At 36.7% G+C, this 288358-nt stretch overlaps 7 protein-coding genes across 12 annotated transcripts; 3 read left to right on the forward strand and 4 right to left on the reverse strand.

Annotated features, from left to right (window-relative positions):
* Positions 1-7160: 7160 nt before the first annotated feature.
* On the reverse strand, positions 7161-31167 carry thbs2a (thrombospondin 2a). Its single transcript, XM_088934376.1, has 22 exons — positions 30876-31167; positions 30111-30185; positions 29113-29669; positions 28517-28601; positions 25411-25607; positions 23872-24012; positions 23414-23507; positions 22737-22907; positions 21338-21514; positions 20230-20403; positions 19657-19784; positions 19276-19428; positions 17684-17902; positions 16314-16421; positions 15704-15863; positions 15289-15407; positions 14549-14783; positions 13045-13272; positions 12314-12585; positions 11430-11527; positions 10344-10483; positions 7161-9061 (listed from the first exon to the last, which is right to left on the reverse strand). The coding sequence occupies exons 2-22, from the start codon at positions 30178-30180 to the stop codon at positions 9054-9056; spliced, it is 3534 nt and encodes a 1177-aa protein (XP_088790502.1). The 5' UTR covers positions 30181-30185; positions 30876-31167; the 3' UTR covers positions 7161-9053.
* A 9661-nt stretch (positions 31168-40828) lies between these two features.
* On the reverse strand, positions 40829-128627 carry wdr27 (WD repeat domain 27). Its single transcript, XM_088934193.1, has 26 exons — positions 128442-128627; positions 127978-128119; positions 126053-126177; positions 124257-124370; positions 123868-123919; positions 123711-123781; positions 122984-123083; positions 122588-122699; positions 121962-122065; positions 121093-121157; positions 120607-120743; positions 118591-118667; positions 113790-113868; positions 110931-111002; positions 110276-110385; positions 109280-109369; positions 106399-106520; positions 104998-105131; positions 103894-103991; positions 101618-101739; positions 97021-97118; positions 85535-85637; positions 81045-81143; positions 47097-47247; positions 42065-42361; positions 40829-40968 (listed from the first exon to the last, which is right to left on the reverse strand). The coding sequence occupies exons 1-26, from the start codon at positions 128625-128627 to the stop codon at positions 40829-40831; spliced, it is 3000 nt and encodes a 999-aa protein (XP_088790319.1).
* Positions 128628-134263: 5636 nt separating this feature from the next.
* On the forward strand, positions 134264-172784 carry psme4a (proteasome activator subunit 4a). 3 transcript variants are annotated; one of them, XR_016094203.1, is made up of 49 exons: positions 134269-134740; positions 139623-139763; positions 140588-140704; positions 141751-141810; positions 143804-143848; positions 144359-144508; positions 146259-146322; positions 146686-146760; positions 147329-147451; positions 147946-148038; positions 148811-149076; positions 149379-149565; positions 149810-149899; positions 150005-150069; positions 150714-150864; positions 151100-151198; positions 151384-151453; positions 151589-151656; positions 152128-152343; positions 152927-153084; positions 153328-153423; positions 153643-153698; positions 154397-154453; positions 154605-154660; positions 154763-154861; positions 155476-155538; positions 155703-155798; positions 155944-156075; positions 156260-156469; positions 156838-156974; positions 157059-157112; positions 157567-157696; positions 157828-157909; positions 158338-158491; positions 158832-158901; positions 158998-159123; positions 159826-159978; positions 161992-162096; positions 162413-162504; positions 163167-163298; positions 163701-163909; positions 164202-164287; positions 164852-164980; positions 165269-165424; positions 168386-168548; positions 168820-168953; positions 169434-169572; positions 170644-170690; positions 171691-171826. XR_016094203.1 is itself a non-coding variant. In XM_088933883.1 (48 exons), the coding sequence occupies exons 1-47, from the start codon at positions 134544-134546 to the stop codon at positions 169566-169568; spliced, it is 5547 nt and encodes a 1848-aa protein (XP_088790009.1). In that variant the 5' UTR covers positions 134269-134543; the 3' UTR covers positions 169569-169572; positions 171691-172784. The 3 variants fall into 3 exon arrangements, 2 of the variants coding, with proteins under 2 accessions (XP_088790010.1, XP_088790009.1); XM_088933883.1 differs by lacking the exon at positions 170644-170690 and having other exon boundaries at positions 171691-172784; XM_088933884.1 differs by lacking the exons at positions 141751-141810; positions 170644-170690 and having other exon boundaries at positions 134264-134740; positions 171691-172784.
* Positions 172785-175936: 3152 nt separating this feature from the next.
* gpr75 (G protein-coupled receptor 75) lies at positions 175937-179352 on the forward strand. The gene is made up of 2 exons (XM_088933557.1): positions 175937-176170; positions 177323-179352. Exon 2 carries the CDS (start codon positions 177419-177421, stop codon positions 179018-179020), a length of 1602 nt encoding a protein of 533 aa, XP_088789683.1. The 5' UTR covers positions 175937-176170; positions 177323-177418; the 3' UTR covers positions 179021-179352.
* Positions 179353-179429: 77 nt separating this feature from the next.
* On the reverse strand, positions 179430-187259 carry erlec1 (endoplasmic reticulum lectin 1). 4 transcript variants are annotated; one of them, XM_088933561.1, is made up of 14 exons: positions 186928-187259; positions 185776-185880; positions 185364-185444; positions 184672-184749; positions 184372-184435; positions 183979-184034; positions 183321-183544; positions 182890-183028; positions 182328-182489; positions 181880-181939; positions 181571-181695; positions 180948-181025; positions 180697-180772; positions 179430-180389 (listed from the first exon to the last, which is right to left on the reverse strand). In XM_088933561.1, exons 1-14 carry the CDS (start codon positions 187078-187080, stop codon positions 180318-180320), a joined length of 1473 nt encoding a protein of 490 aa, XP_088789687.1. In that variant the 5' UTR covers positions 187081-187259; the 3' UTR covers positions 179430-180317. The 4 variants fall into 4 exon arrangements, with proteins under 4 accessions (XP_088789687.1, XP_088789688.1, XP_088789686.1 ...); XM_088933562.1 differs by having other exon boundaries at positions 182328-182486; positions 186928-187247; XM_088933560.1 differs by having other exon boundaries at positions 182328-182486; positions 184363-184435; positions 186928-187247.
* Positions 187260-189125: 1866 nt separating this feature from the next.
* On the reverse strand, positions 189126-192275 carry chac2 (ChaC glutathione specific gamma-glutamylcyclotransferase 2). Its single transcript, XM_088933564.1, has 3 exons — positions 192032-192275; positions 190424-190459; positions 189126-189786 (listed from the first exon to the last, which is right to left on the reverse strand). The coding sequence occupies exons 1-3, from the start codon at positions 192164-192166 to the stop codon at positions 189415-189417; spliced, it is 543 nt and encodes a 180-aa protein (XP_088789690.1). The 5' UTR covers positions 192167-192275; the 3' UTR covers positions 189126-189414.
* A 386-nt stretch (positions 192276-192661) lies between these two features.
* On the forward strand, positions 192662-221410 carry asb3 (ankyrin repeat and SOCS box containing 3). The gene is made up of 9 exons (XM_088933558.1): positions 192662-193478; positions 194370-194528; positions 195706-195818; positions 201258-201393; positions 201471-201648; positions 202677-202874; positions 209238-209489; positions 216302-216435; positions 220707-221410. The coding sequence occupies exons 1-9, from the start codon at positions 193283-193285 to the stop codon at positions 220895-220897; spliced, it is 1557 nt and encodes a 518-aa protein (XP_088789684.1). The 5' UTR covers positions 192662-193282; the 3' UTR covers positions 220898-221410.
* The last annotated feature ends 66948 nt before the right edge of the window (positions 221411-288358 follow it).

Below are 288358 nucleotides of genomic sequence, written 5' to 3' on the forward strand. Positions count from 1 at the left end.
TCACCATCGTTCCTCAAACAAATTGATCCCAGGAAGCCATTTTAAAAGTTATTGAAGGATATAGTGTAATTCACCCACTTAAACTAAGCCTGATGACAAAGTATAAATACTTACTCAATGGTACATGCTGGCCCACCCCAATAGCTCCTCATCTGATTCTGGCAGTTATTACACTGTGGAAAAGGCTGAAACAATACACTCTGTCATACACTGCACTTTATAATTTGTCTATTCTATTTATTTTACTGAGAATTGGCAAGTATTTAATTCTTTTGAAATAATTCTCTAAATCATGAGGGAGATTCAGTAATCAGTAGTACACCAAACAAACATACTGTATACTTTTAAATTAAAGAAAATAAACTTTATGTTGTGCCAATATTTAGTATTTTACTGTGTTTCATAAACAAGTTCATCTTGTGTTGGCACACTTGATTTATTGCTCACAATACAGATTTGATGCTGCGTTTTATGTCAAACATGGTACCAACAGCCATTGAGGTTTCTCACATCTTCCAAGATCTTAAACAAATGGAATCTGGGCATACTTTCCATGACATAAATCATTTTCGAGCTACATACTTCCTTAATCCTACTTAAGAAAAAATAAAGAAAGAAAAACACACAAAATACTCAATTTGGCAAAAAGTTTTTTATCTGGGAAAGTGGACTGACTCATTTGAATCCAAAGCAGCAATATACATTTTAGCACACAACAGTGTGCTAGACTGCAATGCATAGCTCTTTAAGAGATAAAGGAATGCTTATGTTACAATATTAACAATAGGTTAAGTTACAATATTTATTAAGGAAAAGTAAAGTGTCATGCTATTATTATTTTATTAATTTGTGTAGATGTCCTTACACAGGGTGGGTGACTTACATAGCCAAACAGAACAAGACAATTAGAAAAAACTACAATACAGTATATTGTAGATAAGTGCAAATAATAATGTGAATGTACAATGTACTCACATAGGTGTCCTTATATTCATACTTTGAATATACTGGCAAGTAGTTCAAATGCACATGAAATACAATCATACTTAGAATGCTAAACTTCACTGCTGCCATGCATCTGTGATCAGTTTTCTTATATCCACGGTGTAACAAGTTTATTGAGGAAGCTGGACCAAGAGCCAGATCCTTACTTTGTACTACTGATCCTCTTGTCTTAATTCCAGACACGCAAATACAGAGAAGGGGAGAGAGCCTTTTCGACTGCTTGAACTGGTGGCAACTGCATTTTATTTATGGTTTAATTTTTGTTAATTATGAGTCTAAATATAACTTAGTTTCTTAAAATGTATAGCCAGGGTGTCCACCTACAGTACATGGACCCACTAAGACATACATTACGGTACAGGAGGTGTAAGGTCTATAATACTGAATCACTTTTAGAGTCACCCTGCGACTCTACCCAATTTTCTGTTTAATTATGTGATTCTACACAGTTGAGGTGAAAAAAAAGATCCAGATAATGGACTAGGCAGGCTTCATGGTGGTTTAGCATTGCTGCCTCAAAGCTCTCAGACGCTGGTTCCAGTTCTGGACCCGGGGTGCTATCTAAATGGAGTTTGTATATTCACCTCAAGTTTTTATGGGTTTCCCCTGAGTACTCTAGTTTCCTTCCACAGTCCAAAAACATGCTGGAAGGTTAATTGGCTGGGAAAACTGGCCCTGGTGTGAGTGGGTGCATTTCTGTGTTTGTGCTTTCTGCCACAATGGACTGGTGTTCTGTCCAGGGTGTACCCTGCCTTCCAACCATTGCTTGATGGGATAGCTCTGGCTCCCTTGTGGTCCTGAATTAGAAATAGCAGTTAGAAAATGGATGGATGGGTAATGCAATATACAGTAAGATGGTGGTAGTACCAGTTTAAAGCATTCTTTTTTAATTTTGTTAAATTAGACCCTACCTACTAAAATATTTTTTAATTAGATCCTACTTGCATCACTATGTAAAAGACATTAGGTGGTTATTAGATGGCTATTTGTTATCAAGCAGTCACTTAGCTATTGGTTTCCTGTGATCCGAAGTTATAACGTGACTTCTCTCTGTGCAGTAATTGTTTTCTGGCAGGTGTTCTGTTGCCAGTTCATTTTCAGTTATAATTTTAAAGATGTCCACATCACAAAATATGATGCCATTATACAGAGTTGCCAAAAATATTTATTTTCTATTAGTCAAAAGTCAAATGAGAGATTCTGTTGAATTGTTGGCAGCACTGCAGTGTTAAAGAAATATTTCATATGGTAAGATTTATGCTTTGAAACAAATGATGGTTTTTATTTCATCCCGAGGAACCATTTATATATAAGTGTTAGAAAGCTGCCAGGTTTTAACAGCTAGTGGTGTGTGAAGAATCACTCTTGAAATCATTTTCAGCTGGAAATGCAAATGTAAAATTACATTTCTGAGTAAAATTCACGTTCAGTGGTAAAGTGCTCAAAACTAAGTATTTGAAATGGCTTTTTTATTCCATTTATTTGCTGAACTGTTATTTAATTACACCTTGTAAAAGAGTTTACATTGTTTTATGTCGATTCATATGTCTCTTCTGACAAACGAGGGAAAGTGAAAAGATTCTATTTCAAAGAGCAAGCCCCAGTCTGCCGGTCCCTTAGGATATGATTGGCCAGATGGATTTGCAAATGCAGAACAGTACTACCCCACCATGGTAGTGTAGGCAGAGCACAAAAAAAGCATATGTGCTCTGTTTTTAGGAAGTGCATCATTCTCACTGCATCAGCTTTTCAAATGTTCTCTGTATTGCCACTAATCAACTTTTATTCCTTTCCCACAATGCTGGCGATTAAAGTGAGAGCTGTGCACTTTGGAAACAACTGGTAGAAGGCATAGCACTGTAAGAGGGGAATCTGCAACAGGAGAGACAGGCATTTCACACCAGCTACAGTACAGTATGTTGCACATGGCAGAGCTCTGCTCTTTCCTGTCTTCTGTTTGCATAAGAGTCTCACCTCAGTCTGTCAACAACCACAGAGACACAAAGCTCTGTCTGCCATGCATCTGGACAGTAACCAGAACTGTTCGCCTGCCATGAGATCAGCAACACAAATACACAGGAAAATACCTTTTTATTTTTTAATTTTATAATATAAAAATAAATAAAGAAGGTATCATCAGCAAGCTTTTGTAGGTAAGAGTAGGTATTTTGTTTAGATTAAGATCTTTTTGTTATAAAAATCTAAATCTGAATTTGTTTTCCTACTACTAATTCTGGTTATTGGCATTACATCATACTGTATAAGTATGATATCACTGAAGAAACAAAAATTAATGCAATAAAGAACAATGAGAATGACAAGGTAATGTTATAAGAAAGTTTTCTCAGAATAAGCAGGTTCTTGCCATCCTTGCCATTAGAAAGCTTAAAACCGCATGACTGCAGAATGGCTAAATTAGGCAAGCTGCAGTTTAAAAATAAAAAATGCAAAGATTGCAAATATTAAGAACTGTGCACTAAAAAATGTTTTGCACTTTAGAAATTGGTGAAGATCACTTACAAGATAACAGCCAAACCATATTTTCAATGAAGAAACCATCTTGAAACCCTGTGTCATGGACCTTCTGCCTCAAATCAGCTGATCTGTACTTTTGGTAGGGCCACATTTGACACAAGGCATTCTGGGACCAAAGCCATAGATACTGTATATACTGGAATTTCTTCTCTTTCTGTGTTGTAGCTTTCAAATGGTCAGTACCCACTAGAAGTGAAGAGCACAGGTAATAAGAAGAGAGCTGAACTGTAAATATCTTCATCAACAACAATTTCTGAAGTATTGGATGAGGTGACTTGGTTTTTATAACTGCTAACCAAACTTATCATCATGTTCAAAACTTGTTGAAACAATTGAGTTTTGGTGGTGACCACTTGTGACCAATTGTGATTACAAAATTGTCAAACTATAATGTTTATTCCAAAAGATCCCAGAATACATAGTCTGAAGATACGTTTTGATCCTTTTGTTTTGCAGGAAATGAATACACTACATTTAACCATTCACAGTGCTAAGTTTAATAGTCAACAATTCCATACAGCTACATACAGAAAGCTGCTTATTCCTGGTGATTTATGGTCATGGCATCCTAGAGCCTATATTGGAAACACGATACGCAGCCTGTGTTAAAACATAGGGACAGCTGAGAGACACAGCTTGTATCAGTAAGTTGGGAGGATTTTGGAACACCCAGTGAAAACCCATGAGAGGGTGCTCTATTTGAAGTGTAGTAAACTGCCACTTTGCATTATAAGTAATTCCATCTGAACTGTGTCTTTTTAGAGGAGCATAGATCATTAAGAAAGTCTTAGTAACAAGTTTCCTTCAGAGCCACTTCAAAGCTTCATATTTTCTTTCATGAGCTTGAAATGATAGCACTGTGTTGGGCATTTTGACAAGTGAATTATATAAAACCCAACAAGAATGTCCATAAGATAAACTTTATGAAATAAATAGTGATATTCATCTAATTACTCCAAGACATTCGCATGCTGAATAAAATCCCTCCTAATTAGACTTAAATGAAAAGTAGCTTTACTTGGGCCACGAGTAGTAAAGACTCATTGAATGAAAACAGAACCTTCTTATTTCTAATGAAGTAGATGTGTTTTCCAGCAACAAAAACAGAGTACTTTTGGATTTCCAAAATATTGAATGAACATAATGTACATATTCACAGTTCATACACTTGCTTAGAAACGTGCATATATTTTATATAAATAGTAATCTAAAAATCATATAAAAGGTAAATGTTATCTTATATACAGTATACAGCGTATGCCCACAGTGTTATAGAAGCTGGGTGATTTTTCCATGAATTACAGAAAGTAACAGTTTATGAATTTGGGATTTAATGCCCTGTCTCTGGTATTCAGACACGCAAGATGTACTTTCACTAAAAATAATGGTTTTGATTCTACACAAACAGAACCTCCTTTAGAACCCAACAGAACACTAACTGTATATGGAAGTGGATTTTACACGATGAACATCAGCAATGCTAATTTTGAAGAATTTCTAAATCACAGATAATAAACAATCAAACAACATTTGTAATTTGTAAAATAATATCTTTAATTTATATCATTTATATGCCTGTCATTTCACATAAAGAACTTCCACTTTTGGAAAACTAGTAACTTACAGCCACAGTACAGGGGCCATATGAATGAGTCTATCAATCTTGTCCAAAGTACTGAATTAGTGTAGCTGGGATACCTAGATAACAGAAGAGTATGGAAAGGAACACTTACAGAGAAGCTGAGGTGTAAACTAAGAAACATCATCCATCTATCAATCTTCAGTCTGTTTGTCCATGTTGAACATGCCAGCCCAATAAATAATCAAGATTTATTGTTGTTTTTCCCAAACTTTTTTAATCAGTGGATTATCCACCTTAGGTGCATGTTTAAAGCCAAAACACAAAGTGGAAAACAGAGAGTAATCAGAAGCATAAAACGACTGTAGAAATTATATGTCATTTTGGAAAAATCTGTGATAATTTTCACAATTTCCAGAAAAGACTAGGTTGAGTCGAACACACCATCTGAAGCTCTTTTATTCTGTTTCATGTACCATAAAGGATTGGCATACTATATAAAGAAAATAAAGATATATTTACAAATTTAAATTTTTTTTAAACCACCCCCAGAATCTTTGTTTTAATTTCTGGTTATGCACAAATACTACCTTTACATAGATGAAAAAACAGACATTTTAGGTGTAAAATTTTTAATTAAATTTTTTTTTAACTTTTAGGTTTCTTACCAAAAAAGGAAATAATTTAAATAACTTTCAGAACTAACACTCCTTTTAGCTCTGTCCTTATAACTACACAGAAAGCTTACAAGCAATAGGAGGCTTCTTGAGACCATCTAGCTTGTGTGGTTGTTAGTAGCTGTTTTTTTAACAGAAGTTTGGGAGAAGGTCAAAGTTTAAACCTGTCCAATTCCTTTCTCCTACATCTAAACATCCCATCTCCATTTGTGCATCTTTCTTGCACCTCTCCAACCAATTCCATCTCACCCTTGCAGCAGCTCCCTAGCTCAGTCCCAGAAAAGCAGATGGGAGTCCTGTCAGGCTTACCTTAAAAGTTAGGATACCATTGTGTCAGCCAGACGAGTTATGCCAAATTAATCCTAAACTTCTCTATAAACTTGGTCAGCTTGTCACATTAATTAACACTTGAACAAACAACTGTAGTATATATGAGAGAATTCCAAGACATCCAGCATCAGCTTCAGTAGGCTAACAAGCACAGTCATTAGACTTTAGAATAATATTCAATGGGCCAACGTGCTTTTTTTGACTAATCAAGAGTTAAATCCCCTTGAGTGTCCCTAGGTCATCATCATTAAGGCTTCTGTTTAAACTCTGCAAAGTTTTTGATTAGGGCTCATCAGAGCATGAGATGCTGTTCAGCAAGGTCAGATTCAAACTCTGGCCAAATCAATGAGCCATCAGTCCAATGCAGTCATTTCTGCATGGACATACTGTATGTGACATTGAAAAACTGGATTTGTCTTTTTATTCTTGGTCAAGAATAAGCAATGGTAATGATTGATTTGAACCAAAAAATGAATTGAACTACTGTAATTGTAAATAATTAAGGAAGTACAGTAGCATTACTGTGCTACAGATTACTATTGAAACATATAATACATCTTTATTTTGACCATTAAGTTACCTTAGGTAGTGACAGTACTTACTATTTCTTTTCCTTTTTATTGCAGTGAATGAGAAAGGAGGTACTGTACATTCCAGGTTGGAGACTTACACAGAATTCCAACAGGAGTATCTGGAACTTTGTGGAACAAGTCATTTTTAAAGTGCTTTATACGATATATATGATACAAGTTGGTTTCTTCTCAAACTGTATTAATACTGTAACAGTAGAAATGATTAGAAACATCGCAAAGGCTTTGGCTAAATTTAAGTAAACTGCTGATGCTCATTAAATCTGTCTCATTAAGTTCTTCGCACCTGTGTATATGAAGAAATACAATAAAATTAAAAATCATAAACTATTGCATGGATGACTGAATATTTTTTGAAGAAATGTGCACCTTAATATTGTTGAATTTTACTGTGTTTTCTAAAGAATTTATTATTAGTGCCTTTAAAAATTAAAAACAAGTTAGTAAAATATAAAATATTTATTTGTCAAACAAGATAATCTCTTTTAATGGTGAACAAATACAAATAATGTTTATTTGCTTTTAAAAAAATGTAAATCTTAAGAAAAGTGGATACCTGAAAAATTTACATTTGTGCATCACGATTATTACACAACAGTAAATATAATATACTGATTATTTAACATGTAAAAAAACAATAATGCTATACAAAAAACTATGACCTATACATTGCTAATGTCATGATTCATTTAAATCCTCCTGTTTCTGGATGCTCCAAAACATTAGGAATGTAAAGAAGAACAGAATTTGCAAGGGACTTTTTCCCATTGTCGCTTGTGGTTTCATTATATCAGTTAAAAACAGCTTCCTACTATCTTTGCAAAAAGTTTTAAAGAGATCAAATACCACTCTCCACCCTTTCAACTTAGCCTTGATGACAGTTCATCATTATTTTCACCCTATTCCACCCAGAAACCTACCTACCACATATCAAGCATAAGTAGCTGGAAAACTAATCATTGAAATACAGCCCAAAGAAATACTTTCAACATAAATAATAAGCGTGTGTGTGATTTCTGTAATTAAAACTTCTTAAATGCCTTATAGGTTGACAGATTACTCTGGCTTCTCTCATGGTCCAGATTTTCAGGGTTTTTTCTCTCCAAATGGTTTTGGCTCATCAACAGCGAGAAAATAATCCCTTGCAGTTGTTTTAAATTGATCTACATTTTCAGAGATCATGTTTCTCAGTCCTTTCAGAATGCCTTGTGACTTTTTAACCAAACCTTATTACAATACCAAATTACCAAACTGTATTACAATGTATACAAAGAGTTCTAAAATCAAAGAGGCCTAATGGAAAAGGTATTTTATCTTGGTAGAGATATTAAGGACTTGGAGTTAAGTGTTTTATGTCCTTCAATTGTGAAATTTCGTCAGTGTAAACAAATAAATAATTATTTACAATCTTTGGCAAAAACAAAAAAAAATGACTACGCCTCACAAACGAAAAAGGCAAGACAACATAAATAATTTACAGAAGAAATTATAATACAGTCTAAATATTAACATCTTCATCCCCCCAGACATTTTAAACTTACAAAGGTTCACTTCCATGGCAAATGAAAACCCTCCCTGTTAAAATATAGGGATTAACTACACAATATTCAAGATGGCAGGAAATAAGATCAGTAAAAATAAGCTATATGTGCAAGAAAGCTGGAACAATGTGATATGGTAATGAAATACAATACAGCCAAAACAAAAAAACTTGGAAAAATCACCTCTTTACTGCTTGGCAGATACAAGTGAGCACTGAAAGCTTCTTATGATGTGTGCATCTTTAAAGCATCTACATAACTGGGTGAAATCTGATGCAGCAAACCATGACATCTGGTCTGAACACATGCTCATATCTGTAGCAAATCAAGTTGATGTAGAAACTGCCAGTAAAGGCAAATGTTCAGTAAATCAAAACACAATTATAATATACCATTAAAGAAACGCATACAAAAAAAAGTGGTTGTAGAACTTCAATGATCCCTTTAACATGAACAATGAAGATACTTGGTATCTTCTAGGCATATATATGGCAAGCAATTGAAAAAACACCTTAGTATTGTATATGCAGTGTATTATATGATTTACTGAAGGCACGTGAATGACCAGGTACAAATGTCCTTGCTCTCTTCAGGGCAGGGGTGGAGCTCAGGGTGGAGAAGGGCTCCCTGCGATTGGGAGGCAGAGCTGAGCAGTAATAGGCCCTGAGCAATATGGAGAGGCAGGCCCTCCATCTCATTGGCCAGGCAGGTAGGGGAAAGGATGACCAGGGACAGACTGAGGTGAGCTGGTGATGATGTCTGTACAGTACTTCACTGTTTCCACAGTAACCATCGCTCAATTATCTGCAAAAGAGAGGGACAGAGTGAGACTCCAGGGTGAGTGTGTTTTAAATTGGTATGCAGATAAGAAAGAGGCTGGCAGAACAGGAAAGGAAAGACAGGGGGTGTGATTTCACAGGATAGCCAGGGCTTCATTTTGCATGGATAGAAAAGCGTGGGTTTACATTTATTATGGACAGCACAAGCAGTATCTATAAACAAATACAAACCCATACCTAAACAGTATGTGTGTCAATACATGCTCTTTAGAATCATTTAAAGTCTGCTCTGATCAGATTTTTAATGAGATTATAAAGGCACAATCTGAAAGATGGTGTTTGAATCTGAAATTGTGCTAGGCAGATAAAATGTGTAGATCTATATGTGAAAAGACAGTTCTAAAAAAAAAAGATAACTACAGCCAAAACAGAACTGACATCACCATTACCTTATGAATACTGTGGGAATCTCTAAATGATAAAATAACATTTTAATTTAATACTGTATTTGGAAACCAAATATTTCCATGAAACGTTACCATTGAGATATTATCTTATTTACTTTTCCAAGACATTTTTGTCTTGCTAATACTAAAAGACTGACATTTTATAAGTTTCACTGAATGTTCCTTCCTTATCTAAACATCAAGTTTTTAACTTTGAATTATTCTACTAAAAAGCAGTTAAATGTATTAGTCACTAGAGGCTGATATAAATGAGCAGGGGATTTCTCATGATCCCACTGAGAATGAGCCATTGCAGAGCTATTCTTTTCAGGACAGTTGCTGGCAGTAAGTAAGTCTCTATGCACCAGTCTCTGTGCCAGGAATTCTCCAAAATCTTTTCACTTCTCAAGCAACCCAGGGACACAGAGCAAAATTCTACTTTGATTTACAGCAGGGGTGTGCGTCTTTATCTGGCAGCCCATTACGCAGCCAGCTTGGAATTGTTAATTGTTTCTTTATGTCTCAGTTCACTGTATGGTTAGACTCTTGTACAGCACAAGGAGACATTCATCCACTCCTCCATCTCAGCCATTTAACCATCTGTCCTTTGACTTCCAGCAAACTCCATAGTGCTTTACGGGAAGGTAACTGCTGATTGGGGATCACCATATTAATGAAATGACCCAGGCTCAAGACAGAAACCCCTGTGGGCCACAGAGCTCTGAGCGAGGGCTTTCACTGTCTGAGCTACTTGGGAACCCAGTCTTTTGGGTTTTCAATGCAGTTATGTCTGAGCTAGCCAAAGAAAACATGTGAGGGCAGCCCAATGGTACAGAATAAAAAAAAGTCATCAGCACTTACCTCTGCACTCGTATTTGAGATCGGAGAAGAAAACAAGCTCTTGAGAGAAGACAAACAGCCCTAATCTTCCTCCAGCAAATGTCTTGTCATATATAGGCCCTGAATCAGCCATAATTTGCTTGCCTTCATACACCACAACCCTGTAAAACAGAACAGGGTCTTACAGGAAGAATGTACCCTACATTACCCATCCCAAAACATTTCTACTCTATTAAAAAGTGTGTTTGAGGGTATTAAACATAAAACAAAGCATAAGAATTTACTGAGCATTGGCTATAATGACAGAAAATCTAGATTACATAGTGTGTATTGTACTACTTTAAACATGCAGGATACAGCTACTGTACATTACCATGTGTTTATTAGAATTCCATATATCCAACATACAATACTGTTGAAACAGTAGAAAATGTTTTCCATACAGCTGTTATTAATCATCCATTTACATTGCACATGCTAATTTGAAAAATGGAACTGCTGAGAACAATTTGACAGGATCAGATATGGTCTTCAAGTTTGAGAATCTTTAGCAGGTTAATTTCATTTGAGAAATTTGTAGAACTTCATACAGTAGGTGGTATGTAATAACAGCAGAGCAGTTGAAAGTAGTGACTGATCTCATAAATTGGGAAAGCTGTAAATCTTTTGTTAATTATTTTCCAAATGTTTTTGATCTGCAGTTGATGTTTTCCTGTTTTTTCACTTTTTATGTTTAGTCCATATACAGTATACACACAACAGTCAGGAGTAAATCTTTTTAACAATTTACTTTGAACTTTAAATTTTGGCTATAGTTGAGCCTTTCAAAGTTTGAAAATGTGGGGAACATATGACGCTGAGCTTCATTTTGTGCAGTTTTTACCTGCATATTATGATACAAAAAGATGAGATCAACATATACTGTACGTGAAGCCATAAATGACTGTTTTTGCATAAGGTTTCAGATGTCAAAATGTTTTTAAGTCAAAATACAGAAAACAAAAACACTTAAATTCTGAAATCATGGAAAGATTCTTTAGACTGTGCCACTGAAATGTATTGCTGTCACTTTAAAGTAGATCAATATTAGTCCTGATCTATCCATACCTGATGAAACCAGTTTTAGGCCGGTGGATCAGGTGCCATCTGTAAGCAGTGTAATCCTTCCACCCAATGTTCTTTGGATCGTGCCACAAAGTACGAACCTGAATAATAATCCCGGGAAAAGAAACCTTATTCCAGAGTCTGGTTAAGTCATTAAGAAGTGCTGAAAGTACAAAATCTCCTTCATTCATTTTGACAACTTCTTCTAGTATACTTCCAGACAAGTAAGGTATTAAATCATGGAGAATATTTCTAACAAGGTCTCTTGTTTATATTGGATCCATTTTAAAGATTCAAAGCTCTCCAGAGCAATAATCTGAACTCAAATGATAATTTAAGATGGCTTTATTGCCATACTTTTAATTTGAAACAGGATACAGAAGTTATTCTTGTTCAATTTGACCAGGAATAACTCCTTTCTATTCTTTCTAGTTGTATAGCTCCTTTCTGGTAATAGAGATTTATTACATTTTTATGGTCTTCTCTTGTAATTATCCTTTAGCTCAATAGACTTGACCATTCAAGGAAAACATTTTCCATTCTTGTAGCTATAATGATAGCATGGAAGAAATGCAAAAATGTGGCTAATATTAGTCTAGTAATTATGTAGGTCAGAGTGCTCTCCATTAATACAGGACATTAATAATGTCTGCTCTGTGAATTAAATGGAATCTTCCTGTTGAAAACTTCAGCAAGGAATGAAAACTGCTGAAAAGCAGACACACTGTCTACATTTTTGCATTTCTAAGAGATGCTGCCAACTGATACATCACAGTGCCACGAATAATAAAATACAGGCAACATACTGCTATTTGAGTGCTGCACAATGACAAAATGGCAGTGCCCTGTGAGCACCAGCCTGCTGGCCAGAGTCTGGGGATACCCACCTGTCCTGGGGTATTGCCTGTGTGCCACAAAGCATTGCGCAGGTTCTCTCCGGTACCTGTGGTGGAATTTACTACTTTAAGAGAGACACCTGAGATGCCATATGCCATGGAGGGCTTCTCCTCCCAGTAGGTCTGTGTGATTTGCTTCCACATCACCACATAGAAGCGACCGCTGGACTGGTAGCCAAATACGAAGCCTGCATAGTCATCGTCACGGTCCGTATTTACATAGAAGGTGCCACTGAAGTCAACAGCATTGAACTCATCATAACCTAGCCAGGAAAACGCAAAACATCAGTCCCATGCTTTATCCTGTATCCTAGGAAAACATACCTTTATAGAAAAGGCAGTACAATTTACAAAAATGTTTATACCAGTGTCATTGTGAATTTTAGATAAACTTTGAACATTACAGACACGGGTCTTTTAAGAAAATATTGCTTTCTCATTAGGCAGTATAGAGTTTGTTAGGGCACAAAACGTATCATGTTGTCTGGCTCAGTGTATAATTGCTGCATTCCTTGCTGATATGATATGAGTAAAATCCATGTTTCTTTGCCAAGCTGTTGCATTTCCTCAATCTGTCTTGGACTGTTTTATTTGAATCTGTGAAATATTAAATTGTACAGTAAATTGTAAGATCAGGCTTATAAGGCATTTCCATAGAAAACCTTTAGAACAGAGCTCTCTGTAACTACATACATATACAGTACATGAACACTTATGCTCACCAACTGCAATGCCTGGGTCAGAGTTAGCTGTTTGTACAAGTTCTTTTCCTTGGTGCCGAACCACCCAGTTTGGATCAATCTGTGTGGTGCCTTTGGGATCCAGGTGAACCATCTGGAACTTCCTGAAATCTGTCACGCTGATGTCGAAGTTTTCAGGACAAACATCAAATATGTCAGGAATATTGTCGTTGTCAAAATCATCCTTACAAGCATCTCCTCGGCCATCCCCTGCATCAGGACAGATCACAGATCACACAATGCCTGCTTAAAAGCATGTATTCATAGAATTCTGCATCTTATAATTGCTGGCCATTACAACTACAAGACATTTTCAGTAAAATTAATGAGGCTCATTTAATCAAAACTAAAGGTTCTTCAGCCTAAGCCTTGATAAACGATGGAAACGTCTGACAAATTAGCTTAGCTTAATTCTTTATACATGAAGTTTCATTAAAAGCAATTTCATACCAAAATGATACCAGAGTGCTTTACATACAGGGTGGACACACTAGATTCACCACTAAAGTGCAGCACCCAGCTGGGTGACATATGGCAGCAATTAAACACCGCCATCTCACAAAAGATTAGAGTATTTTTTAGCATTTTTGTTTTGCTTTATTCTGCCATGTTGGAGGTGGTAAAGTGGAAGTATGCTTTTTAATTTTTTTTAGCATATTAAACATTAATGAAAGAACCAAAGACAATGTTAACCAAAGAAGTTGGTTAATTTTTTAAAGCAGCGTACAATCACCACATTAAACTTGGGTATTCGGTGGACTTTTTGTCTTGCAAGCTGCAGGTGTGAGAAGCCCATGGGGAACATTCCATGATTATCCATTCTCTAGTGATAACTAGTCTATCATTGCATCAGACAGAGTTATGACAGCATTCACAAATCACCCACTTAGCTACTGGCTACTCATTCCTTGTTGACAGACTAGTATAGACTGTCCATGTGTCAATATTTTAGAGAAGGAAATAAGGAGAGGAAAATGTTGTATGTATAGTATATACATATGGTACTGTATATATATTGTATGAAAGAGGAACCATGGAATATGAAATAAAACATGTTCTTTTGATTAAATAAAGTGTAATAAGATCACTACTTTCTCCAATAAGAAACATATGCTTTGTTACTGTATCCTGCTATGTTAATGGATATTTTGAAATACAAACTATTTCATATTTACAAAAGACAACTTTAGGGAACTTTTACAAAATTTTGTTTTTCCAATCTTGGTAAAAAGTAAATAGATGATATTGTTCCAATATCTAAAATAAACTTTTAGCATAAAACTATTCAAGAACATTTTTGAGACACATGAATGAGCACCCATTTGTACAATTTACAAAAACAGATTAATTGCTCCCTCCTCTCACTGAGTAGTTTCTAGCTGTGCTGCAGCTTAGGTACACCATGTATTTGTGCTGCTAGGGGCTTTTATCAGTGATCCTAGCTCATTAAGTGGTGCTGATCAGAGACCAGGTGCTACTGCCTCACCGTCAGAGTCCAGCTGGTCACGATTGGGCACGAGTCGGCAGTTGTCGCGATCATCTGGCACACCATCGTTGTCATCATCGTGGTCACAGGCGTCACCTTTTCCGTCTTTGTCATGGTCAGCTTGGTTGGCATTGGCGATGTAGGGACAGTTATCCAGGTTGTTCTGATGGCCATCCTCATCGATGTCCTGGTTGTTGTCACACTTATCTCCGACAAGATCATTATCTGTGTCTGCCTGCAGGGGGAGACATAAGGCATTTAATTGAACTGGTATATGAACACATCTGCAGACTATACATTTTCAGACTGCAAGATGAATAAGAAAATTCTAGTATGCATCAGGTTTTCTCTCTTGCTTTTAAAATATTTAAAACTTATTGAAAAACCCATCCATCTCTGTATCCTATCCCATCCACAACACTGTACAGGTTGTACTGCATGTTTAATTTAACATCATCATCATCATCATTTCAGTACCTGTCATAGTTCTACTGTATGTGTCCCTGCTCTAATATAACATTTAATACTGCACAAAACACAGGAATCTGTGACTTGTTCACAAGGTATTTTGTTCTCATGTTATTAATTTAATGGTCACTGAAAAAAAAACAATACATTTAAACTATATGCAGTTGATTTATTCTGAAGGTGAACTACAGGAGACTTCAGAAAGAGGATAGGCAATGCTTTTGCACCACGGTTGGTTAACAGTCTGACAGTGAAGGAAGAGTCTCACACACCTGGTCAGGATTGTGCACTAGGGGGCAATTGTCACACTGGTCACCCACTTTGTCCAGGTCTGTGTCCTTCTGGTCAGTGTTGTACACATATGGACAGTTGTCATGCTCATTTAGAATCTCTAAGGGAGGAAAACATTTTGTGAGATTCACATACTGTATATACACATTTATACTACTTGTGGGGAAAAAAAAGGTTTCAAGCAGTCAAAATATTAATTTAATTTTAATAGCTATAGTAAACTGAGTGTTTATTTTGGTTCAGTTTGTTTGTGCTTTTCCTTCTGTAGAATTACGATTATCAGCTTGAAGTGAAAACCTCACCATTGCATTTGAGTAGTACTACAACAAAGCTCAGCACACATTATGTTAAGGCAAAGTATATAACAAAAGTCACAGTGTTCAGAGATGCACACACCATCTCCATCTATATCAATAGCACAAGCATCTCCTTCTCCATTATTGTCAGTGTCAATCTGTGCTGGGTTATGTTCGTAAGGGCAGTTGTCACAGCGGTCACCCACATCATCCTTGTCATAATCAAACTGCCGAGGGTTGTATAAGAGAGGGCAGTTGTCCTAGAAAAGACAAAAAAGACACAAAACATATTTTGTGAGCCAAACTGGAATGTTCTCAGTGATTAACTTGGCATTTCCAAGAATCAAGTCATCTTGTTTTTTAAAGACTTAGTCATAAATAAATCTGGATTGAATCTTCTATAAGAAAATATAAAGTTCCACAATAAAAAAGCCCTATCAAATCAGTCCATTTCAGCTATGGAAGCATGTTGTGTACAGTTTAATTCTGTGTTGTTTTTATAATGCTTTATACTGAAGAAAGAAGACAGAAGGAGTATGAGTAATACAGACACTTTCCTAGAGCTATTACTTGATAGTTGTTGTTGCATGACAGCAGTCCTGTCTTGCTTTGTCCAGATTTCTGGGCGTGTGAACAACCTAGACCTACCTGTTTATAGCAAGCTCTCCCCAAACTGCAGCACTCTTATATAAGGTGGTAAATTGTCTTACCCTTTCATCCACAATGCCATCATTGTCATCATCCTTGTCACAGGCATCTCCCTGGCCATCCTTGTCAAAGTCTTCTTGTCCAGAGTTAGGCAGGTTAGGGCAGTTATCCTGCAGGATTGAAAAGTCTTTCTCAGGCACATGTTTCAAAAAGCATTCCACAGACAACATTTGCTGTTATAGTCATGCTAAGTTTGATGCACTGTCCTTTCTAGTACGATACATTTTAAGCAGAAGTACTGAGTCTTTTCAGTTGTCCTATATTTTTCTTGTTAATATTGCAGAATTCCCTTATTATCCATCAGGTAATTTCTAGAATAAATGCATTACAATGAAATACGTCTTTAATTCCATTGATACAGTAACTCAATTTCCACTCTTCCATTAACTAAGCAAGCTATTTAACAACACTAATCTCTATGTTAAAAAATAATTAACTTAAACTTGTAAACTTGTAACTCAGGGCAGATGTTATTACATAATAACCACTCTACCAAGATATTATTGGTGTTCTTAGCAAATGACAATTTATATTTCTAAAATATTTATTTTTTATATAACAGTCTGCTTTCCACTACTGAATGCAATTGCTGTTTGAAGTGTTCATTCAGAGGAGAACACACAATATTGCTGCAAATTATTTCAAAACTACAATGAATGAATGAAACTACACTTGTGCAATGAGATTTGCATGCTGCTTTTGTGCAATGAGAACCACACTTTACAAGGATCAAAAAAGGCCAATGTTAAACAACTACATTTCTAGTCAAACTCTAACCCAGATCTCTGCAATCAGACTCTCATACTGCTTTGTTCTAATTTAAATGGCCCAACTTGCTCGACCATGGCAAGATTCAGTCATTCACCGCTGAGCCTTAATTTCCCCCAGTTTGTTACACCTGACATCTCCACTGATCTGCTCTGACAGAGGCAGCAGTGTCAAGCCCCAGGGTGCAAAATAATCCACTGACCTATGTTCTTCTCAGGTCACCGGTACCACCTGCATTAATAACGCTAAACCACACAGACACACTCCATGAGTGGGTTGAGCAATGCACAGCCTGGATACAATGAAAGCCACAGGATGGGAAACTGCAGCTGTTTGCAGGGGTAATAATTACACTGTCTTCTCTGACAATCTGGGAAAGTTGCTGTGAAGCAACAATTTGAAATAACATTAATCTTATCTTCTCACATAATAGTCTGTATACAGTATATCTACTAAGCTTAAGATGTTGTCGCAACCTAGTTACCATTCCAGATGTTTAAAAGGAACCTGTCTATTTTGTGGCTCTGGCCTTCCATCTGTCTGCCATTTTCATATGACCATCAGAGACTGAAGTTATACAAATGCTCCTTTTGTAGGTCCTTACCTTATTGCAGTGATAGGTAGCATTTGCCCCACACACCAGGTTCTGGTTGGGCCAACCATCAAGGTCTGAGTCCTCTCCACAAATGATGCCATCTCCAGCATACCCAATCTTACACTCACACTTGTACATGGGGTCACTGAAATGGCTCAGGTAGATGCACTCCGCATACTTGTGGCAGCTGTGGGTCTTGTCCTTGCAGGGATTCTCAGGTTCACACACCTGTGTGGACAGAGGGACTTGCTAAAGAACCATTGAGCACCATCACACTGCATTACTCACTTTGAACATTTAAAGAGGACCTTTGCTCAAATCCTGTTGAATCTCATCTACACTCCACACTGCTGCACCAGGTTATGAATTATTAATTCATTATTAATGTGCCACATTGGCTTCCTTGCATTTGCAAACAAGACACAGGAGGTTTTCTCTCTTGTAGATTTCTGATCCCGGTTTATATCCCAATCGGTTCACTCTAAATGCTCAGCACATGTTTACTGAAAAAAATATAAATGATTAATTCATTATCTAATTGCAGGGAACTAGAATTGTGGAGAAAAAGATACACCCCATCTTCGGTGAGTGACATTGTGAACAGGAATTGTTGTTCTTTGGCTACAGCCCAGCTGAATCCAACAGTGTATGGAGGGCTTTGGAAGCTATAGAACAAGTTAATTCAGGGTTCTGGTCCTGCATTAACCTTTTAATTCATGAAAACCCCAAAGTGCATTCTGTTTTAGCAAGCTAGACACGGGTCCAAATGAGAAAAATAGAATATGACTTGATATGTAATCATGTTACCAAATAGAAAACGTAATGTTTCCAGAAGGACATTAACTGTTCAGGAAATCCCTGGCCAGGTTTCACTTTGTACATGCTTCTATGGCAAAGAAACATTGATTTTAATTGCATTGTGGCAGTAAGGGGGAAATATCTAGTCTGTTAAGTTTATTTTCCACTTCACAAGTTTGCACACAGCACAGCCATACTTTACTGAATAGTGTAAGAACAGAGATAATAAGATATACTATAATTCAGCCCCCAAAAGAATTCCAAGACTGTGATGGGATAAAAGATGGTAGACAGTTTCTGTTACAGCTAACAAAAGAAGAGATTCCTTACCACAGGGGTTTTAATTGATGGTGTTTGGGCAAAGAACTGGCGGCCCAGGGGCTATGCTAAATGATCTCTCCAGAGGTTAGGAATGTGCAACACTAAATCAGGGAGAGAATTCAATACCTCACACAATGTGCAGCTAAAGAGAACAGCTCCTCAGATGTATGTAAATCCTTGTTTTGTTTTTCTCTTGTAACTTAAAGGCCATTAATTATCATGTGTAAATGTCTCCAAGATAAGTAAAATGCTATATTATCATGCCAGCACATTTTGGGAGAAAGGTCTTATTTTTAAAATATGCTTTTAAACTAGAGCCAAAGTCTTAATTAATAACTGTATACAGAACTTAACATGTTAGAATTTCATTTTTTTATGTGATACAGTTGTTGTGGGTTCTAACCCATATGTTGAAGGTTATGTGCTGTCTCAGTACTGAGCTCCTCATAGGTAAGTGAGTGAACCTCCTCAGTATCACAAACCTGCTTGTTCTTCTTGGCAGCCTCTATGCCCATTCCAAAGGGCTGTGTGCCCTTGTACCGTGGTGGACAGGGCAGGCAGTGAAAGCCAGGATCAGTGTTGATGCAGCGCTGAACATTATTGACCTTGAAGCACACATCGGACACCAGGTCACACTGCAGAAAGAAGACAATGTTAACATATAATAACACAATTTCACTAAGCAATGCAGCTGGATTTTTTTCACCACTTTGTCTACTACATAAACATAAAATTCCAAACATCCATACAGACAATGCCAGGTATTTCTTGGGGTATGTTGTAGTTCTGAGAGTAGTTTTCTCTGAGGAGAATAAAACAGTGCAGGTTTCAGCTTTGGAAGTCCTCTCTTTTTTTTCGCATACCTCATTAAGATCTTCACAGGAAGTTCCATTGCCACGGAAACCCACAGGACAGGGCCCGCACTCCCAGGAGCCATCAGGAGAGCTGTTACACTCCACTCCCGCAAAACAGGGGTTAGAGAGGCATCCATCTGCCCAAACACAATATTCAGCAAATAATGAGGACAACTGCAAAGCAGATACTTTGAATGAATACATGGGAAACGGAACCTTAAACATAGTTGATAATCTGTGAAAACAGTAACGTTTTATTTAATTCAGGGCTACCCTGTTTCCTGCTGTCTAGTTTAAAGGAAACATGCAGTGTAAGACAAAGCCTTTAGTTTAGCCATAGCTTTCCTGTTATCAGTCCAGGAAGCGTCCAAGTCTGGAAAATGTTTAAACTCTGTTTTTACAGCCCTCTTCAAGCTTTGATACAGTAGTCGCATAGCGTGGGCAATTTCAGTTGGCACTGTATAGTCTTTCATATCGCATTGCTAGAAAACACTCATGACTTTACAGGGAGGCAGGGTGAAAGACCACATGTACTGTAAGTTAAGCAAACAGACAGGGCCACAGGTAAAGCATGGTGCATACCAATAGGACAGGCATGGTCATTGCAGCTCTCATTGCCGTTGGGATCTCCCATGCACTTCTTCCCACCATACTGGGGCTGGGGGCTGTTGCAGACTCGTGTACGCCCCCGCAGACCCTTCCCACATGTTGCCGAGCAGGTTGCCCAGGGAGACCAAGGACCCCAGCCACCATCAACTGCAAAGAGACGTTTTGTTGAATACACAAGTCAAAATGTTGCAAATCGCACATCCTCCGGAAGACTAACTATGGGGTAAACTAATCTAATCTCGGACAATTAAAAGTGTCTAGGGTCACAATGAAGTCTGTAGCCATGAAACTGGATTCCTTTTTAAGTTGTTATTGAATTTTGTTATTCCTTGTGAACAGGATGCCAGGCAATTGCAGAGTCATAGGGCAAGAAGCAGTTTAGAATAGCCAATAATCTTTGGGTGGTGGGAAAGAAGAGCAATGAACACCTACAAAAACATGGTGCAAATGTACTTCACACAAACAGAATCTGGACCAGAATCAAACCTAGGACCCTGAAGCTGTGATTCTGGAGGGCTAACCACCATGCCACCCTCTATGACACAAGGTATAATAAAATGTCACCCTACTTAGGGCATTAGCGTATTCAAGAAAATAAGTAAACATTGTAACACTTTCAAATAATCTTTCAATTAGATCAGTGTGAATTTGGAGTTTTTATTGATCAAAATTTGTTCCCTGAATGCCTCCAGAAAGTTGCTGATGTCAGAGGTGAAAACGAGCACAATATGAAGAACATTAAATGAGCTTATAACAGATGTCTGGGAAGGTTAGATCCTAATCTCGCCTACTTCCACTCTCCCACATATGTATTTCTCACCTTCTGAACTTCCAGTTTGCACATTTCTCCTTGTGCTCTTCCTGTCACCATATCTACACTCCTGGAGCAGCTCCCTAGCTCATTCCTTGTGAAAATAATGGGTGTTCAATCAGCCTTATCCTTCTTATTAGGTTGCTGATCTGTCAGCTAGGAGACTTACTTCAAATAACATCTAATACATTCTTCCCTCTATCACATTCTTTAGAATCTAACTGAACTACTGAATTAAGATAAATGGTTGATCTGAGGAAGTATACTCACTGGGACAGGGCTCTGCCTCACAGCGCTGAGTCTCTCTCCCACTTCCCTCACAGTTCTTGCCCCCCAGCTGTGGCACTGGAGCATTGCAGTGGCGGATACGAGTGACCATTCCCTCTCCGCAGGTCACTGAGCAAGAAGACCAGGGGGACCAAAGACTCCAGCCACCATCCTGACGGACTGACCCAAACACATAACTCCATCAGTGCATTGAAACTGGAGCACTGCTCCAGAAGCCTTTTGGTCAGGTGTTAGAGTGAATTTGTCCGCAATAGATTTACTTGCTAAATAAAGGAATATATATATACTTTATATAGATACATGACTTACAATTAGTTTAGAAAATAGTGAGTGTGTTTAATTTTTTTTTCATTACTTTAGAACTAAGATAGTGTGCTGGAGATGACTGATAGGGATCCTGTTCTGAGGTATGATGCTAGTGTGTAATTTAATAGGAGGGGTCAGATTAACACAATCCCCATACATACAGTAGGCATTCTGAATGGAAGTTAACAATGTGAAGATGAAATACAATAGACCCTTTGTTAAGAATAGGAGGACATTAATATTAGCTTTAAACATCTTCAGAGATTACAGTGAGAGCCAGATTAGGTTATAATATTTCCCTTTGCAAGGCTACTGGGAATTACAGTGTATGCATTCCAAGGAGACATTACAAAGGAATAAGTGGTAATTTTCTGTTACTGTATAACAAATGCCTGTAAATAGTGAAGCACAAATAAGAAAAGACACAATAAGCACCGTTAGATGATCTTTTAGGAGCAGGGTATTATTCAATCTCAGTAACACCCATTAGGTAGGGCCAGGGCCACTGTGGAACTGTCCCCTGTGGCTACTTTAACAAGACCCTTTTGTTCTCTATCCAGCTGGTCAGGGCTGATGTTTATTTTCCCTGTGGGTTCAGCTGCTTTACACATGGCAAATGATTAAGATAGTGCTCCTACGTTTCCTTCTGAAAATGTTCAACAAGATCTCACAATATCACATTGCAATCATGGGGGATTTTCATCTACTGTAACACAACTAACATACTTCCGATATATACCTGCTACTCTACCAGTCAGACAGCTATCCATTATTACCTGCATATTAATGCTCCAAAAAAACTAATTCTTATGTAAAAGTAACATGTCTTGTTGCTTATCTTATGCTGATCACATGCCATTGCTATTCCTTCTTTCGTTTGAAATCTTCTTTATATCTGTTCTAGTGACTAGTGCATAGCTGTATTTATTTTCAGTTTGTTCATTGTTTAGTCAGGTAAGTTGATTGCTGCATCTAATACACATGCAGTTATTGACACCTTTTTTTTCAATTAACATATTCTGAGGCTAGTAGCTTGTTTTGGAAGATGTAGACTTTCCATGTGGTTTCAACTTACTACGGCTGTCGCATTTTCCCAGGCTGCACCTTCTCGTCTGGATGGAAGGTCCCACACAAGGGTTATTGGTGGCATCACATGAACGGCCTCTCTGCTGGGTGCCTGTACCGCAGGTCACTGTGCACTCAGTCCACTCTGACCAGGGTGACCAGCCATCCTCACTGTCCTTAGCTGATCACAATCAACATGCACGGAATTAAACAAGGACGACAAATAGCCAGCCGCAGAATCTCACCCACTGCACTCCTTAATTACAGTGATGGTTTAAGGCTTTCAAAACACTAGGCTTTCAGCTGAAACTAAATTTAAACTCTGACATCATCTCTTCTAACCCACAAACCACTTCAAACTCTGGGAGCATCCAGCCTGTGGTTTATCTTCCAGGATAAAAAAAACATAAAAAAGTGTGGTTTGCCCTAAAAGAAAAACAGAATCCTAACAGCTCTCTGTTATTAAAACATAATAAATGATAGAGCTTTATTTGGCATTTGACAAACTGGAATGCATAGTTGTTAAAGGATCTTAAACTATCAATTACATTTCTTTATGCAGATTTATAATAATTATTCAGGGTGTGCGAGTTCCTGCTTGCATACATAGATAAAATGGGACAACAAAAAGATTCCACCTTACAATTAAAAAATACACAGTATTTTTTTACACAGTGCTTTACTCACGAAGGCACACAGGACAGCATTCTCCCTCAATGAACGATGGACTAGCACAGGTCACTGCTGGGCAGGTGATCTGGTTGCACACAACTTTGGATTCCTGTTAAATACAGACATTATCACTTTTTTATAAAAAGTCCATTTGTATTTGTAAAGAACTCTTTTTGTAAGTTAGAAATTTCCAATAAGCCTCCTTTGGAAAAAATGTTAATAACAATAACATCAGGGAATTAAGTACAGTAATTACTGTACACTTGGATGGATCATTTCTTCTTTATGATTGCAAACTAATGCACTTTTTTGAGTGACTCATTTGAATGCATTAACATAGCAAAGTTATACAGTACATTTAATATAATATGTCCAGGAGACTATGAATAGAAAAAAGAAGAAGATTAAAAAAATATTTATTCAGATTTCCCATCACATACAGAAGATGTGTGCACATGGGTATAGGACTTCACCTTGCAGGTACACTTGGTGCAGCTGTCCACAATCCAGTCTTCCTTGTCCTCAAAGAGGCGTCCATCCTGCCAGCACATGTCCTGCTCTGAGGGGTTCTCCATTTTGTCTAGGATGTTCCGCATAATGCCGTTCTCTTCAGTCTAATAAAATAAGAGGACATGGTCACAAGCAGAGTTCATCTTCTGTTTCAAACACAAATTTTAATGTTATTATTGTATCCAGAACTGAAACAGGGATGCACAAATCTGTACATTATATATAACTGGTATATTGAAAATCAGTATAAATTGATATACTCTCATTAATGGCAGGAAAGACATAAATCATGGGATTGCTGAATCATGGGACTGTTTGGGATGTGGTGCTCCTAGAGGAGAGAGTCACCATTCAGTCTGGATGAGCCTGGGGGACCCCAAGTCATTCAGAGTTTAATCAGGGATTATTCTCAAGCACTCCTCTTACACAGTGGGCCCACAGGAAGACAAAAACGTTTAAACAGACCCAGACATTATGCAATTCATATTCGTAGCCATGGACTACTTCCTATCCACAGATGAAATGTCCTGGTAAAATAAACACTGAGGGAAAACCAAGCTGCACATATGCTAACATGTCTTCCTAATATGGATACACGGTTCCCATTATAATTTTATTTTTATTATATTTACATATTCATGTGCATTTTTTTATTACTCTTGATCAAAGGTTTACAATTAAATCAATCTTACACATTTGCTTGATGTCCAGGTCACTGGTAAAGATATGTAGTTTTTTAAGGAGATTATTTGGATGCAGGATGTTTTTACTATTGCTAATTTGTTATTGCTGCATTTGTAGTTCATTACTGATTTAATTTAATTTCCACCCATGGTGAGGGTCACAGAAAGACATACAGTAACCTGTCCTGGATGTGTAGGGTGTAAGGCAAGACAGGGGGCACATAACTGCTATTACCAGGAATAAGAAGCCAGTCCATCAGAGAGCCACTGAGAAATGGACAATTTAGAATAGGTCAATCAAACAAGTAATACGTATATAAGAATTTCTATAAATAAATGAAGGGTGTATAGTCCATCTCTTGTTTCTGGGAGGTGTGAGCAAACTTCTTTACCTGAAGAAAACTCATGTGATCAGGGTAGAGCATGCAAACTCCACACAGACAGTAATAGATATGAACCCTGGAGTTCAGAGTGCCATGCCACTTTGGTGCTCATTATTTTAACATCCAACCACTTCATCCAGCTCATGATTGCGGTAGAGCCAAAGCCTACCACTGCAAACAATAGGCTCAAGACAGGGTGCACCCTGGATGGGATGCCAGTCCATCACAGGGCAGACACACAGACACAGACATGCATGGGGCAAACATACAAACTCCACACAGATAACACCCTAGATCTGGAACTGAACCCAGGGCCACAGTGCTGCAAGGCAGCAATGCCACCCATTGTACCACCATGCCACCCTTGTTTGAATATATTCAATAAAACTAACTATAGCAACTAAATGTCAGAGCCTGTTTGTTCATCCATACCTACCACTTTCTGCAAGCCATCAATCAGGTTGCTAACTACAACACGCAGCCCTTTCAGCTCCTGGAACATGGTGCTGAACTCCTCGCATGAGCGGTCACAGAAATCTGCTGCCTGGTCCGTCTTCTGGCCGATGAAGTTAGTCGTGATAGCAGGGCTGACGTCAACAATCTCTGTGCTCTCACTCACAGCATTGACTTCCTCTGAAAAACAAAGAAACTGTTTGAAGTGACGCACAGCATAATATTTCCGCCCAAGTCTCACTGAGAGATTTTGAAGGGTTACAGTATGGTCTGTGCAAAGAAAAAGAAAAACAACTGCCATTCTCAGGCTTATAAAAAAATACCCATGGGTAAATTTGAGCTCTTTCTTGACTATTTTTGAGTGCTAGAAACTTGGAGAATGTTATTTATCTGGATATTACTGAACTGAACAAGTAAGATATTGAAAATTTGTGAGTCCACTGAAAATCATCACAAAATCAGCATGTCAGCTACAGTATAATGCATTTATATTATAATGAATTTCTAGTTAGGTTCTAATTAAACATTTTTTTTATTTAAGTTGGTTTCGCTTTTAACTAACCTGTTTTAATTGGATATAAATCCATCATGCTGTTGGTAGAGGTAAACACAGAAGTTGCTGTATCCATTTCTGTCTCCTTTATCAGGATTCAGGGTCATGGGGGAGCTGGAGCTTATCTTGGCAAGCAATGGGAGAAAGGTAGGCTATGCTCTGGGTGGGATGCCAGTCCATTACAGGGCACACACCACCACAAACATGCACAAACCCACAGCAGGGGCAATTTTCCCAGAAGCCAATTAATATACCAGTATGTTTTTGCACCATGGGAGAAACCACAGCACCCAGAGAAAACCCACATGAACACGGGGAGAACACACAAACTCCACACAGATAGCACTCCAGGCTGAGAAATGAACCCAGGTCCCCAGTGCTGCTAGGCACTGCACCACCATGCCACACTGTGTCTGTAATTATAATTTAAATTACTATTTAGCAGTGAGATTTTTTTACACAAACTTACAAAATATAGGATTTCTTTAGAGAGGTAATTCGGTGACAGATTTCCAGTTTCTTCTACCAGAAACAAATGTGTAAATGATTCAGATACACATCATTTTACATACACTGTCATTCTGTAAAAGATACAGGAACATTAAATATCTGTTGTTGGTAGAAATATTGAAGACAGTAGGGGGTGGACGTTCAAGACGTTAGTTCACTCCCTCTAAGCAAACAGTGGAACAAAATACTAGCTGTACCAGCTCTGAAGAGTGATTCCACCTCTAATTAGAATGGAGACCTGAGAGAGAGGTTTCATTTGAAACACTTTAATCTTTGATATAGTGGAAATAAGTCTATATTAAGAGTGTTATCATTTACTTATACTTAATGCCTACAAAGAGAAAAGACACAGATTCTTGGAGAAAACTAGATGTCTTCAAGACTGTGTTATACACTACTTCAAAGGGGTTATTTGGTTTCACTTCATTCAAAGCTCTCCTGCAGTATTCTCAAAACTCAATCCAGAGCCTGTGACCTTTGGCTGGTAACCAAGTCCAGTGGCTGGACCCTAGAGGAAATATTGTGTACACTGTCATCTGTTCCCACTCAACACAGGGTCTGCATTCCTTGCAAAACATGGCTGGAGATTGTGCTCCACCACGCCCAGTGAGAAAAATCGTGGCCAAAGTTATTCTCTGAAGGAGGTTCTCTGCTGGCAGCTCCACACATGAACTCACTACTGACGTTAAAAAGCAGACCCCGATTTTAACCATGGCAACATGTTTAGGCAAAGCAACAAACACTGCCAATGGAAATAAATCTACATCTGTATATCTTTTTGGTGCACAATTGTTGAACTTAGAGCCCAACAATGACAATACTTTTACCCCCCTCATAAATGACATAATACAATACAATTGTGTAGCTACCATGACCTACATAGAGCAAGAATCTAGGAAAAAGTTCAGCATTCAGTTGGAGTGTTATTAAGGATATTCGCTGAGATCATTTCACAGAAAAAAACACCTGCAGTACGCATCTTTCATGTGAAATTCCTAGGAATTAATTACTCACACTGCTCAGAGAAAAGCCATGATGTTTAGAAAGCCCGAAGAGTATAAGAGTGATTACATGACAACAGAGTACAGTGCTGTCACTATATTGGTTATTGGATTGTGTTTTTTTCATCTCTTGTAGTTATTGTAGTTATTTCATCTCTAGCTTCTTAATCAGTTGGACCTGGCAGTACTTCTGATGAATCTTTCTGCTTAAATTTCTCAAGTGTAGTTCTGAAGGGCAAGAAATGAAACTTCCATTTCCTTAGGTTGATCAATATATTTAATCTTTTGCAGATTACATTAATTTATTATTTAACTTATGAAAACAGAGCTAAGTGCCACAAAGAAATAAATTTAGTTTAGAAACACCAACTGGTAACCTTTAACATATCAGTAGATAATTGTAGTAACCTCAAACTAGTTACTTTCTATTATTTTATTATTTAATTATAGATTTCTCTTCTAGGACATTCTTTTCTTGTCATTTTCAGTTTTCAATGTCAGTTGGGCTGATTAATTCTAAGGTCTTCCTATGACAAGCCTGCATTGGATGTTGCATCTTTGAGTTAAGTACTCTCCTTAATAAGATACAGCTTTTCTACACCAGTGGTTGGCACCCTGTCCTAACACAGACAAGATTATCCATGGCAGGAGCGATCGTTGTCCATAGGGAAGGATGCACAAGCAGAAACTGAATTAATTTTTCTTTAAACTGCTCGTAGCTGTCAAAAAAAAAACTTTAAAATTACTAGTGACTGGAATAGCGCTGGAATGAAACCTCTTCTTCACAATGTCTTCCAGATCTGCGACACCTTTTATTCTCAGAAAGGAATTAACTCAATGAATGTGTCAGTACTTTGAAATCTGGACACTGTTGAAGACCTACTGTGTATGATATAATGTATATTCTGAAATCCTGCATAATTGTGCACATTGCAATCAACTTCAACTTCATTGTGTTTCAGGCAATGCAACATGTTGTTGTGATTATGATTTTGGAGGGTTTGTCCACACATGAGATTTCTTACCTGGCTTGCTGATCTCACAGCCTTTGTTACGTAGGATGTCCTCCACTGAGGTATCAAAGACAAACCTCACGTTCTGCAGCAAACCCTGGAGGACAGAGGCTGCAGTTATTAAAGCCCAAAGAACATACTCAATGTATTACATGAGAAAGACAGTATCTATACTCGGACGTTGTTGGCGTCTAATGAACTAGATGTTTTTAATGTTATCTGGAGTCAGAATTATTCAAATTCAATTGTCCCGAATCTTAGGTTTAGAGAGGGATATATATTTTAGGTTTAAAAGCTAAGCTAGAAACGTTTTAAATAAATTTATGACAACTTCCCAAATTAGATTTAGTTAAAACATTGATTAATTGTAAAAGCCTTCAGGGACAGGCTTTTTTTCTTCTTTATTGTAAAGGCATTGCAGTAGGACACACACACCGGCTGTTTTACAAAATCAACATTAAAAACAGGCCAGGAATACAATGCTACCCAAACTAGCTCTAGAAAAAGCAATCCCAAAAAGAAAATGTGCCAAGAGGCTCTTCTTAAAAGAAGAGCCTCTTGGCTTCCACTTAAAAATGTCTTATTCTACAGTATGGAACCGTCCTTACCCTGAAGTGATTTTCCCGAATGCTTCCTTTGGCGACATACATCCTGCTGCCGTCAGCACGCAGGTGCTCGTAGAAGGGCTCGTCCAGAATGAAGGAGTCAAAGAGGGTACAGCCGATGTAGAGATTGGCGTTTTCTCCATGTACGTGCAATGTGATGTTCTTCCACTGCGAGTCCGAGAGCTCAACATCCTCAAAGGAGACCACGTTCTGCGAGCCGTCCACCCAGTACACCAGGTCCAGTGTGTCTGCCTTGCCGTTGGAGACGATCTCAAACTGCCGCTGTGTGGAGCCAGGCCCCTCTAGGGCCAGCAGGGTGCCCCGGGAGCCCCTGTCCTGCCGCATGGTGGCCAGAAACACAAAGCCCTCGTTGTTCTGCATCTGCTGCAAGATCTGCCGCAGGACAGCCGGGTCGACGTGAGGTAAGTGGTCGAAACGAATGAAACGATACGCAGGGGAGTTGGGATCTTGACCTCGGAACTGCTTGGCCCCCAGAGTCTTTCGGGTAATCTTGCTTATCTCAAACAAGTCAAAAACGCTGTTGTCTTCCACCTCATCATCTTGGAGAACACAACATCGACAGGGAGGGTTAGAATTTGGCTTAATGGGTTTTTAACCAATGGAAAAAAACAATTTTAAAAATCACATTTAAATGTGTCACTGATTTTAATTAGGTTTAAATAACCTTCATCGTCCTTAGCATTCTTAACATTTTTCTAGGTGAAGTCTGATATTAGTGTGCTCCTAGGTATCCATCATATTTTCAAATACTCTTACGAGCCCTTTAGGCTTTTACATGCTGAATAAATTGCTAAAAATATAGTTGAAAGTGTTTTTTAAATAATATCTTTAAACACAAAAGGTTATATATTGTGCTATTTCAAAATATTTATAAAACAAGTCCAGATACTGAGTATGAGGAGAAAATTCAGACTTTTTGTAAGCTAGCTTAATTTCTAAGGATGGAACATTAATATCTTCAATGATGTGCATTTAATTACCTTGAGCTTTTGATGAAGCACAAAGAATAAATAATACAGGCAGCCACAACAGCCTTCTCCTGAGAATCATTACTCCTTCAAACAGAAAAATACAGACAATTACAGTGCTCACTATATTACAGTTCACACAGCTGAGGTATTTTAACAACTTTTTAACATTTATTTAAATAAGTTTAAGATAAATCAGATTCGCTCTTAAATATATTGCATAGGCAAAAGGTCACTATCATTTAAGAACTATAAATTCTTCTCTGAAAGCTGTGAAATATTGTAATTGAAAGAAATGCTTACATATGATGAAAAACATTTATTTTAATTACAAAGTATCAAGAAATACGATCTTCGTTTATATATATACAGTATATGTGTCTTATAGAACAACTTTTCATCGTCTGCCCAATCTCAAAACATTTTACCGAATGTTATTAATTAACAAGGCACAGTAACAAAAGTTCATAAAAAAAACATTTACTCTTTTGTAATTCATCGGAATTGCAAAACCGCACGAATATGAGGTCATCATATACATTACATATATATTATATACAATGAACTAAAATCCTACTTTATTACCTGCTGCTAAATTTACAGGTTTGGGATCTCAGGATCGCTTACTAAGTTGCTGAGAACTCAACAGGGTACTCCTTTAGATGCCGAGGCGCATTTTCTAAAATAATTTGAGAAATAAATACAAAGATGCCTATTATAAACCTCCCAAATAAAATCTTACTCTTAAAGTCTTAATCTCTAAAATCAGATTATTACCTGATTAAAGTGCAATCCTTGTAAATGTTAAAAATGTCTTTAATAGTCCAGTGATGAGGGATGTAAGTATGAAAAATGAAGAAATATCTTTATATTGAGCAAGTTCAGTTGAAATCAGGTGGTATACAGTACAGCTGTTAAGTCCACTATGTCCACACGCGTGAAGACTCCGGGGTTAGTGGCTCGAGGATGCAGTCTCTGCTTCTTTTATACTGTTTAGTCGGGTGCTGTCAATCACTTTCAAATCGGAGCTGTCTGGCTCTGTTGCTTCGGCGCAATTACATAATTCCCCTCTGATCGTGCAATTTGCTCTCATATACCTGCAGGCAGACCCCCAGACCCAGCCTCTTTCACCCCCCTTCCAGGCCGATCTCCCTTCTTATGTAACAAGCCCGTCCAGACTCCAGTTTCAGGGAGGAGCTCCGACTAGACTGGGAGAGAATGAAAGGAAAACACTTTCACTTGAGGGACGGAGAGCTGGAGCGCATCGAAGGCGCGATTGTGTACAACAACAACAACAACAACAATAATAATCATCATCATCATCGAAAGCAGAAAAGGCACCGGATTGTACAGATGTTGAGTCCATATTTCAGGAATTTGCGATTTATGCTAAACAATAATTCCTAAAATATAATAAAATGATACACCTGTCCTGACACTAGCTTTACATTTTTTAAAGCATTTATGCACTGATTTTGGTACTTTAACTTCAACTACAGTACATCCCCAGGCTGGTGCTGGATAATTTGAGACGCAAAAGGGGAATCCTGAAGTATGTGCGGACCTTTGAGCGCCAGAATTATGGTCCTGTACTGATGTAGAAACTTCATGCTCTGTAAGAGGGAATTGGTTTCCAGTAACTACTGGGAAAGTGCACTCTTTTATGAAATTTTGATCACTCCCTATGAAGCATTAAATACACACTTTACTAGATTGTTGTTTTATTGAAAGATGCTCTAATTATATTGTATAAAAGGCAGTTTAGCACATGGTAAACGCATGATTAAGACAGGAAACATGATTTTGGACACAGATTTATAAATCTCCGTGTATTTGAGGCAGAGACAGGGGGATTATGAAGATTTTCAGACATGATGTCCGAAGTTTTGCATAAGCGTTACTGTTACCGGCAGCAGTGTTTTATAATCTGGAAAGAATTAGCTTTTGTTGATTCCAGATTGCAGCCTCCCTCTGTGGTGTCAGAGAAGAATGGCTTGTATATTTTTCTGGTAACATCACAAATTCCTGAGAAACTGGGGAGCAGTAGCTTCAGATAATGGCACTTGTGGTGAATATTATAGACTAAGACAGCTGCTGAGATTTCAGTATTTTTAGAAGCATTTTAGGTTACAAAAGATGGTGGTATTAAGTCATACACAGGTATTTACATGGATTAAGTAAATTTTTGCAAAATTTTAAAAAGTACTTTTTCATGTTTTTTGAGCATGCAGGTGTAGGGATTGAGTGAGATGTTTGTGCAATTAATTAAGGACTAGTAGGACGGTATATCTGTATTCTCATTTCCTGTGGAAATTTCCTCTTTCACAAATGTTTTTCTTTGGGAAAAAATATCAGAATGTGTTAATAAAACTATAAATCTATTTAAAACAGATATTTTCTTCAGACAACATGCTACTAGTTTTAATAGATTACAGTTTGTTTGATTTCTATTGTCTTTACATATTGTAAGTTTTTTAAAACTTTCACCTGACAAATGTTTCTCTCTAAATTAAGAGAGGATTGTTTCTGGGGGCTGTTTTGTAAGGATCAATCAGAGTTTATGGGAGTTGGTATCATAACTCCCGCTCGTTCTCTTTTCTATTGGGTTGTACAGAAAAGGAGAAACATCACTCTGTGGTCTGTCAGAGGAACAACTACCCTACTGGGTATAGCTTAGAAAGACAAAATAAAATAGTTTTACAGTATTTCATCTGGAAGAAATGGAGGTAATCCAAAACTTTTGTTGCTTAGTTGGAGGCTTATATCATGTAGGGAGATGATAGTGATCAACAGATAATAACATAAAGTGTTTTGTGTTGGTTTTAAAGACCCACATACAGTATATAACTTGAATTGGCTCAGGTACTGGAGGACACTGTTGTAAATTATAATGTATTTGCAGGGGTCTTTAGAAAAATATCTCACCCTGAGTGTGTACTGTACCCCAGTTTAAAAAAACTATTTATCCTGACAGATTGTCAGTTCAACCTCTCACTTCATAATGCTGTGCATTGTGTAACTCAGAAATATATTCCAGGGATATGCAGATTTAGTGACTGATGAATTACAAAATGCAAGTTGGGGGGGGGGGGGGGGGGGTGATTCTACCCAAGAGAAATACCCAACTTAGTACAAATACATTGTTTGTGAAACTGAATTGGTAAATGTAGTCCACCCCACTGTATGCCAAGTATGTTCTTTGCATAGACAATCTAACTCACAGATGAATACTTCCTTATTCTGCAAAATACTGTAGGTTAATAACTAAAATTGAAAGAAAGCCAATGCAGATCTCAAGAACAAATCTAATGGTTATATCTACATGTTAGAAAATAAAAATATAGAGATATAAACACCAGTTTCAGCTTGTGAATAAAAATGAATCAAATTGATCTAAAGAAAAAGAAAAGTGAAGTATTTTTACATGTAACTCAATGTTTAATATTACTGTATTAATGTCAAAAAAGCAGGTCACACAAGTAAAATTAATAAGGTAGGACTGTCAGTAGTTACATAATGATAGCCGGCAGCTGTACCAGCTGGAAGGGTAATCTAAGTATTGCATTTACAATGCAAACACTTATATTTTATGAACTAAATATGTCTGCACACTATGTGGGTAATTTTATACACTATACCTTATATTTATGATTCCAGTTAAAGACGGTGGACACTATCAACTTCCTTTATAGTGTTTAGTCTCAGGTCCTGTGGCTGTGGCTAATCATAGGCAGGCGAATTTCAGTTTTCTTATAAATCTCTCAAACCTCACTACTTTGTCTGAAGATACAATTAGTTTTACCTTCTGAAGAGAGTTCAGAAAATACACAATTGGAATCAACAAGACTTTGCAATGCCATGGTAACAGACCTCACAATAAATGAAACATTTGAGAAGTTTTTTTTAAACAAAGAATCATGACATATGTAATCTGTCCTACCTACTGTACAACATTTTGTGAGTTTCTAACCAGGACTGATAGTAGGGAAGGCAGGCATCAAACCTCTCTGCTCCAAGGCAAGAAATGAAATGGGGACTCCAACAGCTTTCCTTGTAAGGATAAACCACAGGTTGACAATCTTGAATGGCCAATCAAACCTCACTGGTATGTTTTTGGGAGGTGAGAGGAACCCAATCAAAGACGGAGTTACCAACCCTCTGATCTCTTACAGTAAATAAGTGGGTGTAATCCTCAAAACAGTTTAAAGCTGAAATGTATTCTGAAGAAAGTCCTTTCAGTATAATTGTAAAACTTTCGTATATCTGCTGAAGGTAAGAGGAAGGAAGTAATAATAAAGTATGAAGGGACAAGAGGGAAGGAGGAGAAAGGGAAATATAGGGGGATGAATAGGATGTAGGAGGCAGGAGAGAAGAAAGAGAAGAGGAGGGAGGGAGAAGGAAAGAGCAAAATGTGGAAGGAAGATGGGAGAGATGAGGGTAAAAGGAACAGGTGGAAATGACTAGAGAGGAATAAGGATAAAAGATGTTCACCTGAATTGATGTATTTGCGACATAGGATTAGCCTCATTTATACATGTTCTCTTTTATCTTTACAAGTGTTGTTCTGACTTTTCTAAGGCATATGGAGACTGACAAATCACTGCTTGTGTTTTCAAGAAGGTGGTTGGTATCATCAGTGATAATTTACAGTGCTTTGTTTGACCATATCTAGTTATGAACACCAGATTTTGAGTGGTAAATCTACTGTTATTATTTTATGGTGGAAAAAACATCATTTTAGTGATTTCAGTCATCATCTGCTGAGATGTGACCTGGGGATGCCTCATGTCACACATTATACATTCTTTCTTATATGAAGCTACTCTGCTACTGATTCAGTCCCAGCAAGCCACCACAGGTTCACATTTGTTGGTTTAAGGAAGGGAAGGACATTTATAATTCCCAAGCTTTTAAGAGTGTTCTCACTTTTATTTCTTCTCTGATCTTAATTACTTACTTGATTTAATAATTTGAATAAAGAATCAAATCAACAGCTCAGCTTTTAATCAGTTGCTAATTCTAGGAACCTGCTGGAATATGGAGTAATCCATCCCTGAACAAGACATCTCCATCCTCACTTTTCCTTCAATGTAGTGTTCATTTTTTTAGGTAGGGTGAACTTTTCCAGACCAAACACCTGTATGCATCTGCAAACTGGTGAAGTGCAGATGTTTTTCAGCTGTTCCTCCATTTAGAATTTGTAACCTTCTTTAATATTTTGCTTCAGGCACTAAGGTAATGTCCTCTTCTCGTTACATGCCATGACATTAATCATGCTGTCTAAAATGTTTTCAAGGCACATAGAAATCCAGCAGTTGGATTCTTCTCTAGTTTATCTTGAGTTGTTATCTGATCTTTCAGTTTTGGAGATAAAAGAGAATTATGATAGATTGAGAGCCCTGTTAGTTCTGATGCTTGTGAAAGTTTAATCCTTGGTTTGGGCTGTATGCATAAAGGCCACCTCATTGCATTTTCCATTTGTTTGTGACTGTTGTTTTTCTATGAGAGGTTGTACGCTAGATTCTAGGAGAAGGGGAGAGTGTCATACCTACTCACAAGAGACTACTGGAAGACACTTTGAAGTATCCACAGCATCCATTGTTTCTGCTACTCCACCTGCCTATCAATCAATTGCCATAACAACCTGAAATGACAGAAAATCAGTCCCACCTGACCACTATTAATCAGTACTTATCTTATTCTCAAAGGATTTTTAAGATTCATCACTCATCTTTACTCAGTCTTAGAGAGTCCTTCCCAGCATTTTGCTCTTGTTTTCCCCTGTATTTATCATCTCTTGCCAGTTTTGGATCTTGCTTGGGTTTTTGACATCGCTTTGTTGGTGTTCTTCTAGTTTTTGATTTGTGCTTGTGCCTTTGGATTTATTTCTGGATTTCCTTTTGTGCTTACTTGTCTCTACTGGCTATGAACTCTGTTTGTTATCTACTGCGGCTTGGATTGTTCTTTCAGTCTGTCCCTATGACTGGCAACTGTCTGCCTGCTTGCTTTGCCTTGCACCTGGGTTTACTGCACTGTCTCAGACTACTGTGCTCAGTCGATTTAGAGCAGTAATATTACAGTGGAGTTTGTATTAGTGTCTCTTTTTCATTCTCCAGATCTGCAAATTCTGCTCAACAGCAACTACCACAACCAAAATGTGTTGGCTAAAGTCAATTGCATAGGCCTGTTGGAAAACTTCTTTAAGTCCATGTTGGAGCTTTTCGTAGGATGTGAAAAGATATATATTATATGTTTAGTTCACAGTTTTGTGTGTCACTTTACCACCCCCTGTAAAAGCAAATGTGAACAAACACTAACTTTTAGATAGGACCAGGTAGCTGTATGAAGTGGAAAATAACAAAATATTATTTGCCTGTGACCTGATATTATTTTTGATTAATAGGTTAACATGAGCTTTTAACCTCCAGACCAGGTTTTATAGACTTGGAACATTCTATACTACAAATAGGCCAAATGGGTTTCAAAGATTTGCTTGGAGTTGCAGGGAGTCAGAACACTGTTGAGATCATAAAAATAATCCATTTGTTTATGGAACATATGCCTTTTAGACATACTAAATCTGAATTATACTAACCTAGTTCAAAAGTTTAAAACTGTCTTTTAATGGTACAAATATGTTTTTCATGTTTTTGAAATAATTGTTGATTTAGTAATCAGGACTAGTTGCTCCTAAAGATCTAACAAATCTTCAATGTCAATGCCTTGTAAGAGGTAGAATTTGATTGTAAACCTATTATATATACTATTATAGATCTTCACCAAATTTCTGGAGAGTTTTTTACTCATTTCACTTTTTCTGTTTTTTGAAAAAACGTTAACACTACTTCAATTCATTTTAGAAGACATACGCACTGTGTAGCACAAATCCATAGTTTAGTAGTTATATCTTGGTTTCAAAAATTTGAGAGATCTCTGCTAAAGTTATATTCAACTATCCATGTAATTAGACAAGCTGGCCTTGTCTGACTACTGCCAATACAGAAGTTGATATCCCAACTTAGACCTTAACAAAAGTGTAAGTATTTTAAGGTTCTCACGAAATAAATCAACAAAAACATTTTTTTTACCATTTTCCTGGGATGTGGGAGAGAAAGTGGAGCTAGAGTTGCTTCCTGTACACCTCAACAGAGAGCAGCAGCTACCCAGTTTCTGGTCCTAGGATTGGGAATTATCAGATCTCTTTGACAGGTAACAATGTGTAATTGGGAATCTTATTTTTTAACTCTCTTAACTTTTTATATAAAGCAATTTAGATGCATACATATTTACATCTCTGGGCATTTAAAAAGATCACTCTGAGCGAAGGGCCCTGCTCATGGGTGCAACTGCGGAGTTCTGTGTAGGATTTACTGCAAGACTACAACGTTTCAGGCCAAAACAGTGCTGCAGAATTAAAAAAGCAAGGCTCTGCCTCCTTTTTTATTTTACGTTCACTGCAGCAGAGGTACTCTAAATAGGATTAATGAGTTAGGGGCCCCACTCTGTCTACTCAGTGGTATGGATAACTTAGCATAGTCACTCAAACTATCAGCATGTCTTTGGGAGACTGGAGGAAACTCAAGCACTGAGAGAAAATTTGTGCAAACACAGGGAGAAAATGCAAGCTCCATAGAGAATTTCAGCTCAGAATTGAATCCAGGATCGTAGAGTTATATTAAACCTAAACACTACACCACTATGCCGAAAGCATGGATCTATCTGGTGATGATATAATCACCATTCATGTGCTAATTTAGAATCTTTATTTTAGCAGTTATGTTTCAGGAAAATTTGCTTTTTTCTAAGTAAAGTGTCCTAACAGATTCTGCTTTCCACATGGCTAATTAAATCCTTATTTACATGCCATTCCCTATATTAATATATTATATATTATGTTATTAATACGTTCCCACCAAAAACAACCCTGAAAATCTTCCTCTGCTGATCCAGCATTACTTTGTAAATGGTAATGTGTTTTTCCATTGAGAAGTTGCCACTAGAATTCCTGCAGTTTGAAACCACATGCCTATAAACTGTTGTTCTGCAGAAGATTTTTCAGGTGTTCTCCTTAAGATCACCTCGAAGAGATGGGACATTTAACTTCAGGCCTATTACTTCAGTATTGCTGGATGTGGAGTTGGGATAACAGAGGGCAGTAATACAGAAGCTTCTTTTAGCAGATGAAGAGGGATGTATCCTTGACTATCAGTTCTCCACAGAGCTATGAATCACTTCCATACCAAATTACTCAGCCCTGTAATGTCAGACACATGGCATCAACTGTTTGTTCTCTCCTTATATCTGTTAAGGCAAACTGGAACTAGTGAATACGTCACAAGCAGTTTCTGTAGACATATAATCCTATCAGTAGCTTGATGACATCCAGATTATTAGAATTCATGCTGTTATTAATGACTATGGAAATACCTGCCAAAATGATACTCACCACTTTCCATCAAAGCCTGTAAGCAGTTTCATTCTTTTTTTGTTTATTTCCCATCATTCAACTTGTAACATTCCCACGGGATTAAACAATAGCATTTTTTTATTACACAGCAAAGACTTGAGAAAGTTCCCGTAGTCATAAAATTTGTCAAGTTGTACCATAAATATATCTTTGTAGTAATTCCATATTGTAATGATTATTTCAGATATAAAATGCATTTAACTAATATTAATTGTTTTTAAAGAGACGAAAGCCTTAGATGTTTTACTGACTTCACACTTATAGTCAAGCCCAGAAATATCTCTTGGTTATTTGTAATGACTATAATACAATGATATTATGAAATAGGCTTTGCTTTAGAATATATGGTACTGTATATTCAGACAGCAGAATGTTTTTGTTAAAGTAACAATATAGAATCTAATCTTCATAGTGATTGTGTAATTTGATTTCTATTTTTTAATGACATACAAACTACATTATTTCACTATCCTCTGACCTTTTCTCTAATGCAGTTTACCTCTTCTTTGTAGCAGATAGAAAAATCCAAGAATATCAACCACCTTCTAAGTCCTGCTGACAGAAAGAGTCAAACAAGAAATTAAGGCCTGAGAATAACTGCCCCAATTTTCTAATAAAACACCAAAATGCTTCTGGAACAGAGTTCTGTCTTTGATTGGTTACATACTGAGACAACAACTATTACATTCTCTAAAAAAATCTTCTTTAAATAGAAATCTGTGCAATGTGCTGACTGGATAAATATTAATTTAAATCAATGTGATAAACGGATGGTGCCAGTATTTATCAAATATCAAGTTTAACTGCTATTATTTTATTCTTGGGTGATATAAAAGGACATTAGTTATTTTGTTTGAATTTTCGTTTGCTGTTGCAGTGTAGGAGAAAAGCACTAACAGAATAACTTAATTTAACATAAAATAATTTGCTACACATTTTAAAAAATCAATCAGAATTTACTGTTAGTGAAAGAGAATTCTCCTCTTTATTCATGTCCCTTTAAACATTATAGTTCATATTAGAATACTGGGACAAAATTTCACTCTTGAGCAATCTTAAGTGAGCAATCTTGTGGAAATCCCCTTATGGTTTGAAATGGTAGACACATTAAAACAATGCTACACTGAAAATAAATGGCTTCGTTATTGTCATTGTTTCTCTCTAAACTTCTCCTTGTTCTCTTACACATGCAAATAAGTCATCAAAAGCTGACAAGAATCCACTCCAATTGTAACTCCAAATCGTCTGTGTTCCTTCTGAAATAAAACAGCACATGTGTAGACACCAGAACCATATTCTTCAAATTTAATATTACATGAAAACAGTAGGCACATATAACATGAAACACAAATACAAAAAGCAGAGATAATGTCATGCTCTAGCATGCTGTCTTCAAGCATCTGGAATTTATGTTGCGAGTTTCACTTAATAGGCTCCTTTGCATGAATGTTATTTACTGTATTTTACTGCATCCGTGTTGGCTCCAAATGTAATTTCCAAAATGGAATGTTCAGCCAGAAGGCCTGTGCCAAATTATACATGCAATATTTAATATGGTAATGAGCACTTGTATGGAACACGATTAAGAAGCTCAATGTGGAATCAATCTTCTGTTCCGTGAGGGGTCATGTGCAAGCTGAGCAAGGAGCTCTGTCTGCTGAAGTGACAGATATTACACTAAGACTGCCAATGTGTCTGCAGAATTCCCACGGACTAGTGAGGGGTTGATATTTTTAGAGGGGCTCAATAACCTCTCGCTGACTTCTTGTCTCAACACTGTAGAAGAATGCACTGTAACCTTTCAGCGAACCCCGAAATTTCGTTAGCTTAAAAGCATTGCAGTGTATGGCAAAGGAGCACATGTCTCTGCATTCTACCATAAAAGTTGCACGCAGCCCTAATTGAAAACTGAGCTATTGAAAAATGAGTGTTTTTTTAACTAGAACTTTCAAAATGGAACTTTTGTATCATCGATACTGCAGATCTGAACCAAATTGCAAAAGTGAATGGGGTATTGGGAAGTTGGGAGGTGGGTGTGAATATCTGTTCCACTGGGAAATTTATCATCTCTACTTTTAAGCAGGCGTATGTTTTGAGATGTTTATACCAACCATCAGAAGACTGACACATCAATTCTAGACTTTAATTGTTGCAGTGTTTACGTTTTGAGTGTATCCTCTAAGTGTCTTCCTTTTCCTTTTGCAGAGAGAGGTGTGTTCATGTTGAGAATTTTCTTTACAGCAGCTCACTGGAGAATAAGGTGTCATGCTGGAGTGATCTGTCCTACACTGTCTGCAAACCAGATGTCTGGTGAAGTCAGGCCAGGTGTTTCAATAACACTGGGTCTCAGTGTGGCTGTTCTGGCATAGAGAGTTCTCTTAGGCTTTTCTAGTAAGCTGAAAGCTGGGAAAGAGCAAAAAAGAGAAAAGAAGCGCACAAAATGGAGTCGTTTGCCAGCTACACAGAAACCAGGTTGTCTTCATATAAAGGGATTTAGTTGATGAAAGTCACAGATCTGCTTGCATGGGCCATGAATAACTTTTTAATAAAAGCCCTCCGCCCATATAATTTATTCATATAATTGCATAACAAATTAATGAATTACTTCTTCAGTGAAATTACATCATTAAGTAATCCATCATTTACAATCCTCAATCAACCTGCAGTTATATGTAAGCATGAGATACTTGTAGTTTGAAGTGTGTTCATTTTTGTTAGTTCATTTTTGAATTTTGTTAGTCACTGCTTCATAGATTGTGGGCTAACAAAAGGATTCAGCAACATCCATCACTGAATAGACCAATCGCCCTCAGAAAGTTTGTTTCAGATGTTCTTGAACTTCATCTTTCAGAGTTGTTTTTCCATGCAATTTCTTTATACAGTACATGATCAGGAATAATGGCTAATTTATATACCAGACACTGAAGAATCTTATTCTGCAATAGGACTGGTCCCAACAGAGAAATAAACTGGTTGGTTGATTATTTCCTATATGAAAAAGAGACTTTATCACCACTCTGGAGCTGAGATTACCGCAGCTGATAAATAATAAACTGATTACCACCTTATGTTAAATGTGTGAAACTGTCATAATTAAGGTATCACGGTAACTGTTTTGTGTATTTACATTTTTGTCATTAAAATCTAATTATTTCATAATGGTTTCCAGGCAAGGAAAATACTTGCTTTTCCCTGATTGCTGTAAAACTCTTACTCGGGGGAAAATGTGATCCACAGAGTCTTGCCACGTTACAACCTTTTCATTGTTTTTATTACCAGTATTATTAGAGTTCTTAGAAGCAGTTACTTTTATGGTGTTCTCACTTTTTTGGGATTTTTCCATATTAGTAAAAAAAGTAATAGAACAAAAGTCATCTCATTTGTATCTTTCTTTTACTATATTCAAGAGTTAAGCATATTGCTTTACTTCCAACACACACACACAAAACAATAAGACTACAGGAACTGTGACAGACTGTCTAAAGTGCCTGGAACGGACTGTGACCCAACACAACAGTTTCACTTGCTGTGTGAGTTGAAGAACAATAGCAATCATTCGTTTCGTTGTAATGAGAGTGCTGGCCATTTGCATTTCTGCTGTGCTGCTCTGTGGGCGTGTCAGGAGAGAGGAGCAGTGCGTTCTGAAGCAGACTCCCCCTCCAGAGGTGGAGCTTTGGCGTTGGGTCCCTGGGCACAGAGGGTGCTGTGTGCTGTGCTACACTCCAGCGCTGAGCTCTGCTCTCTTCTACAAAGAAATGCTGCACTTTGCTTTCCTCCAGATGATCTAATGTGGCTTCTGAGGTTTGTGCAGTAGAAGGACTGAGTAAATCCTGAGTAAAATACTTCCTTCAAGCTCCTGAAGAAGTATTGCATGTGATATTGCATCTTCAGGGCTACTTTTCTGTGTTTATCTGACTGGCAAAGAGATTCTGTACAAAGTTAATTCATATTTTGGTGAACCTCTTTTACAGTTAACATGCTTACTTTAACTACAGTAAACATAATATAAGGATTTATACTGTATGATGCATACTGTATCTCAAACTGTATTAAATATATGTATTTGTATGTGCAATAAGATCTTCAGTTTTTTCTTATGTACAGTCTCTTGAATAACAGTGTACAAGTGATCTTCAAAACTGCTGCATAAAAGAAACTCTTCAAAAAAGCACAAAATGCTTTACTTTGTTTCATGTTTCTCAGATCCCCTTTTTGTTCCTTCATTTTAAAATGTTTCATTGAGGGTTCAGCCTATATACCAGGCTCTGCCAATATACATGAGTCATCAGCTAGCCCATCAGCTGCTTCTGCAGGGTCACTGCACAAATGTGGCATCCAGGATAACTCAATTTTGTGTGGTTTCCTTGACGCATGCATCCTTGTTTTTAATTTTAAATTATATTCATATGTACTGTTAAACTTCACTGCAAATAAAGATGTTTTTGAACATAAATTTGGGCTATATTTATTTTCCATTGTTTTAGTAATTGGCTAATCTTGATGTTTTTGTTGTTCAGATTCATGTAAATGAATTGGCTTACAGAGACATAAAATAATTTCAGCATCCAGTCATGGCTGTGATGACATACTGTATCTCTTTGAATAAACCATGAGGATGTGAACTGGCTTACTGTCCTGACAGTTTATAATATACACTGACATACTAAAAAGTATTGTTGTTAAGTTCACCGTGGGAGAAACAAGGATTATTTGATATATACTGTATGACTTTTGTGGTTAACCTTTTAATAATGTATTGAAACCTCTGTCAGTCCTCACACACAGCTTGTACACATCCTGTTGGTCAGCTTTAAACTGATCTTTTTGAATTGGTCACTTGTCCCTGCTGAATCTCTTTTCTAAATCTCTTAGCTGTTGAATTAGGTTGACTGAACCTAATTTAGCTAACATCCTTGAAAGCAAGGAGTCACAGTACTTAATGTATTTTGCAGTCCTGATATAATTTTCCTCTTGTTGAATCTAAAACATCAGGCCGCAAAAGTCATAAACCTTCCCGTGGCACATGATAAAGACAAAGGCTTTCCTTGTAAAAACAAACCATAGTAATCCACATGAAAATATAAAAAGTATTCATCGTTCTCTCAAAAATTGTGTCAGGTTGACAATTTCTTTCGTCAATCATCTTATTACTAAAGTTAATTATTTTATGATTAAATATTTTCATTTAACTGGTGTTAATGCTGATGTGGACTTTTCATTTTAAGGTTTAAACATATGTTATAACGTTCTAACAATATATCATAGCGTGGATGGTGCATTGGTTAGCATTGGTGCCTTACAGTATTGAGGTCCTGGGGTGTTATCTGCATGGTGTTTGTATGTTCTCCCTGTGTTTGTATGGGCTTTCCTCTGAGAGCTCTGTTTTTCTCCCATAGTCCAAAGACAGACTTGGAGCTTAAATAGCTACTGGGGAAAATTTGTGGTGAGTAGTGTGAGTGTGTGCGTGTTTGTGTCTGTGTGTGCCCTGTGATATGTGAAGGTATATCTTGCCTTGGACCTGTTGCTTGGTGGGATAGGTTCCGACTCTCCTGTGATCCTGTTAGAAATGTTAGAAAATAGATGGATTGATGTCAGAATATGCAACTATTTTATGATACAGTGATTTGTTTTCAGATGTTTCTTGGTCTCCTTGCCCTTCTTACCCATTTCTATTGATCTTTTATTTTACACTTGCTTACTTTAGACAGACAGAAGTTTATTATATCCCAGTGCCATTTCATCAGAGAGAGCAAGGGCCCTGGGGAAACACTGAAAGAAAACTGAAGAGAAGATCTGTGGAAGTCTGAAACGAGACCATTACTAGTTTCAAGTTCAGAGAAACTTCACTTTAATACAGGGGTCACCCATGGGTCCTAACCTGAGTTAGGAATCTTCAAAGAAAAATGTATTTTCACATGCAACTGATTACGCATGCATGAGAACCATTACATTCACATCTCAAAGTGACCTGTAAATCTCCAATTGCAGTTTTAGGAATAATACGCTTGGGGTTGTACCAGTGTTTTTAAAATACACACTCAGATTCCTCACTGATAAAGGAGAGACTATGGTAAAAAAACTGTACGGTGGGAAAAACAAATCATTACACTCTTTTTGAACTAAGCATTTTTGAAAGAATAATGCTCTGACATAATGTATAGTGTTGTTTTGCCCTACACATTGTGTTAATTAGTTATATGAAAACATGTATTGTGCTCTCCGTGCTTTAGTGACTTATTTGAGAAAGTTTACAATATTTCTTTTAGCTTTTTTCTTTAGGAGCTCTTGATCATGTTTTGTATTGCAAAAATTCCAGGGGGCCAATTTATACATCAGTGGGTGTACAAAGTAGCCCATTGCTGCCTTCATGTTCATGTACAGTACCATGTCTTTACAATATCAGGCCAAAGGTGATAGCTCTCCACTGTTCTGTAAATAAATGCTTATGCACAGAAACACCTTGGTAATGTGACTTCACTACCCAAGACCATTTTTAACCTATCGAGATACCAATCTTAGCTCTACTTTGTCACCCTCTAAAAATGATTTCAAAATGGAAGATAACAAGAGTATAAAGAGAAATATGATGTTGACCCAGACTTTGCGATTCTAAAAGATCTTCAGGTCCTGATTCTCTTACCCTTCAGACATTTGTATTTTTTCATCCTACCATAATTTAATCTAGACAACATAAGGGTCTAAGCACTTATCTTGTCAGTAGGGCTCTAGGTACATACAGTACATGCAGTCCTCTGTTGAAAACTGTGTTAGAGGTTTTGTTCTTTACTTGTACTGAAATAACATCTGCTTTTAATTTTTGAATCCATCACTACCTTTAAGGCAGCCAATAAAACAGACTGTCCACAGTTTATATTTAGCTGGTGTGCAACATTTAGTGCTGTTCCCTGATGTTTTCTGTGAAAGGGTGTTTTCATTGTCATTATGTTCTAATTATGTAATAATATGCCCAGAAAGTAGTAGTTGCTTGGTAGAAAAAGGTGCCGACAGCCTTGGCTGAAAATGAAGAGTATAGTATGTTGACTTTCTTTGTTTTATATTTGTTAAATTGTACAAAGCTATTAATGTTGATCACAGACCACCAAAAAGTTCACCATTCAAGTTCAAAATAGGCATGAATTCAGGAGAACAAATTCAACTCTCTCACAATTTATACCTGTTTTATGCAACATAAAAGGTTTAAGAAAAGATGTCAAATAAAATATTTCTATATACTGTATAATGTACTCATAGGGGAGGATTTACATACAATGTATTTCATTTTCTAAAATTCAACATTCAACCTGGATTATTTAATAATTTGTTTACACTTTTACCTAAGACAATTTACATTTGTACCCATTTAGACAGCAAGACATTTAACTGGAGCATTCTGAGTGAAGTACTTTACAAAAAAGGACAATAGTAGTACCCTACCTGGCATTCACACTCACAACCTACTTGATGAGTCCACAGCCCTAATCTCTTATCTAGAATACTGCCATGTTATAGTGACAATTGTTCACATGACTATTAGACAATAATAATGTACTGTTATTCCAAGAAGGTCCGTTTAGCTGGTGTATTATACATGGTACATGATGGCAAACTAAGATCCTTGTTTATTGCTATGGCCTGGGTCACCAGCTATAGAACCTTGGGAACTAAGTCATGAACACTAGAGGTTGGCCCATAATCTAGCACAATTACATCAGTGACTCATTCCCTTCGATGTCTCTTCATTGGGATCTTTCGTTATAAAATGACCCAGAAAGTGGCAGCTGAAGCCACAACTCGGAAATGCTGAGATTATTTTAAATCATGATTATGGATATTATGTGATTAATTATTGCACACATTATAAAAATACAGTGAATCCAAAACACGTGAAATAATGTAATAAAAGCGTACCTACTGTATACCTTAAAGTCCACAATAAAGGGTTTCTGTTCTCAAACAGGCAGATGTACTAGAAGAATTCTTTATAAAAGACAAAGTGGTTATTTGAGTTCTGTTTGATAACAGAACAGGATTTACAGATTGGGCGAGGCTGAAATAATTTACACTGGCAAATGTTAAAACAGAAAAACCTTGGGCAATGGGTTACAAACCAAAAGGACAGGAATCAATCCATTGCCAGACCGGATACCAGCAGTAAACCCAATTTTGATCTTATCTTGAGAGTAATATTAAACACAAACATAAAACCAATCTTGGTTTTCTGCTATTGTTCACACCTGAAGTGTACTACATTCAGATGTCAATTCTGTAGACTATAGTATACAGTACTGCTGCTAAACTTTTAATGGAGATGATTAAGTGTTTCACACTCATGCATGTACTGTATATATGAATATTTAAGTATAAACACACAAATACAGGCTGAAAAAGATATATAATGGCCATGGATAGGATAGGGAGTACTTGATACTACATTATCTGCTGTATGCATTTGGCCCCTACTAAAACTAGACTGACGGTCTTGGCAATGGTTTCAGTGCTCTCACCGTTCTCCCAGGACACTCATTCCATACCTGCATCCTGAGGCAGAGAGCCAGGCCCCATGAGGGTGAAGACTCTGAGTGAAGAAACACACTGCTGGAAGCTCCTCCAACATTCCGCAGCAGAGTGGGGGTGTGGGATGCTGATGTATGTGACATTATTTTGGTTGACGTTAAAACATTCCTGCAATTTAATGACGTCACAGGGGTAAATTATTCCCCAAACCTCGTTTGCTACCCAGGCAGGTTACGAAAACATTAGGGCTGATTGACCAAAGAAGAGGAAGACGTACAGTATGCATCCATCCATTTTAGAACCACTTTATCCAATACAGGCTCACAAGAGAGCCAGAGCCTATCCCAGCGAGCGATGGACGCAAGATAGGGTACACCCTGGACAGGATGCCAGCCCATCACAGAAGATGTATGCAGCAAACACTAAGATAAGAACCTAGTTATATGTTATTCTTATTACTATATTACTGTTTACGGACTGATAAATGTGTGGGTCTGCCCAGTTGCAACATATTCAGTAGCTATGAGGCACGGACATTCAGAAAACAAGAGGAAAGAAGACTAGCATTGAAATGAAATGATTGAGAAAACTGCTGTGAGTGAAACATCTTCCAAACAAGTTCTAATGGAGGCAAAAGCAGGAAAGGAGCTGTTGCAGCAGTGAAGAAAAGGAAGATGCAGTACTTGGGAGATGCGGTAAGACAAAAAGCCAGGTTAGAAAGTGATCTCAGGTTATGAATCATCAAAGCAAATAGATAGACTAAGCACAACCTGGATGGCAAATGTAACATTGTAGACAGAGGTGCTGGTAACTGTAGCCTGTAGAGCAGCTGAAGAAAGGAAAATCTGAATGCATCATCCATGCTGTAGGCCCAAGACAAAAAGTGCAAATAATATTAATGATCCATTTATTTTCTAAACTGCTTTATCCAGTACAGGGTCTTGGGGGAGCCAGAGTCTAACCCAGCAAGTAATTGATGCAAATAGGGATACAACTGACAAAAGACAAAGATGCTGGTCCATCTCAGGGCACACACAGACACAAACACACAAACACACACACACTCACACTCACACTCCCACCAGGGCCACTTTTACAGAAGCCAATTAACTTGCCAGTATGTCTTTGGACTGTGGGAGGAAACAGGAGTGATAATAAAGATACAACTCTTTCATTTTCATTTAGTCTCTGCCCTGTGTAATCCTGATAATCTCGATGGCTTACTATTTTAATAAATGTTCATGTTCTTCTAGATTCACGTCATTTTATCAATACTAATTAATTTTTTTGCTTTGTATGTGCGAATAGGTGCTATTTGGTGATATTGATTTCAGATCTTTACTCCAAAATGTAGGCAAGCTGTGAAGCACTAGGCTGAAAATTCCATATTCATTATCTGGTTACATTCTCAATAGATATTATATATAAAGAACTTATTATTTTAGTTCTTTTACTTTACTGAACAAGGGCACCAGCACAGATAGGTATCAAAGGTACTGAGAAAATTAACACAGAGGGCATCTTCAAGATTAATAGTATAAACTGAATCAGTTGACAAAAGGGGAAGCTTTTGGAATGTGTAGCTAAGAGCCAGAACAGGAGACATTACTTTGCACAAAGGCTTGCGGGGAAACTAAAAAGTTATCCTGCCGTGCAGATTGTAGAATTCTTCCAATGAATCACCCACTACAAACCAAATTAGCTAAATGGTCGAAGTGACCTTCTCTCATTTGTTTCTCATGTTTAAAAAGACACTATGTATCAGTCTTTGTGATATCTTACAAAGACCAAGTTTAATTTGAAATGAACCGAAGCTCAATGTGACAAGTGTCTCCTTTGTGAAGTCCCATCAAGCACCCTGGGCTTTCAGAAGAGGCTCCAGGTTGCCCTAACCCTTAAAGGAAAAAGGCAGAATTCTAAGGATGGATGGATGATATTCCACAGAGGGTTAAAACATAGGACAGCTGTGATCTATGAATGAACACTTCATTATAACCTAGGCCAATATAGACATTACTTAAGTATTGTTTTTATTACTCATACTTTCTCAATGTAAAATAAACTGTAACATGGCCTTAACTACTTTTCTCTGTGCTTTTTCAAATGTGCCGTGTTTTGCGAAAACAAGTTGAGTGAAAAACTGCAGCTATCTGTTATGATGACAGCAATTCGCTAATTTTTAATTCCAGAGCATTACATTGAGAACATTGTGAAGGCTTTGGCTTATTAGGCTTTATAAACAAATGCAAATTAGCAACAGTAACTAGTTGAAAGATTTGGAAGCTCAAGGTATTTGGAAAGGGAAGATATTCTTGTATCATAGAATGCAAAAAGAGGAAATGTTCCTTTCGAATTATTTTTTTTGCATTTAAGTTGACACAAAATACTAATATTTTGTGTTACTTCTTAATAATAACACACATCTAAATATGCTTTATGCATCTTTGATGAAACTAAAAATTTACAGTTAGCAATGCAAAATTCCCCCAAATGACAAAACCATACTTCACCGATGAGGTTGTGTTCTTAAAAGCATCTTTAGTTCCTTTCTTTACATTCATACTTCAACCTTTATTTCACTTTGTAAAGTCCATCTTAATCTCAACTGTACAAAACGTTTTTTGCAAAACTCTTCTGGCTCATCTTTGCACTTCCAAGCAAATTCTGAAGCATAGTGGCGGTAATGTCATGGCCTGGGCATGCATGACCATCTCTAGAACTGGCTCATTTATCTTAACTGACTATGTTACTAACTAATGATGGCAGCAGAAAGCCAAATTCTTAGGTATACAGAAACATTTGGCCTGATTATGTAGAATAAAATGGTTCCATGCTTATTGGGCAGTGTTTCACCATGCAAATTGACAATCACAAAAGCAAGCACGAAATTCATCAGGAGAAAAATGTGGAAAATCTTAGTCAATCTCAAGATTTAAATTCAATCAAGAAAATGTAGTCAGAGCATCCTAAGAACAGGCAGGAACTCAAAGAGACTGCAGAAAAGCATCTTAAATGATTACACAAAGAAGTGATCCTTATACAGATGGCTGTGGTATTCTGCTAATTACATTAACCCACTTTGAGCATTCAACCCTTGTTTAAAATGCTTGCTTTGTATCCATTAACCAGCTGTTTGTAATGCATTGATTGAGTACTGCCTGCAATTTGAGAATTAATCATTTTTCCACAACTGTATCAAAAACTTTCTGAAAGCCTAAACACAACATATCATAACTCTGTTTGTATCCATTACTGCTGTAGCTTATTTTAAGAGCTCTAATAAGATCTACCTTTTCTAAAGCAAAGACTATCCCCCAGTATCTTATTTTCATACAGCAGATTTTCCAGTTTAGCTTCAATCATTGTTTTCATAACCTTATTACCTGGCTGTAATTATCTGGTTATTATCATAATTGAAATATTTATTTAATACATCCACCATTTGTCATGTCATCACAATCACAAACTGAGTAAGGAAACAATCATTAGTCATATATTCTTGTCTAAAAGTCCCCTAAGCCAGTATTCCCATCAGCAACAAAAGCTGTTGATTTACAGTACCTGCAACTATACATCCAAAAGCACAACAAAATATGTAAATACACAGCCTCTCTGGCCATTTCAACAGAAAGCATTGTGTTCACCCTGCAAACTCATTCACTTCATCTCTTGCAGAAAATGCCATGCTTGAGAAAACTAACTGACCGTTCTAGGGAACAAGTTTGAGCAGGGAGGGTCAAAAAATTCTCTAAAGTGGTAGTTTCCTATTTCATGTCTCCCAACCATGATTAAACAGATATTTCTGTCTGCCTCCTTTTACAGAATTACCAGGACTTTTATTAAAAAAAAGACATCAGAAGCCAAGGTTACCCTAAAACCTTCCACCAACTCAATGATAGTCTAGTTTCTTGTTAAAACCTCTTCATTCTTTAACAGATTTCAGCTTTTCTCACTTGTCCTGGAATGTGTCCATTAGATTTCCATTCATTTGGACACTTTTTCTCACACGCTCTTCTTTTGTTCTCTTTTGCTTAGTATCTGAGCATAATCTCTCTCTACAGAAGGCTGAATGACCGCAATGTACTTTTTCTTGTAGTTTTTAGTGTGGAGTTAATCTCTACTTACAAGTTTAGTCATGTCTAACATTTCAGGTTCAGCTAATGAAAATGAATCTTTTCCCATTTCAGTAGCTACCAAACAACAACTGTTTTTTTTTATTTTGTTTTGTATTCAATTACTTATAAAGCAGGTGGCAATAGTTATGTACCTCATGAGTGAAGGGATTCACTCTATTATTCCTTTACTAAGAAGTGCTGTTACTCCTTAGGCAACATATTGAAAGAAACACAACAGTTAGATTTTGTAATGAGGTTCTAAATAAATACATATGTGGTTTATTTTATTTATTGTACTATTAATAATGAACCAAACAGATTTCCTCATCCATAACAGCTATCACTTTTTTTAGTCAGATTCCTGAAAATATGATAATTGATGGAGTTTTTTTTTTGAGGAAGTAGAAAAATTCATTGACTGATTTGGAATGCAAATTGCCTGGCTTTGAAGTGCAGTGACTTCTAACTGATTTAATGAGACAGACACAGTTGTCAAAAATTCCTCAGGAAAAGGAGACAAAAATAACCACGCTTAATTTATAACATGCTGTTCCTTATAGATTCCAGTAAACTGACAATTGCCCTGGGAACACTAAAGCCTGGAGAAATGTCGAAGATTTATCATAGCCAAATCTGGAAGACTGCTGATCTTTACTTGTGTTTCCTGGTGGCTGAATGGGTCTCCAACATCATCAGAATGCATAGTAACTGCCCAACAAGGACCACTGGTATTAATCACAGATAAACTCTCCCTGCTGTTACTGGCGTAAGCACCAAATCTGTTCATTAAACCTGCCAGAGCAATTGAAGCTCACTTAAACACTTAATGCTTTTGATTCAGAAGGAAAAAAAAGACCAGATTGAATTTCCTGTTCATGAAGGTAACTGCTTTGATTATGACTTAGTACATTATATTTGTATGGTACTTTAATTTCTAACATGTAGTCACGCACTTATATTTTGTACTTGCTGGCTATACTATTTATATCATAGAACAGTAACTAAGAGTAAGCCACTTTCTTGAGTTGGTTTTGCACTGCCCTTGGCCCATTCATATATGGAGTAAACTGAGCTCAAGATTCAACAATAAAAAAGCCCAGCATGATGTCCTACACTCTTCCAGGCAAATCAAATTGATTCAAATAGCTTTTTATCCTGGTAAAATTTGTAACATTTATTCCTTTTTTTACGTTGTTTTAAATGATGAAAAGCCTGCTAACAATTTAGTTCATTCCAAACTCAGCAGGGTAACCCATTTTAACAAGAACACTTAGCACATCTGATGGATGGATAGTACTATGTTCATGACCACCGAACATATGGGGATATTAATAATCTACACAAAACTCAAAACACATGAATCATCCTGCAATTAAACAAGAGTTGTGTTTTTCTGATTTAGGATGGAGAATGGAAACATTTCTAAGAACAGCACAGTTTACAAACAAGTGTGAAAAAACAGCTATTCTAAATATACCATTTAGAATTTAATAAACTATTTCTCTGAATCAGCTAAAAAACAAACCTGAAAAAACAGATGTGAGAAAATACATGTCTGTCCAGGACTGACAGTTGACACAAGCCATGTTCAGCTTTTGTGAAGATTTGTTAAAAGGAAAATTATTTTTAAATTCTACTTTCTATATAAAATTATATTTATTAATCTTGCCAACCCTTTTCCGTTTACAGACATTCAGGCGCAAGTCTTTCAGGAATATTATATGTCATGCGTGTCTTCTACTGTATATTTTACTTCTGGGTCTGAATGTGTGTGGCCTGGGTGTTACTCTGGTGTTTTTCTGCTGTTACATTTGTAAAACCTTGGAAAAAGAAAATCAAAATATGGGATTTATAAACCCCAAAACTCCAAGAGCATACTAATAATACTCTTGAAACACAGCTTCAATGTCACTCTTTTGAAGCAAAACACTTAAGGTAGTTTTTCATTAGTAAACCCAAACTATTTACTCTGGCTCTTTAGGGAAAATAATTTATATGCAGTTCATTATTCTTGTGTTTGAAAGGCTTTAAATAAAAAAAAACATTAAAATGCATTTCTACCAATGTATTTTCTGTAAATAGACCAACAGTTCTGGAATTCAGTGTGTTTTGCAACAATGTAATATTTTTGGAACTCCACTGTCTGTGGGTTGTTAAAGCAGAATTATTTCCACTTCAAATGGTAAACTTAAAAAATAAATCTACTGTATATAGCAAAATAATTCAAAGTTTATCTTCATTTACCAGAGGGTAAATTCACCTGTAAATCCACCTGCTAAGTAAACAAAATGAATGAATACTATGAAATAAAAAATACTAAAAAGCAACCAAAAAGATTGTCCACCAATTGAAGTTTAAAAAATATATACAAATGTAATACAGGTATTTATGGTAATTAAAGATTTATATTCAAATATAATAACTAATATAATATATACAGTAGGTTCATAAAATTGAATAATGTTTCAAAATGTGTTAATTTATTACGTTTTTTCAAATATTAAAAACATTTTAGTTAAGTGTGAAAAAGACAAACCCTGTCTTCATCCCCTGACCTCTTGTGATGTCTGGCATACTGTGGATGTTACACACACTTACCCATGCACATGCTGTACATGTTCATATTCACCAATGTATTCTTTGAATTGTTGTTGTCTTTTTGTCTGTCTTCAGGTACCGTTACACATTGCTTTGCCTTGTCCTCCATGTTACTTGTCGGTTGTCAGCCATCTTGTGTGGGTTTACTGACTCTAATGCATTGAAATGGAGTCGACCTGCCCATTAGGGGGAGCCAGAGGTGGGGTTAAGGGTTTATATTTCAGCCCTTGTGCTCATGGACATAGGCCTGTTTTTTGAGAAAGGTTTGAGCTGTTGTTTAAGCTTTTCTAAGATGTGTTTTTCAGTGTAATGGTGTTTTTGCTTTCTAGTCAGAATTTGGCTTGGAGAATTTGTTCAATAAGAAAAAAAAATCTTAATACCATTCCGAACATCTTTCATATATAACCCTATGACAGTAGTGTTTCTTCCTGGAGCTACTACTGGGACGTTTATCCCATTAAATCTTAAATAATTTAACTTTCACCCTTAGGAATTAAAGGAATTAAAATAATGGACATAGTCTCATTGTAAATTCTGTCTGTATACCTCATGAATAACACTTTTTAGAAATAACATCTTAATAGAAACACATTTAAATATTAAATCAGAGTATAAACATAAAGCATAAGCCTAGTTAAATAACACATAGAACCCTTTAAATGTGCTACAATTAATGTGTTTAAAGAATCTGTAAGTTAATAGATATCTAAATACTATACAAGATCAAATCAATGGTTTGTGTATTGTGTTTTTTATGATAAACAGAAAACAGTTGGTAAGCAATATTCAGATGTACTAATCTTTTAAATGATGGAAACACAGCTGTGTTGTCAACCCGTCTCAGAGACTGCATCTTCTGATGTACCTTTTCTTTATGTGTGAACTGTTATTAATTTCCTCTGTAGAGACCATCTAATTTACAGCTCTTTACATTGTTTAAGACAACCTGGGCTCATAAAAACAAGATCTCCATGTGTAGGCCAACAACAAAACAAAAGGTTGGATTGAAATCTATAGAGACATACTGTACTGTACAAACTGTATTTGCTAAGTAAATGTATTCAGTATACAGTGTTTTTTGTAGTAACAGCTCACCCCTGCTCTGCTTTCATAATAACCTGGACCAAAATCAAAAAGAATACCCAAATTTAAATTCATTATTTTAATACTATGTAATATGCAGCACTTGGTTATTTGGCCAAGTATGAGGTTATAGTACATCTCTTCCAAAAATCAGCAGTCTACATTCTTCGAAACAAAGGCCTGTTTTTATTGCAGAATGGGAGTTGCAGGGAATGATCTCAGATGAATCTGTAGCAGCATATCTTTGCCAGGTCTGTAGTTAACACAGAATTACCTTCTCACAATACCTCAATTGCCTATTATGATCAAACTTGAACATTCCGATTCCTCAATGGGTAATACTCTATAAAATGGACTCTCCCAACTGAGACCAATAAAATGTTCAAGTTGCTTTCCCCACCCCATGTGAATGACATGCATTAAAGAAATTAAAATGTTATGTTAGTATAAGGAAATAATATAATGTGAGATAACGCTATTTGTCACTGGCAGTGCTCACAGATTCTCTACAAGTGGAACTTATATGACCAGGGGATATACCATGCAGAATACGAACATTGCTCTGCACAGCATGTGGAGCTGAGCTGTTGCATCAGCCAAAAACAATGACAATTCAAATAAAATACCTTTTTCAAATAAAGGACGTAATACTGTAGGTTCTGCATCTTGAGATGCAATGTTTCTCTACTTCCATCTTTATTTTTTTAATGGGATGCAATCCTTCACAAAAGTTTGATATCCTTATTGATTTTATACTGTATACACTCACAAAGTTCTATATGTTTCTCATACCCTGTCTGTAATTTACTGACTTGAACCGAATCTTCAGGCATAACCTGAATCCTTAAGAATTATATTTTACAGTAGCTTCCCCTGAAGAGCACCACAGTGCCATGTGGTACTATAGTCAGGTGGCTAACATGTCACTCCTGTTTGATGCTGGGGATGTTGTTCCAGCGACTCTCATCTTTGAGTTCTCTTGACCTCATGGTCTGAACAGCTGCAGTTTGCCATCAAGGGTGGCTGTCAAAAGCTGAAACAGAAGACACAAACATTTTAATATCATTCTTTAAAGGGAACCTGCAGTACCAATTCTCAGATGTGTTTTTAAATTTCAGTAACAAAATAAATTAATTGACAGTATTGCAAAGTTTTACGGCACAAAATTGTGAATTTTGTGAAAGTACTGTAAAGTTACCATGTTGTTGCAAACCACTGCTCTCACCATAGGCGAGAGTGAGAGTTCGCGAGAGTCACTGTGATGACTAAGGTAATGTGATGTACGAGCGAATAAGTACAGGTTGTGCAGCAGACAGAAATGTTCCTACATGATCTGAATGCAGAATTAACTAAGTAGTATTTGTCGGCAAAACCACTGAGAGCAATGTTTCTCTTAGTTTAAAAGAGATGTTTTCATAAGGCTGCTTATTTACAATGCAATAGGGCCTTTTCACATCACCAGACATTTTGTGGCCTCATTCTGAATTCCAGAATTCAGAATGCGATTGCGCATACCTGGCAATTTCAGCTATTTGTGATGTAAATTGGAGGTTTTACACATTACTGTGGACATTTTACTTTTATTGTGGTTTGAAATGCACTCATCAATGCCGATTCTTTCTAACCCCAAAATGTAAAAATAGCCTTGCAATTTCCATTTAAGTCTGATTTTAGCTGATCTACATCACAGGCATATCCATCACACACAGAGAACAGCAGATCTCCTTTACATAAATAGGTTAAGACTCTCAATACAATACTGAATGTTATCTCTTTCTCTACGATGAATATTCATCTTCATTGTACAGCAGAATGTTTAATAACTCAATTTTCTTGAGTTTAATTTCCAAGGAGACTGTTTTTCATAGTCCATTTTTTATTCAATTGTTTTATAACATGAACAAAACAAAATGTTCATCCTTTAGTGCATGCTTGCATGTTGATATATTCCATGGGATCTTGCATTGCTTTCAATCTTCAATCTACAGCATGTTTGCTATATTAGTAAATCCCAAGAGTGGTAATCTGTAGTTGTTTATACGTTTGTTACAACATGTCTTACAAATGCCTTCAAAATTCTGCCAGCTCCTTGAGTATTGCTTCACTGAAAAGATATCTAATCAGCTAGGGGTGGTTCAAAATATGTTGTAACTTAAATTTGTGTTAAGATGAAGCTGATGAAAAACAAGTAACTTTCAGCAGCCTTCCTCTGATAAACACTGGAACAAAAGGAAGGTACAATAATCGGTCTTCATCTTACACTCCATGAATCATTTATCTGTCCAACTGCTTTTACCGTTTTTCCAAAAATGTATGCAGTTATTGTAGGGAGGATTTAATTTCCCTTCGAAAAATATTAATTTGCACAAATTACATCTTGCTAATTCTGGCTTTTTTAATAATAATGTTTTAAGCAAAAAATATATAAAAAAGAAAGGGCAGTCCCAAAACATGAAACATGAACAGCTTCACCTGAAAAAAACATTTATGTTATTATTATTTATTTCCAATGAAAAAAGCATCAAAGCAAATATTCCTAACTTATTTAGAAGGAAACAAAATTAACGAATGGATACATTTGTAGTAAGCACTCACTGGATAACACAGAATGTAAAAAATCTAAATAACATTTTTATATTCCAAATATATTGAACTGATGTTTTAATCTTCAAATAATGAAGATATACAGGTACAGTATGTACAGTAGTACCAAGATGCTAATGAAATGACATGGAGAATTACTAATACTAAGGTGAATCGATGAGTTGTGACAAATTTATAACATTATATTAATCTTCTTTTGTCGTTGCTGTTTCAGTATTGTTAGAGACTGCTAAACAGACTCCAAGGAGAATAATGGACATGGCTTTAAAATAATCTATACAAATGGCCTGAAAGGTGTGTAGGGCAGTTATCTCATTAAGTCTCCTGTCAACACAGAGCTAAGAGCAGTAATAGAACGAGGCCTGCTTTGCAGCAGCTGAACAGACATGGAAAATGTAATTGCATGTCATCTTATTCTAGAGTCTGTATATTTAACTTACACAAAATGAAAGGTTTTAGTAACAAGGTTGTTGAACCATGGAATCAATGCAAATGTAAGATATATAGATTATGTCACTACTGTCAGTATGAGGCAGAACATACATAACATATTTTTTACAAAATTAAACACTATTTATTTTTAAATAAAAGAAATATCCACTGTTTCCCTGCCAAGATGGCTTTGTTGTGTTGAAGAAGTTAAGATAAGTTTAGGGTCACAGCAGTCCTCATAATTACGCCATACTATAAAGGCCCCTAAAGAGCATTACTCAACAATTATGGAGCTGAGTGCCACCTCACCCAGAATGAAGAGTCAGAAAGGCAGGAAAGAGTTTCTGACCTTGAAGGCCAAAACTGCAGACACTGCACTTACGTGTGAAAATTCAGTGAGCCAACTACCAGAGCTCTGTGATAAACAGCTCTGCTCCATGAGGGATTTTATTCTGCTCTTAGAGAATAAATCAATATCTTTGCTATAGTTAAAGCTATCTGTGCCACGCTAGTGATCATCCACTCACACTTCAGCAGTTGGAGGAGAAGGTTATACTGTAGTTGCTCGGTTATCTGCCAACAAATCAAGCAAAAGGATGGATATTCTCCAAATTACCCAGCACCTGGGCTGTGACAGCATCAGAACTGCAAGCGGCAAATTGTCAGAAAAGGAAATATCCCTGTTTCAATTCTAACTGGCTGAACAGGAAGTCAAAAGCCACTGATCTCACTCCTGCTTTCTTGGCCTGAGGTAAGCCTCTTAACAAACAATTCTACAAAAAGGCTACATTTCCTGGCTATCCCTAAAACTGAAAGATCACAGAGGATCTCCAGAGCACAGAGGGCCAGGTCTCGTACTTTTAAAAGTACCCTCCTTGGCTGCACTGATTGACAACTCAGAAGCTTAGATGCATACAGTAACATTGGAATTTCAGAGCTTTACTGCTGTTATTCTCAGTACAGTGCAAAAAAAATGTTTTGATCCAGTGTAGAAATCCCTTTGCCAACTTAGGCTGCAGCTTCCTGCTTTACCTGGCCAAGATTAAGATCAACCAATGTGGTCAATTCAGTCTGTTTGACTTGACACCACAAACAGAAAGGTTTGTCGGGGAACTGGAGGGAAGCGCTGACCAATTTACTGACTGAACCTGCAGCTGTACATCTAGACATTGGAATTAGATCTTTTTTTCTGGCTGCTCTTTTCTTTGAATATTCCTAGTACAGCATGTGCTTGGATTTCTTTAAAGCACAGATGTCCTGATTCAATGAAAATGCAAAGAGATAATATGCTCTACTTTACTGTAACTCTCATACATTATAGCACCATTACTGAAGAACTTGTGAAAGATCTTGACTAGGCACAGGGACCTTTGCACATGAAAACAGCCTCAAAACAAACGGAACACAAAAGGCTCAGGGTTTTATTAAACTTTTGGTTAATAATCAAAACAGATCTTCAAAACAAAAATCATCACATTAAGTTCTCCAAATGCCATGAGGAACCTCTCTCCCTAGGCTCGCTCTTGGTGAATCTACACCAACCGTTATATACACAAACAAAAGCTGAAATTAAACCCACGTGAAAATGTGCATTATACTATAATTAGGATTTATACAATTAGTGACTATACCTAAGTGCACAAGAGCAGACATCTTAGATGCCCTATTTAGCAAGACTCCGGTAGCAGGTCTGAGGAAATAGTTCTTCCATTGGACAACCTGCCACAGATTGATGTACCTGCTTTTGGGCTTGTGGGTTAGTGTTAGACAAGTAGGATTGTAATCATGGAAGCAAAATGGTATTTTGTTTTTAGTCTGGCAATGAGGGTCACAGCAGAGTGTGAACTGTTGTTTTACTCACCTATTCAGTGTATTTCTGTGTTCTGTATTTCTTAGACTACATTTTTGCCTAGCAAATTGGTGCTTACTTATGGACTAATTTAACATTTTTGTGGTTCTGTCTTCTTGCGTCTGCCTATGTTATCTTTTTAACATTAACTACAGAATATGCTTACTTTCTTCTTTCCTGTACATCACTGATCTGCTTTGTGTTACATGTGTTCACCTCCCAGGGAATGGGTTTTCCTTTATTGCTGTGCTTTTCAAATTTCTGGAACAGAAGATTTATAATCCTAGCCTATGACTTAGGCTCTCAGAATTTCAGAATATGCATCTTTTTAATACACCACTGGAAATAGCTTCAACAAGCATGTCTCTGTTCTTTGATTGTAATTATAATGGTGCAAAATATCTATACATTTTTCTTCTAGGTGCAAAATAGACTCTAATATTGGCCATATTTTTATGCAATTTGATCAATTTGTGATGTAGTACTTTACCTGCACAAACATACTTCAATCCATCAAATGTGATCATGTCTTGGTCCTGGATTTATTTTATTTGGTACAAGGATTCACTTATATAATAGCACACTCTTCCCCATTTTTTGGTGTGAGTCAAATTTTATTTTTTCTATTTCATGTAATTTGTGGTTTTGTTTGTACGTTTTTGTCAATTTAGACAAAAAAATATTTGAAAAATAGTATGGTGAGAAACATGTATGCATAAAACTGTTTGTTTTAAAGATGACTCATATGCAGCAATTAATTTTGCTTTGAATTTTCCTGTAAAGTTTATTTAAAGGATACCAAAACTATGGGTAAGAGAACCAGGTCAGTTCCATTACTCTAAACAGCTGCGTGAAGAGACACACCAGCTGTTTGAGGCATGAGAATAGATCTTGCGGATGAATCCAGAGTTAAGAGAGTTGTAGCATGTGAAGGAAGCTTGTGTGCAACGTAAGATATATCTCAGGACCACAAAGGGCCCTGAAAGACTGGGTTCAATTGATGAACCTCCCAGTGGCGTTTACAACTTTCTGTTGTTTAACTCAGTTGAATTGAGATTGTTAAACTTAGTTTTCCTGTCAACCATTCGTCTTCCACCCCAAATACTGATCAGCTTTAGTATAATCAAGCATTCCAAGTCTGCAATTTGCTCTGAGAATAGCTCCTTAAGATATTTTAGTGATGCAAGGTGCACCAGAATCTATAAATCAGAGCTACCGGCGTAACTCTACTCCTGCTGCCACAAAGGCTGTAATGTTATAAATCTTTAAGATACTGTATGATGCTGCCACCTATTATATCTTAAAAAACCAGGAGTGCGTTAATGAGTCTTGACTCATTTTAGCTTATAGTAGCATGCTCAGATGAACAACGTCAATAAAATGATCTGTACATGCTTTCCACAAATAGGGATGGTATAAGGTATTTTGAAAAAAAAAACTGTTCATACCAGAACATCAGTAAAGCATACAGTTTCTTAGTAACTGTAATTCAGAATATAGTTTCTAATATTTCTAATAAAAAAATAGAATATCAGATATCTACAGTATATCACATTTAACCTTAGCAATTTACAGTACAGCATACAGTACATGGTAAAATGTATTTACCATGATTTGTAAGTTTGGATTCCTAGGCTAAATACATTTATTTCCGATTTATTCTGCATAGTGAAGCATTGAGTTTTTTAACATCACTTTATTAACCCTTTACAATTTTGTGCATTAGGAATGATCTTTTCACGTACCCCAGCTTGCTCTCCATAAGACACACAGATAGGGAGAGAGCCTGGGGTCAGAGCGCAGGGTCTGCCATTGTACAGCGCCCCTGGAGCAGGTGGGGTTAAGGGTCTTGCTCAGGGGCCCAACCGAGTAGGATTCCTCAGCCGGCTGCAGGATTTGAATCAGCAACTTTCCAGCCATAGGCGCAGATCCTTAGCCACAGAGCCACCACACCACTCCCAACAAGGTAAACATCACACCGCCCAACTTGCGGCTCGAACCCACGACCCACATGACTCACATATTAATAATACACTATATTGCTCTGTTTATTAGCTAATCAGAGCACACATCTTTAATTCCTTAATCTTAAATTTGTGTTGCATGCTAACAATTGTAGACAGCTAACTATTGCTCCATTGCCCCATCGAAATAATGGTGTGCTTTATAAAACCCTTTTCATCAGCATCCAACAGTAAAAATAATTCTTTGAAATGTTATGAACTTAATTAGTGTGCCAATTTCTTTTCATACTTGCTCTGTATATAATGCTTTTATGGTACAATAACTACAGCAGTTCCATGAATTGGTACTTAAAATACTATTTGTAAAATTAATGTCCATGATTTGGATCTTGTTTTATATTTTGCATCCAAAAAATAAAACTTCACCCTCAAAATATTTTGAGATACTGAATTAGAAATAAGAATTAAACATACTTTATACCTCCATGTTTATGTAACAATACATGGTGAGGAGTTATGGTTACAGTAGAAATTAATACCAAAATACAGTAAAAAAAGGAACAGATTAAGAACTAATTAAGAACAGTGATCTGATGCATGATTGCCTTTAATAATAATAATAATTGCTTACACTTATATAGCGCTTTTCTGGACACTCCACTCAAAATAGGTAATGGGGACTCCCCTCCACCACCACCAATGTGCAACATCCACCCAGTAATCTCTTAACTGACGTTGAGATCTCTTAATGATGATGATTAGCCCAAAGTATCCCGAAGCCTCAACATATCTAAATTAATCCAGCACTGAAGCGTAGCACTCACCTGGATGAAATGAGTAGCTTTTTTATATGGCAGATCAGGTGGAGAAGTGAAAAACTTGAATTAAAGACGCCAGATTGTGCTTGTTCTAAACCAGAAAAGGTATCCGTGTTAAAACCCCTACTTTTAAGGCAGTGAGACCTTAATGACCAAGTAGCCAGGGCATCAGTTTAATTTCTCATTCATAGGATGGCACCTTGAATAGTCCCCACACTAACTTGTGGAAACTTTAGACCAGAAAGTGCTCCCTTGTTAACCAGCACTACAACAAATGCAATATGTTTTTTTTTTCTGAGAGGTTTCTCATCCCATTACTAACTATTGCTTAGCTTGTCCTAAGCCATTTCAAGAAAATGTTTGGACTGCCAGGGACAAGGCATGAGAGATTCTTTGCTCATGAAGTAACCTTTCACTATCTGTTCCAAAAATGGGACCCACTGTAAGAAGGGAAGGATTAAAAACTCTTTAAATCAAAGCTGTAATTTGAAATATTTCCAACAATAAAGAAGACTGAGGTTACATTAATCTAACATAATCTGACCATCAAGATCAGTTCAGTGCAGAACTCATTGCACGAAATACATCAAGCTTAACTTATCCCTAGGCTGCATCACTTTTACCCAAAGGGCTTTCTGACACTGTCAGCGTTCTCTTTACTAACGTCTTCTAAGCAAGGGAACCACCCTTCTTATTTCATAATGCATTCCAGCACCACCATCACCAATTATATTTTGAAATCTAACACCACAGTACCAAAGGAAAAGCAATTATTTAAATCTGTTTGCAGAAACCAGCCAGGAAACTCTCGTGGTGGCATGGCTATCACTCAGAGACTTCTGTCATTGAGATCATGATGAAAACACGCATTGTCAGGAGTCTTCACACGATAGCTCCCTGCTCTGCCTAGCTGCCTTTCCTAGTACTATTCTAAGTCAACTTAATTTCCATGCAAATGTTGAGAAAAATCATTTTAAATCTGTCTCTTGTCTCATGTATACTGTATCTGTCCATTTTCACAAACAATCAAAAGATGGTCTGATCAATTTCTCCACCACACTCCAACCAGAAAACCATATTGACTGCATTGACACACAGCCACATGTTCATAACCTTGTATTTGTCTGCACTGTTATTACAAAACTGTTTACTGACAGATACGGTAATATGGTCTCTGTAAGTTAAAGAAAGAAGTTATTTACCTTTGGAGACAGGGTATACCAAAGGTTAAGACACAGACTGGCAATATCTATTGACATTTCCCTACATGTACTACATTCCCAACAGGCAAAAAAAGAATGTATGCTGACAACAGTAGTAAGAAATGTGGTGGCTCAAATTTACTCAAAACCACCAAAAATGGTGATTTGTCAATGCCCTTTTTGTTTCTTTAACCGATATAGGTTTTCTCTAAGAAACAAGGGAAATACTTTATTTCTCTTTCAGACAGAATTCAAGCTAAACCTGTCGCCTCAAATAATCTTTAAACTCTGTTCCAAAGAGCTGGTTTGTGTTTGTGGGTGGTGGGCCAGTACTTGCGCTCCATTGTGTGCAAAGACTAGGGCATCAATATTTCACAATCCTGGCTGCAAAACCACACGAGATGTGAAACAGAAGACCATGCATGCAGAAACCATTTGCTTTGGGAATTCTATACATTTATGTCACAGGATCATGGACACACAAGAGAAGGAAACTGTGCATGGAGTTGGGTTTAGGAAAGGAAAAAAGCTGTTTCATATTGCTGAGTTTGAAAGAAGAGTTTAAAATAATATTTTATATACTGTACTGTATAACACAAGAACTAGATCCACTTACATGGAGGTTAAGTAGTAAGTGGTCGACAAAAGACCCACACATGCTGCTTCAATACTGCACAAAATGCAACTGCATTATGCTTACACACTGTTAGTGACAGTAAGATTTTTTTATTTATTGGTCTTCATATACAAAAATAAAATAAAATAATTTCTATACTATTATATACAATTAGCTGCAATTATGTTTGTTGTATTGGAAACAATTTTGGTTACCACAAAAAAGATATTGCTGCTCTGGAATCAGTCCAGAGAAGAGCAATCAAATGCCTTCCAGGATTTAAGCGAATGTCCTACACTAATAGGCTTAAAGTTCTGAACATTTTCACCTCAAACAGAGAAGACTACATTGAGTCCTGAAGTGCAAGTATTCAAAATCCTCAAAAACATTGACAAAAGCAACACAGTGGACTTCTTCAAAATGACCAGTGAAGCACAAAACCAGAGGACACAAGTGAAAATGATGTGAAATGGCATTTAAAACTGAGAATAGGGGGCACTTCTTGATCCAAAGGCTTGTGGCAGTATGGATCAAGCTACCCAGCCATGTGAGAGATCATAGGACCAATAAGCTACTAACTTCCAAACAGGCCAGATGGTCCTAATGGCCTCTTCTTGTTTATAACCGTTCTTATATTCTTAAGTGGTAAAACAGCCTGTCCTGCAAGCTAACATAAAAATTCTAAATGAAACCTTCTACATATTAGTGTTGGTTTGACTTGTAAGCTGTTCACCTTGCCTGCATAGTCATAATTAAGAAGGAAATGCCTGGAGAAATGTATGTACTGCATTATCGTGAAAGCTATTTAAAAATGACAGCAATGTTCCAATAATAAAACAAAATAAACGGTTTTAATACAGGAATATATTAAAAGCTTCTGCAGGCAACACCAGTGTCAGACAGAAAGTAAAGGTTGGACAGATCTGTCTAGCAGCACTAGGAAATCTTATCAGAAGATCAAAGATCAGGATAGAGACTTTGGCTTCTTGTGCAAATCACTTACTCCACATTTTTAACATAAAACCTATTAATCTGTTTCTAATGTGTCTTGTGAAGTAGACCAGAATCATTTCGACTTTGAGAACCAGTTTCTTTTATTATGTTATTATTACTTACTCATAATCTTGCTATTTTGCTTTAACCACTGACAGTGTCACTTTCACATCTGCTTTGGAAAGTGTTTGAAAAATGCAGGATGTTTTCCCATCATCCAAGATGTTTTTAATTGGGTAAATTAGAGCAAGCTAACTCAGTGAGTTCTGAAATATATTAAAATACCCAGATTTAAAGTCGATGACCATGTAATAGGCTATTCTTTCAAAGTAAAAGCTACAAATGAGCAGCATGCAATGTGAGAAACGTGATACAAACTTCTATCACCTTCCTTGAGTAAGCAATTCCCGCATCTCCATCCTGCTGAAATGTGGCAGAAGTGGAAGAACCACTGAAATTCCATTTCATACATCATTAGCTCCATCACAAACTCAACTGCAGAAAATCCTACAAGAAGAAAGAAACTGTAATGGAAATATTTCCAAATCTCATGAAGTAGATGCCATTTCCTGTGCAAGGTGATCTTACTGCTCACACAACCCCAGTAAATTATTTAGTGAGGATTCTTAATATGTTGTAGTAGTTCACATGGGTCGCTGCGTCAGCATGCGTAGGCTGCAAAGGAACAAGTAATAGGTTTATTCCATGCTGAAAAAAAGAAAAAAGAAAACACAACGTTTCCGCCGTGGAGCCTTCTCCAGGTGTGAGTCTATTAAAGGCTCCACAGCCGAAACATTGTGTTTTCTTTCTTCTTTTTTTTAGCATGGAATAAACCTATTACTTGTTTCTTAATATGTTGATCACTGAATGTATGATGCTGAAGTCTCTTATATATAACTTAATTATTTAATTCGGTGTACCTCTGTACAATTCAACCCTACAAAGGAAAATGTTATTGGAATGAATTATAGGTTTGTGAACAGAACTGGCATTGTTTCAAGATTTTGCTTGAACCCCAAATCTTTTTTATATTTATACTTTTGATTGATTGCCAAGGCGTGAGAAACAAAAAAATAACACTAAGCCAAATATTAGATCAACACTACTTAAATATAATTAGAAGCAGCTCCCCTCTGCATAGAGGCAAATACAAAACAGATTATATCTCATTAGTAATTATAATGTATAAAATCAACACCTCCCTTGAAGACAGTTTCACAGCATGAATTAAGATAGTATTATTACACTGGGAGCCAAAGGAAACACTCTAATTCAGCTTCCATTCAAGATAAACTTAAACTGGTATCAGTAAGTTCTTAGTAAAATCTTTCAACACAGGCTCAGCCTTAGAGAGTCACAAGCCCAAAAAGCAGTACTTGAAAGGCATGTCATTATAGATTATTCTGCTGATTTTTTAATTGCTTAAGAACAAAAAATAAATATAGCACAGAGCTATAAAACCAGATAGCTTGGAATATTAATCTTTTAGATGATTAGAGAACTTTTGTCTAGACAATGTCACAAATTAAAACCATTCCAGATCCACTTAACGGTCACACATGCAAAGAACAAGAGACATAGCAATCAACACATTTTAACTGTGAAAATGAGCCTTGATCTAACCCACCTAAAAAATATATAGATTATAAAAAAGTATAAAGATAGTGAATGTGTTTACTTGTTGTTAGTGTAGAATCAGAGGAAAGAGAATCTCAAGAATTCTGCTACAATATAATCACTGCTAGCTACTCATCATTTAGAATTTATTTATTCTTTCTAAGCATTGCAATCCAGAAATGAAGTTGAATTTTAAAAGAAGAACAGAAGAACAGAAAGGACAGCTCCCCTCCTTACACAGGACGTTCCACACTTTTTTGTAAGACTTCGCAGCTGTTTGGAGATTTTTGGCGTACACCAGCTGAGACTTCCACTTAGATCCAAATGTATATCTCTCACATCTGTTTTCCACACATCAATTTCTGTTTTTTCCTCTTAAACCTGGAAAGGGAGGTTCTAATGCTCCCTCATCGCTGCAACCTATATGTGCGGCAAGGCGGAGAAGCCAGTAGTCACTGTTGTTGCACAGTACTGCCCTTTGTGTCTGGGCTCCTCCAGTGCAGTTTGTCCCATGTCTCTGAACTCAGGAAACACAGTTCAGCTCAGATAGTGCCCTGCCTCCCCAGTTTGGAAAACCATGGGTTGCCTTCCCAGCAGGGGTCAGCAACTGGTCAGTACACAGATATGCTTGTCTGTGACAGGAGTTATAAATATTTTTGGTGGCTTTTACACATGAAGAAGGGACATCTTTTTATAAACCCTGCAGAGTTCACACCACTGCCACCCATGACTGTTCACACATTTAATTCCTGAAATTCTGATAAAGGAGAGGAGCTCTCTGAGTGAAAACATTGTAGAAAAAGAACAAGAACAAAGACAAAGATAAAATATTTTTAAGTAACTATGACACTTTGCCCAGAGAAGCTGATGACGCAGCATGTGCTGTATGTAGATCTGCAAATAATAGAAATAAAAATAAAACATAACTTATCTGTAAATCTCCTAAACTTTAAACCTTAGTGTAATTATTTCCAAAGGAGTATCATGGAATTTTTAATTTGAGTTCTATCATACCCTTCTGAACTCAGAGCAGGAGAGATTTTTCAGGCCTCTGTTATTGAGGAAGCCTGACTGGCAGTAAAATTATGGTCAAGGCCAACAGGAGACTTGCAGTTAGCTCAAAGAGCTTCTAATCAGGGCTCTGCAGGGCACTGCATGGTCAAGAACAGCCTTTTCAAGGTCAAAGATGGGTTTTGTCAGATGACCCAATGGAATATTATGCAATAAAATTAAAATTTGAACTCTTGCCTTTTTAATGACTAAGCAGAGAGGAAGCCATTTCCTGTTTTGTTTAAACTTCATAATTGGAAGTTAGAGGTAGTTTAGCTGTTTAAAAGTTATGTGACCATAAAAAAGAGTGTAATTTACTCTCTCCAATTATTGCCTCGTTAACCTCAATAAATTACAATCATTAGTGTAGATTTAGTGACATTACATCAGCTAGTGGATACAATATCAAGTAACAATAAGTAATAGGACATGAGTATTTTAGGTGGTTTGGTTCTGTTATGTTAGTAATAACATGACAGTGTAAACTCTGTAGTTTGTCACTCTATGATTACTTGGCACCACACTGCCAATCCCTTAAAGAAAAATTTAAGTCTGTTCTGCCTGAATCAGCACACCAACAAAACCACTGGTTCATGCTCATGTGACCCAGCAGACACAATGCGTGTTTCCTTTCTGTTCTTTTAGTTTGGAGCCTTAGCTTATTCTTTTAATTTGTTGCCTCAATTTTTTGCTTGAGGGAGAAGGATTGCAGAGTCTTGAAGAAGACTTCTTTTCTTTTTATGAATGTTCTGTGTATACTCAAGTGACTTTAAAATAAACATGAATTTGTAATGGGTACATAGTGCTTAACATGTATGTTCTTTGAAAATGCACCAACAGTAATGGATATAGTAATCTAGATTTTCATAAGGCTTTTGATAAACTTTCTTCATAGAAGACTAAGTTTACAATTGCAGGTGGGAGGCATTCAAGGTAGTGCACATAATAAGATTAAGATTTGGTTAATGGACTGAAAACACAGAGTACAGAAAAAAAGGGTTAGTGCATCCTAAATTATATTTAGACTTTGGCATAGTTAGCAAACTAGCCAAGCTCATAGATGCTACCAAACTAAGAAAATTAGCAAACATAGCAGTACTAACAAATGAATTTAAAAAAGATTTAGATTTAATTCAATATTGGGTTTAGTTTCTGTACATAATGGAAGTACATATAACTCAAAAATGATTGGATGAGATTCTTGGATGATCAATGGAATCTTGCATGATCATGAAATACAGGAAAAATATAATTAAAACACAAAACATCCTCCATCACTCCAGAGGTAAACACTCAAGTATCATCATTGAGTAATGAAGAGTGAATATCACAATTCACAGTGCCATACAGGAAAAAAATGACATATAAGAATCTAAAGTTTCCGCAGAAGAAGGAGAAAATACTTGAATGGAGCTGTGATGGGAGGGCTGGGCCGTGAATGTCCAAATTACACATCCAAAGCCTCTTCATCAAGAAACAATTCATCTTCCAAAACAAATATCAGAATGTTTTTTTTATTGTTTTCCACATGGGACAAATTCATTTTCCTTTGCTTTAGCTTTTTTTGGACGATCACATATTCTGTTTTGGAATTTCTTCATGGAAGACAAGCCACAAGGCATACTGGTTATTCCTGCTTCTGAGACTGGAGCTGCTGCTCGGCTTGGCTTTGGATTTGCATGATTACTTTTCAAGCAAGTGAATGTATATTTTACCCCTAACATTTCACTTTGGCAGCACAAATGGAACTTTTTTGTGCACTGAGAATCATCTGTTCAGGGTACTTTAGGCTCTCTGGAGGTGAGTGAATTCAGTTTGGGTCACAAGCGAAATCTTTTTTTATAACCCTCAAGGGTCCTGCGTCAATGCCACGAACCCATGACTCAGCACATGATGTCTTTATAACAGGGCACGAGAACGCAAGCAAGCTACTCCCTTCTGTTTACTGAAAAGGTTACACAAGGAATCCCCAATTACAATGTAGAACATGTCCTCAATTATTAATTTATTTTTTAAATTTTAAGGTTTCAAAGAAGTTCAAAGAAGAATTGAACTGCTGCAAAAGAACACATTTTGAAGAAGTTAAAATTTGAAATGTGCTAAAAAGCTGAGCATTAATCTGCTGGTAACACTACCCACACAGGTGCCTGCAGTGTAGGACCTTAAAACTCTATGTACAAAATACCAAAATGAAGCTTCATTTCTGAAATAGTTCAGCTACACTTTATCCAAGTGAAATACAGGGAGATTTAACTGTCTAAGATGGGTAATACCATAAGAAGCACAGTATGTTCTCCAGTAGTAATAATAAACAGTAGCTTTGAAAATCTAATTTTGTACAGGTGCACTCTTGCTTTTAAAACTGTCACAAAAGTATGAACACAATTTTGACATTAGCAGTCCAGTCTTTGATGTCAAGCCAGTTTTTAAAGTATAGGGTTTATTTTAGCTTTCATGTGCTATGATTCAATGCCAATAAGTAGATATGACCATTTTTAAACCAATCAACCTGACACCTGAGGAGCTGTACAAGCACCTTGAATCAAACTGAATTAATTAAATTTTATTGCCCCTAGGGGAATTTGTCTTGTGCATCAAGAATTTGTACATATACAGTACAATACAACAAAACCATAATACATACCATAATCCAAAACAACATTTAACAACATCGTTTCATCAGAATTCTGAATTATCTGAATGATATACTGTAGAAGACAGATAAGCTACTGACACATAAAATAAAGGACAGATCCAAGAAATACACCTTGCAACTCCACATTTTCTTTATATTACTGTTACTCCCATATAAAAGCTTTTTCACAGATGTAACCCATTATGCCGCCTATTCTGACATTTAAGAGCAAACAGTAAATAAATGTAAAAAGCTCATGGAAAGAGGATAAAAATATGTAAGAAATCTGAAGATGAAATATTTAAAATATAATAACAGAATTATAATCTTCAGAATTCTTAATGAAAATAATATTTTGTATTTTCCCTATGACATACGGCTGATACTTGTATACTGTCAGCATATTCAAAGCGAATAATAAATTAATAAAGAGAGTCTGTCCCCGCTCTTGCCATCTTCCCCAGCAGCCATCCATTTCTGAAGCAGCTGGTCTCCTGAAGATCCTGACAGTAGACCCAAAGCAAACTGCACTCTCCACCACAGTCACTGGCCAGAGATGCTTTGAGTGGTGCTGGAGAGTTAGGAGATAGATATACAAACTATTTTTGACAGTGAGGACTGTGCAGATGTTATCAGATACGCTTCTCAGCCTTGCCGGAATATTTCGTTTACTGAAGGCCCTTGTGGAAGAAAGTGGATGTTCTAACTTTGAGGTTTTGAAGTACAGTCATCTGCCTCCATAGTGGTGGCAAATATGGCCAGTAGTTTGGGAGCAAGGCAGAAATGCCCAAACAGACAATATTTGTATTGTATTTGTATTGTATCCCAACAAAAAATGCTTTCGAGGCTAAGCTATGAGGAATGACACCTGGGAAACATATGCAACTGTTCTGCATTTTGTGGCTATTAGAAGGATTTTATTAGCACATTGTTGTCCTCATTGCTCTATAAGGACTTTTAGGGGACAATGTTTATGCATTTGGAATCATCACAGGGCTACACTGAACATCACACGTACACTCTCAGCAGGATACTGTAGGTTAAAATGCTCAGAATGATGCTGTTCACAAATAACATAAAATAAGGTTTTCTGAAACAAAGAACATTTATTCTGGGGTTCTTAAGGTACGGTATATAGTAGCTTATGAATCTTAGGCAATCATAGATGTTCATTTCAATAGTCCTGGAGGAGGCATGAAATCAGAAACTTTCAATCAAATTAATTATCATTAAGTTCAACCTCCAAAGGGGTATTCTGATTGCTCTGAACATTTGGGTTTACTTTGTAATGCTTTTCAAGTCCAATTTTTGTCCTGGACTGGATTCAGATTAATATGGTGTTTTCATTCATATATTCCACACCATGTATTAGGACACAGTATTAATGCTAAAAAGTAAAAAATTTAAAAACTAAAACACGTGAATGGTCTATACCCCTGATATACTGAGACCTGCAGTGCTGTCAACAGTAATTAAAATAGAGGGAGGGCTGGGACTTTTTGCCTCATCTATGTGATTCCTCGCCCGGAGTTTATTCGACAGAGTGGACTGAGGGGACCACACACTTCAATGTATTGTGTAAAGACATCAAAGCCAATTGCCTTCCTTCCAGCCAGATGGCTACATGGATCCATCTACTTCTGGCCTAGCTCTGAAAGGCTATGCATTCTGTATGCCAAAATAGTCATTTGGATGGGTCTACGCTGCTTCGGATGTCAGTAATGAGTTATGACTAAAAAGTGAGTTCAAGATTCAGTTCAACAAAGCATTGGATGAGCCCTAAAAATCTGGACATTTTCATTACATGGAACATGCCAAAGAATAATCAACAACCAGAAGAAGATATTATTGTTTGTTCTAAACTGTTGTGCTTTAATTAAAGTGAGTAGACTATCTGATATCTTAGACAGTGAAGCCAGCATTTGATAGAAGAATTCTATCAAATGCTGGCTTCTACACACAATAGCCTTTCTAAAAGAAGTGTAAACCATTATAATCTGGTGTACAGTCCACTGACATGCAGAGCCACACACCCAGCTTATTAAAGAAGTGGTTCAAACTATCTGACATAAACAGTGCTTGCCACAAACTGACTTCCTTGACATCAGACAGTCAGGAGACAGCAATGGGGTCAAGGCTAAGGGTGTGTGTGGATCTCTTCATGAATGACTCAATGACTTCATGAACAAACTGTGAAGAGATATCACACAATACTTTACTTTTAGGGTGATTGGTCATTGTGACTGTAAATCCTATACGAAACCTGACATTTCCACATATACAACCCTTTTTCTCCTGGTTATTACTTGGACTTTTGACAAAAGCGTTAGATAAATGTTTTCTAGATATTTCCACATCTGTGCATTATAATTTAAACAATACATCTAAAAATGTTTAGGGAATGAAGTCATATTTTCTGGCAAAATTCCCTACCACAAATTCATAGACGCACTGCACACAGAATTCTTAGGATTCATCAATTGTGTGGATAAAAAGTAGAAGTGTCCACTGTTTATACCATGGATAAATCTACTTTGAAAAATGGTACCATAACAAAAGCAGCTGTCTGTAAAACAATCCAAGATATGCAAGCATTATGAAGTGAAAAAAAAGCAGGTTAAAAAATTATGAATTAAAATTCCTACTTAACAAAAAAAAGGTAAGCCTCGGGTTATGCATCTAAGACAGGGGACCAGTACAAAACATTAAAGAGACACTATAGTTGGTGACATTCCTATCTAAGAGTCTGAATAAACAGTTCATCCTTCACAGCTCTGGAAGACACATGAAACCTTCAGCCAATCTGATAATGCTTGAGGTGGTGAAGAAATGATGTATATGTGGGGTTGGCAGTGAAACACACAAAAACATCAGCCCTACATCTGCATGTCTGTCTTTCTTAATGCGTAAGCTATACCAGTCTAACATTTTCTCATTTTGTTTAGTTGTGGTGAAGAAAAAAAATGACCAAAGGCTGCTGGTATTTGCAGGGGCTGCTGTATAATTACCCTAAAGAAAGACCTCACTGGCACTGGAAAAATCTGATTAAATAAATGTGCTATTTTTCAGTGTACACTGAATGATAAAAACCCTCAATGAAATTACTCTTATATTTCATGAGAGTAAGTTATAATGTCATGAGATACATATTAATCTATTTTGGATTTGTGTAGATGATTTTTTATTTTTGTTATTTATGACATACACGAACATCTAGAAATTGATTGCTTTAGCAGGTAGGTTTCCATTATCTTCTCTAAAACCAGTAGGGACCAATATAATTGATCTTGTTTGAGTATTTCTCTGATTTATTCTGCAAAAATATTATTTGATGAGGTATATGTATTTCTAATTCTATACGTTTTTCAGTACATTCAGAGGAGTAGTGATATACAATTATCATACTACGTAAATAGACTAATACACACTTGAGTGTTATAATGGAACAGTTTTTTTACTAGGAGGTCAAGGTCTCAAGGCATGCACCCAGAGAGGTCACAATTTCTTTAGTAACAACTCAATAACAGTGTGTTCTGTACTGTACTTGCCTTTTACACACTGAATTCACAACACAGTTAAGACATCTCTACATGTTATTTAGAGAATAGTAAATAATCAAAATTAAGTTTTATTTGAGACTTCAAAGCATTCTCAGATTAATATGTAATGCAGGCACTATTTTCACTTTTGAAAACAACTAAAAATATTAAAATCTATGACATTTACAGGAACAGATTTCCAAGAGCCTTGGCTCTGACTCAAAAAGTTTTGAAAATCCTCCTGTCAGTAAGTAAACACATATAAGTTATACCTCTGATATTTCAGCCCTTGGGAGATATTTATATATATATTGACACTTTCCAATAAAAATCTTACAGCACAAAGAGAAAAAGTACATAGTGGAAATCCCCTCTCCCCATCAATTGCGATGAAAAAATAATGAATTGGAAACAACGTAACAAAGTTTTAATTTTCTGTTTTTTTAAATCTCAGTTCCTGAGTAAGGTACTGTACAATGATTCTAGAATAATGAGGTAGGACAAACGTTACAGAACTGTAATATCGTGATTAGTCATCAAAGTGAGTAAATAGGCAACTTTCAGATACATATTTAAAGGTGCGAGTAAGAAGGGCAATGTGAAAGAAAAAAAATGAATTATTGAAAGCCTAGGCTATACATCCTAGAAGAAACTGATTTTATTTAAAATGTACTGAATTATTGGTTCAAGCAAGAAATAAAAAATGTACGAGGCAATAGAGGTGATGAGAAATGCTACAGCTATGGTATGGAGCTTTAAAGGAGTTTGCTTTCCTCTAAATAGTTATTTGTGAGGCAAAGAATGTACTCAATTTATGAGAGGTGTTCCTTTCTCACTCTTCTTTTTTAAGAGTCACCTGTAGTCTGAATGCAATCAATCAAGGACCACTTATTGAATAAAGTGATCTACAGTACATAGGTTTTTTATGTGTAAATAATGTTGAATCCTTTGAAGAGTATAGTCTGCTCTATGGTAGATACAGTACAGATAAAAAATGTTAAATTAAGTGTGAACTGCACAGTTTAAGAAATGAACCAGAACCATCATGAAGATGTGATCACAGTCCTTTTGAAATACAAATGAAACACAGGGTCAGAAAAAAGGCAGAACACTACCAAAAAATAAAGTTATGGCATATAACTAAAAACAGAAGATTAAAGCCATTTCTTGAAAGAAGCCAGAGTATCAGTTTCTAAAACAGGGCTGGTTGGCTTTTTGAATTTAGAAAAAGTTGCCTTTTAGTTCTGGAGAAACTCAATCGTGTTTCTGCATGGTAAGTGTTAAAAGTAAGGAAATATAATCAACGTGCTGCACCTTAATCACCATGTAACAGGAACTGCACAGGCACCAAGGGTCCAGATTGACTCTGCACTGCAGCCTGACCATTCGTCTGTCCATCTTATTTACAGATTAGTACCAAAATGAGGAATATAATTTTTTGCTCTATGAAAATTTCTAACAGGCAATTGCATTTCTGTAACTCCACTTTAATAGTCTTGTTTGCAGGAATACGTCAATAGCACAGCCTCTGACTCAAATGTTTGATACTTTACAGTATGTAGACTACATCTAGGTTTCAACCTGCATTCCAAACACCTTCTCTGAACTTGATGAGGTACATTGGTACTGGTAATTTTACATTTTGAATATTTTTCCAACCTTCATCATTATATATTGTAAATCAATGGCTTACATTAGCCTTTTATGCTTGAAGAACCATAAGTTTGTGAAGCCATGGACAGGTATGTAGTAAATTCCATGGATCTTCCTCCACCTCTATGCAATAGTCATTTCAACCAGATTCAGATTGCTGAGAAGCTCATTACTCATGAATTGTTCACTTTAGAGAATGGTAAAGAATGCATTGCAGATAATCTCTTCTGCAGATAAAGGAACCGTGGTGAAAAGCTCCTGGCACCAATTTGTAGTTTAATCCACAAGTTCCTGTCTGTGAAACGTCTGTCTTAAAGGAATCAGTCATTGCTTTTCCAGCTGTATTCACACAGCTCAATATCATAGGTGCTGTATGAAGTAATTACTGTCTCTACTTTGAAGACTTAAAAAGACGAACAGTAAGTATCTGCAAAATAGATGCCAGCAAGAAAAGAAAGAGTGGATCCATTTTTAAGAGAATTAAGTAATTCTCTTCTGTCACCCAATCTAAAAAAAAACCTTCACTTTACTCAGAAGAAACCTCCCACCAAATCCATCCTCCCTTTATGCGACGCAATGATGCAAGGCCAGAATGCATGCCTAAAAATCAAGGCCATGTCATTTTTAAAGCTGCAATAAGAGCTTGTTACTCCAATGCATTCTTCAGATGAGTTCATAAGAAAGCAATGGGAAAACAAGCACCAACAGACCTGTCTGCAGAAGCAATTAATGATTATATGATTTATATTTTCCAATACAGATAGCACCTAAAACAAAGCAGAGAGTCTTTCTAATTTATATGAATTTGTTTTCTTCAGCTAGAATTTCAGTTTTAATCGTTACAGTCCTCTTTGGCAACTGAAAATATGCTGAAAATATAATTAGGAAATTGTCCTTGAACCTGTGTTCTAATGTATGACATCTGAGTTTTATCTGTTAGCACAGAAAAACGGACCCAGGTCACAGCAGAGCAGAGAAACAAGGAGCATAAGGAGACATTTTAATAGTAAAAAAAAACATTCAAGGCATTCTATACCCTTTGAGACAACCTTGAATTAGACCCCAGAATTTCAAAAAGAACCACATATATGATTTTAAGGAAAATATATTAACAAAATACTAGAAACAAAACTGTGAGGCATCAGATGTACAGTAAGTCACCATTGCTTTGCTCAATGTTCAATAAACTCTACATTCTTAATTCATCACTCATTGAATTAATATACATTTGTGCTTAAAATCTGTTTCCTGAACTTTCAGCATGTAATAAAAGATGAAGGGATAACTGTCTAAAAACTCACACATAAAGACACACATTTTAGTGGCCTCTTATTCAATTTTAAAAATGTAAATCCACCTAAAATTTGTGATAAAATCTGTGACTACTAAATATATGTCCAACCAAATATGTTTCATAACACAATTATTAGGATTTATTTATCATAGACCCTGAAATACAATAGGGCTTCTGTATTAAATTATTTTAGATACATAAGATTTTCAGCTCTAAACCATGTGAAATTGTATACTGCCTCTGTTTAACATCTACAGTATGTCCAGCTCTCAAATTAATAGTACTTTGCAATACGTTATGTAATTTACTGCTGTTTATCTTAGTCTGGACACCTTTTACCCAATGTATTATCCTGCAGATTGAGTGTGTTTTTCCTGGGTAGATTACCCACAGTCACTATACAACATATCCACATCATAAAGCTGACCCTCAGCTCACCTCATCACCCTTATGTTTCTGCTCATTTGGGAAAGCAGACTGGCATTCCTTTAGCTTCCAGTCTGGAAAGACTCAGCTTGTGATTGCATTAAATAAATTCCTGAAGTTATGAAGTACACTGTCTTCAAAGGTATTACAGTGTGATCTCAGCGGGATTAGCTGCAACCATGGACCAAGGGGAAAAAACATCCCATTGCTATTCATATCTATTTAGAAATGGAAGCATAAAAATATTATACTCCTCCAAACCCTTGTCCAAAATCTTAAAATTATATTAATAGTTTATTGTCAATCTGGTATGATAGGATATCAGAGACAATGGACTAGAAACAACAAAGTCTGTTAGACAATTTCAATTATGTTGGATAAAACTTTAAAGAAATGAATACAACTTTAAAAACTGAAACCCTTGCTAAATTCAATAAGCTTAAATGTTGCTCTAATGGAATTACAGCAAAAATCTTTTACAGAAATAATTACAAAAAATCGTTCTTGTTTACAGTTCACTGTTACTGTAGTAAAAAGTGACTTTTAAGTATCATACACTTTTATTGTTGAAGTATATACTGATGTACTTGCAAAACAGCCAATCTGAAAAACAGTATTTAAATTCTAGCATGACATGTACTGTAAGCGCAAGCTGAAGAGGTGCAAATCTTCGATTGAAGAGATTACTGTATTCTTTTTTTGTAAACAGCAAAGAAATTAAACCAAAGCTTAATTTCTTTGCTGTTTACAAAAAAAAGACATACTACTAGCATCGGGTGACTGTTTCTCAGTGCTAAGCATGATCAGAAACAATTAATCAATGAGAAATTATGAATGTGGAAACTATCCATAATATCTATTTTAATGTTACAGCACAGGTGTGTCATCAAATTCTGTCATTATATAAACTCAGCAAAGTTGTTCATAGTATGCAGGAGAAACACCATCTTAATCTTTGTGTAAAGATATAGGAAGTTATCTTGATTTCCTTTGCTGCAAGATCATGTAGCCTGAAATCATCCCAGAACACATCATACACAACCAAACAGCTACTGTAAGGCTGTACTCTTATTGGCAGCCGATGTGTTTGCAATCAGATCATGGAATGGGCCTTTATCTGTGAGAGGCTGGGCAATTGGAAAGGTGAAGGAGGTACTACATGTGCTGCACCTCCCAGGTGATAGAATGGCTCAAGAAGTGGCAGCCAGCAGATACCACCCGGCCCTTTCATTACCATTGCATGTGCAGAAGGTACTACCCTCTGCCATTCCATGGTCTGATCCTAAACAGACTGGGTGATATTGAAATAGAGTGCATTGTTGCAATGTTGTGAAATCCCTATCTGTGTCATGCACAGTGCTTATAATGACAGAGCTCTTAGACATTGAATAAACTGTATACATTATACAGTAGATACTATATTCCATTACTTCATTTTCAAAAGATGTCCCTATGTAAGGTGGAATAAACTGATCTCTTAAAAAAAATGTATGTGCATCTAATTACTAACTGCCTCTTTTCCTAGATTGTGTAGAGGGGTTTTTAGCAGTAGGAGAACACTGACACAAGTTGCACACACACTACCAGCCTGACTGTGCCTCTTGATGATTTAAACATGCCAACGCTCTTTGTTGTTTGATGGGATCCTGCCCTTCTAACCCCTGCACATTCCTTCACAAGCTTCAGAACCCAAGGGGAGTTCAGACTGCAGAGGAATCTCTTTTTGAGTGAGTACCCTTGGCTGCTTTCTTCCTTGAATTTGCTCAACACAATGCCCCTGCTGACATGGCATGAAGGCAACATAAATTTAGGATGATTATTCACAGAGTTCAACGGGATCATGGCATAAAATACAAGTCGTATACTAATTCCATCTGCCTGGCACCTAGTGAAAGTATTTCTTCTCATTTCTGAGGAGCATTGCTGTTTTTTGTGCTTCCAAAAGCAGAGGGAAAGTAAGATGTGGAGCTAATGGTGACTGGATAGACCTTCTCAGTAACTACATTTATGTTACATGAGTCATTAAAAATACAAAGGGCAGCCTTTTTAAATCCAGTTTGCTGTTCATCCAGAAGACTGTGGTCAGTTATATAGTATAAACGGGCATTTCTACTAAATCTCCAGCCTTCTTATATTGTATTAATACTTTAAAGAAGGAATCCTTGCAGAAACGTACACTACAGTCCTTTTACAGTATATACTTAGTACACATACAACTAGAAACATCTTGAAACTTCATAGTTTTTTCACATCACAAGATAATTGACAGATGTTTACTGGGAAAGGCATGTCTCTCAGGTATTTTATCTCAGTCTACCTTAGTCCAGTGAGGCCAACCCAGGCTGGCCCTCATCCAGGTTGTTTCTCTATATACATTTCCCAGCTCACACTACTCCAAGACTCCTTTTTATAGTTAAAGTGCCTTTGCAACTTAGAGCCAAAAAGGTGATCCATGTCAAACAAAGAAATTCCCAGACTGAGCTTAAGAACCTCCATTTTCAGTTACTGTAACTATCTAGATCTGACATAGGTCTTAAAGCAATACTGAGTATCTGACATGATAACAACATACATACAATTTTACATTACCTTATCAGTTGAAGGAAGATGTTTTATAAAATCTGTAATCTGCATCATTTATCACGTCTTTCAGAATACCATATATTTTGGGTTTAGTGTATTGAGAAGAAAAGGGTTGTAAAGCATGTTTCTTTAATAAGAAATATAAGCACTCTGTTGAGTTCCAGTTTCTGAGTGGGAAAGAGTCATCTCGTCTCTTATAACATTAATGATGTATAAAGAGCAAAGTATTGGTATCTCATTCAATGAATTAACATATTACATTAAATACATTCTGATAAATCCGGCAATATGGTGTGCATTTTGAAGGTAAGAAAGCGAGGAATGTTGAGTGGCCTGGAGATCCTTAAAAGCACCATTTAATATTGTTTTTAAAAACTTCAGAGAGGATTTCCTGCGACATAATTTTAACAACTGAATAAATAGTGCCACTCCAGAGGCAAAAACTGGGCAGAGACTACCAAATGATTTTTAATTTATAAATTACTTTTTAATCCTTCTAGAAATACAAATTACATGAGACTTTACCCAAGGTAGTTTTATGGCATCAAAAATTAGTCTTTAAAGAGTGTTTAAAAGCACACATACTACAGGACATTTTAGCCTCGGATTTTCAATATCAACAGCATTACAAAATTTGAAATAAAAAAATGGAGGTATTCTGAAGAAATATCACTGTTTCAAAAGGACTTACACACATGCTTCCCAGAAAATGTATTTGAACAGCGTAAGTCCCAGGTTTCTACTTTAAGGAGAAAAAATGTTTTCAAACCCATCTGCAATGAGAATTTTCAGTATTTTATCACTAGAATAGATGCATGGCAGGCACCCTTATAAAGTGTAATGTGGGCATGCAGTGCACAAGGGGTGTGTAAAGTCAGAGAAGTGAGTCCTTACCTGAGGTGTGGATGGGTTGAAAGCCACATTAATGACGGTGTCTGAATGTCTTGCGAGCTTGTGAATGTAGGTGCCACTGCGGATGTCGAATACATAGGCCTGCAGAGGACAAATGGCTCTTAGTGGTGAATACAGCTTGCCTTGCAATATTTGCCATTTTTCCGAGATGCACTGTGGAAACAGACCTTAATTTATATGCATTACATAGTAACAGTATACTGCATGGCAGAATCAAACTCTACTGTGAAGCTATAGGAGGAATGTGTTTGAATAAATGAGAACAACCAGGCATCACAACACATTTCAATTCTTAAATTTGAAAAATCAATTTTGCACTTCTTAACATATAAAATATATTTAAGCAGTTTAGTATAATATTCAGTTTACTTTGGCAATGTGACTAAAGTACTGTATCTCACAGACATACTTTTTTCAATGAAGCAATTATATTTGAAAATTCCTAAACGCACCATCACAGGTTCCATAAATGTCCACAAAGAAGCTAGTTTTCACTTATGTTGGATGTATAGATTTTTATTCATATAAATTCATACATAATAATATGCTTCCTATTTAAATAAAAGGGAAACAGTAAGGTAACAAATATAGCTATCTGTTACTGGCACTGATGAAACAAGGCGCTGTGCATTTGTTCCAGGCTATGTGTTTTATAAAGATCCATTTTCCAAAGTGTTCAACATCAGTAGGGATCATGTTTTAGATAATGATAAAATATTTAGTGATTAAAAAAAACTATTTGGCAAGAAAGCCCAGATCTAAAGCACAAAGAGCAAATGAAGAGGCATGCAGGATCAAAAAATATAGCAGATAAGAAGTGGATAGATGTAATTATAGGATACATATGGAGCATAATGAAATTGCTCTCATATCAGTATTCTGTTTGATGTTCATTACTGCAAGCTCATAAATTTCCATGGGAAATAAATGCTCTATATACAGTACATTTTTGTGATTTACAAACATATACAGTATAAACCACACTGAACAGAGGCATACAGTATAACTGAGAACCCATTCTGGATACATAATAATACATCAACTGAGACCATATATATCATGCCATTTCAATTGATCTTTGTGTTGACAATGAAACAATAAAACAAATGGCAGACATGAGAGAAAGAACTCATACTGTAACTACATGTTTATAACATCAACATCACTACTTAATTTTAGGTCACACACAATAATGATAATGAACATGATGGCAAGGGAGAAAACTCTTATTTATTTTTGTGTATTTTATATTACTTTGCTTTTTTCTCAACTCTTTCCTGAGCTTTTAAGAGGGGTGTGGCTCATTGAATTCAGCAGTCTGACACATTTGGTGCAGAAGTGCTGTATCCTTGATCTGCTTTCATTCATTGCAAAAAACTCAGGTGATGGAGCAGTGCAGCTCAAGAGTTGAGCCAAAAGACTACATGGTAAAGATACAGAGCTGCTTGACACTCCACAAACTTCCAATGCTCTACTCTCAGTCACCATGAGCACTGTCGAATTCTCAGAGCCACAGCTCAGATGCAAAAGCAGAGGCACATGTTGATACACTGTGCAGCAGCCTGCCTGCTCAGACTCATAACCCTCACTCTTGCTTTATCTTTTGAAGAAACACAACTGCTTACTTTTTATTCTTTTTTTTTGTTCCTTTCTGGATTTAAATTGTGCAACAAGAATGTAGTTTTTATAGTGCTGTCTTATGAAATATCAAGACAAGTACAAATACTTTTGGCTGTCCAAAATCTCAGGACAGTTACAAATAATGGTGAAGTAGCACACTACCGTGTACTGCTCTAGTTCCAAGAAAGCTTGGAACTGTTCTTCCTCCATGGATATTCCACAGCCTTTGTTGTTAGGCGAATCACCCAATTAATAACAGCTGTCAGCATCAATATATTATTCTATATTATTCCACTATCTTCAAAAAATGGTTGACAGAAAGGGAACTGGATACTGGAAAGAAACAATCTGCATCACTTGGCTTCCTTACACAACTATATCAGACTTACTGGAAAAATAATTAGAACGATATACTTTCATCAGGATGTCTTATGATTGTGGAGTATGGAGGTGTTTTTCCTTTATTAAAAGTAGGAAAAGATTGTTGTTGCAAAATGTGAATCTGAAAGCGGCTTTAAGGTATTTAACAACTATACTATGCAGTCAACTATACAACACACATTTAGATTATTATCTGTATCCTTGATTTCACATCCAGTCTGAATTTAAAATGGGCACTCTTGAGATTAAATAAGTTAAAACAATCGGTGTTCCAAAATTCACAGACTATATGTTTTACAATAGGGGAATAATGGCACAAAATAGTGCTGTTTTCAAATGGGTGAACATTGCATTATTTTGAGGGCACTGTCCTGACTTTGTACCAAGATAGCCAATAAAAACTGACATTCGTAGTAAAATATTCTTGGCAGAGTCTTGTTACAAAGTTATATGGTTGAAATGGAAATGTACATAACAAAGACAGAGAAGGCAATAGCAAAGGTACTTTGCGTTATTTACCAAAGTCACAGACAACCATCATAGTCTGGAGCAAACAACATACAGGAGCCATTACTCAGGGTTAAGATTTGTTTATTTAAATGGCATCTGACACATACTGTATATCTGACTGGAAAAACCTGCTTATATATAACTAAGTTATATGACACTCATATAATATCCATGAATCAAATACGGTTGTGGACTACAATTCATTTGCAAGTGTCAGGCTAGTTAAGATTTACAGTACATGTCAGTGTTTTAAGATTCGATGTCACAATTGTGTTCTTCTCTCCGTTTTACTATTCCCTTACCCTTTTGCTTGGGCATTGTGATAAAAGGCTATGAGGTTTTTCACATTATTCAAATCCATCATCCAAGAGTACATAAGAAGAAACTGTTATGTGTTGTTGTAAAACCTCAATTATTGTCCTTTCTGTGTTGTTGCCTCCTGTTTGTTCTATCACTTTGTGTCAGGTAACAGTCCCCGATTCACCTGTTTCTAAAAATGTTTTACCTGTCCCTCAGGAGAAGCCACAGCAGGAGTCTAGGGTATAAATCTGGTTCTCATGGTTTATCAATCAGTCTTTGTTTAGCTCTGATCGTTCAGTAAATACAATCTAATGTTATCTGTGCATTGTTGCATATCATGTGATTTCAAAAGACCTGTTTCACAACTATAATTAGTGAGTTCAGAGATACCATTGCTTGTTTTGTAGATATTTTTTGCACTGGAGTACTTAGTATATTGACACTTGTTTTCAACTTCTTTTGGTGCATTTTTTATGACATGTGAGACATCCCCTTCCCTACAGCAAGGAGGTTTAATCAAAGGCAATAGGTGTGATTTGTTAGGAAAGATATCACACTAGTTACCCTATGAAAAGCGCAACTTTTAAATCTAGGGTAAATGTTATGATTATTTTTGGGTTCTTGATATACTTTTACTTACTCTAAATAGAAAATTGAAAATTGCATATTAAATATATTAAATGTCTGTTTTTTCCCTGCTGAACCTGTGCTATTACTTTATCATTTCAGTCAAATACATGTGTTCTACATTTAAAGAGTATGTGTGTTTCACCCTTTGATCTGCTGCACCTTCTGTGAACTGCATTCTACAGATTCACCCTGTTATCACTGAACTTCAGCTGCCCAAGGACTTCATGGCAAAATCAAGGTCATTTGTACTCATAGTATAACTATAGGGTAAGGAACAGTACTCTTTATTAAATTACTTGTCTTCTCCTGTCAGAAACTGACAAGAGATAATACAAAGGAATTCATTTTCTTAACACCTCATCTCTTCTGATAGATATAGATGCCTTAATTAGACTGTATACAATCTGTGAGTGGTGGTTGTAACCATGGTAGACTATTTTGAGAAAGAATGGTTTTCAAAATCATTTAATCCACCTAACAGATGCTTAATATTTAAAACTAAAGAAACTATGCTCTTTGTTTCATCTATACATTTTATTTGTGGGCAGAACAAACGTGATACAGTATGTATGCTGAAAGTGTGTAAATGAATATTATCCCAAGCTTGTCCATCTTAAGGATAAAAGTCTTTTCTACAGATCAACAAACCTGATTAAGATCACCAGAGTGTATATAACACTTTATTGAAAATATAATGTTCTGGGATATCAATGATCGTAGGTGTTGGTAAGTGTAGTTTTGTCAAGTAAATATCAAGCTACTGTACCATTTAGGAAGAGTCATTAGAAAAAGCCATTATTTTTTTTAAGGATGGTATTCTGGGATTTTAATGTTTTCTATACTCTTGTGCAATCTGTCATACTGACCTCACATAACAGCCTTGAGATCTGTTTTTCTACAGTACCAGATCAATATACTGTACAATGCCATGTGTAAGATGAATTTATCCCACCAACTCAGACACTGTAGAAAACTACTGTTCATGGACACCCAAGCCAAAGAGAAGAAAAAAGAAAATTAGGGGGACTCACACAGTTGTTTTCAGAACCTGTGGCGATGTACTGTCCGCAGGGCGAGAATGCAGCAGTGCAGGGATGGCAGCGATTCACGTGACCCTCATATCGTTGTACACACCTGTTAAGATAGGAGGCAAGCTGTCAGGACAGCCCCAAAGATGAATCAGACCAGAGATTGAAGTGAGGTGAATCTTCTTCCTCTATTCTCGATGTGCACAATGGAAGTTTCACAGGAATCTCAAAGAATATGAGCAAGCACTTGGCTTTAAATACACTTTCAGGTGGGGGTGACTGACTATTGACCACCTCTACTGTAACTTTCTAAATTTAATTGACTAATAAATAGGCTACCATTTAGCCATTCCCTCTAGCCTCTCAGAAAATATCAGACAACATCCCATAATTATTCTCCTCTAGTCTTCCTCGTCTTCATCACAGGAACTTATAAGTCAAATAAGGAAGTTACTATGGAAACCCCAGGACACAGGGATGATGACCGGGCATCCCTTACTTGAACTTGTATACTCTAGGTAATATCTCCCCTCCAAGAGGTTTTAATGAGGCCAGTTTCTACCAGCCCTTATCTATATGCTTTGATACAGCCGTCTACCAAGGTCAACTTAATGTCTTCCAAAGCCTTCTCACAGGAATGGGTATAATTTGAAGCTTAAGAAGAAGCAATACAAAAAAAGGACAGGCATATTATAAAAGTGATATAATTATAGCAAAGTGATCATCAGTAATTAATTAACCAATCAATATGAGTATTAATAAATACTACAGTTTTAATCAATATTAATGATTAGATTACATGTGCACTGATTTGAAAACATGCTAGTACAAGTATCAGTCCCTTCACACCTGTAGGTACAAACAGAGACATACTGTAGGAGAGTAAGCTGTGATACTTTGGGTAGACAAGAAACGCCAATAAAATGCAGAGAAGTGTTCACCCAATTGTCAGACAAAACCTAGTAGTGTCAATTATTATTTAACCTACTTAAAGATCCTCTTGCCATAATTGGTTCTACAAATCCTTAATTTGGCCCTCCTTCTATGAGTCTATGAGCCAAAGGATGGTGTTCTTTATATCTTATTGTTGGCATTGCCACTACTGTCCATATCGCCACTACCGTCCATGTCAAAATCCAAATGATAACAGTAAAAAACAGGATCAGAAGACCAGAACACAATACAAGTGACTAGCACTATTCAACCATTCACATCAGAATACATTATTTGTAAAATGAGATGCCTGCATTAAAAAAACAATCTTTTGTGTGGGAGATTCACAAGCATTCTGAGATTCTGTAAGCATAGTTGTTCCTTGTTTGCTGTCTACAAACATGGAAACACATTTCCTCTGCTTTACTATCACCACATGTAACCGTCTTGCACATCCATCTGATTAATCTCTTTGGGAACCCTGTAATAAACTGCAAGATTCTGAAATGAGCTAATGTTCTGGCACACTAAAAGGCTTCAAAGCAATTTGGATCTAAATCAATCTGTGCTTTGTATAACTGTTTAATGTCAGGTCAAAATTCACTGATATTTTTATTTTTGTAGTTTTGTTCTCGCATTCTATATGACGGCCTATCTGAGCTGTGACAACTACTCTTAAGTAAGAGAATACAGCATTAATGTCTACATATGTTGGTCTATTAATTTCTACATCTATTAAAATGCAAAATAGAATAAAATCTAAATGTACATTAGGATCCTCAATACACATTTAACTTCCCAGTACAATGCTGATACATTGAAAAAATTATTTGTGAAGGGCACTGAAGACATATTTGTTGAGTGATACATGGGACATCCTGATGACTGGCAAAATCTCTAGTGAGAAGCTATTTGTGGGAAATCAAATCTCTCAACTTCTTGATGTCTGGTTTGCAAAACATTCTCTAGAGAATGTAGCCCTTTACTGTAAACACTAGCTTGTCACGATCGTAAACCCCTCCTCTTAAGGGAGCTCCAGCCCTTCCTTGTTTTTTATTCATCTCCCATACCTGCTCCCTGTTCCAGCCCCCTTTTCAGTTCCCCTTAAAAGCCAGACGCTGACGCTATTCCGGGCTCTGCATTGGTTTTCGTCCCAGGCAAGTCCGGGACCTGGCAGCGCCTGGTCCCGTTAAGGTTTTAGTTCCTGTATTTGTTCCTGTTCCTGTTCCCATGCCGGGTTCCAACCTGGTTCTTGTTTTTATCTCGTCTGTCTTGGATGGATCGCCTGGCTTTGGACTTTTGCCCTGTCTTGGATTCCCCTTTTGGACTCAGCTTCGGACTGTTTGCTTCGGCCACACCTCCCCCGACCACCAGCACACCATGGACACACCCCCCTGTGATCATTCCGACTCCCAAATGCTGTTTTCCTCGTGTTTCCTCACTCTACCCCGGATTGTGTCGTCTGCATAGGGTCCGGAAAGAACGCCTTCCTCACATAGCTATTAAATTGATTTTTGTGAGTGTGGGCTACAGAGTATTACAAGAGAACAGATTCTGGTGTGAAATGTAAATCTTACAACACCTTTTGAGACCTCATATACTGTTAATCATAAACCAAAATTTTTTATTAATTGCCTTCAAGAATCACATCATTTTCATCCATTTCAACCTGATTATTAGTCTTACAGCCATTCACTATAAGTTTAAATTTGAGCTTGATGAATCCCCCATGTTAAGTGGTTGAAATGGTATAGCAAACAGTTCATTCATTTTTAACAGAAATTTTTTTATGAGATAACACATCTGGAATTCATTTGCAAATAAAATAAATAAAGTCTCCGTCTATCAAAGTATCAATGCGAAATGCAGACTTACTGTATATAGTATATTGCCACTTCCAAAAAGATCTAATTCATTACACTGGGATATTATAATTGGTATAAAAGAAGAAGTTTTAAGCTGCCAAATTAAATGGAGGAAATAGACATGAATATATTATTATACCTGACAAGACTGTTCTGTTCATTTATCAGATGCTAAGAAATGTAATTATTTTACCATTTGGTTACAATGGTGTTGCAATAATGGAGACAGACAGGGACAAAATGCTGAAGCATCAAGTGAATATGAAAGACGCATTATCTGGGAACTCTGGCTTGGTTTCTCTTAACTAACCCTTAGCCTTCAGGAGCGCGAGGGGGGGCCCTTCCTCAAGTAATCAACCCTGTCTGGAATAGCCATGCACAGAACAGCACCTCTGTTTGGATGGAAGAAGCAAAGATAAGAGTTAGGTTCATACATTATTAGTCTTTCATGTTTTTAGACAAATGGTTATGGGATTCTGGAACAAGCTACTTAGCCATGTTATAAAAGGAGATATCTTGACTTCTGTCACGTCATGTCTAGAAGAGATTACTGTATCAATTAGCTACATCTATTCAAATGAATTGCATGGGCAGAATAACATTTTGTATATTCTTATCAGTTGTTTCAGCATCATAGTTCTCTCCAAGACATGCTTGATTACAATGTTTAAGATGAAGATTAATAATTGGGATATCAAATCAATGTTGTGATTAAAAACCTAATGCTACAGTATATAAATCGCACACAAACTGTGAAAGACCTGGTACTCCCCATATTTATTAAAATAATTGTATTAATGATGTTTATGTCTACAAAACATGATCTGTAACATTAATCTATGAATTTAAAATCTAAATAGAATTTCAATTAATGTGTTTGATGAACATAGAGCCCAGCTATGGATTCAGAAGACTAATATAATAATAATACTTTCTGAAATTTTTAAACTTTCAATCCTTTGTAACAATGTTACTATGCAACACTACATAGTAATTATTGCTATTATTTTGTACATGTTAATAAAGCACCTGGATCATAGATTCTGAATGTTACATGTATTTCAGAGAATGCTCGGAACAATCAAATTTCTTCAACTTCCTACTGGATTTTAAAAATAGGATGTTACAGGCAAGAAATATGATGCTTAAAATTCCGTTTTAACATTCCTTAGCCAGATGCTCCTGCTATTCATGATGCTTCACATCCTGTGCTACCTGGCCTGTGCAAGTGATCAGCCAGCCATGATGCCTTGTTGCCACGTGTGTTAGAAACAGGCCTACATGTTTATACCACCAGGTGCGAGCTATAGCCTTACCAGCAAATCTACTTTTCATTGCTGCTTTCTGATTCTGGAAGATGTCATGTGAGTAAAGAGCAACAGTGATAAAGCTTAAAATGCAAGTGTTTGTGAAAGACAATTCATGCATCTATAGTATCTGGGAAGGTTACTTTTAAAAAGTAATCCAATACTTTTACTTGTATAGGAGATTACTTTTTTAAATTAACAAGAAATCAGGGGAAAATTGCTTTTAAAGGGTAATATAATACTTTAGATATTAATTAAACACACACTATATAGATCACAGTAAGTGACAGCATTTTAAATTATTTTCCAGTTGTTAGAACTCCTTATTAATGACCAGACCATTATACAAGGATCTGTGCTGCTGATAATAATGTGTTTGTAGGGCTGATTAATTCTGAAGAGCTCTCCTCCAACCACTCTTTATAGAATGAACTTCAGGTTAGAAGAAACTGACCTTTTAGCTTCTTTAATCCCAGCAAATCAGAGGACAAGGTTACAAATGCAAACTATTTGAAAGCACATTTTATGACTCAGCTGCTATTCAAACAGCCTTTGATTTATGAGCCAAAATCAACACATATGGTGCTAAATATACAAAAGGATAAAAAGGTGTCTTCTGCGATTCGAATAACAATGTTGAACTACACAGCAATAAAAAATGTATTTCACTTTAAAACAAACAAAAAACGACACTGCATATGCACTTGGCTTTAAAAAAACTACTGTACTGTATGTATTTTTAAACCAACACTGACGAGCCTTGTCTACATCACTGCATCAAAATGTGGAAAAGCCACAAATATACACACCATGACGTGCAACATATTAAACACAGGAGAGCGAAATAAATGATGGTCATTCCAGTGGCTTATAAAGCTTATAAAGGCGGTTTTTAGAACTGCGAGAGAAAGAAAGAAAATTGTAAATTTGAGATCCGATGGGAAATATCAAACTGCTGAATTGGCAAGGGAATAAGCAGGCTGTACTTCATAGAAAATGAAAGCATATACATGGAATTTCAGGATTTTCCATATTATTAGGTCTACCTTCCAATTGTGGTTGCATGTTGGATCCCATTTTTGATCGGTGTGGTTTTAAAGACACCCTATGAAAATTAGCTGTTGTGCTTAACCAATCTTAAACAAGCTATAAACCCAGAATCTCTATCTAATGAGACCATAACTTATCCATAAGGTCATCACTAAAATAACTCAAATTCAAGTTTATATGTCATTTCAGCCATATACAAGTATACAGAGGAGTGAGATATCATTCTCCAGGTCTATAGTGCAAATACAGACAAGACACTGACAAGACAGCCCTATGGACATACTGTAGACATTTTTTGACTGGGTACAGGGTACAGGATACGTGAAGTGCAATGTGCATAGTGCAATTTACTCTATGGACTAAGCTATATACATTGTTTAAGTACAAACAGAATTTTATGAGCAACTAATTTATTACCAATGTTTAGAAATCAGTACAATAAAAATAAACCAACATTCTTAATAATGGCAGCCAAACAATTTTATTCTCTACAATGACACAAAATACACTAAATTACTGTATATCATTTATTCTACCTTGGGTTAAATCTCCTATGATTGTCTTGGAACTGTCTGTGTGGAAGGCGACTGCCCATAATGTATTATACTGTCAGCTATATTTAATTACTCTTATTTCTTAGATAATTATATAATCATTCAGGCAAAGCAAAAAGCAGTTTTGAAGAAAGGCCAGTCCAAGTTATATTGCAACCATTTATATTCCAGAAATCAAAACATCTTCTGCTGAAAAATAATTCTGCTTTATTTTTTATATCCAAAAAATGCAGGGTGGACTGTCAATCCCCCAGCTTTTTAAGAATAACCTGTCAAACCTTTTCCCCCAATACAAAACATTTAGAATAACAATGACAATGAGATGCAACAGAATCTGGACAATGTATTTACTATGATTAACCACCACCTATAAAATAACTTCTTTGGAATATTGGCAGTGATACCTACATTGATGAGGTTTCTAAAAATATTTATAATAAGATACTATTGATAAAAATATAAATAACTTGGATTAGAATTAATATTTGCCTGTGAAGTGTGAGCAAAAAAAAAACATGAAGTGCACCTATAATTTTGCTGTTTGCTTGTTTTTATAAAATGACCCACTGATAAAGTGCAGGACAGTACTTAAATCGGATAATAAGACGCAATGACAAATAAATAAGAACAGTGGTCTTCCTAAAGAGAGATGTTGAGTTGTTAATAGGATGACCTGAGCTGCTGTGAGCACTGATTCTCCAGCTCAGCCTGGAGCTCCACAGGCTCAGTGCTGCACAGAGAGAGGGGAGCAGCAGTAAAAACAGTCTACCCTCCTGTCAATAGCTAATCACTGCTCCAATCGCTGCTGTGCAATGTACCACTTTCCACTACGCTATTCAACCAAAAAGGAAATGTGAAGAAAATTGTTCGGTAATCTGAAGGGACCACATGTATGACTTGGCACGTGTTGAACAATGGTACTCTAATGTGTCAAATGTAAATACTACTAAACCTAGGTCTATGTAAAGGGATTTTATAACACTACAGCCAAGACATTTCATTATGACCTTTTATAACTCATAGACATGATGCAATTCCAGTTATTAAAATAATAAGGCACAAGGAAACCTTTTGAGTTTCTTTGAATTGGGTTACTTCTATCAGTATATTATTAATAACAATAAAAAAGGAAATAAACATATTTTTAGAAACTAGTTAAAGGGCATAGAATAGTTATAATGATGCTTATCCAAGACTTTGTAGTAACTGAATCCAAACATAAATAGCAAAGGTCCCTTTGGTATTTGGATATACTTTATATAAATTTATATAAAACTATATAAATGGATTTTAATTTATAAAATCACAGTACTGTGTACTTTGCATTATTACTAAAGGGAGAGAATTCTTAGGTTATTGGATTGTGGATTCTTTAACCGACCCCTTTAATAAGAGCTGCAATACTAAATTGTCTTGTGCAGTCCTAATTTAAAGTTATTTGTGTGCTTTTTTCTTTCATTTTTTTTCTCTTAAAAGCAGGTATTTCACAAAGCACCAACCATTCTTAACACATTAAAACCTGGACTCTGTCCATAGTCCCCTTTATCAAACAGGTGCAGTTCTACAAAACCAACAAAACATAAAACAATATTTTTTTCTTCTCTAAAATGCTTTTTATTGAGATATGGAACAAGACTGTGTGATGATGGTAGCTTACCCTTAAAGAATAATTGCGTAAAAAAATGTTTACACATATTTTTGCAACACATTCCATATGGTTTTCCTCAACCAGTACAGCCGAGTGCTCTCCATGATGACAGATCACAGGATACAAATTAAAGCAAGAACATGACCTGGAAATACCATTCAGATATTTAACAAAAAGTGACTAAGATCCAACAATGTCTGGGGAAATGAGCAAAATGGTGGGAAACAATCTCCAAATCAAGAAACGATGAAAGAACTTACACTTTACTAAGAGCTTCTGTTACACATGATGTAATATACAAATATACATCATGTCCCAAAACACTGTAATGGAGTTGATAAAAAATTATGTTTGGTTCATCGTATATTAAATTATTGTTTAAAAAGAAGAAACATTAAACGAAAAAAAAAAACTTAGTCTTTTCCTCTAAAGGATGTCTGATTTAATAGACAATATTACTGACTTTTATCTCTGTTGATATTGTTTAACAATAATGAGCTAAGGTCAGCAGATACTGGAGCATTACCATAACCGGTTCATTTCTCACTCTACAAAGAAGACGAAGGCCAAAGGACATCGTTTTAATATGTACGTTTTAATATTTAATATGTACTGAAAAAAATCCTTGCTTCAAAGGAGGACTTTGAAAAGCAGCCAATGAAGGATGAAAAGGTGCCATATCAGAGACTACAATGCATTTACCCAACCCTTAAGCAGCTCTTAATAAATAATGTGCCAAAAATGGGCTTACTGATTTTACAATATTCAAACCTAATGGAGCAATTTATCTTCTTTCAAACCTGCAAATAACACAATCCAGGTTTACCCCTTTGGATATCACCTGTTTTTTTAACCTCACTAATATGATCAAAGTCTGCTTCTATTAACCAATAAGAAGCAATGGCTTCCTTAGATACTCATCTCTAACAATAACATTTCTAATGATTTATGTTAGGACAATGAAGACATGACAGTATCTGTTGCAATGTATATACAGTATGAATAAATTACATAAATGGATATATGAAAAAATAAAGAATTCTGATTATGTGGCTTGTGGTTCTGAACTGATTTCTGTAACTCACACTACAAATTTTCTACTGGACTGAGTTTGGAATATTGTGATGACCAATCAATTGATTTTATGCTTTTAACCATTTGGCATCAGGTTAGGAAATGTGTTTCGGTTTGTTATCCTCCTGGAAATTCCACTGACAACCAATCTTACATTTTCTACCAAAGAGAACCAGGTCTTTGAATAAAATATTCAAATATAAATTGAAATCCATTTGTCCCTGAATTCTAACAAGGGTACAAGGATCAGAAGATGTAAAAATTTCCCAAAACAAATCAGATGCTTTTCCATATTTCAAAGAAGGGATGACACTCTTTCAACCTGAGCTGTCCAGGTCACATTATACAATATAGTCCTTTTTGGCTTTGCAGTAAATTATTTTTTGGGCTAATTTATGTTGTTGTTTTTTTAGTGTTAAGAACATAAGTTTACAAAAGTGATTAAGCCATGCAGTCCATTTTGCCAGTATGTTGTCAAGGAACTCTGCTACAGACACCATAGTTATGACGTCAACCTCTAGTGGTAGTCGTAAAAATATTATATATTGAAGATGCCAGAGGTTTTTGAAGATGCAGGACTAGAATCTTCAACAATTACTCCACTGATGGAACAGTAAACATTGCAATTGCCTTGAGTCTTAATGATTGGCACCATAGTTGACACTGGGATGTCTTACTGTATGTATTTACATCTGTTCAGTAATTAGTATTCTAGCAATTATTTGACATCTTCCTGATGAAGTGGTAAAGAGATTTCTTTCTCTGTTTAGTACCAGTGGCAGTCTAGGAGACTTTTAAGTTTCTATGAACTGGCTGTGACTTAATAAAATGACCAAATGACTAAAAAACATTAGAGGAATAATTTGACTACATCGGTTTTTATACATTAAATATATTTTCAAAGTATGAATAGATTAAAACTTTATGTATTTAGAATTAAATGTAATTATCTTGTAAAATTATGCTATTTATATATTAAAGCACTCTAAGAGTACTTCCTGAGTGGCCTCTCTGCCTCTCCCCTCTCCCAGCTTTTGTTCTTCTGTGCTATTTAATCTTTGCTGTCTGCCCTGTCTTTCTCACACCTGAAGAAGGCTTCACAGCCGAAACGTTGTGTTTTCTCTCTTCTCTTTTCAGCATGGAATAAACCTATTACTTGTTCCTTTGCAGACTACGCATGCTGACACAGCTACCCACCTTAAGAACTCTCAGTACTTACTACTAAGTAGTCTGTTTTACTGTATACATGTATATTTTAATACATTTTAATTCACAAAAGCCTAAAATATTGATATAACTCTACACTTCCTCTGTTACATTACCATTTATTATAGTTCATCAAGGGTGAGAAAACTAATGTAACAGAAGGTAAAAGCTTTTGAAAGATGTGACAGAATCTGGATGAACAAAAACGTATGGAGATCAGGGCTTTTTTACACTACATGCCAAATAAAACAGCACCACCTGGAAAAATCAGACTCATTTGTTCCAATCCACACAGTGTCAAAAGCACATATTAAAACTGTAAGTTAATGTAAGCAGTGTGGAGTACTCTTAGCCAAGATATGAGGCTCCATTCAGAGGATTCCCTTATTCTGACCTTATTACTTTCCTAAGAACTGAAGTAGTGTGCAGATCCCTAAGGCATATGATGTGTTAAAAACAGCTGTTTCTCTCGTCACTGTGGACAGATTTCTACTGAGACACATGTATGTTTTCCTCAAAGGTAGCAGAAATGGAAGTGTAGGAATGTTATGAATCGTCAGTCTGGCCTACTACAAGGTATTGTACCGCATTTGGTACAAAACATGTTTGTCTATTATATAACTGAATTTAACGTAGGAATTGAAAAATAAATTACAGACCAGGTACCTGCAACAAATGTGTAAGTCTTATTAACATACATAAATAAAGATTAAAAAAATGTGAATGACCTTTTACTTTTGTTGTGACTGAAAAGTATAATACATACTGTATCTTGAAAACTGGAAATGTTGTTCTGTGTCATGATTTGTTATTCAATAGAGATTCCTTTTTTGAATTTGTTTGTTTTTGGAAAAAGCTCTATTTAGACGAAACCGCAAATTCCTTTAACTCTAAACTCTAGACTGAATAAACATAAGTATTAAAGCTGCACATAAAAATAACAAATATATATTAACATTATGATAATTGGGCTTACACTCCTGTTCATACAGAACCAGCTTAGACTGTATATTTTATATATTACTCAGGAGAACTGGGGTCAGACTCCGGACACCTTACTAGGCACCAACTAAGACTAAGCTATTTTAAACAACTGCAGTAGAGGTACAGTTTTCTTATGATCCTTCCCCTAGAAAACTATTTTATGGCTTAGGAATAAATCCTGTAACATATCTCTGACACTTTTACCCAGGTTAATACTGAACTTAACCTTTAAATCAGAAACACAATACACTATTTCTTTATTGTTAGTGGACAAAAGAAACTTTATAATGTTGGCCCCTAGTTAAATTAAGTTATTTGATCTGGAAGTTGTCTTGAAGAGGGGTATAAGTGAGAAAGCATGAATCTTGATATTTGTACAATGTAATACAATATAAACTCTGATTATTATCAACTGTTTTTAAACCTTTAAAACCTATACATCTTAATTTGCCAAACAGAACTAACTTCCATTCAAATCTGTGTGATTTAATTCTGAGGTTCTTTCACAGATATGCCATTGTAGAAGTGCTCAGTTGATCTCTTCCAACAAATGCAAATATTTTACATTGTAAACTGTGTACCAGGAAACAATGAAATTTGGAACTCAAGCTATTGAAACCACAAGAAACATGTTAACATTGACAACACAAGTAGCCACCTGACAACATTTACATCAACAGCATTCACCAGGGTAAGCAGTTTACATTGCTAGTGTATACAACTGACAGCATACCAGCTTGTGCATTGCCCTCTGGTATGTATTGTCAAGCATATTGTCCTTGGTTTCATTTGTCTTAACTTATTCACGTAAGTAAATACAATAAGCCATGTCATATGGTTGAGTATAACAGAAGGTAAACAGTCTTACCTCAGAGTTCTCAGGTCCCACAATTTGATGCCATCTGTCACACTACTTGTCAAGAAGAGATTGTATGCATCAGGCTCCTGCGTGCTGAACATTGAACCCTGCAAAACATCCCATTTTGAAAAAAATAAAATCACTTAATGAAATGAAGTGTTTAACATGGGTAACATAAGAGAGAAAGATATTAATGCTTTAATGATTCTGTAAGAAAAAAAACTAAAAAACCCTCACTGGGTCACAATATATTTTATTCAATGTTCAGTATGGCTGCAACTTAACTACACTTGGTCCACCACTGTTTTACATTATGTCCTTACGTGCAATAAAAGAATATAAGGTTATTGATCTCAAGTCTAGCCAGGTTTCAGTGAATGGCTTCATGTTCTCATCTTTTATAATCAGTCAGAATCAGGTCTATACCATTAACAATTTTTTGGTAAGAGTATCCAGCTTTCCTTGACCCTGAAACTGTTGGGAGCCCTTTATTCAATTTTATACTGATGTGGGTAGCCCACCTTCAATTGTTGTCCTCCATTCAAGAAAGAAAACTGGAATTTATATTGTTCTGCAGAAATGAATTTGTTAAATGACATATTATCAAATAAGCCATGAGGTGAAATTCTCAAATGAAAAATACATTTGTTCTATTAAACCCCATATATTTTTGTGCCATAATTGCATTGACCCCTGAAAGTGCTGTTCAGATGTAAGAGATGCTTTGTGTCTCAGTGGGTGCAAAGTCAAGCTAAAGTCAAGCAGATGATAGATATATACTTTGCATTTATGACTGTCACCTGATGTGTATTGTCATGAAAGGAATAAGTTCTTTTGAAACTGTTCTTTAACAGATTTTAATGAGCAGTTTGGGAGCACTAATCATTTGCAGGTATGAGAGCTTTAAGCTACCAGTAACATTTCAAGACTGTGTTACTTTTTAAATAGTTTTAAAAGAGCTATAAAAGATTTACAGTGTAAACGTGTCCTCTTGACTTGAAATGGATACAAAGTGTGTGAATATTGAACTATGTCTTCAAGTGTCTTGTGATATTTCCATTGAAACAAAGAATCTCATAATGCATCTCAGGACAAATAAAAGAAGACCTATAAGATGGCTAAATGAATAATTTTGCAGAAGCCAGATGGATGAAAATAACCAAAGAATATTTTAGGTCAAATCTTTGCAGAGGCTTTCGTTCAACATCGGACAGATAAAAATTAAAAATAGTGATCATCACAATAACTATACATAATATATTTAATTATGTATACAATTTGTAATTGTTTTAACTTTGACAACAAAAAGTAGATCATTGGGTTAAAGCACTATCCTGAGAAAAGCAGTATCCCAAAGAACTGAAGGAAAAGGAAGATTAAAAACACGTTTGAGGTAACTCTGAAGCACTGAAAGTTTCCATCATTTCACTTTAGCAGTGAGCAGACAAACCACAGAATGGAAACATATTTTTCATTCTTTTCCATCTGACTCCAGCCTCTAAAAGATAGTGCATAGTTTTTTTATTAATGCATACAAAGCCTTTTTCCCTTTTATGGATACTTGTAGGCAAAATTTATTACTTTCACCTATTTCAAATCCTTTGATGCAGAGGAAAGTTCCATTTCATTCTTTCCAGTCGCCTAATTTTTATATATAAAAGTTTCTGACTCACAGTTCTCTACAAGGCTACCTTGGGACTGAAGGGTTTCCAGGTAGCTTCTTAACTAGAGGGAAGATGGAAATTTGAATTAACATAATCATTTAACTTTCTGCCTTATGTTTAGTCAGGGGGCCTCCTGGTTACAATTACAACAGAAGGAATTCCCTGTGTTTAATGGATGTTATATTATGCCACGTAAGTGGACAGAAAAACTTTTCTGCTATAAGCAAATGCATTGCATTCAAATATAGTGCATTCAGGTGTAGTCTAAACCACGACAACACAGTGACAATAAAAGTAGCTGGGTAGTGTGACTCGAAAGTCCCTCTACTGCTGCATTGCTTTCTTTATTCATATAATGCTATAACAGAGACAGAGCTGGAAAGTAAGTTTAAATTTGAAATCTAAGTCTTTTTCACTGATGCACAGTATTCACACCAGCTTGATCAAATGGAAAAACATGTGTCCTGTGACATATGTGTTTAATCAGCAGGCAGAAGAAATGCCAAGTGCTCACATCAGGACAACTGGTGTAGTTGTTCATCACAAGCCAGACTTGCGTGTGCATTGCCTTCAGACAACAAATGCATTTAATCACACCAGTAGTTCAGACACTGTTTTAAAAAGAAATCATGGATGAATGGCTATAGAATTATGGTGTTTACAGAGAACAAAATTCTATAAATGGATACTCCATTTAGAAGTTATTTTTCTGTTGTTTCTCATTTGCTGATCACTACAAGCTGGGACACAGTTATTCCACCATTGTCCATCAGCATATGAAGAGTCACCTCCTATACATAAAAGAACTTTGCTATCTTTTGGTATAAAAAGCAATATATTAAGGTAAGGAATTTCTGTGATCATGTAGATATTTTTAAGATTGTAAAGGACTTTGAACAGCTATAAATTTAATGCTTTCATATTTGTTTTCGCCAAATTCATATATATAGAGCTAGAGTTACAATATAATTTATCTTTTCCAAAGTTCTTTTGCAGTATTCAATGCTGACAGCTATTCTTTTGCTTACATTTGTTAAAGCACAAACTAATCCAAAACTAAAAAACTGCAAGAACAAGGTACGTTTTGCCAAGCAGATGATGACCTGATGTGGATAGACAAAGTGTTCCAACATGTAAAGCACAAATCTGACTATTGTGGTTTATACAGGAACATATTTCACCACATGTGAAAGGTTTTGAAATTGAGCATGGGACAGGTTGCCATTTTGGTTGATGCCAAAAACAAAATTTTTGTCAATTTGAATGGATTATCTGTCCCACTATACCTGTCTTGTATAAAGCTGCGTCAGGCTACCTGGTCTTTGAAAAAGTTACAAAACTGGGAAGAAACAAAATTCTTACAATCGCTATAAAGTTTCCTTACTTGAAACCTTAATTTCTTATCAGACAAACAGGAGATTTAGGGGTAGCTGTGGTGATGAATTATTTACATAACCTACAAAATTGCTATTATAATGTAAAAATGAAAACATGACATTCTACCAACAATGTATTTGTAGGTAAATCTGCAATGCACTTTTTCCTGATGTTCAGAGTAAATCTCTAGCTCTCAGCAATGTTAGCATGTCTGTCTGGTCAAGCACCACCAAGGGGCTGTCTGAAGTCCAGCTGGGCTTCTTTCTTTTCTTTCAGCTTCATGACTTAGTTTTAGCAGACATCTCAGCCCAGCCAACAAAGCAGGGAAATCAAAAGTGTCACAAGGGATTCTAAAAAGGATCTAGGCAACAGTAGTTAAATGTTTTACCACACCACCCTGCAAATTTCTCATACCTTACCTGGCCATTAAACTTTAATAGTATGCAATTTCAACCCCCTTGGTGTCAGACTTAATTAACAAAACAGGACACAGTTGGGACAAAATACACAAAGGCTAAAAAACACAAATCTCTTTACGTGGTTCAATGGCATGTTGGGCTTTTAAATAAAGAAAATGTTTGACTAACTAACTAAATTACAGCCTATTATGAAATTCAGCTCTTCCCTGTGTAATAACATGACTTTCTTTTAACAGAGCCTTCTATACACAGCAAAGCACAAACTTAACCCATTTCCTATTCCACTCCTTCCTCAAAGAGAAGAGAATGATACATGTGTCAATGAAAGTGAAAGGCTGATTCGGATTCAGGAGAGAATCGGTTTCGATAAAAAGCAATTGTGGTTGGAATGATTGCTCAAGTAATAATAGCGATGCATAAAACAAAGGCCAACTCAGGTCTAATGGTTTCATTCAATATTTTAAAGATAGAAATGAATTAAACAAAAATATTGATCATTGCAACTTCATAAGTTATCAGCATGATACGTAACTCATTTATAAAATAGAAACATTACAAAATTGTATTCGGTATGATCTCAGTGAGCATTAATATAGACCTGGCAGTATTGATACACAGACTTGATTAATCGCTAGATTAACAGCTGTGGTAGGTTCTGTTCTCTTAAGAGTAACTTCCATCGACTGGCTTTCACACAGCTCCCAGAAGAGGCTGTGCAGGCTATGCCAAGAGTTTGGTAACTTCAATAGGGTAATCCACCACTTACTTCAGTTAACATACCTCATACCTAATCATACCTAATCACGGGACAAGCTTATCTCTAGATGTGTGTGGGAAGGACTAAAACCACTGATAAAGTTCAAAACACTCAAGCACACCAAAGAAAATGGAAGTTTATTTATCCTTAGATTTACAGTCTTACTATTATGCAACTCAACTTAAGCCTATAATGACTTGGCCAAATGAAGACTCTTCTATAAAATGAAGAGGAATGTAAATAGGTGAAGGAAATGACATACTATATTGCTTAAAACATTACAACTTATAGCTAAAATAATTTAAAGTATTAAATAAACAAACTGGTTAATAAACCTAACATTTAAACAACTGTCTAACATTAAACAACTAAAACTGACCATACAATACCTTGTTCTGAGTGATGTGGTGAACTGCTCTGGTATGAGCATCAGGGATAGAAGCTGCTGTGCGACCCACATTTAGATCAAATGCTTCCACTGCACGATCATTTCCAGACACCAGAACAATATCTAATTTGGCAAGGATAAGGAATTAAAGTGAATACTGCATAAAGGAATATATTCTTTTTTATAATTCGATATTTTGTTCTTGATTCATGCCCTTTTATGAGTCTTGCATAATTCGGTATTATTATTTGGTTTTGACGATTACTTGCTACTGTATACTGTTAGGTTAGATCTTGATTTACTTCCTCTCCTCAGCAACTATTAACCATCAGTAACATACCAATTGAGACCATTGTGCATTAATGTATATCTTATTGTTTTTGTAGAAATATTAGTTTCTGTGCTTAATGCAAGTTTTTTCTTGATATCTCTTCTGAATCATCACCTATCACATATAGAATTTACTCTGATCAATTTTATTTCACTTTTAAAGAGTTTGTGTTTTCTTCTTCAACCTCTTCTGTTGCCAATGGTATCAATTCCACTGTCTTACACACAGTACTAGGTGAAACATGAAGATGCAATCTGTCAATAGTAGCCTACAGAACTTATATCTTAAATACTTACATAGGCTTTAAGGCAATATGGCACTTTCTGAAGGGATACCTGATAACCTATTACATTGTTGGATGTCACATGCTTTGTAGCATATCAGTATAACTGTATTAGGAAATATTTTATTTTTATAAAAAACATATTAATTTAGAATTCACAAAATGTATCTTGCACATTTTCCTGCTTCCATACAGTAGTTATTCCCTGTACTGTACAGTATATACAGTATAATCTTTTAAAAAAATAATGTAGTTGGAATAACTGGTCAGAATGTCATATAATCGGAAAAGATGCATCAAAATAGGCAATATGCAAAATCTTGTGGTTCTCAAAACTATAGAAAATAAAACTAAAAAGCTAAATATACAAAACTCAAATGTAAAATTGCGTATTACAAAAGATGAATTGCATTCCATAAGTAAAAAATCAAAGCCTTTTGAGAGATTCTCAGAAATGAAAAACACCAAAACATAAGCTATGGAAAAAGCACACCTGAGATCAATATATTGAAACCATGGTCTAATCTGAAGATAAATGCAGAACCTTGCAACACACTAAGAGCTTAATGTTTTAATTAAGATCTCCATCTCTTTCTTTCCAGTATGAAGAAATGTAGCCTGACTTCACAGCTGCTCTGCCTGGAGCATTATATGGAGGAGTAGTGCTGGTTACACGGAACATTCCTCCAGTAATACTGACTATATTATAGCAACACACTGTTGATAAATAGCTTACTTAAATTCTCAGCTCTGATAAGGGAAGAACTTCTCTCAATGTAACCATCATTAAAATAAACCATGTCTGTCAGACGTCTGTTTGTAACAGTTCAATTCTTAGAACTGCTTTAAAATATTCTTAACCAATTATTATTATTAGATCAAATTATTTTAAATTCCTAAACAGAGACACATAAAATCTATTAGTGCAGAAAGTAACACAAATAATTGACATGTCTGACATTCCTGGTATCTTTATAGCTGTAATCTGATACTCAGCATGAGGAGATGTACTGTATGATTTGGAATGGCAGTTAGAATTATTCTCACTATATCTATTGAACTCAAGAAAAACAATAGCAAATAGGTCATTTAGAGGATTTCCAAGAATCCAGGCATGTGCTGTACTAAATATTTTTTTATTAATGCATACTGTATAGACCTTTTACTTATTTAATTAAATATACTACATATATATTTAATATATACTGTACTATATATTTGTAGTAGTTCAGGTGGGTAGCTGCATCAGCATGAGTAGGCTGCAAAGGAACAAATAATAATTCCATGCTGAAAAGAGAAGAGCGAAAACACAACGTTTTGGCCATGGAGCCTTCTTCAGGTGTGAGGAAGACTTACTGCCCTGTTGTTCTCACACCCGAAGAAGGCTCCACGGCCGAAACGTTGTGTTTTCACTCTTCTCTTTTCAGCATGGAATAAACCTATTACTTGTTCCTATATATTTATATACTACAATATAATATAACAATATAGTGCATCAGCAGATGGCGAAGTACATTCAAACCAAAGAAACAATAGTAATCTAAAAATAGTTTTTAGCACTTTTTGCTATTTTTAAGGGGCACTTTGTCCTTTTTACCGGGAGATACATTTAAGATCTGGAATTCTTCTTTCAAGTGGTGGAACAAAATATGCAAGAGGATACAGGAGAAGAAATCATTGACTGCTGAAACACTGGTGATTTCTGTCCCTGTAGTCATCTGGAATTTCCCAACAAGTTTGCATAGACTTTTTTGCTTGTATCTGAAAGACAAGATATTTGGTTTTTATAGATGGAAATTTACTTACTTACTTAATATTTAACTTTTTTCCATTTAAGAACCACCTTATTTTTTAGATGAACAAAATACAACAGTAAGAAACTTGTTTTAAAAGTGTAATTAACAGCTAACAATTTCAGTCTCTTAAAAATATTAATCATGCCAGTGTTAATTCAGCATAGAATAGCAGAGTCTGTAACAAGTGCCATATTAATTTTTGAACTGAATAATCAGATCTGAAGCATATACTATTTATTTGCCAGATGCCAGGATCTGAGAAATACACCAGATAACCACGATTAAAATGTTTACAATGGCACCTCATACAAAAAACATTAGCCATCACTGAGCTTGAGCAATGAGCAAAAAAAGATCAAGGCATCTCCTTCTAAGTAATTTTAAATTGCTTATAGTCAGTAAAATAAAACAAAAACAATGAGGAAATTCTCTCATATTATTGGTATAAGTCCCTGGCTTTAATAGCTTTCCTGGCACATTATGTGGATGGCAGGGAAACACACTCATATTTCCTGCAGCAGGTTCTTTCGGACTCTGTCCAACACAAGGCTCTTATTGTTGGCATGTAGAAATGTCCATCAAGCAAACACTTCACATGTGCATTTCACACCATGCGTAAAAGAAGTGTAGAGGTCAATCACACCTTCTTTAATGTGCTCTGGAGAATTGGCAGGGTTTGATTTTCCTAGCAGTAAAGCCAAGATCCTGTATCTGAGGGACAAATCACACCTCAGACTGGGTGATGTCCTCAGTGCCCTCATCCTCTTCCCTCTGTAGAAGAAACTAATCTCTCCAAAGAGCAGATATTCTTGGGCAGAATATTTTATAATTACACTTGAGAGAGGATAATTTCCAGAAGATTAACTATAGTTAAACAGCCAGCACAGTTTATTGTATGTTTCAGGGATGAAGGCTAGAAGCACCTTTTGAACCTGTTCTGAAATTTCACAGTCTGACTTATAACAGTGTACCTTTTGATGTCATCCTGTGAAGTGTCCAAGTGGTACAAGTACAACTGTAACAAAGGGCCGCATGACAGCAACAGAAACTTGTCCATATAATAAAACTGTGCAGATCTCAAGGGTTGGGGAAACCTTTCACCACCCTGAAAAACAAATGATAGAATTCTGTCCTTAAGCCAGAACAAACAAAAAAGTCAAAATTGCAATTTCAGTGGGACACGAAACCAACTGTAAGTATTATAAGATTGGTAAGAGGATACCTCAAGCTTTGTTCATCCAAGAAATGAAGAACGCATTGGAACACAAATTAGATTTAAATTTGCAGACATAAATATCTACAAAGATATTGGAAATGTAAATTCTTATTTCCAAACAGTGCTACTATACTTTACCCAGAAATTCCCTCTTCAAATGAATTACAAAGCATAACCACTTATAAAAGTGTGATTCCCCTCTTCTCTATCTGAAACTGCTCCCAGAGATGGGTTTAATGATCATACTGTAGCTTTTGTTACATAAATTTGGATTCTTGGTAAAGCTGCACATGAGTTAATACAGTAATAAAAATTTATTTAATATAGCGCCTTTAAAAGTGGCTTTTCAAAGTGCTTAACAGACCAACAACAAACAAATATACCAGATATGCACAATGAAAATACACAATAAGAGGAGACAGTAGATGGGGGCACTGAATACAGTAGAAGCGATGGTTTAAATAGCAGAACCAGGGAAGGTGACTCTCTGGTATCCTTAGGGATAGAGTTCCAGAGCTTTGGGGCATAACAGGAGAAGGCCCTGTCACCCATAGAGTGTAGACGGGCTTGGGGGACAGATAGGAGACCAGAATTAGAAGAGCGAAGGTTACGAGGTGGGGAGTAGGATGATAGTAGTTCAGATAGGTACTGAGGTGCCAAGCCATGCAGAGCCTTATACAGTGCGTGAGCATGAGGATTTTAAAGTTGACATGAAACCAGACGGGAAGCCAGTGTAAGGACTCCACAATAGGAATAATGTGATCACTTGCACTAGATCACTTAAGAAGATGTTGTACTGTTTACACAGCTATATTTTCATATCTTATTTTATGTTGTATCACCGTATTTTATGATACACAATCCACCTGTATAGAACAATACCAAGAAAATCCTGATGAAGAAATCCTTAATCATGAAATATACATGAAAGTCTATTTGGAAGCAGATGACATCTCATTTATTCTATACTAAACGTCAGAACATAAGAACAGAGCAGAATGTGTTAAACGGAGCTCTTTTGGTAACAGTACAATGTTGACTTTGACTTGTAGAAATATATTTTTACAATTATTTTTCACTTAAATAATCAAATGAATCTTAAAAGCTTATTTTTGTAGCATGCTTTATCAGAAAGCCTTAAAATACAAGGTATTACCAGGGTGAGAGCAGGCTGAGTGATCCCGACTGGCCATATTCTCAGGGTCCTGTCCTCAGATGCAGACAGCAGCCATTGGTTACAGTGGCTCCACCCTACACAGCGTACTGCACCATCATGACCTAGAGGGAAAAGAGGATGTAAAAATGCACTCCAGTAACTGATCTCCTTGCTTTTTTGGAGAGGATATACCAATGCTTACTTCTAGAGATCTCCGTAATTGTACCATGATAGTTTTAGAAATGGCATTTCAGAATTAAAGACAAGACATACACTTAAGGGATTACTACATGTCTATTCTTCAACATTTTTAATTGCACAGATATCACTTAAATGAAGCTCTGTGTGACAATCACTAGTTAATTACTTAATATTTATCAGTCTTTAATTTTCAATTTGGCTCATCCAGTACTGCTCCAGTTATTTGATGGATTATCATGTTTATTAATCTGCTGTACAAGGATATTGCCTTCCTGTTTATTTAAAATTATATGTGCGTACTCTGTGTAACATATGTACAGTAGCTTATAAACATAATAATGACAAATTCTGTATAGTGAAATTGAATTGAAGTTGGCAAATGAGTGCAATTACAGATCATGAGCTGGCTACCCTGAGAAACAGGCAACAGTATTATAAAAATGGTTACAGAAATGCAGTTGATTCAAATCCCCTTTATTAAAAGTCATTTGCTTGACCCATATTACAGTATCTCACTTATTGGACAAATACATTGATTGTATAAGCATTTAGCTCACTTAAAATAAATAGAGAAGGCATAACTTTCATTGGAATTCTAATAGTGCATCAGTCATTAGCCTACTACTGAAATCAATGCGGACGGCAATCATAGCGCTAAGGCCCTGGGTTCTAATCTGGAAATGGGTTGCTATCTGCTAGAGTTTGAACGTTCTACCCGTGTTCGCATGGGTTTCCTCCCACAGCCCACAGACATACTGGTAGGTTAATTGGCTTCTGGGGGAACTGCCCCTGGTGTGAGTGTGTGCATGTTTGTGTGTGTCTGCCCTGTGATGGGAGTGGCATCTCATCTAGGGTGTATCCTGCCTTGCATCTGCTGCTTGCTGTGATAGGCTCCAGCTCACCTGTGACCCTGTAACGGATACATGGGTTAGACAAAGGATGGATGAGATCAGTGCATATGTTAAAATGAAAAGCCGTGAACCTTGTTTGGCAATTAATGCACTATTGTAAAGTGTTTCCTCCTTTAACGTGATATCTGTCAGGTAAACCATGTTAAGGGTTGGCATGTGACCACTGTGAGAATCCTTGCCTTGTCAGTGCTAACTGCACCCCTCTGAGATTTATTATTGTGCACTGTGTTATAATAGTTGTCATATACTGTATAAAGCAAAGTGTAAATATTGTCAGTATTTCTGAATTGTCCATGTTATTTGCTTTTGTCTTGAAAATCTGATATCCCAAAGCCAACTAAGAATAGGATAGTTTTAACTTGTGAAACATAAATGTATATCTACAAAAAAAACACAGGGAAACAGGGCCTAACAATTATTTCTTAAAAGGTACTCATGCCATCCTCTGAACAAAGGACAATTACTCTTTTAACAACAGAAAGATGAGATTTTATAATCCTACTACAGGTATCCCTCTCCACCTCACTGTTTTGCTGCCCCCTTGTGAATAACTATAAAGAGCATTCATCACATAAGGCTATGATCAGTTCCAAAACACATGAAGTGTCATTTTATTACAAGACACGTTTGAGAAATTATATTAAATCTGCTCTGCAGAATCTGAACATTTGGATGAAACATCAAACTCAATTTTAAAGCTCCAGTGCTTCGAGACAAGTTAAAAGTCAGCACATTTCATCATTTGACAGCAATTCAAACAACTGAAGGACTTGCTGTGCTTAATTATCTTAAAAGAAGTTAAAAAGGGCCACTTTTGATTAAATACTATAAACAAGGACAAATAACTAGCCTTAAAGAACTGATGACTATGACCATCAAAATAAATAACCTGTACTCCTGAAGACATTATTGAAGTTTCTACTTTTTCATTCTCCCTTCTGCTTTTGGTATCAATAAGGACAGAGCATACCATGCTGTTCTCCTATAAGGAGAATAGGAAGCACTTATTTGGCAGAAAATAGGGGAAAATATCACTGGTAAAAATGTTACAACTTGTTTATCTGGAAGCAGGATTGAGCAGATTAGGTGTACAAACTTTTGGAACTTTCCAAACGTTCTAAATTTCACTTCTTAGGTCTGTTTTAAATCACTGATTTGAGTAACTGTTCAAATCAAATCAGAGAATATTACCTAATATTTAACATATTTAAATGTAGTCTTGCAGGAAAATGTGTCATTTAAATACATATAAAATTACATTTTACAGATACAGATAATAATTAACTTCATCATCTACTAAATGTTCACTGCTAAAACTTTTTATGCTAAAATGGTATTGCAGTGTATAGTGGCTACCAATTCACTGGGGATTTTCCTGAGACATCTTTCTGGAACTCCTGTTGCCTGAAACCATTTAACATCTAGCTTCCTAAAGCCCACAGGATAGAATGTTGTACATTTAACCCATAGTGCCACAGAGCCTCATGTTTCATCTGTTTCTGAAAGGAAAACCAATTTATCCCATCTGAGACCAAGTCCCCAGTTGATCTGAGGTTAAAACATCGAGGCTGATAGGCAGCAGAAGTATGCTGAAACTAGCAGCTTCAAAGCTGTATTTACAAGAAGGAAAAACACTTTGGGGCTTAGCTCATGGATTTTTTTGTGGAAATTCATTCCAGTCTAATACATCAAAACTACTTTCAAAAACATTCAGCAGAGCTAAAATAAATAAGATCCAGAGTATTGTAATCTGTGTGCCTAACTGATACCTGTATAGACAGCTGGTGCTCCTGAGAGAGTGGAGTTATATAGCAGTATGGATGTATCTGAGAGACCACACACAACCTGTTTTCCATCTCCTGAAAAAAAGAGGCAAAAACAAGATTATTGCACTTTAAATTGAGAAAATTAAGAATTAATTATGTACTCTAGGCTGTTTGGTGTGATGACATAACATCCCACCTGGCGCAACTGGGCAGAAGAGCACAGTACAAATGTATCTAACATCCTATAAGAGATGTTATCCCAGGACAACACACAGCCCAGAGCACATTATCCTATTTATATGACGGCTTATTTCAGGAAAAGAAAGAAACTAAAAGTTTATGTGATGTTAAAATGATTTTAATGAATAAAATTGGAAACTATCCTTTTGCCACATAAAACAGCTCCTGTCGCGTTTGTCAGCTTTGGAGCTGTGCCACATGCATATGCAGGTAGTTTAGACTTGCTGGAACTTCATTTGTGATGTTATGCCAGGATCACACCATGGGTCCAGTTCCTAACCCACCAATCAGAGACCAGGATCCTCCTTTGCCATTGGACATTATGTTATTTTAACTTTTTATGACTAAATAGCAGACAAAAAAGTTATCAAAGACAAATTCTGCACATCAAATTAGTCATTCAAAAGCCAAATGAGTAACAACAAACAACCCAATAAAAAGCTCACAACATAGAGAATGCTGTTCCAAGCCTTTATTTTGTCTTTGTTCTTTGGTTAAGAAGTGGAATCTAATACAGAACACTTATTTTTTACTTACATATATATCCATATACTTTGTATACCTTATACAGTACACTGCATAAACTGTACAGTACTGTATATATATAATTAACTATTAACTCTTGTTATAGCACATTTCCTGAAGTCTGATCTTTCAAAATGTTTTGAAAAATATAATTCCTTGTTGCATACATGGAGTTTGTGGTACTCCAAAATGTTGATACAGTACCTCCTTATCCTGCCTACAGCAACTTGTTACCTGAGAACTGCAGGCTACACACAGGTGTGGGCTTGGCTGTGGCATTCAGGTGTGTTTGAAGAATGCTGGGTGCTGGACAGTCTGCTGGATAGTCTTTGAATAGTACTTCACTTGACAGACAGAAAAGGGACATTCATTTTTTATATCAATATCGTTACTTATTTAAATACGATTTTCATTCTACTGTAATTCAAAATATGCTGATACCATTAATAATAAACAACTTTTACCCGTCATTTTGAGTAAATTCTGATGATTTTGACTAATTCTACAGTTCTAAGATAACAAAGACATCTTGATTTTCAGGATAATTAATTCCATTTTCAGTATGGCATTGAAATTAATCCTAAGGTCATCTATTCAGGTTCCTGTTACAAAGCATTCACTACCTCTCTAGGTTTAATTTTAAAATCATTTTCACCCAGCCTTAGAAAACATTACAACTTTACTTATCATGTAAATCTTTCAGGAACAGCTCTTGTGTACAGTATGTATAAAGCAAAATAGTACTTATTTTCTGGAAAGATTTAAGATACGGGATTAGTGTAATTGCTCATGCTTCTTTTTACTCATTTCTGTTTTAAAAGTTTATATCTCAAGGCATTTTATGAGGACGTGTGGTTACATAAAACATGATTTAATAGTGCTTGCTTACTTTTTCTTGCTGGACTTTGAAAGCTGGTGATTTTTCTTCTGTGTATTAGTCTTGGGGGAAAACATGGTTCTCCTACAATATAACAAACATCAGAAGTATTCTGATTACAATTACATTTTAATGTTTTAGGTTTTCATTATTAGCAAGCACAGCCAACCTCATCACAGCCAAATCTTCACATTTGCCACAGGTTTACAATGCAGACATTTACTGTAACTTTTCTCCTCAACAGAAAAATGTCACAAAAACTGAATATTGCCCAGTTCAGGTCTAACCAGTGGTCAACAGGTACAATAGTATGAACTACTGTTGCAGATGAGTCAGTTTTCATTACAGTGGTGGTTGCATGTTCATATGACATTCATCCTTGCATTTACCTCCAGTTTGCAGCACTGACATCACACGGAAGCATTCTGTATCTAGTACACTATATCAAAACTATACAGTATTAAAATGTCTCAGATTAGAGGCAGTTTATTTTTATTCAACAGGCAGTTTACTCAGAATGATTAGGATCACAGAAAAATAAACCTTGATCAGGGTGAAATAATGCATTTTTTGCCAGATACTGACAAAAATCAGACTACCACAACAAAATATGCAGCTCTTGTTGTTAATGGGAAACTCGATGTATATCTACTCATGAGAAAGTACAGGCTGATTGATTGCGACTGCCATCAATTTTCATATTTATTACAAATAAATACCTTTGAAAGCAATATATTATAGGAATATTTCGATTCAACTGACTATTAGGTCTGAAAATCCTACAGTAGTAATATAACATTAATCACTGATTTTGGTAATGCCATGCTATGGTTAGACAATCACAGATTTCGATAACAGGATTAAAAGCAGTAAATATTCTGAGCTGAATTCATTTGTTTCATGTTGATAATGAGCACTGGGAGTACATCTTAGAGCACACCCAATTAATTATATCTTACCCAAATACTGATAAAAAGAGAGATTTATTATTAATCTAGTTATATTTTCACTGTTAATTTCAATATGTTTTCATTAAGAAGATTTCAGGAAGTATAGTCTGTTTTTAATTTATCATTAAAATCTACTAAATAAGAAACAGATTTTGAGAAGTAAAACAATCTTTAAGGGAATGCTTTACATAATTACATGACTGTGTTTAAAATAGAGAACATATTTTTATTTTTTATTGTAGAAAAATATCTTTTTTCATTTTTTTGCTTTAAAATTTGAGTTAATTTCAGTCTAGTTTCCTAGTCATTTCTTCCAGCAAACAGATAATAGTTTATCATACTTACACAACCTGCATCTACTAGCTGTTTAGTTCTAGTTAATTTTGGCTCAGATGATCTACAAAAAAAAACAAAGCTTTTGTGTTTTCCAAGTTGGATAAACTAAGAGTTAGTTTTTCCAACTTAAATTAAATTAGCCTCCAACTTAAATGAAAGGCATCTGCAGGCAGTATAAAATGAACTGTTTCACCCTTCAAACTGTTAGCAATTTTATCTTCATTGATTTTATCACATCAATAAGTGGCTTTCTAATGTTACAGAGGTCAAACTGCAGGCTCTCGTTGAAATGTTTTATCACAAACATGTTCAATGCCTAACAAAATGGTTAGTTTTGCCTTCACTTTTGGTTAATACTAAAGAATACTCTTAGTGCATAGAAACTTAAGAGAAATAACAGAATAATAGAAATAATAGAAAACTATTATTTCCCTAACTAGGGAAACATCTTCAATGGAATACTGAAAGCTTCCATTCTGAATCCTCCCACAGGATTTAAAGAATGTGACTGATGAATTAAGAGGCCTGACTGACAAGACTCATGTATGGAACCAAGTCTGGTTTTGAAAAAAAATGCTATTAATTTAGAATGGCTTGGGGAAAAATACTTTTAAACTATCTTTATGATTTGGTCTGTAATATAATAGTTGTGTTCTCAGAGTTTCCACATGCCCCTGGGGATCACTTTGACACTTGCCTCACATTAGAGTCTTGTTAGCCAAAGGAAACAGAATGTAACACATTCCCTTTCCTGTCTCTCCTGCAGGATCTGCACTTGGGGACAGTGTGTCTGGAGGTACAGGGGGCTTAAACATGAACAGAGGCAGGGCCGCAGTTCAGGTGAATACAAAAATTCACCATACTAAGCTGCTCAAAAATAACATTCAAATTCACAATATTAGCTTGGTTTTTAAAAATCAAGTAATCAAAACTACCTTGCACCACCTGCATATTTTGAATAATGCCGTAAGTGCAAAAAAGTAAAATGATCCAAACAATGAAATGCTGCGAGTGTTCAATAAAAACTAGAATTCCTTGTGTTTGTATATCTCCTTTAATCCCAAAAGATCTCAAACTGTGTGGCAAGGGGGGGGTTCACCCTTAACAAGTAGGAGAAGATCCACTTCATCCTTCACTGAAATGCAGCATCCACCTCAGTGATACACAGCAGTCATTGTGTGCCAGCCGTCCTACCACACAGCAGATCAGATGGAGATGTGAAAAAGTCACCAGTTGAACTGAGGGGGAGCTTTAGATTGGTCAGGTTATGCAAGGCCAATTTAGCCAGGATAACAGGATTTACATCCAAATTCTACCAAATAGTGCATGTACTGTAATAGAATCTGTTTCACACCTCATCAGCTGCATAATATCTCTTATAGTACAGTATAAATTTAGTTTCTCACAGTTATTCAAACTTCTTGCAGGGTCCGGTTGTTTTCAGGTGTACTATATTTTGAGCTAATGTGTATTTGATATTCAGTGAACAAAGATTTGTAAAGAACAGAAAATCAAAACTATGTCTGCTTCCCATGTGCATTTACACATTTACAGTAAAATCATCATCCACACCCATCCAACCCACCGTCCAGGAGCTGTGTATCCGGATGATTTCACTTTAGAGTGGAACACAACAGGCTGGTCTTTCACACAGTTCTTCACAGCTGCAGTGTGGAGAGAGATTAGAGAAAGTGCTTTCAGAGAAAAGCATTATACAAGTCCCATGAACACCAATTCTCATCATTTAGATTAATCAATTAAGTATAAAGCGTACTGTTAAAATGCGAGTTACCAGAGTCAAAAATAAATTGTTTCCTTAACCAAGACATCATTCAGTGTAACCATCGAAATAAAATTCATTGTAGCAGGATAAAGTGTATTGCTCTCTGTAACTACTCCAAAATCTGGCATGAAACTGAAATCACCATTACATCTAAAAACTATAAATTACATCTTTTTTAAAATACCATGACTTTTCTTCAGTCTCTGAGGGTTCTAAGCTGTTGGCTCTTGTTGTCAGTACAGTGGAATATGGGAGGTAATTGTGCTCTTCTGTGGGCTCCTGTTGAATGCCATGTTAAACCTTGAATATACTGAGTTACTGAACTGAAGTCATTTTTTCCAGATCCATTAAGTCCTAGTGCGGTTTTCAAATATTGAAAAAAGAGTTTAAATATGAAATGGTCTGACTAAAATGGCATTAAATCTTTAGTCGTTATCATTTAGATGTTGTCACTTTTTTTTTTGCTTTTACAAAAATTCAGAATGATTAAACATTAAACACTGTAGCTCATGTACTGTAGTTATTGCTGTTGTTTATTTTAAATTCTGAAAAGAGAGACAAACGCATATTATTATATTGCATTTATTGTGGTCACTCAGTCAACTCCAAATGTATTCATAATTTATTTATTCTTGTTGCAATGTAACAAAGTAGCTTATTTAGCAAAAAAGCCAGTGGACATAAAAATGTTCAATAAATGAAAAACATGAAAAAATGAAGAGTATCGGTATTGAATATTTTGTAAATCTTGTAAAAAATAATTGCACATTATTGGAATCACAATTATTTACTCCAGCAATCAGTATATTGTTGATCTCCCTTTGGATTTGATATCATACAGAAGACACTTCATGTAGACGTGATTGGTTCAAGCACTTCTCCCAAGGGATTTTGGTCATCCCATTGGAAAAAGTTAATAAAACCAACATTATAATAATAATCCCTTGCTATCTCTTTATAATGTACATTCCCAAAGGATCTCAAAGCGCCAGTCTCACTTCATAGCAATTTAGGTAGAGCAGTGAGAAGATATTTTATAAATTCTCCCATCTCCTTCAGATTTCTTTACTTCTCAGTAGGTCTCCAGGTTTGGAGATTGTAACGGCCGAACAATTTATTTTACTCTCCCTTAAGCCTTTGGACAATTTTGAGGTGTGCTTTGGTTTGTTATCCTGATAGAATGCCCATTTGTGAACGAACTTGAGCTTGAGCAGAAGAAGCCAGGTTTTGGATAAGATATCCTCATATTAATTGGAATACATATGTCCCTCAATTCCAACAAGAATACCAGGACAATTGAATGTAAAACAGGCCCAGATCAGGATAGATCAATATCTATATTTCTAACAAACATTCTGTGCTGAGATTTCCAGAATTGTTTCTTCTGAAAAATTAAATTGCTGCCCCAAAATGTGACTTATCCTCTTAAGTCTTTTTTCTGACTGCAAATTTAAGTAAAAAATTCATAGGTTTTCTCGTGAGTAAATAAAAAATAACATGAAGATTAGAGGTCTGTACTCTGTTGTTTCATGTATGCTGTGAGCACTGCACTCTATATCTCTTCTCAGATGTCATTCGGCTCTGGGGACATTATAGTATAAACTGTGTGAGAGAAATTAGGATCACCATGATGAATTATGGCACTCTAATGTAGTGTATGGAGAGTGGCTTCAGATCTGGCACTTTCTGTTTTTAATACCTTCTCTGATAACTATTGCTCAGAACCACTTATTCTTTGTGAAGGGGTTTCCATAGAAACTAAAGGGAGAAAAAAATGAAGTACTTTCCAAACACTGCAACAGTATCTGATGACCACAGCCCTCACTCATGAGCATAATATATGGTATGGAATAGCCCAGTGTTGCTGGAGTATTAACAGTGCTCAGCATTTTGAAATGACCTTATAAAACCCCAGCCCCACCACAAACCTGAATGACCACATATAAATCTTTTGATGAGCAGCAGGACAATGGATGCTGAGATCTCCTTATTGCTTTCTATTTGAGTTTTTTTGCATAGAGGTTATTTCCTTAAACAATATACCAATGTTTATATTTTGTTCATTTAAATCTCTTATATAATTTTGAATTAGTTAAACAAACTTATTTTTTATCTTTTCTTTTACAAAATTACATTTTGTTACATTTACTGAATTCCAATGAAACTAGAAAAAAGGTCAGGCTATGACTAACGACTTCACGAACCAAAGGGCAATGAAGCAATGAAGGGATGCAAAGGTGCTTTGTGTACAGTATATTTTCATGTGCAATACAGACATGAACTCAATATCATGAGCTCAATAATGTGAATGAAACTAAGTTTTCTGGTTTACACTGGTTAATCCACTTGATATGCAATTGTGCTACAAGGTATACGACAATAGGAATTAAGGACAATTTATAAATCCCACTACAAGAGAACCATCTATCAATATTTTTTTTTGTGAAATGTCTCATGTCATGTTTTATCTGAAAAGTAAGAAATAATATACTGTAGCAAAAAAGAGTCTATTATTTGTAACATCTTTTGTGTTTATTATGACCCATTTATGAATGTTAATGGAGTGAGCTGGAAATATCTGTGGTTTATGGTATATTATTAAAGTCATGCACAAAATCTCAGCTCATCCCCTATACACCCCTAAAGTGTAAGTCTTTAACAGCACATTACTCAACCTTATCTGCTTTTAATACTAGCATTTTAACCACTGTCTGGTTCTCTGGCAGCCGGGAGAACCTACTGTCTCCAGGAGCAAGCCAGAGCTGCCAGGTCTAATGATACATGCAGAGCCTCCACAGAAGAGAATTTGTATTTCAGGCTCAGACATGATCAAATATTAAAGCAATTTTATACCCAAAGTAGATATTATTATTATTATAAGACTGAGGATACATGTCCAAAATAAACAGCTTTACCCCTTCCAAGAATGTAGCACATAACAATTAGTGTTCCACAGACAAATTATTTTCTATACCATTAGGGCTTGATGTCCTGTCTATCTGCTTGCCATCTCAAAAACTCTCAGCTGAGCATCTAAGTGATACCTGTAGATCTTACAGTGGTAAGTTTTCATAAATACCCTGGTTGCACACACAGTTGTAGTAAGATTAAAGTTAGCAAAAAATATGCACATCAATCTACAAAGTCACAAATCTCTTTAGAAAAAGGTAAAATGTTTAAATGGATTTTGCAAGCCTATATTTCATGTGCCTATTGACGTTCATTATGCAATACGCTAATTAAAATGCTAAATTAAAAACAGTCACTCTGGAAAAAAATTCCATTCTTTCAGGTTTACAGCCCTAGAACTGCTGAAATTTTGCAATTTAAATTTAAGTTGTAGCAGAATGTGCATAACAGAAAAGGGAAGGGAAGTTTGTAGTGGAAACATAGAAAATGCAAAAGCAACTTTCAAGCAGGCAAAAAGACTGGATGTGATGTCATGTGCCATATGGCAGAGGCAGAAAGAAACCACTTCAGAAGAGTAGTATATTGTAATCCTTCTTGAAGACCTAGTACTAAAATATAATTAAGCATGTTTTAGGATCTGATGAATCCTGAATAAAAAGAGATATCCACATCCTTTCTTAACAGCTTTCAAACACCATTGAATATCTTCAATATTAGTTTACCTAATATATTTTGCAAAATAAAATCCTTCATCTCCAGCATACTAAAGGATTGACTCTAGCTGCAAAAGACGTTTGGATTATTACTAAAATACAATACTTTTATACAACAGTGTCATATGAAAATACTTGTTCCTGATGGAGAAGCTGATCAGACCTTCTCCATGAAGAACGAGGTGTGTTCAGTTGGTAAAGCTGGCAAGTGGACTATAGGGGATTCCTACATGTTCACAACCATAAACTGCAAAGATTAAGTGGAAACGTCCCTTTTCTGTGGGTCTCAGCTGTCTTGGCTGAAGCAGACTTTGTAAGATGGCAGACAGAGGGGAGGCAAAATTGAAAATAGATGGCAGGACACTGCAATCCTGATCTTCCCAGATTACAAACATTATGTCTGTAAAGGTTTATCTTCCTAAATGAATTTATAATGGAAAACGGAGTATTTGTGGAACATGTGTTGCCTGTCTTTAATACAGGTTAATTCACATTTAATCCATTGCAGTTAAGAGTTCATTAAATATCAACACGATCCCATTCACAAAGAGCGCAATGACCTTTATTTATACATTTTTACCATTTGCTTTTCTGGATAATGTCATGTTCAGACATGAACTTTAAAATATCTAAGAGTAGACACAAATACAAAAAGTAATGTAAGATTAAGAAATAGAAAGAGTTTAGGAATTATCCTTCATATACAGTATGCTTCACAGGTGGTGGGAATTTTCAACATCTCCTACAACATCCACAAATGTCTGCCAAGGCTACAAGGCTCAACTCCAATTGCTGGAGGTCCAAGAGGCAGTGCAGACCTAATGAAAAGTGGTAGAAGTGCCTGAATGAGCAAGGACACTACAGTATACTGAAAAATAAAAGCATACCTGACTTGATGGATATATTTGGTAGATATTCCTAAATTTTCTTTTTGACTTGTATGAGAAAGAGAAGACCACAGGGGAAAAGACCTACTGTACCTGATTTTTTCTGCGGTTTGGAGGCATCTTTCCTCAAAACATCTGAGCTAAGCAGAGAATCAGGTAGTAGAGGTCTTCTAAAAATTGGAAAGAAAACCCTGTTAAAGACATATATAATATAAATCTCAAATATAAATCCTCACTATATTTTACACCCCAGCTGTCTAGACACTCAGCACTTTTGTATGTAGAGACATAACTTTTTATGCCAATAACACAGCTTCTAGGCTGGTGTTTTTCAGCTATAAACTCCACAGCAGAGTGAAATTTGCCAGCCTCACACCTATATGTACATTTGTCTTGGAAAACAGTTTTTTGTGCCATTGTTAAAAAGATGCAGAATTTCTGCACTGGTTCTTTTTCCTAAAGCAGACACTTTTCTGCTGTGGAAGGTCTACAGGGAGGCTGGAAAGATGGGAGTTTAATTTGTCTTTGCAGCAATTCTTACATCTTGTGTCTTGGCCCATTGCACTGCTTTACTCCTCACTGTTTTAATCCCTTAGTTCCCTTTGCCAGCTGCTGTGAAGTTGGTTTCCTGGCACATGAGGTTTCTATTAATGTTTGTGCAACCTTCCAGCAGCTCTTAAGGACTTTCCATTTGGCTCCCAAACTCCTTAATTCAAGTACCGTCTCACGTTAAAATCTTAAAGTGAAAGATTCACATGCAAATGAGGACATCATTTTTATTATTCTTTTAGCAGTATTGCATTTACTGATTCTGCTTCTTGATTTGCAGACAGATGAATCTAAGTATAAAGTAATGTCTTGGATTGTGTTATATGTGAACAATATGTACATACTGTATACTGTACATAAAACAGATTAATTAGAAAGCAATTACTCTACATCACAATTTATGATTACCACTGGTAAAAGAATGTGTTTTGATTAATTTGAATTTAGGAGATCTGCTATTAACCCCATGTCAGATTAAAATTCAATTCATAAAAAGGTGATACTTAGCAGTATTTAAACCTCACAATGAAACAATAAAATTGGTCAGTGTTTCATTATATCTCTGAGAAGCAAAGAAGTCTTTTGTATTTCAGTTTTACCTCACAGGTACAGATACTGAATTCAGTGTTCAGGATGTTGAGAAAGGCCGTACAATGAAGATAACATAGAAATATCTAGCGCAGTAGGACCAGAATATGTTCTATGCGTCTCCAATTAACACCATAGTAGTAGTCACCCTCCATTATGTGCATACAGTAACTGTATTCTTATTTCCTTAGTTTTCCTTTCTAGCAATCTCCCTATATCGGAAAACCACAGTTTCATTGTCATTATGGGAAGAGAAATGTCAGATTCCAGATTGGAATCAGGTGCCTGGCCATGTGCTGAAACACATGGACTCCAAATTATATCCCTCAGGATTCCTTGAGTTTAAAATCCAGTCAACTGAGACACTCACCCATTGTACCAAACAGTCATAGCACAGCTCAGAAAATGTCCTGGCAAGACTTTCAGATAACCCATTTACATTAGCTAAAAAACTCTCTGAAATAATGCAGTGGAACTCAAGGACTGAGGTCTTTTGTGTGACATTTTACAATAATGAAAAATTCTGTAAGAAATGTGAACAGCATTCTGGAAGAAATTAAATTGCTTGTTGTACGGACTCATTAATAATTTATATAATTAATCTGTTTTGCCAGTTGCACTTTCTTGGGGGGTGTTCTAGTAATTTATTTTTTGTAGGCTTGTAAAGATAGCTTAAGTAAACAACAAAATGCAATTCAATCAATACATCATTATTCTGGAATACTATAGGTGCCAAGCCAAGTAAAGCAGAACAGGGGAAACTGCTTTTCTTTTTGGAACAGAATCAGGAACACAAAAACATGAATTTATAAATAATAGAAGTGCTGTAAAATGCCTTTCTCCCTATTTTGTGAACCTCTCAAAAAGGACATCTTTATTATTTTGCATTTTATTTTAGCTTGAACCTTCATAGTAGTCATAATGCAAATCTTGAGTCTTATAAGAAAAATATCACGTAAACAAATACTGTACCTGGCAACCACATACAGGTTGTCTTCCCCTGGACATTCCTGCCCATTAAAGTAACGGTGACTTTCAGCCAGCACTGCCACATTGATCTGCACCAGAGCAATGTTGTCTTCAAACATGGATGTCAGAAGGCAGAAAACCTACAGAGAAATTAGCACATCAGTTTAGGAGAGAAATAATGTTCCTCACCACCTCTGCTCCAGTTTCCTTCAGGATGTATGAGTGAGCCAAACCTTATAAAACCTTTACATCTCAAATCGTATCAGATTTATGAAACCATAAACTGCTAATTGGGGCATTATAAAATACTGAAGGTACTGTATACGTTCTACAACTGATTTTAATGTATTTTGTTTAACACAAGGATAACAAGCATGGAAACAGGAAGCCTGACTCTAACTGGTAAATTCTGCTGACAGAAATTTAGTTTTCTATAATGAACAACATAAAGTTATTTATAATTCAGTCACAAAGGAAAGGAGTACTTGCATTGGTTTGGTTTCCTTGCTGGATCGCCCATGATCCTGCCATTGCAATGGTTAATCCAGGGTAATCTACAGGAAAATTGCATTTTAAGTGAATTTATATTAATTGCCTCCAACACAAGACCCTGAACCACAAATCTAAAGCTATTGATTTCCTTAGTTCTTTTACATTTGCATTTGTAATAAGCAGCACAAGTCTTCAATGTGTAATAAATTGTGTAGCTGCCAACAGCTCTGCTTTACAAATAAACACAATGAGATCTGATTAACGTAATTTACAGCTACCAGCCTCCAGTGGCTGATTTTTGCAAGTGACATGAATTACAGAAGTTGGCAGTTTTGGTAACCAGCCACAACTTTGAAATTCTGGCCACTTTAACAATAATAAGGCAACTGAGAAAGATGTGGAAACAAGCCAGGATTGTGTAATTTATGCTGCCTTGAAAATCTCTGTTCTTTCTGATAGCAAAAGGATTATAGCAGAGGAGTCCAGGCACAGCTGAGGGAATCAGAATTAATACAGGGATACTACAATGTGGGCACTCAAAAACCTGATCCACACTCAGCAACTCGTGATACCAGCTCTACAGAATTATTGGGTTGCTATTATCCACCTTCGTAAGGAACAATATACTGTACAGTATCATTCCTTGCTCACTAGTGCCTCATCTAATATCTGCCACAAGGCAGAAAACACACCAAAGAAAAAGAGAAAGAACGAATCATACTGCAGAAAAAAGTGAGGAATCATTCAGCACTGCAGTGCTACAGAAAATCCCACAACTCAAGCACTTCCTGAACCTCTCCTGGAAGAACTTACACCCTCAATGAAGTTGAAAGTGGATCAGTAATTAAATGTTTGTCTGTGGTTACCTTTGAAGTGCATAACTGCGCACAACTCAGAAGTAGCCAAATTAATAAGATAAACACCATCTGAACTTCCAATCCAAAAACAGCTCCCACTCCTGCTACAAAAGCTTTTAAGAAAAAAGGGAGAAAGAAAAAAATACATTTCACAATTAGTCTGTAAAAAAATGTACATAAATGAAAATAAATTATGCATTTGAACATCAGCACTCCTCTCCACAGAATCAAACACGCCTCTTCCAAAACTGATCTGGGATTCTCTAAAGGGGAAGGTACCCCTATAAGTGCTGAATCATGTAAGTGCAGTGTGCATGGATTCACAACCTCGGACACTAATAACACATTTCCATGATGTTTAGAAATAAGTAAGTTGCAACTGTTCCTAAACAACACTTATATATCCAGCTAAAAATGTAAAAATCACTTGATGTTTTAATTGTACAGAGTAAAACAAAAGGAAACCATATACCGTGCATTGCACAGTTTGTTAATATTAGCATGGTACTATGAAATGCGAAATTAAAGTATTTTGATGCAAACTTTAAAAATTAACATATGTACAGTATACTGCAGCTCATTCTCTAGTGAAAAACAAGAGATGGAGAGATTTTGTACTTTCATGTTTACAGTACCTGTCTGCATTTCCTCTTGTGTCAAGAACTGGCATGAAAGGTGCAATTCTCAAAACTGGATTTACAGTCTCCACTTTGTTGTTCTTTTCCAAGCTGTCTTTAATAGAAGTCCCTGTAAAGAAATTAACCTCATGATGTACTCCTCAGAGCAGTATTTCTGCAAAGCTCTCATGTTTTGGCAGACCCTAACCCACACTAGATGAGATCCTGTCAACAGACATCAAAGTCTACACAGCAGTATAATCTATTTTTCTTGTTAATATACTTAGCAGGACAAACTGTATGTGAAATGAGACACTACATTTTCAGTAATATGCAGAAACCGCAATCAATGCTGGCTTCTAATCCCTATCAGCTATTTAATTGTTTACCAAGGTGTCTGTATATGAGATTTACCTTTCTGATTATTCTTCAGATATCTTTGTTCAGTTTTCTGTAAATCCACCCTTGTAACTAAGCGGTACTTGTGTTCACTGAGGAGACTGAAGACCCAGACCTGACCAAGAAAGAAAGTTCTTGAACTACTTTTTCCAATACATAAAAGCTTCATTAGACACTAACAGGTTTTAAATGAATAACTTTAATATAATTTTAGAAATAATCAGTAATTTGGTTAAAAAAGGATAGGGTATTTTAGTATATGTCGACATAATATATATATTGTTTTATTATTCTAGTTATCTAGTTCACAGCATATAAATTCTTGTTTAGTAAAATATATTTATGTGGTGGTTGAAAAAAAATTACAAGCTTTAAACTAGCTATTTAATTCTGTAATTGAATTAAGCTTGAGTATTACATCACCAGTTTTACAGTAAATGGAGGGGTAGGAAAGATACTAGGAAAGTTAAGTAACATTTTTATTTAAATAATTTTACTCCATTTTCTGTGGCCTACAAGAGAACAACATTTCTTGCTCCTTATTATGAATAAATGCTTCTAAAATGCCAACAGTCCTTGAAGAAATTAAAGTTTTTAATGACATATTCCAAGGCCTATTCCAAGGCCTATTTTACTGCTTCCTTTTAGACTCATAATAAATGGGTTCGGTACTCTATATCTGTGTAAGTGCATTTAAAAAAAAAATGTTTTTCAGAATTGCTTCCCCTTGTGTAAGATATACCTGACCATCAGCTGATCCAGTGATAAGCTGTTTATTCATTTCACTTAGGAACACACTGAGCAGAGAGGAACCTAAAAAAATTAAATAAAAAACACCAAAAACATTAACATTACATTTTCAGAAAGTCAATTCGAAATTTGTCATTTTCTGAATGTACCTGATAAAACAGCGGACTGGTGGATAAGCTCCTCATTTGACAGATTCCAAACCTATAAAAAGAAAAAAAAATTTAGAACAAAATAAAACTAATCTGGCCAGTGTATGTGTAGAGATACAAAATATCGGTAAGTATTATTGACCCATCAATCCATTTTCTAACCACATTATCCACTACAGGGTTGTGGGGGAGTGGGAACTTATCCCAGCAAGCAATGGGCACAGGGCGGAATACACAATGGATGGAACTCCAGTCCATCACAATAAATATTATTTATATCTCACCTTTTATTTCTCACAGTCTATTCACTTCACTAATCTAAAAGCAGATGCAATGCTACATCTTATTGACTTGTTACATCCAGTCTACAGTTAAGAGTTATTTTGTACCTTAAATGTTCTGTCTTCAGAGATGGACACAATAATGTCTGCATTCCAGGAGGGGAATACTGCTGCAGTCACTGCAGCCAGGTGACCTTCAAACACTGAGAGAACTTCCTCCTGCTGGGATATGGACAGCAAGTCTAAATTATACAGCACTGGAATCATTCAGTTTCACTTATTGAATTGCATGACCTATACTCAAATGTTTTAGAGAATCAGAACATTTTCAATCTTAATTCTTAATAATGCAGCACTAACTAATTCATCTAATGTTTGTAAATTATATTAAGTAACACTGTGGTGATGCCATCTTAAATTTAAGGCAAGGAGCATGCTATGGAAATACCTCTGTCAGGAATGATGAATCACAATTCTGTGGTTCATTTGGCAGTGGTGGAGAATGTCTTAGCAGGAGAAACAATCAAATGTCCCTGCTCTGTGGCATGTGCAGGGAGCAGCACTGTTTTGGCAGTGATAGCATAATGGTGTGGGGCTATTAATGACACCACTGAGAGCCATCTTGGAGTTGTCCATGGTAATATCACAGAACAGTGTCCTGTTGACAGCACTGTGAGAATTATGCTCTAATTGTTCTTACAGAAACAAGTACATCCCACGGAAATGCAGATGATGTCCATTCATATGTCAAGGATCCCTTTTACTTTCTAGTTGAACCTGGAATTAGATTTTAAAAAATCCTGTGCAGTGGTCTGCAGCACATGCATTTTAGTCCAAGTGAGCATGTAACAGCCTCTCAAGCAATGCCAAATGTACCATGTGACCCATACAATCCATAATTCTCTTCACTTTCATGTCAACAGCTTGTTTACAAATGATGAAATTACTGTATATCACTCCCAAAACATAGCTCATAATAATTCTTTGCATTTATGTATTGTTTTTTAATCCCAAAGAATCTCCAAAAACCTTACATGTAGGCAGGAACCCATTTCATCCACCAATATTGTGCAGCACCCACCTGATACATGGCAGCTATTATATGCCAGCAGCCCCACTAAAGAACAATTCAGGTAAAGAAGTAAGAAATTGCTTCACTATTGGATTTCACACACCTACTCAAAACTCAAACATGTAAAGTGTCGTAGTTATTGAAGATCCCAAGTAGTCAGTACTTTGGTCTAAAGATTTATATAAAGGACAATGTCCCCCTGTCACCATACTGTATCATTGGTTTGAAAATATGAGTACCTGCCACTGCATCAACACAACTTGCACCAGCAACCTCAATTTTCCTTGGATCCTAGTGCTGACCAGGCCAAGCCTTGCTTAGCTTGTGTGATCTGATGAGATCAGGCTACAGGGTGGAAATGCTGCAGCAAATTCATACCTAAAGATGATCTAGAATCTGGTATTGTATTTTTAAAGCATTTCTATACACAGTATGTGTATGTTCACACATATCTATGTTCTTAACTAATGTACATTACTCCACTAGCCCATAGATTGCTGAAGAGAAGATTATCTATACTGTAGGTGAAAAACACATAGACAGTTATTATTATTTAATAATAAATAAAAATGGATCTAGGTTGACATTGCCTTGAAAATAACACTAACTGCTGTAAGAATGAAAAAGGAGACATATAAGCATAAAATACTTAATTTCATATTAAAACTGAAATACTGGGTGCTTTATTAGATAAATATTCTTTATAATTTGTAATATGAGCTAAACTCAAAAGCGTGAAATAATTTCCATGCTACTAAGGTTACATGGAACCTTAGAAAATCATAGTACCTGTATGACTGAACTACATGCCGTCTGCCTAGGAAAAACTTACCTTAATATTCAATATGTATATTTTTGCACCAGTGCATGCTGCAACCTTTTCATCTCTTGGGCATATAGACAAATGACTGACATTTCCAATGAGAGTTCCAATTATAGTCCCCATGGCGATCAAACCTGAAAATAAAATCTGATATAATAAAAAAATGTAAAATTCTATTTAACTATTAAAATACCATCAGTATAAAGAAAATATACTGATGTACTCATGTCTAACAGATTTATTCAACATTTTAAACATAAATATACAGAAGACCAGAAAATGCAAACAGGAACAATTAATCAGTAATCAATTAATCCTCATAAATATTCAATATGAAGTGAGACACATTGTTAAAATGAAAATAATTACAAAGATAGTTTTGGGTATGGTCTCTCCGAGCATTAACACATGCCTGGCACTGTAGCACAGCCCTAATCAGCCTGGAGATGTATTAAGAGTTGTGGTATGTTCTGCCACTCTTCCTTGCAGCTGCAGCCAGGTAGTGTTTGTCAGCCATCTTGGCTGTTTTCTGTTGATAGTATTGGACAGCTGTTCTCATAGATTATCAAACTGGTCTTGATATGACCATGGCATTGCTTTCTCATGGTGGTGTCACTGTAATCTTAGTAACATGTGGCCTTGCATTGTCTTGCAGCAAAACTGACACTTCTATATGGTTTCCAGGAACAGAATTACTATTGACTTTACAAATGTATTGCTGCGCAGTAATACACTCTCGGTCTTTGACAAAGGCATTTTTGTGTTAAAGATGATCTGTATCTCTCCACCAGTTGGCTTGACTTCAGTTTCATACATATTAGAAAGTCTCCACACGTTGTCTTCTGTCAGGTCTGTGAATAACCTGTGAATAAGTAACTATCACTGCTGCCACCTCAGATGTTGTCTGGTCCAAACAAGACAGCAATTTTGTCTCTCAGTTAACAATGTTACCATTGATGCCCCCAGAATATGCAGATTAGCTTCATGCAAACAGTAATTCTGTTGATACATGTCTATTTCTTCCAGGAACTTCTCATAATGTAGCCAGTGTAGCCTGAAAACATGCATGCTCTGGGCTTGTGTGCAGACCTGTGAGCCTTCCAAGATATAACCTGCCCCTCACAGAGCTAGTTTATTTGTTTTTCTGGACAAGGTTGCTGATTGTTGAATCAAAACAACTGAATCTCCAGGCAACTTTTCTCCCAGACAGGCTGCTTTTAATCATGCTGACATTAACCAGGCAGTGCATGGACGTATTGTATCTTACACTTTTCTTGCAATAACTTAAGTCATGTCCTTTTGAATAGCTGTTTATACAGTTTCTTAATTAAACTCATTTTGGTATTTTAATTCAGCTCATTTACCAAACACTGAACATTTGAACCTTAATCCCTTAGGAACGATACATGTCCAACAGTCTGTCAACTTTTTAAAAATGCAGATAACATTTTGTGTTTTACCAACTAGTTACTGATATAAAACTTAGAGTACTGCATTTCATTGTGCAATAATATGGTAGGGGGCAACTAGACATTGCTATGTTGTGACTGACCTAAGCAAACAGTAATGACATAAGCTTCAGGAAAATTGAGAAATTATTCTCCATTTAGAAAAACAAATTACTGATGAATAATCCTTTTGTCAACTCCCAGGCAAAAAATGCAAAACCTGGTAAACTAAAATCAATATTTTTAAATAAATCTTAAATAAGATTAAGCAAAAATTCAAGAACACAATTGCTCCATTATGAGTACATTTATTTCACTATATAACAAAAATTAAATAACCATGATTTGAATTTTTATTTTCATATCTTATTAGAAAGACAAGCAATATAAACATAATTTTAGGCACATGCAAACATATCAAGTCTTAATGAAATGCAGGGTTAGTTCTAAATACAGATTGTATCATCTGAATACAAATTGTATTACCTTCTTCTGTTTTCTTGCGGCATCTCTCTACGTCCCACACTATCACATAGTCCTCCGAGGCAGAACAGATTAACAGTGGCTTCTGCCTGTTACCAAAGGTCACAGCAGATATGGAATGATGATGGCCTTTCAGCTGCAAGGGCTGCAGAGATGGAAGAAACAGTTATTCATAACAAAGTATCTGATTACTATAACTGATCATAGACTGGCACAGGGACTTCAGAACATGGTCCTGCAAAGCTGCACTGTCTTCTGGTTTTCAATGCAAGTCAGCTCTTAATTAGTTAATTTTACTTAAGTATTAACTTATTCAGGATTACGATGATCTTTAGCTATGGACCAAAGACACCAATATGAGGATCAAAAACAAATAACAGGATTGTCATTTACCTTTACCAGCAAAAAAAAGTATTTCTTGTTAATAATAACTGTTGTAATTGTTTAACTAAATGGATTTTGCAGACCTGCAGAGAAGGGTCAGCGATGCTCTGGATGCACAGTTCATTGCCCTGCAGTGGGAAGGCACAGAGGGAGGAGCAGCAGTCGACCTGGATGTGAGACACTGGTGCTTTGCAGGACACAGAGAACCTCTCCTCGAGAACTCCCCGGACACAGTCCTCAGACACACAGGCACTGTGCAAGCCATCCATTTATCTTTCAGTCTAGAAATCCCAACATAAAATAGAGGCAATAAACATAGACACAAAACTGGTATATTAAATCACACTCTTTTTCATTTTCCAGCTATGAGCAAAATGTATTGCACAACTGAATTCATCTGTTCAATACAGGAAATTGCAAAGCAGGCTGTAAAACCACCTTGACAGCACTGCTATACTTGAAAAAAGTCCTTTCATTGCTGTAAAATGCCAGATAAACAAAAAACCACAAGGACTCTACTGATATCAATGTGACCACCTTCTCTATCACATTCTCCATGTGTGTTTATAAGTTCCTGAGCCTTGCATGGTAAGAGCAAGAGGCATAAAAGGGAAATGGGTTAAAATAAAACCTTTTGTACAACCTACAGCACAATGATGTGCCAGTTTCCTGCAATGCATAACCTTACAGAAATGTTATCCTGTGACTCTCAATGGAGACAAGGAGAGGTTGTGAATGACAGGTTATTAAATTGCAAAGTTAAGTAAAAGAATATTGCCAAATAACAATGAAGTATATATGTCTAGTGGTAATTTAATTGAGACATGAACACTAAAAGGTACCTGGAAATATTCTAAGAGCATGTTATCTGCAGGACTAGGGAATAAATACTTAAATTAATCACTGCAAAGACTAAATTTCACTTACTTCACCTAAACTTATATAATACATCAGTCACATTTTTAAATTTTGCTAATTAAGGTGAGATGTAGCTCCTACAGATGAATGAAATATATTTGGATAAATGGACTAAGGTATTTTGTCTGTCAGTTCTGCAGATTCCTGGGGGAACTTTTAAATATACTCAGACATATAGCTTGCCGCAGTACCTACATTGGTGCAAGCTATAATGTTGGTAATGTGGATTTCTGATGTTTGTTAGTGGTCCTCTTTAAAATTTATTGACAAGTTTTCAACGTGCTAATCAATTTACTGGTCAAAAAAATTGAAGTGGTAATGTCTGCAATTAGTTACAGGCCACATCGAACTCAGAATGGTTTTTTATGTGTTTCTGGGAATATAGGGAATGAAGCACAGATATGCAGGACTGCATACTGCACTTTTAATAAATGCACTCTCACTGCCATCTAGTGTCTATAATAGGAAAGTATTTCTCTTTGACAAACCTTTTAACCACAACTGTTAAAATGTGTAAATTCTAGATGCAGAAAGACAAGATGATGTACTCTGAGGAAGTATGGAAAATTGGGTTGTTATGAAGCTGAATAGTAAATATAAGATGTGTACTGTACATAGCTACACAAACATTTTTCATTCATTATAGACCAATGCAATGACATCATTGATTTTTAATGGAGAACAGAAAAGGGAAAGAGAATTAGAATCTTTATATAGAATGTCACATTTTTAACCATTTAACCATAATATTTCTTGGCAATACTCAATGTTTACAATTTGTGGGAGAGTATTTATAGAACTATGTACTTCACTACACATGCAATAATCTCTAAATTGAATTAAGTTGAATTGAATTGAAATAAGTCCAATTGAATTGAACTGGATCAATCAGCTGTGTTTTCCAAGTGCAAATTGAAAGGCATTTCTAAATCCTACAGAAATCTGGTACTTGAGGACTGGCATTCAATACTCTTACTCTACAGTTCCTGGTCACCATACTGAACTAAGACCATAAGAAAGGTTAAAAACAAGAGGAGGCTATTCAGACCATCTAGTCCATTTGGTTGTAATTATCTAACTGATCAGAGGATTAGTTGAAAGAAACTACTAGGGTATCTGCTTCAACAACATGGTCTCACAACCCTTGTTTTAATGCTCTTCCATGTAGTTTCCACTTGTGTCCTCGGGTTCATACTTCATTGCTTATCCTGATGAAGTCCACTTGATTAATTCTGTCTATGCCTTTGACTTGGTTGTTGTTACCTCGATTAAGTTCAGTTCCTAACTACACTTGATCTCCAACTGTATAATCCAACAGTCTGCAAACTTTAAACGGATGTAATTAACAAGTGACGATATAACTCAATAAACATCAGAATGAAAATAAAATACTAAAAAACACCTGCTAAATCCTGTTATAGTTCTTTGATCTTATCTTCCAACAGTCTGACTGTGTGGTGCATGGCTGTCAGTATGCATAATTATCTGTGCACGGACTCAGAAAAAATCACAAAATAACACTCTCTTAATAACACTCGCATCTTTTTAGTTCAGATCTTTTAATTGAGATTTTACAAGAGGAACAATACAACAAAATAAGCAACTTTTAAAAAAATGAAAACTCACCAGAAACTTGGGAATGTTGTTTGTCGTTGTCTTGGCAGCACAAATTAACGGGACGCCAGCTGGGCCATTCCAAGCACGGCTGCGTCTACTTTTCAGAAACGCGTTTGTTTATTCACTTGTCTTAATAAAGCATCCCAAACGAACTATTTCTAACATTTTTTTTCTAAGTAGGTCTTCTATATATGCGTCATACAGTACAACACATATATTTTTAAATCAAGTTTATTATGCCACATTAATACATTAATATTAAAAGTTTAATGGAAAAAGTAAATTACTATCCATTTGATCACGGATTCTATATTGCACATAAATAAATATCTCAGGATGTTCAAATTTGACGAATTATACAAATTCCAAAACAGATCAGTTACAAAAGGAGTGCGATAAGGTCTGTACAGTATATTTGTAATTCTAGAATTCCCCGCCAGAGGCCACCCTCGTATTCAATATTAAAATAAGATTTTTTTTACAGTCGAAATGATTATGGACCTAAAAATGGCCATTAATACAACTGGTACTGTACATTAAATAAAAGCCTAAAGAAAAGTTATTGAGAAAGGCATTGTGGCTCTCTGACGCCAGCCCGAGAAATATTTCCACCTACTCCAGGAAGATTAAGGACGCTTGGGGAGTGTTAAATATAGACTGAATGCTTCACTTCTGAAGTGTGACTGTGGACAGTTTCCTGCCAAGTTATAATACTACACGGGTGACAGGTTGTCTTGTACCTTCACAACTTGAGATGACGACAAAAATATACCGTTGAAAATAACAATTCTATTCGTTGACATTTATTTGCTGGATTTTTGGTAACCGAAGTTTTTTTTTTTGGCAGCCAAAGTCGATGTATGACTTCAGAAGTTTTTTTTTCAGAAACGGAAATCATTGCATAATAGCCCAACATTAAGTGGTACAAATATGACGAAATACAGTTAATTATAAATATGAGAGCTAATAGTCCCAATGTACTTGTTGTTCAGATAAAATGCAGTAACCTCTGCACTACCGTATTAAAAGCTGGTAAAATCTTAGTATACGTGCTGCATTTTTGAATGGCACAAAGTAGATTCATCACTCCATGTGTTACATATATCTTCACTAAACTGTTTTTCTAGAACTGCTTAAATAAGATGCCTACTTTCAAAATACTGCAGTTATCTGTATTCATAATCTCATTTGTACTGTAAATTTCTACAAACAGCGACATTAATAAAAGTCTGCAACATAAATGATCATTTTAAGACAAAAACTCTCACATATTTCGTCTAAGCAAGATGTCAACCTCTCATTCAGTAATAATTTCAGGATAATTTTCTAAGCAAATGTCTCTATAGCACAACGTGTTTCCCGTTTTCTATAGTTCAATTATAAAAGCATGAGAGTGAAAATATTGCAGGCTACAAGTCAGTCGTAGAAGCTGAGTTCTGATTTTATTTCTACAAAGTTTTAGAAACTTTGTACTTGTTGTACCTTTTCTAGAGTTAGAAAGAGTGGGGGCAAAAACAAAACGTTAGCAAGTAGTGAAACTATCAGCAAATACAGGGTGAATGGAGTTTCTACTGTCCTGGTACATGTTGCCAACAGGTGTTAATCTGTATTTGCTAGGAATCAGCCTTCCTTGTGACCTAGTTTCAAGAACAGTCCAGTCACCTCCCCCCTCCACCCTGAGCTGCCACAGTTCATTCACTACAGTATATTTCTCTGTGTACTAGAGCAAAAATAACACATAAGATGTTACAGTGTTCTACTATGAAGCAGTCAGAACAACTTTCTAATATTTTGTATCGGCAACCATTCTGCCAGTTTTATTTCCCCCTTATCCATCCTCCCACTCCCAGATCCCATTATTCCTGCTCCCCAGTGGTGGAATGAAATCCGAACTGCTCAGTCCATGACCACCTTTCAGTGCCTGCTCAAGACCTGCTATTAGACAGCACTTGTGACCTCTCAGCTTTCAAATACATGCTTCAACAACACTTGGACTGTATTGCACTAATGTTTTTCATTCTCATACTGATAATGTAAATTGCAAATGTCACATATTCACTGTAAATATGAAAGTTACCTACTGTATTACTGCTTTGTATCTCTGCTCATCCAATATTGCTTTAGTTCTTAATATTTTAGTTCTTTTGCTTTAGTTTTGTGTAGCACTTATGCTGTACTTCCAGTTTAACCATGCAAATCGAGTCATTATTTTATTAATATTATTAGTTTTATTGTACTTTCACGTACATTTACTGTACACAAATCAAAGTATACTTTTTATGTCAATCTGAATAGGAGCATCTGCTAAGCAAACCACTAAAATATGAGCAGTTATCCATACAACATTTTCATGTATTTATGCCTATATAAGCAAACTGGTTCTCATCTATAGAATTGCTTAATAAAAATTGCTTATAGCAACATGCACAGCAGGGAGAGCATCCACTAACCAGTGAAGAAACAGCTTCTGCGGTCATTGTCGAAAACAGGCTTAAGGGGATTTTATCTGATCTTGTTTGTATCAGTGCTCACGATAAAACCTTTAGTGAGGTTAAGTTAAAACACACAAGCTGTAGCTGTACAGTAGAAGACATGAGGATTGCTCAGCTGTTTTAAAACTGTATTTTTAAGGTTCATATTTTGCTGGGTAGAGGCTCTCATATCTATAAAATGTCTCTTATATATAAAAATTCAAAACCACAAATGCAGATGTCATAAGATGTAAGATTCCTTGAACAGTAAATGGCAGTATTTTTTGTAAAAAAATATATTTTTTCAAACTGAGAATGCATTGCTCTTTAGAAGTCATTCACTGCTCTTTTAAGTTATATATTGATCTAAAATACAAAATAAATAATTAGTGGACTTTCTGAGACACAGACCGCACACTCACAGCCCACTCAGTATTGATGGAACAGAAGTGGAAACAGTCACCAGCTTTAGGTTTTTGGGAATTCACATTTCTAATGACCTAACCTGGACTGTGAACTTATAATCAGAGTAAACAACTAAATTAGTGTGAAAAAATTATACAGTACAGTACATGTTTATTTCTTTGGCTACACCTGTTGTTTACAAATTCCTCTATTTTTAAATAGCTACATTAGGAAGTCTATACTGTAAAAATAGATACAGTATACAATTTTAGTCATTCAATCTAGTTGTTTCCACAACCACTAAATACATTAACATGGGGAAATATTTTGAGGTACGTAACCCCTTTAAATTAAAAATGTGTTTCTTGCCAAAACACTATATTAATTTATTCACATCGTGAAATAAATCAGTCGAACACTCCTAACTATATCCACTATGAGAGCAAGCGACGAACCCGACAAGGTGTGTGTAATTCAGGAAATGACGACAAAGGGCAAGGGGAGGAGTGTGTGTTTTTCCTTGTCTGTATGTGTGTGTGCATGGAGAATCCGAATGTGTGTATATGTGTGAATGTACGTGTGTGACTGTGGAGGTCAGAACAGACAGAGATCCCAAGTGCTGACACACTCCTAACTGCACCATCCTCATTAGATTAATCAAATGTTACAGAGTGCGGCGACTGCAACTGCCTAATCATACGAGGAAAGTACAGCAAGGAAGAAGAACACAGGGAAATAACGACGGAAAGATATAAACGATTCGGAAATTATAATATGAAAAAAGACGAGGTTCAGGCACTAGGTTTTGTTCCACAAAAAGAGATCGTTTACAGTAAACTCCTACCATACTCGGACAAACTAGACAAGGAATCCAATGACATTTTGTCAAAAATCAAAGCTAATTTGGGCCGGGCAGTCCTCCTCAGGGAGTTATGGCCCGGAGTTATGTTTTGGACCAGGAAACTTTCTACGTAAGTAATTTAGTTTAATTTCTCTGTTAGAGGTGTCATTTATGGGGGGAAGTGTGAGCTGCTGCTGGTGACACTGAGCAGGCCTAGTGCTGCCTGGGCTGGAGCAGGCCCAGGAACAAATACCTCGGCAACTGTCAAAAATAACTCTTCACTGCTTGTGTTCTTAGAAATTCGTTTATTTTTTATTTTCATTACACTCTTTAAAATTTGCGCGAAGCGTCGAGACTGAATAAGATCAAGCCTGCGCGATGAAAAGATCGTTTTTGAACCTGTTCTTTAGTCAAATTAAATGTCACCGGCTGCGAGATAGAGATTCGCTTAATTACATTTGTTTTGTCTCCGTTTAGAAACTTGGCTCTAGTCATTATGGAATCGTATTCCGTTCTTACTAACAATAATTGTGTAATACATGTGATGTACGTATTCAATTATTTTATCCGTTAGGAGAAGAGATTTTTAAATTAACGTTAGCCATTCTTTTCAGTCGTTCTGAATTCGTGCAATAACGCCGGAATGTAGTGATGACGTTTCAGAAGCCATCAGTTGTTGGTTTTTGAAGTGTTCAACAGTTCAGATCCGCTACATTGGACTGGCCTATTTTTTAATAAGTTACTACTTAGGTCGCTTGAAAGCTCTCTAGGGAGTATTTTCAGAGAAGTGTAACTAGGGAACTATTAGCCGTGGTTCGCAAATACTGTACTTAGTTTCATCAGCGGAAAAAAAGAATAGTATAGCTTGGGAATGAGTGTTCTATACTTTTGTTTCCTTATGTGTTGGTGCTATAACATAAAGTTATGAAGTTAAAATTAGGTCACTTTTGTGACGGGGCCTTTTTAATTTTGTAGTTGTAATCGGGGGAATCTTGCAGCTTCATTCGTCCTATTTGATTTCTGTCTTAGGGTAAATCGGTTATCAGCCGTGGTCCAAGTCACATCACACGGGTGTTTTTGCCAAACTGAGTTTATATGTTGTAATAGTAACAGCTGCTTACATGGTCGACATGTTTGTAAATAAAAAAGCGAGTTCGAATTACATTTTGCATAAGTACAAAATTTAATGAAATGTCCTCATGACTGGAACAAAAATAGGCCTCCTAAATTACCAGTTGCAGTATGACTCTCTTGTCACAATTTATTTTCTCACAGTGCTTAGTCATGCTCTCTTTACTGCTATGTAAAAAAGACCCGGAGAAGTAGTGCTGTACCAGAAGCAGTCAGAAAGCTCCAGGCTTTTTACACTGTAGTAGGCATTCACTTCCATATATGTACAGGACAGAACAATATGATAAACTAGTCAATAGGTTTTACCTCCTCTGCATTACTTGAAAATGTTTACGTTACTTTAGTTAATTCTCACGATAATTTTCTGTTCTTGCAGAATATTATTCTTTTTTAATGACTCCTTTTTCTTAATGCACAATCTGTTTTAGCTTTTTATTAGTTTTGGTAGGGACTTTATTACAATTTTTCAACCCCTTTATCTGATGATCATTTCAGATCATCAGGGTGATGCATTTGTTTCTGTGACATTATCTTAAATATGTTTGCTTTTCTAGGTACAGGTAGGTGTAGAACTTCTAAGGCTCCCATAAACTATTTGTATCTGGAATCTGCAAAACTGAAACAGACCTGGTTTTTCAACAAAATCCAGTACTGAGTTTTATATTTTTGGTGTTTATTTCTGAAATACCTCGTTACATATTCACTAGATCCCACTTTAGCAGATCATATTTATTGTCGTCTGTCTATTGAAATTTATTCATCATTATTAACCATAATTTGTATTGAATATCATAGTTGAGATAATTGTTCAGTATACCTCTCTTCTTTTGAAATGAGTTTTTTTTTAAGAAATGTACAAAATACATAGGTATGTGAAGCTGGTAAACTGCAGGACTGTAATGCAAGTTACATGGCCTCTGGGATTAGTAATCAACTTTGCCTGCAAACTCTGCTTGAGGGATTGATGAAACACTCAGTGTCTGTGACGTTCGTTCTGAACCACCTCATCACGTGTTCGTCATTAGAAGTTTAGAGTTTGTAACTAGGGAACAGAATTAAGCAAAGATAAGGTTAAAGGCAGGTCAGTTTACAAAAAAATAAACACCAAAAACTATTAATACTTCATCTGATTAACCTTGTGCACTTGTGCAAAGTAACTGCAGATATCTGGGGTATGAGGACTCAATGGATGTTTTTGTCCAGTCAGTTTAGAACAACCGTCTGATATAATTTCTCTTGGATATAGAAATCTTTTCATTTATAAAGTATGGGATTTAAAAATGTCAGTGCTACAGCCCTTTGATCACTGTTGTAAATTTTAAAGGAAAGGAACACTTGACAGCATGACAGCTCAAGAATAGAATTTAAAGCAGGGTGACTTCAAGGGAGAAGAGCATGTTTAGTTAGATCTTTTTGGACAAGGGAAGAGAACTCAATGGGATATTTTAATATCTCCTTTTGAAGTGAGGGACAGTTGGTATTGATGAATGTTGTGTGAGCTTGGAGATCCTGGAGATTGTGCAATATTTTCATTGTACAGGGTCCAGTATTGAACTAGGACAAAGTTTTAACCTCTTCACTTTGTTAAATTGGAGATTAATCCAAATTAATAAATGTTTTAAACACTGCAAGCACCACTTAACTCTGCTCTAAAGATTGCATTTCAGTTTCAGCAACTAAGGAACAGGCAGAGTTTTATTATTTATTGTACCTTAATGTTAAGTAGTACAAATAGAGGTAGAATGATTTGCTTGCCTTGTTTGCTGACTTGCAATTGGACACAGAAAACTTCTTTCTCATTCTCAGTATCTGACCAGTTTAACAGAGTTCCACTTTCTTTGGAAAATCTCATTCAGTTCTCTCAGCTTTGTTCCACAATTAAATTATCCTAGCTTACTATATTAAGATGAAAAAGTATTGTGGCAGACATTGACCTACTTTACTGATCTTATGACTTATACCACAAAGATAAAGATTCAAGAACATATAAAAACAATCATGTGAAAGCAGTATTTAAGTCCCCTCTGAAGCAGTTTCAAGGAGAATTCTTGGTCAGGAACTTGGTCAGTTTATCCCCCATAATCAACAGGGAATTTGATACCAGATCAATGTAATACATATAATCATTGAACCAGTAACAGATTTTTCCCACATCATGCATGTGTTTGGTAGCCAATATGGAGTACTCCTATTACTGCCTTGCCACTGAAAACTGAAAGTGGAAATAACTATATTTAGCGTGTCTGACATGCATTTGTTCAAATAATCCATTTAGTAGTAGTAGAACCAACTTGTGAGAAGAAACTTTAAATAATACATTTTTCCAAAAGAGGTAATTTTGCGTTTTCCAAATGCAAAATTATACCGACTTGCACCTAGCTCAGGATTAAGTGTTGTTCACTTGAAGGCAAAAATGAAACATAAAACCCAGCCCATCACTGTACATGTTTCCATGAAATGTTTTTTCACACACCTGTCATCTCTAATTCAGTGCTTAATTTTACACTTTTGCAACTTTTGTTCTAAAATGTACCTTGTGAAATTTCAGTTAGAGAAATAGCGTGCCACAAATGTACTATTTTCAGTGTAGCTGCCTGTCTTCTGGGCTTTTGTTACTGGGACCCATTGCTTACACTTAGATCACAAATGCAAATCCTGCCCTGTCAGGACCATTTCTCTTTTATTTCACAGAACCTTGCCTACCATTCAAGACAACAATGATATCGGTTTTCATTGAAATTATTTCTTAGGCATTTCTCCAACACTTCTGAAGTTTAACAGTTAAGCAAGATTTGACTGAAGATATTGAAAAATTACTTTTTTTTACAACAAAATAATTCTCACAAAATTCTATAATTCCATAATTTCACTGTTGCTTTTCGCAGTATTAGTTAAAACTCAAAAACAATGCATAAAGGATGGTCACGACAATGATCTTTAACAATTGTGGGTGGCATAATATTCTCTCTTCCTTCTCACGGCAATCTCTCAAGGCAAACACCCACTTTCTGAGAAGCAAAACATCCAATCGTCTCAGCTTGGGGTGAAAAAATAACTGTTATTAATAACTTGAATTGGAAAAACAAGAGCAAACTTTTTTGTGGTAAACTTTTAACAGTAACTGTTGTGCTGTACTGAAGACTGTACAGACACTTCTAGAGCATGTCACAGTGGAATCTAAATAGCTAGCTTACAAAAGAGTTTTAATATACAGACCATTATGAAAATTTTATCAAATAGGTCTAGATTCATTTTAAGCCACTAATGTTAAAAATGAGCCACTTTCTCGTCACAAAATCATAATCTATGATGAAGCAGTGTTTGTGCGTACCTGCAGTGGACCGGTCCACCATAAACTGCATGTGCTGTTTTTTTTCCCCACATTATCTGAAAGTGCTGTTTCCTTAATCTTACTGTACAACTCTCTGCTTATGGACTGCACCCATGAAATCAACCATATAGGAGACTATACAGTACATACGAAATTGTTACTATTAGAACTATTTTTAAACTGCTGTTCAGGATAGATTTTGTAATTGTTACTTAAGCCCTTAATTGCATTGTTATGAAATTCTGTTGTGAATTAAAATTATCAAAGAATGTAACTGAGAGTTTAGCTGAAAATGAAAACCACAGTGTATTGTAGTTCTTCTGAGTCAATGAGAAATCCCTTATTTGAAGCATGATTACGATGCGCTTAATTTTATTAAAAGGATAGTGCGCCTACAAAAAACATAATAGCTGCTCTAGCTTTATATTTTACATAGAAACTGAATGATGATGTTCTTTTTTTATTTACTTGGTACATTAGGTAGTCTGTGAATCTGCTGCTTCTGCCAGGAAGAATAATACTCTTGGTCTGCCCATGTGTTCTCTTGCAGGTACATTCGGCTGTATGGAAGAAAGTTCAGCAAAGAAGATCATGTACTGTTCATTAAGCTGCTTTATGAGCTGGTGACCATTCCTAAACTGGAAATAAGTATGATGCAGGGATTTGCACGCCTCTTGATCAGTCTACTGAAGTGAGTCTAATAAAAATCAGTTACACCTGTCACAGACCCATGCAGTAAATATCTAAGCTGTGCTGGCTTTTAATGGAGTTGTCACTGCTGAACTACAGCTGCACTCAGTGGAATTACTGTATTGAAACCATTGTTTTCTTTTAATTTGAAACCCAGCAATATAATTTGCTTTAAAAAAAGGTGTTATAATTGAATCAATTAGTGCTGAAAAACCTTAAATAAGGAAATTATTCTGCAGATTCGCAAGATCTAACTTGAATTTATTTGCTGTCAGAATAATCAGGGTGACACTATAATTGCATTATGATAGGTTATATATGACACTCTTGCATGAACCAGACTGCATGCATTTACACAAATGAAAGAGGTTAAGTTACATGAGTAACACCGTAAGATGTCTATGCAGCCTGGAGATGACATTGTGATGGCAGCTCTTGTCCATAGCATTTATAGTGTATGATTCTATATGTATCTACAGAAACAAGATAGAGCCTATGTAGTTCTTTTACAAAACTATTTGTACAACTTCCAGTAGGTAGCTGCGTCAGCATGCTAGGTTGCAAAGGAACAGTTAAAGGTTTATTCCACGCTGAAAAGAAAAGAAACAATGTTTCGGCTGTGGAGCCTTCTTCCACAGATGTCACTTGAAGAAGACTCCACAGCCGAAACATTGTCTCTTTTCTTCTCAGCATGAAATAAACCTTTGCGTGTTTAGTTGTGTAAGTATTCTGATACACGTATTTTTGTTTTAATATTAGAACTACATAACAATAATATTTTGTATGTGAATTGATTTAATAAATATCTCAATTTTATTTCCCCAGGAAGAAAGAACTTCTTTCTCGAGAAGATTTAGAACTGCCCTGGCAGCCCCTATATGAAATGTTAGAGAGAATTCTCTACTCCAAGACTGAGCACCTGGGGCTGAATTGGTTTCCAAAGTAGGTGTTACCTTTGTTAGACTATAGAATCAGTTCTAACAGTCCACAAAGGACGTTGAGGTGGCAAGGTGTTTCTAAACTAATCCTATTTCAAAGATCTCTTGCTCTCTACTTTCATCGCAGCATTAACCTTGAACCTCACACCAGTGGCTCTTTTCTGTCCTTGACATGCTCATATTCCCATACATGTGCTAATATACTAGCTGTGTCTATTGGACTGAATTTCTTCTTTTATGTTTTAATGTCCAAGCAAACGGTGGAACTCCAAAGTATTTAACCTGTGATTGCTGTAGTATGTTTTTAAAATACTATTTTTTGGCCTTGTCAGGGTTTTCTGCTGTAGTTGTAGTCCTGCAGTTAAGTCGTATGTTGTGAACATAGCTGTTTGAGATGAAATTCAGTCCTTTAAAGGAAGTTTTGGTCATTTTACTCAAATTGTTATCACAGTTTTACTATTATAGCTGGTGATCTTTTTTGTGTGTAATTGTACATGGTCTTTAAAAAATTGTTTTGTAGTCAGGAATCATTTGCTGGCATTTGTTTGTAGCTGGTCTTTGATATCCTTCTGAATGAGAAATTTCATCAGATTTGTTAAAGCTATTAGATGTATCAAATGCTGCCGTTTTTTCTTTTTCACTTTGAATAGCTGTTCTTCACCATAGCTTCAGATGTTTAATGTGCATGGGTTAGAGAAGAAATCAGTATATTTAACTATTCCAGGGTCGTTCCATTGCTCCTCTCCACCCCAGCCCCCATCCACTGGTACCTTCCCATTGTGGCACAGATGTGCTGCTGTGAGCATGCAGTGCGATGTGTTCTCATATGGTGTTTTGGGAACATTGTGTTTTAATATCCAGTGATTAAACATAATAAATTCACGAAGAGCAACAAGCTGCTTGTATGTTGTTCATTTATTAAAGGCTTTGTTAATTCTGCATTAGGTTAATGTCTTGATGAGGTTTATTTTCTTGATCGTATTCAGAGCCACGAGCTGTGCTGACTGTTCCTCCAATGTTCCCTTATACCTTTTCTTTTTTCATATTCAGTTCTCAACGGCTAGACTCGGCTTCCTCTAAAAGCATAGTGCTAAATATTTTACAGAGGTGGTAAGGACAAAACTTTTTTTGGGCTCTCATGGTGTTTATTGCATGTGTCTTCAAAAAGTCCCATTGCAGCTTGGATGATTTCAAAGCTCTAATAAAACCAATGTTAACGCAGCACTCATGTGAGAATTTCGCACTGCAGTACGGTTGTCAATATTTTAACACTATTGAAATGGCTGAAATGTGCTTCTTGCTTAGTTCACCTGAACTGTTACTAATCATGAAATTGTAGTTTAGGTAATATTTTAAACCTTGCAGCACCAGTACTGAAGAGTAATGTGAATAACTTCGTATGAATATTGAATTTGAGAAGGATAATTATGGTTATTATCATTATTTTGTGTAATCTGGTATGAATATAAACTGCACCTCCAGTTTAAAACTAAGGTTTTGCCAGTACCAGATCTCTATTGGAATATGACATTGCCCAGTACTCCATTGGTGTTTGTATTCAGTGAGGACTTGAGGGAACTTCATCTCTTCTTCAGTGAAGCTCACTATGAGCTTGATTGCAAAGAGATGAAAAGAAAAGATCCGCAGAAATGTTCCACTTTCATGTGAGCTCATATTCTTGAAGATCATGTCCTCAGTGTAGATTTGCAATTAATCTTCACAACCCAGTGCTTCACTGCAGCTCTGCACAGTGTGACACAATCATCTGCTGGCTTAACTGCAACTTTTCTTACAGCTGTGAGCAGTAAACTCTGGCCAGGCGTATCCTGGGACAGGTTTTGTTAACAGTATTTTAGAGTGGAAAATTGAGGTGATGGACACTTGAGTTAGGCTACAAACATCCTGCTGATGTGGTATTTGTTTGGAGTTTTTGTGTTGGTGGAGATGTACCCTGTGTTTCCAAACACCCTCTGCATTCAGTAGGTGAGGCCTAAGCAGGTAAAGAGACAGTGGCCTTCACATGGGGGGAGACATGCTGTACAGTCTTTTTTTAATGTAGATTATTGCAAGACTAGAGAACAGTATAGCTGATGAAGAAAACAGTACTACATTCAATATTATAAAACGAGTTAAACATTTGTCAGTTATAAAATCAATGGACAGTTTGTGACCGTTCTAAATGAAACCTTAAGAAATATTCCTTTTCCCAGATTCCCTGGTTCCAGATCAGTTCAAAGAATTGATTTGTTCTGTAACAGCTGATCATACATTATTTAGTTACCTTGTAAAGTGAGAAGAAGTATTTGAATAGATATGGTACTAGCAGATATCTGTAGTGAACTTGTGTTGAAATCTTGTCTATCAGTTTTTATCTAAACTCATAATGACAAAAACAGTGGACTACATATAGCCATTAAAATGAGCTGTGTATAATAATAATAATTAATAAAATTAATAATTATTAATAAATAATAATCATAATAATCCTCACACCTGAAGAAGGCTCCACGGACGAAAAGTTGTTTTCTTTCTTCTCTTTTCCGCATGGAATAAAGCTATTACTTGTTCCATATTATTATTATTATTATTATTATTATTATTATTATTATTATTAACAGCAACAATAATTCCTTACACATACATAGAACTTTTCTAGACACTCAAAGCGCTTTACAAGTAATGGGGACTCCCCTCCTCCACCACCAATGTGTAGCCTCACCTGGATGATGCGATGGCAGCCATAGTGTGCTAGTACACTCACCACACTTCAGCTATCAGTGGGGAGGAGAACAGAGTGATGAAGCCAATTCATACATAGGGAATATTAAGAGACCATGATTGGTGAATAGGAAATTTGGCCAGCACACTGGGGTAACTGTAGGATATGTACTTTATAAAGCATTACAGGTAATCTATTTTAAACAGCTCCACTGTATTCAAGTAGCACTGTTCTCAGCTTTAATTCACTTTCAGTGCAGATGGATTATATTATGCATGTACTCAAGATGGTATTGGGTATTAATAGCACAACTTTACTGGTTAACAGTTCTTTATTGTTACATTTAATTGAGTGTGTCTGATTGTCCTTTTTTCCACTTTTCAGCTCTGTTGAAAATGTGCTGAAAACACTTGTAAAAAGCAGTAGACCGTAAGTATGTTTAAACAGATTAGTAAACCAACAACTAATGAATAAGGGGGTGGTGGGTTGTTTGAACATGGCATTTCACTGTACAGAACAGTTATCATTTTATTTTACTTTTTCTGCTGAATAAAGCAAACGGTGTTCCTACTACATAAACTTTGGAATAGATATTTTAAGTAGGGTAGCTTTTTTACTGTTACTAGAGTGCTAAAAGTAAAGTCACTGCATTAGATAAGGGAATATGGCAAAGCCTCTCTTAAGAAAGCATAAAGAGCTGCCTCCACAGTATGAGGTTAGAGTTGGCTTTTTGAGGTGAGTGGGGAATGAATGAAAGCATTATGAGGCAAAGGAACAGAGTAGGGAGGAAAAGAACTTCCATAGACAACATAGAGGGCAGTAATTTGTAAATTAATGGAGATACTTAGGAAACAAAGATGTTCAATGAGTTTTAGAGTCATGGAGAAGTGTGTAAACCAAGCTCTGTGCTTTCTTTTGACATGCTGTTGTGCTTTGCAGGTATTTCCCAGAAGATGCTACCCAGGAGATGCTGGATGAGTGGAGGCCCCTTCTGTGTCCGTTTGATGTAACCATGCAGAAGGCCATCAGCTATCTGGAGCTCTTCCTGCCCACCACTCTGCCTCCTGAGCTGCACCACAAAGGCTTCAAGTCAGTACCAGATGCCTCTCACAGATGACAGAGCTTCCCTTTCCGTTCTGTCATCTACGGCATGGCTATCATAATATATTGGCAATATATACTGAGCGTTAAAGAAACTTCACATTCTGAACTGCCACAAATACAAAGTTGTTGTGAGAAAAATGACCATTTTATTTGGAGCAGATACACTAACATTTGATCGAACAGCCACGATATAGATAAATTCATTATTCATTTGTCATCAGTGGGGGGTCTGCTGTGAAAGTCACAGGTTAGAGCCGTGCGTGGGCACTGTTGGAAGCAATGCAAGCTCTGTGATGCACACTTTGGACCAGGTCACAGATGCTCACTTGAGTCCCATGGAGTCTGGACAAGAAAGAGCCTTTTCATTCGTCTGTGAGCCCTAGATTTCACACTTCCTCTTAGCTCATTCTGCGGCTAGTTGAATGAGTTGAACATCCATGGCATAACTGTCACATTGTTAAGAACGTTATTATTATACAGGTATGAGGATGTGTATTGTCTTGCTGGAATGTTGTCACACCAGGGTGAGCAGCAAGTGAGGCCCTCTGTCTTGGTCATTGTAGTACCAGTGCAATCCAATTGTCATTAGTCACTTTAAGTGGATTTCTTTAGCAACTGTACATGGTATCTGGGCCTCATTGATTGGTGTATTGTACACAGAAATCACAGTATTGTTCTGCATGTCTAGTCCACACTCATTGACAGCCATAGTCCAAGTGTTTGCTGTATCTTCTGCCACAGTTTTAATCACAGTTATTGTTATCATTATAATTATTAGATATTGATTTCAGTTTTCTGTTTCAGGTGTGTTTTTATGTTTCCTATTTTTTTTTTGCATTGGGTTTGTAATTCGCATCAACCCTGTGCAAATTACTGTTTCAGAAATTCCCTCATTCAGGGATGTTGGCTGCCATGTAACATATTGAACTTATGCAGATGAAGAAAAAAACTCTTTGTGAGAGTGTTTTGTACATTGTCATTCCAACCTGTTTTTGATTAATTGATTGCCTATTAACTGCTATTTAGTCAGGAACAAAGAAGGGAACACATTCTTAATTAGCATGTTGAAGAGAGACTGCATATGGACCTGTTAGCTGGAGGTGTTGGAAATAATAAAATTTTGCCTAGACAGTTTTAAGAACCAAGCACTGAGTGCTTGAAAAAAGACTAATGGGACAGCTGTTTAATCAAATGCACCGGTTAGCACCAGTGATTAAGAGTCCCGTTAGAACACAAACAAGCAGATACAGCATTCTCTCGTGATGAGACAAGATAACCATTGGTCTGCACAAAACCTTGATTCTTTGCTAATGAGCATTTGTCTTTACTGTTGGCAAGTCTACCGGAGAAGTTGCTTCATCGTGTTGATGGCCTGAAAATGTTGTTTTCTTTACAAATGAGACACTTTTGTTCATTTGATTGTAATTGCTATCATTCATGACTGATCAATTAATCAGAATGATTCTAAAATCACTAATCTTTATCCAGAATCTGTGTACCTATTTTTCTAAAAACATACATGCATACAGTGATAAGTTTATTTTCATGCTCAGTATATATTATTTTTTTTGTAAACAATTAAAATTGAGGATATTTTATTAGATTCACATAAAATATTAATTAAGTGCAGAATGCTTAAATGCATTTATACATAAGTGTATTATGTATATTATGTTACTGTATGTCTCCTGCATCCTTGTGTTTAAATTCTGTGCATTGTTTTTTTTTCCCCCAGGCTTTGGTTTCCTGAATTCATTAAATTGTGGGTGTCTGTTCAGAACCTCCCAGGATGGGAAGGGGTGAGTCTTAAACTTTCTGAGGATACTTGCCACAAGGCCATATTTACACAGTAGCACTGTGTGGTGAAAAAGTACTCAGGCTTTGATACATAGCGTGTAGAGTCATTATGATCTTTGAAAGTGCATAGTCTTGATTGGCAAATGTCTTCACAATAGTATTACTTAATATTTTCTGATTATTTGAAAGGGTACATAGGCAAATATTAGTTCCCTTTATCTTTGGGAGATAATCAGGGAAAAAGCTGCAGTCATAAAAAAAGACTTAATTTGTGGATCCTATTGTTCTCATTTTGTTGAATGTTCTCTCTTCATTCCTAAATGTAGAGAAAGTCTAATTTCTTTATGCGCAATATTTTTCCCCAGCATCTAGTAAGCCTTTTTGCTCGTTTGGCAAGTGACAACATAGGTTATATCGACTGGGATCCTTATATTCCGAAGGTGAGTGTTCTGTTTGAAGTGATTTATGCTTGGAGTTCAGCAGTGGGGCTTTTTGGGACACATTTTAATTTCTGCCTATTAATGTGAATTTTGTGCCCTTGTCAACCACATGGCCAGTGGTTTTGATGACACTCCCTGTGCAAGTGTGTATATCAAGAATAAGGTGCTTTAATTCTTAAAATATGAGCTTTTTTCACCAATTTCACTAGTCTGGACACATCTTATTGCAGGCATTCCAGTTGCCTTCCTTTTATTTGGTTATTTATCAGTCAGCAGTTGGTATATCTGACTTGAATTAATTGAAAACATGTTGTGGTTTGCTGTGTTGGTGAATTGGATGTTGATGCTGTGGTCCTGGTCTACAAAGCATTCAGTACTTTGCTAAGAGACATTTTATAAATTATGTTTAATCTTGTGAGATATTATAATACAAACTAAATTGAGTACTACAATACAATATGTAAAAATTCATGTGTCTCTTCCCCTCATCACTGTGTGTTACTAGTGTAGTGTTTTTAATAGTAATAAACCTGTTTTTGAGTGTGAAATGTATCTTTTTTCATTACAGATATTTACCAGAATTCTCAGAAGTCTAAATCTTCCTGTGGGAAGCAGCCAAGTTTTAGTTCCAAGATACTTGACAAATGCCTATGATATAGGCCATATTGTCATTTGGGTCTCCTCAATGCTGGTCAGTATCATGCTGTAATCCATTACAGTCACATTCTTAAAGGATTATTTTTTTAGGGGGGAAATTACTTTTTAAGAGTTAATAAATTGCTTTATATAGTAACTCTGCACACACTACACTGGAAGTGATGACTTTAATTTTTTTCCCCTGCTTAATTTTTAAATTACTTTTTAAATTCTAATCTTTTTAATTTAAAAATTCTTTATACATGAATACTTACAACTTTAATTGCCTACTTTTGGATTTCTCGATTTCTCCATAACTATTGTGCTTATGCTCTTTGTAATGACCCAATAATAGATACAGTGGTGACAACAGCAGTGACCTTTGTTTTGGCTAGGAAATATTAGCTTTAATTTACTGCTTGATTTTATAACTAATTTTAAGCCAATACATGGTCTTCCATATTTTCTGCTATATTTAAAATTTATCCAGTACACCATGTTGGTAATAGTTATGTTCAGGCAGTGAAGGCACTTTTCTGTTTCTGATAGGGTGGTCCCAGCAAACAAGCACAGAAACAACTCAGTGGGCTGTTCAACAGCATTACTTCATTCTTCCATCCCTCCAACAATGGAAGATGGCTGGTGAGTGCTTATAGCTCAGTAGTTATGCCTCTCTATCCCTTCTTTAGAATTGGGCAACCAAAAAAGCATAGCGATAGTTTTCATGTACTGTCGCTTAGGACTAAATATCTTTAGGGGTCTGACCTGGAGTTGAATTTTTACTGACTGCTGGTAGTGCTTACTTTCTTTCTATATAATTTCTTTAGTATATAATTTAGGTATTGTGACAAGTGTTGATTCAGTACTGCTTTAAATGGCTGCACGTGGTTATTGCTGTGCATTTTGCTTCCAAAACCTGTCTCTGTTGCACTTTTCAGTACTGAGACCCCAAGCATTTTGTTCAGATAAATTTGTTTGTACATTTTGTGTTCATACCATTTTAATAAATGAGTGAATGAGATTAATAAATGAATATAAAGAATGTAAATTTATGCTACAAATCTGCAGACACACCGGGTTGTGAATATCAAGTTATGTCTGAATCTTTGTATGTAGAAATGGATAAACAAAGAATGGACTTGTCAAAAGCTTAATAAGGAATAATATAAATCTATATATATTATTATAATATATAAAATAATATCATATAATTATATATTATAATAGAAATATATATTACATTCATATATAATATTTGCAATAATATGTATTGTAAAGACTGTGTTTGAATATTATTGCATAAGACGTCATATTCTGTTTCTGTTGTGACAGACATCTTGTAGTTAGTAGTGTGTGTTGTTCAGAATGGTTTGGCACAGTGGCGTCAGTGATGTGTTTGTTGCTGTCCGTGCAGATGAAGCTAATGAAGCTGCTACAAAGACTCCCAGCCAGTGTGGTAAGGAGGCTGCACAAGGAACGCTACAAGAAGCCCACATGGCTCACCACAGTGCCAGAGCACCACAAGCTGACGGAGCAAGACATCACTGACTTTGTGGAAAGTATGAAGCAGCCAGTGCTCCTGGCCATATTCAGCAAGACTGGGAGCCTAGAGGCTGCACAGGCCTTACAGAACCTGGCACTGATGAGGCCTGAGCTTGTCATCCCCCCTGTGCTGGAGAAGTAAGTGCAGTTATACACAGCACCGACTTCTAAAGAAGGGCCAGTTCATTAATTGAAGCTGATAGAAACTGGTTTAATGGGAACCAGATGATGCCTATTTGCTTTCCTTGGAACATTATCACGTGATAATTGTGGTTCTTGTGAAATTACGCCTCTCCACCTTGGTATTGAGCTACAGGCTCAGGTTTTTAGGAGTACATAGCAAAAAGAGATGTCTGTGTGCTTTCTGTGTAATATATTTCATTGAAATTGTGGAACTATGAGTGGGGTGACAGAGCTGTCCTGCCTTGTCTATCTCACAGGACCTACCCTGCCATGGAGACGCTGACAGAGCCTCACCAGCTCACTGCCACTCTCAGCTGCATGATTGGTGTAGCACGTAGTCTGGTATCTGGTGGTCATCGCTTCCCCGAGGGTCCAACTCATATGCTGCCCCTCCTGATGAGAGCCCTGCCTGGAGTTGACCCCAATGACTTCAGCAAGTGTATGGTACGTGGTTAAAACACAAGGAGCCCCATGTTGCAAACACTTGTACTGAAATATCTTCAGTAGAGTAGCAGTGTGCTGTTCCAGGAATTACGATACTGTTGAGAGCAGAATAATATATTTTCCTGAAAGCACATATAATAATTTTTAATATTGGTAATTATATTAAAATTGACATTCATAATACTGCTATATTTGTGATAAAGATATTCTGACTGGCCTTTGTTTTTTTCTGTCTCTTGTGCAGATCACATTCCAGTTCATTGCAACATTTTCTACTCTTGTGCCTTTGGTAGACTGTTCATCAGCAATTCATGAAAGAGATGACCTTACTGAAGTATGTATTTCTTGGTGACAGCTCATTCTTGTTTTAGTAATTGCAGAATGCCCCATGTTTTAGGAGCTGAATCCTGATTTTAACAGAGCTGTCTGTATGTCTCAGGTGGAACGTGAGTTGTGCTCAGCCTCAGCAGAGTTTGAGGACTTTGTTTTGCAATTTATGGACAGGTGAGTGTAAAAGTGCAATAATGATGCATCATATTCTGAATTGGGCATAACATAGAATTGTTTTGTGTATATTGTTGTGTAGAAGTCTAAGAGAAATTCAGATGTTACAATAAATGTATATTTATTAGCATAAGCAATTTACTCAAAGCCTCAACCCGTATTTGTTACAATTATCATAACAGTAATTGTTATTAATATAGTGTAGTTTGGGTGAGGTGAAATCAAACGTCATGTAGCAGCCTTTAATTCAAATTAATTAGGATCTTAAAAGGTTTGATTACAGTAACTCAAGGTATACATGAGCAATCAATATAAAGTAGTTTATCCATCACATTTACCATTAATATATAATCGATGACTCATTGTCAGATGTCCTGTTTATTAATAACTTAATTTTCTGCTCTATACATTCCATTGTATAAACATTAGTCAGAGATGGCTATGTGGCACCCATCAGAGTTATGTAGATTAAAATGCTTTTCCAGCTTCCCAGTATTTTGAAGCAATGGTATTTTTAAAATTTAGTGTAATAATGATGTCAAAAAATGTCTCATTTTGTAAAAATGGCACTAGTTGTTTTTGAGTAGAGCATGCTAGTGTCTAGTGCAGGCAGTGAGTGTGTATGTGTGTATGTCCATGTGCAGGTGCTTTGCACTGATTGACAGCAGCACATTGGAGCAGACCAGAGAGGAGACTGAGACAGAGAAGATGACCCACCTTGAAAGCCTGGTGGAGCTGGGCCTGTCCTCCACATTTAGTACTATCCTCACACAGTGCTCCAAAGACATCTTCCAGGTCCGTTTGGCTGCCTGATACGGTTTATTAACTAAGATTATGAATAATGTATATAAGGTTAGTTTATTTTTATTTAAACTACCCCATTGATTTACTAGTGAGTGGACCGTTTACTCCCTGTTTGTCCAAAGTGGAAAATAAGAACAGGTAATAGCAATAGGAACAAAATGTTAGAACAAAATGCATTTTGAGTTCTTTGTTTTCTTAAATCAGGTTTTGTTTGGTTTGTGTTTAGGTGGCTCTGGAGAAGGTTTTTAACTTTGCCACGACAAACATCTTTGAGACGCGTGTAGCTGGGAGAATGGTGGCAGACATGTGCAGAGCTGCTGCTAAGGTGAGGGGTCACTCTGATCTTTCTGACCTCTGTAGAGACAAAGCATTCTGCATGTAAATCATAATCTACTGTTCAGCAGAATCGTGCATACCTTCTTTTAAGTGAAGCAGCTTTTACAGTGCTATGCAGAATTGCTCCCATGACCAGTGGCAGTGTTCTGATAATGATGTTTTTTTCCCTTTCAGTGTCATCCAGCAGAGTCTTTGAAGCTTTTTGTGCCATATTGCTGTAATGCAGTCAATCAGCTCACAGTCAGTAAGTGCATTTTAAAGTGTTAAAGAGTTGAAGCTAAACTGATTCTCAATAACTCCTGTGGTGAAAGACATGATTTTGAATTTTAGTTAGCTATATGGTTATGTCAGCATTTTAATGATCACGGCTGTTTTGCAGATGATGATGTGCTACGTGAGGAAGAGCTGGATAAGGAACTACTCTGGAATCTCCAGCTTCTCTCTGAGGTGAGACTGGAGCCAATGAATTCTGCTGCAAACCCAGCAACAAAATGAGATGGTTTGTCCTGATTTTTGAGTGATGAAATCCAAACACACAAAAAGATGGAAAACATAAGTGCCTTACCCTACAGGAATCATAAGAGCAAAATCCATGTGTAATGATGTAACATCTTAATTTTTTTCAGTTTTAAATATAAATTAATGTCACTCCCTAAACTATAATTTGCCAAATTTATTTGTACATTTGGAATATTTGGGTGTGTGTCTGACTAATAATGAATCATTTAGCTGAATTTGAGATGTACACTTACTTTTAAGGGAACTTGTTACATAAGGGGAGTTTTTACATAAAATAACAAAGAACATACTACAAAGCATACTGCATTATACTTCAAAAATTTTAGTTTTCCTCAGATTTAATTAAAACAGAATGTTGTCTGATTTTGAGCATGTTTGTATCCCTGCCTCTTTCCTCAGATCACACGTGTGGATGGGGACAAGCTTCTGACGTACCGGGCCGAACTGGTGCAGATCCTGCAGCGCACGCTGCACCTGAAGTGTAAGCAGGGCTACTCGCTGTCCTGTAACCTGCTGCACCATCTTCTGCGCTCCATTGCCCTCACCTACCCCATTGAATACTGCAGCATCCCAGGTGGCTTTGACAAGCCCCTTGCAAACTACCTCCCCATCAAGGTAGGTGCAGGGGTACAGCCGGCAGTCCCCTGCAGAAGACTCTGCTCTGGACCTGTACTTGAACTCTTTCATCTTTATCAGAAACATCTGTGAGCTGCTGTCAGTTATAGAATGAGGAACATAATGCCCAAATCTTGTAGACGTCTGGAGTTTTCTTCCCTGCTTGGTTTTCAGCTGCCCCAGTGTGTGATATGTTTGCCACAGTTGGTAGAAGCTTGATCCCAACAGCATTACCACCAACTAAACCAGTATAGTGATGGGAGACATCTAGAAAAACAGGTTGCTGCTGCAAGTGGTATTAGTGGACCTGTTGGTGTCACTCTTCCTTCTAGACTAGTATTTCCAAATCAGTACCCCAGCTCTTATCCTATCAGGTTACATGCACGGCAGGGAAAATTAAGTAACAATTACTGGTTATAACAAACATCTGACATTTACATTCGTGGGGATAGTGCTTGAATCATTAAGTGGATTCTTTTGGTTTTATTCAATTATATATTAAAATCAGAACTTGCTACAGTGAAAGAACATAAGCATTTTTAAAAATTATCTTTTGCACTTGTTTCCTGGGTGGTCTGCACAGGACTGGGGGAAGCCAGGCAACCTGTGGAACCTGCAGATCCAGTGGCACGTGCCTAGGGCAGAGGAGACCACCTTCGTCTTCTATGTGTTGGACACCCTGTTGCAGCCCGAATTGATCCGTCTGCAGAGACATGCCCGGGGCCAGCTTGACATGAGCAGGTCAGGCAGTGATTCCAGTCAGGCCTACATGATTCACTGTGAGGACTGCCTTAAACAATAAAATCGCCATTTTATTGAATAGGAAATTGAAAAATAAGTTGTTAGAAATGCACTCTAAAAAATCAATAAATTCTAGTTTGTGTGACCATAAGTAAATGATCTGTGTTTTTTCTTCTTGAGGAAGTCCAAGGCCTTTATGAATGTGGCAAGGAGTGAGTGTGTAATGTGCTCCCTTCCCCTCAGGGACGATGTCCTTCAGAGCCTGTCAGTTGTACAGCACTGTCTTCTGGGCGCCGGGAGCCTACTGCCCCCACTGAGTGGAGAACCAGTCCCTGACCTGTGAGTTAGCCTGTCTGTTATACCTTCCCATCACACATGACAGAATCAACTAACCTTTCAGATAATCCTTTCCTGGTCTACTGTTTGTATTTGTAATACAAAAATATGCCAGACATGTAAATGTCTGGCCAGTGTACTTCTTTCCTTGTTTGAGGAAAAAAATATTAAAAAATAATGGAAACTGTGCCGTAATGTAATCTTTTTTCTTTTCCTCTTCAGTGTTCCAAGCATGGTGAATTTAGAGGAGACAACACTCTTCACTGGTGTCGACTATGGTGGGTCTGTCCTGGTTTTAACAGAGTGAATGAATTAGCTGTAAAAAGTTTCAACAAATAATTTTAATGTGGGTGCTTTCCAATTTATTGAATGAAAAAATACAAATGGTTCTTAATGAAGGTTAGACTGTTTATTTTCAGATTTCTACACAAAAATATCTGGAAACATTTTAGTAGTGTAGTTTAAGATGATCAATTCACATTTTAAACATCATTGGTCTTTTCAGTGCTGCTGCATTAAAGCTGAACCTAACAACCTCCGTAGCTTAAATGTGTCCAGCGATAACCAGTTAACCGGAATAAGACATATCATATACTGTGTTCTGCTCACACCTTTAATGAAAAAGTACGGTGAGTTCATTTGGGATCTTGGATATGTTCTTCAATAACGGAAGTTATATTTAGATGATCTTGCAGAGAACTCGGAATTGAAAAGTATTAGCATGAGTCATGCTATGGGCTTCATCTCTAGTCTTCTAAAATGAGATTAAATTTCTTTCCGAAGTTTATTTTTAACAGGTGTAAACACATTGCCAAAGAGCAGTGTGTCCTGACTTAGTGCTTTAGCATGCCTTCAGACATAGTGCCGCTTCCTGCTAGCACAGAGAGACAGTTTCACCCTGTTGTGGGTAATAGCCAAAGTTGCTCATCCTTATGCTTGAGATGCACTCTAATAACTTTCCCATATTTTTTTTCAGACACATCAAGGGAGAACTACAGAGAAGCCATCTGCAGAGTAATGAGGGAACTCTTGCGTAAGTGCCTCCATTCAGTACAATATTGTCCCAACTCCTTTTGCATTTCATAGGCAACACTGATACCATTGCACTACGTGGAAAAAAACATTCTGTTTAAATCCGTTTGTGGAACAGTATGTGAACTGATCTGTTTATTTACTTTGCTCAGATCACATTCTGGAGAATTCAGAAGATGACACCAAGTCCCTGTTTTCAATCATAAAGGTGGGTTGTTGAAGAAAATACATCAAGAAGTAGAAAATGTCTAATAAAGTCTTGAATTCCTTTTCTGTCACTGTCTAACTTATGACCTGGCTTTTGTCACAGATTATTGGGGATCTGCTACATTTTAAAGGCTCCCATAAGCATGAGTTTGACTCCCGATGGAAGAGCTTCAACCTGGTCAAAAAGTCAATGGAGAATCGGGTCAGTCTCCACTTCCGCTTATTTCTGTTTATATGTAAACTAAAGGCTAGTGATTTTTCTTTTCTTCTATAATGTCACCACTATTGCACACACAGTTTTAACTCTCACTTAAATGCTGGACATGAAATATTCTTTTCAGTCTCTTCCTCTGTTCATTCACATTTATTATTTTATTAAAACTAGTGACACTGTTTCACTAGTCTCAGCTCAATCAGTCGCCTCGGTTCCACTGGGCTTTTACATTGTAAAACTGACTGAGGAAGAATGAAACAAGAACAAAACAGTATTGGCTACAACTCGTGTCAACAAACATCCTGGGCAGTGTTTTGTGCGGGGCCAATTGGATATCAGAGGAAGCAACCCATCTCAGAAAAAAGCTTCCTAGTTGTGATACTGTGCTGCTTATTAGTATACAAAGGGGTAGTTTCACAAACTTTGATTAATATTAGCTTTAACCTGCTTATGTAAATTACCATGAGGTGGTTAGATAATAGTATGTAGGCTTAGTTATGTTTTATGTAAATCTTTCACATACATGAAAATGTTGCTTGAAGTACTATATTGCATCCTAAAGGTTTTCAAGTGTATAAATCCCAGTCTCTCTCTCCCTGCAGCTCCATGGCAGAAAGCAGCACATTCGAGCTTTGCTGATAGACAGGGTCATGCTACAGCATGAGGTGGGTACAGCTTGTAACAGTCACAGAATGTCATGTGTACCTCCAATTAAAATGTATTTCCTGTGCGGATCATTTATCATATTAGTATTTGTGTGGAATTACAAAGATATAAGTGCTGGCCTCTAGTGATTGTGGGTTCCCTGTGTTGTGTTTGTGTGCAACAGCTGAGGAAGCTGACAGTTGAGGGGTGTGAATATAAGCGAGTTCACCAGGACTTGCTGAGGGACCTACTGCGCCTCTCCACCAGCACCTACAGCCAGGCAAGCAGTGTCTCTGTCTCCTGCCACCGTTTCTTTTGCTTTTCTAACTTGCCATTAATTTTTCACTAACTCTTGGATTAAATGTAACAGTTATTGTCAGCACCCTCTGTAGTGTTAGTAATGTTGGGATTGCTGTGTTGAGCAGGTGCGGAGTAAAGCTCAGAGTGTCTTCTTCACTGCTCTTGGTACCTACAACTTCTGCTGCCGGGACTTGATACCCCTGGTTCTGGAGTTCCTGAAGCCAGGCCGGCAAGACATCTCTCAACAGCAGTTCAAAGTATGATATACATCTCCCACTCTCTATTGATCACAATCTAATAGCAGCTCTGTGTGCTCAAAGATGCTCTTCATATCATCTTCCTTTTCTGTTTAGTTTAGGTTTAGTTTCCTATTTTATATCTCTATTATTTACCTATGGTGCTGATGGCCATATAATAGCAGAGTTTTTATTTCTGTCTCAGGGTGCCTTGTACTGCCTCGTGGGAAATCATAATGGGGTCTGCCTGGCAAATCTCCATGACTGGGACTGCATTGCCCAGACCTGGCCGGCCATCGTGTCTTCTGGCCTGAGCTCTGCAATGTCTCTCGAGAAGCCATCCATTGTGCGGCTGTTTGACGATCTGGCAGACAAGATCCATCGCCAATATGAGACCATTGGTTTGGACTTCGGTGTAAGCAAGGCTAACAGCATCTTATACTTGTACTGTGTCTAGTCTCAAGCACTCCATCTGTCCATTCAACTAGTATGTTACAGATCTGGATGTTTGGATAGATAAGGTAAAGCTCAGTCAAATGTCATTTTAATGCTTTCAAAATGGGTGTTCAGCATTGCCGCCAAAACAGGCTAATAAGAATTTCCACATTGTTAGGCTGTTTTTTACATCTTTGTGTGTAATAGTGATCTTCTTTTTATGCTCTATCTTGGAGTCCTGAAGGGGTCTGTTTAATTTGTGTGTGTGGACAAAAAGCTGTCTCATCAGTAGAACTACTTTCTACTTTTAGCTCTTTGTGGGTTATGTACTCTTAATTTTAATTGCAGATACCTGAAAGCACTACAGCAATTGCACTGAAAATCATGCAGTCTGGAAACACTGTCCCTAACCAACCTCTGCCCTCACCCCACGATGTTGAGAAGGGCATTCAGTACCAGCAGGCCAGGAATCTGGATGCATTGCGGTGAGTAATGAGTCATACGCTATTACGCAGATTTTGTGCATAGGTATGTTAATAGATGAACTAAAGTTTTATATTTTCCCTTAGGAAATATGAAAAACTAGTAAATGACCTCCTGGAAAGCCTCAATCAGAGAAATTTGTAAGTACCTAGATATTTCTTTATTGTAATGAATCTTATCAAACATTTGCTGTGGCTTTCCATCGATATCAAACTTCAGTGACCATTCTTGTTCTTCCACTTTTTTTCAGTACCCTTGTAAATACTTGGTGCTTTTTTGCTAGACCAAGTATTGTATTATGTAACAATGCATTTTTAAAGGATAATTATATTTTGATAGAAGATGGACATTATGTGATTCTTATTTAATAAACAGCATATGTCACCATGTATCATACTCAAATTGGCATATTTTAGAATACCTAACAAAATGCATAACAAACACTGGCTTACTGTCTTAACGCCACCATCTCATGTGACTTTCCTACTGGGATGCTGTGAGTCTGGGAAGATGTGGAAATCAGTAGAAGCTGGTTTTTTTTACACTTCCTTTTGAAATTATTGTTGTAATGAGATCTTTTTTTTTGTTTTTTAGACCCTGGAAGTTTGAGCACATTGCTATTGGGTTTCTGTCTCTTTTGCTCCGGGATGACCATCCTTTGCCAGCCCCAGCTGTGCATTTCTTCGTTCAGAGTCTGAACCACGATGCGCTCATTGTCCGCAAGGTTAGCATGGCCACACACACACATATGCTTACACCACAGAAGGAAATTAATTCTAATGCTCCTAGATTGTCTTTTGTCAGATCAACCTGAATTTATACCTGTAAATACAGCATTATCTCTCTCTCTTACAGATGGCCATCTCAGCTGTGGCTGGGATAATGAAGCAGCTGAAGAAACCTCACAAGAAAGTGGAAATCGATCCTTATGAAATCAGTAAGTCATCTTGCTGAAGCCAAGGCATTGAAACTATTTGATGAAGCAGATTCATAGATGAAATGAATGAGGAATTGATGTGGAAGAATAAAAGTTAAGACATTGACGTTCATGTGACAAGCCAAGAAAAATATTTATGGCTTCCCACCTAAAAATTCTCCCAGTCACTCATTTCCACTTAACTGCATTTATTGTCAGAGCAGTAAAAGATCGTGGCTTCTGTGAGGTCAGTCTGTACTTATTTTTTGCCTGGTTTCTTCTATGGGGCTGTTTGCAACCTAAACTATAGTGTATTGAAGAAGTATGTTGTTGTTTGTATATGATGGGGTAGCCCTACCAAATGATACAGATGGGCTGAATGACCTGTTCCTGATGTTGTTTGAGGCCTTTCTTATGTTCTTTTGCATTTCCTTGTATCTGTGTTCCAGGTGGCTGCAGTCCGCCCAATGAGATCCTTGCAGGGGACAGACCTGACAACCGGTGGCTACAGTACGACAGCAGTTGCTTGCCAAAGACCCAGGAGGCCTGGGAGGCCTTTCACTTTGTGGAGAAGACACACTGGGGCTATTACAGCTGGCCACGGTATGCCTCAGCTCCTCTGCTGCACACTCTCTGCACCCCAGTGTTTTCTGATACACTGGTATTAACCCCACAGGCTTAAGATTCAAAAACAGTGAGGGGCTGAATATGTGAATTTCTTTTTTGCAGGATACACATTAGCAAACGTTTATAAAGAAAAAACTGAAGTGAAAGTTTTTTTTTTTGTGTTGAGGCCCTAAAAGAATGAATACACAGATGTTATTAGAAAGAAATGAAGTGGGCATTTAAGTATTTGTTCACCAGGCAGCGTGCTGGACTTCACTTGTCAAATTGCTGTACTTGTAGTGGCACTGTCCTGAGTGGCTTGTGTTCTGCCCCACAGTAAGATGATGTTTTATGCCCCTGTGGAGGAGCAGCCTAAGCTGAACCAGAAGAGAGAGCAGCTGAATGAGGTACAAATTACAAATTCTGAGATGCACACTTTCTAAAATTTTCTGCTTTTGTGTGTATCGCAGATATGAACTGTTTATTTCTTTTAAAAATTACAGATTGAGAAGATTATCTTTGACCAGTTTTCAGATCCTAAATTCATTGACCAGCTGATTAAGTTCCTTTCATTAGAAGACAGGAAGGGAAAGGATAAATTCAATCCACGCAGGTTCTGCCTCTTCAAGGTAAATTAGCATTCTTTCGGAATGGACACCTTTAAAAGAAATGTTTTCAAAAGAAAATGCTTTTATTGTAATCAGGGCTTCTGTAATCAGGGTATATATTTTTAAGTAATGCACCTCCCTTTAAACTGTAATTACTGATTTTTACATGTTTGTCCTTATTAGAAATGTGCAGCATCACTTACACTTTAGATGCATTTTACAATTAATTAAAATCTTACATGAAACTCATCCTGTCAGTCTAGGGCATTCCTTTATTCCAATGAATTTATTTGGTTGATTTTCCCTGGATAGAGTGGCAATGTTTTTATGTGATGTAGCCTCCAGTATTATGCACGGTATTCTAAATGAGACTTAACTAGCGAATGTGCAGTGTAGTGTGAACAATTTAAACAGTTTGTGCAGTTTAAACATAACTGTTGATTCAAGTCCTACACATCTTGACTTTTTGTAAGCCATTTGTGTTGCTTCCCCCACATGATGTAAACATAAACAGGTAAGTCTTTCTCATAAAATAACTAGACATGTGATTCATTAATTTTAAAGGGGCATTACATTATCAAAAATAAACACTCAAGCTAGAGCCTTAATAATAGCTGGAATTTGTCCTGTGTGTCATTTTGGTAAGTGTGTTTGATGTAGACTAGCTTGTAAGAGAGCACCCTTGGAGCCTGCTGAGGTCCTCTCCATTGTGCCTTGCTTCAGGGGCTGTTCAGAAACTTCGGTAATGCCTTCCTGCCAGTGCTGAAGCCCCACATGGAGAGGCTAGTGGCCGACTCCCATGAGAGCACGCAGCGCTGTGTGGCCGAGATCATCGCCGGATTGATCCGTGGCTGCAAGCACTGGAGCTTCACTGAGGTGAGAGCTCTTTCTTAGGCTCATGTCATTACAGCATACTTGAGTCAAAAGCTAGGACAACATATCCACTGATTCACTTAGCTAGGAACTGTCACTGAAGGGGCTCTGCAGCTATTTGTAATTCAGTATTCATTCATCACGAAGGGTTTTAAGACTTGTGAGATGTACAGTAAATATGCTGTTGCATGTCTTACTTTATGATGTGCAACTTTATGGGTATACTGTATATATATATATGGGTTTTTCTTTGCAATACAGACATTGGGCTTTGATTGACATTACATTAGTGGTTTGAAGTATTTATATGTAAAGTCTTTCACACAGTAATGTAAGGTGGCTGGCTATGAACCACCTTTATAAACAATTCCCACTACCTGTGTTTAGCTTTGTGTAGAAGAAAAACATATTTCTTTAGAATGGTGATAATGGTGATAAGAGTTTAATGAAGAATACTGTGGATCCACAGTTCCCATTGACAAGTCCCAGAGTAATTTCTGCCAGTCCAAGACTCAGCCTTCACTGTTGCAGACAAGCAGTGATAGAATTTTATGTGAGATGATGAGTTGCCAATGCTGTGTGGATGAATACTCAACAGGATGACAGAGATGATTGTGAAAGTGAAGAAGTGCAATCTATAAAGAAACTGAAAAAATCCAGTTTCAATTGCAGGTATGAGTCATTGCATCTGAAATATGGATTCATCCCATCTGGCAGTTCAAAGGTGCTAAAACCCTCTCGACATTATATGCATTGAAACCCTGAGCAATGAAGTTATTAAACCTTCCAAACCATTTAAACACCAAGAGAAAAAAATATGCAGCACTTAAAGGAAAGCCAGCCCCTTATTTTAAATGAAAATGTGAGGGCAGTCAACAGCTGCATCGCACCAGCACATATACAAATGTGTCTTCATTAGAGCCAAACCTTGTGTCTTACCAAATTTTAAAAACTAAGAAACACCCTTAAGATTGAAGAGGAGTCTTTTCTTTCCACCACTAAGGATATCTGTTGTATGATATGGAGAAAATCAGCAGCCAGTAAGTTAAACCTCTCTGAAGTACCCCTGTCTATGAAAACACAGTAACCAGGACTGCAGGCATAACTGGAATAATAAAATTATCTCTGGAGTTTGCTATTCTGATTCTTGACACAGCTGACTGATATGGCATATTTTTTGTAGTTATACATTGTAGTTATGACAGGGAGCTGCATGAAGTTTTACTGTGTGATTTAAGCAAGAAGCACTTAAAGTACACACCTAATCTTGTAAGTAAGAAGATCATCAGCTCATAGATCTGAAAGCTGATAGGTTCTCAAAATGCTTTTCACCAAACACCATTCTCTGGCTTCCTTTTGGATTGAAGTTAAATAGGCTATCCGAAATTTAGTCACCTGGAACAGAATGAGTATGCTTCAGTTTGCATCTGCTTAACCTTTCTCAGCAATGACTGCTATCAATCTGCAGACCAGGTTAGATAAGATATTGTGATGCATCTTCAACACCCTTCGATTAAGATGCATCACAACACTCTTGTGATGCATCTTCTATTATTTTCCAACATCCATTTCCAGTGATGGTTGTAGGTATAGGAACTGCAGCCAAGAACCCCAGCAGTATATTTCCCAACTAAAGGTTTTAGGGTTAACATGATTTCAGCACACTTGATTGTTTTCATGTTATACCTTGTACAGCCAAGAGGGGGCAGTAAATGTAATGATTAGAATATTATTTTTTTATTTCTCCCAGAAAAAGATCAGAGATGCATTGCTTTGTATGGGAAAGGGAGACTTAGACGAAATAAAACAAATTAGATTTGATTTTATTGATTGAGGTATCTATGCAGACAAAAGCCATTTACATTTGTTGATGTTTTTAATGTTATTTGAACCATCTGCTTCTCAGTTTAAACGATCCTATGCTCCTAACTGTTCTCAGGCAGCTCTTTTAGCAGCACTAATTTTCAGGGAAACTGGGCAATTCTTACTCTGTCATATTTTGTGTGGCTCTTGTAGGTGGAGAAACTTTGGGAGTTTCTGTGTCCGCTGATCCGTAAAGCTCTGTCCAACATAACTGTGGAGACCTACAGTGATTGGGGCACCTGCATTGCTACAGCCTGCGTATGTATCGCACCTAGTGTTAGAAAATAGAGCCTGTGGAGTCTCTGATTTACTCTGCGTTTGTGACAAAAGAGCAGACTTTTCTACTCGCGTCTGACAAAGCATCTTAAGCAAGTTATTAGGCAGTGGTTATTAACATAGCCAGTCATCATTATCTTAAATTCACTGAGATGCATGAAAAAGAACAACCTGTGCAGATCTAGAGGTTTCACGTAACTGTTCTTCACAATTTAATTTGTTTAAAGGATACTTATGAGTCACTTATCGCAATTTATTTATTTGAAGTATGTGAAACTCTGTGTCTGCTCCCCTATAGGAGAGCAGAGACCCCCGTAAACTGCACTGGCTCTTCGAGATGCTCATGGAGTCGCCCCTCAATGGAGAGGGAGGCTCATTTGTAGATGCCTGGTGAGTAAAGTTTTTAGAACCTACCTTCAGCAGGGATTGTGTAGATTATGATTGCATAAATGTTATATTTTAAATAACGGCATTAGGACATTGTTGGCTTATAATAAGTGAACCTGGTTTTCTTTGTAAAGCATTCCACTCTTTAATAACATGGAAAAGGCACCTTAAGTTTCAGGGATGTCTGAAAGCTTGTATATTGTCCTAAATTTCCACTGCAAACTGAGAGATCCTAACCACAAGCAGAAGGAGAGTGCACTTTAAACTGATTTAACATGCTAAAATATTGTCTTGAATTTGCAGTTGAAAAATTAATCTGGCTAACCTCTGCATTACATTAGTCTCAGAAAAAAATATTTTCTATGATTATGAAATTTGCTATCTGATATCAGATGCCATGCTGTTTTCAGACTGAGAAACATGAGATATGCATAATGAAAAGAAATAGGTCCACTCTACAAGAGGGTGCAAGTAGGTCCTGCCTCAGATGGTGTTTTTTGTCCTGTTAATGTGAGGCTGCAGAACATGCTGAAAATTCTGGTTTTACTTACTTCCTTTTTTTTTTGTACAAGCAAGAGTGTAACTTTCTGTAGAGCTGGTGTTCTGGGTGAACGGTGTCTGTTCTTTGTGTGTGCCATGTTGGTAACGCTGTGTGTCCTGTTCAGCCGGCTGTACGTGCTGCAGGGGGGGCTTGCGCAGCAAGAGTGGCGCGTTGCCGAGCTCCTACACAGACTGCTGTGCTACCTGGAACCCAAACTCACCCAGGTGTACAAGAATGTCCGCGAGAGGATAGGGAGGTATGACTCTCCCTAAACAGTGTGCTTTTACCTTCCGTGGAGCTACCAACCTATGTCTAACAGTGAAATAGAAAATAGTATGTTACTGTTATGTCTGTCCATTATTTTAACCAAAAACTCACATTGTGAGAAATTATTTCACTAGATGCAGAGGAGTCAGATATTTATCATATTTTAGGAACAGGCTGTGGATTTTAAGGCAACTTATAATCCTCTATGAAACATCGGCATATATCTAAATATTTGCAATTAAAATATATTGCAGTTGACATTGCTAGCATACTATGAATTGGAAGACAGGTATATTTGTTCTTTGTTACTATAGGTAAACTTTGTTCTGAAATAGTTAAACAATAGCTATTAGTCTAAGACATAATCCCCACACTATTGTTTTCTGTTCAGTGTCCTGACCTACATCTTCATGATCGACGTCAGTCTGCCCTACACACAGCGCACCTCTTCTCCACGTATCTCCGACTTCACAGAGAGGGTCCTGCAGAAGCTTAAGCCCCTGACAGAAGCCGATGAGGAGATCCAGAACCACGTAGTGGAGGAGAATGGAGTTGGAGAGCAGGATGAGAGGACACAGGCCATTAGACTCTTGAAGACAGGTGACTGACCGACACATGGGAGAGAGAAAAAGACGCAGACACGACACAGAAGAAAGAGAGAAAGACAGGAAGGTCGTGAAGAGAAAAGACACCAAAGGGAGAGAGAAGTTAAAGGAGAGATGGTGAAGGATGATGCTTACTAATCTAGAAAGAATTTCATTTTGGCAACTGATGTACTGAACTCTGAAGGACTAACAAAGTGTTTTAAGGAGGGGTAGAACTGTAGATGATAAAGAAAACCCTGAGCTGTGAAATTTTGAATGCCGTGCTGACGTCTGTTCCTCTGTTTCAGTGCTGAAGTGGCTGATGGCCAGTGCAGGCAGGTCTTTTTCTACTGCTGTCCCCGAGCAGCTCCAGCTGTTACCCTTGCTGTTCAAGGTGTGTGGCATCTGTCCCATGCTGACAGTTTGTTTTGTACAGGACCGCACTGTTATCACTGTTACAGTTATCGCACTCAGGAGCACGTCAATCCTGATTGTAGACTTCAAGTTATTTGGGTGTGCAAATTAAATTTAAGGATGTTCTAATATACTTCTCTACTTTAAGTATTGCAAAATATATTTTCTCAAAATTTTATATAACAATACTGAACATTTAAAGTAATTCATTGAATTTCTTTAACCAAACTTTAGTTTTCTAAATAATGTAACAAACAAAAAAGAGCACACTAAACAGAAAAGAGTAGACTACTTAAATAGCTTTTAGAACAAGGGAAAGCATTTATTTTAAGTAGCTCATTTTTATTTTTTATTTTTACAGGGGTAGATCGTTCATGTAAAAAAGAAATCTCGTAAACTTCATTTTAAGTTACCATGCATTATTTCAGCAACAAATATTCTGGATTTGTTTTTAATGAAAGTAGAAAAGGCTTCATCCACTGTGTATGTTTTCGGAGTAAGAGACCTTCCTGTCTTCACCATACTATGGTAAATATCCCGTCAGATTGCACCTGTAGAAAATGACGACAGCTACGATGAACTGAAAAGAGATGCCAAGACCTGCTTGTCACTTATGTCTCAGGGACTGCTGTATCCACAGCAAATACCAATGGTGCTACAAGTTCTCAAAGAGGTGAGAGTCCTAGGAAACAAGGAAGGTGCATAGCAGAAACCGGAGAACATTCTGGAGAACAAGGATGGAGAGTAGATGTTAAAAGTATAGTTTACCTCAAATAGAATCTGCGGCAGTGCCAACTCCTGCTGCAAGATGGTGATTGTTTTACATTAACTGACAAGAAAATCTGAGTCCCTCTGTTTTCAAAAAGCTTGAAAACCTGGTTTCGGGATCTTTTTCTGGTCCCTGTAGGCGGTAAATGGGTGTTCCTGATGCGTTGTTGTGTTCTCTTATCCTGACTGACAGATAGCGGGAAGCAGCTCCTGGCATGCACGGTACTCAGTGCTGACCTATCTCCAGACCATGGTCTTCTACAACCTGTTCAACTTTCTGAGCAGCGAGGAGGAGGTACAGGATGTGCGATGGCTGGTCGTGAGGCTACTGGAGGATGAGCAGCTAGAGGTGTGTGACCTGCATCCTTTCCTGTCACCTGTAAAGAGTGCTTCACTGCACGCGGTGTCTGGGCACACTCCCTTCCATGAAGTAACACTGCAGACTCTCCTTTAACTGAAGCCCAACACCCTCCTTGTCACTGCAGCTTAGCATGGGATTAAGGAAGTATCTGAACACTGTGTGCTGTGCTTATTTGTGCTGGGTTTTAATTATCCCATGAGATCCCTAATTGATAATAATGAATACCCAGGGTAGAGCTTCCTAACATAGAGGTTGGAAAAAAACCTTGATCTTCATTTTCTTCTGGTAGTTCTCCACTCAGTTGTAAATTAATTAGCTGCTCCAGCATGGAATTCAGACCCCTTTTTGTTAATAAAAAGTATGGATCCTACTACATATATTTATCTACTGCTGCTATGTGATACTGATCACAGTCACACCTGTGTAGCTAACGACATTAGGTTTTTGGAATCTCTTAGGTATATGACTGTAAATGTTACTATTTTAATTATGCTTAAGTTGCAGATATCTTAAACGTTCCAAGTGGCAAATATACTATTCTGGCAGTAGTACATCCTTCACAAGTTTTACAACCTAAAATATGTAATTGATTACTTTTGAGCACTATAAGGTCCCAGCGATTATTGTTGGAGTTTTGATTAACCATGTTCCTTTCTAATTCTAGTGCTTTTCAGTTATGTTCTTAAAAAATGTAGATGAAGATAGGCATAATGAATTCAGAGAACTGTCAACCATTACCCTAATAATTTAAAAAAGTTCAAGGCTGCGCCTGTCTCCCATCAGCTCAAGAGGCTAAGTAGTTAGCTTCTATATTTCATGGAATCATGGAATCATACATGTTTTTACAGTGTACTCTCTGTCTTGTCAGACTTTGGGGATAGCCAGCCATATGGCATTTTCCTGATGAAATGTGGTAATTGTTTCTGCCATTGGTAATATGGCTTCTACAGTTGCTGTCTTTGGGTATTGGAATTGAGCTAGTTTAGGAAGGACATTAAAGTAAGTTGACATCGTGCTATGTAAGCAGGTGTGCGTGTCGTGTGTGCAGCCAGCGCAGCCTGGCTAGTGCTGGCGCAGTCTCTCCTCTCCTGAATCAGCACTGCCCCCACTCACAGCCAGGGATCTGCTGATCTGGCTGTTGCTATGGAAACCTCAGGGCTACAGGAGCTGTTCTGCTGTCATGGCAAATGCAGTGTGATCGAAGATGCGGAGATAGGTTTTCAAGTTGGGGAGGGGAATTCAGATAGTCCTGAAAATATTTTTCTTACAGAAACAGAAATGCTGAATTTTCACTGCAGTTTTTTCCCAAGACTTTTCAAGGTTTTCTGGGTTTTTAAAGATGCCTTCACTAGCGTGTACGGATATACACAAAGATTATAGACAGTTAAACATAACCCCAGTTTAAAAAAGAAAACTTAAGTATTCTAGAGACATGTAGCAATGAACAAACTGGAAAATGGTTAGGCTAGGAACATGTAAATTCCACACTGAAACATAGAAAAAAGAAGTAAAAAACAGCGTTTCTTCTAACACATCCATTCTGTGTTGAGTGACTGTTAGAATTGCTTCAATGGCCTATGAACGTATCCTGTTTCCTTTAGTACCATTGGTAGGATACCATCGTGCCCTGGGGAGTTATTAACTTGAGTGCTTTCAGTACCTGAAACAGTTCTGCCTCTACTATGCGAATACCATTGAATAAAGACCTTTGTGGTTCTGTGACCCAAGGCATGTTGACTTCTTTAGTAAACACTTGAGTTGTAGTACTTACTATACATTTTACTTCAGCCTTTTTGGGGTTTTTTGTTATTACATTAATGAAGGAATAATTTATCATTTATTTTAGCCTCCATTGCAACATTCTTTTTTCTCTCTTAGCATTTCTAATATGTGTTTTTAACAGTAGGCAGTTGGAATACTTTTTTTAGCATTTCATTAGCTCAGCTCCTAAGATAAATCTGTTCATTGCTTTAAGTTGAATCTGTTAAAACTGTTGTAGCCAACATTCTTCACCAAATTCTGTAATTCTTCACCAAATATCTGTCATATCCCAATTTACTTCTCTTAAGATATGTCTTTTTCCTTCAAAGTCTGCTTTCCTAAAATTGTAAACTTTGGTTTGGACTTGACCTTTTCTTTTTCAAAGTGGAAAACACACCATATTCTGATCACAGTTCCCAAAGCTGCCTGAATGTTGGTTTTCTTAGGTTTTTAGGCTGCTCTTCAGATACACCTGACCCTAATGTTTTGTCATTTATTTTCATTGAAACCTGTGAAAGAATTGTGTGGCTGGAATGAAGAAAAGGGGGGGCTCGTTGTGGGATAATAGTGGTTAATTAATGTGGTGCTTGCAGCATCACTCTTTGCTTATGAGCTGCAGTTGAACATTATGTTCAGTAACATAATTAAGATTTTCCTAAATGACATGCAGTCTATTGTTTATTTAAAGTGTAAAATTAATAAATATTGAAACTCTTTTACTTGCAAGAATAGACTCTTAATGTTTTTATATGTTAAGCATTGAACACCATGATTCCTAGAGTGGTTTTAAACATGGGGCGGTTACTTTCACTCTATTGTTTACGGCTTTCCTGTTAACTTTGGTAGCCGTGATTGTTTTTGACTAAGAATTTCCGTAATACATTTTTATTTTTATCCCTCATGACGTTTTCTTTTGAATAGCCCCGTGAGGTGCCCGGTGAGTACACAGGCTGTGATTTCAGTGGTGGCAGAAGAGGGTTGTGGGGCTGCCTGCTGGGGGCAGTTGCAGGGGGACTCATTACAGTTTAAAGACAGAAGACTGTAGCCCAGTGTGAGTGCAGGTTCTCTCTGTCTGTCTCACTCTGTTTCTCTCCTGTAAAGGGCAACTCTGATGTACAGAAATCCCAGTGCCACACAGCGATGACATTTGGGGCACAGCTCATGTGTGTATTTTTGTTTGTGTGCCAGGTGAGAGAGATGGCTGCCACCACCCTCAGCGGTTTTCTACAGTGCAATTTCCTGTCCATGGACGGTCCCATGCAGGCCCACTTTGAAAAGCTGTGTAAGACACGTCTGCCGAAAAAGAGGAAAAGAGACCCAGGGTCTGCGGTGGACACCATTCCCCCTGCAGGTACACAAAATGCAGAGGTCACTCAATTTAGGGCCTGCTTTTGGTGGGTCTTCAAAACTGTGTCCTGTTCTCCTTCACTGGATTCATTGGCTAGGAAACTGAAGTTTTCTATTGCATGATGTCATATTGTTTGTCATTTAAAAAAAAAAAGTAGATAAAAAAGTCAGTAGTCATTAAGTACTTCTGTAGTAACAATCATCCGGTGGTTTTTGTGAATTTGGTTAGTTTAAATGCTGCCTGCTGCAGTGACTAATGTCTTATGTCCTTTCAGACCTGGTGAAGCGCCATGCTGGGGTGCTGGGACTGAGTGCCTGTATCCTGTCCAGCCCCTATGATGTCCCTACTTGGATGCCACAGCTTCTCATGGATCTCAGTGCACATCTGAATGACACTCAACCCATTGAGGTATGCTTTCTGCTCTTGGTCACTTAACTGGAGGTGTTGGTATTGATATACTTAATATCACTTTGTCTTCCTCAGATGCTCTTGCCATGTAGAGGTCACATGTAGCTAAGGTTTTTTGGTATTATACACAAAGTGATAAAAAAGCATTTTCTTCTCATTCTAATCCATTTGTGTATGTTTTTTTACTAGTTCAGGTGGGTAGCTGCGTCAGCATGCGTAGGCTGCAAAGGAACAAGTAATAGGTTTATTCCATGCTGAAAAAAAGAAGAAAGAGAACACAACGTTTCGGACACCTGAAGAAGGCTCCACGGCTGAAACGTTGTGTTCTCTTTCTTCTTTTTTTCAGCATGGAATAAACCTATTACTTGTTTTTTTACTAGATTGACGTCCTGTTTAATTATGCAAATAATGACCTATGACAAACTGAATGATTCCCTCTGCGTGTCTAGCTTTACTTACCTGTAATATTTGTGTCCTCAGATGACAGTGAAGAAGACTCTTTCCAATTTCCGCAGGACGCACCATGACAACTGGCAGGAGCACAAGCAACAGTTCACAGATGATCAACTTCTAGTTCTCACTGACCTGCTGGTGTCCCCTTGCTACTACGCATAGATGGGTACCTGTCAATACTGTTACAGTCTGACACTGTTGCTGTTCTGAAGCACTTTAGAAAAATGTGTTTTCACCCCAATCTTTAATTAGAGATTCCTTTTACTCACTTTTTGCTGCTTGCTGAGTATGAATTAATGACAAATGCAACAAGTCATGTGGTCAGAAATGTGTGGTTGTGAGGTTTCACATACAAAAGTATGCTTTGTGTGCACACATAAGCACATTGGTCTGTTTGCTTTAATCACACTGGAACACAATTGCAACTACAATAGTAAAAGAGGCAGCATAAGCATACGCTGGGACATTTCCTGGCTGGAATGTCACAACATGAAGAATCTAAAGCATTAATTGCCCTTTCATTCACCATTGCTATACACTACAGCAGTACAGTAATCCCTTAACAACCACAAGGGTTACCTTCATGAACTCTTGCTGTAGGTAAATTCACGGTTGATAAACATATAGGACCTTATGAGGAAAAATAGGGTTAGGGGAACAAAAGTCACGGTCCAATTAAAACTAATTTGAAAAACTTAAAAAAAAAAGTTTGAATGATTTAATCAATTGAAAGTAAGGTACAATACCACGTTGCAAACTCGCATTCGAGTTCCCAGAAATTGCGACGTGATTTCAGTAGTCTCTGTAATGACTAATGTAATGTGATGTACGAATGAATAAAAATGGACATTTCACCACAGAAATCTTCCAGTGTGATCTGCATACAGAGTTAACAAGTAAGTAGTATTTGTCAGAAAACATGTGTTGAAATCTAAAGCAATATTTCTATTGGATTTAAAGATTTAAAGCCTGCTTGTTTACAGTGTCATAGGGTCGTACTAGATGTTTTGTTGCTTCATTCTGAATCGCACAGTATGGCGCCGCGCATACCTGGAAATTTAGTTTATTTTGTGGTATAAATTGGAGGTTTTACAAGTTACTGTGCACATTTTACTTTTATTGCACTCATCAGTGCTGATGCTTTCTAACCCTGAAATATGAAAATAGTGTTGCAGTTCTCCTTTAAGCAACATTGCACTTATCATGCACTTTAATTTTTCTTCCAAACTCATCACAGATCTAGATCACCCAGCAACACTGGACTATTCCCCCTATCTCTCACGTGTAGGAAACATTTTAATTCATTCTTTATTGTTATTTAACTAAAGCCTATTACTTTTATTTTAATCTCTATTGCATTTTTTTGCATAACCATCAAAGCCCAATTCAGTCATATACACTAATATGTGTAAAAACTTTAAAAATGCGAGAAAAGCCACAAAAGAGGCTGACTGAGGAAGAATAAGATCACACTTCATGGCTGCTTTCTCTCCTCTTCTGGTGAAATGAACTCTCAGGCCAGCACGCATTAAAACACATGGATGATCAAAATGTGGGAAAATAGCAAGGGATTACTGTACTACCATCTGAAATTAAGAATTTGTAATAAACCCCAACTCGTTCAATTAAAAAAGATATCTCCCACTAAGAGGATTGGTTGGTTTGGAAGAAACACATGATGGATCAGTTTCAGCAGCTGCTTCTTTACATGTACTTGCACAATGGAAAACCCATTAAGTGTCAGTCAGTAGGTGCCCTTACTAAAGTTAACAACCTTCACCTGCTGCACAATTGCTATTACCACGTCAAAATACACAACCACCCCCTGGATACTAACAATGGGTGGAGTTAGCTGTGGTCTTATTTTACAGTATTAGTAATATCTTCAGTCCAGGAGTAATATCTTCAGTCCAGATTAACACTCCAGGAGATTGTGCAGATCTCATTTAATCACTGATATCCACTCCTGTAATTAGTTTCTATAGTATTTGAGGATAGTATTAAACTGATATCCTGTTAATAGTGGCCTTTAACAAAACTTGAGCAGTGTTTTGTGATTGCTGTTATTCTAGTATTACTTCACATAGGTACAAATTCTGTCCCTTGGTACTACAAAACATAACAATCTGCTGCAAAAGATAACAAAGTAATTATTGAACATCTGTTTATTAGCAGTGGAGAGATTATACTAACGTAGGGTTATGTATAGTAATATCAGTGAAACATGCATCTGTGGTTAATTTTCTGTCTTCCGCTCATTACAACATGTTTACTGTTTTTTTAGATGCTGTATGAACCTCTTCTGGTGATGCTGTTTTTGGAGGAATATCCACACGTGAAAATTTGTTTAATTTTTACTTTTTTAGTCACCTGGTTTGTATGGACACGGACAGATCACATTGACTTGCCACAAATGGAAGGTTTACACAGGATTTCTTCCCCACAAAGAGCCACAGTCTTTCCAGAAGTGGGAAAACAAAATACTTATATATCTTGGAAATAAGAAACATTTATTTATGTATTTAGCACTTGTTTACGTTTTTAATATACTTAATATTTAAGGTTAACAGAGGCAGAAAGAAATAGTCTGCCAAGTTTGTAATATTCCTGTACAGTTATTTTTTTGCTTGCAAGAGTGCTTGAACTGCTTGGAGATGGCAGCAGCTGATTATTTGACATACATCTAAAGTGTTGTGTATAGGTGTAAAAGAGTTGTACAAATTGAAAGATTTACCACTAACCAATTATGTTGTACATAATGTAATCTTTACTGTAATGTATCTTTGGATATATTCCTTTGTAAAGATTTGCATTAGTCGATGGTTTAAACTGTATAGTGGTTATTTTAGATACTCAGATCATATGCCATATTAACAAGTTTTATTTTTTTGTTTTTTTTAAATACAGTATATATCTATTTTCAAAAGTGCTTTTTACTCCTTGAAAGTATTGCCGAGGTAAGCCATAGCTTTGGTTTGTGATTAGGATTTCAGTGATCGGCATAATGTGGAGTGCATGTGACTATCCTGACACTGAAATGCACAGCAGTGCTCTGCTGGTTTTGCATTGTTTCTCTCTGCACTCTGTGGTTATGATGGCATATGACTGGGATATCAATTCAGCTTCTCCGTCCAGAGCACACAACACATTAAATTTATTTTAGAGTATTAATGCTTCACCGTTATCCATATTTCATTTGTTCGTGGTTTTGGTTATTTTTGAAACACTTGAAGCAAATTTGAGTACTTTCTCTGTTTAGTACTTCACAGAGGTCCAGACCGTGTTCTTAACCACTATATAGTGTAGTGCCAAAAATGCAGTGATTTTTAGGTGTAGTTTGCTTATTTAAAAGACAATAAATGGATTGTTTATTACAAATGCTGCATCTCATTATTTAACCATGGCTCATCTATACTTTATTGATTTCCTGTAAACTCTGATACATGGCAGAAGTTTGTAATGGTTCCAGAGAGTGTTTCTAACTTTCTGCACAGCTAAATCAATAAAAAAAAAATATTGGAATGTATTGTTGTTGTCCTGATAACAGTATCATTCTAGAGTGTTGCAATGATAAGTGGTGCTTTAGCCTTAACATTGCTTATCTTGCACATCGGCTGTTAAATTCACACAGCTTGTCACAGCAGAGCATTTGCACTCTCCACCTTTCACAGGTTCCAGGCACACAAAGATAAATGGAAAAGCAGGCAGCTTGTCAAAGACAAGTTTACGTTGGAAGACTCTTATTCAATATATCATTTACAGAGTCTTGATTTAAATTCACTGTAGTTAAATACTCAGGGCCCTTTAGAGAATTTGCTGGAATTCAAATAATTTATCTCTTTTATAGCTAGGTATAACTGTAGGTATAACTGTTGTGTTGTTAGGGAGTTGTTTTCTTGGTTTAGTTTCCATGGCTCATCAATATTTTAGGAAACCAATAGTTCAGAAATGTTTTCCTGAAGTGAAGAAAATGCAGGAATATGTTTGGAATTCTTTGTGAATTATTAGCTTTCTTCATTATGTCATTCATTCATTGTGTCATTATGCCATTCTGACGTAGTGAACATGCCTCTAACCATTCCTGCTGCAGACAAAACGTGGTTATGATTATGATTCTGCAAGCTGACAAATACTGACAAACATGATATTTCCACTTCATAAGAAAACTTTCAACAGTTAAAATGCTGAGTATTTTATACTTTTACTTTGCAGTATGGAATTAACCTATGCTTGTTAAAATTAAATATGGGAGAGACCGGTTAGAGAACATGGCTCAAAGCTGCCGTATGGGAGTACAGTAGGTGGGCACCCTGTAAAGTCATGGTGTCACAATGGTTCTGCATATTGTCCAATGGAACAATCAACCTCTTTTATCTTTTTGTTCATATTCATCAACACTCCTCAGCACAGACAAGCAACAACAAAAAATGTCAGACACACAGTAGCACTGAACAAGTAAGCAGATCTATCCAGACTCTTACATAACACACAGAAATATTGACAAAAACTCCAGTGTTCACAAGTATGCTTCCACACACAGAAGGAGTTGCACAAAGGGCCTTGGGTTGTCTTGCTTTGGCCCTGTGTGAGGGAAGAGGCTGCCAGGTGGGCAGGCCTAGAGGGGAGGCTGCAGGAGATTCAGCTGTGCAAAGTTAAACTGATTGCAGTGTGGTGTTCCTCCTGGTTCCCATGGTGATCCCTTTGCCTCACTTCATGCTCTTCATTTCCTGAATACAAGACCTGAATTCTAATAGTTTGTTTTTCTGCTGCACACACCATATTCAGGCGTAACTGCAGGAGGCAACAGCCCCCTTCATTTCCAATCTCTCTCCAGCTCTTGTTGTTTTGCGTATGTACAGTATATAAATAAAAAGTATCTGCAGTTCTGTCCTCTGTTTAAAGTAGCAAGGGAGGGGGTGTTGCGCTGTTGTTGATTTCTGAGTAAACCTGTTCTGTTTTATACCTAAAAATCTTGAACATTTGCAGTGAACATTAATAAAGTTTTTTTTTACACTTTACAGGATTACAGACAAGCCTAACTCAATTTTACTGCTTCCTACCAAACAAGTGCTAGACTGTACCTGTATCTGCTTTTTTTTTTTCAAATCTATGAAGCATGAAAGGTTTGGTTCAAACCTTTAGAAAGTTACTGTTTACCAAGATTTAAATGCATCCACATGGTACACTGGTCCTGTGCAGATAAAGGATATAAGTAAGGTTTTACTGAAATAAAACAATCTAGTCAGATCTCAGACGATAGACAATGCTGAGCCAGCTCAGAACTGGCATGGAGATCTCCATAGAAAGCCAGCTTGCTATCGCATGTATTGTCAGTAGACCAGTAGACGACATTCTTTACTTCAGACCAGAATTTCAAAAATCCATTGCACCAGTACTAGAGAAGGTGTCCTTCAGATGAAGTGTTAAACCAATGTCTTGAATAATTTGTCATTAAAGAGCCTGTAAATAAGGACTGTTAACAGTGGTGTCCTGCCAAAATTCCAGGGTACATGCACCCTACTATAAGAGTAAATAGCACCCTTCGAGTAATAGTAGTAGTAATAGTAAATAGCTTTGACAAACAAGTCTGAGATGGTTTGTGATTAAAAATATAAAATGCAGAATATTATTAGTAATCCTTACACAACATGGCATATTAGCATAGCAATACTGACAGTAATTTCTCACAATCTTTACAAACATGAATCTATTCCAGTCTGACCTGTTAGCATGGTAATACTGGCAGTATTTTCTCTCAAGGCAGGTACCTTGTAATGATGTAGGTTAATATTTAATAGAAACGTATTGTCTTTAAGGATGACTCACTGATAAAATGAATTTGATTTGATTAAGCAACAGGGCAGGTGGGTGCTGCTGAGACTAGTATTAACAGGCAGAGCGGAGTCTCTTAAAAATGCAAGACGCTGTGATGATGTACTGTATTTAGAAAATGAGAGATCAATCAAAGTTGAACACATGATGAGAAAGCACGGGGAGTGGGGTCTAGGTTGGTCCATAAGAAGTGTCCCACAAACATCAAGCTAAGCTGTCAGATGGTGCTTGTATATTTTTCCATTACATCTTGTTATGTTCGGTAGTGCAGCCCTTCCCTCCAGGAAGTTCTGTTGTGGCCAATAGCCAGCAGAAAAACACATTGTGGCATTTCTCCCGCCTGTGCAAGAGAAAAGAGGTGAATTTTGAGTCCCTCACGAATGCTGGTCACGTTACAGCCCTGGGGGAAAAGGATCGAGGCAGTGTTCGTACGGTGCCAAATTGCAGATATGGGCAAAAATTAAATTATGCAGATTTGCTTTAGACTGATCTATAGGAGAATATATTTTCAGTATTTTATATGCGTATATATGCATGAGGTATAAACACGTATACATATGTCACACACGCACGCAGCTCTACTCGTTTTAAAGCGGATGTGACAGGTGATTGTGAAATGTGGAGTGACCAAAATGTGACCCCACTTGCTTGCTTTTCAACCACCCCTCCGCTCCCCTCCCATCTCTCTGCACACACTCAGACACACACCCCTCTCTTCTCTCCCCGAGTCGGCTGTAGCCAAGCTGCAGGATCATGTATCCAGGTTTACAAATAAGGTTGGTGCTGCGCGCAGACGTCGGCTGTGACTTCACACCCCTCTTCGCATCTCCTGCCTGGAGGACACCATCGACTACTGCAGGAAAATCTTCTGAAAATGGAAGAAATTATTAGCGCGGAGTGGCTCCAGAAATTGTCACCGAAAGATGCCGCAGGCAAGTGCAATATTTAACGTAGTCGCAATTCTTTTCAATTCGTTATTTTGACTGTGCTTTTATTTTATTTATTTTTTTAAAACGTATCGATTATTTTCTCCATACGCGCTACAACGAAGATTGGGGGAGATTTAATGTCACATCAATTGTTTGCAATTTTCCTCCTCATCCTCCTCCTCTTTAATACGGCGGTCACACGCGCGGATAAAGAATGTGCGCAAAAGCCTTTTACAAAATCTTACTGAAATGTACTTATCTTCTTTTGTAAATTCTGTGTATGGTTTATCTTATGGGAAGTTAAGCTCGAAAATCCTGGGTATGTACAGTATATGAGATATATATATATATGTTACCGCACGCCCATCATCCGCAGAAACGGTGATTACAAATCTATTCCTCTGGTGGTCGGGTGTTGGATTGTTGTGCGGCTGTTCTGCGTTGAGAGTCAAGGGTCGTACGTTTCAAATCGTTTGTGCTGTCTTGCTGTTGTGTCATGTGATGTTACGGTGTTTCTCAAGTGATTAATATCTACGTTAATTAAACCACAGTAGTAACTTTATTTTGAGTGTGAGGGTTTCTATTCAGACACTGAGGTCTAACACATGAACATCGGTTCTTAACATTTCTCCTGTATGTACTTCCTTAAATTGTATTTAATGCAATAAATAATGTATGTCGTTTTATATACAGTTTATATACTTTTCTCAGTATGGTAACCAGCATGTAGCATGTAGAGTAGTTAGAAGTTCAGTTTTGGCATTCAGAGATTACAGGATATCGTTTTAGGGAGACGTTCATGAACATCTCAATGGTTTAAAAACAAAATTTGCATTGATATTTACAGCTCTTGTCCTTATTAAAGATTTCAATGCTCATTTTCCAAAATATTTTTGCAGTTTGATCATTTTCATCATTCTTTCTGCGTTTGCTTTAAGATGTCTTGGCTTCCCAGTTCTTTTCATGCATTAATATATCCTGTTTACCTTTGCCTTACCTGATGTAATTAATGTAAGACAAAGTGGAGATGTATTTCAATGTTAATTAGGTTAATAGGATCTAATTACGCCTGCCACCATAGAATCCAAAATATTTTCTGTGTTTATTTCCTTTATACTATCAGGAGGAAAATGTACTACTGTTTTATTTCTGCAGGTGCACCTAACTGATGCCGGAGTAGCAACAGTCTACTGTTGTCTCTAAAGCACTCATGGGAAGTACGTCTATTTTGTGATACAGACCTCCACGAAGATGAACATCAGTACCCCCAGCATGCAGCTGGCTGAAGAGAGCCTGCAGGAGACCTACAATGGAACAGGAAACCTGCTTTTGCCTAGTGGGGCTCTAATCCACACTGCTACTCTAGTTACCTGCTCGTTCCTGTTGGTCATCATATTCTGTCTTGGCTCCTATGGTAACCTGGTAGTCTTTTTGTCTTTCTTTGATCCAGCTTTCAGGAAGTTCAGGACGAACTTTGACTTCATGATTCTGAATCTGTCGTTCTGTGATCTCTTCATCTGCTGCGTCACGGCACCCATGTTCGCCTTTGTGCTGTTCCTTGACTCAGGCAGTGGCGTGTCTAAAGAGTTCTGCTTCACCTTCCACTTGACTAGTTCAGGCTTCATCATTATGTCCCTCAAGACAGTAGCTGTGATTGCTTTGCACCGGCTCCGCATGGTCTTAGGGCAGCAGCCTAACCGCACTGCCTCCTTCCCCTGTACACTGATGCTCACTGTCTTGCTGTGGACCACCAGCTTCACCTTGGCCACCCTGGTCACCTTGCGTACATACCCCTGGAAATCTAGGGTCTGCCTGCCTCACTTTGGGCTCATTGGTGGTGATGGAAAGATAATCTTGTACTTATATCTGGTGGACTTTGCCTTCTGCGTGGGAATTGTATCTGTGTCCTATGTGATGATCGCTCAGGCACTGCGGAAGAATGCCCAAGTGAGGAAATGCCCCATCATCACCGTTGATGCCTCTCGGCCGCAGCCTCTTATTGCTACAGGCTTCGAGGGAATGCAATGCACTGTCCCTGCTCTCTATCGCAACCAGACGTACAACAAGCTTCAGCATGTGCAAACTCACCCATACACCAAAAAAATGAGTCAGACTGGCACTGGTGGGACCAAGTTCCAGCTGGTATCTTCAGTTAATCTGGCCACAGCAAAGGATTCGAAAGCAGTGGTGACCTGCGTGGTCATTGTGCTGTCCGTCTTGCTCTGCTGTCTTCCTATGGGCATCTCCCTGGTGCAGGATGTGCTCTCTCCAGAGAGCAGCTTCATCCTCTACCAGTTTGAGCTCTGTGGGTTCACACTAATATTCCTCAAATCTGGGATTAATCCTTTCATTTACTCCCGGAACAGCGCAGGCCTGCGTCGCAGGGTGCTGTGGTGTCTGCAGTATGTGGCTCTTGGCTTCTTGTGTTGCAAACAGAAGACTCGTCTGCGTGCGATGGGCAAGGGCAGCCTTGAAGTCAACAGGAACAAGTCATCCCACCATGAAACAAACTCTGCCTACATGCTCTCCCCTAAGCACCAGAGAAAGCTAGTTGACCAGGCCTGTGGGCCCAGCCACTCCAGGGACAGCATACTGAGTCCCAAGGCAACAGGTGGCCACCAGCCCCATGCCCAAAGCAGTTCCACGCCCATCAACACCCGTATTGAGCCTTACTACAGCATTTACAACAGTAGTCCTTCCCAGGAAATCAGCTCACCTAATAGCTTGCAGCCTGTCAACTCTACCTTTGGCTTTGCCAAGTCCTATGTAGCCATGCACTATCACACACGCAAAGACATGCTGCAGGACTATGAGAGCACCTCTGCACGACAGATTCCTATGCCCTCTGTGTGAGACCTGGAGAGATGAGGCTTTCATGCAGGGCTTGATTCCTCTAAACTTTTCCATATGGCTTTGAACTCTGAATGAATGTATCTTCATGTCATCATTACTGTATGGTTTGGTGCCCCTTTATGAAACTTAATCTCTTAACAAGAACCCAAAGTATTATTCACATGTTATGACAGTAAGACTGCCAGAATTCTATTTTTACATTGATATTGCATTTTGCATATTGTAATATTGAGATTCTATTGTCTTTTATCCCATAAAAAAGATTGTATCGTTGAGTCTCATACATTTTCTATTAACTAATTAAATGTATTACAAGTGCATTTCCTCTTAAATTTTGAAAATCTGTCCTTTTTACAACAAAACTACAGCAAAGGGCTTTTCTAAAAACATACTCTAAGAAACTGGCTAAGGTGATGTATTTTATTGCAAACCAAAAAGAAGTAACATACAGTGAAAATCATGGAATTTGACTTGTTGAGAACTCATTTTTTACAGGCAAGATTTACATATTCAGATCTTGAAAATTACACAACATAACAAGCAGAAGAGTGAAGCTCTACTGATTTACTGCAGTTCTGCTTTGAGGTTTCATTTCAACAGCTTCTTTCAGGAAGTCTAATGCGCTGTACCATAGAAAGAGCTAAGAAAGTAATGAGCTCCCTCTGCTGGATTGCTGCACTAACTTGGGCAGGATGGCTCTGTGGTAAACAGTGTCTTAAGTATTAAAGGTACAGGCATGAAAACACACGCCTACCCTCTTCTACTGTTATCCTCTTGAAGAGAGCTTTTCTGAAACAGGACTCAGAAACTGTAGACATTAAAGGGTTTAGCCCTTATTGACTCCAGAGTGTTTTGTAACAGTAAAATACTGCCTCCCTAAACCAGGTAGTATTGTTATGAAAATGTCTACATAGTTTTAGACTTTCCTCCTGAAGCATTCCTTAACAGAAAAAAAATCAATCATTTTCAAACTTTAAATAACAAGCACAGGTAATTAACAATTCATTCACCCACAGTTTTAACAATAATCCTCAATTTAATCACACCTTTCCTCAGAAATAAAAGCCTTTTTAAATTTTATTTACACTCATATATACAGTACACACACACAATTTTGCCAAAGCAAGTGCACAGTCTTCTTCTGTCCCCCAGGGGAGGGTACTGCTGTCCTGAGGTTGGTGTTCTGGTTGACAAAGCTCGGGCCCTTGGGGGGACCTGTCCCCCTTGATCCATCTTCATAGCGACCCACGCAGGCCATCCGTCTGGATCACTCCTATTGTGTCCCTTGCAGTACAGGCTAGCTTGGAATGGAAAGCAGCCCATTCTCATCTGCTGTGTCCAGAATCTTGCAGATAACGGGTGATTCCACCTGATTGAGCACAAAAAACAAAAGCTTATGATAATGCCACGACTAGATGCCACAGCCTGCATGACTTTCGATAATATAAAAAAAAGGGTAGTTTTGATATCTTTTTTTAAAACGATCAGAGCTTTTTGTCATTGCTTTAGTCATAAAAAAAGGTTATCAAATGTTTTTTCAGAAATTCTCAGTAGTATCGAAAGGCAGAAAAATTGAAAACGGCACTGGATTTTTTTTAGCATTGTACTTTTGTGTAACCCTGAGTAGCTGTGCTGTTGCTATATTTGAGCACTAGAAGGATCATAATCTCACTCACCCCAAGGATGTACTGGCAGGTCTGCGGCTCCAACATATATACAGTGACAGCATGAGGGGATTCGGACTCCTTGCACCTGTTGCATTCAAACAGGAGGTTGGGGGGAATGTCACTTAAGTATTCCACAAATACTGTATCTGCTCTCAAGAAAGTAACACAGCATTGAAAGCAAGTACAAGAATTTACTTAGAATCACAGACTGTACCAGTGAGATGGAGGCTTTGGCATATGTTTTGAAGTTTAGTACTTACTTAAGTTTCACGATCACTTGTCTGGGTTTTCCAGTCAGGTCACACACATCCCCATGGCCGTAGAAATGGGAAACCACTCTGTAAGCACAGGTAACAAAAGGGCATGTTTTACAAATCATGCAAATGCAATAAGTCAAGAATGCCAGCAAAACAAGGGAAGGGAAATGCATCATATAATTAATGCAGCTCAAAAGTATATTTTCAAAACAGTTTTGCTATAATTGAGTATGTTTCTAGTTTCTTTTTTGACGAGTTTTAGACAACAATCCGTATTTGTTATTAAGGAAATTAATAAAACAGCAGGGTGAAACGAATGTGATTCTCCAGAATATATCTCAGTTACCACTCTGTTGTTTTGTCCTATGATTACAGTACTGTGACTAGTGCACAATACTGAGCATGTGACACAGGCTGTGGCTAGCCTGCATGTCTTTGCATCACACGGCAACAACTTGTGCGACTGCGAGAGCCCCATTCCAAGGCAAGGCATGAAACAAAGACGGGGCTTTGCACTGCTGCTTTCAGTAGCTTCAAATTCAAAATTTGATTAGTCACATTTTCTCAGCTCCACAGAGACATCTATTCAGTTAGTGTTCCAGACAACAGGAGAGAAAAGGACATACTTTACTTTCGGAACAGCCTCATCCTTCAGCTGGTAGGATCTTGCTATATTCTTTTTCGCCCAATCCAAATGCTCCTCTTTATTCCAGTTCCCCACCACAACAATGTTCTTTCCAGACTCTTTGTCCTAGGAAGTAAAAAAAGACTTAAGTTTTAATTCCGATTCACTGAGTAAATTCATTAAGTGTTTCAGTGAACTATGTAAGCAACACAAATCTAAGAACATCTGCTATTATTTTTACTGGATTCTGAGCATATGTCACATAGATTTAACAATCCAATGACAAAACTATTTGAAACAAATTACACACCTCGTGATACTGGTGCACATGCTTCCCATAACAGAACTCATATTTCCACCATCCGACTCCCTAAAAAAAAAAAAGACAGTTTCAGTGTTATTCTGTCAGTAGCTGTGCTACTCTGTTGCTACATTCATTCATCAAGCCCACTGTATATAACAGCCAGGCCAAAAGGAGTAATTGTTACTAATGTTGAACTATAAATTAACTACCACGACAGTTATGGATAACTACACTAAGTTTCTTGTTAGCTGATCACTGTAGCAGTATTTTCTATATCCTGAGGGTAGACAGATATGCATAATAAGTTTAGACAACATTAATTGTATATAATGAACAGTTTCTGCTGTGCTGTTGGACTATAGATTTTACTGTCAGTTTAGAGAACTGTGTAGCATTATCCACACATCCAGTGTTGGCAAGTGTGGCTATGTATTGTGCTCTTTCAGGTACTTACCCCATGCAGGCAGTAGGAGCCACTGAGGAACTCCTTGATGAGCTGCTCATCGGTTAGCCTGGAGATATGAGTGGTGCCCACTGCCACCTGCGCCTGCCCTCCCACATTGATGGGCTTATGTGTAGAAGAGAAGAGCTCCTCTCTCAGCGAAGAAGCCTCCTCCTCTCGGGGAAGGAAAAGAGACATGGGTTATAAACAATACACCCTATTCATGCAATATCCTTATTCCAGAGCTTGGATAGAAATCATGTGAAATAAACATTGATGTACAAGATAAAAAATGGCCAGGCCGTTATTCTTAAGGATTAAAACATTTTTACTGGTGAGTTAGGTCATTTTCAGTCATTTGTGGTGCAACTAAATATCAGAATCCTATGAAAGAAATCTGGTGCTAAATACATTGCTAAGAGCCAGTCTTGGTAAAGAAACTGTAGGAAGTCCATAGCATCAGGTCTTACTGATTCATTTGCAATCGTGTCACTGGGCTGCAGCATGAAGGAGTCACAAATGAACCGCAGAGTGTAAACAGACTAGGAGGTAATAACCAGCAAAAGTCCCTTACCTCTCTGTCCTGGGTGGAGCTGAAGGGCGGCCTGAGCAGCTCTTCCTGTTCACGGTCCAGCTGGGCGAGGCGCTGGGGCCGAAGAGGGGAGCCTTGCAGGGACTGGCAGAAGATGTCATTGACCGGCGAGGTTTTAAACCTGTGGAAGCAGCACCAAAGCCTTACGAGCACAGGGTAGGTGTACACAGAGAGAGCAGTCTCGATAAAGAGCCATTCTGTCTACTTGCTGAATTTTGCAGATCAGGTGAAAGGCGTTTTTAAGTACTTTGCATGTACATACAGTAGGAAGAACATGCACAGAGCTGTCTGATGTATGTAAAAAAAATCATCGTTACACAGCATGAAGCTCCTCATCAATATAATACGAAAGCAAACAAATCCTATCCTGCACGTGTTAAGAGTCTAGAGAGGCATCTATTGAGAGGTTGTACCTGTACTTGGGGTGGCTGCAGAGCAGGGGTGTCAGCACCACCACCTCATACTCGCAAGTGGTGACTTCAGCAATGGACAGGATCTCGTGCTTGGCCTCCGGGTGGCAGACATACATGATGGTGGTGGACCGCGGCTGGTTCTGCTTCAGAATGCAGGGTGTGCCATTTCCCATCTCCACTGGGTAGTAAGGTGTCAGCTGGCCTTCTATGTTCTTAGTCGGAACCTAAAGAACAAAAAAAAAAAACAACACAAGTTAACAACCTCTTGGAGATAAGATCTTTAAATAGGTGACTAACATTAAACTTACTCCTAAATATGTTTAAGATAAAATGGGCTTATTCTTTAAACACTGGAGATATCACGCAATTTGAAAACAGATTTTACAAAAGCACTGTTGGGATACTAGAAAACAAAAGCAAGAGGCTCCATCTAGAGGATGTTCTTGGCATTACATGTTTTAAACAAAACTTGGTGTTTCAAATTGCAAGCATGATTTGCTCTGCATATATTGCAAATACATTTCTAGAAATGCTTTTAGAAGGTGAAGTGTGAATTTGAGATGACAAAATGGTAAGACACCTCATTTGACAAACGCTACTTTATTATTTCAAATACATTCACAGGCATAGAATACAACTATAAAATTACTCCACTAACCTCCATCTCAGTTTGTTTTTCTGAGTCACTTCCTTCCACTTTCTCGGATTCGGTTCCTGTAGAATAGATATCAGACTCTTTTAATAAAACAACAATAATCATCATATCTGAGTAAAAAGATATAGGCATTACACAATGATCAGAATGCCAAACAATTTCTTTAGATAATATTTAAATTTCGTAAGAAATATTCTCCTACTTGTGTTTTAAAATATGTATGTCAACACAAAGTCAGAAGAGACAATTACACTGCATATTAATACTGAGAAAGGTTTAAATATAAAGGTTCAATCAGATATTTTGTTCAATTTAAAATAATTACTATGACCCATTGCCAAATAAGACTAGGGTTTGTTTCTGGCCCATCAGACAACTTTCACACACCTGACTTACCTGCTGGTGATGGTTCACTCTTTCTAATCATGTTTCCAAGGAAGTACTCCTGGATATTTATTTTCTGCAGCACAAAAAGAAAAGTCATCAATAAACGAGGCCTCTTTCTAATGTTTAATGAACTGTTGTTTTGGTTAACTTCAAAAAGAATGGTGCATTACAGGTAACAGGAGATAATGAACACAGTCTAAAAACAGTACAGTCTAAAAGCTGTGCAGCTTTCGGCTCCAGCTGTGGAGTGGAGAGAGGAGTGGCCCATCTCTAAAGCAGCCTATGGTGTACACCCCTCCACACACTCACCTGCCCAGTCTCCTTCTCTTCATGATATTGTCGCACATGCTTCCCATGACACACTTCATACGTCCAGTAGGACTCAATCTGAAACACAATCCACGAGGGTCTGAGTGAACTGCCACAGAAGACATCAACATCACAGCCGTCCTACAACAAACTGAACAGGCTGATCCATGAACGTAGCGTTAAGATACAGGTTCTGATTTTCGTAAGAGTTAACAAAAAAATCCCCAAATTTTGTAAGGCTCAATTATCTGCTTTTCATGTTACCAGTGTTTCTAGCATTTATAGCTGCGGGGCTAGATGTGATCATCTGGCAGCTGGCAGTGTAGGTTTGTCATGTGTTTTTCTACCTTACTAGTAAAGACAAAAGTCTATACTCTCATACACTCTCACAAAGAACTGTTTTTTTATTCATTAGATGATGACTAAGAAAGGTTACAAATGAGGAGAAAGGAGGCCATGTAGTCCTTTTGGCTCATGAGAAAAAAATCTGAGTATTGAAATACTGTATAGCTTTCAAGAAACTGGATTCCTGTGACAAATGATAAATATCGTTTGGGGCAAAATATCCTAGCACTGTACTGTATATAAGAGGGTTCAGGAAACACCTGGCAATTACTTCTGGCAGAATTCAGTGAAGCAATACCACACAACAACAGAGCGACAGGAAGACTGGTTCCTCTTCTATCTCTCACCCTGTAGGAACAGCTGCTCTGTCTAAAGAGTGGCTCCAGCAGAGCAGCAGGGTTAGGTCCAGTGTAGACTTTGTTTTCATCCTGATTTGGTAGAAAGGACAATATGAAAAAGAACAGTACAGAGAAAGCGATAGAATCGTAAATGGTTAATGCTAGAACCATTACCTTGAATATGCAAAGCAATGCTTGTTTTTAATTTTTGGGAATATGCATTTTTTTTTCAACTCAAATTTGAACTACTGGATATTGAAGTCATCATCTTTATGTTTGTTTTTTAGCACACTGTATCGGAAGCCACAGGTAACTGATATCATTATTCTCCCTTTTGTCATTTAAAATACTATTTGTCTTTTATACAGCTAATAAGAAGAAAAATGTATTTAAAAAAAGCTGTCTGTCAACCCAGACTCACCTCATCTCCACTTGACAAAGATGGTATCATGCATTTATATTTCTCCTTGTCTGTTGTTGTCATGATAATGAAGTCGTCTTCTCTATACAGGGCACCAGAGGTTGGCTGTCAGAGTTGCATGGAAAACAAATCACACTCAAATGAGTAATTCATAAAATAAGGGCTAGAGTACTACTTTTCACAAAATCCCTGTCACTGAGAACACAGTTACGAATCATAAAAGTGAAGTCTGTGATTATTTAAAAATAATTCTTAATTTTAAAACATTAATGACCTACAGCAGAACTGTAGGTCAATGTATTAACAATAATGATTGTCAAAGTAGATGTACTAGGTAAAAATGCTGATTTTGCACACTACTAGAGTTGAGGTAAAGTCTCGCTTTCCTCCTGAACAGTCTTTGAAGACGTCAGGAGTCCCCAGAACTCTTTCTAAAAACCCCAGAGGAAAAACAGAGGATCTCACATTTTGAGTGAACAGGTTATGAACAAGAAGCAGCAAAACTTGTAGCTTTAATGAACACTTCACATTACATATAAAAAGACACAGATGATTCTTAATCTCTAGTGCAGGAAATGGCAATCCTGATCCTGGAGAGCCAGCATGCAGATCAGTCCTTAATGACTTAAACCAGTCCATTACTGGTTTAATGAGACCAATTTAAAAATGATGTCAGTGCTTTGAAGAGGTCTAGAGAACCAGTAGACACACTGGCCTCCCAGGATGGGGATTGCACTTCCCTGGACTAATGTGTAAGTCAGAATTCTGCTTTCTAGTTTACACAAATAGTGTACATTTTGAGTGTACATCTCTCACTACTTAGAGATTTGAAGAAAATCTGTTACAAATATATTGCAAAAAGTCAATCTCACAGTAGGTCCAGAATACCTAAACAATGATTTTTTTTGGCTTCGGATGCGTTTATTAAATAAGACAAAATAACATTTTAGATGTCTTACATGTCCGGTCTCCCTGCAAGTTCCAGTTTGACACAACTCAAATAATCATTCCGATTATTATTATCATTGGGATCTTTGAGGTTTTACTATGCTATCACATTTATCAACTAATACCATCAGCAGTATACAATCAGATAATCGTGTGCACGACTCAGTCACTATCTTTCACACAAACACCATACAGTACACATACCAGAGAGAACTCGGGTCCGGGCCATCTTATCTTGAACGGGATGTCATCTGTGAAAGTAGGCGACCCCCCCCTGGCCGTCACGGCGGCGCTCCAAACCTCCAGAAGCCCCCACAGAAGCGCCAACTGTTTGCTGCACATCTCCCCGTACTTCATTTTCCTATGAAGGACCGCTATTCCCTCATATGACAGAGATCCTGTTTAATGTATCTTACAGGGGGTTTCAGAATCCGCACCTGGCGACAATTCATTTGTCAACAAGCTGAACAGGAAAAAGAGCGATTGCTTGCCACGTCTTCTTCCGGTACACATTTCTATGAAACATCAACACTTCCGGGTAAAACTTGTTAAAGGGAGTCGTTTTACTAACTGTTTGTCATTGTTTCCGTCCAGTTAACCCACTCGCATCCCAGAGATGAACAGAACCTGTTAATCGGAAATTACAAAGAACAAATTTCTGTTCTTCAGCCCTCTGTGTGAAATGGTGTCTACTGCAGCCAGTTTAAAATGTGCCTCACTATTCTGGCGAAGGTGCCTGAGATGAATTTGCCTATGCGTGTGATTGAGGATTTTGAACACTCGAATGAGCTCTGCTTATAGTCTTCTCTAGTCAGTAATTAAAAGGTTCACTTATTGTAGACATAAACTCCTTTATTCTGCTAATGCAGGAAATTAGTCGTCTCTAGACTGCATCCAATTCCGTGATGAAATATATACAACCATAAGAGATAAACCATTTTCAATGAATCGCGTAATTCTAAAGTTATCACCTAAATAACGATGTACAACACGTTAACTGATAATTGTTGCTGGGCAAGTGGAAGCAACAACCCCAGGAAGGAAACATGTGCAGGACTGGAAGGGCTGCCAGTCCATCGCAGGGCAGACACACAATCCCTCACACCTAGGGCCACTTTTCCCAGAAGTCAAATATCAAAATGTTTTGGACTGTGAAACACCAAGAGGAAAACCACACAAACTTGGAGAAAACATAAAAACTCCATGCAGATAGCACCCAGGTCTGGAATTGAACCCAGAGCTACAATATTGCTAACCACTGCACCACTGTGCCACCCTGTATTCTTCAGCATACCACAAACTGATAAAGCTGTGCTTGAGGTAAAATTAACAGAGCAAATGCCATATATTTGTTGTAAATGAAGAACATGTTCTTAAAGGTCTTCACACGTCATCTGTTATGTCATGGGTTAGTTTTGGTTCAAGTCACAAGATAAGGTCAGTTTATTATGTTTGCATTTCTTTCATAAACACTGTCACTGTGTACTAAAAATGCACCAGCATGTTCGGTGTTATTCAAGTGAGGTTTTTGGTTAAATCTAATGGATGGGAGAGGGTGTTAAAGAGATCAACCATATTATTAATCATAAACAATAAACTAATAATGTTTAATGCTTCAAAATCATTAACCCATGTATGACTGCTGAGAGGGCCTTTATCAAGTCACAATTATGTTGTTAAAAACATTAAAACTACCATTATCAAGGATTTTGATAATATACGTGAACTCCATGCAGGAAAGATGAAAAGGAAAGAAATGCAGGGCTAATCCAGGGATTTTGTATGGAACATTCAAACTGTGAGAATATATTGTACTTATCAAGCTCACATCTTCCATTTATAATGCAATTTGGACACTGCAGAAAATGAGCTGTGAGATAAACTGTAATCCTGTAGTGACAGATTCTTCAATGGTTCTGTTGTGGTCCTAAGAATCAGGATAACTTGATCTGTTCTAGACACTGGAAATCCTTTGTGTGCATTTACAATACAAGTAGTCCACAACAGCTGTGAGATATTATGCATTAAAAAACCTTTAGTTTCACCTCTTTATTATTATATTTTAGGTTTATAAGCTTATTGAGAAGTCAATTAAATATGTATTAAAACATCTATAGTCTTGTGCTCTGTTCCCTGAGAGCTCATCAGTGGAAGTTTGCCACTTTCCCAGTGCCAAATAGAGCCCTTTAAACTGCTAGCAAGCACTGTGCTTAAATGAAATACAGTAATAAACTGCAGTAGGATAAATCAACATTAAAGAACATAAACAGTAAATGTTTTTGACACATTGTCACTCCCAGTCATGTTCATCTATCATAAATCGAACACCTTACTATTTTTAAAAAGTCCTTCTTTTTGCGCCTTAGCTCTGATTCAGCATTTGATTAGTGAAAACAACATCAACACATTAAAATTATTTATTATTTTTTTAACAGTATACAAATGGACATTTATAGTTACATCAAAGGACATTCAATTTCAGAGTGTTCTTTCTCATGACCATGGACTAAAGAGTTTTTGTTTGCTATTGCTAACATTTTTTTTGCTGAATGTAAGTTTTTGGAATTCGTTTTGGACACAAAGGACTTGTAGGTAAACTGTAGGTAGTGTTCGACATCCTGTCCCGTCTGATTCAAGTACATCATTGTTTGTACCGCGGGTGCTGAATGGCAGGAAGCAGTTTGGAAACACTTAGCCTCCCCTCTCCTTCAGGAGACCCTTGACTAATTTCTCCAGGGAAAAGAGGTGCTCATCAGAGTCCTCAGGCACCAGGTCCCGAACAGCGTCGGCCAGTTCAAAGAGGTACTCGGTGTTCCTCCCACTGGGCCCTACAGCACATAGAATCTGCTGGGCAATGTGCTCCAGTGGTGCTGGGCCCAGGTAGTTAGGATTGTCACAGCTCCCGATGTAGAGCAGTGTGTGCAGGGGCTGTGCAGGTGGCTGCTTGGGATAGAAGGTCACCGTTGTTACCCTGTATCCTCCCTTTTCCCTATAGTCAAGATACTCCTTCACCTCCTGCTCCCTCCCAGACGGCAGCTTGTAAGCTACGCCCCAGACACATCCCTGCAGAGACAGAAAGTCACCCACTGAGCAACACTAAATGGACATAACATAACACATGGTGTATTACTGAAGCAAGAAGAAAAATGAGCGTCGATCTCAAACACTCAGAAGTAACAACTTTGATAAATTAAAATCCATTAACTGATGTTTGGAAACAAATGTGTATGTTTTTTTTCCCCTTTCTCCCTAGAATTTCGAGAAGATAAATGAAGGAAAAAGCCACGAACAGGTCCCAATGTTAAAGCTCTAGAATTTACCAGTGACTACAGTTTGTTGACGCAGTGATCCTAACCATCAGTGTAAAACATCCACCACAAAGCTAAATAATGAGAAACCCAAATGAAATAGACTATTGTACACGTCTGGTATATGGTTTACCTGCTTGACAAAGCGCTTTTCACTCAGTCCTTTTTACAAGCATGCAACAATAAAAGACTAGAAAAGGGACAGAACACTGTAAGTATTATCTATAGATGCTGAACAGGTTCCAGCACTGATGTGAGAAAGCCTGTAAAATGAAATCATCTGTGCTGGCCAATACTTACATTCAGTGCAAGCAATGCAAAGACATTCTCTGGGTTTTTAATATTTTAACTGCAAAATATGAATTTAGAAACAAATACTTAATACGTCTTACCTCAGGATTTTCCACCAATGTTACCACTCTTCCAGGCTAAAAAAAAAAAGCAAGACACTACAATTTGTTAATAAAATGAAGGCACAATTCATGAAATACACACAGATGCAGACCTCTTCTTAAGTAAGGGTAAACTGCATTTTACTTCATTTCTGTTGAACTGGCAAAGGATACTTTATTAATGTGAGACTTCATCCCAGTGTGAATCTGTAATAAGTGAATAACACCACTACACTCCAAAGCCTGTTTAAAAGGCTCTGAATCCTGCCGGTTCCTCTCAAAACAGCACGCAGGGTGAGCCTCCTTTGAATTGCCCTACTCCCATGCCAGGCCACCTGGCACAGACTAAAAACTGTGACTGGAGGTGAGGAGCTGTTGGACATAGGTGTCTTTCCTAGGATGGGGTTATACCATAGAGGTCAGCAATAAGAAGACAAAACATGATTTAATCCCCTGCACGCAGCACTAATCTCTAATGCCTGCAGTGTGACATCTTAATGTTTTTCACCCACTGATCAACCAAACTCTCAACGACAGCCCAGCACACACCATATGAGTGAGATGTGGCCGAATAATGTGCAGTCTTCATTCCCAACTCACAAATTAGAGAAAAGTTTTCCAGTCTTCACTCCCCATTCACACAGTAAATTAGAGAAACAATCTCTTGTTATAACAGAGTCTTTATTCTTTCTTCAGCTATATTATGACTTATAGAATGCTTAGGAAGAGATTTTATTACAGTAGGAAAATACAAAATAAAATCTCAAAGAAATGAACCTGTTGAGTTTATTTCAAAGAGCAAGCTATGCAGCTCTCATCCTTACTTGAGAAGTTATTCACTTTAGATTGAAACTTGACCAGTGGGTTACAAAAACGTTTTGCCGAACATTTTTTAACATATTTGATGTTCATAAATTGGATTTACGGCAATATTGATGGTAATAATGTAAGAAAAGCATACAAATAAAAGGTCTTGTTCATTTGGGAGAAAGTTTCCTTTTTATCCAATGTCCTTGTGTTAAGGAAACTCTGTAAATAATCTCATACAAGGTAGTCAAGTTTTTTTTGTCTAGACAGGGCAATAAAGTGTTGGGTCTGTGTTTTGTCCATTCTCTTCCTGTGTAAGTAAGCCAACAGGGGGTGGCAATTTACAGACGAAGTTTAAAATCCAATAGTCTCACAATCTTTGATCTTGTCATATGCCTGATATTTAAGCCATACCTAGTAAAGGCGTTCACTCGGCTGAAGAAAGGGGAAACTACACGGTAGGAGAGCTGGGGGTAAATATCAAAGTCAGCTCCATTTCCGATTTATTTTTAAAGTATTAACTATCGACTTCAAGATCCTGCAATATAGAACTGATACAGCTATCATATTCCATCTTAAACACATAAGCCTTTTCCATGATGATAACTGCTAATCTACTATATAACACGTACGATTTATTTTACATACAGGGTATTGCAGGCGTCTTAGGTTAGTGTATATGGCGACAGTGACACATACGGAATGATCCTTAATAACAATCAGATATTTCAAAGCTGTAAATGGTGGCAATACGTTACATGATATAATGGATAGCAACATTTTTGCCATGCTCTCTCTGACCTTGCCCGGAACTCCGCGGTGATCTGTGCTGCCCTGCCAGAATCTCCTGCTGTAACCGGTGATATAACCGACCTGTTTCTCCTCGAAAGGAAAATCCACTTTCCAGATCAAGGATCCGTAACCGAAAACCCACATGCCTTGTAAGATTTTTAAAACTCGGTTTATTAAATAAATATTTCCCTTTTCTATAACGGAAGGCAGGGGGCAATCAGCTGTGAACACAAACAGTCATCATTAACTACACTTAGATATAATGCCAGTTTAAAAGTGTGATTTCAGGATCACCAGTATAGACGCATCAGCCAGTCACTCAAGGACCTTGGGATTTGCAGTCCAATTAAGATTTTGCTTCCACGACAGTCAGGATCTGCGCTGAGGGGATGCACGCGTAACATCAGATTTTGGTAGAATTTCGTCCAATTTGTATGGTTAAAAATACTGTACTCCACATATGTCTTTTTAGAAATTGTGAACTATGTGACCTGTACAATAAAACTACATAACCCAGGATTCCGCCGTGTATGTACGGAAAGTGTCAGGTTGCTAAACCAATAAAAAGAGAGTAGGAACGCCTAGTATAAGGAGAAGCCAATCGAAAGACACAAGTGGTGATGTCGCAATCCAGGAAGTGGAAACTTGTGGTTTGTTTTGTAGGCGCAATTTTATATGTAGCGGCTGATGGTGACTTAACAGTATATTATTTTTGAATACTCATTGAATACTCAATGATTTATCATTTTTTAGAGGAACACTGCAGTTCTGTTTATGTTTCTTTAATAAACAGGCAAGTTAAATATCATTATGAAACAGAAGTATTTTTAGATTGAAATGTTTAAGTATTCTGCTGCATTTTTAAATTGTATCTAAATTGCGTTTTCAGAGTGCTGGGATAAATACAAAATTAAGATCAAATTGTTCACGTTAATGCCAGATAAATTGCATAAGATCTAAGAATAAGGGGTTCATTTAATGATTCGATTTACTATAGACAGTAATGAAGCGGAATGATAAGCAGTTTAATTATGACATTTGTGTGAGGTTGTAGTAGGCACTAATTTTAATTTACTTAATTCAATCCTGACATCCTCCTTTTTTACTATTTTCAGTACAAACTTCGTTTTTAACAGTGGTGAGGTCTTCCTCTGATAGGAATGGTGTCTTTTAGTTACTTTATGCGATGGTGTAAATACTTTCAATGTTGCTGCGAATCAGATCAAAGTTAGAAATTAAACTGATCGATCTTACGTCGAGATGGATTTCACCGAGGCGTACTCCGATACCTGCTCGGCTGTTGGCATCGCTGCGAGGCAGGGGAACGTGAAGTTGTTGAGAAAGCTCATTAAAAAAGGTTACAGCATCGACATATCCGACAACAGGGGATGGAGCTCTATACACGAGGCAGCGTTCAGTAACTCCCATAAATGCTTGAATATATTAATTCAAGCTGGTAAGTAAATCCTTTATTACCCTAAAACAACTGTAAAGTACTTTTTTGTTATTTAGTATCTGCTAAAAGTTTTTATTTCATATCTATTGTACAAGGTTGCCAGTTGAACTCATGGGTTGCAATGTGAGCTTCTATTTACAGTGCAATATTTGGGAACGCAACACTTAGTGCTCGTATTTAGTTTTTGGCACCCGCCAAAAATTCCCCTTGCTACAGAATGTTAGGACGCTTTAATAATAATAATAATTGCTTACACTTATATAGCGCTTTTCTGGACACTCCACTCAAAGCGCTTTACAGGTAATGGGGATTCTCTCCACCACCACCAATGTGCAGCAGCCATAGTGCACCAGAACGCTCCCCAGACATCAGCTATCAGTGGGGAGGAGAGCAGAATAATGAAGCCAATTCATAGATAGGGGTTATTAGGAGGCCATGATTGGTAAGGACCAATGGGAAATTTGGCCAGGACGCCGGGGTTACACCCCTACTAATGACCACAGAGTCAGGACCTCAGTTTTACGTCTCATCTGAAGGACGGTGCCTATTTACAGTATAGTGTCCCCATCACTATACTGGGGCATTAGGACCCAAATAGACCGCAGGGCAAGCACCCCCTGCTGCACCCCCATTAACACCTCTTCCAGCAGCAACCTTAGTTTTTCCCGGGAGGTCTCCCATCCAGGTACTGACCAGGCTCACACCTGCTTAGCTTCAGTGGGCTGCCAGTTGTGAGTTGCAGGGTGATATGGCTGCTGGCAATATCAGTGTCTTGGCACTGGTGTTGTGCCTAATTGTTTTTGGAGCTACCGATCAGTTTATTTTAATCATCACACTTTGCTTTTTATATCTCCCCTGCTTTTGTTCTCCTGCCATCCTCTTTTTCTTCAGCTGATTCCATCAGTTTTGTGAACTCGCGGACCTATGAAGGAGAGACAGCCCTGCACTTGGCTGCAAGGAAGGGACATTGTGTCATTGTGGGGCGGCTCCTGGAGGCAGGAGCTGATGTCAACCAGGTTACTAATGAAGAGACAACTCCCCTGTTCTTGGGTAAGAAACACTAGGCCTGGTTTTTCAGGCTTTTATTTTGTACCTATTTGACATTTAAGAAAAAACACTCAAAGACTGTCAATGTGAAGGGGCCAAACTGTTTCACCCTTAAACCTGAAATGCACTATGATGTTTTTTGGTTTAAATATAGTTCTTCTTTCCGCCAGATGTGGTTAGATGATTTATTCGGCTTGGTAGATGGGCCACATTTGTCTGGCTCAACATATGTTATGTTTATAAAAAAGGTGTGTATCCTACCTAATCTAATACTGTGCAATGAATCTGTTTTGTATCATTACTGATTTTACAACCTGTCAAGACAGTGCAATAAAACATAGTGTTAATGTGGGCTTAATAAACATTGACAGGATTTCATGCCTTAATTTTCTTTTTCAGTAGAATTATCTTCTTTTTCTTACTAAAATATTTTAATTCCAAGAAGACAATGCAAGATTTAAATGAAGTTTTCATTGGCACAGATTCTTTCTTCATAAAAAAAACCTTTTAGGAATAAAAACCTCTGCAACCCGTAGGGAATTCAGTTATCTGCAAAAACTTTTTTTCTTTGTGATCTCTTCATTAAAATATAGTTCATTGTGCTCAGATGGGTAGCCGAAGAAATTCAATTAACACATACTGGTAAAGTAGATTTTCTCCTTGAAACAAAAGATATTTCTACAGGCTGTTAAAAGGAGGAAATTGAATTACAGCTAACCTTTTTCCATGCTGATGGTTAACTGTGCCATTAATTTTACTTTCGTATTCTACAGCATTTAGATCTTCCTCTGGTTTGGTTCACCTAAGGCTTGCTAAACAATCCAGTTTATGTGTGTAGGCCCAGAACAATCCTATTTGCATTCTAGTCTGCATTAGTACCTCCTGAAAAACAATTGATTTATGGTTCTTGTAAAACTGGTGGAAAGCAATTTGTTGGCTGTAAAGAAAAGTCCTGACATGAAACTTTTTGCAAGTCTGAAAAAAAACTACACTAATGAGAATAAAATGGACCTTATGATGACAGTTTGAGTCAGACTGGACTGTGAATGCAGATGGGTGTTTACAGGCTGTTCATCTTTCACTATTTCACACCTTGGGTTGAGCAAGCAATTCTTGGGAAAGGTAAAGCATTATGACTTGTATGCAACTAGGTGTTTTGAACTCTTTCCGGTTTGTCTAGCTGTGCAGAACGGTCACACAGATGTTGTGAAGCTGCTGGTGAGCCGAGGAGCTGATGTCAATGGGTCCCAGTCGCTGTGTGGGTGGAATTCTCTACATCAATCTGCTTTTCAGGTACTCTGCATTTTCATTTTCACTATATAATCTTTAAGAGATAATGCTCAAAATCATTTGTTTTACTGAGAAATTCAGTCTTTATCAATTTTAGGACAAACGTCTTTGTTTTAAAACATTACTGAACTTTTGTTTTTAGATGAACATTAATTTCGAGTTACATTTTTTTTAAGACTGATTTGCCGTGAAATTTTGTTTTCTCTTTGAATATATGACTGTCCTATTTATAAACTTTAAAAAAACGTATTTTACTTGATAAATCTATTTAGAACATAAGCAGGGTTACAAACAGAAGGAGGCTTTTAAGCCCATAAAACTATTTTGGTTGGTAGTAAGTAATTGATTTTAGCATCTCATCCAGTTGTTTCTAAAAAGGAGTCAGAGAACGTCAACTGCTGGGTTGCTTTTTTCATACCCTCAGAGTTCTGTGTGTAAAGTGTCCTCATGTTCTCCCTGTTCTCTATTTTAAATGCAGTTCCACTTAGTTTCCATTTGACTCTGTCAGTGCCTATAAGGATTTTGAATACTTGAATCAGGTCCCCTTGTAGTCGTATTTATTCAAGGCTAAAAACATTTAGCTCTTTTAGCCAGCTAGTGCAGGACATTTCTTTCAGCCCAGGAATGTATCTGGTTGCTGTTCTCTAGACAGCAATACCTTCTTTGTCATATGGTGACCAAAATTGTACATGTAATTCTATATGAGGTCTTGCTAATTGCACAATTTTAACAATGTACTAATACATAATATACAGTACCTACCTCTTGCTTGCAATTATAATTGATTCCCCAGTTATCTCAAAGATGTAAAAGATGTCAGCATAAACACTCAAACCATTTACTTTATTAACATTAATGTTTATCAATATTAAGTCTTCTACACATGTGCTTGCACACTCAATCTATTATCTACATCTTGGATAATTTACACATCAGAATTAATTTGCAGATTCAATAGTATTTGCTTAAGTAAAGTTTAGTCGTTCCAGTTAGTATGCGTGAATCTTTTAAATTAAGTACTAAGACCAGTAGTCCTAATACAATCCCCTGTAGTAGTCAACTAGTTACTTCACCCTAAATCTAGCATTTACTCCTTATTTATACTTTGTTTTCTATTAATTAACTAGTTCTTAATCCAGATATGCTCTATATTGTATGCCTACTACTTTAAATTTATGAACTGATGTTTCATGAGGAAGAGAAGAATCTTTTGCGGTTTTCTCCATGACTACTGGTTTCCACCACTTGGTGTCCCTGTTATTCACACTGGAAAAATTAGGGAATTGCTCTCTAAAATGTGATAAATAAATAGTCTTTCTTCCTGGCATCTATACTAAAAAAAAAAAGTCCTATGTGTACTACAGACTGTCTGTCACGGTGATGTTATGTTTCAATGTAAATTAGCAGAAAAAAAACCCAAAACATTTATCCATTCTGAGCCACAATAACCCAGCATTTCACAAAGGAAGAAGCCCGTTTTATCTTGAAGCATACAAAGCCTGACCTATGTATTCAAACACTTTTTTTATTTTGTTTTCTGAGGGCTTTGTTTAGCCAAAAACGTTTTGAAATTGAAATGATTTTTGGCCAGGAATTCTGCAGTTAATTAGAGTTTCATTTGGCGGTAACTTCTTCTGATGTTAATGGATGCATATTAGTTATGTGTTTTTCTGTGTGTTCTCAGATAGGCAGAAATGATGTTAAGATGTTGCTGTCTGAGTGATGAAGAAAGCAAGCTTTCAAGCTGGACAGGTGTCATTGTGAATTTATTTTTGGAGTGAAAACTGTGGTGCTCAGTGTTGCAGCACTGTAGGGACATACAAAGCTCCAAAGAAGAATATTTCAGTTACTCCATGTCATTTACGTTACTATTACTACTAATAGTAATAATTTCTTATATCACTAGTTGTACCGCTGTATAATAGATGAACCTAATCACATTCCAGGACATCAGAATCAAAAAGGACATAGAAAACCTGGTGTTTTTTTTTACTGCCTTTTGATTCAGTGTTTGTGCTAAATTTGTATCAGTTGAAGAGGTGTGGTTTTTATTTTAATAAAAACCAAGTGTAAGTAAAGGTGACTTGTTCAATTGGTTACTTTAAGCTCCCAAGCTGTAGGTAACGTTCCCTAACATACATGTCTAACACACTGTATAGTATGTCCACCTGTCATTTACAGAGCTTTTGAGGAGTGTCCTGGAATTATGGGAATTATTTCAGTAAAATAGCTTGTGGTAACAGCACACTAACATGTCATTACCTATGGGACCTTTGTTTTATGAGAGATTCATATAGGTAACAGATTTAAAAATTCATTTTAACAATTTAATTTTATTAAAAATACAAGCACTGGAATGGGAGGTTTTATGTACATGAACAGAGATGCATTGTTATGGAAAGAAAGGGGTCTCCATCTGAAAGAAATTACATCCATTTTAGTCCCACTCCACTCTTACACCACCAAGGCACCTGCATCAGCGCAGTGTATGTTCACTAGGTGTCACTGTGGCAAATGGGAAGGAGAGAGAGCTGCCTGTAGAATAGAAGGTGAAGCAGAGCCTTGCAGAGCGGCTTGAGAGGTTTCAGCACTGAGAATGTGCTGGGCTGCATTCTTGGCACATCCAGGCGACTCACCCTGCAGCGTCCCCCCAGTCACAGTGCAGGGCTCGTTCTTCATCTGCAGGCTAGAAGGAGAAAAATAATTTCATTTTACTGCCCCCTGCTTGGATAAATAATGAGATATTGTAACAAAAATTACATGTGCTAGATGTGTGTTTTGGAACATGGGTAGTTTTATTTTTGTAACCTGTAAAAAGAGTATTACTCTCCATTGCCATTGTACAAGAAGAAATATAGGGGGCAGTGTTGTCCATTTCTTTCCTTGTACTTCATTTTCAAATCTTGCTTATATTTTAGTTTTCTGTTTGTTCTGCTTGCAGTGCTGCATGGGCTTAGAATGTGAATTATATCCCTATGATGAGTTCTGAATGTGGAGTTTTTGCAGCTAGGTGTCTGAAAACTAAATCTTAGAAGTATATATTATTTTGAATTAAACTGAGCTTTAGAATGGGGCTACTTAACCTGCAGCCCCTTCAGTTCACTCCATTACAGAATTTTTAATTGATAATTCATGGGATCAGTATAGCAATTAAGGACCAGGATGTATCAAAGTATAGCAGCAGAGGAGATTGAAGGAGCTGTATGTTGAATAGCTTTAGAAAATACTTAAAGTCTGCTATACCTATTTGTCCTTGTTCATCATGTATTTTAGAGCAGCGATAAAAAAATAAAACAATTTAAATTAACTAAAATGGTGGAAGAACACAGAGTTACCAAAAGAGGCTGTGCTTGAATATGCTTTTTAAATATTTGCACCAAATATAAAATTCTTGGAAAGACTGTGAAGCAGTCTGGCACTTCTCTATGGGAGCTTTTGCTGCTCATATCAATAGTGTGTTTTCGTCCTGCTGGAACTCAGCGGGAGAAGGTGACTGGGCATTTGTACACGCTTGACTAATATTCCTGATCAATAATTAATCTACAGTGGTGTCCTTCTGGGGATAATGAGTGTTTCACACTCCTAAGAGATGTTAATTTTAATTCCTGGCTAAGAGGGCCACCAGTCAAGGTTTGAGATTCTTTTTCTATAAGATTAGACGTCCATGGCAGGGTTCTCAATCATTTAATTGTTTCTCTTCTTAGCTGAAACCACGAAATGGCATCCTCAGTGAGATATAATATATTTATATAATTAGAAATACTCCATTCACACATTCTTCAAGAAATTGCAGTTTTCAGTCTGGTGCCTGATTTTACAGATGCCTGCCATATTAATATGAGCAGACTTGATGTAAAGATGATGGAGGTGTGATAAAGTGTGCCATGGAACCTACATTTAGTGTACAGTAGGGCTTGTCAAAGTTTATCACACCTACATCTCTAGGAGTGGAGCGGTGGCTCTGGCTAAGGATCTGTGCCTGTGGCTGGAAGGTTGCCAGTTCAAATCCCGCGGCCGGCAGAGGAATCCTTCTCCATTGGGCCCCTGAGCAAGGCCCTTAACCCGAGCTGCTCCAGGGCCGCTGTATAAATGGCTAACTCTGCGCTCTGACCCCAAGCTTCTCTCTCCCATGAGACACACAGTCTGTGTGCCTGTGTGTGCCTGTGTGTCTCATGGAGAGCACGCTGGGGTATGCAAAAAGACAAATTCCTAATGCAAGAAGTTGTAAGTGGCTAATAAAGTGTGATGACATGGATGTTAACACTGCTGCATGACAGTGCCTGGCTCTGCTTCTTGGAATGGGCTTCGTTCTGGGTTGAGTTTGCATGTACTTCTCATATTCATGTGAGTTTTTTTTTCCACTGGCCTAGGCCAACATCGTGTAGATTAGGTTTAATTGATTACTCTAAATTGTCCCCCGGGGAAACTGTATCCCCTTGAGGAGGCTAAATGGGATATTCACAGTATTCATTGCCTGTGGAGCAGAACAGCTCCTCTTTACCCTACCACCAGTCTGGTTATGGGCTTATTTGGATACTCCAGAGCTCTGTACATGCATACACACACATGCTCACCGACTTACTTCAGCAGTTTTACCAGCGGTTGTTAAAGAGTATGGGTTTCAAGGATTCTTTTAATGAATACAGGTTTACTCATTAAAATGCTGTTGGGCTCTGCAGCACTACTAAGCTATTTCTGTCTCATTATAGTGAAACCCATCTCCTGGCAGCCACCCATGGGACTGCATGAAAAGCAGCTTTTAAAGAGGGGCCTGTATACACTGGTTGTTTTATATCAAGATGGAAATATCTGTTTTTGAAAACAGGGGTAACTGGGATCCCAGTAAAAGGTTTTGATGAATTTAGGTTTTGGACAGCATGCCAGTTTGCGGCGATGAAGCAGTCTGTACTAAAAATGTTTGTTTGCTTGTTGCGAAGTTTGCTGTGATGCATTTTTCTAGATCAAATCTATAATTCATCAGACAACTAAATTCTTATTTTGATCCATCTTGAACAGTATTAAAGTTGAGTTAAACGGTTTTGGAAGTGGCGTTTTTTGATTTCACATTAGCTTGAGTTTTTTATGTGTGTAATTGATTGGCCCAACCCTGAACACTGGAATAAGTGGGCTAATACAGCTATAGCAGCACTCCTCGCTTTAAACCAGTGATCAATATTAGAAGCACATAAACAAAAGCAAATGTATGTGAATTCTATAAAATATGTATAAAAACAAAATTTATTTGAATAATATCCCGAAAGAGCTTTAGCTTTATTTACATGGTTTATTCTGTTAATAACATTTGCACATCTATTAAACCTTGCGATTGCCATTGTCAAGTTGCTAGTGTCTATTATAGGTTAATGCTAATAGGATACCAGTTTAATGGCCTTTGTCAACTGGTGTATTAGTACAATGTTGAATTTCTTTCTTTTCTTTCAGGGGTTCTCTGAGGTCCTGAAGATCCTGCTGGAGGAAGATGCCGACATAGAGATCAGGGATGATTTTGGAATCACTCCGCTGTTCATTGCTGCTCAGTATGGGCAGCTTGAGTGCCTGAAGAGCCTAGCAGACTGTGGTAGGAAAGTGTTTTCTACCCCTTTGATTATGGAACTGTCCAGATGAAATATCTTGCTGACCAAGATGTGGTTTTAGGGGCAAATGTAAACTGCCAGGCCAAGGACAGAGCCACACCTCTGTTCATTGCAGCCCAGGAGGGACATCTGGACTGTGTGGAGACCCTGCTGTCCTACGGTGCTGATCCCAACCTCTATTGCAACGATGACGCATGGCAGCTGCCTATACATGCAGCTGCACAGCATGGGAGAGACAAGTAGGTTCCTGAGCTTTAGTCACTGACAGGGTATTTTATTTTCTTTCTGCAGTGCAGAATTGGTCCACATTCTCAAGCTGTTGCACACAAAACAAGCTAAAGTAAAAATTAACATCTTTTAAGTTTTCTTTTTCTTACCTATGACTCATTTTATTTTGAAATTTGAAGATATTTTTGTGCTAGTCTGACTAAAATTGTCCAGTAAATACTACAGATTCCTTGAGGCTATGTACTGTACGTGTAGGATTTCGTGTTGTCTTTTGGGACAATAAAGCAAAATATGGATGTTTTTTTGAAAGACTTGTAAATATTAAAAAGGAAGGCAAAATAGCCAATTTATTTCTCTGATGATCTGCTTTAAATATTGCACTGTATATGTAAGATAGCAAAATGAGACCTTAGAAGACTAAAAAATGTTTGTTAAAACCACATCCTAATCTCTTTTATTTGTCATCAGGTTTTATGGTCAAACAGTTGAAACTTCAACTGTCTTCCAGAACAACACTTATTAATCTGTAACCAGTGCTGTAGAGCACCCTGCTAGCACTACAGTCAAAGGCCTGTATCTGCTTGACAGACACATGCTAGGCTGTTAGAAATGTGCCTTTCCTCATCTCTGAGTTTATAGAGTTTATTTCCTTGTACGGCTATATTAAAGATGTTTGATCAGCCTAATTTACATTTCTGGGCAGAGCCAAATTCACATATTGTAAATGGACAGTGTCTGACTGCTTTTCTGAGAATCCAGTTAGCTGTAAATTAAATATTAATATGATATGTCAGTCATCTTTTTTGTTGAAAGGGTTTTTAAGCTGGAGCTTTGAAATGTCCTTCAAAAGTAGTTGGTACTATCAGGTACTTACTGTTTAGAGTGCATATTCACGGCCTGTATCTTCGCAGAGCCACTTAGAAGTGGATAGATTTTCCACCAGGAGAAGTACAATTTTGAAGATTACAATCATGACAAACTGAACTGAATCCCTCATAAAACATACCTGGTTTAATATGTAGGCTCCGTATTATTGCAGGATCCTGGAGTTGCTTATTCCTCTGACAGATCGGATGTGTGATATGGGGAAGGGGAAAGTGAGTCCTGTTTATTCTGCGGTGCTAGGAGGTCACACAGAGTGTTTGAGGATTCTGCTGAGAGAAGGCTACAGCCCTAATGCCCAGGAATGCTTGGTGTTTGAGATCTTATCGCCACTTTGTTTAGCAATTTCTGAAAGGTGAGTTTAAATGGATTCATGCATCTCTGGTTCTGTAACTCAGTTGGATTGCACCATGGAAGATATTAAAGAAAAAAGAAAAGCGCCTACCTGTTATATATTGAGTCCTTGATATTGATGCAAAGCTCACAGATGTATTTAAGCTTGAGGACATTCTCTCTCTGAGGATAGTACATATTGTACCAGAAAGCTCTAAGTAAGATAACTGCAGCTATATTTCCCAATTCATGTATGTTGGCAATGTAATATTGGTTCAGTGTTCTTTAATTTAGAATGTATTTTGCTAGATATTGTGCTCAAATATCTTGAAGATGTGAGAGGTTTTGATTGCTTTATGTCACTTAAAGGAAATCACACCTGCTGACACACTTCCCAGGTGGTCTTGCCTAACTTCTCCTTCCTGGGAAACCTGAGGAAAAAACAGGAAATTGATCTTCAGGATCCCTGTCTTCCATTCGTTTGATTTTATTATCTTTTGTTTTACACAGGATTACTCAAGTGACAATGCAGTAAAGCAATTTCATTTGATTATATAAGGTTGTAACTAATGAATGTCTAAAGAACAGCCCTGTTACTAGATCAATGTAGGTTTCCACAATATGAAAACAAAACTTTCATCGATCACCTGTAGTTGTATGTTGCACCTTTTTCATGTTTTCTAGAGTGAAGACATTGGTAGCTATCTTGCGTTCTTGCAGACCCCAGTTGAGGGAGTCAATGAACAGTATCGGATTTATGACAAGATTGTTGGAGGTGAAATGGGTAAACAGTGATCCACCACATTCCCATTTACAGTACCTTTAATTAACTCTTAAAGTTTTATCAGCTTTATTTCCTCTTCTCGGTTTTTTTATTAGGGAGCAATCAAGCTACAGCAAGCTTCTTGCCTGCTTGAGGTGCATGAACTTGCTCATTTGTGGCTTTGGCTTTTCAGTCTGAGACTTTCCAGTTCTTGGCCATCATGAGTTTTGTTATATGAATCAGTAGTTAAATGCTTTTTTTGTTCTTCTGTGTATGAGTTGCTGTTTTTTAAAAAAAAAACAAGTAGTTCTTATTTTGAGCATTGGATTTTCCCATGGGAGTCCCAGGCTTCCTTGTGTGACAAGCCGGATTGCTGGAGAGAAGGCAGTCCCAGCTAAGGGCCTCTGAAGATATCTGGGTCTCAGCTGAATTCAGCCACAGCTGACAGGAACCTCATTTATCAGCCTCACTGCAGTAGACTCTTGTAGGGACAGAGGGTATAAATTGAAAATTAAGAACCATGTAGTGAAATGGAAAGAAAAAAATGTCTTACAATGTTGTCTTGCGTATTAGAAAGGCAGACTGTAGCCAAGTGGGGTGTGTCTTAACTTGTAGAGTACATTAATGTGAGTAAGGGTAGCTAAAGGGTTCTGTGGTAGAATTACTGTTCATGGACTGAAATCTTTTGTTTGATACACTGACAATGTGGTGGCCTTATAGCATATACCCAAAAGTGGGCCATAGTTAAACTGAAGTATTTTGAATATAAATAGCTATTCATGTAATCATTACAATTTTCTTTTTACTTTAATTTATTTATTCAAGCACTAGACCGATGTGTTAGCTGAACTATTTAAAATGACAAGCTTTTTTTAAAACTCGTGTTAGGTTTCCAGCAGGTATACGGTATACCACCTTGAAACTGGACCTTGTCAGATGTCTGAAACATCATATCATCATTTTCAATAACCACTTATTTTAATTTAGTCTCACTGTGGCCTGGAGCCTATCCTGGGAAGCACTGAGCACTTGTCTGGACAATCCCTGGACAGTACACCAGTCCATCACAGATATATGAAATGAGAGAATATTTTAGTAAACAAAAATATTCTTGTTTACTAAACAAGAATATTTTAGTTGCTGTTAGATATGGTGTTAGTGGCCCAGTAGGTGCTCTTTCCTCTGGATAACAAGTTCCAAATTCCAAATTACCATCTCACTACAGAGAAAGAGGGCACTGTGCTTTAGGAGGGGCATGCTTAAGGATGATACTTTAGACTGTGGACCAATCCACACTGCGGGCACTGAAAATCCTGTTATGACTTTTTAAAGAGCAGCTGTTAACCCTAATATTATAGGCTAAACAAAGTTTCGTGGTTTCCTCTTTCACCTTTTCAGCATACCTGTTTCGTAGGTTTATTAACTTTTCCCTGCAGCTTGGGATATTCTTAGAACATACTGTACTTGCTAATGTGGGGAATTCCTGGATTTATTTGTAATTGTGTGCTATAAAGAGTGAAACAGCAGTGCATAATGTGAAGAGTCTGGGTGAGAGCTGGAGAGTTTTAATAAATGATCAGCCCCTGTGAAGCCATGGCAGAACTGCTGCAGCAGCATTTTAGACTGAATTAACTCCACTTTTGGAAACAAGATACATTTCAAGAGAATGCGTGGCTGAGGGCTTTAATTTTATTATTTCATGTCTCAGACCGCAAGCATAACATACTGTATGTAAGTATTACATTTAGAGCCGAGTCACCTAGAGCATGCTTATTTGAGTGTTGTGAATGACTGAGCCTGGCTGCTCTGTGAAATCCAGAATTTTGCACATGATGATTTGCATGCTAGAGGCCGCTTGCAGCCTTTTTTGACAATCGTCATATTACTTGTGTTCCATTTGAGAAGAAAAGAGGCGCTTCAGTCACACACAGATGCTCAATTATTCAGTTTGCCCATCATGAATTCACTGTAAGGATGGGCCTGCCCCCCAGACAGGGCAAAGGAGACATTTCCCCTGGCAGGACTGTGCATGACAAACCAAGCACGTTAAAAGGAAAAAGACACAATGTACACTGAAGAGGTCATGCATTTGCACAATGGTTACTCTGTCATTTCTTTGGGTATGAAAATTCTGCACTTTTATGATCCATGGCTCTTAGAAACTGCCAAATCAAGCAACTTTCACTGTCAGTTAGTTAATTAATCAGGCATAGCACAAGGCAAATGGTGGAAGCCTACTAAAGCTCTTACAGTTTCACAACCATGAAATATTAGAGAAAGGAGAAAAGGATAAAGGAAATGCATTACAAAAATAAGGTGAATACTATTTATTATTGTAATTATGTTTTTTTTTTTCCTGAAGAGGAAGAAATAAACTGCAATAGAGATATTCAGGAATGTCTTTGTCCTATAGTATATGCTGAAGCTAGTATAGGAATGGACATGTGCAAGAAGAAATGTCTTAAGCCAAATAAAAGAGTATGAATAATTACATTTAGATTTAAATAACTTTAAATGTGTTAAGGAAACATTAGCACAGGGCCATGGTTAACATTCCTGACAGTGCTGTAAGACAAGGATCAGGAAATGCGATGATAGAGTGAGCTGTTACATGAGAGATTAGTGAAAGCATTTTTTTAAATAGAAAGACTAATGGACTAACATAAAGCTTGCTCAAATTTAAAAAAAAAAAGAATAAGCACTAAAAAAAACTTCTAGCATATTTGCATTTCATTCACAAAATGAAACAGGGATTAATGAAATTACTTTATAAGGAAATTCACCGTAATGTGCCAAGCCTCATTATTTCATTTGCTGCTTAACAGGCTTGAACAGAAACCTAAGAGGTAATTCACACTGATAGTCTTTTTAAAGCACCATTATACAAGGTTTCCCTTCTTCATCAAAAAAATATGGCACTGTGAACATTTTGAAGTCATGGAATATTGATAATGTTCTGTTCATCACAGCTGTGGAAGAAAGACAGGCTCTGATATAAAACTCCCATAAAGCTGAACATGAGATTGCAATAATACCGTGCGTCTGAAGCAATGCCTATCCCAATACCTGCCAAGGATATCATTTCAAGGGGAAGAAGAGCCAAACCTGAATAAGATGCAGTACGAAGGACATCTAGGCCTTGGGCTTAAAAAACTGCGTCTGTATGTGAAATAATAAAATTTTAAATCCATGGAGAGGAACTTCAGGGCATTAGTTGCGTAACTAAACACCTTTTAGTACTTTTAGCTCTGGCTGTATTTCTAAACTTTAGATTAGAAGTCCTTGTTTTTACATAAAATTATGTTTTGAATCCCTGGGTCTTTACAACAGAACAGTTCTGGTAGGGTGTGTGCTATCAACATATAGCATTGGATTCTGCAAGTCAGATTGTAGTGTGGTGATATTTGTGGTCCTGTGATACTCAATATACATGGCCTACATTTATCCCAGGCACAGTTATTTTCACATAATTAGAGTGACAACAGGCCTTTTCGAAATAAGCACTTGCTGTGTTTTTCTATTGATATATACTCATCTAGGAAATTAAGTGTTTGCCAGCCTTTGATTATGAGGAGAAGGCAGAACAAGAGTCAAGTGTTTGCTATTAGAAAAATGGATAATGTCTGTTATGCATATAAATTAGCTTGACTTACTTACGTGTGACATTTTGCCTGTTCACTCATAAAATAGGAAGTAAAATACATCCCCAAAATTTTTTTTTCCCCAATATTTCCAGGTGGTTTAGTGTGGTATCTTTTAGGACATTTGGAAATATAGTTTTGTATGAAAGTAATGTGACAAAAACACAGAGTGTCTTCAACCCCTGCAATATGAATTTGTAGAGAAAGAAGAATGAGTATTAAGTTTAAAAATCTGGGACACAGACTCAGGAAGACATGTAATGGATAGAGTCCTACAGCCTTCACTGTGGCCAGATTGCTGCTCTGTGGTAAATGTGTGCCATGGGCAATTTGTAAACAGTTGAGTCAAAACCATGCTGTTTGTCCTACAGAACCCATACTACTGCCATATGATCCAGCAAGGTTTCTAGGACACTGATGCTGAGCACAGCTGCACGAGATCCGTATATGACATAGCTCTCCGTCAAAGACTACATGAGATGGAAACAGTTCTTAATTTTAAAAGCTTTGAAAAGCAAGTCTCTGGGTAATACGTTCTGTGAATTTTAAAATGGACCATGTTTTGTGTTGTACAGTTGATTTTTTTTAAAGTGTGGAAAACCCTGATCAGATCTGGACATTCGTATGGCTCCAAAATGTATAGCCATTTGAACTTGTGAAAATTCTTGTACACCTTTTTGATCTTGCACATGTGATGGAGTGTAACAGCAGGGGGGGCTTGAGAAGCAGAATCAGGAAGAGCAGTATGTATTGCAGGCCTCTAACTGAGCACCTTGCTGAGACTCAACCCCTCAGGCGGAGTTCCTTTGACAGATGGCCTTTGATCATGGCAGTGATTTCTATCTATCAAAGAAGGCAAAGAAGAACAGTGGACTGCAAAGGATAGGGTTGGGGGTGGAATGTGTAAGAGACATGCAAGGAGGAGAGGAAACTTGCTGCTACATACCATAGCAGGCCTCTTGGTGGAGCTGTTGACACAGCTGTGATGGATTGGGACGCTTACTGTGTCCTGGCAGATCAGAGCAGGGAGTTTTGTGTCTGAGCAGAAGGGATGCTGAATATTGCCTGATTCACAGGCGACGTGGGCTGTCTGCAGTCAGCATGGATATTCCTAATGTACAGGCGGACACTGTGGAACAGAAGCCCATTCTGTTTGCCAGCAAGCATGCATAATTACATTCAGTAGTTATTTTAGCTGTTAAGAAACATTCCTACTTTATACTATGCTGCTGCATGGTAGCTGTAGTTATTAGCACTGATCCACACAGGCTGTAAATATGCTTGTTAGAGTAATTGGTCATTTGTACTGTGTTTGCTAATAGAAAACGTTTTTTCCCTTTTTCTGAATCAACACATTTGACTCTAAAAATAATATGGGAGATTATGAATTTCCTAATGGTGTCATGTTTCAAAAACTGTTGGGAAATTAAACTATTTCAAATCATCATCATTACACTTCATTTTAATAAAGTACATATTTCCACCATACGTAACTAAATGTAGTAGAATAGTATAACCATCATGAGAATGGAAAATTCCATGTTCTAAAGTGACTCCATAAGGTAACACAATTGAGGCTTTAGTGGTAAACTGTATGGTCTCAGAACCGTTTTATACCAATGTTGAACTTATGCAGGTGGAGTTTAGGGTTTTAAATAGTGTTAAAAGGTGTATTATATAGTTAGGAAGATTGTAACACTTTGGATTTCTTCAGTGTCAATGTTCAATTGAATAGAAAAGAAGCCGAAACAACCAAATTGTTTTAAGGATGTTAAGCAGGAGAGACAAAGCCATCAATGAAATAGTAAAGAAGTGCTAGAATGTGCTGTAGATGTCACACTATAATCTGGGAATTGCAACACACCTGTTCTACAATAATATGGTGATTCCCTCAGTCTAGTTTGCAAATGTTCAAACCATTTGGCACAGTGTTAAGGAGGAAGCTCATGAAGTTCATGTTTCATCCTGTTCTTGTTCACAGTTACATGGAAATGGCTCTAGTTCTCCTGAGCTCTGGGGCCCGCGTGCTGGAGCGTCACTACGTTGCCTGCTTGGAGGAGGAGCACCTGTCTCTCTTCCGCTCTCTACTGGAACAAGGAGACCCCCTGCCTTCGGTAGAGCACCTGGAAGGCTTCCTTGCAGCCTGTGTGTCCGCTCAACGGCGCTCTCCTGAGTGGCTTCCTGAACTGCTGCTTGCAGGATTTGACCCGGTGCATCTTCTTAGTGAAACATGGTAAGTAGCGGTCTTTGTTGTACTTCAACAACATCATGACAAAGACACAAAGCGCTGAAAATTAAATCAAGTAACGTTTTGACCCCTGTTTTTAACTGGGCTTTTCATTGCAAAGAGCACAGAAATAAATTGCTGATGGGATCCATTGCTACCCCTCTGAGATTGAGAAATTAGAATGAAATATTTATTTTCAGGGCTGTGAGATCACCTATAAGTGATTCTAGCACTTATTTGGTTTTCCTAATTTCTTAGAGATGGAGTTTCCTACAATTGTTGTTGTAGTTTTGGCTACAAAAGTTGTTGCTTGTCCTTGTAAGGTGAAGTTTTGTGTAGCAAGAATAAAGATCTTATAGTTGAGTGCATATGGTGAGACTTTTCAAGTACTTGTCATTCAAGCTGTTGTTAACGTCTCTTTTGCGGTGTTTATCATCCAAAATAATCTCAAAAAGTATTTTTGTCAGCAAGGCATACACAATTCCTTCCAACAGAGCTACAATTTGGAACCTGGAGACCTATGTGGAGCACAGGGATACAAATGCTGTGTGATATGACTTGACCACCGTCAGACAGCCTTGGTAATGTTAAGACCAATATCGGTTTGAATTAATGGCCAAAGTGTGGTTACTGTGGTATGGGTTGTAATGACAAGGCTTACATTTTATTACAATTATTTGAAAATCAAGTTACAATAAAAGGGGTTCAAGCATGTATATCTTTGGGTATTAAAACAAAGTAAAAATGAAGTTATAAGTGTGAAACTGGGGAGTGAAAAATGTCATTGTTTCAGTTTAGATAGAATGTGACACTTTCAAATGTTTTCTTCTCTTTTTCTGCTGTTTTAACAGAAAAAGTCTTGGAACTATTTAATCCCAGTTCTGCGTTGTGATTTTCACAATTTTCAGTTGCAAGGGTTCTGAAAGCTAAAAGATATCTGAAATGGACCAAAAGCACTTTTAGGTATGAGCCTTCTATTTAGTGCAGAACTGTGTTTGGGAGAGAATTACAATTTGAATTTTTTTGTGTGGACTGTAATTAACTGCATATATATATCCATGGCAACAAGCCTCTCTTATGTCTGTGGAGTGAATAGAAACACTCCAGTGGAAGCAGGTGTTTCAGCAGGTGCGGCTCAGCAAAAGAGATTCAGTTTATTGGGAGGTCAATCAGGTGCCGTAATACATGGTGGTTGCTGCTGTATTTTTCCTCAATAAACTTTGGAAACACTTTGAAATAAAAGAGCAGAGGAAGATTCTTGTAGTGTTTTCTTATGGAGAACTATCAAAGTAATGTTTCAGTCCCAAGATGTTTGTCTGTAAACAGTCTAAAAGTTGAATTCAGATTTCCCTTCGCACTAATAAGTAGTTAGGTTATGCTTGAGACATATACATGCATTTTTGTCTCTGCTGAGATGTTCAACGGGGACTAACTGAAACTTTTGAGAAGTACTCTGTAGAAGTTAAATTTCTGTCTAAGACAGGCTGTTGCCCTCAATGCTGAGGGTTAACGTATTCTAGCATACCCTATAGACTGTTGCTTTAGGTCCTGAACCTGTATCTTTCACAGTTGATAACAAATGTTAATCAGCAAAATGAATATCGTGTGTCATGTCTGTTCAATAAAATGCCAGTGTATGTGATATTAAAATGAGAATTGCAATCTTTATTATTAACTTTGTGAATTTTAAAAATGTCTGTCCCCAGAAATTGTTTTTTCAAGGGGACGTGAGACAAAGATACTATATACAATTCAACCATATTGCACAGGCTTTTTATGTCTGCAGCTATGCTTATGCCAGCTATAGAAATATAGACCTGGCTGTTCTGTTTTCAGTCACATACACTATTTGCTTTGTTCTTGGTAAAGTCCTCAGTAAAGTCCAGATATGTCATGGGTAACTATAACTGTTTCAGGACTTTGAGATAGGTTAAGAAAGAACAGAGGCCATTTCACCCATGCTGATTTTGTTGTCAACTTTTAGTTTAATTATACCCGAAATCATTTTGGTGGTTTCTACCACAGAAATCATAAAATAAGTACCTTATTTACCAGTTTGAGAAAATACTTGAAAGTTCTCCCAAGCAGTTCTACCCGTAAAACCACTCACTGTCGTAGTTGTCATTAGCTGTCTGTAACCAAGACTTCCCAATTAAAGTGTAGAGTTGAGAATTAGTGGGGTTGGGGGGGCTTGTCTTGGACAGGGTATTATCAGCTGTGATTCTTCACTAACCCTTGGAATGTGTTAAAAAGTCTGTGGGTTTGCTGTATTGTCAAGTGAAATCATTCAGGAAAGTAATGCTGCTCCTATACAAGCAAAGTAATGCTAGCTATTTGAAAAATGGATTCTGGATATCTGAATTATATTGTTTTAGTAAACCTAGTTTAAAGTTCACAGATGTTACGTACATAGAATTATTTTCAAACACTTTTGAAGCCATAAAGGAAATTTAAAAAGATTTAAAAGAAATTCAAGACTAGGCAAACACCTGGAAGATTTAAATTTAATGTAGGCAAGAATGTTACATATGGAAGCAAAAATATGACCTATAAATATAAAACAGGAAACACAGAGCTTGCAAAAGCTACTTAGGAAAATATTTATGTTGATGCATCATTTACATCTGAAAGATAACGGGGGAAAGAAATAAAACAGCAAACTGAATGTTAGGATATATTTAAAAGTGCTGAATATAAAGTGAAAATACTGTCTTAAATGCTTTTAAAAAATTCATTTCAGGAGTTTTATAGTTTTAAAACCTTTCCCATGTCAAAACACAATCTGTGAAAGTTAAGTGTGTGCTTAGGTTGTTAAAAGTGTTAGAACAATTTTGATGTGATAACAGTTAAATTTTAACTGCTCTTGCAGTGATGGTTTCAGAAGGAAAGTAGTTGCAAGTTTCAAAACAGACTGACACAAACTATAAATACAATTAACATTTTAAGTCAGAAGAAATAATTCTTGCAGGGAGAGAATAATGGAAAGTAAATGCCAGCTGTGCTGCTGGCTGATTATCTGCCATTAGGAAACGGTTGTACCATACAGCTTTATAATGTGGAAATAGCTCTCTTACAGCAGGGGAGTGTTTGCGGCATTAAAATGACCTGTCGGCAGCTGTGAGACAGGCTCACTATACCATGAAATAAGGTGGTGCAATCCGATTTACCACTCAGGCTCCCTATTTAGCCTAACTGTAACATTTTTTTTACTTTTAAAAGGGGAGCAATCAATAATGAAGTAAAAAAATGAAGGGGTAATATTTCACTTGACCAGAAAATGGTAATAGGTTAACCAATGCGTGTTCCAATTTTTTAAGTTCAGAAATGACTCCCACATTTGCAAAGTCCCTTCCAACCCCTTCTTTATTTAACACACTTAAGGCTTTTCTGTGCTTGATTCTTACTTGCTCTCGTTTCATTCGCCTCTCCTGACCTCTATCCAAAAATCCCGCTTGTTCTTAATTATCTGCGCCTCTACTTTAATTTTAAAGTTTAAGTCTCTTTCTCGATTTAATTATGAAGAACCTTCTCTGAGGCAGCTCCCACCTTTAATAACTGCCAGAAATGCTGGAACTTGGCCAGAACAATAGCAGGAGAATGTCTTCTGACTAGATCACACATGGATTTAAGGAACAGAATACAAATTCATCACATTTAACAGTTTAGTTTTCTGATTGCGTGAGATTTACGATGGTTTAAAATCCATTCATTTTCAGTCCCCTTTTCCTGGTAAGGTTTACGACTAAAAAGGAAACATTTATTAAAAAACGTTTAAAAAGCAGTTATGCTTCCAATAATAGCTATTGTATCAATTAAAGGATAAAACAAAAAGCACACGGTTGCTGATTTTTATATGGGTCTTGACTTCTGATTTCAGCACACTAAGCCAAGTAAGCTAATTAATGTCTTTCTGGTTGGCTGATATGCCCAGTGGTTACACGTGAGTGTTTAATTATTATTGTTGTACATTATTTACTGTATAGACCTGCTACAATCAACAGTTGATGCCTCCCTCAGTGGTGACTATGTAGAGGATACTGGAAAACTCAATATAATAAGTTGTATTTCAAAATGTCAGACAATGGGATTATTTGTAATCCATCAACATGCCAAAATTGATTTTGTAAGTGTGCTTACTGTTCATTTCATCTTTTCATGGAAATCTGTTAGAAACAAGCCTTGTGCTGTCCGGTGTAATGGTTCCAGGTGTTCCAGGTATGGTGTGTCCAGATTACAAAATCGTGTAAAAAATTTACTTTCTGTCGTATTTTTACTTGATTCCAAGATCCTTAAATCCTTAAGGTCCTTAAATCATAAACCCTTTTTGTGTTGCTTGGGTTTAAAAGCGATTTCTATGTTTCTGTAAAAGTGCCAGGTACACACTTTACATTGGTTTTGAATGGATTCATTAAAATAAGTCATCTTTTTTTTTAGTGCTGATTAAGGTTAATAAACGTTTAACATAAGCCTGTTTTGTTCGCTGAACATCACAGCAATGGCTGTGCAGCCTTTCATAACTAAACATTCGTTATGCAGTAATATTAAATGAACCTGGATTTAGCATCAAATACTTTGACAAGTCTTTTCATCAGAGTTACAGTCAAATCCAATTTCCTTTTCATGCTTAAATTATTTTACTTGAGTTTTCCGGTTGCATAAAGCAGTGGTTCCTAGCACCGATGCTGGGGGGTTTCAGACCTAGTCCTTTCAGTTTTATATGTGGGACACAAATTCAGCTATTAAAACTCATTGAGGTGTGCCATCTGAAATTTAACCAATTGGACCTGGACAGATGAAAAAAAGGTAATGGCAGGGTATTTAATATAATTCATTATATATACCACTTAAGAGATGTGTAGTCCAAAATAAGCAGAATGTATAAGGAAGGTGGAAAAAGGTGGTACGCCTTACCTCAGGTTTTTTGGAAACCGAAAGTCTTAATTATGTCTAAATAAGCAAGCAGATCAATTAAAGTCGCTGGTTAGCACTGGAGATTTACAGCTCAGCAGGAATGAAAACCAGCAGACAGTGGGCTGAGAACTACTGATGTGGAGGATAGGTTTTCAGCTTTGTAGGTGGGGATATCAGTCTGTCTGCAATGCACTAGACCTTTTGAATCTAGTAGTGGCTGTGCTGTAGTACTCTGCTCTTGAGTATTCTCTGACAGGCATACTGAGGAAGAAGCAGCTTGAAACTGCTAAGGGAATCTAGGCTGTAGTAAACCACTAGTGTAAAAACCATCTGAGCAAAGCCAGAATTTAATTGGCTAGAATTTCACACTATAAACAAAATTATCATGATCATTTAGGGTGGAGCAAAAAGGGTACTGCATTTGTACCATAATTGCTCAAATCCCATTCAGTGCCAGTATTGCTAAAAAAGTTGTGAAACAAAGTGTTACAATGTGCCAAGGTATTAATTACATTTTCAATACAAATGAGCCATACAGGCTCAGTTCCATTTGAAACTAACTTCTGCAATGTTCCACATTATGCAAATGACCCTAAATCACTCACTGTTTCATTCAGCTGCATGCATAAAACTGCCTTAGTTTTTATTCTGAATATATTTCATGACAATTCCTAGGAGACCCAAGCCTTTTCTTTTTGTTTGAGCATTAGTGCAGTTGCTCAGTGCTACATGAAAGACATGCTTTGGCTTTCTATAGCAGGGTAAGAAAAACAGAGCTTTCCCCTTTTAATGTACAGGATACATCATGAAAAACAGTCTCTCTAACTCAAGTTGAGGAAAATATTTCAGAAAACTGCCACCCATGACATAAAGCATATCTGTGAGGGCAGCAGTATGGTGGAGTGGTTAGAGCTTTGGCCTCATAACTGGAAGGCTGGAAGTGTAAAGTTCAAATCCCAGATGGGGCACTACTATTATTATATACCTTTAAACAAGGGTCTCCGATTGCCTCAGTAAAACGCCCAACTCTGTAAATGTGTACAAATGGGAGGTCCTTTGGATAAAGCCATTGGCTTAATATTATTTTTGGTTTTATTATCATTATTATATGTTGTGATTTCATTATTTCTCATAGCACATCTGGTAAGACGACCTTCCTTGAAAGAGTGCTTGACATTTTACTCGCATACCATAAAGGTACTTGCATTACTGTGCAAACACACAAGTAAATGCTTGCGCAACAGTTACAGTATGACACCCATTGGAAATGGTAAGATACAATAAATATTAGTTTCACTTGTATATTAAATTAATTTACAAATCAATTTTATGCAATCATTTATAGGATTTTAGGATTAAGTTATTACTAAGAAAATGCTGGCTAACAGGAAGTGTTGGTTTCTGAGTAAATTGGCATTTATCAAGAAAAGCCATTTTATAAAAACATACACTTAAAAAGCAAATTTGGGACTAAACAACAAGTTTTTTTTTAGGCTGGGGATCATTGCCCTTGTTTTCAGCTGCTGCGTCTGTTCCATCTGGTGCCAGTGCTGCTGATCCTCTCCCATTGATTGCCTTTATATGTGTGATTTATTTCCTTAAGCTAGCATTTTTAAACAGTTGGCTAGAATTCTTAACTTTTAAGTTTAATTTTCAAGAGATTTATAATTATTCTGTAGAGACACATTTTGTCTTAACATGAGTTTTTAAATCACTCTGATTATTACATTTTCCTATTTCAAGGAGGAAGCTAGGATTTTAATTCTTTGGCTCTGATAGCTCATTATATTTACAGCTGGTGTCTTTCTTAGCCATGTTATTAGAAGGAATCCCAACCTGAAAAGTGGAAACTGCCAGCACTTTTGGAATAACACTGCTCTTTCTTCCTTTTTTCTGTAATTGCGCAGGACTGCTTCTGTAACGGACGATGCACTTAATTTTGCTTTGGAGTTCGCTAATTGGAAGCGGCTTCCTCCAGCTGTAAAACAGACCTTGTCCAACCATGCTGAAAACTCCACCTGGGTTCAGCCCGGGCATTTTGGTAAGAGAGTTAATATTCTGCACACAAAACATGACAGTTATTCTAGAGGCAGAAATATCAACTACTGTGTTACATAAAATTAAGATTGTGATTTAAAAAATTGGTTGTATTTTATCTCCCTTTCTTTAGGTAGTCTTTTGTTTCACTTGGCAGTGTTCCATGTGCTTTAAAATCGTGACAACATTTACCTTTGACCTCAGGTTTCTATGGTTACTTTGCAACACTGGAGCTATCTGATGAATTTTTCCTTTGTTTTCTCCTTTGGTGCAAATATTAGTTCATATATTTTTAGATAAGAATGTCTTATAACTTAACCTTGACTGAATTAATTTTCTTTAACCTGTCTCTTGTCTTCATACTTCTGAAAATTATTGTATAAAAATAGACTATAATGGCCTTGTTACTCTATACTGTCTGTAAACAAGCATAGGTAAAGGCCTTCATGTTTCTTGTGTGCCTTGCTTCACTTTATTAGACATGAATCCCAGAAACATTCAATCGCAGTGCTTACCTGAAGCACTGTATAACGCAGGGAGTGAAAGCACTGGAGTTTAGAGATATGTGCTGAAGAAGAGCTCACACAGGTGCTGGGCCAGCAGGCAACAGGGGGTATGTAGACCATCAGCTGGGGTAGCTGTAAGACCTGGGTCTCTTTGGGCTATGAGGAATGATCATGGGTCCCAGCAATGTTTACTTTGTGTAATACTGCTGTCAAACCCAAACCACACAACCGATATTATAGTATGGTTTCCTAAACCACAAGTAGATAGAGATCATAAGGTTGTTTTTATTTTTTCTGAAAATCGAGCTGAACATTAAATACCATGGAGTCCTGTCCATACAGAGTCAGTTCAGTGAGCTGGGAGTGATAAGGCTGCATTGGTAAAGATGATTTGGTTTTTGCTGTATGTTGTTTGCTTTGGCATGGCTGGTTTCCTCCGTGCTAGGTGTTTTCCATTGAGATTCATTTAATTGTTTGAAAATGCTGCTGTCCTGTCTTAGAGATGAGTCAGATACAAATTATACAAACTCTCTGATTATCACATTGTTACAAAATAACCCGATGTTGCTGAACCCATATTTGCCAGTAGCCAATTATTCATTTATTCAGTCAGACATAGCCTTCCTGATTTACACATACATATTTTAATGTATGTGTAATTTACACATTCATTGTTGTCATTTTTATACAGTTCTTGGGTCAGCTGCTTTGTGAATTAGACAAAGATCAACATTTGCAAAATGAACAAACTTTGGATAAATTGGACTCTTTACCCCTAGTGGCTCTTACAATCCATTTCTTTGCCATACTTTGTTTCATCCGGCTAATTGTATCTCAGACTGATTCATTCATGGGTTCAGCTTGTGGTCTTTAACAGATCCAGGCTTGTAGGAATCGAGATGAACATTCCACTGACTCGTACTCAACACCAACTCATACCTGACATTGTGTGACTCAGACTTGGTCTTGTGTAACTCTTGGATGCTTTTTCATCATCTTTTCTCTTTTAGTTTCCATAGAGATTGAATCTACTGTATATATGTTACTCTGAGGGAATATCGACAAAAACAACTAAATATACATTTATTAGAAAATCTCTGAACCAGGTTAAAAAAGTATATGCTTCTGCGGGAAATTTGTGCTGTGTATTGCAGAATTTTCTCAATTAATGTTTCATGCTGATTTATTTTTTTTCACACAGAAATTGTGATTTCCGATAAAATCTGGTTTTGTTTGTTAAACTTTTATCAATTATTTATAAGCATAATCCATTTTAACCCATAAAAACTCCTGCTATAAGTGTAAGAAAGCTCAACAATGAATTTAAGTACGGTAAGTCATGTTTATGAATTAGATGGTAAAATACTAAGGGAAAAGCACTTCAGACAGTAATCAGTTGGGTCAAGATAAAGTATTTTCTGTTCAAAATAAATTTAGAAGTTCCATACAATGGTGAGAAAGAATGTGTATGTTTTGGCACAACACTGAATATTTAAGAGTAGATGTTTAAACTGTGAAGTCTTTTCAAATTTGGTAGATCCCTAGTCATGACAAACAGATTAATTTTGTCCTCAAATCACTTCTTACCATATTCATGGCATCTAATGTTTTTTTTACTGGGGTCATTCCATTTTCTCTTGAACATGCATCTTAAAATGTACTGTGCAGAGTATGCAGATTTTTCTTTGTATATTTTAGTGTTATTTTGAGTGCTTAAGGACTTAATCACCTCAGTGGTGTGAGTGGATTGGGCACAGGTGATTTAACCTGTTGAATATTGAGCCTGGTAAATGAAAGGAAAACACAGTAACAACCAATATGCTCCAGCAATACAAGGACAAAATTACCAAGTAAAAATGCATTTGAGTTAACAAGGAGTTTCATATATTCAATATATTCAGGTATTCTCTGTCTCTGATAAGTCTTAATATTTTCAAATATTCTGTAAATTTTCAAGAAAAAAGCTTTTAGTCCACTTTTTAGGGATAAAGTGCTGAATTGCTGCTCTTAGTTTTATTGATATCTTCGCACAATTAAGCTTACAAGATTGAATGAACCAAGTTTAGAGATGCTATGATCAAAGTGCTTTTCTGTGTGCCAAGGTTAAATTACTTATGCCGTGGTGTAGAGATTTTGAGCATTTTCAAAATTTCCGTTTTTAAAGCTGAGTATAATTGAAGCCTGGATGGTATTTGATAGATAATTGGGTTTTATTGCTTTAGCTTTAGCGTTTAGTGTTGAAACCCCCTCCATCTTGCTGGTTTATCTTCACAGGATGTGCTGATAACTGATGAAAGGAAATCTGAACTGGAGAGACTGTAACAGATTTGCACATGCTGCCAGTGAATGTGATTGCAAGGAGAGATTTATAATCTCATGCTGTGTGTATTTGAAAATTGAGTTTTTCTTACATTAACTTGTAAAAGATGTGGGAGTTATCCATTGCTCTAAAGACTTTTGCAAGAAGAATAATAAAAATAACATTAAATGTTTCATTCTTCTTAAGTGTTCCTTGTGAAGAACAAGAATACTAAATTCCCCAATCATGCATACACTGTAGCAGCCTAACCTAAAGCAATACTAACCCTGTGAAAAAGGGTAATGCCAATTATTTTACATCTTCTAAGTTTTCTCCATCACAAAATATACAGTTGTTTCAGTCTTTCAGACATGCATATGATTTTAATGCATATGTAATCCTGCGCAGTTATAACATTATTGAATTTTTATAAACCTACTTTGCAGGCGGAATTAGGACTTTGACTTTTTTTTTGTTTTAAAGGTGCCCTTGTGTGAATTACTTTGAAAGTCTGCCGGTTTGTCTTCTCTTCTGAAACATTCTGTTCAACAGTAACAGTCAGGATAAAAGTGGAAAGATCCCCACAGAGACTGTTGAATGTCCCTCAGAGGGTGACTATAGTAAGAATGCTGGAAGTAAAGACTGAAGCCTTCATTTGATTATTTGGAGAATGTAGGGTTTTGTGAGTGAAACAGCAATATTTGCCTCTTCTTTAAATAATTGGAAAATAAGCCACAGTGTTGACCATGAGTTCACCATGCTTCCAGCATAGCTAGTTACAAATTCCTTTTAGCAGAAGCTTATGTGATCTGAAATTACAAACCACTGTGAAGTTTATGCATCCATTCTTTTAGCTGCAAATGAAAGCAACCACACTGCAGACTACAGGATTATTTCAGTGTTACTTTTCCTAAATAGTCTTGGACTCATAGAGATGCCATGCAGTGTAAATTTTTGTGCATCTCTGAGTTCTGAGGATTTCTAACTTGGAGTGTTACAAACGTTTAATTACTGCATGAACTAATTAATGGTTTTCCCCACTTTAAACTGCATCTCATTGGTGCTACTCTCCAATGAGAGTTAGCTAATTAATCCCTTTTATTTAATGCTTTTAAAGCAGCTGCTTTAAGGGATTCAGATTGGCGGTATACCCCATCGTTTACATATAAAATTGTGCTGATCTTGACACAATACAACACTGGAAACATGTTCCAGTGTTAATTCTGTCTGTTGACCTCCAGGGAAGATTCATTTAAAAGGCTGTGCTAGCTAATCCTGGGTATCATTTTTATTTTTAGCCTTATAAAATGTTTTGTTGTATTTATTTCTCATAGCTCCAGCACAGGTCCTTGACTGAATTTAAAATGGTTTGGTTTTTCAGATTTTTGTTACTCAGTTTTCTTGACAAAATGTTTCAAATCATCTGAGTTTTACCCTTGTTACAGAATCCCATTTCTTATGTGGTTTCAGAATCTCTTCCTTCCTTGTGCCATCTTTGCCGGCTGGAGATCCGGTCTCTTCTACAAAGTGAGCGGAAGTGTTCACGCCACTCTATTCGCCAGCTCCCACTTCCTGTTTGCCTTCAGGACTTCCTGTTGTACTCTGACGTCTGCCAAGCATATCAGATCCCAGTCCGAAGCTCTGACCAGGAACACAGTTAAACCAAAAACCAGGACCACTGAATCCTGGAGATGTGATCAAGTTTTCAGTTGTAATATCCCACTTAACACAATCTGGATTCTAAAAAGGAATTTTATTGCTTCGTAAATAATTTTATTGTTGATGTAAATGTTTCCAACGTCATATTTGTATTCGTTTTTCTTTGTTAAATTGGTTTTATGTATCTATATAGGTAAAAGAATTTGAGTCAAACAAGGGTACACATTAACCTGTCTGATGACCTGTTTAAATCATTTTGTATTTTGTTTAAGTCTTCTATTTAGCGAAATAATTCATTTTAATTTTATCAGATACTTTTTTCAGTTTTTGTTTTCCCACAGTGTGTGTCTGTGTGTCTTTTTGATTGAAAATTATCTCTGTGTTTTATGTAATACACAAATATGTCTTTAAAATGAAATTTGTTATTCTCCACAGATATGATTAGTGGGTACTGTAAATTATAGTGATTGTCAAAGGAAATAGATATATGCCAGATTAAATGTTTTCCTAACTGGTGTATTGTGTAATCATTTGCTTGAAGGGGCTTGGAAAAAACAGTTCTGCAAACATTTCCACCTGTACAACTAGAGGCAGGTACTTGTCCATTGTAAGTTTATACAGGACAAGACGGAGCACCCGTCACCATATCCAGTGGCTGGATTCTTTATAATGCTAAAGAGACAAGTACTTTGCAGCTATGTGAGGCTCTCTGGCTTATGTACCACTTTTGTCCTCCCAGGTCTTGTTTATACTCTTACCAATAAATACTAATAGAGGTGAAAAAATGCTCTCAGAAGTGAGCAGTGTACAAAGTCTGGCCAGTTTAATACAGTGGCATGAAATTTATTTTCTCAATTGAAAAGCTTTTCCACTTTAGCCTCGGCAATGCATCTCAAAGAAGCTGTTATTAAGGGAAGTTGAACAGGTGGTAATTGCCATTTGAGCAGCGAGATTCATAACTAGCATCTGTTTAAAGCGCTCTTGAGTTCTATTTTAACCTTTAGCCTGTGGTGTTGTAAATGGGTGACAAAGTCAATCATCGTGAATCATTGCAAATTGTTCTTTTGCCCTTAGCTTGTGTTGTTCCAGTGAGCGTTGTGTGACCATTGATATAAAACACTGACAGGGAACAGAAGAAAAAAAGACTGAGGAAGTTTAACAAATCTTTTTTCGTTTTTCGTTTGAATGATGCCCATACACTTATGGGCATCATTCAAACATATTCAATTATTCCGTATATCAAAGGAATGAAAACCATGATTATTACATGCACTTCATTTTTCTGCATTGTTTCAACACATGTTGGGCAAAAGGGGGTGTCGCCCCTTCAGTTTTGGACAAAAGGATTTTTTTAACACTTTTGCTTACTTAACTTGCGCCCTGAAAAATAGTTGTACTTTGTCAATGGTCAGATAACTACACTAACTCCGAATTCACAGTTATTACATCGGACTGTTTGATGTTCAGGAGGGCTATGCGTCCAGGAATGGCACCTATTACATAGTGTCTACGTCATTACGATCTTGTTTGCTCAGGTGGACTGATTCCTTGCAGTAGTTTATCCTTATACTTACAATCATTATATAACTAGGACTGTAGTTAGAGACGTTTGTGCTTTCTGTTGGTTTTACAACTATTTTTTCTTAACGATTCAGAACCTTGTTACCGTCGATGTAGCTGCAAATATAAACGCATGTGGTATTTTGTCGCTCCAGGCGATAATAATTGCGAGAGTGCTGATGAACGTGAAACTGTACAGTGCTTCATCGCTAAATACCAGATTGCTCATTGTTATCTTCTATCATGAAGCACTAATCAGTGGCATGGTTGCGAGATTTTACTTGGGTAGTTGCAACGGCTCCGTTTCAGACGAAATATCACCACCCCCCTCAGAAATTCAGATTTTTCCCCTGGCGCCGGCCCTGGTCACAAGGGAGCTGGAGCCTGTCCTGGCAAACAACATGGACAGGATGCCAGTCCATCGCAGGGCATACACAGACAAACATGCACACACCACTAGGGCCAATTTTCCCAGAAGCCAATTTACCCACCAATATGTGTTTGGGATTGTGGGAGGAAACAAGAGCACCCAAAGGAGAACATACAAACTCCACATGGGTAACAACCCAGGAATTAAACCCAGGGCCCCAGTGCAGTGAGGCAGCAAAGCTAATTACTGCTTTACCGTACCAGCCCTTATATTTAAATAATATTTCATAATTAGAATTACTCTGAGATTCCTGCGTGTTTTGCTTGGAGTCGCTTAGGAGTGATTACTTCACCAGTTTGAGCACCAGCTGTGACAGGGATTCTACAGGTGGTGATAAACAATTAACAGACTGCCTCTAGGTTGAGCATTTGGCCAGGGTCCTCTCAGTTTTTGGCTTAAGAACAACTCCTATGACTTGCTGGACATCTGCAGGCTTACAGTGACACCAGTGAGAGCTGCGCCACTACTTCAATTTGCGCTCACTTTCCTCTAAAGCCCCGTTTAGCTTGCATTGTGTCAAATGATGAATGCCTGAAACAGTTAGATATGTCAGAGGAGCATTTCTGGAGTTGTTGCTGGAAAGCTAAGCCTTAAACAATAGGAGATTTCAAACTGGGTATATTATAATACAAATTCTAAATTTAGAAGAACAAAGAATGAAACCTGAGCACATGTGTACTCTTACATTTTCCCTGACTTCTGGAAAATGTAAAACTAGAGCTTGCATCCTGAGCTGTGAAGACAACACCCTTGGGGCACGCTTCTTTATAACAGTCTGTGTAAATGGCACAGGGAAATAAATGCACACATGGCACCCTGCTATTTTTGTATCCTGATTGCACCTTTAATGACATTTGGGATCCCAAGTTAAAAATTCACAGCAAAACTAAACCACTAAGGTAGAACTTTGCACCAATTGTAAAACTACATTTTGTAGCACAGAAAACAATAAAATAGCAGACAATAAAATGCAAATACCAGAATAGTATGTAGTTATATTAACATAGACAATTATCAGGAAGAAACAACTTAGTCATGCAATTCAAAACATCCTGAGATTCAAAGGTGGAGAGTTTAAACATACTCTGCAAAACTCCAGTAAAAATCAAATCGAAAAGGTAGAAAGAAAGTTGCAAGGTTGGGAGCACACAAAAGCTACTATACACGTTCTAAATTACGCGAACAAGATCAATATATATCAATATACCAATATATGGTCAATATCTTAGCTTCTGAGTGGATATATTGTCATTTGTTTTTGTTGTTCTAAGTCTCTCCTGCAAGCATAGCTAAGATAGGAAGAGACAAAGGCATGAACCACTTTTTCCACAGGGACAATATTCCTCAAATGAAGCAAAACATGACTTTGTAATATTTTTGCATATGACGTTCAAAATTTAATCTAACCCCAAATATTTTATCTTCAGGCAAATGCAAGAAAGACCATCGATGGCCAGTCTCACAGAGCTCAATTTATGCAGCTGTCGGAGAGAACCTATCAATCTCTGTCTCTCCACAGTTGAGTTGCAAAAATTTCAAATGAATAGTATCAAGGAAAGGTCAATATCGAAGCAGAAAGAACAGCAGAGGGAGCATTCATGCAGCTATGGAATACAGAGTAAAGCATATCAGTGTACTGTACTGCATATACAGGTGATTGAATGACAGAATCAGTGATTTATTCATACAGAAGAAGGACCTGAATCTGTTTGTTTACTGATGCTGGCACCATATTTCTTGGTTTCTTTCCAGTATGTTTCATACAGTATTCTGTGCACTTCCTCTTATTCCAAGCAAACAGCAAATTCAAATGTAGTCATTTTTTAACTGTTAGGAGCACTATTATAAATTTGAGAGCAACGTTCTACATAAGTCATAGTCTTAAGGAGAAGCCAGGACACTTTTATATATGTACAGTGACAGCTGAATAAACAGATTTAACCATTTCAAAGGTCTCCACCAAATTTAATATCACAGTTTTCAATTTGTGTGCATAATTTATTTAAAATAACTAATGAAACACTTGAGTACTTTATTTGTTAAAGACGTATATTCTGGTAAACTGGCATAATCAATCAACAGCAGCTGCTGGGGTTCTTAATGGATGGCGATAGGACAAAAATCGAGAAACAAAATCGAGTGAAAATTGAATTATAATTAAAGATGGTCTTTAAAACACTATCAAGGTCTGCACCCAAGAATTAGATCTTAGGCCAAGCATTTAATTTTAATTTTGTTTTGGGACTGAAGGCAAATACAACTAGCTATCGTGATTTTCTAAACAATTTTAACTTATTTTTATTAAAAAGTATATTTATTGTATATGCATTATTTGTTAAATAAATAGTATTCTAATAGAAATCGTATTCTCCATATCAGATGTTTGTTCTGCTGTATGGGTCAGTGCTGAGCAAATTAAATGTACAAAAAACTAAAATCTAAATAAGAATGCATGAATGCATACACAGTTGTTCCTTGCAAGCTAAAGTAATTTTTTAGTTACTTGAAGATTAGTGTAATGTTTTCTATACATTATCTTTTGTCCAAATACAATGAAAATACTACCAAAAATAGAAAAAAGGGTTGCAAAAAAGAAGTATGCAAAACAGAAATGAATTTTCCTCTGCTAACTGCCCTTAATGACAAGGCATATGAGGGAGTTACTCATTGCTACGGCCAGAGGAAGATGATGTGAGATGAGATTTTTAATTTCCTAATTATTCGCTTAACATTGCTGTGGGAGACAAGGCAGTTTTGTCTTATTCTTCAAATTAAATAGTGGCATATCACCAGGCGGTACAAGAGAAGCTACATTTAATTAAAAGTTGAAGCTTATATGGTACTCAGACTCCTCAGTGCTGATGATGCATAACTAATAACTGCTAATTAGAAACTGCAAGTATGTAAGATATTGTTTATATCTAAAATACAATGATAGGTGCTATATCAAGAGTTTGATAGGTGCTATATCAAGACCACTTGTGAAGGTAAAATGCTGTGTATCTTAACAGATTTGAATGATATTAGTGGTGTTGAGAGTACATACTGTAGCTGAATAATAAGCCACATATTTAAATTGCTCAATTAATAATACCCTAAAGGTCAGGCTTCACGGTGACACAAATATACTTGTCCCAGTATCCCAGAATGTAAATAATTCAGTTGTATTGAGCAATTGTGATTCACAAGTCAAGCAGATTCAAAGGAACAGACCCAGAGCATCACTGCTCAGTAGCACCAGCCTGACCTGCAGAAGAGTAATCTAGACAAAACAGTGATTGGAATGGAAAAAACTATAAGCAAAGAGTTTAATCTAAGCATAGGGTTATGTATCTTCCAGATGTCTTCTAACTGAAGTGAGATCCGCCAACCTTTTAACATTCCCCTGTAGTATGACAGTTCTAAACATCCCATTACATTGTATTACTTGAATGAATTAAGAACACGCTACATAGACCGAGAGCCTTAAGTGATTGGATATCAATATCACACAACAAAATTCCATTGCCATGCTGAGCCCATTCTGTTGAGTCCCTGGGAGCAAGCCCTGGTCTCTCGTAAAGTTCCTAATACAGGATATTTTCACTTCATATGGCAGCCACATAAAATATGACATTTAGTAAAGAGTCTGTCCTGTTAATTCACAATACTAAATGTATTCATAAAGCTTTTGATGAGAACAATGAAGGCTCTCCAATGTCCTTTGGTGTACTTGATGTAACCTGGCCATGTCAGAAGCCATTATAATGAAAATCCCCTTCCCAAGCCTGAGTATTAACAGATGCATTGTACCTTTTCACCTTAACTGGAAACCCCATGGGACTGATAAACTAAAATATGTCTTCTTCCATTTTAGCTATCTCTAGTACCTCAAGATAACCCTAGTCTTTATTTAAAAAGGTTAAATAGGCCTTCTTTTTTTAAGCATATGGTTTCTAAAACACAGCTGCAAAAATAGTTTAACATAAGAAAAAAGGGATGGCTTTAAAAAGTCTCAGATCTAGCCTCTCAATTCACAGTGTATCTTCCCAGTGAATACTTTATGAGAAAATTTGTAAACACATTTTGTGAATGCAGTATCATTCAAGCTGAAGTAGATGCAGAATTGAACCTGTCATGGGAAATGGAGAGGTCTTCAAAGGTACAATAGGTACCCTAAAATTCCTCACTCCCAGAGCCCCCTTACCCAAGAAAATACCAAATGCCCCTCTTCCCTATTCTGGTCATTCTGATAAACGTACTGTACAATTACTGGAGAGGCTGGCTGTTGGAATTGTGTGTATTACTTTACCTCTATGGCAATAAATGAGGTTCTGTCAGTCTGCCAAAAAAAAGCTATTATTAGGGCCAAGATATAATAGTTTAATAAGTGATTAATTGGATTGTTTATCAGCTCTACAGCACTGCATGGACCTTGGGCGATTCTTTCTCCAAACAGTTTTTCTGTGACAGTCATGCCTGTCATGACATTAATTAATGAGCAATTTCAAGCTATACTAAATAGAAATGAGCAACAACCTACTCTACACATTAAAATCTACTGGGGCCCCTTGTCTACCATCTCTCATTTTACTCCACTGAATTTTGTGGGGCTATATTGTATTGTTCTACATCTCGCTTTTCAAACTCTGCATCCACTTCAACAATGCTCAATTGACTGCACCAGACATAGGTGCATGACACCTTCAATTGATGTCACCTCATTTGAGGTGAACAGGTTCTCTTTTCTTTGTTAATGTCTCCTCTGTTCTCCATGGCTGATTTGAGAAACCTTCCAAGAGCGTTAATGAGGCCCTGCTTTCCTTCAGCTCAGCTGTCATCAGTACAATGATGTTCCTAAAAGAAGCTGTGCATGTGTGCCTGGAACTAACTGGCACATGGCTTGAAGCTTATTGTACAATCTAAAGTTTCAGACTTTAGACGCTGTAGAAAATATTGTGTCATTTTAATATTTCCCTGTAAAAGATGCTGATTCTTCACCTGGAGGTATGGAAAGACTGACATATAGCATGTGCATAGACTCTTATCTATCACATGAGAACCAATTGGGCATTTGTATCCATACGGATTGCATCTAGATAGTCATATGAGAAAGTAATATGTATGCTGTGGATTGTGTACCGAATCCCTTACAGATACAGTATTATTATGTACTAAAAAGCAGTGTTTTTCAGACCAAATAAGTGCTCATTGCTGAAGATTGTGAATAAAACCTCTATGGAGAAATGCGTTGATGTATAACCAAATTAGAATTGAAGGGGCAAAATGGCAAAATGAGTATAAAAGCATGTTTAAACATAGGGAGGTCTTGGATGTCTTGATATGCCATGTTATACTACTTTACCTTGGTAAAGCTTGGAATGCTGATATCCAGTATTCATATAAGAAAAATGTAAACTCCAACATCGAACTATATATATGTACATATTCATATATTCCTGTATGCTTTTAGAAAAATAATGTAACATTGATTATATTTTTTACATCATTTTGATTAATTGACTAACTAAAAAACTAATTGAATAACTGAACGTTTGGATGTTGCTTAAGCACTAAATCACTTAATTAGTGAGAATTCATGGGGTATTGGAATTGTGCCATCATGCCAATAGGTTGATGGCAACCTGAAGGCATGGCATTGCATTGATTCACTTCTGGGACCTTGCTTGCTGTCCTTCCTGCAGGCTCATCCTGACATGATAAAATTCCTGTAAGTGCAACCCATTTACTCATGCCCATACCTACATGCCAACAGTTTTCTTGCAAGATGAGAATGTGGCAGTATAACTGTAAATGCTATACTCTCCAGACTTGAGCCCTGTTGAATTTTTATGGGATGACACGATAATCTGAGGTTTAAGAGACTCGGATATTAGTGAGCAGGCACATGCTTGTCCAGGTTCTATGAGAGAAATGGGACAGAATCCCACAAGACATCATCTGCAACCTGGAATAAAGAATGCATTGTCGATGTAGAATGTATGGCTTCCAACAGTACCCACATATGTTACTAATAGACCCCCTGTTATTCAACCCTGTTGATGACAAATGTTTATCAGCATGATGAATTTAATTGTGTCATGTTCATTCAATAAAATACTTGCTGGAAGAAAACGTTTGTCTTTTTCCTCTTACTAAATTTGTAAAATTGTAACAGTTATAAGTGATCTTGTATGATATTAGTGCTAGATGACTTGAAATTGACAAAAACAGTTGATTAAGAATCTGTATAATCATCCATTTCAATAGATGTGATTTTACTTAATACCAGAACAGCAATAGACTGTTTCTTGCCTGAGTAATAAAGATCATCTAGTTGTAATTGGCATGATTGAGGGTGGTCTGTCTTTTAAAGACATTGCCCTACAAATTACATGTTCTGCTTCCACAATCTATAGAATAGTCTAGAAAAATCAGGAAAATGTTTCTGTGAAGACCATGCCACATCCTGAAAGGCAGAAGGTCAACACAATGTCCCTGGACTGTCTAATCTTTTTGATTAGTCTATGCAATCAGTTCAGACGGCAGTAACTACAGCTTGAAAAAATCCAGGAATAAACCACACATCAGCAAAATGACTGTAGCTCCTTGTCTGCCAGAAAACGATTTTCATGCTCAGAGGTCATTCGAGGGCCACAATCTGACAGTTGAGAGATGAATTCCCTGTCTTCTGTGGGCCAGAGGACATCTGAGCTGTGTTGTGTGCTGTTCTGTTTTATTCACCTTTGAATGCTGTGTTGTCCTCAACAGACCTGACAGAAGACAATGTGTGTGGAGAGGTTACGGTGAGTGTTATGCTGACTGTTGTTTGGGCCAACCAGTGGACAGGTGGATCTGTGATAATGTGAGTAGAAATCTGCTTTGACATACAGTAGATGTTCCTTTAAGGCAGAATGAAGAAAACCTTACTGCAAAGTGATACATTGATGAAGTCTTTAAGCCAAAATCTTCTGTTCTTAGAAGACAGTTTCAAAAGTGTTGATTTTTCTAGCAAGAAATTGCAAGACCACACATTACAAGGATTACAACGTTGAGGTTCTGCCATCTCCAGTCTTTTTCTCCTGATTTGAGTTCAATACACCTGTGAAACTAACTTGTCAATGCCATCAATAGGAAACAAGTGCCCCAACCTGCACAGGATGAAGGGTGGAACAGTAGCCTGCCCAAAAGATGATCAGGCCTGTATGTGAATCCTTGCAAAACGCTTAGGGGATCATACAGAATATTAACTTTTTAATTCTTTCATTCAGATTGTGAGACATTGAAAAATATCACAAATCTTTTATCTATATTTTTGATCCTATTTTTATGTTTGATATCTATTTAAAATATTTTTAAAAAGTGGAATTAGAAGTCTGTTTAGACAATTCTGCCTCTAAGTATTGTGAAACAATCAGACATAATTAATATTCTTTACCATTTTCATAGAAATTGTTTGTTCCTAAAAGACAAAATAACAATAAAAATGCAATAAAATGAACAATAAACCCTTGTAAGATATATGTATCCTGAGAAACATTAGAGCATTAAAAATGCAACTAATGAGTACTGTAACAAATTGTATTGTTTTTGCATTTTTAATGCCTTTCAGTAGGTTGTAGAAGAGTTTTTTTGGACAAAGGGTGTATTGGCCATGTAGAAGGCCTCAAGGAATAAATTTGTAAATAGAATTCATCTGTTCAATATAGTTCATCTGTGCACTTTAATTGAATTATTGTATGGAATTGCAGGAATTCTCACATGGGTTTGGGTCTATATATAATCATGTGCCAGCATGGCGGGAGTTAGGGTTAGTCTGGGAGTTTTTAGATGTTAGTTTTGTGCTGAGTTCAGCACAAAAACAGTAGGGACTTGTGTGATGTTTGCTTGTTTCAGTTGTTTTGCTTTAAAACATCGTTGTTAAAATTAAGCCCAAAGTTCTCATGTGAGAGCTAAGTTCTAAGCTACTTCAAGACCTGGTATCTTCCAGAATATATATTGGTTTGCAAAGACTGTTTATTAATGCAATGACATGCCTGTGATAAAAATCAACCTGTAATGCAGATTAATTGCAGGCCAGTCCAGAACCTCTGATCTGTCTTAACCATATTCCTAACCCTCAAATTGTTTTATGACTGCTTCTAACAATATTAATACTGTATATATGACTTTCTATAAATAGAAGTAGAACAAATCTAAACTATGGGGTAACCAAGTATATTATGAAGTATTTTTATAAAGTCCAATTCCTCAAAGTGTAAGCTATTCTATAGTTGTCTTTTTAACACTAAATGTAACTGCCTTGCCAAAATATTAGCACAGGCATGGATGCAATTGAATACCTGTGATGACAACTTCAAAACTATTCAACTCTATTTAAATCTAATCCCCGTACTTTTAAATGCCTTAAGATAGTTATGAAATGAATTAATTTAGCATTAAGTATACTGGAACAGATAATTAAACTTAAATATGTTCTGAATTCATTATCTAAGGTAGGTGATGGCAGCAATTGCTAATTAAAATTGAGTGGAAGATAAAAAGAATGTCAGATGCAATCCTCTACTAGAGAAGTAGAGACAGTATAAAACACCTTGATTTGGGAGAAAGGAGCAAGAGGAAAGAAGGGAAAAGAAATTGAAGCAGCTAATTTAAAATTCTTCTACAGTACCACACTGTGCTGCAGTGCTGTGTCCTGTACAGATTTGTTAATTGCAGGACTCTCCTGCACACCAAAAACATTTCAGCCTGCTCTTTGTGTCAGGCTCAGGTGAGCTGAGGGAGCTGAGCAAGTCCCAGGAGCATCTCTGTAGTTTTTCAGCATTATGGCCATTTATCTCTACAGATGTCATTTAACCATTATCTCAAACTAGCCATCTGTCACAGGCCCCACAGGGATCCACTTCCAAGAGCTGAGCAAGGTTTGACTGACAAGGTCTTTGAGGAGGATCAGGAAATCACACTGTGCAATTTACCTGCAGTCCTTAGCACAAGCTCAGGGAAGCGTGGAACGTGTTAAACAGTTTTACCCACTGCAGCTGAATAAGATAATTAATGACAAGGCTGTGGTTTCACTGATTAGCTGGCTGCCCTCTCACCTATACAGTGCCAGCATAGCATCTAGGCAGAAGGGGGGGTGGTTGGTATTTTATTGGCAGGTGATCCTCTCTGACTTAGTCACCTTTCACCTCCTGAAGAGAAGGGGGCCTAACTGTGTACTGCATTTTCTTCATCCCCCATTCCCTTGGTTTAATTTGGTTTATAAAGATAGATTTCTGAGATTTAAAAATGTTCAATGTGCATTCAGCTATACTGTACATAGTAGATGCTGTAACAATACTGATGTTACAATGTTAGATTTTGCCACAATGCTTCACAGTGGTATATCATGAAATATTGCAGTGCTTTATTTGGTATACCATAGCTCTTTACTCTTTATTTTTTGTAGTCTTTTTCTATTGAGTACCATGGTATTTTACTGCAAATAACATAGTACTTAATTATGATGGAGTAGAATTACTTAAGATACACCACAGTAAAATATTGGATTTCCATAAGGAATATATAAACGCCAACAATCTGATTTTGCATGTGGCTCTTAGTGGCAGAATTGAGCTCTGGCACTCAGTGTGGGCAGATCAGAACTAGTTATTCCCTGAATAAAACACCACCATAAAATAGGTAAGCTCCTCCCTATCAGACATGCTTTTTACAGATAATGATTTAAAACATCTAGAGCACATTTCCAGAAAGCTTGAATGGCACAATTGCATTCCACTTGACCCCCATTTCTCATCTGTGGGAAAATATGCTGTTTGTAGATAAATTAACATTTATTAAGTAACATTTGATCATTTGGAAACCCACAGTGTTTTCCTAATATCAGAAATGTCCACTTTGAAACTTAAAGTAGCAAATTCCAAAGGTTCAACTATGTAGCATTAGTCAAAGTAAGATAACTTCAGGAAGTAAATTCACAAAACAGCTAAGATTTTACAGGAGTTGACGAGGCACTACGAAATTTCTCTTTGGCACTCCCAATGCAGGGCCCTCCTAAAATCTATCAATAGAACTATTTGCCTGGAGAAATAAAAAGAGAATCACTCAACCCCTCCATACAGATGAATTCTGAATTCTGTATGAGGGGAACCTAAGATGAGATTGCAAAGCATGTGAGTGAAGCCTGGAGTCTTAAATTTCAAGATACCACAGTGCGCTTGGCCTATCTAAATCCCCATCAAGAAGTCCAACCCTATTCAGCAATGTTATACACCTTAATGAATAGCTTGGCACTGCTGGATATTAATTTGGTCACTGCAAACATCATCATATTTAAATCCCATTTCTGAACTGGAGCAATTTAAACAGCACCATGATTCCTTTCCTGGAGAGCCGTCTGAGCTTTTTTTTCATGTTAATTGAACAAACCATTAAGCTATATAAAGCAAATTGAACAGTATATGGGGATTTTAAAGACTTGAATTTGAGGTTCCCCTCATTCCCTTCTGGTTCAAGTCAAAAAATCAGTTCTTTTGACCTGTCAATGTGAAATATTTATTATTTAACGCCCAGTCCAGACACCCTGTAGTGTCACTGCAACCAAGTTTCTTTAAAGCAGAAGCTCATAACGAACTCAGAGAAGTAGCTCCAGAACCTTGTTCCGATTAAGATATTAATGAGCTAAAATATGTGTTTAAAACATGACTTGGACACTGTCTAGAAATGAAGGCAGAGGCAGTACAGAGCACCAATTCACAATAAGTGTCTGGTATAAATATACAGTGCCTTGCGAAAGTATTCGGCCCCCTTGAACTTTTCAACCTTTTGCCACATTTCAGGCTTCAAACATAAAGATATAAATTTTTTATTTTATGTGAAGAATCACCAACAAGTGGGACACAATTGTGAAGTGGAACGAAATCTATTGGATTTTTGAAACTTTTTTAACTAATAAAAAAATGAAAAGTGGGGCGTGCAAAATTATTCGGCCCCCTTGCGTTAATACTTTGTAGAGCCACCTTTTGCTGCGATTACAGCTGCAAGTCGCTTGGGGTATGTCTCTATCAGTTTTGCACATCGAGAGACTGAAATTCTTGCCCATTCTTCCTTGCAAAACAGCTCGAGCTCAGTGAGGTTGGATGGAGAGCGTTTGTGAACAGCAGTTTTCAGCTCTTTCCACAGATTCTCGATTGGATTCAGGTCTGGACTTTGGTCTTGGCCATTCAAACACCTGGATACGTTTATTTGTGAACCATTCCTTTGTAGATTTTGCTGTATGTTTGGGATCATTGTCTTGTTGGAAGATAAATCTCCGTCCCAGTCTCAGGTCTTTTGCAGACTCCAACAGGTTTTCATCCAGAATGGTCCTGTATTTGGCTGCATCCATCTTCCCCTCGATTGTAACCATCTTCCCTGTCCCTGCTGAAGAAAAGCAGGCCCAAACCATGATGCTGCCACCACCATGTTTGACAGTGGGGATGGTGTGTTGAGGGTGATGAGCTGTGTTGCTTTTACGCCAAACATATCGTTTTGCATTGTGGCCAAAAAGTTCGATTTTGGTTTCATCTGACCAGAGCACCTTCTTCCACATGTTTGGGGTGTCTCCCAGGTGGCTTGTGGCAAACTTTAGACGAGACTTTTTATGGATATCTTTGAGAAATGGCTTTCTTCTTGCCACTCTTCCATAAAGGCCAGATTTGTGCAGTGTAAGACTGATTGTTGTCCTATGGACAGACTCTCCCACCTCAGCTGTAGTTCTCTGCAGTTCATCCAGAGTGATCATGGGCCTCTTGGCTGCATCTCTGATCAGTCTTCTCCTTGTCTGAGCTGAAAGTTTAGAGGGACGGCCAGGTCTTGGTAGATTTGCAGTGGTCTGATACTCCTTCCATTTCAAGATGATCGCTTGCACAGTGCTCCTTGGGATGTTTGAAGCTTGGGAAATCTTTTTGTATCCAAATCCGGCTTTAAACTTCTCCACAACAGTATTACGGACCTGCCTGGTGTGTTCCTTGGTCTTCATGATGCTCTCTGCGCTTTCAACAGAACCTTGAGACTATCACAGAGCAGGTGCATTTATACAGAGACTTGATTACACACAGGTGGATTCTATTTATCACCATCAGTCATTTAGGACAACATTGGATCATTCAGAGATCCTCGCTGAACTTCTGGAGTGAGTTTGCTGCACTGAAAGTAAAGGGGCCGAATAATTTTGCACGCCCCACTTTTCATTTTTTTATTAGTTAAAAAAGTTTCAAAAATCCAATAGATTTCGTTCCACTTCACAATTGTGTCCCACTTGTTGGTGATTCTTCACATAAAATAAAAAAATTATATCTTTATGTTTGAAGCCTGAAATGTGGCAAAAGGTTGAAAAGTTCAAGGGGGCCGAATACTTTCGCAAGGCACTGTAAGTAATCTGCAAGGGGTTTGCAGGGGTGTGCATTTTTCATTGTTATTTCAGGTAATTATGCCTGCCTTTAATTGTCTTTTGTAGGGATTTGTTTTACTTAATGAGTCTCAGAAGTAGCCCATTAAACTGCAAGTCGTTGCACCTTGACTTGAGTGAGAATTCTGTCACATAGTCACACAGCAAATGAAACAAACAACTGGCACATGTTCCATCTGTATCCCAGAGGAATCTTCCCACATTATCCTGATTAATTTTTTAGTTTGATATTTTTTCCCACTGTCTTATTTTTCTGGACAGACACTAAAATTTTATGAAGCATACAATGTGGGGAGCTGTATTCTCTATGCACATGGTAAAGAAATAATCAGTCTTGTTTAAGGAACGTTGCTCACAAAATGTTTCGTCTTATTATCACATAATTACCATTATTTTGACGTTAACCTGTCCCAGCCTACTTTAAAAAATTAAGAAACAGCTGAAGATTAGTCTTTGCTAATATTACCAAGGATTGTTGGAAAGAGTGCACTCCCGTTTGTTTGTTTGTTATGGTGTACATGCCTGGTTTGGTCAAGGATGAGACTGCAGACCAAGCCTATAAAGGACAGTTTTAAGAATAAGCCTAATGATTAAAAAAGCTAACTGAAAATACCATACATTTATGTGTTGCCACAGAATGAACCAGATTTGAAATTCAATATTTTGAAAGCAAAGCAAAATAAAAATATTTAAATAAACATATTAAATAAAAAATAAAGGAGGATCTTGAACTCCATTATTAAACCTGAAAGTTACTGAATTACTATGTGCTTTGAAATTTCGACACCACAAGGCAAAAACATTTCATGACCTAATCTGAACATCTATATCAGTATTTTGAATATATTTTTGCATTAACCTGACTTAGCTTAGCTGCATTTCATTCTTTTAAATGATTGTTAAGCAATGGTTGACTGTGTCAACTGATGTGACTGCATATTGTGCAATCAGTGTGATATAGAACATGGTAATTGTCTATATTAAGTTAAGTGCAAAGACATAACAGATAATCCACACCTCACAACATAGCAGATTCCCTAAGTAGGAGGTTGCACGCTGTAGTTTGGAAATGTTGGCAGCTTCAAAGGAGGGAGGTCTAACATCAGGTGCACATCCCATCTAGGCAACAATTCTGTTAGTTGTTCACATCAACCACAGAAGATACTGTAGCTGTCTTATAATAATAATAAAAGAAAGGCTTATTTTTTAGATGTATTTTTTTCCAATTTCTTTATTCCAAAAGACATGCAATTTGGAGTGACTTTGCATTGGAGTTCTCTTTGACCTCTGTGGGAAGGAATTTAATGAAACCTGAGCCATCGTAGGGCATGAGGAATAACTTCATTTCCCTGCAGAATAAAGATCTTCTCTTGTTTCAATTATTGTTTCAATTGAACACATGAACACTGATGCAACACAAGCCCACTGCAATTCACAGAAGAACCCCCACAGTTTTCTTCAGATGAAAATACACCGACTTGTAATTAAAGTGTAGATTAAACAGATTACTGTGTATGGCTCTGACAGTTTTTGTACAGTAAATCTTGCAGTGCCATGGTGCCAGAATGGTCCTACATGGAAAGTAATTATTGAGGAAATTGAAAGAAATGAAGAAAAACAACCTTCTTTCTGCAAAGCAAATTGTAAAATTTCAATTTTGTAGGCAGTGAGTCATGATTCATTTTCTTCTAAAGGACTACCTAATGTAAGGATGCCTCTTGGTCTTTCGGATTCCTTTTACACCCATTTCCCCTAATCAGGTTGTGAAACAGTGTCCTCCCTCGTACGCAAAAGTCAATAAAATGATAGGACAGCTGGTTCTGTTTCAATGATTCCTGTCTTTGTGGCAGCAAAAGCAAAATGTGACTCCTTTTTCTTCATTGTAAAAGCATCCTGCGACATCTGTAGGAGAGTTGGTCATCGGTTGCTTTCAGATTCACATGAGAATGGACTGTGGTCACTATATCACAGCTCATTGTTGTGAAAGTCTAACACAATCCAACTGCAGTCCTTCCTCTGCAACACTCCAAAAAACCTGCATACTTGAGAAATTGTTCTTGTGCCATCTGTCGGTGTCAACAGAGTTTGAGTCCTTCAGAGTGAGCTGCTAATGACTCCTCCTGTCTGGGCCAGTTGCAGCAGCCAGTGATAAGCTGCTGGAGACTTGTCTGTCCTGCGTGGCTTGTGCTTTAACTGCCCCCTTCCTGCCATCCTGCTGTATCACACCAGCTGGCTCTCACAGCGTTGACATGGCCACAGCCCTGCTGACAGGGTATTTTTGTAGCTCCCCTCTGATACACAGGCAAGTCAAGAAGTTTTACTATTCAGTTCAATAAACCCAGTTTCTCAAAAGAGCGCTACAGTTTAACATGTCAAAAAAAAAAGAACTACATCCCATAGAGTGAGCTTCCATTTCTTGTACTTAAGTTAGTACACAAAGAAAGCAAGGTGAAGAAGAGCACCTTATTTATTTTTTGTCAGGTTTAAAACTGGATCAGATAATACTAATGCAATTTACACATTGGTAAAACAATTACTATTTGTGGAGTATTTCAATGAGCCAAAGTGTCCCCAATCTGTCTCAATGTTGTTGTAGAACAATCAATTAGCTAGAGCTTGTTCAATTCTTTTTCTTGCTACGGAAGTGTTTTGCACTTCATACATTTATTTACATTGTGAAAATGTGCATGCATTCACATGTAAAATATGCATAATTCCACAGTGTTTCAAAGTTATATGCTTTCAATGTACTTCTTAGGCAGAGGAGTATTGCGTAATGGGCAAAAATATGGCGCTCACAATGTGCTGTAGATACTGTACAGTATATCTCATCTGTTTTCCTCTGCCTTTTCAAAGAATCAGTGTCCTATCCCCAGAAAATGTTTTTTACGGTTAAAAAAGAATGTGAATTACTGTACAGTACTGTAAAGGTGTACAGAATGTGAATTATTAAAGCAAAAATTACAAATTAGACTAATAGACTAAATGAAACTGAACTAATGAAACAAAAATCCCATTCAAGGTAAAATAGAATACAAAAATTTATTTTGCTTCTGAATGAAACATTACCTCTTTTCCAATAACTGAGTACAGTTTTGTATTGTCACTAATCCTCAAGAGCAAGGACTTAAATAGCTAGCCCTGATAATGTATCTAGATTATTGACACCTTTATACCCCTGCGTGAGATGTAGGTACAGTAAGTTGTTTAATATCCAAAATTTTAATGGTGCCTTGGGGAATCTGGTGAGATCATACCATCCAAATAGTGTTTCAAGCAGGTCAGCGAATAGAACAAAACTCTGAATTGGTCTCTTTATTTTTGCCTTTTGCAGAGATAAAGACTAAGTTCACTTTCTTGGACTGAATTGCTCTATAGAATGTATTTTCAGTCATGTTTTGGTCATTTGTTATTTTAATTTATTACTCTGTCTAGTTTTGGAGAGAATTACAGTATTTGAATATACTCAAATGAAACTCAGGTGGCATGGTAGTGTATTAGTTAACATTGCCGGTTTATAGCTTTGGGGACTTGGGTTCAATTCCTGGATTTCTATTTGCATGGAGTTTGTACAATATGTGTCTCTCTGTGTTCCACAGACATACTTTTATACTGGTAGGCTAATTGGTTTCTGGGAAAACTGGCCCTGGTGTGAGTGTGTTTGAGTTTGTGCCTGTGTGCAACCTGCGATCGACTGATACTCCAACCAGGTTGTACCTCGTCTTATGCCCATTGCATGCTGGGATAGGCTCCGGCTCCCCCATGACCCTATATTGGATCCAGCGGTTATAAAATGAATGGATGTAAAAGAAACTCCACTAGTAACCGCGGCAACTACTAATACATCTGGTGTGCTGGGAAATGTACATTTCCCTGTGTGTGTGTGTCATGAGCTAGCACTGTGATACAGATAATTAGTATAGAAATGCTGCACTCCCGATGACCATTGATAACTGCAATTTCCTAATTGCTTTAACGGCTTAATTATGCTTTATCAGTTAATTTTAATGTATGAACTTGGAAGATAATTAGTAGCTACAGAACCTATATAGCCCAAGGTGAGACCTAGATTATAAAATCATAGCAGCCGTCTGGGAATGGTCGTGCCTGGGAAAGGCTGATGGTTTTATTCTACTCCTTTTTGGAAGAGTAACTCTACAGCAGCTCTAGAGAATACCTCTGGAAATAGGTCTCGCCTAGTGATGTAATTTAGATGCTGATGCCCACCAGAAGGAAAATGCGAGGTCAGCTGGCTCATTGGCTCATTTTGTTCTCTTCTTTAAAGTTTTAGCTTGAGGCCTGGTGAATCTGATTGACTGAAGAGTCACATCTCTGAGCTCGAGCGGTTGTGGTTTAATGAGCACTCTGTTTTAAAGATGCAGCTTTTTACATCTGTGACATCTTTGAAAATGAAACCACTGACAGTTCCACTGTATCCCCTCCCACAGGGACACAATGCTTTGTCAGGGAAAATCTTCTGGTGTCATTACATTCGCTCATTTCTAGATGATACTCTACATCTATTTTAACTTCACAACACAGCTAGCAAAGCTATTTAAATGTTTTGATACTGTACTTGGTACATTGTAGTATATCTTCATGATCAGTGATATTGAATTCATGATTTTCTTTTTCTTTTATCAGAATCAAAGTTGAATATTGTATTGTACCATAAAGGGTAGAAAAATGCTTCAGTAATACTTTCTTGACCTAAGGTTCAGCTGCCATTAAAGACATATTGTTATATTGCTTTCAAAAACAATTTCAATTTTATGTATAAATTCCAGGGCGGTATGGTGGTGCAGTGGTTAGCAATGCTACTTCACTCTGCTGGGACCCTGGGTTCAGATCCAGACCTTGGAACTTTATCTGCCAGAGTTTGTATGTTCTCCTTGCGTTTGTGTGGTTTTCTACCACTTTCTCTGGTTTTCTCTCACAGTCCAAAGATATACTGATTGGTTTCTTGGCCCTGCTGTGAGTATACTGTATGTCCTGCATTACACTTCCGCGTAGCAGATTTTGTGTCTAGGGTGTGTCCTGTCTTGTGCTCATTGCTTGCTGAGACCAGCTACCCCATGACCCTGAATTTGATAATGTGGTAAGAAAATAGATGGATGGAAAGGTTTGCTTTCCACAATCAAAATTCAAAGTGTTTATTTCATTATTCAGTCAAGATTGCAATACATACCTGTATTAGAAAAACAGTTTCCTTGTAACAGCTTTTGTGTATCCAATTAGAGTGAAATTGTTTGAACAGCAGCATGTGTACAAATTATTGAGGTCAAAAGGCGCTTTATTAACCATGTGAGTTTTCTTCTGAATGTGTATACTGTTAATGTTAGGAGGGTGAGTCATCATCAGCTACTTCTACCAGTGTATGGTGTTGATTTGCTGTCTGCGAGATCTGTGAAAATATTGATGAACTGACTAAGAAAATCACCAGGGATTAGAAGGTTACAGGCATGCAATTGTCTAGGTACACATCTTGGTATGAATTAGGTAAGCCCATCGGTAATCCACAAACAATGCTGTCTGACTTACTTCAAATGAAGTGAATGACTATTCAGTCCTTAGCCTTAGCCTGATGTATTATGGGCTTATTTATTTTCTGTGGCACAATTTTCACATCTATTAGTAGCAGCAGGCTTGATGATGGATATGGAAATGATGATATTGGAGGTGTTTTGTTTGTTTTTGCTGGTGGAATAAGATATTCAAATAAAATAAGAGACAAAGTAGAAAAAAAACAGGGTAAAAAATGCCTAGCCCTGTTTTAATTTAGTACAGAAGGTAAGGCTCATTTTTAAAAGAAGTAGATTTTTTAAAAAATAGCCAAACAGATTGCTGGTACTTTGAGCCACCCCAAGATAAATATGTCCAAGCATATAACAACTTCCTGGACCATTACTAATGTTCTCTTCAATTTATGGAAAATGTAAAGCAGCTGAAGCATATCCTTTTGTAATTGTAAAAATTGTCTAGTCTACAGAAAAAAAACCCACTTGATTTCTACACAATGATCCACAAAAAATTGAGCTTCAGTCAACCATGAATAAAATAAAACATTTTGGTTTAAGCTGATATTCCTCGTATGATCAGTTTGGAGCTCTATACTATTCATTGCACAAGCCAAACCTGATCAGGCATATTGATGTCATCACCCTGCTCAGTATGGTATATTGCTCTAATACAATAAGCCAGAAACAGTGCAACAAGGCAGCACCATAAATCACATTAAATGAACTGCAGATTTATAAAACTAAAAGAGAAAATCAAATCTTCCTTATATACTGTACCACACGTTCTGAAAAAACTCATTCAATATGCGATGTACTGTAAGTGTTGAATATCACAAGGTACATTTTCAGAGAATATTTTCTTCAGGTAAAGCAGTGATAAAAAAGGCTTTAGAAAGTTTTGATGACTGTTGTATTGAAGCCAAGTAATATGAAATATATATACATGATCTGAACTACCCCAACATGAGATTTGTAATATAAGATTTAAGGAACAGAGCATGTGTGGCGGTTTTTGTGAAGGAATGAAATAAAGAGGATGATGGGGTCCATTTGATCATATTAAAATATCTCAATATATCCTCCTTACTAATTGTTTACTACCGCTTACTTATGGCAGACAGTGTTGTTGCATTGAATACATGTTAAAAACAAATACGGCCTTTTCCCCCGGATGAAAGAGATGTAGTTTGGATTAAAATTAGGAATTAGAATAACAGTAATATAGCAAGATCCCAAATATTATCTGTAAAACTATGCCTTGGCTCACTGTCTTTCTATTACCTTGTAGGAAAACACTACAGATCTTTGATAAGTCTTAAGGGTGCTACTCTAACAGAGTTCTCACAGTAGTTTGTTGTGGTCTGCCAATCTGATGACAGTGATGACAGTGATTTATGGTTCCTGGTGTCTGCCTCTCAGTCACACTAACCATAAGGAAGTTATCATGAAAAAGTCCCATGTGAATATTACCACTAGATTATAATCATTGCAATTAGACTTTAATATTACACACTTTGATATGTAATATAACCTATGGATAGCTCTATGAAACACTAATATTAATATTAAATAGGTCTTTATTCTGTTTAATGGATGTAATTATCTCAGGAAATTATTAGAATTTTTTTTTATATTTTATTTTAAGTTGTATTTATCTTAAAGTTTCAATGCACGAACTGATTAGGAAAAAAAATGTGGTAACTTGCTTTTCTTTGTATTCAGTCAATATACTGTAGTACTTATAACCTAAACCACCCATACCCAAACATAAATAATAGACTGTGATTCAGAAAATGGTTAAGGAAATACTCCCCAAATCCAGCATTCTATGTTTATATTTTATTGTAGTTACATTCTAATATGTTTAGGATACTTCTTTAAAAAAAGGTGTTGGAATTTTTTTTCAATTTTAAATTGTTTTAGATTCTTTATTTCAAAAGCAAAATAATTCTCTAATTTAGATTTTTGTCACCTGTTAAATACCATTTCTAGATGTACTATTCCATGTGCAATACAGTAAAATGCTAAGTTGCTTTTTACTATATTGAACTATAAGAAGAAAAGAAACACAATGTTCTGGCTGTGGAGCCTTTTTTGGGTGTGAAAAAGGCTCCACAGCCTTAATGTTGTTTATTTTCTTCTCTTTTCAGCAGGGAATAAACCTTTACTTGTTCCTTTTCAGCCTACACATCCTGATGCAGCTACCTACTTGAACTACTTAGTACACTGTATACAACAAATGCTAATTATATTTAGATTTCTGTTAATTTTGTTAGCAAACTGTTTTTATATCATGCATATTTTTCTAGAATTGTGTGTAGTATTAACTGTCCAATCCTACTTCTTGTGCTTTAGTCCATAAACGGCCTACTTCTAGAGGAGAAAGATATTGAGCATTATCTATTTTTTATATGATGTGCCTACAGAAACCATGTCAAGTCTGACAAATCCTAATTTTAGATTTCTATCTTGTTATTTGGAAGAAAAGTCTACGTGGAGGAAAATATTACCACAAATAAAGGAATAATAAATAATTTTCATTATTTCAATGTCTAATATATGACGTTAAAATAAAGTAATACTGAGCCCTGCAATTAAACCTCAACAGCAAAAATATCTGATCATCTAAATTAATGTTTTATTCTTTAATTAAAATGATGGTCAGTTCTAGTATTTATAGAAGATTGCAAAAGTTGGAAGGGGCACACTATGACCTATACATGGACAGACTGGTGAGTGAATGTTTCTATTAGCCAACCTTTCAGAGACCAAATGCCTTGTTTTCAGACCAGCTCATTAGTTAATCATTTGGCTTTGTGGTGATGTTGAAATAGGGATTAACAGGGTGGTTCAGATGTCATCCAAAAACTCTGGGGAATACCCCCTTGTAAACGATCACAGCATCCTTGGACAGTCTAGAATAACTCCAGAGTTCGTGGGGCGAAATGGCTTCTGAATGTTGGCAGTGACACCAGCCATCTGTTAGGAATGAGGATTACTATTTCACCCTTTATCCATAGTTAGACTGAGTGGTCGTATACTCCACTGGGAAAAGAAAAGAAATGAATCTAGTTGAAAGTAATGACTTTGATACTGATAGTCTTTAGCAATGGCACTGTCAATCTAAGACACACAAGACAAGAGGCCATTAGTTTCTTAAGTAGTAGAGAAAAATGGAACTTGCTGTTCTATGTGCCACAGACTAGCCTATGTGAAATGGTCTTGGATAGGAGGAGGAGCTGTTCAGGGTGATTGATTGTCATCTTTAGCTTTTATTTGGCACCTGGTGAAGAGTACAATCGTATTGTACTTGCAGAGCTTCCATTGGATTGTGTACAGTCTAAGCTGGAAATTCACTTTCAAAACCAGGGAAAAGTGGCCCCTGTTGTGGGTACTATTATATTGATAGTATTGTCTTTTGGTTTCCTTGCACCTGTTCCTTATTTAAGATTATTTTCTTGAACTTCTGTAACAAAATGTTTTTATCATTTGTATCAAAGTGTAGCTTGAATTGCAGAACATGCCTGCCCTCAGTCTGTTACCACTAACACACAGCTGGAACAACACTGTCAAGATCTCAGGGGAGCCCCACCTTAAGCACTGTTAGCAGAGAACAGTACTGCCGTTATCAATGCACTGTGTTTTGATGAAAAGTGTCATGCATAGCCACTGTCCAGCCTTTCACATTTGTTTCTCTGAACCATGACATACAGTACAGTACAGTATATCCTTTTTAGAAACTATTTCAGAGGTCAGAATATACTGTACACTCCTATGAAAATGTGGTGGATTGAGACTTCAAAGATTTATCCTTTTCCATTATTTTAGGTTAATTTATTTCCAAGCTATTTTTTCTAATTACATATTTTATTCTTTTAGTACAAATTGCTAGGGATATTATTGGAAGTGGTGTTTGCAAACCATTAGGTGGTGCTGTTTCAAACTTCCCAAACTAATACTCCCAGTATGATGGCAGGAGACACTATGGTACAGGAGGTCAAAAACTGAACCAAGGTCCTGATTACTTGGTCATTAAAGATCCCACATCAATATTTGTAAAGGTAAACAAGTTAACCCTGGTGTACTGACTACATTCCCCAATGTACTGTATTTGTACAATCTGGCTTTCCTAAATTTCCATCTTAATTTGTTTGGTGAAAGAGTTCCACTGTATCACTGATCTGCTGTGTAGCGGTACTGTTGGTCCTGAATAGCTGCTTCCTGTGTCCTATAAGCAGCAGCAACAAATCTGATATTTTTTTATATATAAGCTGGGTAGTTCAGACCTTAGAATAAGTTGAATGAAAACATAAAGATACTGTGGCCCTTCAAAAGTGGAGTTTTGTCCTCCTGTTATACAGTAGAAAAAGACTAGAATGAGGATTGGCTCTCTATTCATGTCAAACATTTTTTTTTAAATTTTGTTGATTAATTAATTTACCATGTCTCACCTAGGTTATCTCCAAGATGAACCCACATTCATCTTCCCTACCTCGCTGCTTCAACCACACCTGGTTGGCAGAGATTACAGGGATATGAAAATCCTCTCAGCCTCAGTCCCTTACAAAGAAGCACCTAATATTTTTATATTTCTTCAGCTTTAATGAGGCTTTCCTCCATTGCTAGGAAACTCTATAGTGGAACAAAAAGCTTTGTGCAGCATGACTGTTAGAAATGAGAGTCAAGAGGCTGTTCAGTATTATCACCATGCAGTTGCCTTAATCCCTTTATAATGACACCAGATACTGTGAGAGGGACACTGTCTCCACAGGGCATTGCCTATAAGCTACCTAAACAGCATCAACATCAACCCATTCCCAGATATTTGACATGGCAATAATGAACTGTTATCGCCCCATATATCTGCATGAGCTTGTAGTGTTTGATGAATTGTATTGTCAGGCACTGTGTAATATAAAACAGAACTTGTTAATGAGAAAAAAAATAAACTGTCAAATCCAAACATTAAAAGTATGGAAATCTATCAACACCATCTTTGATTTGTTTTTGTGTGCTTTTTCAAAGATGTGGCTGTTACATTGTATGAAGGTGACCTTATGATTGATTGAGACAGCTGGAAAAAATGATATAAACATTGACTTAAATCTTATTTGGGAAAAATAGGTCATAAAATGGGTGGTAAAAGCACAGTAAAAACACGGTGAAGAGTGATAATATCATACTTTATTTACATGATACTTTACCCACACTGAGATGTGTACCTAGTCCAACTCACAATATATTAACTGACTGTAATCTGTTTTTAGATATTTCAATAATCACTGCCTGAAAAAAAGATGGATTTTTTTTAGAATTATGAATCTATCAAGGTCCTAGGGTTTCCAGTATCTCAAAAGATGGGGTTCTCTCATCCACAGACCATATCAGTCCTGGTCTACAGATGAATGCATCTGATCTTTATTGAATTCCTAGTACATTTCTGTATGCATTTTTTTTTCTTTGGTACTGATTAAGCAGCACAACTGTGCACATCTCTGATGCACTTGAGCACACATTTTCTGGCACATGAGCACACATTTTCTGACAGTAACTACTTTGTAGACGCTTGAAAAAAATGACCACTATGAAGTTTTATTTCAGGGTGAGTGATATGGTTATTTCACCTCCTGCTTGCATTACAACAAGAATGTAACATGGTGTACATGACACTCCTTCAGGTACTTAGGAACACAATTTCTACTGTCAGAATATTTCAATTTTACAGCCTTTTCGCACTTACTATCCTGTTCACACGATGCTCAATTTGCGAGCGTAATAGAGGCTGCTGACACCAATCCAGAAGGTAGTTAAACTGGATCTGAGATTAAATCTGGCAGCTATTTCTGGCAGCTCATCCTGTCTTTTTGTTTTTATTTTGTGGGTGTTTTTATGTCATTGTCTGGATAGGTTTTTGCATTGTTCTCTTCTCTTTTCAGGTAAATTGTGTTCTTCCATTCTTCCAAGGAGGAGTTAGGACCCGAAGATCATGCTTTTGTGTGTAGTCACTCTTTCAGCAGGGGGGCTATTGCTTAATAAGAACAGGTGCTACAGAATGAAGAAATTAAGCCTTTAGCCATTGCTGCTGCAGTTGTTATTACATACAATACACCTTTTATCATGAGGGGTTGTCTACTTTAAGCACATTTCATTATAATAACAGAACTTTTCTTTTTAAGAATAACTATAACTACACCATGCATCTTCCAATATAAGCACAAGATCTGAATCAATATATTTACAAAACTTCAAAACTGAATTCTGTCAAAAGGTGAATAAATCTTTAGCCTACAGTTTATCGACTTATTTGGACAATTTGCATGATAAACTCCCAACTTTTCTACTCCAAGGCAAGGCTGTGTAGAACAGGAGATCAAAGCAGTCACACATGGCCTTGTAGATTGGAGATCAAATTAAAAGAAAAAAAAATCTCCAGTTTTGTCTGTTTTTAATATTGCACAGTCTTCTCACCTTAAAGATTTTATGAATTATACATGTGCTTTGTGGCATATAGCCCATTTCACTGAAGAATTTCTCTCTCATGTGTTCTTGTGATATGGCTATTTTGCACTCCACATGTCCTTGTATTCTATCCAGAAGTTCTGCATGTCTTTAGCTTTAATGTCTTTCGCTACACAGTACAGTACAGTACAAGCTCTCTAATCTTTTGAAAATCCCCAGTTCCTTCAAATTTATTAATTAAGGAATGACACTTGGCTCTTTGTCAAGACCATTCTTAATGTAAAAGTAGATTTAATGGTTTTCTTGTGGTTAAATAATTTTCCGTATTTTACCACAGGCCTGTATGTATCATAGTCAAGAAACACAAACACTGATTTTTCAGTGTGTGATGAATGAACCATGTGAGTGTGAAGGCTAATGGCGTACTGTATGCCAATATATCAGAAATGTGAATAATGTTCCGCAAGCATGCAGTTCTCCACAGGAAACGTAATTGTCTGGTTAGCAGAATGGTTTGTTTAGATGTTGTTTTACACTTGCCTTTCTGGATGTTGTCAAAAAGTCCTTTGTATACGAAAGTTATACCCTCTCTGTATTTCCACTTCTCACACCAGCTCTCTTCTAGTCAAGTTTGTAGAAATGTATTTTTCTCACCGTTTACCAATTCATTTTGTCAAAGATTTGAAACAAATAAACTTGTTTTTCAAGTGATGCTCACAGTGAAAAATTAGCTTTTTCCTTCTTAATTTTTACTTTGTACAGATTATTACAACTGCCCATGATTGTGTTTAGGTCTCTAAATCAAATAGGACACATGTTAAATGTTCTTCTTACCTACTTAATTAGATGTATTTAAACATTAATGAATTACAGGGAATTAAAATTGTGTGGATTCATCCAAAAAGCTGTGTTACCTTTTTACGGATAAATAAATAGGCCAATAATGGAATAATCATGCAGCAAAACAGCTGGGATTTAACACAGTATATTGCATCTGTTATGAGCAGTATATTTTGGAATAATTAGAAATATATTTTAATTATATTTTATATATAATTTAAGAAAATACAAATTGAACAAAATATATTTTACATTAAATTGAAAGATATGTCTAATATATATTTCATTGTGGTTAGGGATGATTTACATCTCACAGTCCTGAATATTTTTGTGCAAGGTTGTTGGTGGTCAGTGTAACGTGCATTAGTATGTTTTGTTGATACTCACGCTGGTGTGTGACCAGAGGCAATGATCTTCAGTGATCACTTGAGTGTTTTTGACTTAGTGTCTGTATTCCACAACTTGCTGATTCATTCCTCCATATGCACTGCTTGCTGTTAACACACAAAAAACATAAAATATTTTTGTAAAAAACATCATACGTTATTTCTACTTAAGCTTGTAAGAGTAGAAAATAAAAAGTGGACAAAGCATAAAAACAATGTTTTCTTTTTTTATCAATAGCTTAGCTAAGCATCCATAATTATCACGGTAATTTCCATTTCCCTCTTAGACGGGGATCAAAGCTGTGTATCTTGTCTCTGCGTCTCTTACCTGCCAGAACAGACATTACCAACATCTGGTCATCTCCTCAGGCATCTACAGTAATAATCATTTCCTGACAAATAGCACAATTAGCATGCAATGTTTAATACTTCCATATGCAAGAGTGCAAGGGCTTTTCATGAAAATGTGCCCCAAGCTAAAACCTTTCTTGATTTATTTTAAACTGTGTGGTAATGGTAGAGGAAGGGTAGGTTCCTGCATTTTTCCAAAACACTTCAGAAAATATTTAACAAGTGCATGCTCCTTTCACAGTTTCTAAAGCTCAAGTGTAGAAACTGAAAATAATAAGGGGGTCCTGTGCTGTCAATTTGAATGATGTAAAGCCAAACCACATTTATAATCTGTATATATAGCCCTCTATTCTGTACATGTATCCCCTGCTAGTCTTTTCTATTTCTCCTAAATAAATCCAAACACATAATTCATCATTCATGGGCTTCCAGTACTGCAGAACAGGCCATGTACATTGTCCCATCATGCCTCCCATTACTTCAGTCCCTGCACTGGATTCTGTCACTGTCTGTATCAATATAACCCCCTAGTTCTTGTCACAATCGCTCTGCTCCTGCCTATCGTCAGTCTCTTGTCTCTCCCTGCACCCCTTCACCCTATCCACCTCTCTTCTCTCTCCCAGAGCTGTTTCATTCTCCAACAGGACTCCACATTGACAGAATGAAATAATCATAGAAATGAGAACGACTCAGTCCCCGAGCATCTTTTGGCAACAAACCCTGCAATCCCTCAGCTTTCAAATGCTTTTTTGAGTAACTCTTACAATGTATTGCACTATTTGTTTTAATTTGCAAACTGTAAATTCATTTTTCCAATTGTACTTATTTGCTATTAATGTAGAATGCATTCCTACATAGTTTTTAAATGACTGCTCTATGTCCACACAAGCTACTGTATATGGTGCTTAGGATCTTATGGTTTCATTTTGTTTGCTGAGTATACAGTATGTATTACACCATAGGCTTGTAGCAGCCTCATTGTAATTTTACTAATTTATTTTACCTTTATCAAAACTGCATAATTTTCCCTTGTACATAGGCATAATATAAACCTCATGCACTGTAATATACTGTATTTATATGAATGGCTTAAGCATGAATTCTATGTTTATTAATATTTAATAACAATAAGAAGATTACTTTCTCTATGTAGGAGGTAGCTCAGAAAAACAGAAATTCCATTTTAAAAAAGTAGTACACAAACCTAAATAATGTAATAATATGTAATATGCTACAACATGCTACAGTATAAAATCTTAAAAATGCAAAGTTAATTTAATTATCAGTTGTAGAAAAGATAAGTTCAACATTTGGAAGCATCTGATTTTCCAATATGGCAACTCAGAGGGGTGTGAGGATGATTAGTGACTCTCTCATAGACTTTGCATAATTTCAGACAATGTAATTCTACTGTTTAATTTCTTCAAGGCTTGGCTTTTGTATGAATTTACAATCAGCAGTAAAACATTCATCATAGGCAGATATAAACACTTTTCATCAGAATAAATAATGCCCTCAAACCAATAACACCAGATTGCTTTAGATATTATTAATTCATACAGCAATAGAGGCAGAAATTAAGTTTGGGTTGACCTCACAACCATGGCATATTTAGAAATTGTCCTACAAATAAATGCATAATTATTTTTCATACTGTTTACAAGAAGGTGATATTTTGAAGAATAAAAAGATAAATCAAAGGAAAGCAATCACTGAAGCAAGTGACATGCATAATAAACTCCCCCCTCGGTAATGTGTACTAAAAACAACTTGTAGCCTACAGAACTACACAACTCTTTTTGGGAAAATATTAAACCATTATCATAATTTGACAACAGCTGGTTTAACAGAAGATTTTCTCTGTCAACTTTCATAACATTGTCAATGTTTCAAGACGGGATGCCTGTCTGGCCTTTCTTTCTAGTAAGGTTGTAAGTGTGATCCAAGGATGTAAGTGTAATGATTTTGTCTTAAATTAGCTCTCATTACTCTTTTCTTAGTACCACCACTGAAGCATGTTAATTGTTCTTCTTGTGGTCTTTGTTGAGTGGTGACATGGGACTGATATTAATGGAAGAGACTGCCCTTCACAGCCACTGACCATCACGCCTTTCCATTTGTAAACAGGACATTTTCATCATAAGCCCTTCATGAACCACGAGAACTATACATTCTCTTTTCTGTGTTTTATTTGTGGTCTTTAAAACGATATTATAGTATGAAAAATTAGTTTACAATTTACAAAAGACTTTTAAGCCTTTCAATGGTCCTTGAGGCCCAAAAGTTTATTCTCCACAGGATCCACATATTGTAAATCATTGTACTTGAAAATCCAGTGCATTGCAAAATAACCAATCAGTTATAGTGTAAAGAATCTGTCCTTTCAGTTTTTTGTAGGAGAAGTCCAGAACTAATGATTTATTCATAGTGTCCTTGACAGAGATCATTATTTACAAGTGCTTATCTTTAATAGTGTTTATGATCTCCCTTCTTTGTATTCTCTATTCATTCTCTGTACCTTTTTGTAAAGCATAATTTATTTATTGTTTTACACATTTTTGGGGGGATCCCTTATTTAAAAATCAAGTCACAGCTTGTGATCTCTGGACAAAAAATGGAAATTGTATTATTTAAGTGCACTCAAAAATGTATTTGTTCCCCACTACAGGCGTTTGCTGACTAGCTAAATATTTTATTACTAAGAAATCAGACAAGCCTTTGAGACTGGACTGAAGCAACTGACAGCATTTAAAATGCTAGCCTCCTAGTACAAACAGTGCCTGCTCAGCACTATTATCATTTGACAAACAACGTCACAGTTAGAAATTCAGAATTAGGTGGAACTGCACCAACTCAATTCCACATTTACATTTATAAACATTTTGATATCATTAATAATGCAATATAATTCAAAGACAGCAGTTCGTCATATAATATTGCATTGAGAACAAAAGTAGTTAATTTCTTTGCCAAGCTGAAAACCTGCTTGGGTTCCAGATACCCTTTTCCATCATCTCAAGGGCTTCATTAATAAACATGAACTAGGTGGCGAAATATACAGTGCAGCAGAGTCATTCTGCTTTTGGAGGCAATCCTACTGTTACAAACTTAATATACTTGATGCTTATTTTACAGTCACTGTAAAGGTTCCCCAGGAATACGTTTTTAATAACTTCAATGAAAGGATAAAAAAATATAATTTATATGAAGATAATGGTGCTGGGGGGGCTATTGTTGGTTGAAACACAGATTACATTTAAGATTCTGAATTGTTGGATGGTTTTCTCAGCATCGTATATTATTAAACCACTGCATTGCAACATGTTCCCATGAGGCCAAGAGAAATAATCGAAATAAAACAATTTTGCAGTCTTGGGCAAGCTTTCATTTTTTACACTAATTCAAATCTTTCTGGATAATAGTTCATCCTGCCATTGGGATCCAACCTCTCCTTACATCCAACATGAAAATTGTCCAATACACCTTGCTGTTCAAGTGATCTTTCTCTAAGGTGTTGCAGGTTTGTCCACTTAAATACAAAAAGAAAGATCAAAACTCTAAGACGTACACATCCATCATCATCAAACCATTAATCCTGGTCCAAGGGGCTTCTGCCTGCATCTTCTGGTCCAGGTTCCAAATGAACTCTTAATTACTGAGACAAATATGATAATACTTTGTCTGATTTATCAGAAATTTGTCTTGCATATATTTTACACACACATAAACTTACAAACATTACATATTAAGATTACATAACATACAGTGTCAAATATTCCCCCATACATATTAATTTCACTCTACTCCTACAGAAATCCATGCAACTACACCAGAAGCCTGTAAACTTATCACCCCCCACACACAATCACAATAAGGCTATACTGTATAGTTACGCATTACTCTTTCAAATATGCACATAATCCACAGAAAGCACTTGCCCATAAACTATTACTCATCAATTGAACTTCTTGCTTGATCAGAATCTTGTGTATTAAGTACAGGAACTATCTCTAATCCAACAAAACATTTAGTCTCAACCTCATCCTGTTACGAGGTGTTCTTCAGGACCCTATGCAGACAGCACAATCCAGAAGGGAATGAACAGACGCGGGGAGGAGACAAGGAACTTGGCTGGTCAACGAACAGGGGGGCGTGATGAGTGTGCACTGGTGCTCGGGGGGGCGTGGTCCAGGCGAACAAATCTGAGGGAATCCAGGGGGAAAACCGGGGCAAAGTCCAAAAGTCCAAAAACCAGGAAAGGCAAGAGGAGAAGAGACAAAATACAGTTAAAAGCCGGAGCGGGATCCAGTGCAAGGACGGAGAATAAAAATAGGACAAAGTGCTCCAGGTACCAGACTCGGCTGGTACGGGACGCCGATAGGAGACCTATGCCCTCGAGCCACGGGCGTAGGGCAACAAGGTGGTAGGTGGGCCTCCAGGCGTCCGTGTTCCAATGCAGAGCCCAGAACAGAGTGAGCGTCTGGCTTTTAAGGTGGGCTGGAACAGAGAGTAGGTACATAAAATCAACTAAAATGTGAAAGAGCCAGAGCGCCCTTAAGGGGGAGGGATTTCAATCGTGACACATCCTAAATCTACTGTGCATAAAGGGTCACAATAAGCTGCTGACTAACTTTATTTTTAATTGCAGACTAAGTATGGTGCTGGAAGGGCATCATTGTTTTGTGTTCATCCCAACCACATTCTTCGTCATTTTCCCAATCTAGCATTCATGTATTAATTAAGGAGGTAAATACAGCATAAGTGGGTGGCACAAGGGCACTCAAGATGAAAATCTCAGGACAAGGGAATGAGTGGGGCATCAGTCTGTATGGTGAGTGCATTAGCAAAACACAGTTTAGATAATTGTACACAGCTGTGGGCAGGTGGGAATTTATCATTACAAATAACTAAAACACATAAGTACATAGCACAAATAAAGCAAAAAATCAACTTCTAGGAGAAAAATGGGAATGAAATGATAAAATGTGTTTTTTTCACATTCTGAAGTATGAAAATGGAGTAGGAAAATAGAATATGAAAATTGAGAATATGGAAGTGCAAAACAAAATTAAAGATATACTGTATACAGAAGTTCTACTGTATACAAGTAAATATATTTGAACTATATGCTGTGCATATTGACGCTAAAGAAGAGTTTCTCAAGATTACATGCTATAACAGGGGATTTATTATTTGTCACAATACTTAATAATCCTGTTTTTTCTCTTATTATCCATGCATTTTTACATTTTCAGCTCAATATGTTGTATTTAATTGAACTGGATGCTTATAAGATGAAAAGGTCAGAATCCATTATTTAGGCCTAACCTTTTCTGGAGTAATTAAGGTTTTCCAGCACAACATAAAAATGTACAGGACTTTATCCACTCAAAGATCACCTCAAACATGGTTCAATATGCAATTTTTAATCAATAGCAGCATTTCTTGTTATATACCTTGTCATACATACAACATCAGCATTAAAAATTAATTGACTAGGATGAACTTTAGTTCATTGTATAACCTAATACAATGCAGAGTAAATGTTGTACTGTAGTACCCACTGTTTAACCATATGAAACCCGGCACAAATCAGTCCTTTGAACTCACCATACTAAGGTACTTCTACTACTAAGAAGTGGACCTTTTAAGGCTCTGGAGTTTGCATTGAGGTAGTTGGATTATTTTTTTCAGAAGAAACTGTCAAGGACGACCTTTTTGTTGTCATTAAGGTTACCATCTGGTTAATAATCAAATGTTTAGTTTAAGTATGAAGCTTTTGTTATGTTGGAACTGTGGCCAAACGTGTATACCACAAGTACTGAACTTCAGCCTTAGCTATTGTACATTTAGCCCCATTGACGGGACTGAAAATTTGCCACTTGATTATGAATTCCAGGACGATGATGAATTTGGAAAGAATATGGTTGGAGAGAGAGGAACCAATGCAGAATCTGATGGTTTATGTCTCTCATTTGATTTAACCGCCTTAAAACACAATGGTCTGTTTCTAGTATAAATTGTCGTGCCAAAAGGTAGTATCGCAAGCTTTCTAAAGCCCATTTTATAGCTAGACATTATTTTTCGATGACAGAATATCTTGTTTCCTGGGGTTGCAATTTTTGATTTATACAGTATATGCCACTGGTTCTTCAACTCCCTCTTCTCCTTGGGACAGCAAAGCTCCTAACCCTATAGAAGAAGAATCTGTCCATACAATGAAAGGTTTCATAAAATCAGGACTCTGCAACACTAGACCACTACTAAGAAAAATTTGAAGTTTCTGAAAAGTCTTTTCTGCTGCTAGAGTCCACAGAAATTTCCTATTTCCCTTTATCTGTGTCAGTTCTGTCATTGAATATGCTATCTCTACAAAACTAGGAATAAATCTTCGATACCAACTCACCAATCCAAGGAATGATCTTACCTCCTTCCTGGTGGTAGGCCAAGGACAATTGCGAATAGCTGCTACCTTAATTTTCTCCTCAATCAGGCAAATTATGCCACTAAAGTTGTTTATTTGAATCATGCACCTTCTAAGTCTTAATTAGGGTTTGTCCAAACTATGGAGCTACTGAAATGTGAAAATCCACATTTTGATCAATTTAGCAAGTCATTTCTTTATAATTAAGTAAGACATTGTCAATTCTATTCCTGAAAGGCAGCTGGGCTTTCAGGTATTCATTGCAGATTATACTGTATCTAAATTACTTAGCTGGAAATAAACATTTTAGCCAAAATTAGTCCCAAATGTGTAGAACATGATGATTAAAGGTATACTTTCAACTTGCTGGTTTGTGGCTGTCCAGGCTTAGTGCTAACTGCTCCAGTAGTAAAGTATATTATTGTTCATAAAATTGGGAAAAAAAACACTTAAAAACCGTGAACTCTTTAGTGCACACGTTCCTTTCTGGGGGGGGGGGGGGGGGTGTTACATTTTGTCCTCAGAGAGATGCTTGGGAATTTGTTTTCCAACAAAGCCTATGTTTTACAGCACGTACAGTACATTTAAAAAGGCCCTTACTAATTTTATCTGTTAAAGGCAGGTGGTAGAAGAGTCTAATGCTTAAAATGACATACCAAAAATTTCTCACAGATTCTGCTCTAAGGGTACAGATGAAGCTTTATTTAGCAAGTCTATTTCTGGCATACGCTTCACGGTGTCATGAGTAATAAATAACTTCTTTCTCCTCCAGAAGAGAAACATTTTTTAAACGTAGGCTTCTGAAAGAAATTGTGGTTGTGTTTAATGCTTGCAGTGGTTTTTGTTGGTTTTCATTAAGGCACTTGTATGGGAGATGGAAATTTCTAGTATCTGTTAATAGAAAAGTATTATTATATACTGTATATTATAACACAAGCATGAACCATTATACAGCTAACAGATATGCTTTGGGTCCTTCACTTTAATTGCCATGTGCTTTTAGTCAATTGTTTATATTTTGAGGTCAGTTCTATCATTTTTATTTAGGTGCATAAAGTTACACGTACAGTATGTCGGAAATACATAAACTTTAAACATAAGATGGGAAATGCCAAACCTGAAGAAGATATTTATGAATGCCATAGCTATTTATGTTGACACATAAGCAAACAAAAGGTAAATCTCTATTCATCTATCCATTTTCAAACTGTTTTATCCAATTCAGGGTAGCAGGGGAGCAGAGTCTATCCCAGAAAGCAAACTTGTGCAAAGCAGGATACACCCTGGACAGAAAGCCAATCCATCCACAGTGTTGATACTGTATATAATATAGTTAGAATTGAACTCAAAATATGTTAAAGGTATATTATGCACTCATAAGAATTAATTTAGCATATTATGTATGATTATAATAAACTTCAGAAGTTGTCTGTCTGTCTGTCTGTCTCTGTGGGAAGCACATAAAAAGTCACTCAGTCAATGGTCACCAGGACAGAAAAGTGATAAGATCTATGTTGAAACTCAATCCTTCTGCTATAGATTTAGTCCAAAATAGAGTGACCAGATGGATTCCCTGGCTCACAGAAAGCTCTTATACTGACAGGCTAGGAACTGAATGGTGTTGGTCTTGAAGAGAAGACTGACTTGTTCACAATTGACAGTGAAATATGAACCAGTGGACACAAATGCAAGCTATGGGAATGCAAATTTAAAACAGAGCACAGGAAGCCAAAAGATTGTGGGTGTTAGGAATAGGTTACTTAGCCATGTTGCCGAAGCTGATATTCTGGGTTCTTCTGAGAAATAGCTGGATGATCTCCTGAAAGAAATTAGCAAGCATACAAGCGTGAAGGGTTAAATGGCTTCCACTCATTTGTAAGGTTTCTTATGTTATTGTTTTCATACAGCTGAAACAAACTCTTGACATTCATACACGAATGAATATGTGTGGTGAACAACACTTACAATCCCTGTGAAGTTTGTTTGCTGTCCTTTTTCAGGTATTCTCTAAGTGGTTCCAAATTGTCCAGTGATTTGTAGCTTTGAATTTGTAGAATTCAATACATTCAACTGCAGAACTAAATTTATATTGTATGTTTCACTAATTACTTCACTGTTACAAGATAACTTCCACATACTGTATATCATAGCAAGATGTAAACTATAATTTATAAATTATTTTCTTTAGGATAACCAATTTATCTTCCTTTAACAATTGTTTGCTAAACTGACTTATTTTGTGTTGATAATTGTTTTGTTTGAAACAGTCTACAGTATTAGTTAAATTTTGTTGACTGTTTTTTTTATTCGTTTTAATTTTTTAATGCTAAAACATTTTCAAAGCTTTCAAAGCTTTTCAAAGTACTTTGTAATAGGTGATATTTTTGGAATCTCACAATCTTCAACAAAGAAAATAGACCTATACAGTATGTGTGCACTTTATTTTGAAGTAAGCAATTTACCTACTGTTTATTTTACACTCCACTAAAATACAGATGATTCATCAAAGTCCAAGCAAGATCGATAATTTTGTTTCTTTCCTCTGAAACATTTAAGGATGGACATTCACTTTCTTTTCAAATACTAGCCTCTGTAAAGGTCAGATTTAAAATGTTCACTCTTTACTGCTTATGTAGCCCAGTCACACATTGCTCATTTCTGTCTAGAATATCTTCTTCCTAACCTGCAGCACTTTGTTTCCAGTAGTTTTCAATATCTGTACAGAGACTTCATGTTATAGGAAACAAAACATACAAATTGAGATGCAATTTATTACAGAAAGCATCACGAAATGGAAAGACACTGCACATCCTTGAATCCTTTAAAGAAAATATTCTCACCTTTATTGAAATCTCAATATATTGTAGTATATTAGAATGCAGAATTTGCCCACAATTAACATCTCCTTTATTTGTAGTACCTGAAAATAGGTCCTATGCATCGACTATAGAAGACCCACCATAATAAAATAAAATATTGTGGGCTGCTACTAAACAGGATATCCCAGTTAAGAAAGGAATAATACAATTGGTAGGCTATTTGCTATTTATGCAGCACTGAACAGATAGTATACCATACAATTTAGTGCCACATTTGAAGCTAATGTTGCATGATTTCACAAGCAAGCTACAGGACAGACTGGGCAAGAAATGCTTGTGGAAAATAGCAGTTAGAACAAAAGGTAGAACCTGGCTGTTAAAATAATATCAATATTAAACAATTTCCAGAAAAACTTTATAGGAGTGACATTAACATACTTCTTGGATATTAACCAATGTTTTTTATGATATACTGTATATGACTAGAATTGCACTAGACTAAAGAAGTGAGTTCAGTGAAATATACACTAAGTAAGTTGTTTCTGACTTTGTGTTTTCAATCATGTCTGGATTTGGAAACTCTTATAATACCTTACAACGAGTTTAGTGTTGACATGAAGAAAAACAATTTTACATTCATTCTGTTCATAAGGATTGCTACAGTACGTAAAGAAATAAGTTTAAGAAACTGAATTAACATTTTATTTTTGGAATTTCTTTGTTAGATATCTTTATTTACATCGGTTGTTTCAAGAGAACACAATGTAATCTGGAGAGCTATGAAATGAAATATGAATACACACAAACCTATTGAAAGTTAAAATAAATTATAACAGCATGTCTCTTGGGGAAGTTTTTAATGCCAGCAAGAAACGAATAAACTTGCATTGTAGTTGCGTGAAGTCTTTGCAAAGAGGCAGTTTTTTGGGAACAGATTAAAAAAAAAAGTAGTCTCTACTATTGAAAAATAAATGAGACATGTTTATGATACCCGATATCTGTATAAAGGCTCCACTGATCACCTAAGATCTTTAAATGTAAAACATTAGTTCTTGGACTTATAATTGAATGGTACTATGATTTCATTATGTTCCCTGATTCAACACTGGAAAGTTAAAAACAACTAATATGGACTAAACATTGTTACACTAAAAAGTGGTGAGATTTGTTTTAATTGTAATGAATTTGGTGCGAAGGAAATAACTGTAGGGTACAAAGTGATAGCAAACTGCTAGAAGTAATTGGCCAGGGCTCTCTTGACTCAAAAAAAAAATGGTGACACCTGCTTGCAGCCTGAGAAGAGATTCCCTGTTCTGCCAATTGGCACCAACTCTCCTGTCTGGCACTGTGGAACTTGAAATGTGTTGAAAGATGAATGCCTGTATGGGTGGGCGGTTCAGAGGAGCATGTCTGTTCTTTCTTGTTCTATCCATACAATACAGGAGTTGTTCAGATCCAAGATACTATTATAAAAACAATTGTTTATTCCAAACTGGGTGCCTAGAACGACAAAAAGAGAACAAATATTTCACATGCTGTTGAAAACAGAAATCTACTTTTTACAAGTTTTGTACATTTTAAATTAAGACGATTTTACCTCAAGTACCTCTCAATGTCTGCACACAAGATTGATATTACTGTACATGGATTCAAAATGAGGGGTACTGTGTTGCTGCTATAAACCCCAGAATCGTGAAAGATTTGCTTAAAGAGCATTCTTATTCTTTCTATTTGGGAGTAAGAACTAGAAGAAAACATGGTTAGACAGACAGATGGTACATTAATGTGCCCATATACTGGCATTTGTTTAATACTTTTTTGCATCCAGTTACCCTGAATGTTATTGTTACAGCCGTGGAGCTTAGTAGGTTAGGGTATTGGACCCTATGCGCAATCTTAGCAGGCGAGAAAAGAAGAGAAAATTCACAGAGAATGTCCAAGTGCAAAGCAGGAAGTTAAGCTCAACAGAACAACCCAACACAGTGTTCAGAATTTAAGTATGTTTGTGAGGGGAGGTGTGATGGAAAAGGAGTAAGCTGATTGGTTATGCGGTTTGAGACGGTTTACACTGTCCTCTATTGACTGAGGTACAGTAGGAGCTTGCGAGTGGGGTGCCCTCTGGCGATGGGAGGCCGATATCATAACAATTATAATGCTTCCCCCTTCCCTCACTTTTCTCAAGAGTGTTATGTTTACCTCACACTGCTGTGAAATGCTCACTTTAGTACAGCAGTCTGTGCACAACATGTAGCAAAGGCATGTCTTTACAGTATGTTTTCTTAGGGGAATTGTTTAACACACTAGTTTCCAAACCATTAGTACACCCTTAATATATCATTATATGCTTCAGAGTCTAGAACCTCTTCCTTTACTTATATACTTATAATAGCAACTTGCATTTATTACATTATCATTACATTTTGAAACCTGGATCTTGCATTAAGCAAATCAGAAAAAGTCATGTGGTTTCAATGAGCTTTAATCTTTCATTAGAGTCAGAAATATACTCAGCTCCTGATAGTCGGGACAGATTTTGCTGAACATTCCACAAATATGTCTTTTTAAAATACTGTTCAATATATGTAATATGTCTTCAGTTAACATGCATTACCCTATTCTTTGGAAATTGGTTTTCATGTTTTTTAAGATTACTATTTGTTGGTTGAGATTAATCATAATCTCAACAAATATTTTCTTATTATTAGTAAACAAATTCTGATCGAAAACAATTTCTAATCTTTTTTTTTTCTTTTAGGAATGAAAATTTAATCTTAACTATGTAAAGGTTGGTTATATGTTTTCAAAAAAGTGTATTTAAAATACATTTAGAGTTATATAAATAGTTCAAACATTATAAAATGCCAGCAATATCTAAGTGTCATGAACATTGAGGAATCAATTCATCAAAATCTCTATTCTGAAAAGCTATTTGCAAACCTTTTTTTGAAAGGACAATGTTGATATCAAATGAAATACAACTTGACAGTATTGTGTTGATTTGTGGCTGGTGCAATGTGGGTAGCAATACTCTAAATAAGCTTCTTTGTGCTTGTGAACTGAGACTAAATTTTTGTTTGAATAAAACCTTTCTTTGATGGGACTGAACACAAAACCTTGCTATAACGATGAAAAGCTTTTTCACACATGTACTTTTCAGCATAATTTGAGATATATCTTTTAGTAAGAATTTATAAGAGTTTCAATCCAAAGTACTGTATGTGCTATTGGTTGAAGCACACTTTCTTCTTTACTGGTAATATTTTTATACTTTAGGTTTTGAATGGCCAGAGGAGCTGAAAGCTTTGTGATACATTTCAGAGGCACAATAACTTTCTCAAGACAAAGCTGAGATCCAGTGATTAATGTTGAAGAGTAGTGGAAATTATAATAATTATAACATAATAATAATATTGTTCATAATATATCCTATTGATTATATAGTGCTTTTCTGGACACTCCACTCAAAGTGCTTTACAGGTAATGGGGACTCCCCTCCACCACCACCAATGTGTAGCAATATAATGTATTGTCTTTTCAGTACAGCCTGCTAAGCCTGAAAAACATGCTTTTCCCCTTGGTTTGTGTTCAATTAACTTTTTTAAATTTGTGTTGAAAAGTATTTTCTGTTACGGTGTTAATTAAATTGAAGGATCGTAATCAGGAAATGAAAAATACTAGTTGATTCTGCAACTCCAGCTGTTTTTCTAACAGAAAATTGTGGGGGTGGCACAGTGGTCTAGTTCTGGGGCCCTGACTTCAGTTTCCTGGGTTTCTACAGTGTGTGCATGACATTTATATTCCATGGTTCCTCTGGGTGCTCTGGTTTCTACCCACGCTTCAAAGACATAATGGTAGTTTAATTGTCTTCTGGGAAATCTGTGCGTTTGCGTTTGAGTATGCCTTGCGTGGGACTGGCACCCCATCCAGGGTATACAGTGTATCTTGCTTTTTCCCCCATGACCCTGTATTGGGTAAAGTGGCTAAAAATGGGTGGAAGATCATAAGATCATATGCAGGTTAAAATTAGTTTCCAAAAAATACTTCAGTTTTAAGCAGAGGAAAACAATAGTTAATACAAAAAACTTAACACTAATATAATTGTATAAAATTGGTAATTTCCCATAGTCAGAGAAAAAATTTGAATAATAAATTTAAGCCCCAGTGTAAAGTAAATAGTAGCTAAAGAATTCCATGAAACGTGTGTTCTAGTAACCATAGAAATGTGGACCGAAAAAATGCCCTTATTTTTTTTTACATTAGTTCATTTGTGAAATGAACTTTATTTATGCCTCCTGATTGTTATACTGAATTGTTTTTTAAAACTTATGTTTTAATATCTAGTGTAACTAAACGTGGGGCAACGCTATAGAGGGAGTATACTTTGGGCCTAGTTTTGAGAAGCTTTACCCTTTTTGACTTTGTCTCTTTAAAAATTTGTACTTTCCTTTGTGCAGGAGGGTGAAGAACTTCTCATCCAAAGATGCTTCGGGGAAAGAGTCTAAACCGTGAGGGATTAACTACCTTCTTGCTGGTTTTAATAGGGTGTGGCAAATACATGTTATGGTCTTTTGTTTGAAGAGAACCTGAATAAAACAGGCTTTTGGTGTCTTATTTCGGACCCTAGAACGGACAAAGTGAGTAATACTGAAATTTAGCAGTTATTTTAAGGGTTCTATTTACTTTTGTATATTATACTTCTATTATTACTCCTAAAAGAGGGAGCTTGGTTGTGTTTGGATACTGTTTTTGTAAAGGACTTGTTGCACTAGATAAATTTTAGAAAAGATCCTTATACAAAACAGGGTGATGTTTCTTTAGGGCATTAAATTTAATCTTTCTTAGGTTGAAATCCAAAGTTTTTTTTCAAGCCAACTACCCACAGTTCTAAGTATTTTACTAATTTATATACCTTAATACTACCAACAGAGGTAACACTATAGTTTTTAACTGATCAATGTTTACATTTGTATAAATTAAACCAAAGACCCAATATAACACAGGTTTTCAATGCATGTGAAACTTTTATTACCTGTTCCTTATCTTTTAGAGAAGGATGCTGCCATTAGCCAATAAATTGCAGGTTGCCAATATAAAATTGTTTGAATGATTTATTTTATCTAATGAGAATGGAAAGAAAAACAAAGATAAAAACTGCATCCCTGCTCTAGCTTGAATAGCTCTATCAATATTAAATAATACACTTAAAAAGGTTGAATATGATACAATTTATTATCCAAACTGAAAGTAATGCAAGGTTTTGCACAGAAATATTCCACCAAATGCCTGATAAAAATAAAAAATAAGCATCAATATAAATTGCAAACTAATATATCCGTTACTAAACATTGTTACTGATACAGTATGTCAACCAGGGATGGATCTTGTTAATGCGCCTTCTATTGGATATGATCATGTAAACCATAGTTTGTGTGCTAAACTGAATCAACAGTTTTATAGTCATTATTCAGAAGTATGACTGGGTGCTAGTTATTCAGGAGTTCAGCGTGGTTTACAGATTTAGAAAACATAAATCAGTCTCTGTTTCATTGATACAGAACTTTCTGTTGTATCACCTTTTAATTGATAATTAAAATTAAATTAAATTAAAATTAAAATTAAAAGTTCAATACTCAATATCGAATGAATCAGTCTCTTGACATTTATATGGAATTTTTCAATAATTCACAATTCATTTTAGAATAATTTCTATGCTTTGCAGATGGAAGGAATACAACTAAAGTTGTAACTAAAGTGTGAAACTCCTTTCTGATCAGTTAAAAACAAGCTGTCATTTCTATTTTAGCATAGAGTGTAAGGCGTAACTGAGAGCACACAGAACATGTTTTGGAGGGGATGCCAGTCCATTTTTGGGCCAAAGAGAAAGGTTTGAAACAGTCAATCAATGTGGGGAGAGAATAGTTACAGAGAGAGAGAACCCATGCAAATATGGGGAAGACATATCAGATACCCACCGTTTTCTATACAACAACCCTGGAGTTTATTTGCTTGAATTTTAGTGTGCCCATGGATGCCAAAATAGCAGTATGGCATTAATGTATGTCAATAAGACAGCATTTTGTCTTGTACTGGAGGATGGCTTCTTTTTTGGCTCAGGATACTGCACTGAATTGATCACTTTATGAGATTTTCTATGTGACATTACCTAGCTATTTTGGAGAGTATGATTATTATACAATGACCTGATACATTCTCTACAGAAGTTTGGTATGATTTATGTTTGATTTCTGTACTGGATAGAATTTTCCCTGTAATAGCTACTGTTGATAGCAACGAGTGCAATTTTCCTTTCCAACAGATGGCACAAGTTCAGCACAATAACTTCTAAAACACATCGAAGATACAGACGCGTGAACTGTGACTATAATATTGTTCAGTCTGTTTCCTCTTGAGCCAGCTTTTAGAAACCAAATTGCATGAATATTTTGTCTCTGAAATTAAAAGTATCACATTTTCTATCAGATATTAAAACAACATCAATGCAAATCAGGCAATGATTTACCTGGAGTCTATAAAACTGGAAATTTCCCTTATCACAATGCAAATCTTAAGATCTTTCACTGGCTTATTTATGCAGAAAATGCTCTATGTGTACATATACACAGTGGAATTAATCAGTTAATATACAGTTGTAATTAAAATGAAAGCAAAAGGAATGTCAAAGGAACTAACTTTCCAATGGACTCCTAAAAGGTCATTTGGGGATTGTGTTCCACCTTTTTTCAAATTATTAAGACCTTTAAGGTTTATTTTTGCCCTCTGAGAGCATATACTGTACCGTACACAAGTTTGATGAATTTTCTTATGTTGATGATTAGAAATGAAACTCAGACAGCTATCCTAAGGGTTGTGGTAGATGCTAGGACTTCAAGTTCATCATATGCACAAGGTCAATGGCACCACTGAATAAAAAAAAACGATCTTTGTTGCTTAGCAGAAATAATACCATTCTTTGTGCTAGAAACAAAAGGCGTCACCATTGCTGTTGTTGATTACTTTTATTCATGGAGTGGGATGTCAAAACTGGTAGGCTGTCTGTTTAATAAAACAGCAATCAAACAAAAAGTAGAAAATGACATTGAGACAACAGCTTAAAAGAAACACTGTGAGGTAATGGAACTGGCTTTTATTAAGAGGCTTTTCTTTAAGAAGAAGTCAGTCTGTCACTGTGTGCTTTAAAATTTGCAACATATCAGAGCAGGAAGGTTGCTGAAGAAAAAAAAAAGAAATGTTTCTAAAAAGGTGGGGCTATGTAGCCCATTGAACTACTGTATATAAATAAAAGTGGATGTGCATGTATTCCATATAAAAAAGATGTACAAGTATCTACTATATCTACCATTTTTTCCCTAGAAAAAAAATCCAATTTGCAAAGGGTGCTCAAGTCTCTGCCCCTGAATGGAGCCCATGGAAAGGATATGTGGCCATGTATCCGATGTCAACTTTGCCTTTTTCAGCTAAAATAAATCCTCTTGTATTTCTTTTCAGTACAGCTTATCTTTGCTTTTTCGTTTCAATCTCACTCTTCTATCAGTTCAATCTAAAGGTTCAATATTGTAAATCATCTTGAGTTTCACAAACAAATTTCGTATATTCCATTTGATTTTGTTTTGAGCCGTAGTCTGCTCACGTCTCCAAAATGATTGACTCATTTTAAAGTGAAGCTATGAATGTGAAATGTGTTCTGTGTCAGAGGCTAAAAATATATGCTACAGATCTTTAAATTCCACAAACTCTTGATATAAGAAAACAATTTTACATTTAGTTGAAACTTATAGTCATTTTGTTTTGATGAAAATTCTTTTATTTGACTTATGCTTTGTCAGTCACAATTTTGTCACTACATCTCTTTCATTCACTCTCTATCTAGAAATGTTGCAGAGCTCCGCTATTATTAGCAATTGAAAAGACATCCAAAGATATTATTCATTTATGAAAAATGAAGGTTTCTTTGCTTAAAAAATATTCATTGTTTACTATAAACCATACACCCCGAAGAAACAAAAACAGCTCTCGTAGAAAACTGGCAACTTTTGGAATGCAAATTTTAACTATCACACGGTCAACAGCAATACTTCCAGTGCCTAAATGCATGAAACTGTGTAACTGAATATGAATAGTTTCTGGTGCTCAAAATGAAACAAGTGCTATCATCTGACAAAATCACGCAGTCACACCCAAAATCATATGATGAAAGGAGAACTAGATAGTTTGCAAAAGAAAAGCTGTCAGAATACTTTCAAGAAGCAAAACCTAAGGATGTAAATAACATATCACTTCAAGATGAGAATTCTGCAAATACTAACTGAGGTGCAGGAAAAAGGATTGTATGAGAAAAGGGGAATATGATGCAGATTTTTATGGTTAGTAAAGCATTGAGAGTGTGGGATGATATTGCACAGGAAATAACAGAATGGATGTAATTCTGGTAATGTAGTGTCACAATCGATTGAGATAGATGGGATAGAACCTTAGATCACTTAGTAATAAAACATTAAATAAGTGTCCTCTGGCAAAACAAAAAAAATTGTTGTGCTGGAAGTGGGTGAATTGCTTAACTCCACCGATAAGGATCAGGCAGCTTTGGGTTTCATCAAATAAATCCTCTTTGAAATCTCCATCACATGAAACAAAATAACATTTTCACCTGTGGTGAACTGTTTATATTGGAGAGTTCACGGGGTTCCCTGGGAAAATAGGCTTGATCAGTTTTTCAGGTTCAGCTGAATTTGGAGCACATGAGAATTAATCACACACTTCAACAGCACAGAATATAGCTAATGCTATTATTTATGCCATATGTCTGAGAGGAGTATTGCCATTCTGTTAAATGAGGGAAGCAAAAAAGGCTTATATTTTATTTTTAGTGTCTTCAAATAGAAACTCTAAGTCCGAGGAAAATAACAAATTGATGATCTCAAAGGTAGCTTCTTTGTAAATTCATCAGTGTGATTTAGCCGGCAAGAGACAGTGCTGGGGGGACCTAGCCAGCAGCAGATAGAAAAAAAAAGATATGAATTGTTCTTGCTGTGGCGCTTGTAGCGAGGTTACTGTGATGTTGAAGGATGTTGTGAAAGAAAGTCTGCAACCTTTTTGCAAAGAGAGGATATGTGGTCCAAGAAAGAAAGTAAGAGCACTGCACACAGGCCTGCTGTGCCTTCTGGTGTCTAATTTGCTGCTTAAGTGTTTGTTTTACAGGAGGTTAATGATGCAAAACACTTTGTCCAACTGAACAATGTGGAAGGGCAGGTAAAAAAATATGGCATGACCTCCCTGGGTGAGTTAGCACATTCTCAGACACATATGGCACAAAAGGCTTCATAGCCAAATTAAGCTGACTAATGCTGCTGAATGAAGACATGCATTACGTGTCCATGGGCATTGGATTCCACATGTCCTTTATAGGCTGTAGGGGAGGGGCTGTGCACCTGCTGTGCCCTCATCAGCAGGTCATTGATATGGAAGAACTAATGTTCCATCATATCCTCTGCTGCTTTAATGTGACTTTGGGTAGGTTTTGCTGCTCTGGAATCAGTGCAAGAAAGAGCCAATTGGTATGCTCCCAGGCTTAAGGGAAATTCTTATACTTGCAGATCAAAACATTTTTATTTGTGCAGAGAAACCTATGAGGGGACTTGCTCCTCGTATTCAAAATCCTGAAAGGTACTAACAAAGTCAACCAAATCAACTTCAAGATCATTAGTGTAACATGAAATGGACAACACAAGTAGAAACTAAGGATGAGAACAGGAGGCACGTCTTCACACAAAGGTTTATGGTAGTCTGGAGCAAGCTAGAAACGGGTGAATGAGACCCCTGGATCAATCGCCAATGAGGAACAAAATGAGCTAGGTGACCAAATGCATTCCTTCCATTGAGCTTTCTTATTTCTAACCCCTTACGTGGCAATATTTCCAGTGCAAAAGGATATGTGGTAAATATTCTCTGAAAAGAAACATCCCTAAGTAACATAAAATGCACATTATACAGTACATACTGATTGCGTAGGTGTTGTTGATATGTACAGTAAGGATAAATATTCTGTTATGATGCTATGATATCAAATTAATTTATATGTTAGAAATGTATACAATGAATGACTTCCTAGCTCAGCAGCTGATTAATGCATTATGTTACTTTAATGTAGTCTGACATTACCTATTATATTTCCCTAAGCACCTGCTTAAAAAAAAACTAGGATTGAATGGCAAAATTGCAAAGCCTTAGTACAGTATGTTATTTATTTTTACAGAACCTGAAGACAATTTGTTGCCTCTCAGAATTTCTTTCCAATAGACCACTTCAATTACGAGTTTTTTTTTCTCCAAGCATGAATTTTATCTTCCAGGTGCATGGGGGAGCTAATCTGGATGTACTGTATTCTTCCAAAGGGTTAGATCCCATCACAATTGCTTAACAGAACATACAGTATATGGCGAGGATCTCAGACTTTAGGATCTTGTCTGGAATATTCTGCCTGTTGTAGGATCTGCCACACTACGTTCTTATATGCAAAACAAGGCTGTGCATATTAATAGCAACATTGCCTGGGGCTCAAATTCCTCACACAACAGATTATACAGAGCTGATGCTTATATTGTTAATTCTTAATTATGCTCATCTGGCTAAATATATTTTATTAGGATGAGAGGGACAACAAGAAGCACTTAGCTCTGCAGGTCTTGCACCTGTTTAGAGCACATCTTTATACTGGAATTACCCTTGGATGTTTGCTTACGCCCCAGTCACCATGAAAAATTAATTGATTTCTCCTATAATACTGTATCTTTTGAAGAGGCAGAGCGTATTAAAGCAGTTTATGAAACACTCAAAGGTGGATTTGGATTATTAAGATACCATCAGTTATACCATGGCAATAGGTTGTGTTTGCTCAGTCTAAACATACTGATACTCTGCTCTGAGGTAGAGGGGAGTGTGCATTTGACTTTGTTCCCATCTAGGTGCTCAGGGTTGAAGATACATTATTCAATTCACCTTAACACACTGAATTTGTGGGTAGTAATGCCCATATACTTGAGGCTAAACATGTAACATAGTTTTGAGCTATCACAATGTAGTGGAATGAGAGGATCTCCACATGTCTGTAAGACGTGAACGCCTTGGGCAGCTGGTTTACCACTGTGTATTTAGTCATTAACTATGAATATTAATTTACTTACCCTTTCCCATCACACAATTGCTGCGTCATAAGGTTGTCTAATATGAGCCATTTTATTTTTACCTGACTTCTCAACTATGACAAAATTCACATTGGAGAACGGATAAATGCTAATGATATATTAATAAAAGACACAACAGCAAAAGCACTCAACAGTGATGACATTAGGTCAATCTAGGTCCATCAATTTCTCGGTGCTGTAGTTACTTGGTCATTACTTAATGATAATAACCATGGTCTGTTATTTATTTAATCAAAAATCAAGCTCTTTTCCATTACAAATCATATCCTAGCCTTTTCAGTAACCATCACTTACGGAATTAAATTTCCTTTTAATAATACACCCTAAAAGCACAAATAAGAACCATATGGAAAATGACTGTAGTTTCATTTGAGTAAAGTGGTACAAAGTACACAGTAGTTAAGTGTATTGTGAAAGCTAATATTTGATACCAGACTGATAGGTATAATTACTATTTACAGTTCTCCCTGTAAAACCAAGATAGAAATATCAGCCATGCATTAAACATTAGAAATGTTATATTTTTATTTTTTCTTTTATTATTATATCTTACATCCATCCATTATGGCAAATATATTTGTTCTTCTGAGTATTGCAGCATTCCCCTTACCATTCTTCTGTTCCTTTATAATTATTTTAGTTTCAGTATACCAATCCCAGATACCGTACTGTATGTTAACCACCTGAATGCTTCCTGAAAGGACTAAACTCAGGACTGTAGTGTCAATCAATCATTCCTTTGTTTAAATGAGAATGGTTGTCTTTCTAATATGTAGCAAAGACAGACCAGAGATTCATGTACACAGAAAAAACAAGCAAGTGCAAGTCCACAGTGATGTTACTAAGGGTAGCTCTTGGACCTACCATGAGCTACCCAGAAAATTCTCCTTTCTTTGTCATACTGCACCCAACCACCTCCTGTGTCTTGCTGCATTTCTGCTAATGGTCTTTTAAAGTAGATATGACTGAATTGGTGAATTACAAAAGATGTTAAAAGGCAACCAATAATGTGTATTAGTCAATCTGAGTATAGAAACCAAAGATGTGGAAATAATTTCTGAAACTTGTATAGTGTTAATGTGCCTATGATTATTAAACAACTAAGTCTTGATAGATACTGTATATTTTGTCAATTGATACAAAACATATGCTGTGGAGGCCATCACTTCCTCCTTTAAAGTTGTTTATGATAAACACACATTTCTATTTCATTCTGCAAAGCAGGTAATAGAAGAGAAATTTATGATTGTGACATATTGGCAAAAGACATCATTCTTCAATTGAGTAATGATGGTCTCTGAAAACTGTAGGCTTGAATCTATCTTGTTGATTTATAATGCAGAACACTCAGTATGTATAGTAAAGGTGTGTTGGAATGTGTACATCCAATGCCATCTTAATCTGTCAAAGGCACAATCATTTCATTGATTTCTATAGAATTATTTTTTTCCAGGTAAAGCATTATTAAATGCTTCAGAAGGTAATCAAATAACTGCAATGGCAACATGGGTAGTAAGTATACTTAATCCCCATTAAACCTATTAAGTACCTTTTTCTTCTTGGGCTGGGAATTTGATTGAAACCAATGTCTGCTTCTGACCTGAACACTTTTTAACCATTTTTTTAAATAAATAATTTATCTCCAACAGTTCTGTGAAGGACATGACAGAGACATCAGCCATTCCCTGTATGTAACTGAATTCCTCAGAAATTCTGAAGCCTAGAAATCTTGTATACCTCAAACATGTAACTGTACTGAGTGTCTTGATGTGTGCAACAGATGGAACCAAGTGATTTGTGTCCCACTCAAAGAAAAAGCTTCTACCATCTGCTGCCTGGCTTTAGGAGGTAGCATAGGACCTAGAGCTGCTCAGGTTGAAAAGTTTATCACTGACATTTAATTAATAGGCCACTTTCAGGTTCAATGAGGCTAGAAGAAAAAGACAACCTTCTTTATTCGTGGGGTGGAAGTCAATTAATCTCTCTGTGAAGTATGCTGCAGATGGGGTGCTGTTGATGTATGGTTTTCTATAGTGCAATATTGAAAGAAGATGCAGTGAATGTAGATTAAATACCCACATTTCATGCACTGTAGTACTTAGGCTTGGAACCAAAGTGTGGCTGGCAAGGTCAGTGCACAAAAACGTAAAAAATCTTATTTCAGTTTTTGTTCTTGCATCTCATATAGTTATTTAATATATCTTTCTGATTAGAATTCCAATATACAGTGCCCATCTGTATTAAAACTCAATTTTGCTAGGAAACTCCACAAGTAGTCACAGAACCCCTTTCACTGTTATAGCTTTAATATGCCTCCAGCCATTAATAAAATATTTTTTTGTCATGCATATTCACTCTGTCCCTAAGGGATTATTTTGGTTTTTGAAAACAAATAAAGAAACAAGCAAACAAAAAGCACAATGAAAATGATCTGGCTCTGATTTATGCATTCTGTTATTAAGTGTAATTAAGTGAAATCCACCCCTGCTTTGTCTGAACCTGAGGGAAGTCTAAGGAAAAACAATTATTTTCATTCTTCTTACAGTCACACCATCGTTTAGACAATAATAAACACAATAACCACAAAATATGGAAAGAAGGTTTCCAAAGAAATCCAGGTGATCTGGATTACATATTCACCAGATTCAGGCCACCAAATGTAACCACAATAATGGAACCATGATATACTGAGATGTGTCTGAGAATTACAGTATACATAATATTCTTTTCAGCAAACCTTTCATATTTCAGCTTGTTTTATTAATGTTTTAATCAAATTATGTTATAACAGATTTCAGTGCAAATGTAAGATGTCTTGCAGTAGAAAACAAGCTGGACCTAAAAGGTTCAAACAGATAGTGCGCTATAACTTTGATTTATTTATTATCAAATCATCAACTGGGGACTGGAGACAACGTGGTAAAGCATCTTGATCAAGGTACCGCATCAATATCTGCAGTGCTTCTTGCTGCTTCTTGTGAGGGCAGTGGCAAATACTCATACAATGTCACATAAATCACAACTTACATTTAAAATTACATTATATTTTGAAAGTGTGTCAGTTTAATTATAAGAGTTTTTTTTCTGAAAACAAACACTACCACAAAGGAAGATCAAAGGTACAACACAAAATTTGTACAAATTGTCATTCCTCTCCCCTGTCATTCCTGTTTCTCTTAAACAAATATTTTTATGTTACTCTTTAAAAACACTTTTACTGTACATGTTAAAATTCATTTCCAATGATATTATGAAATGAAATGCATGGCTCTTCAGCTCAAAAATATCTCTGACACCATGTACTATATGTTAGCTAGCCTTGAAGGCAGAAGTTAACAATCTCTGACATTTTCAAAGATACCTCTTACTACAGTACGTCATTATTTAATTAAAAAAATAACAGCTATCATAATAAATCAACAACAAAAACTTACATGCTTTGTTATATTTTAAAGGATAAGAGCAATTATCAATCATTTCATTATTCAATTATTCAAATAGCAAGTTCATATACAGAAGTTGGAGTAGTAAGCTCTTCACACACGTTGTCTCTTTTTCTTCTCCTTTCAGTATGGAATAAACCTTTACCTGTTCCATTTCATATACAGTACATCCATCCATTTTCTAAACACTTTATTCAGTACAGGATCTTTGTAGAGTTGCAGCCTATCCTGGCGGTCAATGGGCACAAGGCAGAACACATCCTGGATGGGATGCCAGTCTGTCACAGGACACACTAAGATACAAACAGGCACACACTCACACCGGGGTCATTTCTCCCAGAATCCACTTAGTCTAGCAGTACACCTTTGGACTATGGGAGGAAATTGGAGTACCTAGAGGAAACCCATGTGAACACTGGGAGAAAATACAAACTCCATGCACATAGTGTTCTTGGAATTGAAGCAAGGGCTCCAGTGCTGTGAAGCAGCAATGCTAACCATTGAGCCACCATACTGCCCATTTCACATACACATTCTTGCAAATCAGAATTGAAACATGGTGGCTAGATGAGCCTGGGAGGCTTATCACTTTGAAAAGCTGTTCAGAAACTGCAAATGTCTTTTTTTCTGTTTTATACATGAGATTTTTAAATCAGTAGCACTATTTTTCAGGGTAATCTGCAGAACCATGATTGCCAATTCTGCTAGAATTTTCTAATTTGTTTAATCTTGATCTAAATAAATTAAATTTTGCAGGAAATGGAACTTCATGTCATAGTAATGCTTTAGACTTATTTTCATAAAATTGGCAGAGATGTAAAGATATGTTTATATACAGTATAGTGAGTTTTTATCAGGTATAGATGAAGGCGTGTGGCTGAGCTGATTCTCTGGCTGGATATGATTATCATACATGGCATTTCACATTGATTTAGGAAAGCTGCTGTCATAAACTGCAGATTTCACCAAGAGGCCTGTTTAATAGCTTTGCATGAAGCAACTTTCCTCCAATGGGACCCGTAACATCAGCATTGATGAGAATGAAGCAACTGACAGATGGTGTGTTTTGGAAATTAGTTTAGATTTTCAACCACCTTTTACCAGGTGAATGTCCCTGGGAGAAGCAATGTCAGAATGTCAAACATGGGGCTGTTCTGCTGCAGAAGCTTTGCTTCAGGCAGGTGTTCAGGTAGGAGTAGAGTATCATTCTTCAAGAAAAAAGAAAATCCCAGAATGGTTGAGGAAAGTACCTCATAACATTTGCATACAGACGCTGATGCATTTAGAGTCTCGACTAAGGGATAATTAAAGACAGTGCAACATTACTACATCAGTGTGGTATTGACAGATGTAATGTAAAACTGGAAGTCAGATCAGTTTTATGATTGAAGTTCAAAAGGGAATTTTCAAAACCTCATATTTTTATTAAAATAAATTTAGTTTTTTAGCTGCTTTACAAAAACCCAAAGTGTAATGAAAAGTCTAAGAGTATATTGCAGTCTTAAATATTGGACAGGTAAGACATAAACATAAATGTTCCTATGGCTGAAGACTCAAAATATGTAAAGTATGGATCATATTTTATTGACATCTACGTGACAAAAATAGTACCTTATCATGTCTCTAGTTGACTGTAGCTGGGATTCCCCATGTGATTCTGCATAATTGGCAGAAATCCACCATGGTTTTGTTGTGATTAGCTACTGTTCTTTTGGCATTCCAGTAAATTGTGACTCCTGTGACATCAGTGAAGGGCATACTGCTCCTCTGACTGGTGCTAACTCTGTTATCAGGCATTGTGGCGCTTGGAAGCTTGTCAATCACAAATGGCTCAGCAGGTGACTGTGCTGGAAAAGCATGTTTATGTGTCTAACTCTCTCCTGAGCAGGTGGGATGGTTGCTGCCAATAGAGCCAAGCCTTGGCAATGATAAATTGGAAGGCCTAAAACAGATGATGATTGGCAATTACCTTATGTGCTGGTCATCTCAGAACAGTTAAGATTAATCAAAACCATTTCTGGAAAGCAGTTCAGAAGTAAAGAGAATACGTAAGGAGGCAGCAGGTCAAATTCCCATTTGAAACTACTCAATTAGGAGTGCATAACTGATATTACCTGTGTACAAGACAGACTTACTCTGAGCCATAATAATGGTTCAGTGGTACGGTTGGTAAATAAAGGGATAGGGATAATTTATTACAAAATTGTATAGGCAAACTAATCTTGACATCATGCTTTGCATTCAGGAATCTGTTTTACTGTAGGCTTGCAGCGCCTGTACAGTCTCTTTTGAATTGTGTGCAAGTTTAAGCTGAATTTAGAAATAAAAGATGGGTTACAAGTTTTATTTATGTGCCATGTATGATTTCTTGTGCTTGTAATTTTATGAGGGTTAAGTGTCTTTTACTCTTTTTGTGTTCAATGCCATGTTAGGGACAGCACTAGGAATAATTGTTGAAATGCATATGCCAGTAACCAATTTGGAATCAATTTTTATTTTCCATATTATACCCTTCCAATATGGTAGTATGGAGCAGTTGTTATTCATACTGGCTTGCTGATACAAGCCTCAACAAACACTTGTGAAGAACAAGCATTCTCTTCTCCAATATTGTACACCTGCCTTCTAGTCCAGTTGAAAAGTTGAGAACTCCAGAATTCCTTAGAGTATGGTTACCACCGACTGAAAGAATGTCATATCTTTCACAGATGTCACTGCAAGCTTGCAGATGCTTGGCAGATCACAAGAGTTATTGTCGGAGACCATTTATTTGCTGCAAAATGGAAAATTCCAGTCACAGTCAGCTAATGTTCTAGCCTAAGTTCAGAAAAGGTGTCTGGACTACAGGAATACTAGAGCTTGATCTCTAGAATATGTCCATTAGTTACTTAGCCACACTGGAGCTTTGTTAGTTATTTAACCTTTGTAGTTGTATATTATAAATTATATTAATCAATGTATTTGTACTCATTACTGTGGTACTTCATAAATTGTCTATTTCAACCTTTGTCATAGCTGGTATTTAAACATCTGACGATTTAACAGAAAAGTTAAATTGTGTTGCTTTACTCAGAACTTATGAACACATTTCAAGATCTAAAATACAGAACCTGGAAAAAATGTGGTTTAGTAGATTTGAAGCAAGCAGTAGTAAATTATACCTATATTCAAATTAGAAAATACACTATGCTATAGCCAAAAATACATTATCCTATAGCCATAGTTCATTATGTAGTATGGTATATTGAAATATGTTACTTGGAAACTTCAAATAATATTCATGTATGCAATTCTAAGGATATGGAGATCTTTAGAATTACCAAAACTGGTATAATAATTGCCCATTACAATCAGACTGAACAATTCAGCTCTCATTAATCCCTCCATGGTAACATGCAGAGCTCACTGTCTTGAAGTGTAAAGCTCAATAATGGCATATTGTATGAGGTCTGCAGTTTTCTTTATGTAGCTTGGCCTGAAGTCAAGCTCACAACTGCATAACTTCAAAAATCAATGCCACAGCCTTGATGAGTAATCATGATTAATTGTTAACCCTACTATACTTTCCCGTCACCTCTTAAAAGCTTGGTCAGCAGGCAATCGGCACCTAAGTGTGTGAATATTATTGCAAACTAAATATCTAGGAAAAAATGCAGGTGAAATGAGTGGAGAAAGCTCTCTTCCAGGTCCTGAGACAACGCAATGCAACGTTAACCTTGAAAAACTTTCTAGTGCCAGGAACACGTATGATGTTGAGATTAATACATGGGCAGTGGTTCCCAATTCTGGTCCTAGGGGATCCCTGTGCCTTCTGTTTTATTTTTCCAGTTGAGCTCTTAATTGTTGGATAATTGATGTGAATCATCCGTCTGATGTACATTTTTAAATTAGCTTTTATTTCTTAAAAAGTTAAGATGGGAATTGTGGGATTTGTAATTAGTATCAACACTTTTAATTTCTGACTTTGGAAGCTTCTCTTTTGTTCTCTGAAGTAGAATCACCCTTTGGGTTGAAAAACACTATTTCCAGTAAATGCAATTACACTTTTATTATATACTACTAGTTATTATATACTGTACTACTGCAAAACATCTTTCTCTTACTATCTAATAAAATGTCAGTTTTGCTTCTGTATGGCCTGATGGTTTAGATGTAGATTACTTTAACCTCAGCAAGCAGGTCAATTTGGACAATGAAGTCCCTTAACTAGCAAAGCTTTGCATCAGAAAGCCAAGATAGTTCCCCTGGTGAGTCATTGAAAGAAATCGCGTCTTCTGTCTAATTGTGACATTAACTAAAACAAGCAGGCTCTTGACTTTCTTACTCTTGGTTTTTGGATATCTGCTGTATGTGGGAGGGACAGTAGGTCTCTGTCACCGGCCAAGTGACCAGGTTTGGCTCAAAAGAAAAGAAACTCCCACAAAGCAGTCTTCAAATGCAAACAAAACTGGATTTATTGCCATCAAAATAGGGATAACAGGGAAAAAAAAAAACCTTCACAGGAGTACTCCCCACACCTTTCCAAGGCACCCTCTTCCATACTGAGCTCTCCCAGTCCCTTTTATAGCCCCTCCTCTTCTAAGGACCATCCTCTTAAAGGGACTCGCTCACATTTTCTTAACAGAGATGGGCAGTTTGCTCAAAATAAAGTATTCAACCACCCAAAAAAAAACTTATAAATTTTAACAGAGTCATGGAACCGTGATATATTCACTTAAACAAAACACCTAAGCTTACATCAGTTATTTATAGATGGCTCACCAGTAACCTTTCCCTTTAAGATCATTTGTGTGATACTACAAACAGGAAAGGTGACTGGTGGCTATCTTGATCAACACAATACAATACTCCAAATGGGGAAAACACTGCAGTGCTCTTAGGGAAACAACAAAAAGGGTAAGTATCATTCACACTTCATTCGTATCACATACACTCTCTCAAACATACCAAAAGGGTAGAGGGAAGTACTGTATTGGAGTTTTTCACATTCAGAAAGAAAAAATAACAGTCTTCCACTTTCATTGCTGACAAATTTTCTTCTTGAGGATTTGCATGTAGTAATGGACGATCCTGTAATGGAAATATAACTGAGCTGAAAAAGAAAATGAAGGATGGCATTGGCATTATGCTTTAGCTGGGAGCCACCACGTCCCCACATATGTTTGTTTTGCATATCATCTCAGAAACTGGAACACAAGGTTTCAGTTTACATTTTGTAAGACTCCACATGTGGACAAATACCTTTTATTTAGAATGGTAACAGGGCTCATTCTGTGTGACTACTGTATGTTACAGTGACATAACCCTAAACTGGAGCCATCCTGGGTCACTTGACTGGTGTTTTAGCTCACCCCTGTCTGTGTATTGTGCATGTTTCATGGTTGAAGGATGCTTAGCACATTCCAGAAAGGGACAAGCGCAGTTTCAACATGACAGATTGCAACGAGGATGCCCAGGTTTATTGTAGGATAGAAGCAGTCACAGGATCCCATGAAAGTGCTAAAGCACTGGAACAATTCTGGTTTCTCATGGCTGATAAAAGAGGTCATTGTGTAAAGAGCAGCCAGCACTCATTGAGGACCTTCAGCTAATGTGAAGGGAACCAGTCTGTTAATGACCCCGCCACAGCCCACTGACCACTAACACAACAGAAACCACAAAAGCACAACAAAAAGCAAGGCTTAAGTGAAATCCCTGCTTGCAATAAAGCCAGAACATCAAGAAGTAAATCTGTCTCAATCATTATGGACTACCAGACCAATAACACTGAGCCATGAACCCTGAGAGCCTTTATAAGTCCTTTAGGTATTAAAACAGCTTTTCAAACTATGCCCTAATTCATACTGTCAGTAAAGAAAAAATGTTTGTAAACTGTAACAAGTACAAATAAGAGCATCTCCAACATACGCTGTAGTGAAACTCCACAGTTTTTTAGGAATTTATTCATGTTACCACTTTTTCTTTCAGGATAATTAAATACGGAAACATTTTATCCTTCCAGTTCTTTTTCTTTATATTGTCATTGTCATTATCAAGATACTGATAGAAAATAAAATATTCCATACAGTCAAATAATATGGCTTTATCCCAAGATTTTTCCATTACCACCGATAAAAAAAAAAAAGTGATGACCAAAACTGTTCCTAAAAGAAAAAAGTAAAGTAGAAATAAATGGTTTTCAATAAGCTTTATCCAGCAATAGTATTTGAAGGGATGTCTACAGAGCAGGTAATTGAATTTCTGTTTGCTACTCTGTTTTCAAAATAAGGCAGACAGCAGAATTGCTGGTCAATGTTGAATATGATCACAACATTCTAGCTAGCACAAGTAATATTGTGCTCCCATTTACTTACGATCTACAGCAGAATTCAAACCAATTTAAATAATGAAGGGAAAAAATAAATAATTAAGACTCACCAGATAAATGAAATGAAATAAAAAATAATTTCAGTCTGGGGATTCTTTTGATGCAATTAGCTGTGTTGAGGAGCTCAGACTGTGAATGAAACTCACCAGGGCCTCAATCTGTTTCTGTGTTTTGTTATTTATGTCATAAAGTCCCTCATGAACATGCGAGAACAGACATTTGGAAAGTAACAAATGCATTTTGCAGTTACAGATCAATGGAGCTCTGACGTGAGAGACAGAATACAGTGGCAACAGCATTTGGAAGGGATTAAAAGGTCTAGGACTTAGTGAAGAAAGAATTACCATAAAAATAAAAAATATATATTTTGCGTCTGTAAATAAATACTTAAAAAGGGCCCAGTGGAATTTGTGACTAGCTGCATTTATTGTCAACGAGGCATCCATTTTCTTGCTGTTTGAGTGCCTTCAGCACAGAATGGTGTCCTATGCTCCTTGTCACACTTTGATAGATGAAACAGCTAATGTTTAGGCAGGGGTCTTTCAACATCTCTGAGCCCTGCCTGTGGATCCATTCCATTTAAGGCGAAGAATGACATAATATATGCGAAAATTAAAATCCAGTTTGATTGACAGAACTTGGCTGTCACTCCTTTTCTAGTTTGCCTTCAAGATGCGAATCTGTGATTGCATTAGGACCATTTAACGTTCTTTCATTTGCAGAAGTTTAGTTGTCAGCTGTTGTGCTTGAGCGTTTAAAGTCTGGTTTCTGCGATTTACAGTACATAAAGTAATTCAACTCTGTTCCTATTCCTGCTCTCCCAATAAATGTGTACAAAATGTTCTCCTGTTCTTTTTCTTTTATACACTTATTTTATGTATTCACAATTTAATTTGTTCAAATCTGACAGTATTGAGTTTTATGTCATTCAGTTTTTACCTAATAAATAACTATCTGAATGTTAATGAGGAAAGGTAGAACTGTTGAATGCAGGAGCTTTCATGTGAAACAAATTAATTAAGATGAATGGAGGGAAATATGGCAGAATCATGGATGCAATACTTAATTTTATGTGCCTTTCTTTTATATGGTTTTGTTCATTTTTTATTCATCTAGGCAATTCTTTGTGATTGTGTCAGTGTTTAATAAATGCACCTTAAACTACTCTGGTATTCTTGTCCATGTGTTATCACCAAACGTAGTATAAAATATCACTACTCATCCCTGTTCAAACTTATTACTCTATAACTCACCACTTAAAGTCAACTTTGTCTTGCTAAAGCATGCACTTGCTATTCTTATCTTTGTTGATGTAATATTTCATGTTACCCATATTCTGGTTCATGGTATAGTAAAGTCATCAGTTGAATTATTCTCAAGTCTCAGAGAATAACTTTTTTGCTGGAGTTTTTAAATATTGATGTTACATTACAATAATACCTTAAAATTAAAGTAACAGGTCAAATGTAAAGGAACAGATTATGTAAAAAGAAAGAGAAATTAGCAGGCTTCATAGATGTGGTACAGTGCCCAGTGGAACATGAACCAAAGGGGAACACGTGGAAGTGAAATTTAGAACCAAGAACAAGAGGTCCTTCTTCACCCAAAGGGTTGTTGGAGCATGGAACGAACTACCCAGTCATGTTGTAGAAGCTGATATCTTGACATCTTTAAAGAAATGGCTAGAGGTGAACAGGCTACCTACTTGCCTCTTCTCATTTGCAAATGTTCCTTTTGTTATTAGTGAAGCTATGTAAGACTGCAAAACATAATACTTAGTATTTATTTTTTTTTATTTAGCAAATGCAAAGTCCCTGAGCCAATTGATAGCTTCTGATCCAGCTGCGTTGAAATGTTAAATCCTCCTTTGAGTCTGTGGAATGGGCTGTGCTGCATAGTTTTCTCAATACCAAAAGAAAAAATAGGGCTTGCACTGTTTCCCCATGTATAGAGGGTGGCAAGACATGAACCCTGACCAGTCATAAAGCGGTTCAAATTTCTTTTCTCTTTTCAGGCAGTGCAAGGTCTAAAGTCTGGAGGGTGGTATTGGCAATGCCCCATGTTGTACCAGCAAATCTGGAGATCAGGTTATTCCTTTATTTGGCCTTAGTTGTTGTTGTCTTATGGGCTCTGAGAAGTTCAGCATCTGGTCAAGGGTCACACCAAAGTACTGTATGTTGGAGTAGAATTGTGCTGCAATTTCTGATCGTTCATCTGAATGTTGAGCTGTTTTGTAATGTAATTCTCCCTCATGTGCTTATGCAAATTTTACAGGCAATACTTTATTAATGAGGCTGAACAATTAAGCAAGTGAATTAGAGCTTGCTTCATTGCAGAAATACATTACCTGATGTACTAAACTTGCGAGCATACATTTAGAATAAAATATCTACAGTGAGCAATAATGTAGAACTGGCTGTGAAGAAAAAGGATTACAAACTTTCTAAGGGTTCTTCAAGATCTGTCATGAACACATGATATTTTATGAAGGTTTCCATGCTTTGGCAGAATTAAAGGTAAATGAACTGCTTTATTGTAAATAATGGAGGACAAAATAAATTAATATTCCTTTGAGATTTCTATTATTTGTTAAAACCATCGTCAGAACACTTACAGAAATTTACAGTTGCGCTTACCAAAACCCTGATATACAATGACACCAAGTGCAATGTTAGTGAAGGATAAAAAATCTATTAATTTTCCAAGTTACTTTATCCTTTTTATTATTTTAATATATTGGAAGTGCATACAGTGCATGATAGGATTACTAAAATAGGATTAATACACAGAAACATAGTCATTCCTAAAGCTGCCACATTGATACAGGTACAGTATCACACAAGAAACACATTCGTCAAAGAAGTCTCTGTGCAGTGATATCAGGGTGCAAATGCAATCCTAATAGAAAACTGCTATAGCTATTAAACAATAATGATAGCGTTCAGCATTTCAGTCACTATGCGTGGTACTGAGGAGCTGTAGATAGGAGGCAATTATGAAGGCTTTACATTCAGCTAAACACCTACTATTTTTGAAAGAGCAGCTGAATTAAAAGCAAATGAGATTCTGCAGAAAGCGCTTATATAGGTAATAAAATTAGTTTCTTCTTCCGTGAAATAACTAGACATTCAAGTCTTTCTTTCTTTAGTGGCACTTATGCTTTACAGTCCCCAAAGGCTCACTTAGAAGAAAATTGTGGTAAGAATGTTTACATAATTAAGTTTTCTGGAATGAATTGTGTGTTAAATTCACTGAGCTGCTTAATTGCTCTATAAAATTTAATAAAATGTGAAATAAAAAATACAAAACAATGAAAGAATTCAGTTACTCATTTGGTTTGTACAAAGAAGGTTACTTGATAATATATCTTTGAACTCAGGATTTATAGATTTATATCAACCAATCATCTCTCCATTCACGCTTAAAATGTATATGTGGACAATTACTCACAGATGCACAAAGGAAAACGCAGTGTCTTTTTCAATTTATCAATACATACTGTTAACCTTTATTCAGTTAACTTTAGTGACACAGAAAAAAGTGCCAGTGGCAACAACCAGCTTTACTGAGAGACTGCTTCATTAATGAAGCCTTCTGAGTGCAAACACACAAGCTCTGTACTCAGTGATGTGAAATAAAGAGATGCCAGAAAGACAAAATGTTTCTCGTTAGGAGAAGAATTTGACAACAGTATACACCAAAGGTCCTACAACTTGTATGCTGAAATGCATATCATGTGAAATGCTCTTAAAAGCACACACATTACACAATACTCTGTTAAACAAAGCACAATATCTAAACCCTTACCATTCAGGATATAAATGTGAAAATGAATCACATACTGTATGCAGAAATAAATGAACACAGTGAAGACTTCTTACACATTCTACTGTATACATTATTATCCTAAATTATAGTTAAAATGTATGTCTTGTTAGAATTGTCATTTTTATCCTTAAAAAACAAACATACAAAAATTATTTGTAATTAAATTGTATATAAAGCAATCATGCAAGCAACCTTGGTTTCATCATGAAAAGAGTATGTTTCAAATACATCTGATGCTTGAACGGATTGGTTATTGTTAGCACTGTATTCAATCAAAGTCAAACACCAGAGCTTTCTGGTTAACACCTTTCTATAAGGCATATTAAATCATATTCTATTTTATAGCACTCTGTGCCTTATCGTAGCAACAAAAAGAGGACTTAATCTACAACCTTCTTGGATACAGTGTACAGGTTTATACTGTGAGTGGGACCAAGCTAACAGTGCTGCTCCCTCTTTATCATTCTTCTTCATAGTCTCTTGCCTCTGCAGGTCATGTGAAAAGCCCAGCTAACCTCAGAACTAAAACTGAGTGCTGCCATTTGCTTTCAAGAAAAAAAACACAGGGGAATCAGGCATTTATTAAGGTTTTCCCAGCTAGTTTGACAAGACCTCCCTCTCTACAGCGTCTGCACCAGTGGCCCATGAGGGGAACTAAAGCAACTTAATGTGGTTTTCTCACTTTAAACACCATCAGTTATTGCTTGGTAGGTGGAGAAACCTGTTAAAACATAATTACAAAAACACGAAAGTACCCCGCACTAAATTTCATTTTTATAAAAATAAACATTTACCCTTCTTTTCTATTTTATTTACCAAAAATGAAAAAAGGTTTTAGCAAATTGAATATGGCCTATTTTCAAAATATTAATTGCTGTTGCGGCAACAATTTATTTACTATAATGAAAATTAAGCTATAATATACACTTATTGAATGGACATTTGAAAAATGTAAATTTGTCTGAGCACATTAAAAGCTTTTCTTTACTGGTAATAGCATGCACTTACGGTTGTTACAGTAGCACTGTAGCAGAATTTGATCTCTGTGTCAAGACAATATACTGTGCCAGTACAATATTACTAGTTTAATACCTGGTAATGTTGTTTTATAAACTAACAACCTTATAACCATGTAAATCAGTAGAGAAATTAAGCTCAGAAACCTGAAGAGAACAGCTTTTGGGGTTCTTTTAAAGGGTCAACAGAATTCCAGACCAGGTTTTAAAGGGAACGATGGGAAGCCTGACAGCAAAGCTGCAAGCGAACATCTCTGACAAAAAAAGAACATCTTATGTTTAAATTGACTTATTTCAGGATAGTGTATACAAAACACAAAATAAAGCTCTCGTTACCTATAAGCAATAAAACACAACACGTAAATAATTCAGTATCTGTACACCTGCTGTTTGGTTTCAGTATGATTCTACTGTATGTTATCTGTAACATATCCCAGGCTTGGTTAAAACAAAATTGCTGGGACCCTGCAGTCCTGCAATTAAACAGAAGACAGGAATCCAAATATCTGGGCGGGATGCTTAATGTGAGCAACGACAGTCTTAATGACCACTGCAACTTAAATTCGCAAATAGTACCTCTTAACAGCTACACACGTTCTTGTTTCTGTGCTTGTCACATTTGTTTTTCATTTTTCATTCTCTGACATGACCTATGGATGATTTCCTGAAGAAAAGTTTATATTTATGCAGTAATTTGCATTATATCTACATAAGAGGGATTGTGCGATTTAAAAAAATGAAACAAACCACACCAAAAAACAGTTCACTGTGTACAACAACACAAGGAGGCTCAAACCCCATTCAGAGGAGGGATGTTTCAGACAAATGCGAAGGGAGGTGTTGAGTCCAGTTTATATACAGTAGCTAGTTTGGTGATGAAGATGATTAGGTGCAGCTGTGCGAAATTGCCTTGTCTTTGTTATCCCTCCTGAACTTCAGTTCATAAGTTCCATTTATGACTGAGAGAAAAAAAGTGCCAGATAAAGGAGCACATTTAATTTAATATATAGATTTTCTTTGGAAGTTCTATGAAGAAAAAAACAGCTTAGCGGAAAGGAAGAAGAGTGGAGGCATTTCTTCAATAGCATTGAGGAGTTTATTCTAGATACAGTACGTGATATTTCACCCTTTTGAACACCTAAGTAAGGTCTCACCTGCTGTATTGATTTGCCAGTTTGAATTTAAAGGCAGGCAGTGTTGTTATGGTTACAAGGTCATGGCTAAATTTTCAGCTTTGGTCAGGCCTTGCCTTATATCTATAGTTCTTTTTAATTCTGCAACAATTTTAATTTACCTTCAGAATGTGAGCATATTAATCATATCAGACTGTAAGTTGTTAAATGAGTAAACTGATTAAGGCAGTGACACAAGATGAATAAAAGATAGTAGAGGCATGTATTGTACTTTGCTTATTTTAAATATTGAGAGACTGGAGATGCTCAGTTTCATCCCCCAAACACTTAATCATTTCTGCCTTATATTTTTAGTCAAAGCAGTAGTAATGAAATACTTGCAAAGGAATGCTGAGATGATAAATATTGCATATTAAGAAAGTGGAGAAAATATCTTAATAAAGGTAATTTCCTCACTGGATAATGTTTTGGCTTTCAGATTTCTTGCAAGCAATTTTAAATCATTCAATTAAATTATTTTATCATCCATTGGATTATTAAAAGTGAGCCAATATTATAATTTTCATTGTGAATTAAAATGGCAAGATATTCAATTTTATCTGTATTACCATGCTGTTAAAATTTTGAAAAAGCAATACATGACAGCGTTTATTGGCATCATCATTTGCCTGCACATGCATTTATATTGTTTAAAAGAAATGCTATTAGTACTGACACTTCACAATGACCCTTTTCCATATCAGCATATCCATCTGCGTCTGAGGCAGATGAGGCAGATTAGCTATGTCCTAAGGAAAAAAAAAGACTTATTTGTTGGAAGCCAGGCTCCCGATTTTAGGGGAAGCCCTATTATAACATAACGAGTTTTAATCTTGAGTGGATAGGGAATCTTTATTGGATAATTTTATTTTATTTGGCTTCGAGTTCCAAAATATAGTCTCTATCAAGATTGTCATATCATTTTTGAGTATCTCGCTTTTACCTACTGTATTAGATGTTAAAGCACAGGTCATGCAAATGCACAGCAGTTTGAGATCTGGCTTTTATTTGGGATTAAAACTAAGTCTATGAATTAAATGTCCACTTGAGTAATTTATAAATATACTGTATGTGGTTCATGCTTTGTGTGGGCTAGGAGTAAGAATAGCTGCTGTTCTTTTTTGGTTTAAGGATTAATCCATTAATTAAGCATTAGTGTTGCAGATAGAACAAGGGTTGGGTTTGCGGTTGGATAATAGGGAAATGTTTAGAGCTATTTTCTAAAGTGGGTGAGTGGCCAAGGTGAGCCTGAAATTTTTCATTTCAAAGGAGAAAATAATGAAACTTGCAATAACTGAAGTGCCTGCAGAAAACAGTGCTGAACCCTCAGGCAGCCAGTGGAATTGAGAGTTTGCGATGGTGAAGGAACGATGCCCTGGCTCCTGGTCCCCATGTGGCTCAGATGTCCGAGTTTGCCTGTGTGTTTTTCTTTTCCTCCTGATTTGGTGGTATTGATTACCTTTTGATGAGTAAGAAGCCATTTGAATTCCAAAGAGAAATGATATAGAAATGTTCAGCATTCATTGCAGCTAAGCTTTCAGTGCAATTCTTTACTGCTGCATCAACAAAATCTTGTTACCAGCATTCACAATTTTCTTACAGTTTATTAAAAATAACACAAGCAGACCATTATTACTAGAAAGAAGCATATCATTTCAAAATGTAACAGTAGGGTATGTTCTGACACCTTTTCTGAAAACATTAATTATATAATACACATACTACATTAATCCCATACTGTGTATAAGTATCTCTAGGTTTTTAATATGAATGCTTATAAATATTATACAAATTAATATAAAAAATTCAAAACATAATATAAACTATGTGTTACAAAACAATTCATGGTTTGAACTTAGTTTTGCTAGGAAAAATAATAAGAATTATGAAGGAAATGTTTTTATTTTCTGCAGAGTTTCATGAGCTGCTACCATAAAACAATTGATTTGGGGAGCTGAAAGAAACAATCTCATACCTAAAAGAGGGGACCAAATAGAATAAGAAGGATTCATTATGCTGTTCAATAAAAGAAGTGTTTGTGAAAGGAGGACCCTTCTGGAAACTTGTTGAGATTCACAGCAGATCTCTGTGCAATACTCAGAATGACCCGCAAGGAATTGCGGTCTGGAGACTTTATTCCTCCTGTCTGACTGACCTCTGGCAAGGCAGGCTGTGCTGTATCTTTATATTTAGACTGCTTTGATCACCAGGGTACACTAACAGGTCAGCGAAGAGGCAGTGCAGCAGAAAAGGCTTTTGAAGATCTCAATCATCTGTAACTGATAATGCTATTATGCTGTTGCTCTTTTCCTTCAAAGATATAATCAAATGGAACATGGCAAGCCCAGGGACACTCTGAAAGGGATGCACAAAAAGGAGCCGATTTGTTACTTAGTAGCTAAAATGTTCACTTCTAAAGCCACCTCTTACAATCTGAAGATGGATTATAAAATTAATCTGAACTGAAATTACCAGGCAGTAGTTGCATTCGGGCCCCATTGGTATATCATTTGTCCAAATTAAGAACCACTTTTCAGTGTATTTAATTGGAAAACCCTGTCCTCTAGCTATTGGCTGGTATTGCAGGGCTGTAGTGGAGAAGCTGCAGAGCCCTGATCTGCAATTGCCTTCTAGCCTGTGGAAATCAGTGTATTAATTGGACTACAACAAAGGAAACCTATTTTTCTCACTTGGGAATGATTAAATCTATCATACTCCAACTTCTTTTAAAGATTAAAAATGCATAAAATACAACATGAATACTCTGTGTTTGAGGAATCTTGACAAAGCACTTTAGGGTATAACTACTGTACGTAGAGTAATACAGTATATAAATGTATAATATAACACATGGAAACCATTGATAGTTTAAAACAGTTTATAATATGTATTTCTGTTATCTGATTAGTATTTTTACAAAAAAATTATGTGCACATACTTTATGTAACTAAATTTAATTCAGGAAGGAGAAGAAAATTATTGTAAACTAAAAAATGCATGCACTGAGAAGTATCTATTTCTTATGTCCTCCAAAAAGGTTGGTACAACATAATCTGGTTGGGTGTGTATTCTCACATGTTGGTATTACAAGACTATGTTCAACTGGTGCACAAAACTCAACATGAAACATGATTTCATGATTTCACACATCACATCTGCTTAAAATGCTTAGTCATTGTTTCATATATCTGATAATGTTTTTT

This window comes from Atractosteus spatula, chromosome 15 (assembly GCF_055471065.1).
Source record: "Atractosteus spatula isolate fAtrSpa1 chromosome 15, fAtrSpa1.hap1, whole genome shotgun sequence".
Lineage (NCBI taxonomy): Eukaryota > Metazoa > Chordata > Actinopteri > Semionotiformes > Lepisosteidae > Atractosteus > Atractosteus spatula.

Coding starts and splice junctions, on each gene's coding strand:
- asb3 (XM_088933558.1), top strand. CDS start 193,283: ATGGATTTCACCGAGGCGTACTCCGATACCTGCTCGGCTGTTGGCATC. Junction 193,479..194,369: donor GAATATATTAATTCAAGCTG/GTAAGTAAATCC, acceptor CTTTTTCTTCAG/CTGATTCCATCAGTTTTGTG. Junction 209,490..216,301: donor CATCTTCTTAGTGAAACATG/GTAAGTAGCGGT, acceptor GTAATTGCGCAG/GACTGCTTCTGTAACGGACG.
- thbs2a (XM_088934376.1), bottom strand. CDS start 30,180: ATGATTCTCAGGAGAAGGCTGTTGTGGCTGCCTGTATTATTTATTCTT. Junction 24,013..25,410: donor TTGATGGCTTGCAGAAAGTG/GTAGGTATGGAT, acceptor TTATTTTATTAG/ACTGAAGAGAACGGCATTAT. Junction 20,404..21,337: donor TGAGGCAGAGCCCTGTCCCA/GTGAGTATACTT, acceptor GTCTCTTTGCAG/TTGATGGTGGCTGGGGTCCT.
- psme4a (XM_088933883.1), top strand. CDS start 134,544: ATGAAAAAAGACGAGGTTCAGGCACTAGGTTTTGTTCCACAAAAAGAG. Junction 139,764..140,587: donor CTCTTGATCAGTCTACTGAA/GTGAGTCTAATA, acceptor TTATTTCCCCAG/GAAGAAAGAACTTCTTTCTC. Junction 141,811..143,803: donor CTAAATATTTTACAGAGGTG/GTAAGGACAAAA, acceptor TCCACTTTTCAG/CTCTGTTGAAAATGTGCTGA.
- erlec1 (XM_088933559.1), bottom strand. CDS start 187,080: ATGAAGTACGGGGAGATGTGCAGCAAACAGTTGGCGCTTCTGTGGGGG. Junction 181,940..182,327: donor GCTCCTACTGCCTGCATGGG/GTAAGTACCTGA, acceptor TTTTTTTTTTAG/GGAGTCGGATGGTGGAAATA. Junction 180,773..180,947: donor CAAGTGATCGTGAAACTTAA/GTAAGTACTAAA, acceptor TGAATGCAACAG/GTGCAAGGAGTCCGAATCCC.
- chac2 (XM_088933564.1), bottom strand. CDS start 192,166: ATGTGGGTTTTCGGTTACGGATCCTTGATCTGGAAAGTGGATTTTCCT. Junction 190,460..192,031: donor ACCGCGGAGTTCCGGGCAAG/GTCAGAGAGAGC, acceptor TTTTTTTTTTAG/CCTGGAAGAGTGGTAACATT. Junction 189,787..190,423: donor CATTGGTGGAAAATCCTGAG/GTAAGACGTATT, acceptor CTGTCTCTGCAG/GGATGTGTCTGGGGCGTAGC.
- gpr75 (XM_088933557.1), top strand. CDS start 177,419: ATGAACATCAGTACCCCCAGCATGCAGCTGGCTGAAGAGAGCCTGCAG.
- wdr27 (XM_088934193.1), bottom strand. CDS start 128,627: ATGGATGGCTTGCACAGTGCCTGTGTGTCTGAGGACTGTGTCCGGGGA. Junction 124,371..126,052: donor TATACATATTGAATATTAAG/GTAAGTTTTTCC, acceptor TCCATATCCCAG/CAGGAGGAAGTTCTCTCAGT. Junction 109,370..110,275: donor GTGTAGCCTGCAGTTCTCAG/GTAACAAGTTGC, acceptor TCTTTTTTTCAG/GAGATGGAAAACAGGTTGTG.